Here is a 204,533-nt window from a genome sequence, read left to right on the forward strand (position 1 = left end):
ACAGCTCTGTGAATATACTGAAATCCACTTAATTGTACATTTTAAATGAGTAAACTTTACAGTATGTGAATTATGTCTCAATAAAGCTAGTTAAGAAATAACTGGGTGTCCTTGCGTCCTCCTGATTTAATCAAGTCGGTGAGCTTGTTGATTTAGCCTGTTAGGCCTTTGAGAACTTGACACAAAGGTTGTGTGCTATTTAATGTGATTCTGGAGAGCTCTGTGACTCCTTTCGAACCCTTCCAAAATTCAGTCGAGGTAGAGTTCCCGGGTTCAGCAATAAATACACAGGACACACACAATATTTGAGACATGCCTTTACTTAAAAAAAGTATTCATTTTTTTTAAATCTGAAAATGAAAACTAACTGGCAACTCCATACTGAGGAAGAGTAATAAGGAAAGTACCAATAGGCAAGTTGAGTCATCTCTGTCTGATCTCTATAACCCTTCAGAGACTCTGTAAAGAAGGTCACTTCTCCCAAGTAACAGCAGCTTACGCAGGCCACGAGGTTAGTAACGGGTCAGGCATGCTGGGGTTGTGGCCGTGGCTGTTGGGCCCAGCCAGGGGTGCACCCTTAACCCCTAAACTGCATAGCTGCCTGTCTTAAGAGTTGCCCAGCCACGTCCTCTCTGAGGATCAAGGGAGTGAAAGTCTGCTAGAGCAGGCTCTCTTCTTCCTCACCTAATACCCCGTTTGTTCAACACCTCTGAGAGTCCCCTTCCACCTCCTAGCCTCCGCATCCTGTGCCTGGCCTGCCCTCCATATGCCTCCTCAGGTACGCCCTCGCTGCTGCTAAGCCCTGTCTTTCAGGGTGGAACTGTTTTTCTCCTGGGTTCTCTGTCACTCTTCCCGCACCCCATCTGACAAAAGTGCACCCGGCCCTCTGTAAGGGTGCTTATCCACCCTGCCCTTCCACACATGGCCATGCTTGGCTGCATGTGAGCAGCTCACAGACGCAATTGCCAGCCACTCTGGAAGGACTAAGATCATTTGAACCATGCAGTGGGAATTAAAAAACTTGCAGGGGAAGTATGTAGACCAGCTTCAGGAGAGTGGTTTTCTCGAGGGAGGGAGGGAGGGAGGGGATTGGGATGGAGAGGGTCTTGGGTGGTTTGGCTGTGTATTTAACTCTTAAAGAGATGAAGCAAATATGTTAAATCTGGTGGTGGAATGCATGTTGTATTATTCTCTATTTCTGTGCATTTTTAAAAAATCCTCACCTGAGGATAAGTTTTCATTGATTTGAGAGAGAGAGAGAGAGAAAGGGGAGGGGAGAGAGAAGAAACAGCAATGTGAGAAACATGGATTGGTTGCTTCCCATACATGCCTGACTGGGGATCACACTGACAAACTAGGTATGTGCCCCAACCAAGATTCAAACTGCAACCTGGTGTACAGGACGATGCTCCAATCAACTGAGCAACCCAGCCAGGGCTGTATTTTTGTACGTTTGCAATATTACACAATTAAAATAGGAATTAAATTCTTAAAAACTATAAACACTTTAGAAAATAGAAATACTTTATTTAAAATTATTTTAATTTATAAAAATAAACCTTGCCCTGACTGGTGTGGTTCCACTGGTTGGAGTTGCCCTGTAAAGTCAAAGATCAACAGTTCAGTTCCTGGCTGGGGCATATGCCCAGCTGGGGTGTGTAGGAGAGGCAACCAATTGATGTTTCTCTCTCATATCAATGTTTCTCTCCCTCCCTCTCTTTCTCCTCCCCTTCCCCTCTCTCTAAAAATAAATAATGGCCCTGGCTGGTGTGGCTCATTAGACTGAGTGCCAACCTGCGCGGAAGGGGTTGTTGGTTTGATTGTCAGTCAGGACACATGCCTGGGTGCTGGGCCAGGTCCCCAGTGTGGGGCATGCGAGAGGCAACCACACATTGATGTTTCCCTCTCTTTCTCCCTCCCTTCCCCTCTAAAAATAAATAAAATAAAATATATAAAAAATAATCTTAATCATATCATAAAATAAGACTGTAAGTGGAAGAAAATCTTATGAAGAAGTTTTGTATAGTCATATGTTCAACTTTTGCAGAGAAGCACCCAGAATCAGTAACATTGGTGAGGAAGAACAAGGAGCATTAGCTTCTCTAAGTATAAATCCTCGAGAACTTTATAATCCAGGAAGGAGAAATTCACACATACAGAAGACTATGAACAATCACTAAACAAGGTACCTAATGAAAAATAATACAGATGAAGTTTAATATCTATATGCTAAGTTGTTCAGAGTGGGTAGGGAGAGCCAAGCATTAGACTGATTCCTAGAAAAAGGAAAGTGAACATAGTAAATGTATTTTCTCTCTCACTCAGGAGTGGGAGGAAGTTTAGAAGAAAAGTATGCTCTCCAGATCCTGGGCATATTGTATATCCATGGTTTTTATTCTCTTTTTCCCAGATCGCCTTCTCAATAGTAACTTCCAAGGCATGCAATTCCTTTTAAAAATGCGTATAATTTTCTCCTCCCCCCCAAACTTCTCTCCCAACATCACACATACTCTGAGACACCCCACAAAGAGGCACTGTTGGTCTATGAGGCATCAAGCCTCTGCTGCTGCTGTGGAGTTTCTTGTAGTGAATTTCTAAGCAGCATGGCACACACCCACGCCCACCAGGTCTGCATGCCTTCCACGCCCTCATCCCTCTCCTGTTCTCCTTACCACTAGGCTGAAAGAGCACAGGTGTCTAAACAGAGCCCAGATGATCATGTTACTCCCTGGGCCACATGGGTCTGCTTGGCACATGTCCCTTGGGGGACATCAGAGGAAAAGGAAGCTCATTAAAATACCTTATTAGGCTCCAACTGGTTTTCCATTAAATTTGACACATTAAAGAGTCTAAGAATTTAAAAATTATCTAACCCTTTCCAAACTTCCATTGGAAATGAAAATTGCTTAATTCAATTCTGGCATGAAGATTTTTGCTAGACCCATCTCCAATCTAGAAATAGAAATAATTAAAAACAACGCCTACCAAGAAAGAAACACCTTTACGAAATCTACCGTGGTAACTTCTGACCCACCATAACACACTGCATATGGGGAAGAAGGTATCCCGGAGTCACCCCAGAAGTGACCAGCTGTTACTTCTCTATCCCTGTTTGTCTTTTCAAAGAGTTGATCATCTGTGGCTGAATAATACAAATTTTAAAACAGCATGGTTGTGCAGTGAATTTGTGGATAGTTCAAATTTTGACAAAGACTGAGAAAGGAAAAGAGCAAAACTATTCAAAGAAAAAAACAAACCTCTGATTGAAGAGAGGTAGGGGGTGGCATGAGATTAAGTGAAGAGGGTAAGGGAACAAAAATTAACCTTCTTATAGAAACCGCAAACAAGAGGAACAGTACAATATTCTACATTCAGGAATGCCATGGCTACGTTGATATGTAAATCTGGCACTCAAACAACAGAGTATTATTGCTGCTGATATGGTAATCTTGAGAGGTACAGAGAAAAAGTGGGCGGGTCATGTGAAATTCGTGAAATACTTGAGGTGAGCTCACTGCTGAAGTATTAGTCACGTCTTGCTTCATGTGTGTTTTGTTCCCAATTTATTGTATAGATAAGTATTCCTCTGTACTTTTTGTTCCCAAAAGTTTATTTTCATGAGGCTGTAAAATATTTCATCTCAAAAGTTTGTTTCTGTTCTAAAAGGCATTTTGCAAAATGCCTCCCCTTCTTTGGCCTACTCTGACAAATATGCCTACATTTGCATACAGCACAGTACCTATTTACTCTCCATTGGCTAGAAAGTTCAGAGGCAAGGGCCTGAAGGAACATTTTCAGACTGAGCACATAACTCAACCTCCAGCTTGTCAGCAGGAGCAAAATAAATAAATAATTCCAAGAAGGATGGAAACAGTCTGTTGACAAGGAAAAAGAGACCCCATCAGCATAAAAATAAGGAATAGAAAATGAAGCTCAAGGAACCAAAACCTTCCAAGTTCGAACTTTGCCTTGCCTCTTCCCCTTCACCAATGTACTGAAACCTTCTCAGACTCAACAGCTTTTCCTAATATTATCTTAACTACCATTTCTACTTAAAATACTGCTGTTATTACTAAGCCGTGTGTGTGTGTGTGTGTGTGTGTGTGTATACCCCTCACCCTGTAGAAAAGAATAAGTGTGCCCTTATTTGAGGTAATAATAGGAAAATTATTTATTTGACCTGTAAGAAACTGCCTAAAATTGAACTATCCTTTGTAAGAGATGGCTTGCGGAGCACAGCTATTAGTCATTTACACTTTAGTGTAAATATGCTTTTTCCCCACCACTTACTTGCTACCTAAAGATTAGTTTAATACAGGGTTTAGGTGTAGAAGAGAGTTCTATAGTGTGGAAGGATTTGGGTGGATATGATTGCTGTGGTGGGACTTGATCATTTAAAGAGCAGCTAGTGGACACTGGATGCCTGTAGGGTTAGGATGAGGGAGCTAGGAGACAGATGAAGAACTAACAAGTGGCCAGGGACCTTCTTTCACAATCCTCCTGAGGGTTTACCCAACAGAAACACATTAGACAAGTACATCTTATTCTACTGACTCAGACCTGAAGAAGTTTAAACTTACTGATGCAGTGCCTTTGATTTCTATCCTGTAAACAAGCCTGTGTTGAATCTGCCCTCACTCTTTGTGATTCACATCATAGATTCACATCAAGATATTTCTCAGCCCTTTCCTATCCAAGATGAAATGTATTGTTTTAAAAAAAAAATCCCCCCGCCCCTGACCCCTGTGAAGTTCGAGTGGCCTTGGCTGAGCAGTTTCTGACACTGACAACTCTCTTTCCAGGGGCACTCACCAGAACTGCTTCAGTAACACCTCCCACTGTGTGCAAATGTGTGTGGAAGAATACTTCTGCTTGTTTGTGTTATAATTGGAGTAAAGTAATTATTCTGGCCCTGGCTGGTGTGGCTCAATTGGTTAGACTGTTGTCCCATAAACCAAAAGGCTGGGGTGTGTACAAGAGGCAACTAATTGATGTTTCTTTCCCTCTTTCTCTCCTCCCTTTCCTTCTCTCTAAAATCATTGAGCATGTCCTTGGGTGAGGATAAGATAAAATAAAATAAAATAAAATAGAATAAAATAAAATAAAATAAATAATTCTGTTGCCATTTCTGTTCTGGACTTGGTGCTGCCACACATTTTCTGGGAACTTCTACTAGAAATTATGGGGCATGTAACCACCATGACCTGCAGGAAACTGATATAGGCATACACATATTTTCCATGCAAATACTAACCAGTTTGTTCCTTTCATTTTTTTTTCTCTTTTAAGTTAGATCAGCCGCCTTGTTTCCCCGCAAAGATGGTATTATCAGAACTGAGAGTTGATAACAACTAACTCGTCTGTTACAATGATTATTGTATAATGATCATAAGAAAGTAAAAGTCTTTTAAGAGTTTGGTGCTACAGCCTCTCCTGACGCTCCCACTGCCCTCACAATGATGGGATTCAAAACACAAAAGCAGCAACACCCTGGCTTTTATCAGGAGTAAATATTGCCCATTGACTATTTTATAGATTAACTTTACATTTAAGCTCTGGCTTCTAGATATTTTTCTAAGGTAGAGTATTCAACAGAAAGTCATTTTATCTTAAGTAATGCTGCTTTGCTCAAATAAGCTTCCTGAGTTGTACCAGTGCCAGTTCAAGATGGCCTTGTGCTGGCTAATGCACCTGCAGGGAATTGTGCAAGGAATGCTGATCTCTTGCTGGAGTGTTTGGCACCTTGGTCATCAGCTTCGACTCTTACCTGCTCCTTTACATTTCACCCTTTCCCTTTTGTCATGTGATTCTTGTGTTGTGTTCTGCTTTTGTCGTTTTGTATTTCCAGACAGCAGGTCCTGGGAGGACGGGCTATTCTTTCCCTAATCCTGTAAGATTTTTCTCCAATTCGTTTTTTCATGGAAAGCTTCAGGCCTTCTGGTGAGTTTCGTTTAGACAGCCTCCTTTCTCACTCAGCATGGAACTTATCTGTTGATCTGCTCTGTTCTGGCTGCTGCAGTGGAGGCCCAAATACATGCTTACTCCCCTCCTGCCCAGTTAGAGCTTCCAGAAGAAAAGATCGTACCTCCTCTTCATGGCAGTCCCCATCCTCCTGACCTCTCCCTGTCCCCGCACATACCCACACACTGTAGGATACCTGAGCTAAGGAGTACCAGCTGCACTTGCCCAGTTTCCTGCCCTCCAGTTGTGTTTCCTCCCCACTTCCCACCCCTTATCTCACTAATGGTTCTCTTCTCTTGTTTCTACTTCTAAATCAATATCTACTTCACTCCTTGCTACTGATGCAGTGCCTGATAGCTCCCCAGAGAAGGGCTTGGGAAGAGCTATTTCTGCAATTTCTCCAGGTGCCAGCAGGCAGCTCAGACCTCAGCCAACCGAAGTGCTAAGGTGCCCAGCACAGCTGTTCTCTTGTTTCCACAGGTGCTATTGCTAAGTTTGGAGGGGAGAGTTTGTTGTGGGGAGGCTGGTGACGGGATCAGACCCCCTTCAGCATTCTTCAAGAGAGCTGTGTCCCCAGATTTCTCTCTTTAACGTTTCCAGCAAACAGGTGGTCACTCCCGTGGTAGTGAATTCCTGGATATTTTTACCCAACACCCCAGAAACAAAATGACAATGTTATTGGACACGTCATACAACCAGACATATGAGTAATGTCCTCATTAATCAATTTGCCAAAGAAAACAGGTTGCTATCTAAGCTTGTTTGGAGAGATGCTAACTATGTGAAGGAGGAAAAACTTAGCCATCTGCTTAAAAAAGGTACACTGTCAAGATTAATGTGATATATACTTGGTGACTTGGTGTGTTTTCAGGTTAACTTTTCCCTATGCAAGACCAAACCAACTGTCCAGTTGACACTCAAGTAATTGGTACAAGAAACTCACTGTAATGCCTGAGGTAGTGCCTGTTGTATGGGGACTGAGGTAGAGATAAGATAAATTCCAAGAAAGATGCCAGTTTTACCAGATTTGTCACTCTCTTAAGAAATGTCACACTATAAAGAAAATCTTCTGCTGTAGTATAATTGATTCATTTTTAAAAATCCTTCCATTCATTTAGGAGATGGATTGAGCGCTCCTTCTCACCAGGCATTGCGCTATATCCTAGGCACACAAAGATTAATGACACAAGGTCTCTGCCCTCAAGGAGCTTGCATTCTAATGGAGGATTCATTTGCAAACTTCTCTAAGTACTTGAATAAATGACCACAGGACAGTATATTAAGTGGGATAGTGGGTATCCATATCGATAAAAATACTGAAACGATCTAGGGGAAATCTTTCTTGAAGAGCTGATAAAGGATGAGTATGAGTTTTTCAAGCAGGCAAGGAAAAAAACATTTACAAAGGCATACCAACAGGAAATAACAATGAGGAACTGCAAATAATTTGGTTTGGGTGGAACGTAGGCACCGCAGGAGATGGGAAGAGCAGTGCCAAGAGCTAGAGCCAAAGAAGTTGACAGGAGACAGAAGATGAAGCACGTTGAATGTCAAGCTTAAGAGAGGGGATTTAAATTGAAGGTGGGTGGGAGCCACTGAGAGTTTAAGCAGGAGAATCACAATGAAACCTGGGGGGAGCTTGGCTCTTTCACATGCAATTGGCAGCTCCTCAATATCTTTTATTTTATAATATTACATTACATTATATTGTGTCATATTTACATGCTATATGATACTATGGTATATGGAATTAATATTATTGTAAAAGGGCCTGGCATATATTACATTCTGAAAATCCGATGAGTAAATGAAGGCTCTGACATAAGTCTCTCACCTTTTGTGAGACCGCCAGCAGATGGTGGTGGTAATGACAGGACCATAGGCCAAGCCTCATGGCTTTCTTCTTCTCTAGGCTCTTTCTGTCACTCCCTAGCAACTAATGACAAAGGAGCTGTTGGGATGTCTTCATAGGTGTGCATCTCAGCTATATGACAGCTCCATGACAATGTCCTATATATATTCCAGAAATTATCTTAACCCCTCCATCACCAAGAATTTTCATTTAATCTATTATAATATCTCTGGGAAAGGACATTAAGTTTTAAAATGGCAGTAAAACATGGAATTCACTCTAGAGAAGTCTTTTATTTTCACTTTTGCTGAACTATGTCTACTTGCAAGGTAAGCGACAACCTAGAATGAGTGATTACCTGTACTGGTTTTGATCCTTGGTTAGGAGTCCACGGATGTGGAGGGCCAACTATACGCAGTGTTCTATGTCATTTTACATAGAGGACTTAAGCATCCATGTATTTGGTATCCATGGCGGGGGGCAGGGGGTCCTGGAACCAATACCCTGCTCCCTGCTCCAGGCAGATACGGAGGGACAATTAAGTTTTGGGGGAGCCAAAATTTATACACATAATCTTGACTGTGCCCTAAACTCTTGCATTGCTCAAGGGTCAACTGTAATTCTATTTGTTACTCTTTTCTCTATGACTTCTGGATTTTATGACATACTTAGAAAAATCCTTCTCCATGACAAGATTATATAAAAATTCAATTTTTTTTTTTTTTTTAGTACTTGATGCTTTCAAAACCACTTATCCCAACACCATTTACTGAATAGGGAAGATATTAGAATATCTTCTGATTTGGAATGCTCCTTTCATCTAAACTTCTTTTGTTTATACTTGGGCCCATTTCTGTACTGTCTACCTTTCTGCATTCATCTGCCTATTTCAGCACTATACCTACTGTTTTAATTAGCATAGGTTTGGAATATATTTAAAAACATAATGGCTTTAGATTTTTATCATACCATGAAAATACTCCTAATGATATTACAACAATGGATATGTGTCATTATACCTTTGTTCAAACTCGTAAAATGTACATGATCAAGAGTGAACCCTAAGGTAAAGTACGAACATTGGATGATTATGATGTGTCAATGGAGGTTCATCCTTGGTAAAAAATGTACCATTTTGGGGACTGATGTTGATAATGGGGGAGGCTATTCATATGTGGGGAGCGGGAGTATATGGGAAATCTTTGTACCTCCCTATCAATTTATTGTAAATCTAAAACCACTAGAAAAAAATAAAGTCTTTAAAAAATAAAGTTTAAATTTAAAAAAATTTAATGGAACTAATTTTTATTCATCACGCTACTCTCATGTTTATATTTCCAGATGATCTATGTTCAAGTGTCAATAAAAATGTAGTTAATATGCTCTGTTGTATAGAGTGACAATGGCTAGCAAGATAACTCAATGATTCTTAATAGCCAGCATACTTTTTATTGTTTTCATTTCTAATATTGTGGTATAAACAACATTGATTCATATCTATTTTTCATATTAAACTTTTGGCTGAACACTGTCTGACAATGCCCCTGGGTTTATTCAGTCACCATAGTGAACCCTCTGAAATGTACAAAAATAAGCAGAGACTATTGAACACTGGAAACACCAGGCCTTTTGAGAAAGAACACTCACGTTCACCATGCTTCTCATCTCATAATGGCAATAAACGTAGGGACCCAGAATCAGAACACACTATCTTTTTCTCCACACCAGGTATCTCCCATCTATGTAGTTAGTTAGAGATGCAACTTTTCAGTCCTGGGGAAAGACGGGTTTACCAAAAAGTACTAAAAAAAAATTTTGGAATCTTAGTAACTGCAGTCACTGTGGCCAAATTCTAACCATTATGTGGTTTACTGTAGGCTGTGTCTTCCTTGTACCCATGGCTTCCCCTTCTTGAAGTTCAAAAGCATTCTGAAGGTCTCTTGAAACATCTGTGAGTCACAGGCAGGGGTTCAGAAGTGAAAAATTAGAAAGTTCAGAAATTACAGCCAGAGGGAAATAACCAATGGTTTTGTTGGTAAACTCTGTCCTTCCTCATCATCACTTCCACCACCATCTCACCACTGCCCAAATGCCCCCAAGATCTGAAGGTTCAAAACTAGACATCACCTTTCTAGGACCTGCTGAGGGAATTTCTCAGGCTCCCAACTTCTGACTCCATTCATCTTGAAGTTTCAGATGGGCACTATTTTTACTACCATCTGTAGCAAAGCTGGGGAAACAGGAACTGATAGACTCAAAATAGGAAGTGGCTTTGACTGGTGTATGTGACCCTGAGCACAGTCCAAGTCCAGTTGCCGTGTGAAGTCATGAGCTCTTTCTTTGAAGACTTTCTGCCTGGGTGCCTTAGATAGACTTCCTGAATTGGGCTAGAGGTTGGCTGAAATGATTTTTAAATTGAAGTGCGTATGAGTCATGGAAAGCTTCCCCAAAAAGGCAGCAGCCAAGCCGATCTAGAATGAGGGTCAAATATACAAAAGGGAGAGGAGAACAGAAAACAGCATTTCGAGTAGAGGGAAGAGTATAAACAAAGGCATGGAGAGGTGATACAGCATAGTAGGAGCTACCAATAATTCAGTGCTGTATTTCTGAAATATTAAAATGCCAGGTAAGTAGTAGGGAAAATGTTGGAGTAGTGAGTGGCTGGGTCTCTGAGAAGTCCAGATATACTAGGATGAAAAGCCTTGGTTTTATCTTACAAATGTTTGAAGGGTTTTTAAGCAGATGAATGACATATAGTCCCTGAAATAGCCTGGTGTATAAATATCATAATGATGACCTCACCAAAAAGAATATAAGGCAATTTTGAAATTAATCTAATTAATGAAAGCTGGTGAGATTCTTGTCATTTATACGCCAGAGGATAATCATACCTATTCTAAGATTGACAAAGAGAAGTCTCCACTTAGTTTCTTATACTGGGTTTGGGCATGGATTTATATATTTATTTATTTTTATTTTATTGAATTTATTGGGGTGACAGTTAATCAAATTATATAGGTTTCAGGTGTACACTTTCATAATACATCATCTGTATGTCGTATTGTGTGTTCACCACCCCAAGTGAAGTCTTCATCCATCACCATTTATCTTCTGTTTACCCTCTTCTACCTCCCCCACCCTCATTCCCCTCTAGTGATCACTATACTGTTGCCTGTGTCTATGAGTTTTTGTATTTTTTTCTTAATCCCTTCACCTTTTTCGCCTAGCGCCCCAGCCACCTCCCCTTTGACAGCCATCAGTCTGTTCTCTATATCTATGAGTCTGTTTGTATTTTCTATGTTAGTTTATTTTGTTCATTAGATACCACACATAAGTGAAATCATATGGTATTTGTCTTTCTCTGACTGGCTTATTTCACTTAGCATAGTACCCTCCAGGTTCATCTATCCTTTTGCAAAAGGTAAGATTTCCTTCTTCTTCCTCTTCCTCTCCTCCCCCCCTCCTCTTCCTCTTCCTTCTTCTTCTTCTTCTTAAACAATTGAGTAGTATTCCACTACGTAAATATACCACAGCTTTTTTATCCATGCACCTTTCTATGGGCACTTGGGCTGCTTCCAAATCTTGGCTATTATAAATAACACTGCAATGAACACAGAGGTGCAAATGGTCTTTTGAATTATTGTTTCGGGCTTCTTTGGTTATACTCATAGCTGGATTATTATATTGGAAAGATCATACTGGTAGTGTTGCAGGAAATTATTTTAAGGGTATTGAGACTGGAAGTAGGAAAATAAATTAAAGCATTATTGGAATTGTCTAGGTGAGCAAGATAGAGGCTTGAAATAGGGCAGTAAGTAGAGACATGTGTTGAAGACAAAAAAAATCAGCAGATTTGTTTGAAGAGATAGTGTGGCATAGTGTAGCAGCAATGCAAATGTACCCCTTAGAAAGGATCCAACTGACCGATAACCCTCACTTCTGTGCTCTGAAATCGGTCACTGCTTTTTGCTAAGGTCATGCTTCCCACAGGCTGTTTCATGAGTGAGTGTGGGAAGGCTACTAAGACAGGCCGATCCTGGAAAATGAGGAATCTGATGGGCAAATTTTGTTCTAAGATGTTTCATCAGCTTTGCTGAACTTTCTTAGAATTGCACTACAGTCTAAGATTCTTTCATTCAGATAACTTCCTCTCTCCTTCTTTCTCTCCCTCCCTCCCTTCCTGTCTTCCTTCCTTCTTTCCATGATTGCTTAGGGCCTGATGGCTCTCCCAGAGAACCTGGACTAAACCTGTGGCAGGTAAGCTTTTGAGCTTTGGAGTCACAATAACCTGGGTGTGAATCTAGCCTCACCATTCCTAGATTCATGAGTTCAAGTAAGTAATTTAATCTCCTAAAAGTGCCAGTCTTCTCATCTGTAAAAATCGCTATAATTCTTGTGAGGATTAAATTAGTCAAGCTTATAAAGTTCATAGCGCAATGTCTGGCACATAGAAAGTGCCTGATAAATCTTAGCCATTCTTATTATAAGATACAAGGAATTAAGGAGAGGAAGAAGTCAGGGGTAATGCCTGGGTTTATGGCTATTTACAACAGAGGAGTGGACAAAACTAAGTTCACAGTTGTTTGTTTGGAAAAAGATATGGAGGTTATGATTATACAATAGTTTTATTAACTCAAAAGGATGTCACAATGAAGCTGTAAAGCTACTTTTGCTCACCCCTGTATATAAAGTCATCACAAATATTACCCAAGTTGACTCTCTTTTTGCATATAACATACCCTTCTGGGCACAAAGGAGGTTAGGAAATTCTTCTTTTCTTTCCTTCCACTCCTAAATTTCTTGACTGCTCCAGTTCTTATGGCTAATGGTAGATAAACTATTTTTTAAATTTTAAGTAAAGGTTGCATACAATCATAAATTGGTTATATTAGTTTCTTGTACAATAGAATGATTCAGCATTTTAATACCTTACAATGTGATCACCCTGTTAATTCTAGAAATTCTAGAATCATCTATCACCCTGTAAACTTATCATGATATTATTGACTATATTCCCTTTCCCCTTTTCATCTACCTCCTCTACCCCCTCCCTCCTGGTAACCATCCCTTTGGTTATGTTTCTATAACTTTATTTTTTGTTTTGTTTTGTTAGATTCCACATGTAAATGAAACCACATGGTATTTGTCTTTCTCTGCCTGACTTATTTCACTTAGCATAATACCATCTAGATCCATCAATGTTGTTGCAAATAGCAAGATATCATTCTTAAAAAGAATAATGTCTTTCATTTGCATATACATCACATCTTCTTTATCCATTCATCAATTGATGGACACCTGGGTTGCTTCCATATCTTTGCTATTGTAAATAATGCTGCAATGACCATAGGAGTGCATAAATCTTTTCAAATTAGTGTTTTCACTTTCTTTGGATAAATACTTAAAGATTAACTATTAAATGCTACATCAAAATGGGCATAAAAAAGACTGCTTGGCTCTGGGGTTTAGAGGGTGGCCTTTCTTTCACTGCTTTACCCTAGACACATGAGTTCCCAGTAGGAGATGAGCCGTGAGAATATTTTGCCCCGGAAGGAGAAGTCCATTATAGAGTTCCTTCATGTAACAAGGGAGAAACATTATCCACCTTCCTTGAGGATCTGAAAAACTAGGTGGGGGAATTCCAAATGAAATGTTCTTAATAGAGTTTTATTTAGAAATATATAGCTGTTATATATGAGATAGCAAGCACACTGCAAAGTACATATTAGCAAATAATCTTCCTCTTTCCAAAATACACTAAAAAGCTTAACACAGATGGAGTTAAAATTAGTAAAATGGAATGGAAAGGGAAAATGTAAACTCCTAAACAAAATTTTAGAAAATGAATGGTTTAAACCTGGTATGGGGAAAGTCTAGCTGAGCAGTGGTTTATATGAAAAATACCATGGGTTTTAGGTTAACCGCCAACTCCATGGAGCCAACAGTATCATTTTGGCTTGTAAAGAAATGGGTGTAATCTTCGGCTGCATAGTGTTGTAGAAGTATAATATCCTAATAATGGGAAACTTCAGTTTCCTCATCTGCAAAATTAGGGGCTGGATTAGCTGATTTCTAAGTCCCATACAGCTCTACGATTTTCTAAGTGCATGACTCTATGACATTAAAGTTCTAAACCTAAATTGCTACATTTTCAGGAAATGACCATAGAAAAGATAAATAGGCTTGATGAAAACAGATAATCCATTTTAATCTGGCTGATTTATAGCTTGACTGATCTCAGTGCTCGGTGGCGGGGGCGGTGCGCGGGGAGATCTTTCTGTGGGCCAAAGTGACCCACAGATACCTCCCAAAACAAGTGTGGCAATGGGACAAACTTGCGTACATTTATTTTGTACCGTGTCAAGCTTTACACAAAACTATTTTTCTTGATGTGGCAAGCTTGAGCAACCAGTTTTTCCTGAAGTCTGCCTGCTACATATGTTTATGGTGAGCTGTGCTGTCATTCCTCTATCTTGCCGGAGCCTTGAAGGGCCCCTCCCAAGCCAAATAACTGCCTATTGACATTGGTAATCAAGGATTTCAGAGACAGAAATCAAGGTCAACATGGGGCAATGACAGAAAGGACGAGAGAGCCCTGATACACAGGGCCCCCGTACTAGGCTATGCTCTGTACGGGTCGAGGGAGGGCATGGATCCAAGTTTCAGCCACAGTGTAATAGGCACTCTGTGATGGTTTTGTGGGTAACCAGTGAGCTTCCTCCCTCCATCAGTGCTGCTACCATTCTCTCCTTGACCCCTAAGCTGGCATTTTCAGCATTTTAAACATCTTTTGAGAAAAAGGCATCAAAAGAGACCAATGATGGGGAAAGCAAAGCTTTAATAAAAATAGAATTCCAAATATTTCAACTGGAATCTCTTTGTCTGGCTAAAAGAGATTAAGAGAGTGGATCAGAAAGCCTGCATTTCCTTCTTGTTCCGCAATTAACCAGGTGTATGCCCTCAGGCCAGCCACTCAACGACCCTGGGCCCCATTTCTTCACTTGTAAAATGAGGAGGAACCCCCTCTAGCTACTTCCAAGAGTGGCAAAGTGCCTTTAATGCTGCCCTGGTTTATGGAGGACCCATGACCTAGGAACAGGTTATCTACTAAGCAGGAAAGAAACTGTGTATAGACTTGGAGGTGATCTCTGTGAAGCCAGTTAGAAGAAATACCTGGGTTCCTGCCCCAGGTAAGTCCCTCCCAGGTACTGACTGAGTTGCTCTGTGTCTCACTTTCTTAACTAGGTCAGGCAGAAGAGGTCACAGAGGGTGGGGCTATGACCAGTGGATACCATTCTCAATGTTCTGGAAAAAGAACAGAGGTAGCAAAAAGGCCAGAAGAGGAGTTTCCACTGCACATTAGCCTCAATTGACTATTCCATTCTCTTTCCAGATTGTAGCTTCAGCATCCCTGGCTTCTTAAATACTCATCGTCTCAGCAGCACAGCCACCAACTGGGACAAAGAAATCAAACAGGGTAAGTCCAGGAGATGCTAAATTAGATGTGCTTTTGGAGACTTTTGTGGGATCCATCTACCTCTGTGTTTGCAGGGGAGAGGTCTGACTTTATTTATTTATTCTTATTGTGGTATGGTATACATAACATGAATTGTACCACTATAACTATTTTTAAATATACAATTCAGTGGAGAAGCCTCTTTTGATTAAGTCTCTCCCTATGCTGATGTACTGATAGATTGTGTGCTCCCTGCTAACAAAGTTTTTGATTGCTCTGCAGCGTCAGACTGCAGGGTCCCATCAGTTAAGCTGGGCTTGGCTCCTGCAATAGGGGAATGCCCCGAAATATCAGAAACAGGGCAGGAAATTATCCAGTGGTCATTTCTCCTTGATACAGGGTGAGATTGTATTTGCTATGTCCCTTTAATTTTTATCTCTGCCTTGGCCCTAACCACTTGTCCAGACCTGTGGTTTGCCCTTGGGCCTGCTTTCTTTTATTATGCTGCACTTTTGTTCTCTGACTCCTGTCTTATTCTGACGATGAAAACCCTATTTTTCCTGGGATCAGACTTGTCTTCTCCCTCAGTGATTCTGCCTAGCTTGACTGTCAGATACGACTGACAGCTTCTGCTCTCTACCTGAGCTCCAATCCCACATCCCTGGCTGCATACTGGTCATTTCCTCCAGAATGTGCTGGTAATTGTTCTGCCAAGCATATTGTACCATGTACAAAAACAACCTTCATTTTTTGCTACAGGCCAACTGCTCTTATTACCTCTGAGTCCCTGTCAATAGTTCATTAAGTCATTTCCACAAGAGCCAAAGTCCTCTTTGATTTAATCTCCTTTCATTGCCTTCAGCCACTCAGTCCCTGAGAACAATCAGATTTTCTTTCAAACACTGACCGTTGTTTCCATCCTCCCCTCCCCGTCCACCCCATGCCCATTTCTAGGTCCTTGCCACTTCTAATATAGCCTCGTGCTGTGTCCACTCTTTCCCTAAGTGAAGTTTCTGTGCCAGGCTGATTCCAGACCTAGACCTATCTTCATTAATCAAGTCATGTCTGTTCAAAACTTTGAAGTTCTTCCCTATTCCTATCATGTAGGCTTCTTCCCCTTATCAGGCCGTTCAAGTTTCCCCTAATTTGATCCCATTATAGAAAATCCTTCTGCCAGGCAGCTGTATTGTAATGGAAAGTTTAATGGATTTGGGATTAGTGGACCTGCTTTCAGGTCCCAGCTTTGTATTCAGCAGAACCACCTTGGGCCAATGACTCTTGAAGTCTTGGCTCTCCATGTGCAAAATGGGGATAATATGTATATCATAGGGAATTTTACGAGGATTTAATGAAATAAATATGTGTGGAAACAGGTTAGCATTGTGCCCAGAACCCACATTTGCTCTGACTCCCTTCGTTCAAATCCAGGCTTTTCCACTCAGTGACTATGTGACCTGGAGCAAGTTCCTTAACCTCTTTGGGCTTCATGTTTTTCATCAGTAAAATAGAGATACAACAGTGCATACCTCCTAGGTCTATAGTGACAATCAAATGAGATAATATATGTAAAGTGCTTAATACAGGCCTGGAACATTGTAAGTTGTAATAGGTGTAAACTATTATTATTATGTGCAAGAGACCTGTTGCTTGACACCTAAACAGCACTTAATAAATGTTTGTTAAGTTTGTTGATGAATTCACCTTATCCATATGATCTCATTTCCCACTAATTCTTGCTATGCACATTCTTGTGCCACCCTTCCTACAGGCAGGTTGACCACCCTGACTTTCTATTAAAACATCTACTTTCCTTGCCTTTTGTCATGGTATTTCTCTTTTCTAGAATGTCATAATATCTCTTCCCTGCCTCTCCAAATTCTTCCCATTCTTTAAGGTCTATCCTAAACCCTGCCTCCATGAAACTTTCCCTCATACTTACTTTTTAAAATCTTCACCTGAGGATATCTTTATTGACTTTAGAGAGAGAGGAAGGGAGGGAAGGAGGGAGAGAGAGAGAAGGAGAGAGAGAAACATTGATGTGTGAGAGACAAAGATCGGTTCCCTCCCATACGTGCCCAGGCCTGGGGTGGGACCTGCAACCTAGGTATGTGCCCTGACCAGAGATGGAACCCGCAACCTTTTGGTGCATGGGGCGATGCTCCAACCCACTGAGCTAGAACAGCCAGGGCTCCCTCATTACTTCTGTGTTTACTGATTTCTCACTTTTCTGAACCAGTTACCTTTAGTTCTGAACCAGTTACCTTTGATTCAGCATCTTGTACACTCAGATACCGTTTCCTGTGTATTCACTTGTCTTCAACTAGTTTGAAAAATATTCCTCGGTCTAGCATTATTCCAGAATACACAGTACATACAATGAATGTTTAATCTACTAGACTATCTTATCAACGCAGACTATCTCTTGGGATCACATTCCCAGATTATATTTAGGGTGGAATTTGGAGAAAGGGAAACACACTGTGTTGTTTGAGGGTGAAGAAAGATCCAAAAGTCTGGAACAATTTTTCTGAACTAGAGTCTCTTATCAGTAGAGTGGCACCTGAAGGCGGGCAGATGAGAGAGGTGGGGGAGTAAGGAGTTACTGCTGCATGGGACAAGGTCCCATGGCCTCTGGGCCACAGTGTTGGAGAAATGCTTAAGGATGGGGTCTCCGCAGTTGGAGGGCTGGAGGCAGACCATAGCTGACACAGACAGAAAAGTGTCCCCATTCAAATCTGGTTCTTGCTGTGACAGGCTTTGCCTTTAACTAGTTTCTCAAGCTTCTTACACCATTACACAACATTTGCCCTATTGAGAAACTGGTTTTACATGAAACTTCCCATGGCTTGAAGCAAGTATCCATGACGGTGTTTGCATACCATTGGGGTTTTACCCCTCCCAAATGTGCCAATAAAGATGAAGTGGCATTGAGATGACGTGATATGAAGGACATCACCGCAGCCTCCAAAACTGAAAAGGTTGTAACTATATGAAAGTTCATACCAGGATTTCGCAATCACAGCAAAGGCCAAGAAAGACTAGTCCAGATGCAAGGTAAAGAACGTTGTCTTTGCCCCAGTTCTCATGAAGCCTTCTTTGAGTACTGCAGCCTACACTGAACTCCCTGCTTGGAGCTCCTGCGGTACACATTGTCTAGACTACTCAGTTCAGTCCTGCATTTCACGTGGTCTTCTAAAATTCTCCATGTGCTAGTTGCGCTCCCCCAGCTAGCTGTAACTTCCTGAGAATATGGACTATCTCTTCTACTCCTTTGCGGTCTCCTGTTAAACTGTATCTTCTCCATACAGTTTAACTCAGTGATGGGCACAATAAGATTCTCAACAATAAATGTTGATGATTTGTTTTTAGAAACAGGAATTCATAAAAGGAGGCTCCACAAAGGAGAAATAGAAGACCTGATTCTTTTTTAAAGCTGTGGACAATGAGAGCCCACCATCATTTATGGTACTACCAGCAGCACCAGCCCCCTTTCATCAGTCAAGGGAGTCAAGACGGTACAGGTGGGACGCAGGGTCCCAGTGGTTTCCCACTTAGGAGAGAGCGATGCTTGGACCCAGTGCCTGTGACCCCTTCCCGATTTCCCCTTCTCCCCCACCACGAGACATGCAGTGCAAGCTGTGAGGAGCAGCAGAGGTCCTGGGACTCAATACCTTTATGTTGTAGATGAGGAAACTTGAGGAAGGAGCAGCTGAGGGTGGTAGAGGGAGGATGTGTGGGCTTTGGAGTCAGGATTGGATTCTAATCCCAGTGGTGCCACTTTTTAGTTGTGTCATCTTGGGGAGTGTCTTCATATCTTAGAGCCTTAATTTCCTTGTCTTTAAAGTGGGGTAATGCCTACCAACTGGGGAGGTAGTGAGAATTAAGTGAGATAATGGTATGAAAATAGAGGATCTGGTAGTAAGAGATGCCCAATACTTCTTGAGCCTCCCTCCTGTCCTTCTCTTGAGTATGCTGCCCAAAGTTATAAAAAAAATTAAGTGCTAGCCTCTCTTGTTTTCCAAGCTAGATATCCTTTCAATCACATACTAAAGCTAGCCTTTCTACCTACTACAAAATTAGGATCAACCATTTGAAATTTTTTAAGTCAACGTCACTGGGGATTTGGGCAAATTTATTTGGAGCATATTTATATGCCTCAAGAAAAAGAAATTAAAAGACAAAATACTGAATTTCAGAGTGAAATTCAAAGGTATTGAGGTTTCCCCCATTTCCAACCACAGTATTTGAACTGCTGGTGATCCTAAAATAGTACTGATGGCCTTTTACCCCTTAAAAAAATCTTGTCTCTGATATATTTATAGGCTTTGCCTTTCAACCTGATATTTTTCACCTGTTTTTCTTAAGACATACTTTTCTGTCCATTAATCATCAATTGGAGCTAAACGCTGCTGTTGAGGTTCTGTTAAAGAAGAAATATGTATTGATAATGATCACTGCGGACTTGTGGAGTGATCTCGTGGAGAGTCTCAGAAATGAAATGGACATTCATATCATTTGTAAAAATTAATGCTTGATGATAAACCTTTCTTTCCTATACTGGAGAAGGTTTACTGGGATCATTATTTCTTTTTAAATTTTTAGCTAGTTAATATTCATTGTGTTTGGCTGCAAATATATTTTTGAGCATGGTGCAGAGCCAGGAATAGACCAGAAGATCAATCTCAGTATGAAATGCCTCTTAATTATGATTATTACAATTATCAAATTATGATTGACAGTTCAACATTTGGTGAAAAGGGTAGATCTTACAAGGAAGAAAAGCAAATCAGGAGCAAACCTCCCTGAAGTTTTCTTTGTGGATGGCATGGTAGGCAGAATAATGGTCCTTCAAAGACCTTGTCCTAATCCTCAGGACCTGTGACTACAAGGCTACATAGGAAGGAGGGATTAAAAGTGCAAAGGAAATTAAAGTTGCTAATTATCAGACTTTAACAAAAGGGGATTATTCTGGATTACGCTGGTGGGCTCAGTGTCATTTCAAGGGTCCTTTATAAGGGGCAGAGGAGAACCAGAGAGAGGGTTAATGATATGAGAAGAACTATACTCACTCTTGTTAACTTTGAAGATGAAAGAAGGGGCCATGAGCCAAGGACTGTGGCAGTCTCTGGAAGCTGGAACAGGCCAGAAAATAGATTTTCCCCCCTAGAGCATCTAGAGGTGAACACAGCCCTGCTGACACCTTGACTTTAGCCCAGCAATACCCATTTTAGATGTCTGAATTCCAGAACTATAAGATAATAAATTTGTGGCCCTGGGTGGGTAACTTAGTTGATTAGAGCTGATCAGAGCGTCCTGATACACCAAGGGTGTGGGTTTGATCCCTGGTCAGGGCACACACAAAAAAGATAATCTGTGTTGTTTTCAACCACTAATTTGTGGTAATTGATGTACAGCAGCAATGGAAATCTAATACAAAGGGTTTCTCCAAACAAAGGCTGACCATTTTGCTAAAGATGTTACCTGGCATTTTGCTGAAAGATGTTACCTGGCTGAAAGATGTTACCTGAAATTCTGTGGGATTTCACAAAATCATGGGCGATGTTTAAAGTTCCCAAAGGAACTGAGGCATAAGGAAAGGCTAAAGATCAATGTCAAGGGGACAGAGTGATCAGCAGTTAGTAGAAAGTGCTTCTCATGTTTAGTCCCATACAGGATGGAGAAGGAATATAAATACAATTCATGACTGCCAGGAGAGACAGGATTAGTAGCCATACTTGGTATTTGTATCACATCTTTTATTTCATAAAGGATTTCACTTAAATAGTCTCATTTAATTCTCCCATCAACACTATGAGGTGGCAATTTTTACTATACCATTTTGTAAACAAGAAAACTGAAGCTTAGAGAGTTAATTTTCCTAAAATCAGATAATAGTAAGAAGAGTTGGATTCAAACAGATCTGGTTCCAAAATCTAGGTGCTTCAGTGCCTTGATATCTGTCTTTTCTGGAGAGCCATTCAACCAGGAAGTCAATACATGTAGAGATTGCTCATTAGTTAGAGTAATTTCTATTAATAAATGGAGGTTGTGGGGAGAGGTGTATACTTTATGGTGGCTATCCACTCTCCATGTGTCTGCTTCTCATGAATATAGAGTCTTCCTAGAATGTACCTATCATCAAAAGCACCACTGGCTCAGTGGTGGCTTCTTGCTGAATCATTTTTAATTCACTATCTACCATAAAACTAAATTTGACATACTAGGTCTGTCTGAAAAAGTCCAGCCATTGTTAACATAATAAGAACGGTTTGCAGGCGGCAGACAGCAATGAGTGGGCATGTACTGTGTGGCCCTTGCATTCAAAGTGCCTGAGCGAGTAGAGCAAGGAATCTACATCAAAGTTTGTGTTAAGCTTGAGCATTCCTTCATGGAAACTACTCGGATGATTCAGAAGGCTTTTGGGATGATGCAATGAATGCAATACAAATAAAAGTGTGGCAGAAACACCTCAAAGATGGTTGAGAATCTGTTGAAAGTAATCCGCATCCGAAAGGCCTGCAGCAACCAGAACACCTGAGAATGTTGACTTTGTATGGGCTGCAATTGACAAAGATCAGCAACTGACAGTGTGAGAACTACAAGCTGATCCGGGGATTCCAAAAACCACTGTGTCTGAGATTTTGACAAAGGATCTTGGCGTGAAACGTGTCATGACAAAATTTGTTCTGTGACTTCTGCTACTGGAGCAGAAGAAACATTATGCTGCAGCTGCTAGTGACTTGATTCAAACCACTACCATTGAGCCAGGTTTCCTCAAGAAGGCCATGAGCAGATATGAATCAGGGGCCTGTGGCTATAATCTAGAAATGAAGGCCCAGTCGTCCCAATGGAAGTTGCCTGGTTCTCCACACCCAAAGAAAATGTGGCAAAGTTGCAGCAAGATCAAGACCATGTCATAATTGTGTTTTTTGATTGGAACAGTTTTGTCCATCATGATTATGACCCTCGGCCCAAACAATTAGTGAGAAAGAGTACTACCTTCTTCATCAGCTGAGAGGTGTTCAACATTCTTCATCGGTTAAGAGATGCAATATGACAAAAATAGCCACAGCTATGGGCAACTGGTGATCGGCAGCTTCATCACAATATCCCTGTTCATGCATCACGTCTCCTGCAGGGGTTTTTGGTGAAACATCAATTCACCTAGGTTACACAGCTCTCCTACAGCCCAGATTTGGCACCCTGGGACACTTTTGAAAGGGAAGAGATTTCAGACCATCGACGAGATTCAGGAAAATATGATGGTGCAGCTGATGGCAATTCCAACAAAGGATTTTATAGAGTATTTTGAACAGTGTAAGAAACACTGGGAGAACTGTGTGACGTCCCAAGGTGCCTACTTTGAATGGGACTGAGGTGTCATTGTCCTATGCACAATGTTTCTCATATCTTGTATCTTCTTCAATAAATGTTTATTTTTCATAGGACATGGCTTGGCTGGACACTTTCTGGACAGATCTTGTATAGCTAAAATATAGGTCAACCCTACCTCTCTCACTTCAATCAGACCTCTACCCTGTTTCCTATTTCTTTTAAAAACTTTGTTACTAATCAAGTCATCTAGACTCAACAGCTATAAAAACAATAACAGCTAACACTTACCGAGAATGCATTCCAGTTATTATGCTAAGCACTTAGACATCATGCATTTAATCCTCCCAACAACCCTATGAGGAAGGTACAATTATTAACCCTATCTTATAGATGAGGTAACTGAGGCTTATATAAGTGGCCGAAGGTGACACCTTAGCATCGTCTTTCATTACTCATCTTCTTCACCCTCCAAAGCTCATGAATCGCCAAGTCCTCCCAATCTCCCCTTTGTACATATTTGCTGCTTTCTTTCCATGTCCATTACCAGTGTACCAGTGCTGGCCCCCCTTTTAAAATCCTCACCCAAAGATATACTTATTGATTTTAGAGAGAGGAGAAGGAAGAAAGAGGGAGGAGGGAGAGAAACATTAATCAGTTTCCTGTTATATATGCCCCAACCGGGGATGGAACCCATACCTTAGGCCCATGCCCTAACTGGGAATCGAAACCACGACTTTTTGGTTTACAGGGTGATGCTCCAACCAGCTGAGCCAGAATAGCCAGGACTTGGCCCTTTTTGACTTATTCCTGAATTGTTGCCACAGCCCAACATGGTCTATCTTATTCCATAATCCCCTTTCTTGGATCTTTCTCATATGTGTGTGCTTTGGTCAGACTAAGCCACCTAAAATCCCACTTTTATCCCATCTATTTCTAAGTTCAAACCTTTGAACTAGAGGAGGGACACCCAAAAGTCCCCAGAAGTTAATCCTTGGACAGTGTGACAATAGTAATGTACTCTTTTGAAAAATTAAGTAATTTCATTATATTAAAATTGAAAGCAAAAATGTTATAACTATAGGTTGAAATTATAGGACAAGATACACAATAAAGATAAGCAAACATTGTACCATATATATGTATAGCTCAGACTTCATTTGTCCCAGCATTGGGGAGCTCTCACTGGTCATCTATCCATCGCAAATACGCAATTCTATTTTTTAGAGGCAATTTTTGTGTAAAAAATTTGATGTATATGTACTTAGTGTTTTCTATGTATTTGTAAACTTCATTATTAATATTAAAATAAATGTGCATAGCAAAAGAAAAATTGAAACACAATACCACTGACAGATGTAGCAATAAAAAAATTTTTACTTCTATCCCATGTGTAACCATTGATTAAGGTGATTTGTATTTTCTTCTTTACATTTTTCTGTAATTTAAGACTTTTAGCAATGCACATGTATTGCTTTATAACAGAAAATAAGGCCAATAAAGAATAATTTTTTAAAAACACCAAATTTCCCTTCATTCCCTGCTACTTGTAATATAAAAGCTAAATTCTTTGGCTGAGGCCCTATGTAATCTGGCCCCAAACTGCTTTCCAGGCTTATTATATACTATTCAATACAAATGTTCTGCTTCAGTTAAACTATTGTAAACACTCTTTCCCTGCTGTGTCTCTAACTGTGTGTTTTCTCTTCCTGGAATGAGCTTCCCCATTCTCTTTTAATATCCCAATTCAATCTATTGTTGAAGATCTAAGTCGGTTCTACATACAGCCTTCCTAAAAAAGGGAGGAATCAGTATGTAGCAAGTGTTTACAGCATGGGCTATGTACTATATTTGGTACTTTCGTTGTTATTCATATGAACCTTAAAACAGCTCTGGGCGGTTTGTATTAATTACTTTCATTTTACAAATGAGGAAACTAAGTGTCCCTCAGGTCACATAGCCAGGGCTGGAATATGTGGCTGGATAACTGTCCTGCCTCAGCTCAGTGAACTCTCATTCTTTCCAGTTTTTGCAGCACATATCTGAGTTAGCTGGACCAATAATCACAGAAGTGCATCCTAAGACTGCTTATAATGTTACTTTGAATGCCTTATATTTTGTATTTTTGTTTATCTTAACAAAACCTCCCATGGGAAAACTAGTATTTGAGTTCTAACTTGCTATTTCCTAGATATGTGTCTTTGGGCTAACTCTTTAACCGTTCTTAGCTTCAACTTCCTCCACTGTAAAGTAAGAACGATAATAATAATACCTAACTCTTAGGGTTGTCATGAGAGTTAAAAACTCAATATATACTTTGTTCAAAAGAGCTGATTGTTGTGTATTTGATTGAACATGGCAATATTAGTTTATTTTCAAATTCCATTTAATGTCTAGTGTCTTTATAGGAGTGGTTTAAGATATTCCTAACCCTCAGTGATCTAAAGAAGATCATGCCTTTATCTTCAATACATTAAAAAACTGATCTCACACAAAATTAAAAAATACTTTTATGTTAGTTGGTCAGAATAGCCTGACTTGCTATTTAATCAACATTGAACAAGAGGTTCAGTGACTTGTTAAAGACTGTTCTTAAAGGTAAATGTTTATTTACATTTATAAACATGAATGTTGTTATTGAATGTTGTCATTGTTAGTCCAGAAAGCCACTGCAAATTTTTAAAACTGAGCACATTGAGACCTACATTTACTTGGAAAATTAAAAAATTACTTAAAAATCTCCAATCTTCAAAAACAGATGTCTTTTTTTTTCATATTTTTTATATCAGAGAAAAAAAGAAATCACTGTGTTCATTCTAATTATTTTCCTTTAGGATCAGATGAAAAGAGGCAAAATTCACAAACATTTTTTAGCCTTTCATTCATTTTCAGCCTTTTGAAAGATGACTAAACAGCTGATATTAGAAATTATAATTCTTTTGTCCTTAGCATTTTCTTTCACGGTTATTAAAATACTTGTTAGAATAACCTGGACAAAAACCCCAAGTGTGTGTTCTACATAATATTGAAAGTAAAGTTTGGGCTGTAGATAGCAAAAGTCCATCTGCAACTTTACTGAGATTGAGATGGAGAAATTCTCATTTCTCTGGGTACTGCTCTAATACCTATTTGTTATCAATTGTTTGATTAAAACAAAACATTCTGGTTATCAGGGCATTAGGATCTTTGTAGGGTTTAAATGTTCCACATCTGTCTGTTGCTAGGTATTACCCTTTTATTCTCCTCTTAACAGTCAAACTTCTTGAAAGAGTAGTTTCTATTCTACTTTTTTTTTCTTTCTTTCTTCTTACTCCCTTTTCAACTCACCAAAATCCTGCAGAAGCAAGATTGTTTTCAGTTAAAGCATTCTCTCCACAGTCACTACTGCTAAATCAAATAAAGTCTTTTTAGACCTGTCTTGAGGGGCTTCTCTAAATATTAACTCACTGGAAATATACTCGTTCCTGCTAAAACTCTCTTTTCTTGGCTTTTGTAACAGCCATATCCACTGCTTTTCTAGTTTCTCTTTCTCAGCCTTCCTACAAGCTTCTTATGGATTGCCTCTTCCTGAAACATCAGTATTCCCTTGATTCCCAACATCTTTTTTCTCTTACTCTCCCTGCATGATCTCATCCACTGGCCACGACTGCATCTTAACATGGCAAATGGGTCCCAAATCTTTATCTCCTGACCGGACATGGCCTGTGAGCTTCAGACCCTTAGAAGCAACAGTCTATCCCTTTAGAGGTTCCATAGGCACCTTGAAGTCAACATGCTTAAAATTCAACTTTCCACCTTTCCAATTGCCCTAGTAAACAGCATTGTTATTTGCTGCTTACTATGCTCAAGCCAGAACCCAGGGGTCATCCCTTAATACTGCTTTCCCCCGTAACAGCTCAGATCTAAGTGGTCACCAGGATCCTTTTGATTCTAGTTTTTTTGACATCTCTTGAATCGGTCTTCTCTCCATTTATATTTAATTATCTAATTTGTAAAGTGTCTCTTATCTTGCTTTATGTCCTCCCCACCAAACCATTTTTTATGCAGCAAAATGCAGAGCTGAGTTATTCCTCCTGCTTAAAAGCCTCTCCTTGGCTCCATCATTGCTTACCTTGAGTAAAGCCTGACCCCTTTGGCATAGCTTACAAGGCCTCTGTGATCTTGATTCTGCTTAGGTGTGTAGTTCAGGCTATTCAGATCCCAACTCTTTCATTTACTGTGTGACCTTGAGGATGTTAACTGTAAAATGGGGGATCAAATGATGTAATTTTCAATAAATGTTAACTATTATTTTAAATTATGATTAATATCCTTATTTATATGTCTTTGGGAAATAGTACTGTTATTTCCTTAAGATAAACTCCCAAAGTGGAATTACTGGGTATACATTTTTGAAGACTTTTGAAAATGTATCACCAAATTGTCCTGCAGAAGAGTGATACCAACTTATATTCTCACCAGTGGCATAAAGAAGGCCTGATTCTTCACACTCTTGACCCAAATCCTGGGATTAACCATTTCAACAACCTTTGCCAAATTGATAAGTGAAAAATCACCTAGTGTTTATAACTAATTGTGTCTATTTACATATTTACCACAGAAAGATCAGATATACACTGAAAACAGAGGGTGTTATTGCTATTTACTCTTTTTTGGTTGAACGTCTTAATTTGACCTCAAGGTTTTTCATCTCTTTCCAAGCTGGGATTTTATGTCTTTGAACACCATTACCTCCCTCTTTCCTTCCATTTCCCTAGGAATAAGCATGTCTTCATTTGAATCGAATGAACTAAACATTTAATTCCTATTAGACTTTCAAGCAATATATTTGGATTGAATGAATTAAACCACTTAATTCCTATGAGATTTTAAGGACTATATTTGGTCCAGTTTCTTTGTAAACCTTTAGATGAGGAGCACAGATGAGAGTTGGGAGGTCTGTTACTAAACCCAGTTTAATCCCTAACTAGCTGTGTATTCTAGGGCAAGCCATTTAACCTTTCTGGACCTTCACTTTTTTACATGTAAAGTGAATGGGATGGTACCAGGTAATGTCTTAGGTATCTTCTAGTTCTTACATTACATAGGTTAAATTTTTCTTCCATCAAGTTCCTTTGGAGCCAAACTCTTGGAATATTCCTTCTTACTCTGCTGCAAATATGCACTGCTCTCCTGAAACACAGTGTCATCTCTTTGAGGCAGAATTTGCTTCTTTGCAGAACTATGATTCATTTGTATGGTGCCATGAGCCCTAGGACAATAGCAGCAACTACCATCCAAAAAGCGCAGCCAAGACTTAAATGTAAAGTAGGTCACACTTATTTTGTGTATAACAAAACCATTTGAAAATCTGTTGAAAGCTAGGGATCTACTCACAGAAAAACACACATAAGCATATATGCACAAACTTTTAGGGTGCCCCTAGACCCTCTGAAGCCTATTATGTATTACCTATGGATGCATGAATGCTAGGCTAAGAACACTTGATTTGGGGACATTAAAGGGAACCCTGGAGATAAACCATTTTATCAAAAATGCTTTCTTCCTATTGGAAAAGGGAGCTGCTAAAGTCAATAAGTATTTATAGAATATTATTAAAACTCTTTTTAAAACCAAAATAATTGTGCTTACATGCTTAAATCTTTTAGAATAGAATGCAAACTCCTTACCATGCATTACAAGTTTCTACGCTGTGGTTCCTGCCCACGCTCGTTTTACATTTTTGAGCTCCACTTTTTTTTGCCCTCTCCTTTGCCCTGGGAACACACCAGCTCTTTCCAAGTGACTATCTTTTTGCTGAAGAGTCTCTGAGTGACCTGTTTCCTCTGCCCGGTGACTTCCCTGGTTGTTCTCCTTCAGGCCTCAGTTCAAATGTCCCCTCCTCATGAATGTGTTTGCCTATCACCTTTGTATCTATCCTCAAATCATTTGCTAGACACATTACCCAGTTTTTCCCTTATGTAGCCAATCTTGTCACAGTCCTGGCCATAGTTTTTGTTTATTTGCTCATTGTCTTCTCTCCCCAACAGAATGTTATTTCCGTGAGAGAAGAGGCCTTGCCTCTCTTATTTATATCTGTATTCCCAGAGCCAGGCACGGTGCCTGCACGTACTGGCCATAGTCACTTGATTACCGACTGTTAAATGAATGATTAAATTTTAGCCAGGGATGGATTAAAACCTTAAGAAGGTCTAATCATGAAAGATTATGGTGCTCCTCCTCCATTTAATTCTAATAAGTATTTTGGTGCTCCTCCCCCATATTTAACTCTAACTAAAAACAATAAATTAACCATATACTTATGTGTACTGAAGTGAAAATAGCTTATTTGTAGATTAATGATCTCATTGAAGGCATTGGAGCCCCTGCTTTGCTGGATGAATTTTGTCTATCTTTGAAGAATCTAGCACTCACTTGTCCCTTGAAACATGCTGGAAGCAGATTTAGGTTAAGTAAGCTTGTCTACATCTAGAAAAAACCTTGTGGCAATTTTGATAGTAATTATGTTCATCTATAGATCAATTTGGGGAGAATTTACATTATTTACTATATTGCTTCTTCCAATTTATGAATATGGTAAGTTCCCTCAGTTATCTAGGTCTTCTTTAATTTCTTACATCAGCATTTTATAATTCTCAGAATATAGATTCCATACATGGCTTGTTAGATTTATACCTAAGTATTTCATATTCTTTGGAGCAATTGTAAACAGTATTGTGTTTTTGTTTGTTGTTAGCATATGTAGAAGATCTTTTAGTAGAACAAGGAGAAGTACTGTTTAGTGAATTAAACTTGTTCACTGTTAACTTGGGGACTAGTAATAATCTATTTATCCTAATCGTCAAGGACCTCCATAACGTGCTTCTAAATCTCTTAAATTTAACCCAATTCTTAATCTTTCCACACAAATCTCTACTACGGTTAGAAGGGTCTACTTGTCCCTCACCTGAATACACCTTATTCATTCTACCTTGTGTCTTTGCTCTGCCATTTCCCCTTCAGAATTGTCCTTCCACTGAGCCATTTCACCCCAAGTTAAATCTTAACTATACTTCAAGGATGAGGTCAAAGCGTTCTTCAGCAGATGCCTTCCCTGGCAAACCCTACATTGCTCCTGTTCTCAGTTGGATTCTTTTAACCAGTATTGTATGCCACTCGATCATTCATTTAGTTTTGAATTAGTTTTAATCTCTATCTTGTTTTCCTAATTGGGTGATATACTCCAGTAAGGCTCCCATCATGGCTATCATAGAACCACAACACTTGGAAGGCACTCCAATTTAATTGTTGTATAGATGTAGAAATTTCAAGATGTGTCAGAGTCAGGCTGCTGAAGGTGCAGCATGTACAGGGTATTCCATAAATTCTCACGGAGTCTTTCACCCAGGCAGATCCATGCTCTCCACCACTAGGACAAGCATTCTCTCTCTTTTCCTTCCTTCCCTCACATCCCAGGCTCTCCAACTAAGCATGGATGGAGATTTGAAATGCAGATCCTTTCCAATTATTCCTTCAAAACTTCTAAAAGCGGCGGTCTACGGTTAGATTTTAAGAGATTTTTCTAGAGCTCAGAATAAGCCCATGGAAGCTGCAGTAACATCTCCTGGCCACCAGAGGACAGGGAGCAGCAGGAGAGATTTCTTCCCCTTAGCAGGAGTTTTAGAGGTCAAAGGCAGAAGTAGAACGTGGGCTCTCCATCTACGGCTTCCAGGCTTTTTTACTGATGGGCTCCTTTTCCTCCTCTAGAAGATGGGCTGGAAGTTCCCAGGGGCTTACCCCAGTACTAACCTTGAATGATTATCAATCATAATGAATGCACTTTAGTTGCAAGATATACAGGCAGAAAAGTATGGATATGTTTTATCTTCTTTACCCACCCCAAACCTGCTTTTCAGTTCTTGAGCCAATTAAAATAATCCCTTAGGCAGGGTCCAAATGGACATTCCACACAAAGATGCCTTTTGGGACCAATGTCCCAAATGCAGTACATTGCAAATGGAATATTTTAGGAGCTAGATTATTCCTACACATAAATTCTGGCTCGAGCAGTCCATTCGCAGTGTGCTTTTCCGTCATTAATCACATCTTTGTTATGTGATATCCACGTGAGTACTTCGCAGTAGAAGCAGCTTCATGCTCAAATGCTCAAAGAACACTGGAATAAAGCTCCGATTGTCCTATTCAGTGATTCCAAGTCCTGGTTTGTCACCACCTCAGGTCTCTAGTTTTTCAGAGTGTGTAATGTGTCTCAAAACAAAGGTATTGTAATTAATCCAAATAAAAAAATGCACAAAGTGCACAGAGTTAAATCCCAGGGTCTGGCACCTCTCAAGAGACGGTGAACCCCTGGTCTGATTTAAAGATGATTCTGCACTGCCCGATATAGTAAACATTTTTAAAGAGAATTTTTGGCTACTCGTACTCATTAAATTTGTAAATATAAATAAGAAAATATAGGCCAAGTAAAATAATAAATGTTAGGAACATTTATGTGGAGGCTTTCAGCGACAAACATAATAGGTAGCTGAATGTCTGAAAACACCAGTGTGATTTTTCTTAAAGTACCTGCAACTTCTTTTTCTTAACAGACGGCATTGCCCTGCATTTTGGATTCGTCAGACTTTTTAAAAAAGTGACTGTAATTCTCTCAAATCATTGTTTGTGTTTCTTCAAGCTGGTGAGGCCGCTGGAAACAGCCCAAGGAGGAGGAAAAGGCTCTGGGTCTTGATGCAGGGGAAACCCTTCAATACCTGTTGGGGCGCAGCGCTGAAGGCGCGCGGCCGGGGCGAGGACCGGGCGGGGAGGGGTCGGGGGCCGGGAGCTTGGGGGCGGAAGGAGGAGGCCGCGCGGCCGCCTCCTCGGGCAGCCCCGGCTCCTCCCAGCGGCGCCAGCGAAACCTGCCTCGGAGTCGCCGAACTCGGGAACGGAACGTGACCCGACCCCTCCCCGCGTTGCCGGAACGGGGCGAGGAGCAGCGCTCCGGGCTCAGGCAGCCGCGGGATGGGCGGGAGGGCGCGCGGCCCCGCCCGGCGCCCACCGCCCTGCCCTCGCCTGTCTCCTCCTTTCCCCCGGGCTCCGCTGAGTTCATTCACTGGGATTGGTTTCAAGTGACGCCATCTCTTTATTTTTAAACCAATGACCTCATCCGCGCTTGAAGTTTCCTGACCAGCGACTCTTTCTCTTTTTCCCCCAACCCCCCACTCCACCCCCCCGCCTTTCCCCCTTTTTCTGTGTATCACTGTTTGGGGGGGCTTTAGTCAGTTTTTAAACGATTATTATCACCCTCCCTCCCCTTTTCACGTTCTCCACGCGGCCCCCCACCTTCACCTCCCCAACTTCTTCACCCCTTTCAACATTGTTTTTTCAAGGCTGACTGGGGGTGGGGGGAGTGAAGAAAATTTGCAAACGTCTCCTTTCTTCCTAAGCCTCCCTCCCCCGCCCACCCCTCAGAAGGAGAAGATAATATAGTGAAAAGAAGACGAGGAGAGCGCGACGGGACGGACGCGAGCGGGAGCGCAGCCGCCCTCCCGGCTCCGCAGCGGCGCCTCGAAAGTCCGGGAGGCGAGGGGGGACCGAGGGGTGACGCCGTGACAACCTTCGTTTCCCCCACAGGGAGTCGGGAGGTCGGCGGCCCCAAAAGTAAGTGGCCTCGGACCGGCCGCGCGGACTGTGCGGGCGGGAGGGTGCGGGGCTCGGGGCGCCCGACCGCGCCGGTAGCATGGACGCTCCGCGGCTCGCCCCTACTCCGGGTGCCGGGCGCCGCGCTCTTGCCCCGCCGGCTCTGCCTTCCTGGGCGTCCGGGCCACCTTTTCGGAAGGGAGGGTGGGGGCCACCGCGGCCCGTAGCCACACGAGCGTTTGAAGCGGGGGTGTAGGCCTGGCTGGGGGCCGGGCCGAGCGGTAAGGGGGCGGGCGGCTGGGCGCGGGGACTCGGTCCTTGCGGGCCAGGCGGCCGGGTCCCGCCGCAAGCAGCAGCCACCGCGGGTAGCCGCGGTGCTAGCGCGGGCGAAGCTGCTCAGTTCCAGGCGCGTCTGTTACACAACACGCCTGCCAAATGGGGCCCCGGCCTGACTGTTCCTATTATCCCAAATTCGCCTTTGGTGTAAGCAGCGAGGCCACCTAGGTGGTGACGGCGGTGCTTTTTTAAACCAAACTAACCTACCAACAATTCAGTTTTTCATACTTGGGGCCGGAGTCATGATGTTGGGGGACCGGTGCGCCATTGACTTCTTTATTCACACTAGTGATAAAACGTGAGAAATAATTTTTAAAAAGCCCGGGTAGACAACCGAGAATCTGTTTATCAAGTGTGATTTCATGTAATAAAACACCAGGAAGGAAAATATTTAGGCAAAACTGGGGTTTACTTCCTAAAACACACACATACATCGGTAATTACCTTGAGAAAATATAAGTGGATCTTAAAATGAATGGATACTGCAAAATTCTAAACAAGATTATTAAACGCTGGTTGCAAAGATCATAAAGTCCTGGGTGTCTCAAATTGTTCGGAGAAAGCACACCTCCAACCAGCCTGTGATGAGTAAAGTGGGGAGGAAAAACCTGTTGCATAATCTCATTTGCCGTGGGGTTTGCTGTGCCGTCCCCCTTGAACGAAGGGGAAGTGAGTTAAGATGCAGGGTTTTAAAAACTCTCAAGTTTTTATTTACCCAGTGCTCTGGCTGCCACTTCTGCTTTAAAAGACTGTAAGTAAACACTCTGCTCTTAAAAATGAACCAAACCTATCAAACCTGTTTAGAAAATGAACAGGTATATTTCTTTTCTTTCTTTGGAGTGAGTGAGTGAGTGAGTGTATATGTGTGTGTGTGAGAAATTTACCATCCACGGAAGACCTTATGACTACTATTTGGGGAACTTAAGACTGTCAGAAAAATGCCTCCTTATGCTACTCATTTAATGGGGCTGATTGAGAGTGCACATAGGTGACATCTGTTTCTTTAAAGGATTGTACTGTTTTGAACTTCATCAAGAATAGAGATTTTTAAAGGTAAATTTTTAAAAGAAAAGAATTCTTACCAGTTGAGTTACTTTTTAATTATTTACTTTTCCTTGAGAGTCATGTATATTGGTGGGCACACAGCTTAGGAGACCGTAATTAATTAATTGAGATTGGTGGAGTTCTCTGGTGAGGGCAGCAACCTGGAGAAGTAAATTGAAAAGCTAAGAACTCAAGGCTCTATGTAGGTATTTCAGTCAAAATGTGACTAGGCAACTGTGAAAAAAACTTTAAAAAAAAATAAAGTTGTGGAACTTACTGAGTTTTAGGGCTATGTGGAAGACTGCTGTTAAAAAAAATTGGAGGGGGTGGTTAATATTTAACATCTTAGGTAAAAATTTGGGCTACATTACACCAGCTCAAAAGTTGGTTTTTAGGTAAAATAATTAGTATTTAGAAGGTTCCACATGGAGGAAAAATTAAAAATGAGTTTATTTTCAGTTCTGCCAGTAGTGTGTGACAAGTGTATGAAAAAAGTTGTCACAAGTACTATAAACCTACATTCAGATGTAAGATAATTGAGGATCTGTAAAGTGAAAATAGTCGAGTAAAATTGAGGATTAGGGGTCTCGTTGGCCAAAAGCTTAAGGTCAGTAACTGAAAAGGGGGTAAAAGAGAAGATCCTGTTAACCTACTCCTTTTTCTTATACAATGAAAACTTCTTTGTGGAAGTGAAGCAGAGAGGAGGTCTGAGGTGGGTACAGAGTTCAGGCTGAGATCAGAAGGGCTGGGGTTGATGTGTGAGTTTGTTTTGACGATATTCTCTGTATATGTCTCTAATGGGAATTGAATTCCATAGAGCTTTTGGTTTGTGGGATTATGTACTGATGAAGCTGATTTATATAGCTGTCCAGTATTCATGTTTTTCAACCAACCATAATATCCTACTAAAAGTAATTTGCTGGAATTACCAGCATAATTTATCCTAGAAATCCAATTTTTCCTGGAATATCTTTTAAAAAAGTGGAGTTTTCTATCCTGTGTTATTTGGACTAAAGTTTTCCCTGGACGTTTAATGTATTTTTTAAATGCTTTGCATTCTCAAGAAAATAGTACTTTAAATTGAAGTAAATTAATATAGGAAAGCTGATTTGGATCAAAATCCCAAGAAAAGGGAGAAAATAAATCAGGAGAAACAGAAACCAGATTTTATGACAGATTGGGAAAAAACTAGTTAAAAGAGCTTCATAGAAAAAAAAAATCACAGTTGATGCTTGATGGGCTCTTTTAAAAAATTAACTACATCAAAATTTAAAACCAAAACAGATATCCACCATCAAAAAAGAAAATGTTACTAATGTGGGCTTAAGTAAAAACATAATTAAGAAATTAAGTCTTGTCCAAAGCCACATATGATATATTCCAAAGCCAGAAGTTATTTTCTTCTTGATTTTCTTGTGTTGTAGGTAATTTGATATTTTTGTACATTTCATTAGCCCAGATGATCAAGAGTTGGCCATATGAAGGGATGAGGTTCATAAAATGTTGCCAGATTTAAAGAAGCAGGTTCAGGCCTTATGAAGATGCCATTCTCATACATAGACTAAGAAAAGGAGTGTGAAATGTAATCAAATAAATGATTGAACAGGATGAAACAGGAGTGGCTCAAAAAGAAGTATATACGGCAGATTACCAAAGACAGATACAAAGGAATAATGAAAGCTTGCCAGGGGTATGGTCAATAAAGAAGGAAATGGGATACATCTTGGCATGAAAGGAAAAAGGCATAAAGGGGAAAAAATACCCTCCTACCCCTCAGCAATAAGAAGAGGGTAATGAAACTTCACCTCTTTCTTGATTGAGGTTAGATAGGTATCACCAAAAAGTCACAAGATTCTTTTATTACATAAAAATTTTAATTTGGGGGGAGGGAGGATGGATAAAGTAAATTATGAGCATAAGTTATAATTATATGAACGTGTAAAACTTGAAATTGCCAAACATTTAAAATAGAGGGGGACCCACAACAGTTTCAATTGAATAATTGGAAAGGAAGGGATAGGTTATAAAAAGTTGACACTATTAATTTATTCCTAAATTAACTACGGATATAAGTCAGTCAAGCAAAAACACTTATTATTGGTATACTATTTACTGTACTGAGGTGGATACCAAAAGTTGGGGACCTGGGTCCATGCCTTTAATAAGGACGGGATTATTAGTATTTTAAAGGAGGTATGTACTTATGCAAAGATAAAACAATGATCGGACAGCAGGGAAGTGCCAAATTCGTGGTACAAAGGAGAAGGAGATGGAAGGATTAGGTGAGGTAATCTTCATAGAGATAATGGAATTTGACCCTGGCTTTAAAGGCTCATCAACATGTGTATGGACGAAAGGAAGTAGGGAAGGTCAAAGAAGGAGGCCATTCATCCATCTCTTCATTCAGCAGATTTATTTGGATTCCGTATTATGTGCCAGACGCTGTTCTAGGAACTGGGCATAGAGTGGAAAATAACAAATTCTTTACCCTTACGGAACTTGCGTTCTAGTGGGAGAAGATTGAAAGACAATGATCAAGTAAACATTACTTGGAAAATGTGATGTCAAGTGGTGATGTTTTGTGAAGATAGTAATGAGCAGGGTCGGGAAATTATAGAAGGCCAGTTACAGTCCCAGTTATTCTGTGAATAACCTATTTTGCCTCTGATGTAATAATGTTAATAATATAACAATATTTATTTGCAGTCCAAACCAGTTTGAAAAGAAGTCTACACATTAACTTCATCTTTAAACAATTTTTAAAAAAGAAACCTACAAAATGTTTTTTAGATTGAAGCATATAAGCTTTGAGTTTTTTAACTCCTCATTAACAATTTATCTACTTTTTTCTTTTTGCTGCCATTTGCTAAACTTGTTTTTACAGTGAGGTTAATATCACTGTTTACAATTTACTTACAGTTGTGATGTATTGGGCTTTATACTTAGAGTCTCCATTAGGAACAATGTCACAATAGTGCTATAAAGTAAAGCTAAGGACAGTTTGTTTTGATGGTACCTTGTATGATTGCACGGGAAACAAAAGGTGTATAGGCAGTGTGTGTAAGCTATTTGGCTTTATTACCAGATGGGTAAAACACATTAAAAGGTCTCTGGGTCTTGTCCATATGGTATGGGAATAAAAAAAGTAAATTTGGAGTATGTTGTGTTCTGTGTGCTTAATTATGTCTCCTTAAAGATTTGTAGGGGAGTTAGTGGTCTCACTGGAAATACTGTCTTAAACTTGGGGTTTTTACTCTCTATAAATAGGACAAGCCTGGAGCAAAGTGCCAGTTCTGAAATGGGGAAGTCTGGATTCTTACTGCAGGTATCCGACGGCCCTGCTTTGTTGTTGAGATGATGTCCTTTTCAGTGTCTGCTAAAAATTTCTCGATGACTATTTCTTGTTTTTGGACACATTGATGAAGTACTTCTCAAGCATTCTTGGAGAAATATGGTCCCTCCCCTTCTCTACTCTTTCTGTGATTTTAAAGATAAAAAAAATTGTAGGTGAAATTGAGGTAAAGGATTTATATTAAGTGTGTGTATCTATAGAACCAAATCTTTGGACAATTTTTCTATACACACGTAACCAATTTTCATATACAGTGCTTTCTGATGCACTTGGGTAAGCATATGGAAAAGGAAGTTCTTAGAGGAGGTAGGGATACTTCAGCATTCTCTTGATTTTCTTCTAAACTAAATACTCCATTTAGAGAAGGATTATAGATAGGAATGCTGGGAGTCTATGGTGTACGTGATAAAAGCTAATGTGACATGTATGCTTCAAAAATATTAGGGAAGGACAGTAAAACTCAGATTTGTTTCAGTGTCTGAGAAGTGTTTCAGGGTGAGAAGTGGGGCAAACTGATTTTCAGAAAAAAGATGCACTATAAATTGTAATGGTATATGGCAAGGTAATTAATATTAAAAATCTTTATTATTCCCCTTGAAATTAATGGGGAAAGACCTATGTAGAGAAGTATATGCTACTTATTGTTTGCACTGTATAAATTAATAAGCCCAAACAGCTATTCTAGGATATTACCTGGTAGAGTTGGTTTTAGATGTATGTGTACCGAATAAATTGAATTAATTTTCACAACTGTTTCTTTTGATCGTGGCTCTATTACACGTCTAGCTTAAAGCCCTGATTTTTAAGGTTTGAGTTGCAATCTGAAGGGGGTTGGTTGCCTTCCAGCCTTGAGCATGTACCTGACTTGTTTGCACAGCATGCTCACTCTTAAACCTGGACCCTGACCTCCAGCTTGCCTGACCTTGTGACTGACCTGACCTCATTTTTTTTGAAATGTCAGGTGGTTGTTTCCTATCAGCTTCTCTTCCTGAGCAGCTGAGCTGTGTCCTCTTCTTGTTACTTCTCAGAATACTGAAGTGTCACAAGTCTGCCCTATTTTGTAGTGGGTTTCTTTTTTTGTTTGTTTGTTGTTTGGTTGGGGGAGGGGAAGAAGATAGTTCTTCACTTTGATTTGTAAACTGCTCATGGTTTTATTTCTTCTTCCTAGCTTATACTAAAAATCTTGTTTTCCTTGAAAATGAATTGGTAAGAATCATGCTTTGATGATAAAAACTAACAGACTTTTTTGGGGGAGACAATCAGGAAATTAGAACATGGAGTGTGTATTAGGTGGTATTTAAGAATTATAACCATAAAAGTTTTTTTCAATCTATATTAATGGAATTGTGTTAATGTTAAAAAAATCCTCATACGTTAAAGGTACACATAGAAGTATTTATAGGTAAAATGGAGGCATAGGTAGACACACTTAGCCTCCTTGTGCAACCATAGAAAAACTTACAACCAGATTTCAAATCTAATTACACCTGGAACCATCAGAAAATCAAGGTGTATGGAAGTCCAACAACCAAGGATTCAAAGAAGACATTCATCCAGAAGGGTAGGCGGGATGGAGCCGCCGAGCCAGGCAGAGAGGATGTGGTGTGGCGCAGGAAGGCAGCGGTGGTGGCGGGCTGGGCTGGAGGGATACCTTGGGAGTGAGTGATCCCAGCCTCAAGCCAGGCCGCACAGCCCGGGGTTCCAGTAATAGGCTCACATTACCTGGCTGGCCTGCAACCCAGGCATGTGCCCTGCCTGGGAATTGAACTGGCAACCCCACCAGTTCGCTGGCTGGCACTCAGTCCATTGAGGCACACCAGCTAGGGCAAAAACAGAATCTTAAAAGCAGTAAGGGAAAAGCAGAAAGTTAGCTCCAAAGGAGTTCCCATACGACTATCTGCTGATTTCTCAAAAGAAACCTTGCAGGCAAAAAGAGACCGGCAAAAAGCATTCCAAGTGATGAAAAGCAAGAACCTACCACCCAGATTACTCTGTCCAGCAAAACTATCATTTAGAATTGAAGAGGAGATAAGTGCTTCCGAGACAAGGGGAAACTAAAGGAGTTCACCACCACCAAGCCATTGTTACAGGAAATGTTAAAGGGACTTACTTGAGAAAAAGAATATAAAAACCATGAACATGAAAAAGGCAACAAATTCACAACTTTTAACAGCTGAATCTAAAACAAACTAAGTAAATGAGAACGGACAGAATCATAGATGGGGAGATCATTTGGAGGGTTATCAGCTGGGAGGGGGATGGGGAGAATGGGGGAATGGTGCAGGGATTAAGAAGCATATTTGGTAGGAACAAAATTGATAGGGGGAAGTTAATAATAGCATAGGAAATGGAGAAGCCAAAGAACTTACACTCATGACCCATGAACATGAACATGACAAGGGGGAAGGATTGCTGGAGGGAAGGAGGTTATCAGGCAGAGGGGGGCAAGGGGGGAAAAATTGGGACAACTGTAATATAATCAACAAAATATACTTAAAATCATGACTAATATTTATTTTAAAAACTACAGCATAAGCACAAAGAGTATTGGCAAATTTTTTATTATTGTTAAAGCTGGGTAATAGGTACATTGGTTTGTTACTATTTTCTGTACTTCATGTATATTTGGAAATAGTCATAATTAGTTACAGGAAATGTTAAAGGGACTTACTTGAGAAAAAGAATATAAAAACCATGAACATGAAAAAGGCAACAAATTCACAACTTTTAACAACTGAATCTAAAGCTAAGCAGATGAGAACAGGGACAGAATCATAGATGGGGAGATCGTTTGGAGGGTTATCAGCTGGGAGGGGGATATACTATACTATATCCCCATACACACACACACACACACACACACACACACACACACACTAGTATAGTATATATACTATTTACGCTGATACAGTTAAACTATGCATTACCAAATTATAACTGTAGGGGAAGAAATTTAATGCAGTAACTTTATGTGAATGGACATTTGAGCTAATTGGCTAATCAAAAATCTTCACTTTACATTTTTAATATTCTGCTTTTAGTAATAAATTTTTAAGAAGGGAGAATTTTGTAAAAATACAGTCATTAGAAATGTTTAAAACTCTCTGAGACCTTGTAGTAATATACCTGTAGTTTATAAGTTGCTTTTTCATGTTTTGTCTTCCATCCTCAGAACAAGACATGAGTTATCCATCTTACAGATGAGAAATCTAAGGCCTTGGAGAGACTAAGTGATTGATCCAAATCTCAGAGCCAGTAAGAAGCAGTGCTAGAGCAGAGCCAAGATCTTCTGATTCATTTTCAGGTGCCCATTCTCTTAAACATACATTTTTATAAGTGCTCTTTTTTAACCTACCGTTTTCAAAAATTTTGGTGCTTTAAAAATTATTGAGGACCCCAAAGATGTTTTGTTTATGTGGATTATGTCTACAATATAGAGCACGTTAGAAATTAAAACTGAGAAATGTTTGAAATGTTCATTTAAAAATCATAAATTCATTAAAGGTTAACTTAGGTAACATACTTTTATGAAAAATGTATTTCAAAACAAAAAAATACAGTGAGAAGTGTGATGTTTTATGTTTTGCCATTCTCTTTAATATATTGCTTAATAGAAGGTGGATTTTTCAGTACTGCTTTTATATTCAATTCTGTTGTTTGTGATATGTTTGTTTGAAATATATAAAGAAAACCCAGCTGTACACAGATACATAGCTGAAAAGGGTAGATGAAGTATTTCAATATCTTCTCATGTAATTTTGAGTATTTTCTGTTACATCAAAACTCAAAAAGTGGTAGATTCTAAAGGTTAGTTGCAGTGTCAACTCTGAAACCATATCAGTGAATATTTGTGCTCTTTCAGATTAAAAATCTATTGGTTCATCTTGCACTTTGAATGGACCTTTGTGTGTGTGATTTTATAACAGCATATACTGGTCATTTGAAAAAAAAAGGTTTACTGAGTTTGCAGATTTTTCACATGTTGATATCTTTGCTTATACAAATCACAAATTAATATGACCATTAATCTCATCAAAAAAGTCTTTAAGAATTGGAAAGCAGTCAAGATATTTGTTGAGTTCATTTTCCATAAATCTATTTTTTTCTCAAAAGTTCAAATTTTATCATTGGTAGCAAATATTGTTACTTTTTCTTTGAAGCATCAGGCTCACTTTATTCATTTTAGAGAAAATATTTGCCAAATGCCCGAGTATGAATAAACTATTAAGTTGTCTGTCAGTCATTCTCTTAAGCAAAAATGGTATATACTATGAAAGAAGTATGTAGTTTAGCTCACAGCTCAATTGCATATGTGTATTTCTTAAGCAGCTATTGCATTAGGTATGTAGCAGAAGGAATTTTTGTGTGTATTTCACATTTTATCACACAGAATGTTAAAAAGAACAAGTTCTCAAGAGTGAGATTTAATAAAATTAATAGCTTATTTTATCAAACATTGTTAAGTGAAACTGGCTTTTTAAAAATAATTGATAGACAGTGAAGAATATAATTATTACTGGTACAGTTTTGTTACCCTGCCTTGATTCATGCTAAAGAGCTAGCATTTTATATGTTGCTTTTGTATCACCAGAGCAGATACCAACATGATTGTTTCAGCATAAATCATGAGATTCAAAGTTATTTAATACTTTGAGTAATTCAGCAGTACTTGTGTTTGTTGCCAAGCTTTCACATAAAAGAAAACCTTTTTCGATGGTTAGTTGGTGTGGATACTGGGATAATAAAAACAAAACAGTAAGTCCATCCACATCCATGGATTTGTCCACTTACAAAGCGAAAGTTGTATCCTTGAGGCGAAATATTAACTTGTCGTTCATGTTAGCAGTAAAATATTTTATTTGATGAGATACTGCATCATTGGTAAGTGGCATTGCTTTGATTTGTCATACTGACTTTCCATCCAGCAGACATTCAGCAGTGTCAACCATACAAAGCTTTATTAGTTTCTCAGCCATTGTGTGCGCTGCTTCAACCAGTGCAGTCTGATCATTTACCCTGTGTGAAGTGTCTGCAGCGTCTTCAGTTCTGATTTGAAAATAGTCTTTTGCTTTTCAGGAGCTCATCATGTCAGTGTTTAAAACATTCAATTTCTTTATCTTTCAGTGAATTCATTTGATGATAAGGAGAATAAAGATTATAGCAGGTAGTGTCAAAGATTGCTATGCTAGGAAATAGAAGTAATGAGAACACACTGAGTTAATTTCTTTAAAACATGCATGTTTATACCTTAAATTTGCTACCTTAGAAAATTCTAAGAAACAGAAGAGTTTACAAGCATAAGTTTCATTAGCTGCGATCATCACTCACCATGTGTCGTCTGGGTTCACTGCTGTACACTCAGGGGATAATGAGAGCGAAAAAGGGAAATAACATCTTTGTTTTACTAAATATAATTTTGACACTGTGAATCTCCTGAAAGGGTCTCAGAGACCTCTGGATCGTACTTGGAAAATGATGATATAAACTAGTGCGGTATCCTAATACATTTTTAGAGTAGTCTCACATGGACATCTATATCAGTACAGTGTTGTTTCCATTTTAACTGAGTAATTTACAAGAAAGAGGGGAATATGCTAGTCTGTGGGCAGAGCCGTGTGACCCAGAGGCCACGCCAGTGGAAGGTCGTGTATTGTCAGTGAGTGGTGGGGTAAAGGGAAAACGGGAGGGGTGGCAAAAGCCCTTTACTACAACTTAAACAATGAGCTTTTGCTTTCCCTGTGTTTTTCTTTTTGAACTAAAAAAGCACTGAGCCCACATGTGTACAAAATACAGTGTTCATACTCATTTATGTCAAGATTACTCAACCATTTTTTCCTGGAAGGAAAATGGGAGAGATGCTACCATACTGGAGGGGAGAATGGATGCTCATGGCAGTTTGTTCCTTCCAGCTAAGGAGGCTGTTGATCTTTTTCTTTGTGGAAGCTGAAGGATGACAGGAGACACATGAGGTTGGAAAGAAGAAATTGAGAAACGGGGGGAAATGGAGTAGACGCTAATGATGAGGGGAACAGCTGTAGGCAGAGGGGCTGTGGACGGAGGGTGGAGGTAAGCACTGAGGGCAGAGAGGAAGCCTGGGGTGAACGGGGCTCTCCTGTGCACTGCGCAGGAAGAGCGGGGCCCAGGGAAGAACAGGGGTGGGTGAAGCAAGAGTCATTGAGATGAACATCGTTTGAAATATTTCCATCAAAATGTGGTTAAAAAAACTATTTAAGTAACAGCACTGGATAGTCTGACTTTTAACGTCTTAGCAATATTCAAATTCTGTTATTTTAACCAATGGGAAAAAACAACAATGCCATGAGTTTGTTGTAGTGCTGGTAAATCTCGAAGCTTTGGTTATAAGCATCAGTATTATGAAAATATCGACTGGGCCAGGATTGGGGCTATAAATTCAAGATGAAATTTTAACACTTTATTTTTTACTGACAGACAAAGGAGACAGAAGAGTTTAGTTAAAAAAGATGTATCATTCATCAGTTTGTTGTTTATGTGGTACTTAATTCCAAAAACGATTTGAGATGGCAGAAGCAATGATCAAAGTCAATAATCAAAAACAAACATGATCTAAATTATGTTTTTTCCCTAACAGTTTCTCTGCTGATGACATTTATGTTAATAAGGTCATCTAGTTGAGATACAAAACTGTAATCAAACTGGTCTCTGTCAACTATGCAGGAGAAATGTAATCCTGACATTTTTTAGTTGCATGTAATATAAAGAATGTATGTGTGTAATGGCAATGAGATTGGGCAGGAAAATCATAGCATGCCACAGGAAAAAAAATTTTTTTTAAATTCAGGACTGCTTTCAGCTGTAGTTCACAGAAAGCTACCAGCAGAGGCTTAAACTATGATGTACTTTTTTGTGCAGTTCAGAGAAGTTTAGAGGTAGGCGGTTTCATGGTTGGCCCAGCTGCTCAGCCATGTCCCCAGGTTTTCTCCCATCTTTGATTCTGCTTTCGAGTGTTCACTTCTGCCTCAGCTTTAGGTATCACATCCCTTTTTCAAGGCTAGAAGGAGGCAGGACACAGATCAAGCAATCCTTCCTCCTGTGCTTGCCTGACAGAGAACAAACTCTTTCTCAGGAGTGTCCATTCAGTTTTCTCTTCAGTATCATTTACCTGAACTGTTTCACAAGACACCCCCCCCCCCCCCCCCCACCCTCGACTCACAGTAGAGACTTGGGAAGTGAGTGTGTGGCTAAGTGGAACGGGGTTTCCATGGTTGGTGTCATGGGCATCATGTATCATTTCCTGGGCTTCCATTGCTTGTTGCCCAGGAAAAACTGGTATTCAGCTTGCAAGTTAAAGGGGAAGAAATGTCTATTGGGTAGCTGGTTGATTGTGTGTCTGTCACAGATACGCAAAAAAGGAAGCACAAAAGGTATTAAGTAATTTGTTAAAACATTTTTTTAGTCTGGAGACTGTTTTAAGTGTTCCCCACAAACAAGGCCACATCCATTTTCTTTCTTTTGGTGGGAGGTTATGCAGACTTATAACCCAATTAATTGTAGAGCTAATTTAGAGACAATAAGGTCTCAGTTTTCTCAACTCTGAAATAGGAATATTGTGTTACATAAAATCTCTGAGGTGACTTCCAGTTCTAAAACACTTTTTTTCCTTGTCTTTTGACCATTTTACATTTTACTAACTTTTTTAATTAAAAAAAGTATACAGGATTAGAGAGACGATATGAAAATGGTGTTTTTTAGTCATCTGTTTAAAAATTTTTAATTTTAATTTTATTTTTTATGTGCCCCAGGCATGAAACAGCTCTGGCCACCAACACAGGCATCAAGCGAGGGCGCACTAAGGACTTGTTTTTTGGCCATCGTGACAGCTTCAGTATCTTCAGTAAAGATCTTGATGGTATAGAACAGTGATTTTCAACTGGTGTGCTACAGGGATTTTCAAAACATTCAATACCTGACTATTTAGTCAGGGGCACTAACCTCTTTTCCCTTAAATTATCAAATAAGAAAATGACAGTGGCCAACATAACAATAGCTGTCCAATGTGAATGAATCAAAATTATGCCTATTTTTGGTCATATATTTTTTGCTGTAGAAGTTTAGTCATTAGTGTATGGGTGCCATGGGATGAAGAAGGTTGAAAATCGCTGGTATAGAAAGGTAAAGCTAGAAATAGATTTTGGCTCAGCTTTAGGTATCACATCCCTTTTTCAAGGCTAGAAGGAGGCAGGACACAGATCAAGCAATCCTTCCTCCTGTGCTTGCCTGACAGAGAACAAACTCTTTCTCAGGAGTGTCCATTCAGTTTTCTCACATTCTGCCCCAAATTTCCATTGAAAATGAAAACTAATTGCATTTTGTTTTAGTGGGGATCATATACATGTATGTATATATTTGCAAAACCCTTAGTATTATACAGTGTTCTGAGAAAATGTCCCCTGTCCCAACAGAGGAGGCATTTTAAGCACTATTGTTAAAAACTTGGCAGAACATCCCCTTTTGGCATTTGTTCTTATTTGTTAGTAGTGTTCACACTGCATATTTGCCTTAAATAAAATTAAAGGACAACTAAAGGAATATGATTCCCTTCATGCACTGTAGCAACTAAACTTTACTTGAATGAGGCAGAACCTTTGATGTTTCAAGTGCTTTAAAATGGGATTCTATTTGTGTTACAGAGACAGCAGTAATCTGGTTCCTCATGTAGAATTCTGTCAAGATTATGTGAATTCTGGTATACAGTGAATTGAAAGTCATATTTCCATTTTAACAAATTACAAAGCAATTACACTACTTATAAAAGAGGTTGTTAAAACATTAACCTAAAAGTGTTAACCTTCTTTTTAACAATAATCTTATAGAAGGATCCCACTGCATTTTATTTGTTTGTACTTTGTCAGTATTGGGAGATCCTGGAGATAAACATTATTAACTATGGCACTTAGGGGCCAAAAGTATGTGCAATTTGGGGTGTATTTTTAAGAACAAAATGCATGGATGTATATGTATTTAACAGTTGCTTTAAACAGCTTACAGGCAAGTGTCTAATTTTATTACCTAAGAATATCCAAGTATCAGTTAGAAACTTTCCTTCTACTGAAACCTTTTTAAGCATGTAACTAAAACATTTGTTTTCGTTTTTCATTATGTGAATGACTAAGAGCCTTGCTAATGTAAATATTCAGGAAGCTTCATTTTATAGCTTCTTGATTTTATAGCCAACAATAAAAATTATGTACAGCGGAAAACCCCATCTTTGCTTCTCTATAGTCCCAACTGAAAGACCCAGGTGGTTTTTTCTGGCCAGTGAATGACCTGTGATGCAGAATCTTACATGCTGCCAGTGGCTATCTCATTATAGAATATAATTAACATGATACTAGTTTAAAGAGATACAGTATTGGCGGCAGGGGGCGGGGAGGATGGAGGGGGATTTCCAAGTAGCAAGTGTTGGGCAGTATGGTATCCATTTGCTAGGAAAAAGTCATTTTATTTAAAAAGTATTGTGAAATCAGTAGAGACTTTTGTTAAAGAATGACCTTAATTCATTTCTTAAAATAAGCGCTTTGGTTACTGTGTCTAGTTTGTTTTTTTCTGGACCAAAGATTCATTCTTTTTGCCAGTGGTCATCAGCATGTCATTGGAATCAGCATGAACAAGTATTTACTGAGTGACTTCTAAGAGTGAGTATTAGAAGGGAGGCAAAGAGTAAAGCATGCCACCTTAGTCATCAAGGAGTTTATTGTTGCCAGCATCTCTTTATTGGCTTAAACAAGTTACCCTAACAGCCTCCTTATTCTTTACCCTCAGAGGTCTTAGACTGGGGGTCTAGCACACCGTTCTCTACTCTTGTAGGCTGAGAAAGTCACAGTTAGAAGCAGCAGTCAGTCCAACCAAAGTGCTCTCCTGGCCATTTCGCCTCTCTTCTGTGATTGCAGACTTGGGCCTTGCTTACTCCAAGAGCAGGCACTGTGCTAGCTGGCTGCTTCTGCAGGGCAGTTTGGGAGAAGGAAGACAGTGTCCTCAAGCAGCTCTTGGCTCCTTGTAGAGTATAAAAGGTTGAGAGGGACACAGCAAGAAAAAGTAATAGATCTATTGCCATTTTCTTTCCTTTTTAGTTTTTTTTTATTGTGGTAAAAACATTTTAATCATTTTGAAGTGTACAGTTTATTTAGTAGTATTAGCTATATTCACATTGTTGTGAAACAAATTTTTCGAACTTTTCATCAATAACAAATCCCCTTTTCTCTTTCCCCCCAACCCTGTTAACCACCATTCTACATTGTTTCTATGATTTTGACTGTTTTAGCTACCTTATGTAAGTGGAACTGCATTAAGTGTCGTTTTGTGATGTATTTTACTTAGTATAATATCCTCAAGGTTCATGCATGCTGTGTCATGTGACAGGAATTTTTAAGCAAGCTGCATAATGTATTATCATTGTATATATGATCACATTTTATTTATTGATCTGTCGATGGACATTTGAATTGCTTTTGGCTGTTGTGGATAATGCTGCTGTGGACTTGGATGTACATATATCTCTTGGATACCCTGCTTCCAGTTCTTTTGGGTATACACCCAGAAGTGGAATAACTGGATCATATGGTAAGGAACCGCCATACCATTTTGCATAGCAGTTGCACCATTTTATAATCCCAGCAAAAGAGCACAAAGGTTCTAATTTCTCCACATCATTGCCAACATTTGTTACTTTCTAGGTTGTATTTTGTTTGTTTGCTCCTAATAATAGCCATTCTAACAGGTATGCGGTGATACCCTGTTGTGGTTTTGATTTGCACTTCTCTGATGATTAGTGATTATGAACGTCTTTTTTTATACTTGGTTAGTAATTTGTGTATCATCTCTGGAGAAATGTCTATTTAAGCCCTTTTTCCATTTTTTAAAAATTGAATTTTTTTTTTTGTTGAGTTGTAAGATGCCATTTTCTTTTTAAAATATGAATGGCATCTTAGGACTTGTCGCAGATCAGGTGTGATAGAGTGCAGGGGTTAAAAGTGGAGTGAGTGGATATACAAACCGCAGAGGAGCCCCTCCCATCCCCACATTACCAGTGCAGCTTGCTTAGTTGAGAACTTTACTCCAAAGAGGATAAAACAACTATGGGACGTTTATGCAATGGAATACTACTCAGCAGTAAAAAAGAAGAAAATTTTGCTCTTTGTGACATCATGGATGAACCTGGAAAACATTATGCTAAGTGAAATAAGGCAGTAAGAGAAAAACAAGTACCATATGATTTCGCTCATATGTGGACTCTAATGAACAAACTGAACTGACAAGCAAAATAGAAACAGACTCAGATAGACAGCAGAGGACAGCTCTGGGTGGAGGGGTTCGGAGGTGGAGGGATCAAGTAAAAAGGAAAAGGGACTCGTGGGCACGGACAGCAGAGTGGTGACTGCTGGGGGCGGGGCATAAAGGAGATAAATGGCAGTGGGGGAAAAATAAAATAAAAATAAATTTAAAATTATTTTTTAAAAACAAAGAGGGTTTGAGGCCTCAGATTCATTCTCCTCTTCCTCCTTCTCCTCCTTGTCATTACCTATAAAACCAGGGTGGTGGACAAGATGGTAACCAAGGTACCTTCCAACTCAAAAATTCTGAGTTTTTAGAGTACTTTTACTAACCTCTAGCATCTAAAATTTCTTTGGAATTTTGGTGATACCTGTCCCCTAGACTGAGAAATCTTCGCATGGAGAATAAGAAGCACTCCACCAAAGCTCTTGGACCTTTGGTTTTCTAACTTTTTATCTTACTCATTTTTCTCTTGGTATCACTGCAAATCCTGAGCTGAAATGTTAATTCTTTAACTGCTGCTCTATACAGTCCTTCAGTGGGTATGTGATGGAGAGGTAGAGCTTGCACTTTGCCCTGTAGATATAACAGCAGTTGTTTTTTCGTAAACCTTACAGTCATGAGGAAATAGAAGCCAAAGTTCACTGGAGATTGTATTTGTTGTTTTAAATACATAGAGCAAACAGAAAAATCAGTTCAAATTCAGGGTATTTTTATTTCTGTAAAATCAGCTATATTTTTATATTAAATGTCAGCTTTAAAGAAACATCACCCTGAAACAAACTCATAGATACAGAGCACAGACTGATCATTGCCAGAAAGGAGAAGGATTGGTAAGGGGGAAAAGTACAAATAGGTAGTTACAAAATAGTCACGGGTAAATAAAGTGCAGCACAGGGCATATACTATAGTAAATAGTATTGTAACTGTGTATTGTGCCAGGTGGGTGCTGGAGTTACTAGGGGGACATCACTTCATAAATTATGTAAATGTCTAATCACTGTGCTGTATACCTGACACTACTATAAAATAATATTGAATGTCAACTGTAATTGACAAAAAAACCATTACCCAACTGATCTGTTCAATCCTTGTCCGTGACTTTCACAGTGATACCTGCTGCCACAATTAGAGGAAAGAAGTATAATTGTGGTGATTGAGATTGAAGGGCCCTGTGGGCTCTGCTATGATATGCTTAGTATTACTGTTAGGTTTCATGTATTGGATATTTTAATTTTTTTTGCATCTTACAGATATAATCTTGACAGGTAACCAATCTTTAGGGAGCTTAGTTACCTAGTTACATGGAGTCTAATGTTACGCCATATGGTGCTATGACTTAAAATGCTCTAATGCTAACAGTGCCCTATGAGGTAAAGGTAAACAAGCAAAATATGGTAAACCAAATAGGAATGGGTGAGGAATGTGCATGGTGACTCAGAAAATGAGTTATTGGTAGTTTTTGCAAGAGAACCCAATACATCTAGTCATGTATTGTCTTTGTGTTTGACTGTCTGTGGCATCTACATTGCTTTCTGGCCTACTGCCAAGTCTTGATGGACCATTACCAAATACTAGATACTTTTGCCAAAATACTAAATATAGTTGGGTGTGTGAACAGGGGAGATCACACAGAGGACTAAGGCAACTTTTAGAGAGCCATATTGGGCGAAGCCACCATAATGTTCAGGGCTACCCTACGTCACTCTTAACCTAGATTGTACAGTCAAGTCAAGGATTGAAATGTTTGGTAACATTATGACAGTTTCATTGTAAAAGATTATCTAGGCCCTGAGGGGATTTCTCATCACCATCCCTCTGATCATAGATTTGTAATTTAATTGTGAAAAAACACAACCACCAGAACATTGGTAGAATGAAAAGATAAAGCTAACGTGTGGTTGATAACTACAGGCCAGTATTCATTACTGTCATCGTTCTCAAAAGGGTGTTAAGATTCCTCTCCATGTGATAGCATTTCAGAAATATATAATACATAAAACAATCAGATATTTTCATTATTTATCCTTTTATTTATGTTGCATAGGAACTAGAACTTATTTCAACACTTTAATTTCATTTGTGGTTTCTAAAAGTATATAATGTTACTATTATAACATCAATCATTATTTGTAATAGAAGTTCGTTTTCCTTTTGGATGCTCCAAATTCCATATATTAAACTTTCTAGGACTGTGATTTGGTCACCAGTTCTCTGATCTGCTTTGTAATTGGTGGGGAAACATTTGTTAGGAACTGTGACTGAAGGGATCATAGAATTCTGGCTATACATGGTAGCTTTTAGAATATCATTAGACTTCATTTATTCATGTACCTTCTTAATTATTATTGGAGTAACTTAAGATTTGACCATAATTTGTATAATAATAAGTAAATAAGTTTTTCTAATTAAATAGGGCATATATGTATAAAAATACTTTGATAGTGTTCAAAAATCAATTAACATAATTCATTGTAAAAACAACTGTAAAAAAGTAGAAAAACCATATGGCTATCGCACTGAATTCAGACAAAACATTTCTTAAAATCTAATATCTATTTATGACAAATAACTCCTAACAAACAAAACTAGGGACTTCCCAAATATGATACCAAGATCTGGTGAGGATGCAGAGAAAATGAAACTTACACATGTTGCTGGTGGGAATGCACAATGGTACAACTACTTTGGAAAACTGTCTGGCAATCTCATAAATGTAAATGTGCACTTACCACATGACTCATCAGTCCAACTCCTCCTAGGTGTTTACTTAAGAATAGTGGAAACTTATGTTCACACAGAAACCTGTACTCAAATGCTTATGCAACTTTCTGTAAAGTCACCAAAAACTAGAAAACTCAAATGTCCCACAGTGGTGAATGAATAAACAAACTGTGGTACGTCTCCACAAACTGTTGGTGCATACAACAACACAGATGAGTCCTAAAACATTATCTTGGGTGAAGGAAGACACTCTCAAATGGTTGTGCACTGTGTGATTCAACTTAAGTCATATTCTAGAAAGGCAGAGTATAGGTATGGAGAAACAGGTCAGTGCTTGCCAGGGTTGGAGGGTAGGGAGAAGGTGTTGATACAAAGGAGTGGCATAGGGAATTTTTTGGCGTTATGGAGAACTTTACACCAAAAAGTATGTATTTGACTTTATATATTAATTAAAAGTAAGAATTTTTAAAAAGTAAATTTAGTAGTATTCCTAGATACCAGGTCAAAATGAAAAAACTGTATTTCTGTATAACAGTAATAACCAGAAAATAAAATTTTAAGATGATATAATAGCATCAAAAAAATGTCAGTACCTAAGACTAAATGTAATGAAAGATGTCCAAAACCATTACAGGAGCAGATTTGAAATTTATATGGAAATACAAATGGTTAGAATAATATTGAAGGAAAACAGAATTGCAGGATTTATACAATTGGATATGCAGTATAGAATAAACAGATCAATGGAATCACATGGAGACCAGAAACAGACCCCAAAATAAATAAATAAATAAATAAATAAATAAATAAAAGTGTATGTATTTGTGTATACATTTATACCCACACAATTTATGATTAAGATGGCATTATACAGCAATGGGGAAAGAAAAATCTTTTTTTTAATTTTGATTATTTTTTTTCCCCATTGCCTTGTAATCCCTTTATATTCCCTTCTCCCCAGCAATCACCACACTGTTGTTCCTAGGTCAATTGCCTATCCATATTTTTAAAAAACCTAATTTTGACTCTATCTCATATCATAGACAAAAAAAATTCCAGGGGAATTGTAGATTTAAATGTGGAAGGTTTAAAAAAGCTTCTAGAGGAGCTCAACACAGTCATCAAATAAAACCACAGTGAATTGCCACGACATGCGGACCAGAAGAGCTAGCATTTTAAAACAAATACAGTTAAAAAAAACTTGAAAATATCAAGTGTTAGCAAGGATGTAGAGCAACTAGAAGTCTAAACACTCATGGTGAAACTGTAAATTGATACTTTGGAAAGTTGGTAGTCCAGTATTATATTAAAGCTCTAATACTCATCATGCCTCTGACCCAGTAAATCTACCGCTCAGTGTATACCCAACAGAAATGTGTGCTTATATTCACCAAAAGACGTGTCTAAGAATGTTCACAGTACAATTCATAACAACTCCAAATAGGAAACAACCTAAAGGGTCCCTTAATAGAAGAATGGATAAATACATTGTCACATTTTCAATGAAATACTTTATAGCAGTAAACTGTTGCTGTTTACAACAACATGGGCTAAAATATTATGTTGAAGAAAAGAGTTCAGACACATAAGAGTTCAAAAACAGGCAAAATTAATGTATGAGAAGTCCTTTAGGGAGGGAGTTTAGCTGATGGGATGGTGTATGAGGCTGACTTCTGGAGTCTTTCTATTTCTTGATCAGAATGGTAGTTAGATGAATATGTTAAATTTGTAAAAATTCTTTGAGCTGTACGTTCATGCTGTGTATGCTTTTTGGTATATATTTTATAATTGAATTTTTAAAAGTTTGTTAAAAGAAGTATATAGAGTTAACCATAGGAGTGATTGGCATCCAAGATTGTTTTAATTTTTTTCATTAGAAAAGTTCATAGTATCAATGTTGTAAGAAAGAAAATTGATTGCATTTACAAATACAAATAACTAGCTCCATAAATAAATGTAGGGAACAGGCTTAAATTCTTTCCTAACTAAATCAAGACGTTCCTAGGCTTCTTGAGTTTTTTTATTGCTTTTGTTGCTAGGGATAAACCCATTCTTCCTGTATCCTGGTTTCATTTTGTTGGGTTTTTTTTTTTTTTTCTTCTTCACAAAAGAAGGTATTTTTGGAAACCATTCTGTATCAGTACATATAGACAGTTCTTTCCTTTTAGACAGTCATGTGGAATAATGCTACATTGATAATACATTTAGTCTATTTACCATTCATTGACATTGGGATTGTTTCTGTTTCTGACTTTTTACAATTAGAACATGTTTCTGTAAACTATATTTCACATATACTATACTTTGGCAAGTATTTATATAGGACAAATGATTGGAAGTAGAGGTTTTAGATTTTTAAACATTTTTTTGTTTAGAAATAATTTTAAAGTCACAGAAAAGATGAAATATTATTGTCTACTGTTAACTGTTTGCTACTTTTTCTTTATCTCTTGCTTTCTTTTTACATGATATATTTTTCCATTTGAGAGTAAGTGGCTCACATGAGGCCCTCATTCACCTAGCACTTCAGTGAGTTGGAGAAGAACAGGGACATTCTCCAACCCACAAGGGAGCTGTCATTGATTTTATACCTCTGTCCAGTCCACCACTTGTTCTCATCGTCCAGTTGATCCAACAAGATTGTTCATAGCATTTTCCCCCTCTAGTACAGGATCCAGTTTGAGGATCAGATACTGCATTTACTTGTCATGCATCTTTTCAGTTTTCTTTATATTGGTAGTTTCTTGGTTTTTCTTTGTATTTTTTTGAAAAACAACTTTATGGGATACAACTTAACATAAAATTTTGTGAATTGAGATAAAATTCACAACTATTTTAAAGTATACTAATCTGTGGTTTTTAGTATATCTGCAGAACTGTGCAATTATCACCACTGTCTAACTTTAGAACACGTTTATCATTTCCAAAGCTAACCCTGTATACGTCAGCAGTCACTCCCCAACAATCCTCCCTCTTCCCCACAGCTTCTGGCAACCACTAATCTACTTTCTGTCTGCATGGATTTGCCTATTCTGGCTATTTCATATATATGAATTTATATACTCTGTGGCCTTTTGTGTGTGGCTTCTTTTACTTAGCATAATGTTTTCAAAGTTTAGGGGTGTTGTAGTAGGTATCGGTATTCATTCCTTTTCATGGCTGAATATTTCATTTTATGGATATATACCACATTTTGCATATCCATTCATCAGTTGATAGCCTTTTAGGCCATTATAAATAATGCTGCTTACGAACATCCTTACTCATGTCTTTGTGTGTCCATGTTTTCAGTACTCTCATATCTAAAATCTGATCTCACTATGTTTCACTGTAGCACTCTGCAGAGCTCTCTTGGTCATTGGTTCCTCTAGGGTTTGCAGTGGATCATAAGTAGTCAGAGAAACAATTGTTAGATGTGGACCAGGCAGTTTCGTCACTCTGAAGTGGTCTGTAGACTAAAAAGCTTGAGGACCACGCATCTAGACAATTAACCTCTCTGTAAAATTATTATAGATTGTTCATCTCCTAAGAGTTCATTCCTTTTGTCTACCTTAACTGGGCCTTCCAATAAGGTGGACTAGTTTTACTAAGGGTTCCTCTCTTTATTTTTCCTGCTTAGCTTTGTGGGCGATGCTGTTGGGCAGAAATAATGTCAGTACCATCTTGTCAGATACTGTTTATGTTTGTATTTGTGTTGGGGGAGGGGACTGTATGTACCTGCCGGCTGAAGGAAGATGAACTGTCTTTCTCCTCCCTGCTTTCCCTCTGCTAAATCAGGGAGAATAATCAGCAACCTGCCTGCCTCCTGAAGATGAGTGTGTACTTTTTCCTGGCAGGAAGCAGCCAGCCGTCAGGGACCAGCCAAAAAAAGGTTGCCTTCAGAATCTGCAGAAGAGTTTGCTGGCTAGTGATGTCCTCTCTCCTTCCACACTTCTCTTGGCCTGAGGCTGTGAATACAAAGAGATTATGTAGCTGCACCCAAAGGAGTTAGGGTAGCAGGGCATTTTTGAGGACATAAATGTTAGTGAGATTTCTTACTTCTTTCTTTTTGACTTCTAGATATCACCACTAGAAATTCTTTCCCTTTCTCACTCTTGGATCACTCATATATTGAGCCTTGAAGATATCTATGTACAAATTTAATTTATGGTATTATCTTAAATTGTGTCCTCTAAAGGTGTCTGAGCAAAAAGGCTTGCACAACAAAATAGATGTTCAAAAACTGTCGTATATGCGCCACAAACTTGTGAATGCACCACAAGTAGACCCTCTTTTCCAAGGAGACTGCCAAATGAGCATTTTCTAGTTGTGTTTCTGTTGTATGTCAGTAAGGTATATTACTGAATGAAAACCCCTGACTCTGGTGAATGCCACCTTTTTTTAAAAAGTAATTGCAGGTACAACCTTGAGAAGAGTGAGGATGTCCTTTATTTAATGTAATATAGAATGTTTGGCTGGAAGCCCAAGTCTTGGTTTCCATCAGCAGCTTATTAAATGAAATTTTACAGGCCTGGATTAGAGGGAGGGATTACAGAAGCTTGTCTGCCCTTACTAATGGGAAATTCCTATGTAGAGATGTTTAACTTGCATTCATACACAGGTGAACACTGATCTCTGTCGTGTCACCTGCCAACCTTTAAAGGTCTTTTCTTAATACATCTACATCTTAAAAATAGTGGAGAAAGATTAGAAACTAGATTGCTTCAACCATAAACTCTTTTATGGAGCCAGAATGAGGTTCTGTGCCCCAGCACATCCTCGTGGTCTTTTGTTGTTTGTCATAAGCGAATTGTTGTGCTCCTTCATTTTTACTGGAACTAAAGAATCTGTGACATTGAGAATTTGATCTGTTACCTGACCATGACTTCCAGCAGAGCCCCAGACTTCCAGCAGATTTTATAAAACACACCTCAAAATATAGGTCAGGTGAATTACAGTATTGTGTGTGTCACCAAATTTCTCCTTTCCTTCTTCCTCTTAAACTTTGCTTTCCAAGTGGCCTGTGCTTTGTGACCCTTTTCCTTGGGAGGAGGTAGAGTGTCCATCTCTACCTGTTTGTGGGGGGGGGGGGCGGGGAAAGCTGGTGCCTGGGCTCCACTCCCCAGAGATTCTGATTTATTGGTCTGAGGTGCACCAGGGCAGCTCAGAGCTCCCCAGGTGATTTTAACGGGCAGTCAAGATTCAGAACTGCTGCATTAACCAGCATCTCCTCCATTAATCCTGGATCGAGTTACTTTCTTTTTAGCGAATGTTATAATTCACAAAGTACTATTCTTCTGCACACTATTCTCACAGCAAACAAACAAGCTTCTGCTTCCAGGGTTCCTTATTCTTCATGAGTGTTCTGTGGGGCCTTGTTGTCTCAGCGTTTTGTGCTCTGCTTCATACATGGCTATTTATCTGTTACTTCATGGCAGGCTGGCATTTTGGTGAGGCCACCTCTGTTCACAGCCACTCACATTGAATGCTTGAAAGGGTGTGTTCTTTCTCACTCTTTGAAATCTGTTGCTTTCTGTGCCTTTCATGAGCCTATTAAAATTTGCAGAACATTTGGTAAGCCCTATAGGGTTGTGGAAAGCACTTTTCTATAGAAGCTCTAGTTTCTGTTTTACCACTGACAAATTGTGTAACTTTGGGCAAATATAACATTTTGTAAAAGGGATATTATAAACCTACCAGAAGGCATGCATTAGAGTAAATGGAAGTCCTGCTTCAGCGATAAGATTTAAATTTTTCTCTGGCTGACTTCCCATTCCTCCCATAATTGGCAGTAACCATCGTTGTTAGTTTCAGTTCAAACACAGCTTATGCACCTTTATGTCCTCCATGTGAGGGAGACTGAAAAATCAGTAGGTCTAGAGGACTGGTCAGTTGTTAACATTGAGAAAAACAAATGTGTTTTCCAAACTTGCCTGATCCGAAGAACCTCCTGGGACATTTGTTAAAAATGCAGATTCACAATCTACACTCCAGACCCCAAGGCAGTCTCCAGGGGTGGGGCCTGGATGATCATTTTTATCATATATTTTTAAAAAATGTTTAAGTTAAATTAAAAATAGGGCTGCAGAAATTTTTTTTCAACAGAAGGCAGTTTTCACTGCATGTTATCCTGTGTCTGAAATGACCTAGGCTGAACGGAGTAAGTGCCTTATTGCCTAACTCCTTTGAGGCTTGTTACTCAAATGTCACTTCTTGATGGGATGTTCACTGGTTATCTTATTGGAAATTATTGAAAAATGCCCCTCCACTACATACATTTGTCTATTGCTGTGTTATCTGTATTTTTTTTACATGTTCCTTTCATAGAAAGTATTCAGAAATTACTGAAAATACTAAGCTATAAAATTGGGACATTAAATGCCATGTTAAATTCTAAGTGAAAAGAATAGGAAATAGAAAAAAATTACATTAAATTTGGACTGACATTGGTCGATTACATTATATAAGTTTCACTTCCATAAGATACCATCTGTATATTGCATTGTGTGCTCATCACTCAAAGTATAGTCTCCATTGGTCACCATATATTTGATCCCCTTACCTTCCTCATCTTCCCTCAACCCCCTTACACTGTGGTAGCCATAATACTGTTTTCTGCGTCTATGAGTTTCTTTGTTTTGTATGTTCATTTGTTGCTTTCTGCTATATATCCCTCATGTTTGTGAAATCATATGGTTCTTGTCCTTTTCTGTCTGACTGATTTCTCTTGGCATGATACTTTCAAGATTCATGAATGTTGTCACAAATGGCCTATTCATTCTTTCTCATGGCTGAGTAGTGTTCCATTTTATCACTTTATCAAGTTCCTAAGTGATTCTTGTGATTAGACAAAAATGAGAAGTTGCTCGTAGAAAATTGAATGTAGTAGGTTTTCAGTAAATGAACACATGAGTATTCCAGTGACCCATTTAACTTTCCTTCCTGGAGTTTTACAGATTAGCTAAGGTCTCAAAACCCCAGAATTCAGAAGAACTACTTGCAAGAGAAAAAAAAAAAACCCAACAAAACTGAACATTTACTTAGAGGGCCTTTTAGTGTCTGATGCCTAGTGGTGTGTGGAGCTTAATGTGTTGATAGCAGATGTTAGTAGGTTTTTTTAAACCTATTTGAGAATTTGTGCAGTGGGATAAAACAGTAGAGCTTTGTGAACATTATTCTTAGGGTCTGTGCCATGGACTACATTTTAGATGAGGTGGTGAAATTAGATATTTTGGTATTTAAGTCATTGAGTTTCTTAACGGACAATGCTGTGGCCTTGCTTTATATTGAATTTCCCTTGTGGCAAGCTTCTTATATTTGTAATGATTTTGCTTTGAATTTTAATTTAAAATATGTCATGTCTGATACTGAAGGTTACATTTGGAAAAGGAACATTGCCTTGTACTAAACCATATATGCTTGTATTGCTTTGTATGGGATGCATATATAATGCCTTGGAGCCTGGGTCATGGGGATATGTAATTATATTTTTTAAATCTCTTTAATTTTTTCACACTACTAAGTCACGGTTGGATAAATGCCGTGATTCTATATTAAAACTTATTTTGGTTAATGATCATATAAAATAATTTTTACTTAGGTCATGCAGAGAATAGGCCTCAGTATTGCAACTTCCAAATCTTTTATTTCTTCCTCTGAATGACATGAGCATGACTTCAGTTGTGACTGATTAAAAATATGTATATTTGTTTTCTGTTGCAAATGTTTTATGTATATAATGGAAAATTTGGAAATTACTGAAGAATATGAGAAAGTCACCCATAATGCCAACATTCACAGTCCATCTGTTTACATCATACTTTCTTTAATTTGGCCTTTCAGATGCCTAATTATTCTGGTTTTGTAAACAGTGACCTGACTAGTAAAATTTGAACCTGTACCTATTGCTCATTTTGCTTGGTACTGGTCCATTTGAAACAGGGACAGAATAGAGTACTGAGATATTTTCAGATGCTTTATGGTGGAATAATTTAATAATGTAGTTGAAATAGCCATTTTCACGGGCACGTTCAGTCAGGAAGTCAGTTATTTAGTAAGGGTATATTTTGTGCCAGGAACACTGCCTTGGATTTCGACCATCACCAGTCTCCTGGGTCTTTCCTTTCCTGTCTGATTTTGTAGTTGCCATTCTGGGCAGAGCCATCCATGGAATACTAAAACTGTATGGTTATAACTAGTCAGTCTCCTTACTTCCATTTTTTCCTCATTTCGGTCTGTAGAAAGTTACCAGAGCGAAGGTCTTGCGGTGCTTTTTCATGTTGTGTTCAGAAAGCTCACAGTGGCTCAGGCAGCTTCAGACTTTCAGGAAACCTCACTAGAGTATTCTGTTTCTCGCTGATATAATCTGTGCTCCAGCCAGGAAAAACTGCACAGCCATCCTTCTACCTTAGCTCATGCGTTTTCCTCATCTGGAATTTTGTTCCCTCCTCTCTGGCAGTTCATGCCTCTATTTTCCTTCATACTTTAGGACGCCTTCCTCTTTGAGTTGCTGTTCATCTGCTAGCCCATTATCTTTTTACATTTTTCCAAATGTCATTTTTCAGTTACTTAATATTAGGGATCTGCCACCTATTCTGTTTTTCCCCACAGGGCCCTGTATTGGTTTAGAAACCAATGCTAATTTAGCTTAAATCAGTACGGACATTGGTATTTTTTCAGGGTGAGAAACGTAGACTGATAGGAAGGCGTTCACTGCTGCGTGTGGCTTGCCTGGACCTGACCGACATCACACTGGAATTTATAGAGGCAGCGAAGTGTAATACCATCCAAAGTGACAGAATAACCTCTGAAAAAAGAAAAAAAACAAACCACCAAACAAATTAGAAACACCATTCTCACGAACTTTCATTGCAGAGCAAGTGTTTTGTGGGAAATCTCTCTCTTTTTTTTTTTTTTTTGGACTCAAGGTATTTATTTTATTCCGTGGGTTGTAAGCCATGACTATTTATTTTGCTATTCAAATTGTGTGGGAAGTCCTTTATAACAAACTTAGCCAGTAGAGTTACTAGGAGCTGAGATAAGGGACCTGTAATTATTTAGTGTTCCACTCTGCCTTTTCTTAATTCTCTTTGAAGATCCTCTGGATGGGATTTTGCTCAAAAGAGCAGAGAACTGATGACTCACCTGGGGTTGGGAGGGGCGGGGGGCGGGCGGGCTTGTAGAGCAGGGCGAGGAAGCTGCTGGCCCCGGCTCTAGGTGAAAGACAACTTTGTCCATACGTGCAGGGGTTACTTTCTGTTTTAAGAACCTGGGTAGTAGATTATAAAATAATTCAGATCTTGTTCATTTTCTTAGTATCTAGTGTGAAAACACTGAGAATTTGTGCCGTCCTCTGAGAGTTTAGATAAGGGGTTAACCCTTTAGCATCTAGATCATCAGGGCATCCGAAGGCTAGTGAACATGTAAGATACTGAATTCATCATCTCTTCTCAGTATAACAATGGATGAGATAGCAAACTGGAAAAATTTTACCTCTCTCCTCTAAAATAAAACTTTTATTTTACCCTAACAAGTAATCAGAAGATTTTAAAGGTTGATAAGACACCTGAATCCATGCACAGCTATCTTCAAAACTGTCTGGAGCAGTTAGGATTACTCCTTATAATATCAACACATCAAGGGCCTCAGCATCCCCCCCACCCACCTCAAAAAAACAAACAAAATGGATTAAGGGTGAGGGCTTAACCGTGGAAAGGAGGCTTTACTATAGTCATGAAGAGAGAAGTGAAGATGAATATGAAGAGGATGGGGGGAGAGAGGGAAACAGCAGTGCTTCTAAGAAAATATAAGGGCACAGAAACTGCGGTTAGATGGTGCGATGGAGCCAAATTAGAGGGAAAAGACAGGAGGTGAAAAGGCCAAAGTGGGAAAGTATCGCTTGAGGACAGGGAACATTCTGACTCCCTGTGAGGGGCTGCTCTGCAGACCTTGGTCTGTTCTCTGTCTTGTGTGCTGTGGTCCTTCTGCCTCGGTCCTGGCCCTGTCATCGACTTCGCCCTGTGGTGCAGCTTCCTGATTTCATTAACCACTCCCCCGCCCCTGGCAGGACCCCAGAAGGGGGACAGATGCAGCGACTTAAATTAGCACAGCCCAGGAGCCGAGAGTGAGCAGGGATGCTGCCGCCCCCTGGCCTCCCTCCCCTTTCTTCCTTACCTGGGAGCGGGACAAGCTCCCAAGAAGGCTCCTCAGAGCCAGTCGTGGAAACCCCCCCGCAAAAGAAATGACCTGGAACAGTTGCCATGTTGTTTGTGGAGCCACGGCCCAGGAGTCACCCATTTTAATTTGTGTGCTGTAGGATATGCACTCTACCTCCTTAGTGTGGCTGCTTAATAATTGAGTCAGCCCTGCTGCTCTGACCCTGTCAAGGCGCCCTTACTGAGTCAGACCTGGGGTGCACTGAGTATTACCATTTTCTCAGTGATGGAATCCTTAGATGGTAAGTGATTGCAGGATTCCTCCTGCAGGTGAGGAAAAAACAGGCTTAGGGATGTCAAGCGACTCTTGATAAGACATGTTAGCATCTTTGTAGGAGAGCTGGAATTAGGAAAAAGGTTTCCTGAGTCCTGGTCCAGTTTGTTTGTTTGTTTAAATTTTCAACAGTGCACCATTTAACTGCACTGTTTCTAAGTTCCTGGGATTAGTTTTGGTGTCAAAGGGCAAAGAAACTGAGCAGGCCCAGGATGCAGGTACAAAGAGAGAGAGAAAGAAGCTTGGGGTGGAGTTTTTGTGATTGTAGGGTTTTGTAGCTCCTGCTTTTACTGTTAGTGTAGCTGAGCAAGGGGCCTGCAGCTACCCTTGGGCCTGGCTGGTGTCCCATTTTTGAGGCCCCAGAGTTATTTTTAGCCTCAGGGCCTTGGAAGCAGGTGTGGTCCAGGCTTGAAGGCCACGCCTGGAATGTGTTCAAGTCTTGTTGTGCATGCCTGTTTGGGAGCTGAGAATAGTGACGAGGCCGCTCTATACAGCACTGTGTCAAAAGAATTTGTGCTTTTGCAGTGAGAGGAAGGAAAGTCATACCATGTTTCAGTTGCAGTGCTTTAAGCAGGTTTATTTTGGAAACTTTATCAAATGAAATACATTTGAAATTGTTAGGGAATGTATTAATTTTAAAAAGAAAACTAGCTATAAGTCCTTTGTATATAGAAGAAACCTTTTGTGTTGAGTCATACCCCAACTGACCTGTTTTAAAAGCCCAGGTATATAGTCGCAAGTGTGTGATTTAAAATTTAATTTTTCTTGTTTTTTTTTCCCTCCTCTCAAACATTATTATTGAAAGTAATTCTTTCATGTCCTTTTGTGAGCAGAAATTCAGCTTTTACTTTGAGGGTAAACACAAGTTTTCCTCTATTGTACTTGTTCCCTTTCTCACCTCGCTCAAACCCACGCGTTTGTACGCGGCGCTGGTATGGAGGAGTGCCGGCAGGACTGCCACAGATGCTAGTGCCTGGCTCCAGGTGTACACCATCCCTGTTTCTAATTTTTTTTCACTTTCCAAGATTGTGGGACAGAATATAATATTATCTTTAATTACCCAAGCAGAACTATTACATGCTTGTATGTATGTGGGTGTTTGAGGTCCTACTTTACCTACTGTTCTGTAACTGGATTTTATTCTCTTAATGTATCATGATTACCTTTCATTGTTAAAAATGATACTTTTGCACCATCCTTTAAAAATGGTCCATGATACTGTGTCGCAGGATTTTTCATAATTTATAACTTGGTTATCTAGTCCTCCTCTCTTGCCCATACAGGCCTTTTCCGATATTTTTCATGTGTGTTTTAACTGAAAGGTGGGACAGTTTCTTGTAAATTACTTTGAAAGTATTCTTGTAAGCCATTTTGACATTACCTTCAGGAGAATGTAGTTTGGCATTCTAGTTTTGCTTATTTTAGTATTAGGATTAGGAGGTTTAAAGTAGGAAAAATTCTGGAATATTACTGTAATAAACTTGGACTCAAGTGCAGGTGGTGGGAGGTTTGGTATTGACTTTTTATTGTTTTTCTTGCTTGTTCCTAGAGCGTTCTGATCATCTTTGGAAAAATTAAATTACAGCCCTTCTCCCATTAGACTGTTCTAAATTGTCCAGACGTTTACCTTGGTCATAATATCGGTAATAATTTAGCTCTTTGTCAGGAAGAGTACACTTTATCTTTCATGCAGTGGAATTTTGTTGTTTTGGGGGTAGGGTGGGCTAAATATTATAAACTCAACATTAGTGTTACCAGCCGCTTGAATACAGTAATCTACCCTAGCAAGCCTTTGTGGTATTTGATACACCTGTTGACAAGGAGAACTCCTCGAAAGCATTTTTCATTATTTTAATGGAATGATCCTTTAAACTAACTACTTCCTTGTAGTATAGATCTATTCAAGCATGTATCTTGTTTGACATGTCTTTGATATTTTACTATATTCTACGCTATAAAAACAAGATTCTCTTATTAGGTACAAAATATTTGTGGAGTTGGAAGAATTGTATTAACAATAATTTAATCTTCCTTATTACAGAATTTCTCTGGAAAATAATGCACTAATACAGAAATCACAGTTTCTCCCTTTGTAGTTTTATGGGAGAAATGGTACTAAACTTTCTTGTATGTATATTGTAAAAGTTTAAGTACCTGGAAATGCTTTATAGGTATAGCCATAGTTCTGAAGAAAAACTGAACACCTGCCACATCTTTTATTGGCATTTGCCCAATGCAGCATTACCTTGGCCAATGTACACATTGGCCTCAAGCCTTTGACATAGACAGAGAGCTGCAGTCTCCCAGGTACCCACGTAGCTCACTCTTTCACTTCCCTGATGACCTTGACTTAATCATTAGAGTAAGGCCTTCTCTGGCTACTCTGTTTAAAATTTTAACCACCTACCCCAGCTCTTCCTTCCCTGCTTTTTTTTTTCTCCATAGTGCTTACCATCAGTCATACAACATGTTTTGCTTTTGTTGCTGCTGTTTATTATGTGTCTCCTGTCTCTAAATTAAGAACTAGGAGGACAGGAATTTTTGCCCAGTTCCTTTTTTCGGCATTCCCCACTGCAGTGCCTGGCCCTTATTAGGTGCCCGGTAACTGTTTGTTGGCTGAAGTAGCTACAGTAGGCCTGGCAGATGCTGAAGAAAACCAGGATGCACAAAATAGGCCCCATCTGACCTCTGTTCAGTTTGTTCTGAATCTCTCCTCTTCAGCCTCTAGACCATCTTTATTATAAATACCCTTCTAAAACATTTTTTTCCTAAACTCTCAGATTAAACCAACCCCCGGTCACATTTCTCTTGCCCAGCAGCTCCATCCAGGACTTTCCATTCCCACTCCCTCAGGCCCCCCCTCATTTCCGGGTCCCTCTTCTAGAGGGGAGAGTCCCTGATTCTCAGGCAGGGTGCTTGGAGGAAGCATTAAATGGAGAGGGGTACGTAACGGAGGCTTGGGCGGCGAGGGCTGTGTCTAGGATAGATACATGGTTTGGTGGAAGGAAGAGGAGAGCTCAGGTGGCCCAGGGAAGGGGAAGCTGGTGCAGCAGGTGAGCATAAACAGGAGACAGTGCTGAGAAGGAAAGACGGAGGCTCCAGCTGAACCTGTCAGTGCCCTGAGTACAGTGCTCTCCCTTAGCAGGAACCCCCTGAAGACTTCTCCCAAATTTGGATTCTGTCTGGGGCTGGCCCAGCCCGGCCCGTGTCTGCAGCAAAGGCATAATACTTAGTCTTTGAAGGATGGCAGCTCTTCTGCCTTTATCTGTGGATCCTTGAGGTGTATGTGGACAACCTGAGCCTCTGATAGCAGTGGGCTCTTTCAATGTGCTGTCGAGTTAGTGAGAGGTGGCTGGATTTTACGGTGCTAACAAGCATTTCTATGCCTAGTGCTATCTAGACTGTGCTTCAAGCACCCTGTGCCATCATTGCCACCTCTTGTCAGAATGTGTCCTCTAATTTAGGCTAAGAAAATATAGTCAAGACATTAATAAGCAACTAAAAAACATACGAAGCTCATATAGCCTTCTTGTCTTTGGTATTTTGTTGTTGTGTTTGTGTTTTTGTTTTGGTATTGTTTTGTTTGGTATTGGTAATGTCTTGTTTTGTTTTTGGTACCAAATATCAGACATCAGAATTTCTGTCAGGTTAACCCATAGCATGTGAGGCAGAGTTGCATTAGTCACTGTAGAATGGAGATGGTCCATGGGCGAGGTGTTCTTGCTTGCTTCCAGGCATCAGAGCCTGTGTTTTTCCCCTGTGATTTGTTCAATTTTTCTGTTATTGAAAGTCTGTGCTTAAGGCTCTACTGAAAAGCTGTTTGGTGTATCTTGTTGCCTATTTCTTCAGGTTTATTGAAGAAAAAAAAATTTAAGACTAGCCTGTAGTTTAATAAAAGTAAACTTCTCACCTGATTATATCCTTTCCATAAATTCTCTGAGAATTTGAACTTGAGCTAAGCCCAACCAAATAGGGCTCAGTTGCTCTCCTCACTGAACGAGCCTTGTAAGCACCCCATAGACATGGGATCCTTTTCCTTCTGAGAATTTCTTTGTGAAAAGGAAGTGTTTAAAATTGAAATGTGCCTCTCTGAGGGGCAACCCCTGCCCTCTCGTGGAGCCCACTTTTCAGACCTGTGGGCGTGGTCATGAGCTTTGCTCCTGACCCTGCCTGCTGTAGGCCTCGATGTGGGCCTCGGGAGTGGCAGTGTGGGGGCCGCAGTGCCTGGCGCGGACAGAAAGTAACCTATGGGCAGAGGTGGGAACTATGTGAGAAAGGTTCTCTCGCTCGCTCTCTTTTTTTTTTAAAAATATACCTAGTGTCAGTATGCCTGACTTAGAAGCCAGGATTGTGCCTGGTAAATTGAAAAGACTAATGCTTTGTCTGAGAAGAGGAGTGAGATGCTTAATAGAATCATTTCAAAAGGATCTTAATCTTTTTAAAATTTCTGGTTGGGTGGGCACCAGCTTTAAAGGCTGCAAGTACTGAAGAACATAAAACATTTTTCCTCTTAGCTAATTAATGGCAAGTATTGCTTTTTATACAGTTGGACTTTATATCATTAATAAAACAGACTCCCCAAGTTTACTTTATCATTAAAATAGCCTTAACTTATGATTCTGACATAACTAATTCAGTAGTATACTTTATTTCATTGATACTATTATTATTATTATTATTATTTTTATTATCCTCACCCAAGGAACTGCTTACTGATTTTTAGAGAAGGGGCAAGGGAAAGAGAGAGAGAGAGGGATAGAAAAGAGACATCGATGTGAGAGAGAAACATTGATTGGTTACTTCTCGCACACACCCCATCCAGGGACCAAACCTGTAGCCCAGGCATGTGCCCTGGGAATTGAGTCTACAGCCTTTCAGTTTACAGGATGATGCTCCAACCAACTGAGCCACATCATCCAGGGTTTCATTGATATTCTTGCAAAGTTGGGTGCAGAGTGAATTTCAATAAATAAAACTCTACTGATTTCCATTATATAAGTCATAGATACGTTTCTATAGGAAATGGAATTTAAAACATGAAATAGTGACATAGAAAAACTTAAAAAATTGTATATTAAAAAGGGGAAGGTTGTTATACAACTCATGTTAATATTAAATGTAAAATATAAAACATAAATTGTTTGCTGAAATGCAGGCTGAAGCTAAATTGGCATTTCTTTAGGGGATTTGCCTGTTTTGTTCCCTGACTTGTGTAGTTGCTTTGTTATACTAAAATGCTGCCTCTGCCCATCTCTAAACCTTTATAAATGAAGTCTTTAAAAACCTTTATTTCTGGAAGTGGGATACTTTGCAAATATTTCTTTAGTGGACTTGGTTACTGGTGTTTAGGTTGGTAAATACTAGTTTGTTGACTTTTTAATTTTTATCTATACAATAAAAATTTTTTATATGTATAGAAAAGGATTATTTAGTGGTCTTCTGAAAGGAGATAACAGCAAAAGTGCCTCTCACATAATCGATTTGGGAAAAGTTGGACATTGGGCATAAAGGCATAAGAGGAGGGCCCTCAGGGGCCTCGGGACAAGGTAAAAAGGCGGAACTGGATCTTCATTTCCCCTCCACTCTTTTGCTTCAGTTACTTTTTCATATTAGGGTCACTTTGACCAGACCTTTGCTTGGTCAGGGAAAGGGTCTTTTTGTGTCTGGAACTACTCACTCCGTTTCTCTGGGTGGGACTGACCGTTTTCTGTCCAGTAAGACTGTGTGCCCTAGCCTGTCTTTGGTGTCGGTGATTTGGGCTTACGAGATTTGGTGACAGGGAAGCAAAGATGAGAACGTTCTAATTCAACTTTTGCATGTTTGCTGTCATCTCCCTCGCTTTGTCCGTTGATCTGCTAACCCAGATAACTGCTTTGTCCCATCCGGATTTTATCACTGTGGGGAGCCAATCAGACGCGGAGACTCGGTGCCATTGTTGGAGTCAGCTTGCTCTTGTTCTCAGATTTCCACTTTCTGTGCCACCCAGGCACCCTCATGGACAAGTCACGTCATTCTTTCTCAGTTCAGATTCATTATGGGACAGGTACTTAGGGAAAACAGGGTCACCCAGTAGTAGGAGCCCTGGTTCGGGAATCAAGACAATCTGAGTACAGGGCCTTGCTTTGCTGTGAACTGTGTCACTGAGCAGTCAGGACTTGATTCAGTGCTGTAGTTTTGGCAGGTGCCAAGCAAGGGTATTTATTAGTCGATGGGCCAGGACAAATCCTCTGCTCTAGTTTCTTCATCTGAAGGCAGAGATGACTTTTATACCTCATTGCCATTAAGCTATACTAAAAATACATACCTTAATATAATGAAGACAAGAAATGGACAGATAAGGAAGTCTCTGGAGCTGATTTGTAACAGGTCGGGGTGAGTGAGATGATTCCTCAGGTGCCTTCTCAGTCCGCGTGTCTGGCACTGTATAAAGGACACATCTTGGTTGAAGCTGGACTGCAGGAGGATGGAATGGCTTCTGTTTTTATCTGCTGAGTGGTGCCTTTCAGATTCCAGATGCAGGGCTGCTCTGTTCACCATTTTCCCTCTTTTCTCTGTATAATGTGTAGTTGCTTTTTCACTTGCTCACTTTAGAAAGCTTAGATAATTTTGTCATCAGGACAAACATTGTGAGGAGACAAGGCCAACATTATATCCACATTTTCCAGATGAGGAAACTGCGGTTCAGAGGGACTACATGATTTGTCCAGAGCTACATAACATATAAAAGGAAGGCCACTTCCCTCTCTGTCCTGCTACCTCTTCTCTGTGTTTCGGTTTCTAATTTGTAAGGCTAAACTTTGGAAACAGGGGCTCAGTGATGTTTGGGGGCTCTACAATTCTGATCTGAAATCACTTAATCAAATATTTACTCACTATCTTAAACTTCTTTGGAACAAGAAGGATTATACTTATTACAGTGTAAATTGAGTATCTTAGGTGCAAAACTTTGGAGGTGAGAAATGTAATACAAAACCTCTGCCATCAAGTACTTTATCTTCTAGAAGTTGAGTGCCCATGGACGTCTAGTTTTATGTAGCAGAGAATTTCACATAAGCAGAGGTGGACCAGGGGAGATAGGAATCTGAGAATATTGAAGGTCAGGGTGAAGTCCAAGCTTTGGGCACAAAACTCCAACTAGTATTAGGAAATGGTCAGCTGTAGGAGTTTGGAAAGAACAGGAAGCATTGGGTCTTAGTATGAAGGGCTCTCTGTGTAGGTTGCTGTCCTAGAGTCCTAGGTTAAGGTGTGAGATTATCTAAGGAGGGAGTCAGTGATTCTCTTCGGAGAGGGGTGAGTCTGTGAAGTCAGGGGGCGATCTGGGGGGACTGGCCAGGGTTATAGCTGAGACTGCCCTGGGTGGAGCCAGGTATATCACTGGCCCCCATCAATTAACTCAGCAGTTGATATGACAAGAATATCACCCATTTTCACTCCTATTCCTTAAGAGGCAGCTGAAATTTATAGAAGCTCCTATTTTTCTGCCTTTCCTCTCCTCCCTGAGGACACTTTAAAGGGATGTGTGCTATTTGTGCTGTGGGGTGTGTGCGTGTGTGTGCACACACACATACTGTTACAGTAATTCTCAGGCCATCAGAAAAGGGTTTCTTTTTTGTTGTTGTTCTGAAAATAGGGGATTGCTGCCCTGGTCCTAGGCTATTGTTCTTTGTGTTATTTTTAAGAAATAAGCAAAGAAAATGGAGGATAGCCATTTGGAATAATAATGCTTCAAGCAGCTTTATATAGCTCTTTTTAATTTCATGCTGTAACTCATTTAGTTCTGGGTCCAGGGTGATTATAATTCATGAATATGTCTTGTTTTGTCGTCTTTGTGTTTTTATATTTTGAGGCGAAACTGAATTATTATTAGTATGTTTTTCTGAAGCCATACCAAGTTGTCCTTTTTGTTTGTTTGTTCCAAAGAAACAGTGCATCAAGTATGGAATTAGATTAATGGAGTAAATATTATGAATCATACACTGTCTCTAATCCGACGCGCTTTCTTTTTTTGACCCCTTGTTTTGTTTTCTGTCTGTCTTTCTCTTCATGTAGGCTTTTCAGTCCAGTGTCAAGCTGTTGCAGCGAGGGAGCAAAGGTAAAGAATGATGTAATGCACTGGCTGCCCCAAAGCATCTTTTGTTGCGGGATGGTTATTGCAGTCATCTCTTTTATGAATCAACTGTGAGGGGCTGCTTTGTGGAAGGAGTCCTTTGCAAGAGCACATCAACTGGAAAGAGAAAGAGACATTCACTTGGAGGGCTCTTGCTGAAAATGGGTTTAACTCTCCTTTTGCCAGTCACCACCAGCCTGACCTCATACATTTCTAGTACAATGGAGTGGCTGAGCCTTTGAGCACACCACCATTACATCATCGTGGCAAATTAAAGAAGGAGGTGGGAAAAGAGGACTTATTGTTGTCATGGCCCATGAGATGATTGGGACTCAAATTGTTACTGAGAGGTTGGTGGCTCTGCTGGAAAGTGGAACGGAAAAAGTGCTGCTGATTGATAGCCGGCCATTTGTGGAATACAATACATCCCACATTTTGGAAGCCATTAATATCAACTGCTCCAAGCTTATGAAGCGAAGGTTGCAACAGGACAAAGTGTTAATTACAGAACTCATCCAGCATTCAGCAAAACATAAGGTAAATGCTTTCCATTTTTCCTGTTTACAATAAATGGATACACTGAAGGGGGAATAATTTTAAGTGAAGCCTCCTTTCTAAGGGGTGAAAATAATTTGAGGAAGTTTGGTTTTTAAACTTTGGTACCTTATACCTCAAAAGAATTTATTAACCATATTGTCACATTTAAGAATACATCTACACTATACAGAGAGGATAACTCACTTTGATTGGGTTAAGTGCTGTTTTTCTATTAATGGCTCGCTAAAATTGTTTTATTAATTTAAACACTAATACAAAGTTATAGTTAGTAATTACTTTATTTCATTGGTTATTATGTATTAATATATAATAGTGTATATGTATTGATAATATATTAATACATTATTTTGTATTATCTACAAATTAACTGAAAGGAGAACATTCTTTTCGATTGCCTTGGAACGACAGTAGAAATAATTATATTAGAATGTGCTTTCGATTTGTGGGAAGGTAAGGTAACATTGGTTAAGACTTTAGGATGTTATCTTCAAGGACTTATTTCTAGGATATACCAAAATGTCATCTTTGTGATAGGTAAGGCTATTACTTATTTTCTTCAGGAACAAAAATGAGTTTATGTTTTAATCTTATTAAACAACTGATTTCTTTATTGTTGTAGAGAAACCAGATTTTAAATGTTTATTTCAAGGATTGTTATGTTTCTTTTGCTTATTATTTTGTTTTTATGCTTTACCCTTTTATAATTTTAAGGATTTAAAACCAAGTAATTTTGAGCGCATCTACCCAGAAGTAGCTTCAAATTGCCTTTTAAAAGTTGATTTTTTTACAAGCATTTATATATATGCTAGGTTTATTCAGTAAGTTTATCTCATTTTAACTGAAAACAGGAAGTACTTATTTGCTTCAGCACCAGTAGTTTATGGGATTGTTTTTCTCAATTTTTTTCTTAGTAGCCTCACATTTGCATTTTAGGTCGACATTGATTGCAGTCAGAAGGTTGTAGTTTATGACCAAAGCTCCCAGGATGTTGCCTCCCTGTCTTCAGACTGTTTTCTCACTGTACTTCTGGGTAAACTGGAGAAGAGCTTCAGCTCCGTTCACCTGCTTGCAGGTAAGGCTGTGGTGGAAATTAAAGGACTTGGGCTCCCATTGAGCTCTATGAATAAGTAGTATTTCACAATGAGCTCCAAGTACAATAGATCATCATAACTTTGAGGTAATTGTGTTCAGTGATTTGTTTTTTTGACGTTAACTGTTCTGTTGAACTCGAATACTGTCATCCATACACAATGGCCAGTGAATTTTGACTTAGTTCTAATGCCTCTTCACTCGGTATTTATTAAGTAGAAGTGCCACACAGATAGATCTGTGTGCCTATACAGTTAGCTCAAAGCCAACTGCCTCTGCCCAGGGATTTTTCCATTCATCTGTGATCTAAGAACACCAGCTGCTCTACATCTCAGCTCCTGTTCTAGAATTAGTTGTTACTACCTGCCGGTGTCAAGCTCTTATTAAACATTTATAGTTAAAGCATACTCCAGTGATCAGATCATGCTGCTTAGATATTGTGAACAATGAGGAAGGGAGAGAGTATGTGTAGACTATTTCTTCTGGTAATTAAGGGGAATATTTTAAAACTTATTTACTTGTTTTTATAACTGAAAGGAAGTCTTTTGCAAATGCTAAGCAACCAGATGATTTTATAAAGTACATGGGAAGACTACATATTTCATATCTGCCCTAAAGGAAGGCTGTGTGGGAGTCCTGGCTCACTGAATTCCAAAGCAGAATGTTCACCCTTTGCTTCCCCTGTTTTGCAGACGCTACTGAAGCCCTTTGACTCACACTGGCTCGCAGAGCTGGGAATACGGTTTGACAATGCACAGTAACCTTAAACACAAAGCTGCTGTGTCTGGCAGATGCTCCCAGTGATAGATAGGCAAGAGTGCTTTTAAAAATGTGATCTAAGAAAAACAAAATATTGATAACTATCATTTTCACCTTTACTCTTGTGTTGCAAGGAGGGTGCAGAGAACTTGATGTTATTGGCAATTTGTTGTTAGATGTATGGACATTTCAGTTTTAAGAGAGTAAGATTAATCAGTTGTTGGTGTGTGAACACTGTTAAACTCTGTGCCGGATTAGATAAGATTTCCATGTCTCCAGTTCTTTCTCATCAGCCTTTGCTTCAGTTACCAAAGAACAAGGATAGTTTCTTGTCTCTTTCAGATCATCTATTGCCACACCTTTCGTTTATGCTGTGATTTTCTGCCTGATCTCTCTATTAGTATCCTTAAGTCAAGCCAGTTTTTCTTAGAATGTGGTTTTCAGACTTTTGTAACTGAGAATTATAGTATTAGGTTTTGGCTTTTGTTGAGAGGCACATACTTTTACTGGGAGTATTACTGTGTTAAGTATAACAACTGTTAGCCGAGTTCCACCAAACTAGGTTGGTGAATTTAGGAATTCATTTCATGTTTCTTATAGCCACTGTGAGGAACTTGGCCTTGGAGTCCTATTAATGGGACCAGAGTCTTTCCCCACAGACAGTAGACCAAGATGTGCTTCACAGCAAAGTGATCATCCCACCTTATGCCTTGCTCTCGTTTGAGACAATTTCCCTTACAGAGGGCTCGGACTTGACCCTTGCCAAGCGTACACTCCTGTGGAGGAAAGAGCTCATGTTGAATTTCTAGCTCAAGTGTTCCTAATTACTTATATACCCTTTTTCCCCTTTACCAAAGAGCATACCTTTGTTACCTGGGAAGGTTCTTACCCGACATGTGTAGCTTTGGGAGGGGCATTTATTGGACAAGGAAGAAAAAGCATTCATTCTGATCAGCAAGGCCAACCCTGGGGACTTACGGAGTAACACACTAAGCCAGAACTCCCCAGCGTGGCCGCTTCAGGCAGGAAATGTTTCCTTGGCCTAAAGACGAGCCCCTGAAGGCAGCACTGAGGGCCACAGTGGACGTACAGACAGCACTCTGTCATCGTCTGCATTCTAGAGTCCTGTATTTCTTTTAGCCTAGGAGATGGCTTCAGGGACTGGAACTGAAGTGCCTTGAGAGCTCCTGAGCGGCCAGATCCCTTACCATCCCTAAGAGGGCTCTGGGTGGTTAGAAGTCTCCCCAACCATCCGCGAGGGCCTGACCAACTGGAAGTCCCCTTGATGAATAAGTCTGTTCGATAGAGTAGACAGAAAGTGGGCTGAGTGGAAGAGAATGCTTGGAAAGGGACAGCCCTCAGCTCTTGGCTCCTGTTTTTTGCCAAGGTTCAGCTGGTCAGAGGAGGTTCCAGGGATATGGGAAAGAAGAACATACCCACACGTGTTTCTTAAATATTTAGCTTGGTGAAGGTTGGAGGAGTAATCGTAGAAAAGCACACTAGCTTCTCACAGGTGCTACAGGAAACTGAAAGGTCACTGGAGACGGTTTTCACCACAAAATACCCCTGTTGTTTTCAGCATTTAGAGATGCTTGTCAACCTCATTTGGATATGGTAATAGAAAGGCAAAGGTTTTTCGAAGTAATTTCTCCATCAGTTTAGAACTTTCAGCTCCCCTGAGATACTCAAGAAGAGAGCCTCAGATACGTCATTAGACGGGGAGGTGAAGGATTGAGGCCTGAAGTCCATTCACTTTCTCAGGGCTCCTGGCCCCGGGGAAAAGTGACTTTGGAGAAGGGGAACAGGAGCACCTCTCCGGAAATGATAGGAGAAGCATCATAATGAGCTCTTTCCTTCAAATACGGGGAGACCCAAAACCTAACTATAGGACTTAGTGACAATGGCACAAAAAAACGAAGGCTTACTGAGGAGTGGGGGGATTGGGTGAGGGGAAGTTGTGCTGGAATGCGGTGGGCTTCATTCGTTAGTATGGGCCAGATCCTGCTCTGGGGATGGGGGCGAGCCTTTGACAGCTGATTATTGGTGAGACCGGGTTCCCAAGCCTTCTAATCTTGAAACTTAGAACCTGATTCTGCAATGAACTCTCTGTATTGGCCACACATGTGACCCTTCTCAGCCAAGACCTTGATCCCTGGCTGAACACCTTTCCCTCTTTCTGAGCACAGTCAGTATTCTAAACACAATGATTAATGCGACTGTCATATGCTATCCTAAGTCTTTTCATTTTTAACTTAAAATCTTATTTAACGTTATATTGTCATTTATCTTTTTTATTTGCTAGCTTAACCTCCCACTGGATTCTCTATTTCAGTTGACAGTGTCTTGTTCATCTTTGTATTCCCCACATGGCCTAGCCCTTCTTAAGTTTTTAATAAATATTTGATATATAAATTAGCTTGCATGTAGATTTGTACCATTTATATTTCATATGATTTATTTTATTTGTTGAGAATATAAATGATTGTATTAAACAATAATGAAACTAATCTCAAAGTGGAACAAAACTTGAGATTGTTTTGAAATAAACAATTTCCAAAGTATATTTATTCAGGCAGAGCAAACGTATAACTTATGGGAAAAGTATCTAATATGAAAATATTTCCATCCGTAAATAGATTTAAAAATGATTTTAAGATTTAATAAAAATACTCCTGCAATTAAACTGTGCTAATTTCGGTGATCCTTAGATACTGAACTTTCATAAGAGGTAACAGCTCTAGAAACCTAGCTTCACTCACAGGAGGAGAATACGACAAGCTCTTGAATCCATTAAACTTAGAGAGCAGTCTAAGTAGTTTATATACCTATTAACATGTACGTTGATTATTCTGTTTAGCCATAAGTCTCCCAGTACTAAGCCAAACCAAACTGTAGCAGTTTTACCCATGAGGATTAAAGGGTTTATTTATCAGTATCACCCTCATCTTAGCAAAAAATAATGAATTCATATGTCTTTGGAAAGTTTTCCATTATTGATGGATAGGTCAAATGCAAAACCATTTTTCCATTAAAAAAATTCAAAGTCAGTTATTAAATAAGCCCCGTTAAAGACATATAACCTATTACAACTGTCTTTAGAAATAAGACTTGAGAATTTGAATCAGTAGAAGGACAGAATGGGTGTGACATAAACATTTGTCTTATAAAAAATGACTTTATAACTGAGGGCCCTATTGTGAGGGTCGTTTATTTAAGTTCAAAAAATTTTTTATTATTGATTTGAGGGGGAAAGAGAAACATCAACTTGTTCCACTTATTCATGCATCCAGTGGTTGCTTCTTGTCTGTGCTCTGACCAGGGATTGAAGCTGCAACTTTGGTGGATCAGAATGATGCTCACACCAACTGGCCTACCCAGCCAGGGCAGTAGCCTTTTTTTTTTAAAGAAGCTATTATTGTTAGAAAACAAAATAGTTGCTAGCATTGATGTACTGATACCTCTTTTGGTCCTGTTAACTTTCAGACAACTAATTCTCTAAAAAAATAATTTTGTCTCTTGGCCTTTACTTATTTATTATGTATCATTTATTGTACTTGCCTTTGTCTGTTATATTGCCAAGGGTGCCAGATTGAAAAGAAAAACAGGAAAAAAAAAAAACGATGACTGGATTTGCTAACAGAGAAAAGAGAATAAATGGGTTAATTTAATAAAAATAAAGATCAACCTACAGATGAAAAATTCTGTTCCATTATTTCTTTCTCTTTCCTTACTGTTGTAGCTCTGAGCAAAAGCAGAAGGGACCCACAACACTTTTTTTTTTTCTTTTTTTAATTCTACAGCACTCAATCCTTTTTTTTTTCTTTTAATTTAATCTTTGTTGTATTTTTTTCATTACCATTTAGTCCCCGTATAGCCACCTTCCCCCAAGCACTCACCACCCTGCTGTCCATGTCCAGGAGTCCTTTTTTCCTTTTTGCTCAATTCCTTCACTCCCTAACCTCCCCCTCCCCCCACTAGCTGTCATCTGCTCTCCATCTAGAGCACTCATTTCTATCCTGTGATGAGGCACAGGATAACCCTACAGCAAAAAACCATAAATGAATCACAGACTTCAGCCCTTTCATTTACAAATGAGGAAAATAACAGAGCCCTTGAGTGACCCTCCCAAGCCCTCACTGTTCTCACTGTGTGCCCAAGGCCCATATCCGCAGTAATTCCAGAGTCTTCTGGAACTTCATCAGGAGGCTGGACTAGGAGTCAAGGGTGCCCATTTCAGACCAGGCTTATCCTGAAAGGCTCTTTTCGTGGTGAGTCTCTCCCTGCCTCTGTGGATTTTGTCATATTCTTACTTCATGTTTTATGGAATGAGCAATGTATAAAAATATCCTGTATATTAAAAGTTTTAAAGCATTAAGTTATTTTGGCCAGAAGGAATCACCGAATAAAAGTCTGAGTACTCTGTTTAATGCTGAAGTATAGCTCTGAATAAGGATAGAAGATACCATGTGTTAAGTACTTACCATTAGGTGGAGTGTTAGATACAGTGTTAAGGGCTTTCATGAACATTTAGTCTCTGAACACAGCTATGGCCTTAGATTAATGTTTGCTGTGTTGAAAGGCCAAATACACATTTCTTTGTTTTGGATTAGATTTGCTAGGGTAGTTAGAGCTAGGAGTGAATAAAAATGTATTTGACTCTTTACGTATTTTCAATTGAAGGGAGATCTGAATTGAGTCAGTAGTTTTGTGTAATAAATATATAGCTTTCATTTAATGGAATCAGTTACCATTCTTCCTAATGGAAGTGTTGTAAAGCCAGATCTTCCTGGTTATAGATTTTCCTGTACATGCTATTGTTATCAGTTTTGTTATCTAGTGTGGCGTTTCTTCTGTCCCTTCATCTGCAGAAAGGAGCTCTTCAGTCATTTCATTTCAAATCCTCTTGGTAAAAGGGAGTGATATTAATGGATTTCAGTAAAAGTACTACAGTTACTCAGAAGTTGGCTGTTCTCGTGTTTAAAGAACCCCAGTGACTGAGACCCACTGAAAACAGACTAAAAACAGGTGCTGTTTTGCCCACGTGTTGCTGTGTATTCGCTGGCTCGGCTCCAAGCTCCCATTTGCGTGAGGTTATCCAAGTTGGATCATCTCTTCTCCAATTGCTACTTGCCAGTGTGTGTGGTAAGCCAGTTTATGTCATTTCCCAGCTACCAGTGGCTGACATAATGCCTGAGGCTGTGTCCTTTTAAAAAATGGACTGCAGACCAGACTAAAGATAGTTCCTCAGTTCCTCATCCTGATATTTTGCACAAGGCAAACAAAAACACCCTGGATTGCAGTGGTGACATCAGTCTTCCTTTGCCCCAGTCGTGTCATCTCTGTGCTCTGGAGAAACGCCAGGCCCAGACTTTTTCATTCAGCCAGTCTCTCAGTGTTTGATGGGCACTCTTGGGGCTGGGCTTGGGGCTGGGCTCTGGGGGGCGGGATACCAGAAAAGCAAAAGGCTTGCGGATGCAACAGAGAAGCATGTGATCCTGCGCTAATAAACTGCATGGTATAGCGATAAGGGATGCCTTGGTGTAGTCTGCAGAAGTTGGGGAAGATTCAGTTACGGCAATGAAATTTTAATCGAGCCCTGAAAGATGAGTGAGATTTGGGTGGGGCATTCTAACAGAGGGTAGGAGCATGATTAAAAATGTCAGGAATGAACGTGGATTTTATGGGGCGGTAAGAGACCAGAGGGGATTTTTTTGCGATGGGGAGAAATGGGAATTGAGAAGAAATGAAATCAAATTATGCAAGCCCTTCAAACCAGAAGGATGGCCTTGTACTGTGTTGTGGTGGGCACTGCGAGCCATTGGCGTTTTGACTCCAATGCCTGTCACCCCCTCAACCACCGTATCTTTCTTCTGACCTCTGCTCTTCTTCTGCTACCAGCTAAGCCAAGCTAACACCATCTCTCCCTCAGATTGCTCTAGAAGTTCTCTCGTATCCTCTGTCTTGCCACCTTTCAATCCACTACTCACACTGCAGCCAAAGTTATATTTTTATTTTATATCTTTAATGTAATCCTGATTATATCACTCTCCAATTTCATATGCGTCAGTGCTTTGAGGATAAATTCAATTCTTAACTGACTCGCAAGGCCCTGCAATGGCTTAACTTCATCCAGTACTGCTGTAGGCCCTCCGTTTGTTTTTGTTTGTTACTCCAGCTCCTTAGGCCTTCTCTCAGTGGCTCTAGGCCTGCAGCATCAGTTTCCTTGGGCTTCTGCCCCACTCACCCAGGTGTTGCCTGCTGGATTCATGGAGCATGTCAAGCCTTCCCTAGCTACCAGGCAGAGCTAGTTTCCATTATTGTGTACACTCCTTTCACTGCCTATTATAATTAGTTAATTATTCATCTAATTATTTGGCTAACGTGTATGCCACTAAAAGGCCAATTCCAGAGAGGGCCTCTGTCTTGGTTACCACTGTCCCCATCGCCTAGCACCGAGTCCAGCTCCCTGTAGGTGCTCAGTAAATGTCTCTTTGAACTTCTGTGTGAATCTCTGTGAACAGGTATCAGTCAGCTTCCTCACTGCTCTATGAAGTCATCGGGGAAGTATGCAGTTGGCCAAAGAGGATAGAGTGGAATACACAGAAGTGGTGTTAGGAGGGAGCCTGCTACAGGGTAGATTAGAAAGCTTTGAGCTTCACATAGAAAGGCCTGAGAAATGAGTTGTACGGTGATTCAGGGACAGTTCACAGTTAGGCAAATTTGATTCTTAAGAGTCATTCTCCAGAGACCAGACTCCCATTCCTTTTTCCTCTTGACTCATAGCATTATCTCCTGATTGATAACCTCATTTCATTGTGCCCTTTAATGATCACTGTCCACGAATCCAGCAGCCACTTCCTCCTCATTGGGGGTAATTGTAATTGGTCTCCTTAGATTCTTCAGGGATGTGCTTCTGATTCCCTGGGCCCTGGGGGTATTACTGGACTCTAGATTTAGGGGCATCAGAGGAAATTCCTCTCCCCCACCGCTCACGTAACAGTCTTCAGGTAAGGCAGCTGCACACTGAGAATGTGAGTAGAAAACTTTTTCTTGCCCTGTGCCGCCTCTCACGCTGAGAGTCTTCTAGGGCACTGTGGACTAGGAATAGGAAGCAGAATCTCGGCCCCCACCCATGCCAACATAGCTTTCGGCTGTGAATGGAATCAGGAAATCCGTTCAAACACCAAAAATATACAAGACTTATGTCCATCAACAGCTATTCATTGTAACAAGGAAGGATTCAATAAACACATGTTGAATTTTAATTATGTGCCAAGCACTGTGCTAAATGCTGAGGTGATTACAAACAAAGGAGTGTGAGGCGTAATTCTTATCCATAAGGAATTTACAATGTATTATAGCTGGAGAAATAAGAGGTCACAACACACACACACAAGGATAATTCACAGTCCCAGGTCAGTGGTAAATACTTATTGCCAGATGATTGCTATAAATTTTATAGAAGTTCTAAGTAGGCAAGCCGTATCTAGATGCACTGGTCAGGTAAGTTTTTTGGTTTTTGTTTATTTTTAAATGCAACAGAATAGAATTGATCAGAGAGCATCTCACATAGTAAGGGAAGATTGTATCATGAAACTTGTTTCAGTGGTGAGTGTATGTAGGTGTTCAGAAGGCTTGAACAAAAAGAATGTATTTTATTGGTCATAGTAAAAAAAATGGAATATAGTTCTGTAGAAGAGGTGTGGCTTGTGCTTGCTTATAGTTTGGAAAGAAATATAAAATGGAATGGCCAAAGAGGCAAGGGAAAATTAGGTTGGACCATAGATTGAGAATAGATTATGAAGGGTCTTAAATTAAATGTCTTAAGAATTTTGGGAGTAGAGAATACATCAAAACTTTATTTTAGGATTCGTAATCTGGTTGCAGAGTGGAAACAAGTTGGACCAAGAACAAGTGGCTCAGAGAGAGCCGTTACTGAATTTGTCTTAAGAATGAGGTGCAAAGATCGAGGGCTCTGATGGTGGCAGGAAAATGGAAAGGCGGGGACAGGCAGAAGTGACTGGGAGAGGGGGCTGACCTGAGCAGGGATGCAGAAGGAAAGAGTGGTACAGCTTTGGATTTGCTTTAAAGTGTCAGTTAAGTCTTTGGCGTGAAAGTGACCAATGGGGATTGAGAATGTTAGATTGCAGTTTGGGACTTGAGGCTCAAAAATACAAACTTGGAAATCCTTGATTTTCCAGGTGAAAACGAGCAAATGTGATCTCCTTCATAACCTCCTCCCTCCATGCTGAGGCCTTCTAATTCCTCCATCTCAGGAAGTCCCAGGATACTCTTTAACCTGGCTGTTGTCTTCATATGTTTAGAGACATGGGAAGACCAGTCAGTGCACCTGGCTCTCATGCTTGATGATTTTATTTGGCCAAGTGGTAGATTCTGGCCATATTTCTATCCCTTTTGATTGGTTATTTTGGTTGCATTTTACAGACCAACCTTTGTTTGAGGGCATTTTTTAAGAGTCCTGCCGGGCGGGGTGGGGGGGCGGTGGGTGGGTGGGGGTGTGTGTGTGTGTGTGTGTGTGTGTGTGTGTGTGTGTGTTTAAAGAGGAGGAGCTTCTGGGCATAGTTATGTATTGCCAGTTTGAAACACAAGTAAAATAGTAAAAATATCACTACGTTTTTTTCTGAGGACTCAGTAATTTACTAAGTTACACGGATTTTGCCAATTGTTCTAGATAATGTTATCTGGAGGAATAATAACATCTAGATATTACAAATCACAAGAAATTGTAAGTTGCATTATTTTAGTATTTAGTGATTGTTTTATCATAGTACTTTGAAAATTTTAATTCATTTGTGGTGTATGTGAAACTGTTAATTCAAAAATTAGATTAGATAGAATTTCTCATCCCCCAACTGTGCTAGATGATAAAGTTGTATAATGTAGAGTGAGTTTTTGGGGGGTGTTATTTAATGGGACATGATTTAGGAGTTACAGGCTACTTATTAGACTCGCTGGAGAGTCTACAGAAATGCTTTCTATTTACTTTCCTCTCAAGTGGATGGAGGACACGGAATAAGAGATTAAAAGTAATGCTCTGTATCATTTGGGGTTTTTCTCTAATTCAGTGTGGCTCAGTGGAGACTTGAGCAGACAGAACATAGATGGAGTGATCTAGTGTCATTGAGAAAAACCTGCCATGCTCTCTTCCCTGATAGGAGTGATCTGTCAAACCTGTGTGGCATGGCTTACCCAGACCAACCTGTAGGCATTGGAATAGTACAGTCATGTATTTTTGTTTGCTTTCTTTGGGGGTACAAAATTATGCTACCTTTATTTTTGTTTCCATTTTATTTAACCAGTTTTAACTCTCTATGTGTACAGTCTGCTGACCCTAGAAGAATTATAACCGTATTTTAGTCTGTTTGTAAGTAGCTAGAGAACAAAGTTGAATCAGTCACTTCAGACTAAAGCAGAAAATAATTACTCTTAATGACAATTAAAAAACTTTATTGTGAGATATACATTTCGACATTTTAGTTTTTAATATCTGGGTTGTCTTCTTTGTGCCGTAGTAGCAAAGCAGCAGATTTTTATTTTCAGCAAGGCAGGAACCGTGTATACTTTTCTCTACAGGTGCAGATTTACTCCCACTTAAATCCTACACATACATTCTAGAATGAATAAATGAATGGGTTGTATTTATGTCACAAAAAGGGAGTCTTTGTCTTATAAAAGGATTAAATGACATGAGAGCTATATTTAAAAACTATGAAACTATATAAATTATGTAAAATTATTTAATATACAGAAATTAAATTTTTATGTGACTTAAAATACTATTTCTGTGTAGAGCCATGGAATTCCCCCCCCCACCCCCCAGAATGGGAGGGAGTTGCCTGTCAGCCTTCCCGCTTTGGGCAGCTTTGCAGACCTATTTGAACATCTCAAATAATGGAATTAACATTTGTCTGTAGTTTAACTAAAAGGATAGGGGTCCATTTTTAGAACCTGAAACTTAAATTTTTAACATCACTAAGCTGTAGTAAAGTGTACTTTTGTTTATTATGTAAATATTCTTTCATTCCAAGAAGAAAAATTGTGATTTAAAACTAATTGCAAGGGTCAGAGGGAAAAGAGTGACTAATTAGAATTGTTTAGTATGATTGTGATATGTATTTTATCTTACTTGGCAGATTTTTTTCTCTTCGAAAAATTGAATGATGTTCACAATGGCTTTTACAGCAAATGGTGTCTATGATTGGGATGGTAAAGGAGGTGCACTTAAGGGAAGGAGTTTTTCTTGGCTGAGTCAGAGTAAAGTGGTATATAAATGATGAATGCCTTTAAGCTATATGAAATGTTTTCTTCTTCCAAAGTAATATATATGTTTTTATTTATAAACATGCATGCTACTGGTTGGGTTTGTGGAAGACTAACAAATAGAAATGGGGATTTTAACATTGCAGTTTGTCTGCCTGTCCATCCACATCTGTAGAGGCTGAATGTGTGTGCACATCTCTGCCTGCCAGGCTCCCATCCCCATTTCTGTATGGGCCACGGGTGTCTGCATATGAGCTTGCCTTCCTCTTATGAACAAACACCTCTAGCATAACGTGAAGGAGCAGCTATTGCCATTCCTAGATTCAAGCCTATCTCAGGGGAGCACGTATGGGTTCTACAACTTTCTATTTTCTACATTCCCAGATGATAAACAGTATAAAATCTAGGGATAGAAGAAACTTGGAAAAGTTGAATGGCAAATCAACTCCTTGAACAAATTTTTAAAAATATTTTTAAACTTTTTCAAGAAGCTTCTCAGTTTTTCGGTGCTGCTTTTCACAGTCAGCAAAGGAGGATAATGAACTGATGTGTCTTCTATAGTGTGATCTAATGTGGAGTATGTGGGACAGCCCAGAGCTGTGACAGAGATAGATTAGATGCCTCTTTATTTTGTGTCAGCCATTTGTAACAAAAAGTTTACATAAATGAACTGTGCTTTTCTTCCTATTAGATTTAGTTTGTGAGGAGAGGAACATTTTAGACATATTTCAAAGCTGAGTTGCTGATGAGGCCACAGTTAGTTTTTCAAGGGTTTGGGGAAATGGGGCAGTGTCTCATCTGTTGTTAATTAATGAAATGAAACTGGGGTCACTAGAGTACAACAATGAATGAAAGGTCAGTGAATGGAAAAAACTGTCAGTGAAAGAGGATGTCAGCAGAGTGGAACATTGTCATAGATAAAGATCAGGGAAAATGTGCCCTTTGGCTGAGGTAGTGGTTTTAAAAAAAAATCTTTTTTTATTGTTTTGAGAGAGAGAGAGGGAGACGTATATTTTGTTGTTCCACTTATTATTATGAATTATTATGCATTCATTGGTTGCTTCTTGTATTTACCCACAACCTTGGTGTATCCACATGCTTTAACCAGCTGAGCTACCTGGTAGGGCCCTGAGGTAATGTTTTCTCCAGGTGACTAGGAGCTATGGTTTGGGACATACCAAGCCAAACTGAACACCAAATGAATGCTCTGAGTTTAATGAAATCTGTAAAATATTTTAAGGCTGTTCTACTTTGTGCTGGAGGTTAGTTGAAAAGATTTGTGAAAAAAAGTTTTCTGTTTTATAATGTGTTTTACAATGTGTTATTGCTGTTCTGTTTGCCTTTTGGGTTTTGTTTTGGGGTTGAATATGGGTTTCTTTCATTATTTCTGTTCTGTCTTAGAATTTTCTAGAAGCCACACCCACTTTGGGGGTCCAGTGAAGTTAAAAGTGCCTTAGGATCATTGTACTAATTAATGATGGAGCTGACCTGGAACAGCCCAGGCAGGCTGACTCTCAGTTTATGATGGTTGCAGAATCGTATCCCCTCTGAAAGTTGTTCTGAGTGTGGCCGAAAGCCATCAAGACATGGCTTCAGCTTCACCACCATCTTGAACAAACAAGTGACTATGTTTCAACTCGTGCATGTGAAGTGCATTTAAAAAGACTCCTGCGTCTCTGGTCCTGTCAGACCTCCTTCCCCTTTTTTTCTCTATCATTGAAGCTTTTGAACCGTATGGCTTTGGGGAAGCAAGACTCTTCCATCATCTCGGGAGAGGCCCATGGCCACTTTTAGCCTGGTATGGAGACCTGGCAGGTCACCACCGCTGGTGAGGGGAGGACTCCGTGGGTATCAGCAAGGCTGTCCCACATCCTGGGGAGAGTTGATCTCATAGTATATGGAGAAGTGATATGACACAGCGATTGAGGGGACAGCCTCGAGCCAGACTGCTGGGGCTCATACTTGAGTCCTGCCAGTTAGCACCCTCTGTCTTTCTGAACCTCTGTTTTTTAAATCTGTAAAAAACAGGTAATAGTAAGAGCACCTACTTACCTCATAGGGTAGTTGTAAAGATTGAATAAATATTTGTAAAGTGCTTAGAGCGATGCTTGTCATGCAGTAAATGTCCGATAATTCTGAATACTTACATTATTTATAAGTATGATTACTTCTACATTTAAAGTGGAATTTAAGCAGTTTCCTTGGATGGTCTGGTTTCTCTTTTCTCTGCAAACCCTTACTGGAATATTACCGTGTTGGATGTAAGTGAGAGAGCATCCCATGAACTGTTTTAGAGCCAGAATAGAAAAGAAGATGTATGTAAACAGTTCTTCAGAGAAACAGCAGAACCACAGGAGTTAATAGAAGTTAAAACTTAAACTCATACAGTTAAATTATAATCAAAATAGTGCCTGTCAGTTATTGTGTTGGGTAAGTGTAAGCTAGGCAAAGAATGATGAGACGCTTTAACCTTTTTTACAAGAACTACTTTGGGAGGGAAAAACCTCATGATAAATTACTGTACTGTGCAATTAGAGAGGCTGAAAAGGAACAAAACAATAATAGAAACAAAATTATGAATCAGTGTTTGTGGAACAGTGATACTCACATACATATGCCAGTGTTGGCTGACCTCTTTTTTGAGAGAGTCTGCGGATTGTCCTTGCAGGTGTAGGAATGCCTTTTTTCAGTAGTTGCAATGGCCCTAGAATAGAGTTCCTATGTGTCAGTTCCATTAGCTTTTATACATTTTAGGAGGGGGGATGAGTAGGGGAATTCCATGATCAAATAAGTTTGGGAAACTATTCGAGTTCAATGAAATTAAACTAGTTTCTTTGGATACTTTTTGGAGCCTTTAATATGCTAATGTGTGCTATGACTCTCCTGGGGACATGTGATATGCCGTATTTCTCTTACTTTTTGGACCAGTATCTCGTCGGTCAACTTCCTGTAGGGCACCAGTGCTTTGGAGCACATTTGGGAAATGTAACCTTAGAAGGATTGCTTCCCCCCACCCCGCCCCCCGCCCCGCCACCGTCCCCTGCTCCAACTTTGTGTCTCTGGTGAATCCTAACACAGTGAAGTTAAAACAACTAGATGTAGATAAAGGTTGGAGGAAGGCTTCACGGATGGGGCTGAGCCCTACATGCATGATCACTGCACTGGAGTACTCATTACTGATACCTGTTAGAGTGCTTCCTGTGTGCCGAGCACAAAGTACTTAGATATATTAACTAATCTAATGCTTTCAACAGTTCTGTGAGGTTGGTACTACCATTACCCCTATTTGTAGATAAGGAGACTAATAACCAGAGGGTTTTAAGTACCTTGTGCAACTCAGACAACCAAAAGGTGGTGCAGCCAGGATGTGAACTCGGGTTCAAGAGCCTAGTGTTCTTATTTTCTCTGTTGCACAGTCATGGGGCTTGTGTTTGTGGTTTGTATGCTGTGGTCCATGCGTGGGTGGGATGGGGGTTGGTGTTCCTGGATGAGAGAAGAGCTTTAAAGTGTGAAGTAACAATGAGTTTTGTGTAGCTGGAGGTCCTGGTTGGAAATGGCTTCATGAAACTGTGTAGGTAGAGGTCCTGAGACCTCGTCCATCACACAGAGGAACTGGGGGTGTCTATGATGGAACCACCCACTCTTCCCATCAGGTTGCCTCAGCAGCCTTAGAGAGCAAACTGCTTACGTGTAAGCAGTGCAGGCACTTACTTAGGGGGAAGGCCAGCATTGCACACTTCTACATTTTGCAGGTGGCCTAGTTGTCACTGACTTCCTGCCATCCGAGCCGGCTGCACTGTGGAATCTGTGCCCAGCAGAGACTGTGACACAGGAGTCTAGCAGGTTATGCTTGAGTTGAACATAACACAGGAGATAATAAGGGATGGCACTCTCCACCTCTCCGGGCACGTCTGCAGTTTTGGAGGGCATGTTTTGTATCCTTTCTGAAAGTGGCCTAAACGCTAATAGAATGTAACTCAAGGAGATGGATTTATGGATCTCATAAATATTTAATGAGATTTTAAGGTCTTGTTTAAGGCTTGATTAAAGAGATAGTAGTGGGGCTGCCCTCCCTGTCTTCTAATAAGATTTAGCATGTTAGTTTTTTAATTAAATAGTATTAAAATATATAAGTATTTTCTATGATCCAAATGTCTTTGTTTCCTAAGTTTGATCGTAGTGAGTAGTGAAGATTTGGATAGCAAGAAATTTATCTGGCAATTTATCAGAATCTCTTTGCTTCCTAGGTTTGGATTTAGATAGCAAGGAATATTTAGATTGGACACCCAGTGAAGACCGTATATACATTCTCTTTTTTTTTTCCGTTCCCTAAGGAGGTGAGAATGCCTCCCATGGCTGGTAGAATTCCCTTCATTAAGAAGTGGCAAGATTGTGACTTAGTGAAGGTCATGGAGCAGTTCATTATAAGAACAGGACTAGGAAAAAAGAGAAATCATCTGAATGCAGGAATCTTGCCCAGAGCCCTTGTGTACCCTAAGCAGTTGGGGCCTGTCAGCACTTACAGTGCTCAGCGGAGTGAGCAGGAGACCCCAGGAATCAGTGGTAACTAGGGGAACCTTGACTAACTGCCCAGGGAATCCAGGACTTGGCATAGACAAGATCTGTAAGTAGAGCTGAGTATGTTTTTGATACCTTTACCATGTACAGTAGGAAGATTTAAACTTAATTCCAGAAAGAATTTTTAACTTGATCAGTTTTATTTTGAAGAAATGTTGCCTGATCCCACATCACATTTTTTATAGCCTCATTTTGTTTCTGTAATTGTCTTGCCTTGGTTACTTATCACCTACCTTAAATCCTCTTTACCTTCCACAAACAGCATTCGTGGGGGTGGGGGATGGGGAGTGGTGGGGCTGGGAGCAGGGGGCCCCTGCTGCAGGGCGTGTGGAAGTGCAGCGAGTAAGGAAGAGCGGAGTCCTGGCGGACCAGCCCCCTCCCGCCCTTCGTGTTGCTGCTGTGGCCCCACAAGCCAAGACTTGGCACTGGGCTGGGAGTCAGACCCAGCAGCCAGCAGTGCGGACAGGAAGAGGGGCGTTTCCACGGGCATCGACGGGATTTGATATTTCTTTTCTTTTTTTATTCTTTTCAAATTTACTTGTTTATAAATTGCATACATGTACTGCTCTACGTACATATTATGAAAATTATAAAACATAAGATTTGAAACCAGAGAGGGTAAGATAAAAATAAGTATGGTTTTCCTATTTTCTCCTCTCTATTTTATTTTAAATTATAGTTTACAGTCAGTATTATTTTGTATTAGTCTCCATTGCATGGCATTTGATTTTTCTTTTTATAAGTCATTTAAAAAAGTTTTTCAATTAAAGTTGATCTACAGCAATGTGTCCGTTTCAGGTGTACACCCCAGTGATTAGATATCGCATAACTTCCTAAGTGATAATCCCAGTAAATCTCACGCCCATCTGACACCATGCATAGTTGTTAGAATATTATTAACTGCATTACCTATGCTGTACTTTACATCCCCATGATGACTTTTCTTTTTAAACAATTTTATTTGTGTAGTTCACAGAGGCTAATTTTTACCTTTGTGCCTGGCATAACTTTATCCTGTTTATCCGTAGGTGGGTTTGCTGAGTTCTCCCGTTGTTTCCCTGGCCTCTGTGAAGGAAAATCCACCCTTGTTCCCACCTGCATTTCTCAGCCTTGCTTACCTGTTGCCAACATTGGGCCAACCCGAATTCTTCCCAACCTTTACCTTGGCTGCCAGCGTGATGTCCTCAACAAGGTGAGTGCTTTGAAAATGCCCTTCATTGCAGGGTTTATTGTTAGCAGCTGGAGAAATAACGACTGTCTATTCGCTGTCATTGCAAACACACCTGGCTCGCGAGAAGACAGTGTGCTGTTCTCAGGGAGACTCCCTGGCTAGCACTCACATCATCTTTTGGAGTGCGGTTTTGTTTGATTTTAACGATGGCTATAGGAAACCTAAACTGTTGTCATATTTGCTTGTTCCTCCTAGGTCCAAGAGACCTGGAATTGGACAGGATTTTTCAGATGTTTAGCCTTATTTTCTTCATGTATTCATTGTTCTATTTTAATAATTGGGCACACTTAGGAAGGCTAATCCATCCTAACTTCAAGTTTATAAATGAATTTGCATACTGCAGCACACTAGAAAGGGACTCGGGCTGGGCCTGGATTGAGGAAGGACTCCGCGACGACGATCGCTGGCTGGAAGGGAGGGCGGCAGTAAGCAGGCGGGGAGGGACGGGGTGAGAGTGTGCAGGGCGGGCCGCACTGTCTGCGGCTCCTTGGCAGGGCTTGATTGAGAAGGAAGAGGGAACAGCATGGATTCTTGCTGGAAAGGATGTGGGCTGTACTGAACAAGGTGTGCCCAACAGAGGAACCCTTGTTGTTGAGGCTGTTGTTGTGTATAATGGTACAAGCATAACAACAGTAGTAGAACTAAAATCTGTCCACTTCCACAGCTTCCATTCTCTTAACCAGTTGCTAGGAAACGGTGCTCTAAGTGCCTAAAAAAGTGTTTTTTCTCTAAAACCCCTAATTTACATCACTTTTGGTTGAAAAAACAGTCAAAGATATTAATTCACCTGTTGGTGACTTACAGGTACTGCTGTCCTAGGTGAAGGCAGCACCTTAACATTTTCTTCTTGAGGAACTAGAAGAATTGCACTGACTGTAAAAGAAGCATCCAGATCGGCTTGCTTTTGCAAGGGGAAAGCCAGGCTTTTCAGGAGGGAAAGAATACGCTTATCACTGGGGGGCAATGAGGCATTCGGTTATTTTTTTTTCTTTTTTGTTCTCAAAATTCCTACTTCTTTAAATAAAATTTTACCTCGGTGCTGTTGTTAATGTATCAGCCCCTCCCATGAGAGCTGCCTGTTGGAAATGTGATAGCTTAAGCTTGTACTGAGCCTTTCTGGTGAGGTCATAATGCCTTTGAGCATGTGATGATTATTAATTCTCTTTTAGAGATAAGCAAACAATGTCACAGAAAGCAAAATTAATTTCCTAAAGTCACATGCCTCCCTAGGGCAAAGCTAGAAATAACTTTATTTAATCCACAGATCGGAAAATACGCTAATATAAAATTCCTAGTTAGGGATCCTGTCCACAATTAAATAAAACTTAACTGGTCAGCCAGCATGCAAGTTCACAAATGATTGTGTTACAGATCATTTAGTTACTTTTAACATTACATTAAATGGTGCATTCATTTTGCTGCATACCTTTTCCGGTTTAACAAATGTGCTGGTTAACAACCATGTGAGCGCCCCAAGGTGAGAGCAGTTAAACCTGAGCCTGGAGTTGAAGGAGACATTTTACTAAAGTCCATACATACATAGATACTTTGAGAAGTGGTTGTAGGGGGAAGAATGAGTTTGTGGAAGTTCATGGGTAAAAGAGCTTGGGCAAGGAGTTGTTATGTTGTCAGAAAGCTTCTTTATTAAAACGTGTAGGCTAGGGAACCGTGAGAAATAAGAATGCACTGGTAGGCTGGACAGCTTTGAAAGTGGTGCATGGAAAATTTACATTTAACCTCCAGATTCATTGTTAAGTAGAGGCATAGTGATAAGGGGATTTCCGAGATTATTTATGCATCCTTCATTTGATAAATGAAGAAATCAATATTCCGAAATGTCAAATGAATTTCACAACAATGAGTTCTCGAACCAGATTTGCCTCTATTGCACAGGTAGTATAAACTGATCTGCCTACTCAGCTCTCTGATTTAAGCTCCCCAGGAAAATAGTATGCTTCTTGAAGTTCTTCAAAGATGAAGATTATATAATCTTTCCTAGTAGTACATTCCTTTGAAAATTTAGAAGCTAAAGTCTTTAAAAACGGCAGCTGCAAGACCACTGATTTTATTAGTCCTTTGAAAAAAATAAAGTGACACCAAAATACGTTAAAAGCATGTCAGAGAGATTTTCTGGGAGGATCGTAATATTTACCATTTAAAATGCTAGGCTCTTAATTATTGCACTTAACCCTCACGATAGCATTAAGAGTAGGTTGGCCTTGAATTGTTAAGTCACTTACCCAAGACTTTGGCTAGGAAGTCATCGGCATCCAAGCTGTTTGGTGGCAGAGATCAGACTCAAACCCAGGCTACTCTGGCTTTAACTCCTGTGTTTAGATGACACCAGAAGCACCCATCTTCTGGAAAGTGGAGCTTTCAAGACTAGGCGGTTGTAAAGGACTGACAAATCCTAACAGTCTCTTGAATCACAACTGAGATTTTCGTTCCTGCTCTTTCCATGTTTTATACCAGCACTGTGTCCCAAGAGAAATATAATGCAGGCCACATAGATGACTTCAAACTTCCCAGTAGCCTTATTAAACAAGTAAAAGGGAACAGGTGAAATTAATTTTAATAACATTTTATCTATCAGTGCATACTTAGAATATTATTTTAACATGTAATCAACAGAAGAGTTATTGAATTATTTTACTTTTTTTTGTACTGAGTCTTTGACATCTGGCATATATTTTATAGCTTCTGCACGTCTCAGTGTGGACCAGCCACATCTCAGGTGCTCAGTAGCCACGTGTGGCTTGTGGCAACCACCCTGGACAGTGCAGGTCACTACTCTCTGCGTGTATTAGTTTTTACTTAGGTTTCAGAGACATGGCTCTTGTGTAAAAGGCCATAAGAAGTCATTGGTAGCAAAAAGAATACTTTTATTTTCCTTTTCCCGCACAACTGTACTTTTGTTTCTCACAATCTGTTCTTTATCCTCTAGCCTTTGTACTAGAGTTGGAACAGGAACAGCTTATTATACTGAAAGTAGTTTGCTGATGCCCAGTTCACATCTGAACTGAGTGAGGCTTGAGCAAGAATCTCTAGTTACTATGTGAAAGACAAAAGTTCTTGATCGTTTTTCTCCCTTATCACTGAGAATTTCAAATAGGGACTTTTGTTTCACACTTAAATACACGAAATGTATGACGGAATTACCTACTACAAGTAGTTACTAAGCCAGAACTGGATGTGGTGAGCCACTCCAGCCTCTTCGCTAAAGTGTCCTGCGGCCCCCTCTCCCCCTTTGGAAGCAGTGTGCTGCCAGCGTTCTTTGCGCAGCTTCGGTTGTCTTTTACCATGCGGAGTGGGCTTTGCCTTGCTGCCTTACTGTTCTGCCTGCCACAAGGACTACTGCTACTTTCTCTGTTGTTTTCTTGTACAAGGTAGGCAATAGCCTAGACACAGTATACGCTGCTCTCAGGGTTTCCGAATGACCTAGGAAGACAAAGGTCATCAAAATTATCAGTAAAAATACAGCATTTATTCAGTGTCCACAATGTATACAACATCACCGGGAGTACAAGTTGGTTAGCCAAGATGTGTTCCTTTAAAAATAATTCACAAGGTGAGGTGATTGACGGTCTAACCCCCGACACCGAGGCAGCGTGGCATGATGACTGGGAGCCAGCGGTGGAGCGGGCAGCTTTGCCTCCCAGGTCTCCACCTTACCAGCCACATCACTTTAGCCAAGTTACTGAATCTTGGTTACTTCACCGGCAAGCTGTAATGATGCTTGCCTCTCAGTGTTCATGTGAGGTTCAAATGAAATGACATATGTGAAGCACTGGGCACAGTACCTGGTTTATAGGGATACTCATTAACTATCATCACAAGGTGGATTATACCCAATGCTAGGGGAAGTGGTGTGGACATACAGTGGGAGTGGTTGGTTGAGGAAGGCTAGGTGGAAGAAGTAGGAGTTAAGGTCAATTTTGAAGGCAAAAGGCGTGGCAAATGCAAAATCATTCATTGAATTGACTCCCAAAAGAAAAATTACAGTTCCATTATCTAGAGTGGCAATGTGCATGGTGATTTAATGGGATCTCTGTTGTCAGCCACGCTGAACGTGGGAAGCTTGGCCAAATAGGGCAGTTTTATTAGGGTTATATATTAATCTGTATTGTGTATATTACTCCACAGTCTACATCTACAGATCATAGAGTCCTTATTTAAAAATTAGTTCAACTAGCCCTGGCTGGTGTAGCTCAGTGGGTTGAGCGCCAGCCTGTGACCCAAAGGGTCAGCGGTTTGATCCCCAGTGAGGGCATGCGCCTGGGTTGCGGGCCAGGTCCCCGGCAGGGAGCACACGAAATGCAGCCACACGTTGATGTTTCTCTCCTTCTCTTTCTCCCTCTCTTCCCCTCTCTAAAAATAAAAATAAATAAAATATTTTTAAAAAATTAAATAAAAAATAAAAATTAGTTTAACTACAGGGAAAGTTTATGTCATGGTTTAAGAGAAAGGAAACTTACTGGGGGGAAAAATAGTGCATGAAAATCATAATAATACAGATTTATTTCTGACTCACAAATTTTATTTTTTAAAGTTTTCTTAGGTGTCTATTGGAACCAGAATCCATTTTTTAAAATTCTTAGGGTGTAATCTCTTCTACTTTACCACACGGACCCTTTTTTATACCAGTCTGCTACATTCAGTGTAATTTCCCTACTTGAGGCCAGTGAGGAGAAAAGACAGTTTGAATTAGTGAAAAGTATACATTATAGACTTTTGGGAGGCAGGAGGCAACAGCTTTACTGAATATAATTCATATACCACAGGGTTTATATGCTTTTTTATTGAGATGTAATAGACACATAACATTGTATAACCTCCTGTTTTACAGGTGAGGAAACTAAAGCTGAGGGAGGTTAGGTAATATTCAGTTGCGTATGTTTTACACAGTATACTGAAACAAAACTGAATGAATAACATAAATATCTTTATAATTTAGTAAGAAGTCATTGACATCCACCTATGAAGAAAAGCAACCATTATTTTATAGCATAGACCCATTCAGAATTGAAGTCCCGTCACAGTACCATCCTCAGAAACATTGATGGAGATGCCCTCTCAGCCACTTGTGCGCACATGAGAATAATCAGGAGATGGAGTGAGTGAATGGTTATGTGAAACCTAAGCAGGAACTGTAACTTCAGAGCCGCACGCCGCCTCTGCCCTGATGCCCTTGGCGGGTGAGCACCCGGCTCAGGGTGCGCGGAGCCCCTGGCTGCTGTCTACTGCCACTGCTGCCAGAGGCAGTTGTGTTTGTTCTTAAACCTGTTTAGGCCGGTGTACTTTTTTTACACTAATGTACATTAATTAAAATATTACCTACACCAATGAAGTATGAGCGAGGGAAGAGAATTGTTTTTCTGTGACTTAAGTGAAATGTTTTTGAAAGAGTCAGGAAAGACACATTGATTTACGATTTTTTCTAAGTAGGTGGGAGGAAGGCAACTGTAAAATACTTAGGGGACAGTAACGATCTAGAAAGATTCTGTTCTGATATTGTTTCACAAGTTCTTGCCCATTAAAGAAATGGAAACGTAAGTGGTAGATGCTTTTGGTTGTGATTTGTTTACAAACTCCAGTCAGCAAATCTATGACGAGAAAAGCCGTGCTCCCTTCCACATCAGAAGTTAGCAGATTTATGTACATTTTTGGTTTTGAGTTAAAATATTTCAAGTACATATATATCATTTTCTCCTCTAACTGACTCTTTCCACAGATGTAGTAACTACAAATCCAGATGAGAGGGTACTTATTTATGGTATTTAATTCAGTAGCCAAATTATATTTAAACTTTATATGGTGGCATTTTAGGATTTTTGTTTGCTTTTTTGTTTTAAAAATTGACTGTGTTTTATTTATTAAGTCCCATTTTATTACAAAAAGAATTTTCAGGTAACACTGGGATACATTGACTCAACAAATTTTCTAAAAGTAAAATTTTTATAAATCCAGTGAGTGATCCCATTTTTTTCTCATTTTGTTTCAATTATTTTATTATCATTCAATTTTGACACATTAATGTCCCCCCCCCCCCCCCCGTTTGCCATTTACCTAAAATAAAGATACTATTTAAGTGCATCTTTTCTGGTACATTGTTTTGTAAATGAAGAATACCTTTGAGGTATAAACAGCGTTATAAGCTTGGATTATTGATGTTTCTTAAATTAGGTGAGAACTGCCCCTTTTCCACGTTTCCTGTCTGTGGGGCCTCACAGGGCAGTTTGATGGTGGCAACGGTCGGTGTGAGGCCAGTGAATGTGCGGCTCGTCTCAGGGACCCTCCCCAGCCCACACGTGGCAGAAAGGCCTGCCCTGCGCTGCCTGCTGGCTGCAATGGAGGCACCACTGGTGGGGGCGTTGGGGGGAGCGTGACGCGGCTAAGACTCAGATAAGTGTCCTCAGATAGCTATCTGGTGTTGAGTCACTCCTGCCTGACCTACCGCTGTTCTTATATGGGAGATACGGTAGTAGGTGATCTCAACGTAGAAAAACAGATGTGACCTTTGCTACAAGTACAGAGTTTAAAAGCTGTAGTAGTAAACACCATTAAGATCTTCGCCCCCTGATTATTAACCTCACAGAAGCCTGCGAGACCATCAGAGGACTGGGGCCTGGGCACAGCGCAGGCCCGTCACTGGAAGAAGCTCCTCTAGTCCCAAAGGCTATTTCTTGACTTTGTCGTCTCACAATTGAGATGGGGTTGCATCTTACGTAAAATAAAGTCTATTTATTGTGCCAAATGTGGTAAATGAAGGGATTAAGGAATTGGCAACTTTCAGGAGGGTAAAAAAGGAAGAAAATTACTGTCGTTCAGGTCATTGGAAAAGATTTGTAGAGGAGGTGGCATTACAAGAAAAGGAAGAAGTGACCAGAGTTGCTTATGAGAGAATTATTTCAGGCTTAGAACACTTCCCTAGAGGCGGCAGTGGATGACTAAACGCAGCGGGTCGTAGAGACTTGCCTGGAAAATGGTAGACGGGGCGTAGCTGAAGAAACACGTATTGAATGAACTATGTATCTGGTGCTGAAGATAGAAAAACAAGCAAGAATCAGTCCAAGATCTCATACTTCACTACTTAATAGCGCAGACAAGAATTATCTGCTAATTATAACATAGTATGCTACATGCTTTGCTAATAGCGTGAACAGAGTACTTCGGAAGGACAGAGAATGCAGTGGTTTAAATTATGAGCAGTGGGAAAGAGTTCATAGCAAGGTTAATTTAAACAGAGTAGGAAGAGTGGGAGAGGAACAGGGCCTGCTCAGCGCGGGAGCAGCATGAACGACAGCACCGGAGGGCGGGTGTACGTGTGATGTTGGGGGATCTGGAGGTTGTGTGGGGCCTGGAATGGGCAGTGGGACACGATGAAATTAAAAGTGTGGATAGAGCACTTAGCCCTGTTAATTCTAAGAAAGATTACTCTAGTGTTTGTTTAGTTTATGGTTTGGAGAAGAAAACACTGCACACTTCAGGAGCTCCCTGGTGGCTTTTGTGTTACCATGATGAGGAGCTGACCACCGATCAGTAGTCCCCGAAAATAGAGGATAAACAGGAGAGCTAATACCAAAAGGATTCAGCACCCATTTGGATATGGGAGTTGTGAGAAAGAAGCAAATGAAATGGTCCTGGTTTCTAGGTCAGGTGTTTGGGGGGATGTTATTACCATAAACTAATCTTAGATTACAGGGAGGAAACAGGAATTTGGGGCAGAGAAGAGAGAAAAATAATGTATTGAGCTTCTCAACATGTTGAGTCTGAAGACCTTGAGGAACATTCAGCTAGAGATGTCCTGTAGGTAGTTAGAAATTGAAAATGGTGTATATATTTAAGACTCATCAGCATGTAAAGTTGATAATTAAACCTGTGTAAATTGATTCAGCCTTTAAAATGAATATTTAGAGTGAGAAGACTGCCTAGAACTTTTATCTTAGAGGACTGCCAGCATGTTCAGTTTGGGAAGAAAATGTTCTTGTGTGTGCCCATGTTCTGATGTCATAGTAAACTGTTGCGGTTTTATGATGTATTCTTTGTTCTACTTCTCTGGTAACAAAGTGATTGAGAGTTGGCTCTGTTAATGCTGTATGATCTTCAAGCACACTATTTTAAACAGATTTTTTCACACTTAAAAGAAAATTCTATTTTTAGATTAAGTCTGTAATGTCATTGTGCTAGATCTTTGGGTTTCACCCGTTGAATGAGCCCTGACCAGTTCTAGGAAACAAGTATTGAACAAACTCTGATTATTTCAAGGAAACTAGTAATTTTTCAGAATGAAAATAAGTAGTGTGCACAGAGTACTTCGAAAGGACAGAGAATGCAATGGTTAATTATGAGCAGTGGGAAAGAGTTCATAGCAAGGTTAATTTAAACAGTAGGAAGAGTGGGAGAGGAACAGGGCCTGCTCAGCGCGGGAGCAGCATGAACGACAGCACCGGAGGGCGGGTGTACGTGTGATGTCGGGGGATTTGGAGGTTGTGTGGGGCCTGGAATGGGCAGTGGGACACGATGAAATTAAAAGTGTGGATAGAGCACTTAGCCCTGTTAATTAGCCCTGTTCACCATGCTCGTATGCTGTTAGTCATTTTAATTGCCCTTTCGCTCCACAGGAGCTGATGCAACAGAATGGGATTGGTTACGTGTTAAACGCCAGCAATACCTGCCCAAAGCCTGACTTCATCCCTGAGTCTCACTTCCTGCGAGTGCCTGTGAATGATAGCTTCTGTGAGAAAATTTTGCCATGGTTGGACAGATCTGTAGATTTCATTGGTAAGTAGCTCGAGTAATATTAGAAGTCCTTTGGTATAGTGTACCCTTTCTTCCCATCCCCCCCTTTTTTTTCTTTAGAGAAAAGAAGCTTATTTCAGAGATTTCAAAAGTCTGAAACAACACATGATGCTGCTTTATCTCATTTAGTGGCCAAGGTGATGTGTGCGTGCCACACTCTCCCCAGGGAGTGGCCTTGTGACATTCTAGCTAACTGAACACTACCAAGGTTAAGCCTGATAGGATCTGTGTGATTGCGTGTCTGCAAGCGTTTGAAAATCAGACTTTTGGGGTTAAATTTGTTTCCCAGTTTTTCAAATCCTATAAAATACTTTGGAAACTTTGGTGGCTTTCCTTAAACTGTTTTCCTCTTGCTGCAGTGTTTTTCCCAGAGAAAAGTCAAATCCTGTGGAAACAAATCCCGTTATATTTAAAGTCTTCGTGTCACAAGATTTCTAAGCCTCAGTCCATATGCCAATAATTTCAAGTAGTGGTGGATCTAATAAAATTATCACACACACACACACACACATACTCTCTCTCTCTCTCTCTCTCTCTCTCTTTCTCTCTCTCGCTCATTTCTTTGGCGTTAGTTGTGACACAGTCTAGTTTGTACCACAATGTCACTCCTGGAGCCACTGCACCCCACAGCTCGACTCCCAGTTTCAGGTGGTGGTGTGCCGTTTCAGTGCTGCAGGGTCAGGTCTGCTGGTAGTTAAGCTGGTGATGTGTGTTTGCAACGTGGTCTTAGTGGAGAGCGGGGAGCAGAGGAGAAACACTGCCGGCTCTTGAGCGGCACGGCAGGGTTGGCTCATGGTGTTCCGCGTGAGTTTTTGTTTCCCTCACCCCTACCCCCCAAGGCTCATAAATTTGAGCACTTTAATTCATAATTAAAATACTCTGAATTGGTTAACTGTAATTTACCCCCAAAAAAGAACTAGTTCCTTTTAAAAAGTGAAATTATGTAAATTAAGCCTCTCACTATATATATATATATACTTTCATCTGCGAGGGAAATTTTTGAGATGTTTTTAGAACTTTGGGTAATTCTGAAACAGCTCTCTTTTTTTAAAGATTCTAAATTGCCAAGAGTTTTCATCTTTTTTAAAAAATGCTATGTATTGATTTTAGAGAGAAAGGAAGAGGGGGGCAGGGAGGGAGAGAAAGACAGAGAGAAACCTTGATGTGTTGCTCCACTTTCTTTGTGCATCATTGGCTGATCTTGTCTGTGCCCTGTTGGGACGATGCTCTACTCAGCTGAGCTCCCCGGCCAGGGCCAAAGAGTTTTCATCTTTAATTAGGATGGATCTGTGAAGCATCTTAAGATAAATAGCTTAGCTATTTCACATTAAAATAATCACAAACAAAACTCCTAAAATTAAAACCCCCATTGTACTTCTAGGAAACACTTAGCGTATAATTTAGTTTTTGCCTCTTTTAAAAGATAACAATTATGGTTAATGTGCTCATTGCCTATGGCATTGATCCCAGAGACATTGGCTCTAACCCCAGCTCAAAGTGCAATTTCAGAATCTATTTAAGAGAACCTGAGTTCATTAATTGTGACAGTGTCTAAGCTTTTGGAGCATTAATTGAAAAGAGAAGGTGAATAACTTTGTCCTCAACTTACGTTCTTCGTTCATGGGAGATACTGGTGTCATCCTGCCACGTTTAATTCATCCAAAAGGAACTTCACCATGTTCCAAGTCGGTTAAATACACACGCACACAAACACGTAATGTAATTTGTTTGTAGTACCTGAACATATTTTCACGTGCTTGACATTGTTTACTGGGGCCACCATCCTTACCCCGTCCAATGATTCAGGGCCAGTTCTCCAGCCCAGTTTGGGAAGCAGGCCCTTGTTCACTGTGGTTGCTAGTCTTCTGCAGGGCATTTTGAAGCCATGGTCAGTCATGGCAGAATATATCATTAGAAGATATGCCCCTGTACCAGGAGTTAATTACTGATAGACTTGTAGGTTTATTATTATTCACATTTCAGTAAGTTTCTGGGCTTCTTGGGAGGGCTCAGGTTTTCGTGGAGTTTGGCCTTTATTTTCAGTTAACGCAGGCAGCAGTGAGCACGGTTTGCCTGCCTGTGCTGCGGGGGACTTGCGGTGCCCCCGTCCCAGCCGGCTGCCCTGCTGCCTCGGGCTCCCTTCACATTCGGCTCCACCCCGCCTCACCGGCACCAGACTCCTGACTCTGCATGGAGGTAATTAAGAGCATATACCTTGGAGCCAAACTGTATTTCAGACCTGCCTTTCTTAAGTGATTTTGGGTGAGTCACTTTAAACTTCTCTGTTCCTCAGTTTCCTGAGGTGGAAACTGAAGATAACATATCTACCTCATAGGGATATTATGAGGATTAAAAGAGATAATGTATGTTAAGTATCTTGCAAAGTGCCTGGCTAATAAATAGTAGCTATTTTTAAAATTATTATGAATCCTTTTCTTTTTTCTTAGAGCTGTCCTCTGTAACCTCCATTACTCTACCTTCTTGTTAGCCTTTGAAACGTGTTGTCCTCACTGGTTCCCCCTTACCCTTTACACCTGTTATTTTCTCAGCCTTTGTTAACCTAGATTTCATCCCTGAATTGCCGTGGTTGTAACCTGCTTTTTCAAGATTACCAGTTTGCACCCTCAGTGCCATCTTGTTCCTCATTCAGGAAACTGCAGAGGCTCCTCAGTTGCCCAGGAGTCCTTGGCCTAAATACCCAGGCCCGCCAGCGCCTGCTCCCCACCTGTGAAACCTTCTCTCTGGTCACTTCCCGCACCGCTCATGAGCACCGACCATGGCAGACTGTTTTCGGAGCAGTTTGTCGCCATAGGGCTTTCTTATACACGTGTCCCTCCTCTCTGCCAGGTCTGTGTATATTATGTCCTCTGCTTTAGACTCCGTTTAGCACTCAACTTCTGCCAAGAAGTATGTTCTCATGAGCCCCACTCTGGTATAATCACTTTTTTAAAAATATATCATCAAAAGAGTTGTAATTGCAAAAACAGTGTAAGTGAAGTGCAAAAAAAATTATAAAACAAGAGCTAACGAAACCTGTAATCTCAACATCCTAACACATCTGTTATTAGGATTTATTTCCAACCTTTTTCAAAAACTTTTTTTTAAAATAAAGATTGCTTTTTATAAATGTGTGTTATTTACCATTAGCCAGTATTTATCATGTAACCAGTGTTAAGTCCTGTGGGAGGAATTTTAGAAACAAGACCCTTCTAGGTCCTTGTAATCTAGTTTTGAGATAATTATTTAAAATAATGAAAGGATATTGTCAATATTAAAACAAAAATTTAAACCCAGGCTACTTCCAATAGGAATTTATAGCAGCTCACAGTAAGAGATTGCGATCAAAAGATACACATATTCACAGGCATACATATTAGAATGGAATAAAAGGGCAGGAACCAAGTAATATGAGATACAATAAAATCTAAATTTTATTTAATTTACCATTACCTATTGAAAAGCTTAGCTTTGAGCTTCTTAGCAGCCAAGGCAAAGGGGAAATACTGAGAGTGGTGTAGACTAACCACTGTACAGCTAGAGAAGGAAGAGACCTGGGTAGGCCCAGGAAGGCGCGGGACTTCAGAACATGGGTTTGTGTAACATGTTGTATAGTGCTTGCTTCAGTGTTGCTCTGTATTTGTTTGTGTTACTGTGTTCGATGTTTCTATTTAAAGGGAAGCTGCTTGATTGTTCACATGCTATTGAAAAACCCTGTGGTGTTTTGTACATAATGAATAATTAGTCATATACAGTAGAAATTTGTAATATTTATAACAGGTGGTAAGATTGGAGTAGCTTCATATTATTTAGCTGCCAGAGATGGTTCCTCGGATATCTGTTAAGTACAAGAATTTTAATGTATGGTTTGGTAACCTTTTGGTCGTATCCACTGAAACAGGCATGAAAAGGGAAGAACTGAGCTCCAGGGCAGCAGCTCAGGGCGAGGGCACATGTAATCATTTGGAACTGAGGCCGTCATAGTACTGGTTGCAGTGTTAGTTGCCTCCGGGCCACAAGGAAGCGACTGAAGCAGCAGTGAGAGATGGCAGCACTGTTCGTTGAATTGCCTCAGTCCTTGGTTCTGACAGTGTCCACGAGTCGTTCATTCCATCGTGTTACTAGGTGTGGAGAGTACGTAATCGGACAGTAACTCCTGGATATCAAGGAAGGGATGACAGTTCTCTTGGTCCTGACTAAAGTGACTTACTAAACCTGCTTTATAGTATATTTTGGTTTTCTTCTTAAATTCAGCAAATAAAGTTAAGCCACTTTATGGCATACAGAGAAGTCTCCTAGCGAACAGTAGGCATACTGCGGATTCTGTGAGTCAGCATTTTAAAAGGAGCTTGACCTGGCATCTTTCTGTGTTGTGTCACGGTGCCATTGTGATTGAATCTGCCCACATCCCTGCTGTGTAAACGGTAATGTGTGTTACTAAAGTGAAAAATATTTTGGAAAATTTAGTATCTCTTAATACCAAATTATGTCGTACACCTTTGTCAATTATATATAAAAACTGCGAAAAATGTAATATCTCTTAACTAGAAAACAACTGAAATGACAGTCAACATGGGTAAACAAGATATTAACTAAATCTTAAGATTTTTGGATGTTATTTCCTTTATGTTTTTCTGTGTTTCTGAATTTTTCTACACTAAACAAGTAGAGTCATGTAATCATAATGTAGGATTTGTACACTGGGAAAGTTATTAAAATAAAAAATGCAAAAAATACATGACAAACAGCACTGAATGAGTCAGTCCACCTGAGTCAGGGGCAAATCACTTATTGACGTGGTTGGACCTTCATTGTCCTATCTGTAAATGGTGGGCAGATGACCTTCCCCTGCCTCCTTAAAAGACTGTCGAAACGGGATACCTATAAATGATGAGGTGTACTTGTAATAGTCAGACGAAAGACACTGACCCTTCTTGAATTTGACTCACAGAAAAAGCGAAAGCCTCCAACGGGTGCGTCCTGGTGCACTGCTTGGCGGGGATCTCTCGCTCTGCCACCATTGCCATCGCCTACATCATGAAGCGGATGGACATGTCCTTAGACGAAGCTTACAGGTGAGGGCAGGAGCATGTCCTGAGTGGCTGCCTCTTCACAGGCCCTGAAACGTGGCGGGATATGCGGCGGGGGAGGCGGGAGGGGGCGGGGGAGCAACAAAATTAAATAAAGCTGGTCACGATTATTCTGGTTACACTCTTTACAGGCAACTGGATTTTTAAATGGCCTTTTCGAAGGTTGGAGAAGAATGCACTTTTATAATTTAACATGAATTCTACTCTAACATGTCAGTTGCCTCCTTAGCTACTTTTTATATTTCAGGAACAACAAATCCAAACAGAGGGGTCCTCCCTCCGTCTGCGTTGGCCCTGTCGTCCTCCCTCCAGGCACTTCTCGCTGCGCTCCTCCCGTGCCACGCAGAAGCCGGGAGAAAAGGCACCTTATATCATGTCTTACTATGAGGACTCTATGTTTATACTTGTTATAGTTGAGTCAGTCAGTTCTGGCTTTGTTAATTTGCCTTAGGTTACTTGATTTCCAAGAAGTTTATTTTTTATTTTTCTCTTTCCTTATTCAAATATAATTTTCAATGTAGTTTCACTCCTGCATCTTCTGAGGAGTGTCCCTGACGGCCAGGGGCCACTAAGGACTTTATCTGCTATCTTTTAAGTGTATTTCCGCGGTGACATGTAACAGCTATTTATGACTTGTGTTGCTCCCTTGATGAATCTTCTTCAATGTGGCAGTGACAGACATGGAACTGAGACCTGGTTTTGAATCCCAGTGCCACCACTTAGTAGCTGTGTGATTTGGGGCAAGTTGCTTAAGGGTGTTAGGCACCTATATGATGGGGATAGTTATACCCACCCTACACGGAGTGGTTTTGAAGACTGAATGAGATAATACTCTTAACTTGATTTAAAGCATTAGCATAGTGCTGGGCACGCACACACAGAGACCACTGTAGCTGTCACACGGAGAACAAAGAGAAAGAACTTGGAAATGTGTGCTTTGATGCTCTGGCCATCTGATACCCTCTTTTTTGACCAAAAATTTAAAATGTGAACTCTCTTGAGGAAGTCACTTTGGGGACTTTGAGAAGGCATGATATTGGGGAATTGAAGATGAAAAGTAGCTGTTATACTGTACTTCTTTCTGATGGTAGCACCGGGGGTGGGGTAGGGGGGGAGCCTGGTGGTGAGGAGAGAGCCATCACAGCCATTACATTGGAAGCTTTGGGTCCTAGAAAATGAAACTAAAACTAGAGCTTTTGGGGACCTGGCACCCCCCCTTTCTAGCATGTTCCAGGGACATGTTATAAAGCTCCCCAATGCAGAGGCCCTTCTGTTCTCTACCTTGAAGTGCCTCCCTAATTAGAACAGTCATCTTTCAAAGGTATTTGGGAGGGCCTAATAATTCGCCGTCTCATTCGTTCACTTAATATTCTTAAGATAAAAGAGTAGTCATAAAATTCAAGGAGTTTTGTTTGTTTGTTCCTCTCTGCATAGATTTGTGAAAGAAAAAAGACCTACTATATCTCCAAACTTCAACTTTCTGGGCCAACTTCTGGACTATGAGAAGAAGATTAAGAACCAGACCGGAGCATCAGGGCCAAAGAGCAAACTCAAGCTGCTGCACCTGGAGAAGCCGCACGAACCTGTCCCTGCAGCCTCAGAGGGTGGACAGAGAAGTGAGATGTCCCTCGGTCCACCCTGTGCCAACTCTGCTACCTCAGAGGCAGCAGGGCAAAGGCCTGTGCATCCTGCCAGTGTGCCCAGCGTACAGCCATCACTGTTAGAGGACAGCCCGCTGGTACAGGCGCTCAACGGGCTCCACCTGTCCTCAGACAAGCTGGAAGATAGCAATAAGCTCAAGCGTTCCTTCTCTCTGGATATCAAATCAGTTTCATACTCGGCCAGCATGGCAGCATCCTTGCATGGTTTCTCCTCGTCAGAAGACACTCTGGACTACTACAAACCTTCCACGACCCTGGATGGGCCCACCAAGCTATGCCAGTTCTCCCCAGTTGAGGAGGTTTCGGAGCAGACTCCGGAAACCAGCCCAGATAAGGAGGAAGCCAGCATCCCTAAGAAGCCCCAGACTTCCAGGCCTCCAGACAGCCAGAACAAGCGATTACATTCAGTAAGAACCAGCAGTAGTGGTGCCACCCAAAGGTCCTTTTTGTCTCCTCTGCATCGAAGCGGGAGCGTGGAGGACAACTACCACACCAACTTCCTTTTTGGCCTTTCCACCAGCCAGCAACACCTTGCGAAGTCTGCCGCTGGACTGGGCCTCAAGGGCTGGCACTCAGATATCTTGGCTCCCCAGACCTCCACCCCTTCCTTGACCAACAGCTGGTATTTTGCCACGGAGTCCTCTCACTTCTACTCTGCCTCCGCCATCTACGGAGGCAATGCCAGTTACTCTGCCTACAGCTGCAGCCAGCTGCCCACGTGCAGTGACCAAGTCTATTCTGTGCGCAGGCGGCAGAAGCCGAGCGACAGAGCCGACTCCCGGCGGAGCTGGCATGAAGAGAGCCCCTTTGAAAAGCAGTTTAAACGCAGAAGCTGCCAGATGGAATTTGGCGAGGGCATCATGTCAGAGAACAGGTCGCGGGAAGAACTGGGGAAAGTGGGCAGCCAGTCTAGCTTCTCAGGCAGCATGGAAATCATTGAGGTCTCCTGAGAAGAAAGACACTTGGGACTCTATTGACAGTTTTTTGCTTGTTCACAAAAAAATATTCCCTGTAAATCTGAAATATATATATGTACATACATATATATTTTTGGGAAATGGAGCTATGGTGTAAAAGCAAAAGATGGATCAACACAATTGTTCTCAACATCTGCATTTGAGAGACCAGCTACTATTTCTCTCAACGCAAGTGGAAGGGCAGATGCTAGAGTTCCCGCAGACAGATAAAAGTTACATGCAGTGAATTGCACATCCTCTCGTTCTTACTAAGTCAAGTTTTATTTGGTGTTGGAGGACAAAATCCCCTCCTGTTTTCATGTCGTGCTACAGAAATCTCACGTACTAGCCTTTGTCCCGTCCTTCCATAGTGCACCTTAGCGCTGAGACTGAGCCAGCTTGTGGGTCGGGTGGGTAGGCCCTACTCGGGACAGAACCTAATGGTAAATCCACGAGAAACGATCACATCTAAAGCTGATTCACAAATCCAAGCTCATGGGACAGCTGAGTGAGTCGAGCGTCATTCTCCTGTTCAGACCATTAGGGGCCTTGCCAAGATCTACTTCAGAGCAAACCCAGTACCTCAGACAGAAAGTTGGGGCTTTCACCGCTGCCGTGTCTGGGAGCCCGTTTTCTCGGCATTGTGAATAGGTTGGTAGCTAGTCACACTTTTCAGACCCATTCAAACTGTCTATGCACAAATTTCCAGTTGGGCCCGGATGGGGGTATTTTCCTTCCTTCTCAGCTTTGTGAAGAAAAAGAAAGGAAACCATCTAGGATTCAATGTAACAGCCAGGAATCTGGCAGCTAGTGTTTTAAGCTAAGGTTGGGAGGCTAAACAAGTCTGCCTCCCTCTTCATAAATCAAAAGAATTCTTCAGAGTGGGATTGGTAATCCTTTAAATAAAGATTAACTTGGTTTAAAGCCAGATGTGAATTTATTCGGATTGTTAGCAGGGCAGCAGCACCTTCAGATTCTCAGAGTCGATGTTTCCTATCTGTTTCATGGCCCAGATACATTTTGTGAAAACAGTAAGGTAGACTTTTAAGGGAAGCTACCAAGAGGGAGAAGGATTAAAGAAGTTTGTAGAATTGCTGAGGAGAAGCAGGGAACTTATTTCTCAATGGTTATTTTCCCCTTAGCATGTGATGAGGGTGGTGTTTCTAGAATATCCTTAGACTTTGAGATTTGCTAATTGGGCTGAGAGAGGCTTTAGTGAGCAAGGAGTGTTCAGAATCAAACAGATCAGGAAGGTGAGGAGAATGTGGTTGAGACTCGTTTCGTTGGGAGCAGAGTGGAAAGCCACAGGCAAGCTGTTCTCAGAAAATACCCTCAGCATGTTTTTAGTAGAAGGGACATACCCAGCTGAGGTGGGACCAAGGCAGCCTCTCAGTCCTTGACCTACGATCACTATGGGGTCAATCCTGGCAGCTGGAAATAGGCAATTAGAACAAGTGATAGTACATACCTGCTTTTAAATTCCTGGCTTGGGTTTTGTCAACTACAGTGTGGTCCTGTTTTGAAGCCTTAATTCACGTCAGCAGCTTTTTTTTGGGGGGGGGGGGGTGTTACCATTGTTCTTTACTGTAAGTGTAGCTAGTTGCTGACTCATATCTCAGGTTTTTCTATGTTTGAGAAATGGACAGTCTTTTGACTAGGATGTAACTTAATGTTTCCTCTGATGACTGCTAAAGCCAGCATAAAATGACATGACTTGATTGGAACAACGTGACTGGTGATGCACAGATAATGTGCTATGTGATGGGGGTTTAAATTAAAGGCAGAAAGAGCGTAAACTGCACAGGGAGTGCATTGTTACCATGTTGAAAAAGTTCTGTTAAATCATCTGAGTTTTTCTTCATACTTTTACATTTTGGATGTAATCAGACCTTCTCAAGGTTTCACACAGTAACTTTAGATGTGTTCAGTATACACACACAAATGTGTAACAGCTCACTGCTTTCAGAGTCTGGTCACAACTGTTGAACATTTTTAAGAAATGAAAGCAATAGCTCCAATAGTAAGTGTTTCAGGAGGGTTGGGGGACTTGGTTCAGATGAGAGAGCTGGGCAGAAATTTGCCTTCCATCATTTGGAATTTCTCTTGACCATGGTCCCCTTCCTTCTTGTGACTGTGATGTATTCATACACTACAACCTGTAGTCCTTGATCGTTAACGTCAAATAATCAGTTCTTGGAATCAAGACTGCCATGCTGAAGGGCAGCCTGTGAGGCGCGTCCTGGAGCACGCGGGCGTCTGCAGGCGGCGGGGCGGCTGGCCCTCCTCAGCATGTGAGCCCAGGGGAAGCCGTGGGGTCTCCTGGGATGATACAGAGCGGTGATTTTAAAAGAGCAAAACTAGACTTCTGTGTGAGAAATGCTGGGAAATGGTTTAGGACATTTGTAAAGTTAGGTGGAGAGACTGTGTAAATGTTTAATATGAATATAGTGTTCTTTTGGAATAAGGCAAGCTGTTGAATGGTTAACTTGTGCATTTCTCATGTTGATGTGTCATGTGTGTTCATACGATGAAATAAAATCAAAACTGGTACCTGTTTATACTTAAATTGAGAAAGGACCTCTCTTTGCAGCTATAAACTTGGTGGGAAGAGCAATATCCAAGTTGTTAAAGGAGCAGTGGTGGAACCTATCCTGCTCTTCTGTCAAAGGGGATGTAGCTCCAAATAAAATGGTGAGGCTATCAGATACATTACGAGCTCCGTCATTCACAGTGAACACTGGGTCGTGAGCAGTTTCGTGCCCGCCTGCCTTCGTTCATGTTTGCTCCGAATGCACACTACAGTGTGGAAACCCGAGGCACTGGCTACGTATCTGCTGACTGATCGCATCCAGAACAGGCACAGGGCAGGAAGAAAGAAGATGGGGTATACGTGCGTGGTACACTGAATGAATATAAGTGGCGCTACACTTGTAGGAGAAACGGAGGAGGGATGGTTACTAAAGGCCTGTCTCCATTCTTGCCATGTCCATCTTCATGACCTCTCTGCTTCTAAGTGACACTGGGCATGATGACTCGAGAGGCCAGAAGCTTAGTCTCGCCGTTTGTTAGTAAGGAACCACGCACGCAATGAGGGACTAAACGTTTCCGTTCAGTGCAGGCTGATGGAGTGATTATGATAAAAATCACAGGTGACGTCATTGAAGTCAGTTGTGAAAGGTTTCTGGGTTAAAGATAGATTTAAGGAAATTTAAAAGAAGGATCGGACGGGGTGAGTGAGGACGAGGAAAGCTGCCTTGGTGAGGACCTCGCAGAAAAACGGAGGTGCCAAAAGAAAAGGGCCTGTGGAATAAATCTGCCTCAAGATGGAAGGTGGCAGGAGGGAACAGGTGCCTCGGGGAGAGGCTTGGATGAGGTGTAGATCATGGGAAGGCCTGAAAGTGACCCCCCGCCCCGCGCCCCCCCCCCTCCCCGCCAAGTCAGTCTGTTAAAAGGCAGACAGATTTGGAGGGTGAGTAGGCTAGTGTGAAGGGCTAGTGAGGGTCTGGCAACTAAAATGTAACCAGGGCTTAGACTAGGGAAATAAGATACAGATGTGAGGGGTAGGGTGTGCGTGGTGGGACTAGCTGACAAAACCTTTTTTACACTTAAAACCTTCACTGCCATTTTATTTTAAATGGTGGTGGTTTCGTAACAAGTAGGAATGTTTTAGGTCTAGTAAACAATTTTTCTAGGTGCTTTTCTCTGAATATTACTCTTCTACATCTATAAATGGAAGAGGGAAGTAAGTTATTTCTAATTCTGTGGGACCTATTCATCTTTGTACAGCATAATTATACTGGTTATATCTTGAAAGTGTTGCAAAATCAACTGGAAAATTACAGCACCTTCTTGGAAGACATTTACAAGTCATCGTATCGTTGCAGTTTATGTACATAGACATCGAGTTGCTTATGTACATAGACATCAAGTTGCGGCTGATGTAAAAAAGTGTCATTCCTTTGGTTCCAGAGTCAGCTTGGAATGGCCATCCCACAGGAAATGCAGAATGTAACCGTGTTACGAGGTTAGTGCAGCTATGGTCTGAATTAAAAGTACTTGGTTCACCAGAGCTCTCAAGCTAAATTGTGCCTCGCTATATAATAAAAGGTAGCAGTTATCAATGCCATCAGGCCTTACAGTGATACTGACGGTGCAGGACAAATTCCTCAGAGCAGTGGGTGCACGCACACACCTGCGCACCACATGAGACACAGGTTACACTAGGAGCCAATTAGATTGAGTTGCTGGACGCGTTTTGATTTTTTTCATCTGAAATGTGAGTAATTTATCTGGTTACACTTCCTTTTTGTAGCCATGACATTTGAATGCCTTCTATGTGTGCAAGAAGTAAAATGTTATTTGTTATAAATGAGTGAATAATAAAATCTCTGGGGCACTTTGTAGCTCCTAACAGAGAAATGAAAGTCAGGACGGGCGGGGGGGGGGGGGAAGCAAAATTCTCTCATGATTGAGAAAAATCTTACACCTAAAAAGCCCACAGGAAGAAAATTTTTTACTTCACTCTACAATCTTTAGTGTCAACATTTTAAGTAATTTCCTACTGCATACTGTATACCTGGGTTTAGCTGAGGTACAAAAACAAGTTGGGAAGAGAAAAATTTGAATCTAGAATTTAATACAGTGTTTGCTCACAATCCTCAATTTCTGAAGACTCCTGGTTTTGCTTTGGGTCTTGCTAGGGGGAATGCCAAAGCTCAATAAATTCTACAAATCAACACAATCAGTAGCACATGTCAGTCCCCCAGGGCTATTAGTTTATGTAACCTTGGAAACAGCATGGTTGTAATACCTATAATGTACCTTTTTCATACATTAGAGGGAAAAGCAAAGAAATAACTAGAGAGCTAAAAAGAAAAACTACCTCATTTCCTCAGTGCATGCCTCTATCTCAGGGTATGAAGTCCTCAAAATTCATTTCATCAAATACTCTGGCAGAGAATATAATTTACTAACAGAAAACTCTGAGGGGAAACAAAGATATAAAATCTATATTAAGGCACTCAAAGTCCACATTACCGTGTGTTCTTTAGCAATCATTTTTTGAAAATTTATATACACACAACACAAGGAGTGAAGGTCAGCTTCTACAGACCTACTTCAACAAGTCAAACAAGGAATCTGCATTATAGGGGCCTGTTCGATGGTATTCATAAATGCAGATGAGTAAACTGACAAGCAAAACAATTCGTAAAAGAGTCAGTAGAGCGGAAGCCTGCAAGCAACCAGATAGAACCAACATCCGTCTCACCAGAACCCACGCTGGCCTCTCCTCTAAGCCTTAGTTCCCTGCTGCAGACGACTTGCAGGAGAAGCTGGTCCGGCACTTGGAAGAGCAGCAGGCAGAGTTCCTGGGAGCTGGAGAAGCTGCGGGCCCAGCTGCTGCCCACAAGAGCCATGGAACGTGCATGATGTGTAACATGGCCTGACCGATGGCAACTCTCACTCAGCGAGTAAGCGTGGTCATTGCATTACTTCCACTGACAAATCTGCACATTTCCCTTGTGGCGAAGCCTCGCCAGGAATAAACAGGGACGGGAATTCTGGGAAACAGTGCAAGTCAGCCAAGTGGACATTGCAAAACCACCGCACACCATAAATATTTAATTAGAATTCTTTCAAAAAATATTGAATATACCTATTGTTCTCTGCTGCTTCCCAGTAATAAGTAGCCTACCTAGTTAGGACTCACATCTTTAAGTTAATGCCATGTTTTGTCTAATTCACTTCATTACGTAAATTGTTAACTACAGCGAGGGGAAGGGCAGCCCTGAGCTACTTCACAGCCCCGTAGGCAACCAGCCCTTCCTTCTTTGAAAGCTACAAGCATGTCCTCCGGTTCAGAGCTGGATCCTGTGTACTCCAGGAACTCAAACACAGACCATTGTGGTAATGGCTTTAAAATGCCACTTACTGTCCGGTCTATGTGAAGGGAATATGAGTGTTCTTTGGATGATTTTCACTTTTCTGCCAGTCTGAACATTTAAAAAATGAAGTTAAAAAAAATAATAGAGTAGGTGGGATCTGGAATAGGCATATTGGTAAAATGTATTACGAATTAAAATATTAAAACAATATAAAAGCAAAACAGATAGCATGAGACGGTATGCAAAGGAAGATCAATGGGTTAGAATACATCCAGAACTAGATCCTCAATTATGTGGAAACTGGAAACATGAAAGGAGGGGCACTGCACGTAGACGCGTTCCTCAATCCCTGCTGCTGTCTTCGCTACAGATCACATGACATTTCCCAGAATAACCTGAGCTATTGAATAGGTTTCTAAGTTACAAAACATCTTTCTTCATTTGAACTCTTAGTGAATTGCTCTAGAAATGGTTTAATCCTGACCATCAGAAGGCATTATAAAGGCAAACTTCCTTCAGCGGCGCGGCCCAGCAAAGGTTAAACATGTAGCTCCCCACTCCCAGCTCACTGTCTCCCGTCCTCCACGGCTCCTCCTCAGGCTGACGCCCCTGTCCCACCTTCCTCACGGGCAAAGAGCGGCACCCGTGCCCCGGAGGGCAGAAGTGGCAGTTGAGGGTTGCCCTCGGAAAAAGATAGATGGTACCTTGACCTCTTCCCTGGGCTCTGGTTTCCAACTTGTCTTTCCAGCTCAGAGGGAATGAACAATGTTGATATTTATTTTGTCCTTAGGAAATACTAGAAGCTGTTTTTTTCCCCCTATGTCTGAAATTTTTTAAATTTTTTCATTTAGTTGAAAATGTTCATGTTTCTTCTGTCATTTAGAACTATATTCTGAACTACATTCCATTCCGGACTACATTCCCATTCTGGACTATATCCTAATCCATTGAACTTTCTCTGCATACTGTTTTGTGCAGGTTGCTTCTGTTCTACACTTTATTTTGGGTTCTAAGAACCTTGCAAAATCGTAGCTGATTAAAACCCAAGATTTAAAAAATTTAAAAATCCAAGAAAAAGATAAAAGTTTACCTGAGATACGCTACGTTAAGTGAGACCACCTTTAATCTTATAAATATCCTGAAGGCAGTTTCTGACATCGAAGACACACCCCTGAGGTTTGGAGGAACAGGGAGCAGGGTGAGACCCGCAGGATACCCGGGCCCCAGGGCCTGCCCTTCACCCCCTGCTCTGTCTCGCCTTCCCTGCCTGGCGCTGTTCCTGCCTTCCACTTCTTCGCTTCTTCAGTCTTTTCTTCCATTAAAACATTTATGATGTGCAAAGTACTGCATGAAGTACTTTTGTGGTTACTCAAATTGCTTCATTTCCTCAACTCCCCGAGAATTTCAGCAGCGTTCTCAGTTTATTGTCTTCAGAGAAGCAGGGCAGGGACTCTGCAGCCACTTCTGCGTCCCCAGCCCATCAGAGGGGCTCCCTACATGCCTGCTGCCCGAGTGCTCACTGTCCCGTCAAGGCCTGGCCGCGCCCCATGTCTGCCAGGCCAGGAGAACAAATGGTGGCTAAACCCTTGTTGCAAAGATTGGAGTCCTGCCAGGGTTGATGTAATGAAAAGAAACCGACACTGTGCCTCACGGAAACTAGTTATCAGTGGGGAAGGTGAACTCACTGAGGGTGTACAAAGGGAGTCATCAGTGTGTGATGATGACACATGAGGGACACCACTACCTGACACACAACAAAAATACCAGTGTCTCACCAGGGCGGAACGAGGGTGCCCCAGATGACGGCCTGCCAGGGTGGAAACAGGGTAGCGACAGTAACAACTCACGGACCTGGGTTAAATTAGTACTTTATGTTTACGGCCCGTAACCGAGAGAGCCTCTGGAGTAAAAGTTCACGGAGGCATCGAGGACACAGAGCTTCCTAAAATATTTTCCCCCTTCACTCCATATTTTCACTCCACAAGCTCGACTAGATAACATACACTCTCAATTACAAAAACACTAAACAAAATAAAAATAATTCCCAATGCAGAGTTCTGTAAAGAATTCCGAATAAAACCGTTCCAACTTCAGGTAACACCAAGGGTTTGTTGGGTTCAGTTTGCAAAGGGAACTCCATCAAAGGGCGGGGGGCGGTGGGGCAACCAGGTTTTCGGGCCGGCGGGGCTGCTTCACCTCCCCTCAGCCAGCTTGGAGCCCCAGTCACATCATATGACTTCCGTTCCAAGTGTCCTCGGGGCATCAGTAGTGCCGGGCTCCGCTCCCACAGGACACCCGCCCGGCAGGAGGGGAGCAGCAGCTCTAGAGCCGGAGCTCCCGGTCCGGCTTCATGCTGAAGGGCTCCAGGCGCTCGGCCTCCGGCAGCATGCTGTTGAGCCTCTCCATCAGGGGCACGGTCTGGTCGATGCCCATCTGTATGCGGCGGAGGATGGCGGACATCTCGTTGACCTTCTGGATCTGCTCTGCGTATTTGGCATATCTTTTCTGGCGCTCTTGCATGAAGCTAAAGAGAGTTTCTACAGAAAGGTCTATCTGTAGAAAGAAAAGAAGTGAAAAGCATTAATCTAGATCAAACAAGTCCTCTCAAAAGCGTCAGGTGATCGGCACGCTCGGCACAAGGGACAGAGTCCCCCAGTGGGTGGCAGGAGGAAACTCACTAGCTTTAGGGGAAGCACGGGGCGGGGGGGCGGGGAGGGATTCAAAACCTTTCATGAAGAAAACCATCATCAACTACAGCCCCAGAAGCATTTTCAGAGGGAGATGAAGAGACGACTGTCGCCGGCCCTCTGTTCTGGGAAGTGAACCGCTTACACCTTGACCTCTATCTCGACCCCTCTACATGAAAGAATCCTGGGCCTGGGAATCAGACAGGCCTGGGTTTGAGTCTGGCTCTGCCACTTGGGTTGACAATAACTATGCTTTCTATCTCTGGGTCTCCATCTGCAAAAAAAAATAATAAATAAAAAAAAGGAACAAATTCCAGAGTGGCAGAGTGGCCGTGGGGGTGAAAGAACTAACACATGCAGCCACATCCGGCACAGCACTCGGCATGGCGCAGAGGTGCTTCGCAACGTGCTCTTCGTGCCTCCCTCTCTTCCCCGAACGGCCGCAGGTGGGCAAAGCTGCAGGAAGGCAGTGGCTCTCCCCGCCCCGACCACAATGCCGGCCGAGGCTCAAGCCCACACCCTGTGAGGCAAACTGTAAGAATCACTCGTGGACGCGCCCTCCCAGTTAAACAAACTTGAGGCTCTGGGCTCCCTTTCTGTGACCTTTCTTCCCTTGGCGAAGTCTTTGGAACATACCATCTGGATAAAACAGGGGGAGGGAACCTCGAGCGTGTTGGACGCCTGTACTGCTCCTCCGAGCAGACCCCACATCCACCCTCTCCCCTCTCTTTCCCCAATCAGTCAAGAAACAGGCAGACCCCAAGATTCACGTTGCCGTCCTGAGGTTCAAACGCCCCTTTTCTCATCTCTCCCAGAAGCGCGCCCCTTCCCAACCCAGAATCACGCGAAGGGCGGGCACGCAGTCCCCTTGCCACAGAGCCTCCGAAAACAGCGTGACCAAAACCAAAACAGAACTAACACGTAAGAGACCAAAGCTAACCCCAGAAAAAAGAACCCGTTCTGTTTTTACATTGTGTCTGTGTGGAGAGGGATGGCGACGAGGGAGGTGTTAGAACTTAGTGCTTGATTTTGGGGTTGGTTCTTCTCTTCCCTTCTTGTTTTGAAATGCCTAGGAGAGAAAAAGACAGCCAGTGGGAGTGGGGGCGGGGGGCGGGTAGGAAAAACCATCTGAATGGGAAACCCCAAATAACGTGGAAACAGTTTATCCCTCCAGAGGGTTTTCTGCCACCCTGTTCACTCACTCAGCACTTCGGAGGTGGCGAGCCAGGAAATCGGCCTGTCCCTAGCAGCCATCCGCCAGGCCTCTTTAGGGTGGAGGTTCAATCCAACACCTAGAAGCACTCCACCTTCTGAGAGTCGGTGGGAGACGTGGGAGCCAGTTGGAATCCTCCTAAAAACCAGCAGGGCTCATTGAACATCCTGCTTCAGAATCCAGAACCTTCTCTGGTTATCACATTTCACTTGGCAGGGCATTCTCCATCTCGCCAAACCCCAACTCAACCAGACTAGACATGCACTTGAGGAGTTTATCTGAAATGGCCTTCAAGGCTCTAATTTATCCCGTCTAAGGCCCTTGGCTAGTGACCCATTCCCCCTAATTTATACACAATCAGATGGCTTTTACAACCCTTTTAGCAAGGTATTTATCCAAATGGCATTTGCTTCCCTCCATCCAGCTGGGGCCCATGTTCGATGCAGCCAGAGCTTTGTTCAAAGCGACATCATGTTTCATGCTTATGTGAGAAAACATCATTCGAGCATGCTGTTCGTACATGCTTATAGTATGTCTTTCAAGAGCCAATTCCGTAATAGTCTACACAAAAAAATAAAACCACAGAGGAGAAAACTTAAGGGTTAAATGACCTCCAAGGTTTCAGAGTGACAGAAGCAAGACTAGAACCCAGATCTCCTCAGTCCAGCATCTTCCTTTTGCATGTACTTCCTAAGCAAGAGAGTGTACCATTAGTGATACATGAGATTTTAGTTGGTATGTGGCTTGGAATTAAAGAACATCAAAGTACATGATGGAAAAGTCATTAGCTTAAGCCTTTTCCCATTTGTTCTGAATGCTGCAAGAAAGTCTCAGTTTGGTGCAAGACTTTAATACCTGGAAAAGTATGTAATAAAACTGGTGATACCTATTTCTCATGTCCTTTGCTCTCTTGAGGAAAGGCTGTTCATGAATCCCTATCTTTATGCATGTCAATGAGACCCAGTTCAGGTTTATTCTAGCACATCTGATAGGACTTTAGGCAGTAAAGTCAGCATCTAATACAGTTCTGGATCTTACCATTTTGACAGTGTGGGACTTACCCTTATTCACCTTTCTTATTTCTATTTTTGGCACAAAGAGTCTAGAAGCATGAATACGCTATACATAGTCAACAGACTTTTATTGAGGACTACAGGGTCCACCATACAAAGCCTGAAAACCAAAACTATTCACACCCACACAGCCTACTGTGTGTATCAGTATGACTTTTCTGTTCCACTTTCTTTGTTAACATAATTTTACTATTCCAGAAAACTCAGGCCCAGAAAGAGAAATGTTGCAAATAACTTTGTTTCAGAAACTTCCAGAGACACCATTTAAATGTGGAAAAAAAAGGTGTAGATTTTCCAATACAGAGAATGACTATTTATTCTCCACAACTCTTGCCTCGAAACCCTTGCTTTGCTGCGACCACATGACTCAGTTCCAGTCAGTGGACTGTACAGCGTATGTAGACGTCTCCTGTGCAGACTGTTAGCTGGCACATGCTCCTTGTACTTCCTCCTCCTCGTCTTTGCCCCTTTCTTCTCTCTGCTGCTGCTGGAATGTGGGTGCAGTCCTCTTAGACCACAAGAATAACTAAGGTCACATCATTGGTTTGGCAGGCAGCACTCTAGAGAAGTCTGGGTCCATGAGGACTTTTGTGGCTGAGAGCAGTACCGGGCACGGGAGAGAAGAATGCATTTCCATTCTGAATAAGTCACTGTAATTTTGGGTCTCTGTAACACCAGCTGAATTTAATCTTTTGCTGATAGAAATGAATTCGATAAAGTCCGTGCCTTCAAGGAACCAAATATTTACTCTCAAACTCATACTTCTAACCTTGTCCTACAAATCCTATAGTTTTTCGTGTTAGTACTTCTCAAAGGACAGGTGAAAAAGGAGGTGAGATCATTTGTGGGTGTATCTGCGGGCTTTACTAATACATTAGATTTCTGCAGAATGTGCTCAAAGTTGTTTCAAATACCTTATATAAATGGGTAGAAGCAAGGCCTGCTTGAGTGTGGTTGGTAGGGTAATAATATGGGTATAATAATGTATAGTTTTAATTTGAACATTTCACCTAAAATGTTCTATGGTGTGCTTGAGTGTGATATTGTTATGTTACAGAATTACATGCTTATAATTTTTGTAATAAAAGTTTTTGTAATAAAAAAGGGGTGTTATTTGTGCTGGACCCTATCTGTTTAGAAAATCTTAAGGAATCTACCAAAAACTAATAAAACTAACACAGGAATTTTGCAAGGCTGCAAGATACATGGTCAATATGCAAAAATCAATTGTATTTTTGCATTCTTGCAATGAACAACTAAACAATGGAATAAAAAATACTATTTAGAGTGCATCAGCAACATGAAATAGGGAAAAATTCAACACACTATGTACAAAATCTGTATACTAATATTACAAAACCCTGCTGTGAAAAATTAAAGGAGATCTCAAACAATGGAGAAATATACTGTGTTCACAAATTGGATGATTCAATACCATTAAGATGTCAATTCTTGCCAAATTGATTTATTGATTCATTTGCATTCTGAATCAAAGTTCTAGAGGGCATTTTTTGTAGGGATTTGATAAGCTCATTCTAAGCATATAGACTGGTCAAAAGAATTTTGAAAAAGAACAGAGTTTGTAGATTTATAGTACTTGATTTCAAGACTCACTATAAAGCTATAATAATCAGAATAGAGGCAGAGAGACAAACATGTATCAATAGATCATTGAAACTGAACAGTATAGAAATAGATTTAAACATATTTAGTTTATTTTTTTTAAAACAAAGGTTCTAAGGCAATTCAATGGAGAAAAGGATGTTTTTCAACTATTATTGCTAGAATAAACACATATCTATACAGAACAAAAATAAACCTGGACCCCCTACACCTTATTCCATAAACAAAAATTAACATGAAGTGGATCACAGACCTACACATGAAGCTAAGACTTCTAGAAGAAAACACTGTGGAAAAACCTTTGCTACCTTGGGGTGGGCAAGGATTTCTTAAGACAGGTTTAAAAAGCACTAATGATAAAAGAAAAAAAATCTTTAAGTCGATCTTCATCAAAGCTTGGAACTTCTCTTTGAAAGACACCATTAAGAAAATGATAGGACAAGCCACAGACTGAGAAAATATTCATTTTACACACACGCGCGTGCGCGCACACACATATACATATTCATACATATATCTGATAATAGCCATATCCAGAATATATAAGGAACTCCTCTGACTCTATATTAATAAAAAATCCAAATTTGGGATCCTTTCAGAAGAACCGCCCTGGTACTTCGGTCATTAAAACATTAATTGAATATCTAAGGGGAAAAAAATCAGCTTTTAAGATCTTTTAAGAAGGAGGATTAAGATCCTTTCTAGGAAGGTGAGCCTCCAACTGATCGGTCGAACATCAAACACGTTTATTAAAAAGAAAAGTAGGGGGAGGGGCCGGCGAAGAGCCACTGGGAATGAGCAAGGAGCATGGGGTGGGGCCTGCAGGAGACCCCTGGGAAGTGGGGGCTGGTCCTCCTGTGACTAAGGACCCAAGGAGGCATGAGGCTGAAGATTGTATCCAAGGGCACTGGTCAGTGAATTGGACTACAAGTCAGGAAAAAAGGGGGTAGCTGGATGTTAACCAGACAGTTGTCTGAATAGAAAGCCCTTGTTGAAGGCCTGCCAGACTGTGGAAGGAAAACATAATCCTGGTCAGCTCTCACACCACTTTCAGGGTTATAGAGGCTTCCAGTTCACAGCCAGTCTCATCCTGAATCCAGTCCTCTGTCCCTGGACACTCACTGCTGTTGGATGAGGAGCAGCCACCCATGACCCCCAAGACACCCATGCCCACGCAGGGGCGGCATGCCTACCCTCAGGAGGGGCCTGTTTGGGGGAAGCGCCGATCCTGGCGGAGCTGGAGGGGCAGAACAGGACTCCGTTTCAAACTCACTGGCTTACACACTCAATAGTTCAGCCCTGGTTGGGTGATTCAGTTGACTGGAGTTTCATCCCAGCAAAAGGCGGTGGGTTTGACCCCTGGTCAGGGCACATACCTAGACTGTTGGTTCGATCCCCAGTCAGAGTGCGTATGGAAGGCAATCAATCAATATTTCTCTCTCATATCAATGTTTCTGTTTCTCTTGCCTCTCTCCCCGCCCCCTTCCTATCTCTCTAAAATCAATAAAACCATATCCTTGGGTGAGGATTTAAAAAATATATTCAATAATTCACATTCCAAGGTTTAGCCGGAGCTCTCACCTCAGGTGTAAAATGACCATCCAGGCCCTTCAAATATTTAGACATTTGAAGGCATTGCTGAGCTCAAGTGGAGTGACTCAGAGTCACATTGAAAGGAATGGGCTTCTCTCAAAAGAGGAAATGGCCTCTACAGAAGCAACAAAATAAGAATCAATGTGAGGCTGAGTAACCATTCTAGCTCTATGACCAAGTGCTGCATACATAGTTCGCAGTGAAGACAGTAGTGTCAGACAGAGCTGGGGCAAAATCTTGGTTCTAAGCATGATTGATTTCCTGTGACCTTGAACGAGTTACTTAACCTCTTTGAGTCTCAGCTTCTTCACCCTTAAATCGGGGCTACTATTAGTGCCTACCTCATGGGTTGATGTGAGGAGTAATGAGATAACACGTACAAAACACCTAGAAGAGCCCCTGGTAAAACAGAGCTCCATAAATTATAAAATTAAACCGAACCAACTATGTCTAGAAACCTCTTCTCCATGAAGAACGGAAAAGCAAGGTAAGAAACTTAATAAATAAGGGCAGGAAAAAAGGGGTGGCATTTTGAGGCATCCAAAGAGACACCGTCTATCTCTGTTGTGGCGGCAGGGGAGCTCACTGCTATGACTCATTTCTATTACGTTGACTGTCTTCGCGGCTTTCACAATCACTCAGGTGGCAATTTACCATTATGTGTTTTTTGCTGATGTGGTGTGTTTCTGTTCTAAATTTCTGCTACTGAAAATCTTACAACAGAGTCACATTACTCATCTCAAAGTTTCCCGACAGAAACATTTCCTACTATGTAATAACTGAAGTCATTATTAGCTTACAAGTCCTTCCATGTGTTTTTGGTCTATAGGTTCAGCCATGAAAATGAGTAACTATTACCACTGTTTGGTGCTACACAACATGGTAAAGTAAAAATATAAGTATGCTTATATGTACACTTTTTTCAAAAAATATTTTGAAAGCAGGCAGAAGAGTTTTAATATAAGTGTCTTCTCCAACAAGAGTATAAAACTTAAAGTTTTTTGTTAAATAAAATTTCCTGATAAAATAAGTTTTAATGCTGGTTAGGGACAGGTTGGTCATCCTCTGGAAGATGTCTAAATGCTTGATGTGATTTCCTTTTCAAAGGGAAGGTAATCTTTTCTAAGTAGTGATACATATTATAAGGGCCTGCTGTTTTAGGTTAGAAAAGATGCATGATACAACATAAGAGCCTCATATAGACACTGTACATCTTCTAAATTCTAAAACCTTAAGCAAAGATATGTACAAGATGGCCAAAAACAAGTTTAACAAATTTTTCATGGGTCAAAAGAAAAATGAGCAGGTAAATTGTGTTCCACAGTTGACAAAATTCAACTCTATATGATTGATAGCCTGTTGCTTTTCCTGCCTATCCCTAAGTTACTTTGGTTTACAAGAACTGTTAAAAACAAAGAAGACTGCTTGTAGGGGCATCCAACCCGCAGCCCATGGGCCGCATGCAGCCCAGGATGGCTGAGAACGCGGCCCAACGCTAAGTCGTAAATTTGCTTAAAACATTATGAGATTGTTTTTGTGATTACACGTTGCAATGTATTTAATGTGTATGTAAGGTGCCCAAGACAACCCTTCTTCCAGCGCGGTGCAGAGACGCCAAAGGTTGGACACCCCTGGTTAAGGACATAATGGAGGCTCCATTTAAAAAGTCACCCGCCTTTCCATCCTTTAAAAATAATTTTCAGCTTTTAATGTGATGTCTGTCAGTTAACTTAAGCCTCAAGGTCAGTTTTTATTTGGTCTCTAGAGCTAGTTCACTTTCTCTGCACTCATCCTACACGTAAAATCCTGTTTCCCAACGAGGTCAATTTAGGAATGTGAAGATGGGGGGAGCGTGGCGGGCCCCGGCCAGCTAACCAAGGGACGTCTGACCTGCTTCTCTCGTTCCCAATGCAGCCCCAGCCTTGCTCCCACCTCGCATGGACACCCTCTGTGCTCCGAAAGTCAATGACTTCAGAGTGATACGCAATTCTGCTCTTTCATTTTAAGTTTTTCCAGCTAGAAGGGCTAACAGAAAAAAAAAAATCACAATTCATCCTGTTTTATAGCTATCCAAATAATGAATTCTGTGGTCAGTTACAATCTGTAGGGACTTGGCCAGGCCTCAAATGTCTGTTTGAAGATGGGCATCTTACTGATTTTTGGCCATGTTGGCTCACCCCTACCCTAAATCCTTGACATGGCTAATAATTCATTACCATAAAAAGAGAAGGCTTGAATTTAAATCCTACCAGTTGTATGACAAATCACAAACCAAGCCTCACCTTCTACTTTTTTAAAGCGGTAATAATACATGTCACCCTATTTCACAGTAGTGTCATGAAGATTATAAATGAGAGGATGTATACAAGAGTGATCTAAAAATAGAGCTATAAAAATGAAAGTTTATATTATTATAACAAATTCCCCTCAATGGTCAAATATGCTTAGAGATTTGTTTTTCATAATGCTAAAATAAAACTAAGAAGTTCTTAGACTATATGACCCCAATTCAAAGGAAAATGTTTCAATGTTTTACATAAAGCTTTACTTTTCACACGTTCTGAATCTCAGAACTACCAATTCTCCTGGTTAGAGAGCAGTTAGCGTAAGTATATTTATTAGTACTGTCTAAAGGGCAAAATCTGGTGCTGGAAATATAGCTCACTTCTCCAAAGAAGATCTACAGATAGCCAATAAGTAGATGAAAAGATGTTCAACATAATTAGCTGTTAGGGAAAGGAAAATCTAAACCACAGTGAAATGATCCTTCACACTCACCAGGACGGCCAAAATAAAAAGACAGACAATAACAAGCGTTAACGAGGATGTGGAGAAGTTAGAACCCTCATGCACTTCTAATGGAAACGTAAAATTGTGCAGTGCTTTGGAAAACAGTTTGGCAGTTTCTCCAGAAGCTAAACATAAGAGTTTCCGTATGACCCAGCAATTTCACTCTTAAGTAAATACCCGAGAACTGAAACATACATCCACCCAAAAACTTGTACAGAAATGTCCATGGCAACATTATTCATAATTGTCCCAAAGTGGAAACAACCCAAATAGCCATCAACTAAAGAATGCATAAACAAAATGCGGCATATTCACACAATGGAGTATTAGTCAACCGTAAAAAGGAATGCAATTCTGACATAAGCTACAGCATGGATGAGACCTGATAATATCACGCTAAGTGAAAGAAGCCAGATACACAAGGCCACATGTGAGTCCATTTATATGAAATGACCAGAATAGACAATCCAGAGACAAAGAAAGTAGATTAGTGCTTACCAGGGGGTAGAAGAACTGGAGATGGGGAGAGACTGCTAATTGATACAGGGTTTCTTTCTGGGGTGCTGAAAATATTCTGGAACCCAACAGAGGTGTTGGTTGCACAACTGTGTGATTCTACTAAGAACCATTTAACTGTACATGATAAAAGGGTAAGAGGTACCTCAAAATAGAGTTCTTAGCAATCTCCTGGAACTTCCTTTGCTTGTTCTTAAACTGACTCCATAATGGCTGAGTTTTTAATCTCACTTCTGATTGGAGGCACGTTCTTCTTAAGACGTTTCTTCTACTCTAAGAATCTGGTGCGTGGGCTCAGCTGCTCTAGTTTTCATACATCAGCTACTTCCTGATTTTGTCTTTGACTCCTATTACTAGCTGCTTCTACTTCAGAGATGGAATGCCTCTTGCCACTGATCATAAATTTGGCACATTCTAGCCCACCTCCATCCCTTCACTTGACCTTTCTCGGGGAATCAGACCGATTATGAGAGGTAGGGTATGCTGGGCTGCAACGCAAACTTTTCCAGATCAACTACATGTGTTCTGGCTTTCTGACCCTCCTCCAGATCACCATTTCTACAGAGGATTTGGGAAAGAGTAAACACTTGCCATTTATCCTCATATCTCACTTTTGATCTATAAATCAGACAAGAAGGGAAACAACTCTTCTCTGGCAAATCTCAGTCCACATGGTCTCAATAACAAAAAATCCACGGTAGTGGGACTATGTCTTTTACTAACCTCTGTATATCATATTAGGTTGACTGGTTAGGTAGAACGCAGTATATAGTATTTAATAATTCCCTAGTTCTTTTAATTAATGTAATAAAATAATATATAGCAGTTACAACTACTATTAATTAGCTATTAAGTGTCAGGCATTATACTATGTACTATACTATGTCTACTCCTCAAAACAGTCCTATAGGGAAAATGTCATTTGCCTAGTAGAGATGTGGAACTGGGGATTCGCAGATCACCAAATGTGCCCAGGGTCACACAGCTAATGCTGGCAGTGAAACCAGAATTTAAACCCAGGTTTTTTCACCTAATCTTTGCCCATCTTTTATATAGAGCTCATTAATTCAAATGCCAATTTGGTTCACTTAAATACAGACCATGTTGAACAATGTGTTCACTATATTTTCAAACGTACTGAACAGATGAATTTAAATGGCAATTTTTACAGTTTTTAAGTGCCATGAAAGAATACTTTTGTTTGTAGTTTAACCATTAATTTTTCTTTAATAACAAAAATAACAAATTACCAGACATAGCATGTACATTTATGAAAACAAAAACCGAGAAAAGACCAAAGGGTTCACAGCTGACTCGTGCTAACGTTCAGGACCCCTGACCCCACCAAGGGCGCGTGGGGCACCGGAGCTGAGAGCGAGGGTCCTAGGAGAACGGTCGGCCCCGCCGCCCTCACTTCCCCGGACTGCCCCAGAGTGGCTAGGGCCCCCCACGCCGCCCCGGCCGGGGCGGCCACCGCCAGGGCTGGGCTCCACCTCTCCTGAGTCCAAGGGCCACCACGCGACGTGACTGTCAATTCTCCCAGGCAATTAAGTCAGCCTGTGACATTCCTTTTTCCATAGCTAGTTCTACCGCGTCAGATGAGTTCTGGGAGTGAAAACTGTGGCCTAACACAAAGGTAGTGTAACAAGGTTACACTATTTCTGGCCATAAGGAAAATCAAGTGACAAGGTCAAAACAAACACACATCTCCATGCCCATTAGGAACAGAACCTGCTTAGGTGGACCTAGCTCTGCAACGAGGAGGTATCAGTCAAACTGTGCGCAGTTTCTGCTTCCTTCTGGAATTACATAAGCCTTCTCCAGCTCCTTAGCAAGTCTGCCATTTCCTGTTGCTCAACTGTTGAACAATGGGCAGACTGTCGCCGGTGTTTTCATTAATTGCACCACAGGCTGAATGGCATGGATTACCACACAGTGGACATTTGGAAGTGACCCTGTTTCCTTTGTTCAAACAATGTATCTGAATGTCTCGGTAAAGGAACAGATTTTATTTGGGTCTTCAAGAGAATTAAGAGATATCAGGACCTCAGGAATTTAAATTGCATCACTTTGTTCCAATTATTATTTTATGACTTGCCTGGCTCCCCCTTATGCCTTCTTATCCTCGGCAGTTATGTCTAGGTGGGAAGGTGGGGAAGAAATCTCAAAACCTCTAAGCAGTTTCCAAAGCTAAATATGTCTTTGTCAGGCGGATTACCCTCTTCCTCCCTGCCCCCCAGAATAGAGCTAGAGAGTGACGCTGAAAGGCAGCAAATCAGGAAAAGAAAAAGAAGATCAGGGTAAACATAAGAGCGTTCCCTGGACTCTGTGAAGACATGATTAGTTCGCAGCACACTGACACCTTAAAAGATCTTTCGCCTCCTTGGGAAGTCCCTGACCACTTTCTCTCTAATTAAAGGCCTCCTCTCTCTGCATTCCTTCCGAGTGGTGCCAGGGAGGCATGAAGCCTCTTGCACAAGTGCACTCTAGCTTCCCTGACTGTGACTCTCTAAGTCCACCTTCACTACTACCATAGTCCTCAGGGACCCTGGTAGAAGGGCCCTTTCACCAAAAACGTGATGGATGGGACATGTAGAAAAGTTAGCCTCAAAAGAGGTGGAGCTGGCATTTGAAGATGTAAATGTGCGATCATCAGGGTTATTTTTGAAATTTTTTTATTTATTGACCTGCGAGAGAGAGAGTAAAGGGGGGAGAGAGAGAGAGAGAGAGAGAGAGAGAGAGAGAGAGAGAGATGGAAACACCAATTGGTTGCTACATTTAGTTATCCATTCATTGATTGTTTCTTGTATGTGTCCTGACTGGGGATTGGTCTCACAACCTTGGCGTATTGGGACAACACGAACCAACTGAGCCACCTGGATAGGGCTTCAGGGTTATTTAGGGATCACTTTTGAAATATAAAAACACACTGTTCAACTAAGAAGGAAATATTATAAAGGGATATCGGGTTAGGGAAAGTTAGCATTAGGTACAAACACAGAGAGAAGCTGGGAAGTAAAAATTCTTGCATTAAGAAGTGAAGAGAATAAAAAAAAAGCATTTAGAGTCTCAAAGCTGGGTTTTAGATCGGGGTCTGAGTCCCAGCTCCAGTATTTAACAACTGTGTCACCTTGAATGGTTTACCTTTCAGGCCTCTGAACCTATAAAAAATGGCAGCCGTATTTTTATTATCACTACTGCTTCCTTCAGAGAGGAACTGTAGACGCCATGTTGGTAGACGGCGTAGGTGGATGATGAAGAAAACCTGAGGGCCGCATGACTAACCCGGACTCCCTTTCACAATGTCCAGAATGAAACGAAAATAAAAGTAAGTTTGTATGACCTAAGGGACGTATTCGATATTTTAAAACCTGAGCTTAGGCCCTGGCTGGTGTGGCTCTGTGGACTGAGTGCCAGCCTGAGAACCAAAGGGTCATGGGTTCGATTTCTGGTTTAGGGCACATGCCTGGGTTGCGGGCCAGGTCCCAAGTGGGGGGGCGCGTGAGAGGCAACCACACGTTGATGTTTCTCTCCCTCTCTTTCTCCCTTCCCCTCTCAAAAAAACAAAAAACAAAAAAACAAACAAAGAAAAAACAACCCACTGATCTTAGGTGACTAAACAATATAAAATTGAATTAATCATGTGCTCTAAAATTTCCTTATTTGGGCACCCAAACCATCCATGAACACAACCCCTTCTTTGATTCAGAGCGGGGAGAACAGGCCTTCTGGGTGGTGTGGAGGTAAATATTTTACTGCTGAAATCCTCTAACTCAGCAGTGCCCAACCTTCCTGGCACCAGGGACTGGTTTCGTAGAAGACAATTTTTCCACCAACTGGGGTGGGGGTGGGGGAAGACAGAAGGCAGAGCTCGGGCGGTAATGCGACAGCGCCCACGGGTGTGGAGGCTGGAGGCTGGGAACTCCTGCTTTAACCTAAACCTAAAACACAGACAGAATACCCCCGACTGTCAGGAGGAGATGCTGATGATGCTGATGATGATACTGAGACAATCTGGGTATACGTCAGTTGACCCCAGAGTCTGGGCTCCTGCACACTACGCTGGATGACCTCTCCTGACATGCGGGAGCTCACAGGCTCACATCATCAGCCTCGCAGACAGCTGAGGTGATGGCTCTTCTTTGCTACCCATATTCATCCAGCAAACACTTCTGAGCACCAGGGAAGAAATGAGACCAAGGGGAACCAGGAATGTGTTAGGTACTCGCTGCTGGCACGTACTGATGGGAGTACAGGATTCATCAGGCAGCGACGGGGACCAGATTCCTGCAGGAGGGAGCAGAGCAGAAGGCATGGAGCCGGAGTGGAGACCAGGCAGCTGTCTGAGTTTAGTGGACTTTGGAGACAATAGCGATGATTATTACAAGGTGGAAAGGCAAGTGAGTGACTGGTTAGAGTCTCTGGTCTCAGCAAGGGTGAATGAAAGAGAGAGCGCTGAGCTACCTGAGGACAAAGGAAGAAATCATCACTGAATCTACGCTGTAATTGTGCCACGAATATTCTACAGATTAACATCACCTCCTCCTGGGTCTTGCTACATTTGAAATAAATGACTTTTACTCCCTAAAATAACCTCATGGCCTACAGAGGGCTTGCACAGTCACACCCCATTTGCTCTGAGCACACGTTGGCTGCCACCTTAACTTTCTGCACAATTTCTAGTAATGGTTTGGTATAACCTTAGACAGGTGATCAGTTCTCTACTCATGTGTAGAATGAGAACTGAAGAGTACACCTGAAGTCTTATAATATTAAAGTACAGCCTGTCAATATGGGCAGAAAAAAGTTAACTGCTGCCTCAAGCTTTAGGGACACATCTTGGAACCTGAAAGAATTAGAGTGGTGGTTTGTTTTTGTTTTTTTTGAAGAGTATCAATCCGAAAGTGTCCTCCCAACTAACAACAGAGATAGCAAATAAGTCTCCAGTCCAAAATATCCAGGTAAGTATCACAACGACTAGATTGTTAATAATGTGTAGACTCTTGGGTACTATGATTTTCATTGGTCCAAAAATTGGAGAAATTCTAGTTATAGACAGAGTTTTGAGCAAGAGTCTCTGGGCTTGCTCTTTACTGATTCTAGTTAGGAGGTCTTTGCATTCAAAGTTCCTTTCTAGTAAAGCCTTCCTGGCCCACCCTACCTAAGCCTTCCACCCTAGTGACATTTCAAATCCCCTTTCTTGCTTTATATTTTTATTCTCAGCACTTATATTACCTGCTCTATGTTTTGCTTCTTTGCCTTGTTTGTCACCTGTTTCGCCAGTGAAATGGAAGGGCTGTGAGGGAAGGGTTCCGTTTTGGCCAGTGACCCACCCTCAGCACCTAGAACAGAGCGCGGCACATGGCTGGGCGGGTTCATAAATGAGACAGGCGCACGCACACAAAGTTCCAAAGGCCGATTCTGACCTCAGTGAGTCAAAAGTTACAATGCTGTGTCCTGGTTTTGTCACTTAATGTTAAAAGCTTAAGGGTTTTCTTAATATCACTTGGTTTTCATGATTGAGAAAATTTAAAACAAGTGAAATTTACCATGGAACCTTGCACCAGCTAGTCTTAATCTAAGTTGGGCAATACATGCATTTTAGGAATGTAAGTTCAAGGGCAGCACAGATGCTCAATATGTAGCTCCAATTTCACTATGACCCTAGGCACACATGTAGATGACATTTCTCAGCCTTCTTTGTAATTAGCCAAGTGACTGAGCTCTAGCCCAAGAGATGTACAATACTTACAGGTTTGGCTCCTAAGAACCTCGATCTGTGCTATTTCATTCTCTTTCTCCTTCCGACAACGGACGCCATCGGCAGCGTGGTCCTTGGGTATGCCCGAACCTCAGGCAGGAGCAGCCCGGACCCCTGCACTTAAGGGAGGAAAGTAACCTACCAACCAGAAACATCTACCCTGACCATGAGCAAGAAATCAACTTCTGTTGTGTTTGAGCCATTATACATCTCTGAGTACTGACAGAAGCAGTCTAGCCCATCCCACCTGATACAACTCTCATAATCTTTATTTTCTCTAACAGAATTGGAAAGCCTATATTGAAATAATGGAAGAATATATTAAATTGTTATTTAACAAACATTTAATAAATGTTACTGTGTGCCAGGCATTGTCCTCATGATTGCAGCAATGCTCAGATTTGTTAAAACCCTTGTTTGTCTTCACTCAAAGAGATACAGGACAGGGACTATCTTTTCCCAGTCCTGCTCCTGGTTCTATAACCCGCGCACTCCTACAACGGCTTACCAGCTGGCGTACGGATGCCCTGCGCTCTTACACTGCCCACTGTGGCAGACTGGAAATGAGCTGTGGAACGGCGCGGAGCAGAGGCTCTGGCCCCCAGCACGTGCGGCCAGCACTAGGAAGGCTGGCAGTGCCCGCTGTCTAGGGGCATGTCTGGGGCCGACAAACCTGAGGGGCGGGGGGATGAGGCTGCTGTTCACACATGCTCATGGGACAGTATACAGAATCTCAATGGAGTTAAATCTCGGAGCAGTCAAATGACTGGGCTTTGCTCTTGCCTCGCCAAAAAACACAGCCCACATTTCCAAAAGGCAAGTAATAAACTTGATTGGGCCCTCTTCCAGGATTTCTGCCATCTGGCAGGGCAGCGCTGGTGTAAAGGAAGCGTGGGGCCAGGCCGAAGGAAGCAGTGCATGACAGTCCTTACGGCCAGACAAACCAGAATGAGCCCAATCCCCCATCTCTATTTCCTGCCACCCAAGGGACCAGTTGTATTTCTTACCAAAAAGAAAGGTTGCCCAAAGGACAAGAAGGGGGGGGGCATTATAATTATATTGTAAACTCTCAACCTGAAATTTACACCAGAGTTACTTGTAAGAGAGGAAGGAACACAAAACTTTTTTACTTCAGTACAAAGAAGCCCAGCATCTCAAGGTTCTTGTGAAAATTTGTAGTTCAAAAAACAACACTCCCACTCCATTTTATAATCTGAGGTCAAGCAAGCAGCAACCAATGCCGGGATATGTCTCAAAGCAGCAACAGGAATCTAATGACGTTACCATTTAAAGGAGAGTCACAGTTCAAGGCAGTAGGCCAAGGGGAATAACCTCACCTGACCAAGGGTTCACAAGAACCAGGCTTTGAACGGAAGGAGATCAGAATGAATGCTAATGGCAGTTCAGACACTGGTTCTCTGTGCAGCACTATGAGCAGTGGATTTAACCTTGACCAATCCCTCCCCCAGGCTCATGGGAGGGAACACGGCACAGGAAGTCAAGGTCAAATACCTGGAAAATGGCTCCAGCTAGGTCTTAAATATTACAGTACTTTCAACAGAGAGAATTCCTACCTAGCTCTGCGTGCAGATCCCAGAATGGTAGCTTACACCTTCAAACACCAGTTAAATCCCTACTGCATGAAAGGGAATAACTAAAAGTGAAATGAAAGATTCCAAAGAAGTAGACATAAGTAGTATGGTAAAGCAGGAAAGAGAACTGGAATCGGGAAGACTCATCTAGTATCTTAATTATTAACTAAGAGAAAAAACTGTGGTTGGGCAAGTTCCAAATAAACTTCAAACACCGTGGTCTCTTTGTTTGTTTAATGAAAGAACTAAATTAGAGAAACTTCACAGTCTCTTTATACTCCTATGTAATCATATTGCTTTCTATGGATTGCAACTCTTTTTCACCTATTCATCTGAACTTTCCCTTCAATGCTTCACATTAGTTTATGCTAAAATAGTCTGCTTATGCCCCAGCGGGGGGCTCAGTTGGCTGGAGCATCCTCCTGTACAACAAGAAGGTTGTGAATTCGATTCCCGGCCAGGGTACATGCCCAGGTTGCAGGTTCAATTCCTGGTCAGAGCACATACAGGAGGCAACCAATCAATCTTTCCCTTTCATATCAATCCCCCCCCCCCCATCAATGAACACATCCTTGGGTGAGGAATATAAATATATATTAATATATAAGTATATAATATATATATTAGCCTGCTTATCAGTGTACCTAAGAATGAAAAACACTGAGACTCCCGGAATCATATCCTGAATTTAGTTTCAAGGCCTTTAAGCAAGCACGTAAGAACTGTAACAAAATAAAACTAGTGGCTTTATCTTAGTTAAGAGGTATTCCCATTTATTTACACATTGATAGCAACTAGAGGGAGGCAGAAATGTGATCTAGGTGAGTGTCAAGAATTGCTCCAAATGTCTCAACTCTGTCATACCGGGGCTGCGTATTTGCCACCAGCCTCCTTTCCTCCACCTTCCTTGCCTCTGGGGAAAAGCACCCACATTACGAAGACGCTTCTTTACCTTTCATTTAACCCAAATTTCAATGACAGGTATAACCTAAAACTGAAAGTGTCTGCCTGTCAACTTGAAACCTTAAGTAGAAATGATGAGATACAAAAAATTCCCAAAATGACAGGTGATATATCTATAGCCTAAAAACTGAGAACTGATGGTTCATTGTCATCCCGTCTCACATTTCCCATGAACCTTACTGAGGTGGATACTATTCTCATCCCCATTTAACAGAAGAGGTAACTGAAACTTAGAAGACCTAAGGTCACACGGTTAGTTAGAGGCGAGGCCAGGACTTGAACCCAGGCAAAGAGGCTTTGCAGTTTGCCTCAGGACCACTATGCTCCATCACCCACGAATACAAGGCAGAGGTTTTCTCGCTCAGCTGAGCCCTCGGTGCCTCCCAGTGCTCACAACTGTACCTCTCCCCAGTGGTCACTCTCAACAAATGACCTCCCCTCTTCTTCACAGAGAACACACAGGCTTCTCAGGTATGACGACCTGCGCCAGGTAGCCTCTTTTTATAAACTTACCCATATCCTTCCTTTTCTCTCAAAATAAATAGCCCCGCAGCTCTAAATCCGATCCTTTCTTATCCCCTCAGGAAGCTTGTTCTATGAATCCCCTCTCTATCTTTCATCTTTTCTCTCTCTTCCCCCTTAATCTGTAAACATGTTCAAGTATCCCACCTACAAAAAATAAAAACAAACCCTCCTTTTATCTTTGCCCACATTTAATTCCATAACTTCAGCCACTCTTTCACTCTGTGACCCTAGACAAATGACTTTCTCTAACAGACTTTGATTTCTGTGTCTAAATGCAGAACATTGGACCACAGGGTCCCCAAGTCTCCCTGCCTCCAACAGTCTATGATTCTCAATGCAGAGAAGATTGCTTTGACTAAGTTTAGTTTCTTTACTGTCCCCTGAAGCCCCAAAGCTAATTTTCTTCTAGGACTGCCAAGCTGTTCCCCCAGCCAGCAGTACTCTCCTCTTACCCTCCATTCATTTCCCAAATCTTGGTTTTCCTTTAAGACCTAGTTTAACCCTCACCTGCTCCAGGAAAGCCTGATCTTTAACTCTTAGAGAACTTCAATTATAAACCATAATTGAGCACTTTCCATCAATAGTGCCTCATCTTTCATATTACTGTTCTGTGTTGCTTTGTTCCCTCACCTAGACAGCTTGCAGCAAGCAGGGACTTAGTCACCTTTCTCTGTGGCCCTACAGGTCCTCACACTCAGTGGGTCTACAACAGGTGCTCAGCGGTGCGGCTGGCCGACTGAGGGGTCATGACCCCATAGCCATTAAGGAAGCCAGTGGCCAGTGCATATTACAGGACTCCCCGATTGTGAAGGAAGACCACCTCTAACTTCTCCTTTTGTCTCATACACACATTTTTAAAACATAAACTTGTCATTCAAGAGCAGCATCCAAATTTAGCAACAGGAAAGCTCAGCCAACTCCTTGATTTTTCTTTTATTTGACTCAGACACGGTTACAGTCGTGTTTCCCTTTGACCCAAACTTAAGTGATCACAAGCACCGTAACTTTATAGGCCTCTGGGTGAGTCAGGTTCTGCACTTCCACTAATGCATATTCGCCATGGTTATTAAGTTCCCTTACTTTTCAATACATATAGCATTATGTTACTTCCTCACTCTGGCAACCAAATTTCCAGGAAACATCTGGAATAATATTAGAGAGTTGGTGTTTGATTAGAACTACATCCTCAGCTTTATTCATTTGGAAATGACTAATTTCAACCCTTGGGTTTGAATTGAGTACAGATGGATGTGTGCTTCGGGAGTTCGCTAGCACTTTCCAACAGAGACAGTAAGTCGCCAGTGAAAACCCTGAAAGAGCGCTCCCCTCCTCCGCTCCGGGAGAACTATGGGGGTACTTACTGCTCAGCGCTGTGAGTGCTGACAGGTCAGGGTCTTCCAACAGTCCTGGGTGAACTACTGACCACTCAAGGTGAATCCCGAAGTTCCTCAAACAGGATTTTTAACTCAGCTTAATTGTTTTAAATGCTCTGGAACACTGGTTCTCAACGTTGATTACAGATTCTAGAGCACTTTCAAGAATACCAGTGCTCAACTTCCCCCCTTCTCCACCCCCCACCATTTGAAGATTTCAATCTAACTGGTTTAGAGTGACACCCATACATTAGTATTCTCTTAAATGCAGATCAGCTGTACTGAATGAATTAAGATATTACTGTTAAATATTTTAGCTATGATAACAGCATTATGGCTTTATTTTTGACAAGTTTTTATGTTTTATTATTTTTTAAATTTTTTTATTGTTGTTCGAGTACAGTTGTCTCCCTTTTCCCATCCCCACTTCCCCCGCCCCACCCACCCCCACCTCCCACCCTCAATCCTTCCCCACTTTGGCTTTGTCCATGGGTCCTTTATACATGTTCCTTGACCTTCCCCTCCTTTCCCTCCTTATCCCCCCCCCCCCCCCCCCCCCCGGCCCGGTTACTGTCAGTTTGTTCCTTATTTCCATGTCTCTGGTTATATTTTGCTTGCTTGTTTGTTTTGTTGATTAGGTTCTACTTACAGGTGAGGTCATATGGCATTTGCCTTTCACCACCTGGCTTATTTCACTTAGCAAAATGCTCTCCAGTTCCATCCATGCTGTTGTGAAGGGGAGGGGCTCTTTCTTTCTGCTGTGTAGTGTTCCACTGTGGAAATGTACCACAGCTTTTTGATCTTCATTCATCTACTGATGGGCACTTAGGTTGCTTTCAGCACTTGGCTATTGTAAATTGTGCTGCTATGAATATCGGGGTGCATGGGTTCTTTTGAATTGGTTTCAGGATTCTTAGGGTATAATCCCAGCAGTGGAACTGCCGGATCAAAAGGCAGTTCCATTTTTAGTTTTCTGAGGAAATTCCATACTGTTTTCCACATGGAGAACCCTAGTACATTGCAGTATGGAGAATACTGCACCAGCCTGCATTCTCACCAACAACGTACTAGGGTTCCCTTGAAAAGGAGTTCTTCATTGGTTGAAAAACCGGTGAAATTCAAAAAAGGTCTTCATTTAGTTAACAGTATTGTACCAGTGTAAATTTCCTGGTTTTGATTATTGTCCATATGGTTCTGTAAGATGCTCACTTTAGAGGAAGCTATGTGAGGGGTATACAAGAACTCTCTGAATTATTTATGTGATTTTTCTCTAAGTCTAACATTGAATAAGATTAAAAAAAATTTTTTTAAAGAGTCCTTTACTTTCAAAATACATACTTAAATATTTATGAATGAAATTGTAGGCTTGCTTGAGATTTACTGCAAAACAGACCAGTTGAGGAGGTGACAGGGATAAGTGGGGGTATGGATGAAACAGGAGCGCTGGCGTGCTGACGCCCGTAGTCGGTGGACACTGAGTACGTGACGGTTCACCGTATTTGTCTCCTTCAGCACATGTGTAAAATTTTCCATCCTATATACCGGAGGGAAAAAATTCCCAGGTGATTATGACACATATTCAGGGCCAAGAAACACTGCTCTGAGTCTTGAAAATGTATAAGGAGAAGCTCTGTCTTGTACTACCAGCTAAAATACTCTATCCAGCTCTTTTAAAATGAGCTAGTCAATCTTTCTGTACTCCACTTTCCTAAACTACAAAATAAGAGATGTGGATTAGAGGACCTTTCAAAAAGAAGACAAGAAGCATTAAAAAGTTGATTTTTTCCAAAATTGTCTCTCTAAAAGTTAATGTCATGGCTAATTTTTAGCACAATAGTCAAAAATGGTAAAGACTTTCTTATGTCTACAAGGGCATTTTCCAAAGAAGTGTCTTAAAATATGCTGTATCTGTAAGATGTTAATAGATGTTACCGAATATAAGAGTTCTGAGATCGAAAAGTTGGAAAACTACTGATTTTCCTTACTGTAAGATTCCTAAGAACTTTTTTAAAAATAAGATAATATGCATTGTGACTTTCCAAGGTGGTGATGGATTATGCAAAAAGTTAGATCCTCCTTACATGGGCTAGTTTTTATAGAACTTATATTGGAAAATATTACTGTAGATCAGTGGTTTCCAAATCCCAGGTAATGGAGAATGGCATAAGAATCATTTGGTTAACTTACTAAAATAATGATTCACAAAACACAGCCTAGACTAGCTCTGGGACAGGAGAACTCAGTATTAAAACAAACAAAAATCCAAGTGATTCTAATGCATAATCATGTTTGGGACTTGAAGCTATGTAGATCACAATGGAGTAAAATAGTTCAGACCATTTGAAAGGCCACAGCAATGCCAAACAATATGAAAGGTCACATTTAACAGTCTTCTAAATAAAACACTTTCTAGAGAGAAGATAGGCATACATGCATACTCCATTTTATGAAAGGTATGTGCTAATACGCTGGAGGTGGTGACAAATTCAAATCTATCAATATACTGATGACTACTTTGTAGTTTCAAGGATGTACTATGTCCATTTCTAATAAATGATGAATTCGCAGTGATTCTCAATCTTGTTCTTGTGTGTTGCCTCATGTCCACATTCTTCCCTGGCCTGAGTCAATGACCAGAACGATTTTGTTAAACAGCTCCAGCAGGTGCCGTTCTCATGAGTGGTTTCTCCAAGACAGAGCTCCTGACCCTTTCCTTATATGACACTACTTCAAGACGGCAGGAATATAAATCCCTTCTTGAGCAAAAACTTTAAAAAACGTATTTACTTATAACTTGGTGCTCCTAGAACTATGCCATGCAGTGGCCCAGGCAATGAAATAGTCCAGCTTAAAGTACCTACTTACTGTTATTAATAATTACTCAACATCCTACCATATTCTTTAGTTTGCTAAGTACTTTCGCATAAATTATCTTGTTTTTTTCCTTACAAGACCTTGTGGGCCAAATAGGGGCAATTGTTTCCATCCAGCCAGTAAGAATCACTGAGCTTTCACATGCTAACACAGTGATAAAATACAATGATACCCTATTTGAAAATAAAAGATAAAGGATATATAGAAACCAGCTAAAGCCGTTTTGAAGATAAACTATTTAGGGCAAATTAGTATGGCAGGATGTTACACATACTAATAAGAGCTAACACTTACTTGAAATAAGTCAGTCAGAGAAAGACAAATACCATATAATTTCACTTATCTGTGGAATCTAAAGAACAAAATAAATGAACAAACAAAACAGAAACAGGTTCACAGATACAGGGAATGGAGTGATGGATGCCAGAGGGGAGGGGAGGGGAGGGGAGTTGGAGGACCAGGTGAAAAGGATAAAGGGATTAAAAAGTACAGATTGGTATTGGTAAAGTACAGCACAGGGAATACAGTCAATAATACTGTACTGACTACGGATGGTGCCAGGTGGGCGCGGGAATATCAGGGGGCACTCTATATAAAGTGCATTATTGGCTAACCACTACGCTGTACACCGAAAACTGACTCAATATAATGAATGTAAACTGTTACTGAAAAGTAAAATTCAAACTTTAAAAAAAAGAGCTAACACTTAGCTGAGCAACTTAATCTTCACTCAACCTTTGGGGTAGGTAACTACCACTTAGCCCCATTTTTCAGGTAAGAAAACTGAGATCAAGAAAAGTTGAGTAACTTGCCCAAACAGTAAGTGGTGAAGCAGGATTCAAACTCCAGATTTGGTTAACTCCATGGACCACTCTTTCATCATCATATTTTACTATTAGGAAAGAAACCCCCAAAGCAATGAAACTAAATGTCAAAACTTAGGTAGAAAATGACTCCTTCCCGTAAAGCTCTACTGCCCAGTACAAAAGCAACTCAGGAGTCTCAGGGAATCACAAAAATAGGTCAGCAATGTTATCTTCCCACCCTGCTTACCTCTTTGATTCGTTTAACCAAAGCATTCTGATCAAACGCTACGGCCTCTGCACACTGATGGAGGTGATCTTGATATCGGAGGCAGAGCTGCAACACCTGCTGAGAATCCAGTTTCTCCAATTTGGTATTTGTTGGGGAAGTCTGGCCACTCAACAGCCCTTCAAAGCAGAAAGGAAGAATGAAATCAAATGAAATGGAAATTACTGTTAATACACTTAGAATAAAGTAGGTTAATAATAAGTTTACTAAAGACTAGGTAAGAGACCTAAATTTAATCTTGCATCTTTTGTTACACGCTAATGACAGTCATAGCAGCTATCATTTATGGCGCATCTATTATGTACCAAGCACTGACAAAGTGCTTCCTGTGCATTATTATATACTTATAATCACCATAGGCAGTATGGCATTATTAGCCCCAATTTACAGATGAGGAGTTCAAGACACAGAGAGATTAAGGAACTTCCCTAAAGTCACACAGCCAGTAAGTGGTTTCTCCAAGATAGAGCTCCTGACCTTACGACACTATTTCAAAGTATCAGGAATATAAATCCCTTCTTGACTGAAAACTTTAGAATATGTATTTACTTAATTCCTTTGAAGAATGAGAATGGTTGAGAAATTGAGAAAAAGAAATAAAATGTATAAAGAAATTGCTAGGAGGAGATGCAAAAATAAAAATTTTTTTTTAAGTGAATAGAATGTCAGCTGACATACCATAAACCTCATTCTTCACATTTTATTTCAACAAAAGTTTAGTCATATAAGTATTAAATTACTGCACATTTGCATAGGACATTATATTTTCAAAGCCTTCCATACAGAATTATCTTACTTTTCTTTAAGGTATATAGAACAGGATAATTATTAGCGTTTACAAAAGAAGAAGTCGATTAGGGTGGCTAAATGACCTCCCCATGGTCACACAGCCAAGTTCTGACGAAGCCCACCGACTTTTGGCCAAGTCCATTCTGCTAAGCCAAAGTTTCACACACTTTTTAGTGTTACAACCCTTTACCCTCTCAAAAATTACTGAAGACCTCAAAGAGCTTTGATTTAGGTAGTTTATATCAATATGCACATATTAAAAATTAAACTGAATAATAGTATTTTAAAATTATTTTTATGTTTGTTTATTCTGGATATATGCTTATGATTCCTGTAACTTAAATTAGTTGTACTCTGTTATTTTCTGTGTAGTTCATGGTGTAATTCTCTTTTTGCAAATTAAACTGAGTAAAAAGAATTAAACTGAGAAAATTCTTAAATATTGACTAAATCTTTTAAAAATGACAATAATCCCAATAAATATTAACAAATAACATATTTTAAAGAAAATAATTATATCCTCCCAGACAAAAAAGTGAAAAGAGTGGTACTTGTTTACATTTTTCTAAGTCTTTTTCATGTTTGGTTTAATAGAAAACAGCTGGAGTCTCATAGCCACTTCTGCATTTAATATGTTGTTTTTTCACATCATGTAACCTCTGGAAAACTCTATTGTACACTTGTAAGAGAATGAGCATAATTAACAAATGCCTCGGTATTACTGTGAAAATGACTTTGACCTGCGAGAATCCCTGGCAGGCTCCCGGGACCTCAGGGATCCCCCCCACCACATTCTGAGAAGTACTATGCTAGACCACGCTCTACCTCATAGCAGAGTCAGTGATAAAGCACAAGGCATGCCAAAATGAACATGACAATGGGGCCATGCTGGGCATGCTTAGGGGGCACCTACCCACACCAAAAGTCATCTTGGGATCCCTTCCCCATTCCTGCCCCGAGCCACTGATGTCACTGGTTCAGAGGTACTGGGGCCCAAGCCAGTGCTCTTTGGCCCCCAGACAGGCTGTAAAATGCGCTATCCAGCAGGCCGTCCCGAGAATCCTTGGAGTGTCAGTCAGTCACTGCTCTCAGATCTTCATCTGCCTGACGCAGCAGAAGGCAGGGCTGACCCTGAGCCCTGCCTTGCTCCCTAACATTCCACTGCTGATCCCAACACAGAGAGCCCAGTTGCCCCAGGGGATCTGCCTCTACACAGCCCCTCTTGGTAAGGCAGGATTTTGCAGGAATGGGAATTCATTTTTGAATTGAAATTTTTTATTGAGATCCTGTGTACAGGATCTTGTGTATCTCTTTACCCAGTTTCCCCCAGAGGTAACGTCTTACAAAACTGCAATACAATATCACAACCAGAATACTGACATCAATACAATCCACTGATCTTATTCAGATGTCCCCATTTTACTGTACTTACACTCATTTTTGTGCGTGCACACATGTGCACCAATGTATTAATTCTATTAAGTTTTTTCACATGTGCAGGCTCACGTGTCCATCACCGCACTCAGATCCTGAGCCATTCCATCACACAAGAATTTCCGGTGTCGCTTCTTGAAACCACATCCACCTCTCTCTCATCCTTACTAGGGGAGCATCCTTAATCCCTAGCACACACTAATCTGTTCACCATTTCTAAAACTTTGTCATTTGAAAAATGTTTTATAAACGGACTACTACAAAACCCTTACTCTTCCTCTTAAAAAAAAAATGGGGAGGGTGGATTTCAAGAAAGCTGCCAAGTCTATAAGGCACACTAAGGTGTTCAAGTGAAGTTGCCCAGACAACTTCAAAGTAAAAATAAATGACACTTTAAATCACCCTTACAAATCACAATTGTGCCCTTTAAATCATCTGAAAACAAAGCTCAGCTTTATGGATCTATTGTCAGAATGTGCTTCTTCGACTCACAGAAATCTGAAAATCTGCCACAAATCCTGCTCTAGATCACAGAAGGAACAACACAGAGAAAAAATGATGGGCCACTTTTTCCGCTCTTGAAGTTACAAAGTTGTAGCAACTGAGGCAAATTCTAGAAGCAATGAATACAAAGTACTCCCATCTCTCTCAAGTGTCAAGAACCCATCTCCCTCATTTTGATGAATGAACCACCCCTATCTCTTCTGATAAGAGGAGGGAAGAGAACAGAATGCTGGATTAATTGAGAGATGGTACATTTTGTCACTTTTCGGAGACCACTAACCACCAGACTTCAGAATTGTTTGTATTCTGAATGCACATTAAGGATTTTTACAAATCCTCTGCTCTCTCAAGCCCCAGCCACCACTTCCTGTGCCTTGCCGCCAGCCAGCTTCACTCATCCGCATTACCTGCCTGACCTCGGAGGGCCTCCAGCTTCACCCCTCTGTTTTAGTTCTTACCTAGGTTATCTAATAATAACCTAAACCCTTGAGTAATAGAGAATTAACCATATAGCACCTTGAAATCATTTTTGTATAGTTTCATAAATGTTCTTTATAACTCAAATTTTATCTTTTTTTCTTATTACTGTATAAATTTTCAAACACATATAAAAGTAGGAAAAATATATATACCTAAATATTCACTATCTAGATTCAATAAATAAGACTTCATCATATCTACTCCATCTTTCTCTCAATTTTTTTATATTTTTTCTTTTCCTGAGCCCATTAAATATTATAGATATCACAACACGTGCCTCCTAATACACTATTCTTCCACATATTTACGGTCAGTCTTTCATGGTAAATAAAAGTGTCTAAATTATGTCTTCCTTACTGTGCTAAGAAACAGAGCCATTACCCTCAGTTTTCTAATAATTCTTCTTTAGCTTGATACAGTGACAAACACAAAATAGATGTTTACTGAGTTAAAGACCTGATCGAATAGATTCCATATATTAAGAGTTAGGTTTGCAAATGATAAAAACTGGAGACATTCCCTATGACCCTATTGAAACCACTTTGTTTATATGGGAATGGAGAGAAGGCTCCAGGGAAGGGGTCAGGACCAGGACTGAGTATCACGCAGATCAAGCAAACTGCCATCTGTACCTACCTCTCTGTGTAAAGTGTTGAGTGGAAAAATAATCAGGGTTAGAAATTTGGAAAATATTTTGCTGAGCAATCTTTTTCTTTCTGAAATGCCAGACAGCAGAAAATGTTTTTCTGAAATATAGTAAAGAGCCATATGGGTATTAACCTGGGTTATTACCAAGCGGACTTCCTTGACTTTTAGAGGCTTAGTCACTTACAGGACTAGAAATGAATAGTATGAGCAGTGGGGCTTATATTTGAGAAACAGTATATAACAAGCCCCATTTCCTGCCACAGAATCTAGAAAGCAGAAGCTATGGAACTTCGCAAAAGTTACTGTAAAGGTACAATTGAGCAACAACAGATTATGAGAAAAGAAATTCCCCCTAAAACTAATGAGGGTTATTTGACTCAATTGGTCATGGTATATTTCAAAGACCAAAAAAAAAAAGAGAAGCAGCAGCAGCAGCACAGAAGCCATGTGTATTCTTTACTTAAATAAACTCTAGTTCTCACAGGCACTCCCCTCCCTTTATCTTAAAGAAAGGGAAAAGTCAAAAAGTCTGCCCAACTTGAACAGGCCCTTATGATGTATGTTAGTGCTCAGTTCCTTTGGGGCATTTAGAAAAAGGGTACTGTCCACGACTGGTTCCCTTAGAATCTTTTATGTCCATTCAACCACGTCAGAGGAGCACCAGTCTCGCCCAGGAGAAGGAGTCACTCAGAATGGCTATCATCATTTTGGTTCAACCAAGTGGCAGAACAAACTCCAAGTAGAGACAAGTCCAATACAACACGCCAACACACCAAAACGTTCAGTGTGGATAAAAATAATGCTCTTAAGATCTCTCTCCTAACTGTTTCCAAAAACCACCAGAAGGCCAAAAATAAGCTGTCTCACTGAGGTGGTGCTGTAGACTGAATGTTTGTGTTCCCCTCCGAATTGATATGTTGAAACCTAATCCCCAATGGCATGGTTTAAAGTTGGGGCTTTTGGAAGTGATTAGATTATGAGGGTGGAGCCCTCATGAATGCAATTAGTACTATTATAGAAGAGACCCCAGAGCACTGCTCACCCCTCCTAGCATGTGTGAACACAGCAAAGGGAGACTGTCGATGAATCAGGAAGCAAGCCCTCACCAAACACTGGATTAGCCACCACCTTGATCTTGAACTTACCAGCCTCCAGGACCATAAGAAACACACATCCTATTGTTTACAAGGCACCCAGTCTTTGGTTATTTTGTTTTAGCAACTTGAACAGACTAAGACAAAGAGAATGGGAAAAGCTGAATTCAGTCCCATTATTTCTTCCTGGGTGAATTTGGACAGTGACAACTCATGCTTCATGAAGTGGAAGATAATACTATGAAGACGTCAATGCTACCCAAAGTGATCTACAGATTCACTGTAACCCCTGTCAAAATTCTAATGACATTTTTACAGAAATAGAAAAACTCATTCTAAAATTCATATGAAATCTCAAAGGACTCCAAATAACCAAGGCAATCTTTAAAAAGAACAAAGCTCGAAGACACACACTTACCTGACTTTGAAATTTACTACAAAGCTACAGTAACAAAGTGTGGTACTGGCATAAAGAAAGATATATAGATATCAATGAAATAAAATAGAGAGCCCAGAAACAAATCCTTGCATATGTGATTAAATTCTTTCCTACAAGGGACCATTTAATGCCAGAAAGGACAGTTTTTTCTACAAATGGTGCTAAGAAAACTGGATATCCACATGCAAAAGAATGAAGTTGAACTCAGATCTAACACAACCTACAAAAATTAACTCAAAATGGACCAAAGATCTAAAACTATAAATCTCTTAGAAGAAAACATTGGGTAAGAGTTTCATAACATTGGTTTTGGCAATGATTTCTTAGCTATGACACCAAAGATACCAGCAACAAAAGGAAAAAACAGGCAAATTAGACTTCATGAAAATTTAAAAATTGTGCATCAAAAGACACTATCAACAGAGTAAAAAAGGCAACCCACATGATAGCAGAAAATATTTGAGAATCATGTATCTGATAAGGGATTAATATTCAGAATAATATATAGAGAACTCCTAAAATGCAATGAAAAAAAAAACCCTGATTCAAAAGTGATCAAAAGACTTGAATGGACAGTTCTCCAAAGATAAAAAATGGCCAATAAACACATGAAAAAGATGCTCAATACCACTAATTATAAGGGAGGTGCAAATCAAAAAGTGCTGGTGAGCATATGAAGATAAGGGAACTGCAGTGCACTGTTGGTGGGAATGCAGACTGGTGAAGCCGCTGTGGAAAACAGTATGGAATTTCCGCAAAAAATTAAAAATGGAACTGCCTTTTGACCCAGGGATTCCACTGCTGGGCACATAGCCTAAGAATCCCAAAACAACAATTCAAAAGAACTTACGCTCCCCTATGTTCATAAAAGCACTATATATAATAGCCAAGTGTTGGAAACAGCCTAAGTGCCCATTGTAGACAAATGGATTAGAAAACTGTGGTACATTTATACAATGGAATACTATGCAGCAGAAAGAAAGAAAAAGGAATTCCTACCTTTTGCGACAGCATGGATATAACTTGAGACTATTATGCTAAGTAAATAAGTCAGTTGCTGAAAGACAAATACTATATGACCTCACTTACAAGAGGAATCTACTGAACAAAATAAACTAACAAGCAAAACAGAACCAGAGACACGGAAACATGGAACAGACTGACAGCTGCCAGAGGAAAAGGGGTGGAATGGTGGAAAGAAGGGGAAGGGATTAGTCAAAGAACATGTATGAATGATGCATGTACATGGACGACAGTGTGGGGACTGACTGTGGGGGTGGGGGGCAAAGAGGGAAAAATTGGGACAACTGTAATAGCACTAGCGACTTGGAAGCTAGTGTTCACCAAACCCAGGTGTTCTCCACTTGCTAAAACTTCAACGCCCCAAAACTTTCCAGACAAAGGAAGGAGGTTGTTGGGAGCACCAAAGGATCCTTCCCTTTTAAAAGAGTTTGCTTTAAGGAAGTGAAAGCATTCTTTCAAAAACTGGCATTTAACACATGATCCCACTTACAGTAGTTTGAAGTACAGAAATACAGACTTTGCAAGGCACACCAAGACTGACTATAAAAGAGGGGAGGGTATCATTATAGAGTCAACAGTAATCACATTGGGGAGCTGATTTTTTTTTTTTTTAAGTTTTCAGAAAGATGAATCACAGAATTGCTTTAATTGAAAACAAATGAAGTACTAAGAAAAAGATGTAACAAAAAAGAAATCTGAAATATTAATGCCAGGACTTTCTTGCTCAAAGGGACTGCCCTTCTTATAGGTGCTCACTCCTAGCTTCCCTGAAGGACTACATACCCTACACTCCAATGGATAATGGAAAACACAGGATTGTTAACACTGGAAAAAAAATTCTTGATCAGATGGAAGCTCTCACTTATTAGTAGCTTAAAAGGCTGAGGCAATACTCTTAATTTATAACAGCTAATTTCTAAGAACAAGATTAATTTTAGGGAAAAAAGCCTTGATTTTTCCACACATGTCTACTAATAAGGAAAACAATATCAGTTTCTACTCAAATTATATATAATAAACAGGAAATAGAAAATGTTCCTTCTACACAGGGAGAGTTAAGACCCCAAAAGCTGGCAATATGTTATTTACAATCGCCAAAATATGGAAGCAACCTGAGTGTCCATCACTAGAAGAGTGGATAAAACAACTATGGGACATTTACACAATAGAATTCTACTCGGCCATAAAAAAGAAGGAAATTTTACCCTTTGTAACAGCATGGATGGACCTGGAGAACATTATGCAAAGTGAAATAAGCCAGTCAGAGAAAGACAAGTACCATATGATTTCACTCATCTGTGGAATCTAATGAACAAACTAACAAGCAAAACAGAGACAGACTCCTAGATGGAGAACAGATGACAGCTAGTGGAGGCAGGGGGTGGAGGGATTGAGCAAAAAGGAAAAGGACTCATGGACATGAACAACAGTGTAGGGATTGCTGGGGGCGGGGAGGGGATATAAGGGGACTAAATGGTAATGGAAAAAATATAATAAAGATTATATATTTTTTAAAAAGCTGGCGATAAAGCCAAGTGTCATATATTAAAGCCTATTTGCCTATTATACTGAGAAGATGAAGAACCAAGAGCCTCTTTCTCCCTACCTGCCCCGTGTACAAGCCATGACAGAAGTTCCAATCTATACATCCAACCCAGACCCTAAACAGGGAGCAATGTTGCAAAATAGGGACCTTCCACAATGTACATTCTCTGGTGACAGCCTTTCCAGAAAAACAATGTTTCTGAGGAGCAAGAGAAGCAGAACCAGTTGCAAAGTCCAGTCGCCACTGCCAGCTAGCATTGTTTGGGGCGTGAGGCATGTCAAGTGCTTGGTGGTGGCAGCAGCAGCGACCTCATTGTGTCAGTTCTGTGGCATGACTCTGGCCATTATGTTTGGGTAGGTAGCCCAACACCTGATTCTCGAGCTCTTGTGGAGATTCTGTAACCTGTCTACAATCCTTTCAATGACACTGAACCTCAATTTCTCTACCAGTAAAAGAGGGATAATACTATATACCTTGAAGGTAGCTAAGTGAATTAAATGAAACAATATACAGGTGGGGCAAAAGTAGGTTTACAGTTTTGAGTACGTGAAACATTCATTCTTGCATTATTTATTATATTATCTGCCATGCAAACTGTAAAACTACTTTTGCCCCATCCTGTATGTTAAAGCCCTTTGTAAAACAATAAGCTACATATTATAATTTACTAAAATTTAACTATTGTCAGTAACTATATAAAGCATTTTACATTTCATGAGTAAGAAAAGCAATAGCTAGCATTAATAATGGTGCTCTCTTAGCCAAGCACTGTGCTAGGCGTATTAAATATTTTATCTTATGTGTCAGAATGGTCTTCAGAGGCATTTTATTATCCCCTATACTTAGTAAGCAAAGTACTATGGTAGTAATAATACTTATGACAACAAATCACAGTGAGGGAAATTAATGCTGGAATTCACAGAAAGAAAAAATACAAAATACTATAAATTAATGATTTTTGGTGACAGAAATATTAGTGTAATTAATAACTTAAGGGAGACAATACAGTACCAAAACATGAGAGCTCTGGAGTTGCCAATTCTTGAAATTATAGTGTATATAATTTGACAACTTACTTGAGGAGTTAATTTAAAATACCACTTTACTCTTAATTTATGCCCAAGATAGTGTTGCTTATTTGAGATTTGGTCCAGAATCTAAATGTTTTCATTTATAACTAAATCCTATTCTTTAGGGGCTATATCTCTGAGAACACCTGGTTAAAAGTTCATTTTTGGGATTTACCATAGTATTGTTTTTGTGTATTATTTTTGACTTTCTTGTTCTCTCCCCAGCTACTTGATAAGGTCCCTAAGGGAAAAAATCATGTGTTTTTATCTCTGAAAGACCCAAGCCACAAAAGTGCCTTATAAACATATACAAAGTAGTTCTACATAGATGCTTGCTATTTCATTTACAGAGGAGTGCTTGTATTTGAATGAGTTCTACACACAATTGGTGCCCCCTTGGGCTTTGGCTAAAGATCCTTAAGTTCTGAAGGCTCGAGTGCCCAGCTACTCCATTCCATTTCCTCCAAGCAAAGTTCTGATTTAAATTTATTTCTCACCAGAGCAAGAGACACACATTCTCTTCATATCTCTCCAAAGAAATGAACTCATTCCCGCCTCTAAAGTAAACTTACGTCACCCACATATGAAGATATGGGCTCTTCTTGTGCAAGTAGTGAATGAGACCTTGTCTATAAATCACTTGACTGCACTCTTTTGAAAATTCAGCAAAGGCAGTTATGTGAAACTACAAGATAAAAGTGATACCAAAGGTCAACAAAACCAAGGATTAAACTTTGCTCCTTTCCCCCCAGTAACTACATAAAAATACATACGCCATATATCCCATCATCACTCGGTCAAAATTTGATTGATCTAGAGTAATTAAATCATATATTCAGCAATTCCACTCCTCGGTTCCTTGACCCTTGGTCTCAAGTTCATTGAGATAATGTATCAGAATCTCAATGTGACCATAAACACAAAGATTCCTATCGCGGGGCTAACAGAACTGGTTTCCACATTCCAAGTCCATCAAGCATGTGCGTCACTGCCTTTGTTGTAGAAGATAACCAACTTATAAAAATTCAAACTTTTCCCACTATCCCTAAAGCACACAGCTGTGAAAACATCCTCCTTTATGAAACACATCAGTTGATAATATTCAGAGAAAAATTAGGTAGTTATTTGTTACTCTTTCCTCATTCTGTGCTTTAGTTTCCCCAGAAATAGGAAGGAGCACCATAGGGACCTTGGGAGGGATGGGCCATCACAGGAAGGAAATCCCTGGTGTTCCAACCAAGGGAGAGGAGCTGGGGTTTAAGGGAAGCAAGCAATAGCAATATACTTCCAATACGACACACACACACACTTCCAATGTGATACACTAACCAAGTAGCCCAGTGATTTTCAACTGTTATGCCACAAGAATTTTTAAAACATACAATACCTATTTTGTTGGGGACACTGACTTCTTTTCCCTTATGTTGTCAAATAAACAAATGACAACAGCCAACACAACAATACCTGTCTGTTGTGAATGCCCTGTCTTGAACCACAAATATAAAGGTTATATAATAGAGTTGCATCTTATTTTTCACATCGCATAATAAGGTTGCATCTGATTGGTTAATTCTTGGTACCAGAAATCCCTATATACAAGTACAGGCACCTGATTTTTTTAAAAGTCACTTAGGCCTTGGCTGGTGTGGCTCAGTGAACTGCACGCAGGCCTGCGATCCAAAAGGTTGCCAGTTCAATTCCCAGTCAGGGCACATGCCTGGGTTGTGGGCCAGATCCCCAGTTGGGGGCATGTGAGAGACAACTGATACTTTTTTCCCTTTCTCCTTCCCTTCCCCTCTCTCTAAAAATAAATAAATAAAATCTTTTTTAAAAAGTCACTTTGGAGCAAAAAGGGTAGGTAATAACTATTACTACTTTTTGTAAATCAATCAAAATTATACCTAATTTTTGCCAAATCTCCAAAAAATATATAATTTTTGGTGTGCCACAGAATTTTAGTGGTTAATGTGTGTCATGAGATGAAAAAGGCTGAAAATTGCTGGTGTAATCAAAAGACATGAACATCTTTAGGACAGAAATAAATTTGATTTTATGATACTAATGTAAGTAAGTTATGGAGACAGACCCGCAAACTGGTTAAATATACAGACTTTAGAATTAGACCTGGTTTAAATGCTGGCTCTTTAAATCTCTCTGAAGGTCAGCATCTTCATTTGCCAAATGAAGAAAAAAAAAATGCCTACCCTGAGAGGTTGTACAAGGATTAATGGAGATAACATAACATCTTTGTGCAAAAAAGGAGGAGGAGGAGAAATAGAAAAGAAAAAGACAGGAAGAAAGAAGCATAAAGGTGGCTGTTATTGTGTTATTAGTGGAAAAGGGGGATTGTGGAATTGTGTATATACCAAAACCACCACTTACATGCAACTTCTAAATAAAATAAAATAGTATTTAAAAGCACTCTGGAACTTCCCTGTCCACCAAGTATAAAAATGTGGAAAGTTTTTTTATCTGACCCATGTTTACATATATAATGTTCACTATAAAGACAAGATAAAGCTAAATTATATCTTGGAAGGAAACAAAAACTAAAAGGAGGTAAAACATATGTTTGTTTTCATGTTAATTATAGTTGGAACTAGTAGATAATTATATAAGGTGAAATATTTTCAGAATTATTTTTAGGGACACTTTCATTAAAAAAACAAATTAAACAAGAAGACTCACAGACATGGACAACAGTACAGTGATTGCTGGGGGGAGGGGCTATAAGAAGACTAAATGGTAATGGAAAAAATACAATAAAGATTAAATTTAAAAAAGAACAGTAAGCGAAAGTTATAGGAAAATCAAACTAATCAAACTAATCAACTAATCAAAGCTGCCCAGTAAGGGAGCAGATCGCCCAGTGCGACAGCGAGCTGACTGGGATTACTCGGCGAGTCAAGGCTCGAGGTCCACCTACTTCACTGACAGAGTCTACAAAATACACTCAATTCAGGGACTCTGCAAGAAGTACGTGGTATGATAAAACTTTAGAAGCCCCTTCCAACTTTAAGTTTCTATACTTTTTAAACAGTACAATGCACAACCAACTCTCTGGCATCAATGTTAGGGTAGAGTTCACCTCTAATTGCCCCTACTCTTAAAGGAAGGTCCTCCAAATTCAGTTGAGACAGGTTTGTCAATTCAAAAATTGAGAAGCTGAGTTAATAGATCTCATGACCCTCAAAACCATTATTATTTTCCTCTCTCCTGACTGCTTTTTTCCCTTCCTGGATGCCTTTTTTATAATCTATTCAATCGAATTCCATAAACATTTACTGACCTCTTCTAGAAATCTATCCAAAAGAAACAAACTGAAACTCAAAAGAAGGTTTACATACCAAGATTGTTTATTCCAGCTTTATTTTAATATCAGGAATGTCCTCCAAAGGGAGAATAATTATATAACTGTATAACTACAATACGTTTATACAAAGAAATGTTATACAGCTATTAAAAATGGTGTTTTCAAACAATATGCAATGATACAGGAAATGTCACAATATAATTTTAAGAGAAATGTGATATAACAGTCAAATTCAGCATGATTCTATATCCAAAGTACACGAATTTCATACATGTGCTTAACTTAGAAGTAAATACACAGCAAAATGTTAACAACAATGGCTACGTCTAGGTGGTGGGATTTTAACATTCTTTTTTAAAACCCTGCTTTCCCAATTATCTAAAATAATCATATATAGTCACTCTGTTTCATTAAAAAAACATTATTTTTAAAAAATAAATATGAGCAAAAAAAATGCTATGCTATAGATCTCTTGGATTTGTAACTCTAAGTGAAAACAATTCCTTTAAAAGGAGGAAGCTTGGTATAAAATATATATGTTTGCATCTGACCCTATGTTTGAGATAGTTGCTAAGCACAATGCTGTCTTTAAATTAATCAGTAAACCAGGAACAGCTGGGAAAATACCTAGTTTTATTGAGGATGCAGGACAACAGGAACTCTCATACACAGCTAGTAAGGATATAAATCAGTATGACCACTTTGAAGAGTAATTTGACTGTTATCTAGTAAACTGAAAATACATGTGCCTTATCAGACAGCAACTTATTAATTACATGCCCTAGAGAAAAATCTCATACACGTGCACAGGAAGACATGTATAAGGATGCCCACTGAAAATGGTTTAATAGTGAAACATTTGAAACAACTTTTACAATATTAACTGTAAGATATTGATTCAATGGAATACTATACAACAGTGAAAAATGAGGCATACATAGATATGGATAAATTTCAAAAATATAAGCCAAAAAATAAAGTTACAAAAACATATGAAAGATGGATACAGTAGAATGAAATTTATAGAAAATCAAACACATAAAAGAATATTAGGCATTGTTTAGAGATATAAAAATATTTAGTAAAAAGTAGAGCTATGAAAAATATTCATGGCCACGATACACCCCAGTCAGATCAATGATTCCCTGCAGACAGGGAGGGAGAAGAAGTCTCAGGGAAAGTTACAAAAGGGTGGCAGGGGGCTTTAAGTGTATTTGAAATGTTTTCCTTCTGGAGTCAAAAAAAAAAAAAAAAAAAAAGGCCTGAGGCAAATATGGCAAAATACTGAAATCTGACAAAACTGGTAAATGAAGATTCAGGTGTTTGTAATTTCTGCAAGATGCTCAGATATTCCAAATGAGAAAAGAAATTTTAGGGGGCAGGTGGCAGCTAGCAATCTCTGTGGAGGGCAAGGTTCTATCCACAGCAGTAATTCTTAAATTCTTTTGAGTCTGAGACCCCTTTGCAAACCTGGTGGAAGCCACGGTTTCGCTTTCCACAGGATTTATTATACCACCACCCCTCTGCCCTCAGACACCTTGAGACATTCAGGAAAACTTAAACTCTCTCTTTGCTATGCAGTTGACCAAGGTAATTTCTACTGATGCTAAGATTTAGCAGAACTAGCCCATTAGGGAGGGAGCAATGCCCTGGCTGCTCCGAATGATGGCCTGTGACAAAAACGAGGCTTCCACCGAAGAAAGACTGCCAGAGGGTTTGACAGCTAGTGAGAAGGCGGAAATAAAACCCAGTGATACACATGCAACTGAATGTCTTCAGAACTAATTAAGAAGGTTTAGGAAACACTAAATGTTCTTATACTTAATTAATTAAGCCTTGGCACAAAACCAAAGTGTAAGTTAAGCTGTGACTGATAATGAAGATGAGATAAATTTCTGTTCCTATTTCTTAAAACTTTTCTCTATTTGCATATCTTATTTAATAACACTGAATTTGGCTAATTTTTATGCTAATATTTGGCTTATGTCATGCTTAGTTTTTCCAATAAAGCACTGTATTATTTTCAGAAACTCCAGATGAACAGAAAAATACGACACTTTCAGTCAGTGACTCAGTTAACAAAATCTAAGGAAAATGGCTGTTGAGACCAAGAAGCCACAATGAAGGCCACAGCTGACACTGTGGCCAAGTAGCTAGAAGGACAAGAGTCTTTTGATGGTGCGGCTTAAAAATAAAAACTACAAAAGGACAGTAAATACTATAATTCAACATTCTATGTGAAGGTCTTTAACTGATTTAGTTATCTCAGACAAGTTTTTCCCCTGGAAGTTCTAGATCTGTGAAACACCACATTGTCCCAGAAATAGTAACACTGTAGGCTTAACAATGCCATGTAAAACCTCCAATTGGTTATCGCCTTTCATTCATTACCTCCACGCCTGCCATCTTCACATATCAATCCAAATCTTTTCTTCACACACGCCTCTACCCCCACACCCCTCTGCCGTTATCCCCCTACCCTATCCCCTGCCCCGCCTCTCCTCCTGGGGGCTATCCTTGCTGCCTCTCAGAGAACGAGGACCCACCCCCAGAACGGGGATCTGGGAGAACACTAACGGGCTAGTCAGGAAGCCATTTCCACCTCGCCCTTTTCGTTCCTGGCAGGGTCCTTCCCTGTCATCCAGCTTTCCAAACTGCTTTTCCCAATAGTGGGTTGTTGCTGTTGTTGCTGTTTTTAATGAAATCTCTTCTGAATGAAAGCTATAAATGCACAATTTCCTAAGGCTTCCCAAGACCTTATGCAAAACAAACAGTAGAGAAAACTGTGCTGCTTAATAATGCTGAAAGCACATATTGGTTTTAGGTCTGCCCCCTTTTGGGGGGGGGGTGATATTTGGAAGAATGAGGCCTCTCTGGCTGTCAGAAACTGGGGGCACGAGTGGCGTTTAGTGGAAAGGGGTGCGAATGGCCCTCCAGCACACAGGGCAGTCCCACGCAATGAAAACTGGGTTACCCCCCAACCACGCCTACACTTCGGTGAGGGAACACTGGACCACAGACGTTCGCTGGGCCAGGTAACTCCAGCTGATTTCAAGACCTCAATGGCCAATGTCGACATTTCCTGGCTTTTAGGAATAGGTAAAGTCAGCCATCAGGTTGCCCAAATTCCCAATGCTGCACAGAATTCTTGGGGGCAGGGGGTACAGGGGGTGCACACATCCCAGTCTGCACACATCACCTTCTGGAGTTTGGAAATCTGAAATTAAAATGACTATGATTTGAGTTTGGTGGCCCTACGTTTTAGAGACTTCACTCATACTTGATACAGCACTCGACTGAGCCAAACCAGCTACAGGGGCCATTCTTCCCTGAAAATGTGTCAAGGCGGTTACATAACCCTCCACAGGGATCAGCGCACAGGGCTGGGGAGGGAGTGTGGGAGAGGCCCAGTAAACATCTCTCCCCTTCATCACTTTATGTTCCAACTCAGATTCCTCCTGACAAAACAAACATGGCTTTTATATCATAGTAATTCTTTTGTAGCAAGCAACTCATTCTCACATTCCTTCTCCTGCTTATTTTTCCCCATAATTCTTTATCCTTTGCCCGCAATTCCTCCTCCCCGCCATGTTGTACTATTTGCACGGAAAAAAAAATTGAGTTGCTTCTTGCCAAGTGTGACATCAACTCATTCTTATTTAGTGATGTCCAGCAAGAACTTGCTCTCCTAAAACGTTTGCTAGTTTTGAAGCAACAAGATTACAAACTGCATTTTGTTTTCCCTGTCTCTTGCTTTTGATGGATTAATGTATCTTCTGAAACAAATGATGTAACACCTCATTGCTATGACACAAAGGCACTACCCATGTATGTATAAAAGATCTTTTCAAACAGCTTCAGGAAAACAAAGTATTGCCTCTGTTACTAAAAGGAAAAAGATAACATGATGAGCTAACTTGATAACTGAAGCTTCCTGAAAAAGAAACCTCTCTGTAACAAGAGAGACCTATCAATATTAAAGAAAATGTAAGCCCGAAATTCTATTCTAGTTGAAGAATTTCTGTTACCTAGGGAGAAAAAAAGAAGAAATATGAGTGAGCTTTAAAATAGTAATACAGACATATTATACTACTTCATACTTAACATCTCTTTGGCAAAGTGCTACTTTATGAATAATTTTGGAAAGCCAACAATTTTATTCTACACATAAAATAAGCTAAAATTCAAAATTATTTTCAGTTAGCTTATTGGAAAAATTGGTGCTAGTGTTTTTAACATGTGTCCAACTATGATGAAACTACTGAACTATGTCAGGTACTAATCCTTCCTCCTGAAATCTTCTGTAAAACCCTTTCCATTCCATTACTGTTAATTAAAAGGCACAATTGGAAACAATATTATTCCCTAGTTCTCCTTCTTTCAGGGGATAGTACCAACAAACCACACTTAATTATCAGTTTGCATTAGTTACAACAAGAACAACAAAAAATATTATTGCGAAGCTATAAAATGAATATAGTGTAAAAAAAAGGATGGTAAAGAAAAACATAAAATGTTGCATCTAATGACTTTTAAATTTATTTTATTTAATATTTAAATAGCTAGTGATTACTATGATTTTTTTAATCAAACAGTGTAAAAATTCACTGAAAAACTTGTTATCCATGTTCTAGATCCTATCCCATTGCCAGGGCTAACAACTTTTATTTGTTGGGTATCTTTTCAGAAATGTTTTAAATATTCAATTAAGACAAATACATATTCTGATTTTTATCTCTTTGTTATCTAAAGATAACCTACTGTTTTTTAAACTTAATATACTTTAGAAAATTCTCCATATCGGTACACTTCCTCTCATTTTTTTATATCTGCATAGTAGTATCCAATTGCCTGGCTGTATCTCTGTTAAAAAAAAAATTGAGTTGTTTCCAACCTTTTATTTATCCAAACATTGTTGCAACAAATAAATCGGTGTATATAAATATATATACATGGGTGGGCAAAAAGTAGGTTTACGGTTGTAATACAAATAATACAATAATTAAGAAATAATAATACAAGAACAAACTGTATTTATTCTTCACATATTCACAACTCTAAACCTACTTTTGCCCACCCCTGTGTATAGAACGCACTAGTCAGTGCCAGCTGTGGGTCAGTCCTGGGCATAAGTGCCAGTTCTGTCACATTCCGGTGTTTGCTGACCAGGATGGCACTGAGGAACCTAATCCACATAGGAAATGTTACATTTTCCAACATCTTACTGGTTCATTTTCTGTAATGTCAAGGCACTTTGCGGTTGCCAGTGCCACTCTAGAAGAAGCAGTTCAGATACAAAGTACCTAGACATGCTTTCAGAGGTGTCACTCATGGCCCTGAAGACTTTAGGGAGACAGCTCGTTCTGTTTGGGGGCTTCCACGGTCCTCAGAGATGTAAGGCTTAAAAACTAGGAGAAGCAAAAGAAAATAATATACCTTCCAGGGAACTGCAACTATTGAACAAAGGCAAGTGCAACAAGTCTATAGAAAAAAGTAAGAAAATCATAGGGGTTTGTGTGTGTGTGTGTGTGTGAGAGAGAGAGAGAGAGAGAGAGAGAGAGAGAGAGAAAGAAAGTCAGCCTGAAAGACAAAAGAAAAGGTCTAGAAAGTTGTAATTAGAGAAAATTGCTCAGGTGACTTCATCCCACCCACATGCTTTTGATTTGCCAAAAGTATGATGAGCGCTTTTTAAGTTAGTGTTCCGGAAAGGCTGCAGCTGTTCAGCACAGATTTTACATGCTCAGTTAAGAACATTATTTTATCAACATAAAGGTTAATGGCTTCTAAATGAGGGTAGCAATTTCCAACATGAGTACCGTAAATTCATACTAGCATTCGCTCTGTTTAAAGATACAGACCCAGAAGGATGAATTGGTCCTTGGCATGAACAGTGAAATAATAATACAAAGATTCATAATTCCCTTCCACTCCCACCCAAGATTTTTAGCTTGCCCTTTATAAAACATTACATCTGTGTTTAAGCACATCGTCACGAAGGTATTTGCCATGACTGTAATACTGCATTCAATGGGCCCAACCACAAATCAAGTCAGGAAGACAGCAAACTTTGCAAGACACCTGCCCCTCCTATTCCTTACGCTCCCCACCGCTCCCCATCCCTGCACACCCACCTGCTTGCCCTCTGTGACCAGGGGGACACTGCAATGATGCTAGGCCAGGGCAGGTTCAGCGCGCAGCACCGAAATGACTCCTACCGGCCGTGGGTCAGCAGGGCCATTTTACAAAATTAATCTCCCCTTTCCAATTCTGCTATTATTCTGCTCCCCAGGCAAGAAATCCTATAGCTGTTTCCATTTCCTTTATTTCCCACACCCAATCTGTGACGTTCTGTCAGCTCTTCCTTGAAAGTGTCCCTCAGATTTGCCCTTCCTTCCCCCATCCTCACCTCAGCCCACATTTTCATCGGCTCATCACTAGAAAACTACGACGGTCTCCTAATTGGTGTGCCCATTGCAGGCTACTGTCCTACCAACCATCCAAAAGCCACAGCTCTCACTGTGTCAACACTTTGGTCCCTGTTGCAACAAACATAAAACTGTAATTGCTTCTTACACCAGCACCTCCAAACTCCTTTCTCTGGCTTCCAAGCGCACCCAGGATCTGGCCACAGTTTAGCTTTCTTACCTTACTCATTACTGCTCCCCAAGAGGCGCCTTTCTCTTTGGCCAAGCGGGTATCTCACTGTGCCCACCCCACTTCCCCAACAGCAGCTGCTCAGGCCCACTCCGCTCATACTGTCCTTACCCTCCACCCCTCCCGACCCAGGCCACCGTATCCCACCAAAATCTTGCTTGTTCTTCTGGGCTTTGCACAATTACTATTCCTCTACATAGTTGTTCTCTAGGACTATGGTCCACCTCTTCCAGTGTGATAAAAAGAACTGGGTCTTTGGAATTTGACAGACCTGAGTTTAAATCTCTGTGGGAGGCGAACAAGTTGTCTAATGTCCCTCACTCTCATAGCTCAGCATTCTTACTTACATAGGGAGAATGACCTTAAAGCCTTCTTCGTACGATTATTTTGAAGATTTAAGAAGATTCTGCAGGGAGAGCAACTAGTATAGCACTTGGTATATGATAAACAGGCATTCAACAAATGGTTAAGTATTATAACATCATATAGTATTACATGAGCACTATGCTTCTAAAATCCTAGGCTTTAAATACATCATGATGATGTGGTTTGTTTTTTTTTTTCTACTAGGTTTTAAAACTCAAGGGCAAAAACAGTGTCCCATCTAGTTGCATCTCACTTATTTAATAATTCCAACTCACCGGACAGCCAAGAAACAGGGATAAACAAATAAAATGGCCTACAGGCCACCCAAATAGTTTATTATAAACTCTGTGCATTAATACCAATGTCGTTTAGTAACAGAAAGCTCTTCAGACTTTCCCTAAAGGCCTATTGATTTTTATTTTGGTTTCCAAGCCTACAGTAACAAATTACAAGGTGACTGTAACTTGCTATCAGCAAGGAAGACAACAAAATAACTATAAAAAGTAGACACCCACAGCTATCTGTACAAAATTGCAAATGAAATCAAGCCTAGCAACCAAAACTTTTTGCTGATTGGAGTGTTACCAAGTATAGTTTCAGAGATAAAGTATCTCATAGCCCTAATGTTACATAATATGGAGAGAAACAGGCAAGTTGCAATGATGGTGGCCTAAATCCATTGACCATAATTGTTAAAGTTAGAAGGAATTTCTTTACAATTACAGCAATTATATGTTGAGTCCCCAATATGTACCAAATATATACTGCATATAAGTCATGCTGCTCACATATTAATCCTCTCATTAACTCCCTGAGGTAGGTGTTAGTACCCTTATTTCACAGATGAGGAAAATGGGGCTCAGAATGTTTAAGCAACTAGCCCAAGGTTGTATGGCCAATATATGACATTTTCCATCCCTGAACTAATTCCAAAGTTTGTGCTCCCCCCACCCCCTACACTGTCCCTCCACATGTTTATGAATTCCAAGAATTGATTCTAAGCATGGGAGAGGATCCTTCCCATTCTGCTAAAACATATATAGTAATGGAGAGTTCATTACTTTGCAAGATAGCACAGCGGTTATGAGTATAGGTTTTTGAGGCCAGTCAGATCTAGGTTAAGAACAGCTGTTGAGCCCTGGCTGGTATGGCTCAGTGAATTGAGTGCGGGCCTGTGAACTGAGGTCACTTGTTCAATTCCTGTTAGGGCACATGCCTGGGCCAAATGGGGGCATGTGGGAGGCAAAAGACTGATGTTTCTCTCCCTTTCTTTTTCCTTCCCTTTCTGTCTCTCCAAAAATGAATAAGTAAAATCTTTTAAAGGAAAACAGCTGTTTAGTTACTTTCTAGCTGCACAACACTGAATGAATTAATTTCTCTGAACAACAGTTTTCTTCTCTACATAATGGGACTAAAAAGTACCCATGTGACAAGGCTGCTGTGAGGATCAAATGTGAGGTGCTGCATGAAAAGCTCACTGCCTGACAAACTGTAATTGTTCAATAAATATTACCATTAAAATGATTATTATAGAAAGTTCTTTCTATCAATGTAAACTCAACCTCCCAGTAACTTCTCCCCATTGGCCTCAGTTCTGGTCACTAGGACTTTACCAAAGTAGATCTAACCCTATGTCTATTCAGCAGCCATTTATTATAATATTAAAACACAGATGTGTTCCACTAAGTCTTATCTTCTGCAACCTCAAAACTCTTATCTGACCCAAGACTTTTTTACATGAGAAGGTTACCAGACAATGACCTTCTGGTCAAGCAATTCAGCATATATCCTAGTTTATAAATATCTTCTTAAGCATGACACCCAGAACACTCAGGTAGAGAGTGACCAGTGCCAAGTATGGTGCCTGAGACTCCTGCTCTTCCACTCTCTGATCTTGAGAGCAAGAAACGCCCCCAATGAATTGCAATTTTCTCATATCCTGTCCTTACGCAACTGATTATTTTAATCTAAATGTAGAATTTGACATTTATTGTTTTTAAATGTCAATGCAGTCTCAGCCCATTTCAAATCTACTGAGACCATTTTGGACACTGGAGTTGTCATCCATCATGTTAGAATTCCTTCTAATATTTCATCAGCTGCAAAATGATTAATATGCCTCTACCTCCCTTATTTAAGGTCAATCAACAAATCTTTAATGAGTATCAAGTATGTCCAGGGTCCTTTGGTAGGAGCTAAGTCAACTGACATAAGATAGCGGTCTAGGCCAGAACCCTGTAGCATCTTACTTGTGATCTTGGGAGCTTACCTTGAAAATTTTTAATTTGTAAAAGACAGGCTGATGGAGACACAAGACAGTCTCTGAATATGTTAAAAGGAACAAGCTCTGTAGCGACAAAGAGTTGGAGCCAATGGATGGAATGTTACAGGGATGCACACTTTGGAATCATCTCCCCTCTTTCAGCTGGCCCCCTGTCCCTCTGTCGCTCCCCTTTTCAATGGGGATACTTTTTTCCTTGTCTAAGCTTCTGGACCTCTTCCGTTCTCCACAATTCATTAAAGATGGTGGTTCAGTAACTTCATCAACAAGTTCTTCCAGTTCCCTGGACTGGAGGTCTGAGGAGTGAGTGGAGGGAAAGAGGCGGGATGAGGAGACAAGCAGCAGAAAACAATGTATTTTGATCAGCTAATTGCACTTACAATATATTCTATCTAGGATTTTAACTACTCCTTTGTTCCATAATTAACAGTTAATCATCCTTCCTTTTAACAGAAAATATGGAGGCAAAACAAATGTCCAATATTCCTGCTCTGCCATACATTAGCCTGACCTCAGCTGGCACAAGAGGCTGACGACATCTACTTATTGCTACCTTTGCCCTGAACGTAACTTTTTATATTTCTAGGTATTCTTTATGCCTTTTAACTCAAAAGCCTCTTTACTCTAGCTTTTATATATCCTGACCCTATTCAAGTCTATATACTCTTTTTATACCTTTCTACCTTTTATACATGTGTTTCTCTCTACTTTTAGGACACAACCTTTAAAAATTAGAGCATTTGGAATGTTCTCTGCCCAGCCACAGTGATCACTTCAAATATATTACCTTTTTTTTCTCACCATAATGATTGTGTAAAGGTGTACCATATCAACTTAGAGAAAGTAAAAAAGCTAATGAACGAGATGGCTTGGGGCAAACTTACATTCTACTGGGTGAACTACCAAAAAGTAAGCTCTATGAGAGCAAAGATTTAATATTTTGCTAGAGGCTCACCTACTAGAACAGTGCCTAGAGCTCAGAGTAGCCACTCATATATTTGTTAAACAAATGAACAATCAAAATCTTAAAGGATGGCCCTGGCCAATGTGGCCCAGTTGGGTGGAATATCCTCCTGTAAATCGAAAGGTTGCAGGTTCGATTCCTGGCCAGGGCACGTACAACAGGCAACCCATCAATGTTTCTCTCTCGCATCGATGTTTCTCTCTCTCCCTTCTCCTCTCTCTAAAATCAATAAACATGTCCTGGGTTGAGGATTAAAAAAAGAAAAATCTTAAAGGATGGCAAGACTTTACCAGGCTGCAGCAGAGAAGACAGCTCTAAGATAGAAGAGCAGAAGCAAAGGCACAGGGGTGGTAAAGCAAGGGAAGCAGTCCAGTTTGGCCTGGAGTTCAAGACACATGCAGGCGGAGGGAGATGATGATCCAAATACTCCCTGAGACCTTCATGGCACGCGGAAGAGCCCAGATCAGAATGTGCCAGGCAGCAGGGAGCAACCAAACTTTCTGAGCAGGAAACACGTAACTTGAGCTAGCCTTAAGAAAGATTCTAGCAGAAGTCTGTACAAAATGAATTAGAATTATCACTGTTCCTTAAAAGTGTATTTATTTGTATGGGCCAAGAGCAGAAAAACTCTGGCTAGGGATAGCTAATACCTTTCTACATACTTTTTATTTGAACCCAGAGCATTTGCCTCAGCAACCTGTGCCCTGTCCCCATGATGGAAAGAGTAAGAGTCCATGCGTATTACCAAAGCAAAAGCAGGGAAAGAACAAAGCCAAAATAAAGAGGCCCCAGAACTGCAGCTTCTTGCCAGAATTTATGCAAGCCGGGGGAGGACTGGCTTCAACTTGCTAAAAGAATGGCTTAGTTGTCTAATCAAAAGGAGTTAAGCTCATATCTGGGAACATTTTTTTTCATTTCCATTGAGCACTTTTAACGTGTGGGGCTGCATTGATATTGTTTCAATCTTTTTTAGTGTAGTAGCAGGAAATGGAAAGAACAGCAGAAAGATAAAGCCCATCTGGCCACAGCGTTAATGTCAGCTTTCCTTTGGTCCTTGGACCAGACTTCCAAACGACTTACCTTTTCTCATATATGCCCCTTATGAGTCTGGTTTCCTTTCCATAATAATTCATGCCTTGTCCTATTTTCCTTATTGCATTGCTATGGAACATTCCCTGATACAGTGTTTTTAATAATATGCTTATCTACTACTGCTCAATGACCACATCCAAAGAAAACAGTGAATGTTATGATGAAATTTACTTCTTTATTTACAGATATATTTCTTCTGCTTTTGTATATGAACTGCCCTTGACCAGCAGTTCCTCTTTGTTGATTTCATGTAGTCTAAATTAGCAGCAGCCGTGACATTGCCACTCTATTTAGGTTTGGAGCACGTCTTAAAATAGAATTTTTACTCTCCGTTCAATGGTGTGATTTTTATCTCTCTGGTCACAGCCTCCATATGTCTGGGAAGTGTGGTCCACAATGTGGTTTCAATCTCAGAAAAAAACACCTCAACATTTTAAATACGTATGGTAGGTATGATAAATATACATAGTGGTAATACATAGGACACCATAATAGACACTGCATTAATATTATATATAAAATAAAACATGGTGCTAATAAAAACACACAAAAAGGAGTCTCAATAAGTTTCACAATATTGAACACTACCTCTCACTAATTACATGTAAGATGGCAATCTCCTTATCCCCAAAAATACTAAATAGGAATTAGAAATTGAACAATATTCCTGACACATAGCAAGAGTTCTCAATCAGTTAACTGTGATCTGGGAAGAGCTCTCCTCTGGCTCTCTGCCCCGGGTTTGTGCTGTTGAATACTTTGTGGTGGCCTCACTAGAGGTCACTGACAGCGTGTTAACCATGGGGGCTCACAAAAAAACTCAACAAGCTAAAAACACGGGCCACATCTGACGCTGAATTACAGGTGATTGTAAAGGCTTGCACCAAAGGTCCAAAAACTACCTGGAGAAATAGAGAATGAAGGAGGTATGGCTTAACAGCAGCACACATGAGAAAGACTTTAGCATTTTCGATGATTCAGTTTTGGCGGCCACAATTGCACGTGGCTGCCAAAAAAGCTACTCCAAACTTGGGCTGTTTTAAAAGAAATACAGCACACAGAGCAAAGCAGAAGATCCCATTCATACCTGCAGTACTTGGCTCTGTGCTAGGCATCATGATCTCAAAGAGCCGAAACAGAGTATGTATCAGATCAGAAGGCTGAGTGACACAAAATCATGTTATACAAGGGACTGAAACTATTAGCTTAGAGAGGAGGCAGCTCTACAGTTTTTAATGAGCACAAATTACTTTTATGATCAGAATAAAAGACATTTCCATTTTGGAGAAAAGAAAACATTTAAATAATGCCCAGCGCTGAAGAGGATATTATGAATCTGTTATGTTCAGAAACTGCTGGTTTTGCTATAAATTGGTTTATTAAATCTTTTGGAAAACAATCCTGCCATGTATTGTTAAAGCCACAAAACTTGTTACAGTCATTTTATAGACAAACTGGTAGATTCATAAGATGGAATACTGATTGGCAATAAAAAAAGAACACACTCCTAATATAAGCACATGAGTGGATCTCAAACACATTATTTTAAGTGAAAGAAGCCAGACTCAAAAGGTTACATTACCATATGATTCCATTTAAATGACATTCTAAAAAAGGCAATACTATAGGGACAGAAAGCAGAGAGATGGTAGTCAGAGGCTGAGGTGAGGAGTGAAACTGACTATAGAAGGGCATTAGAAGAGTTTTTGAAAATGACGGATCTATTTCATATCTTGATTGTTAGGATGGTTAAGCAACTGTACAGATACATCAACAGTCACAGAACTGTATGTCAAAAAGGGTAAGTTTTACTTTATTGAAATTACATGTTAATTTTTAAAAAAGAATGAGAAAGGAGAAAAAAAAATCTTTAAGACACCCTGAGAAAAGAGATACATTACATAGAGAGCAAGAAAGATAAGAACTTTCTTTTAAAAATTATGGAGAAATACTTTTCTAGAACAATGAAAACTGAAAGAATTCATTACCAACAGATCTATACTACAAGAAACATCAAAGAAGTTCTTCAGGCAAAAGGAATATGACATCATATAGAAACTTGGATTTATATAAAAAATGAAGATCCCTAGAAATAGCTGAAATGAAGGTTAATATGAAATACCTGTTTTCTATTTTAATAGCTCTAAAAAATTGATTGTCTAAAGCAGGGGTCAACAAAGTATGGCTCAAGGGTCAAATTTTACCCATTTCCTGTTTTTGTAAGTAAAGTTATATTGAAACACAGTAACACCCATTCTTTTCTGTATTGTCTATGACTGCTTTCACGCTACAACGACAAAATTGAGTAGTTGAGACAAAGACCAGATGGCCTATGATGCCTAAAATACTTACTATCAGGCCTTTTCAGAAAAAAGTTTGCCACCCCTGATCTACAGCAAAAATAGCAATGTATTGTGGGTTTACAGTGTATGTAAAAGAAAAATGTATAACAACAATAGCACAAAATATGATGAGGAAATTGGAGTATAAAAACCTTCCTGTGATAAAAATCCTACACTAATATGTGAAATGGTGATTAATCAAAGACATGTACTATAAACCCTAGGGCAACAACATAAAAAATACTTTATGACTTAAATACTAAGGCAATAGTGGAGATAAAAATGAGATCATAAAAGGAATTAGTGTAACGTAAACAACAAAAAACAGGAAAAAAGGAATAAAGAATACGTGGAACATATAGAAGACAGCAAGTTTGAGGAGTTTAATCCAACCACACTGAAATTTCATTAAAATAAGATGGCTAAAGATAGTGTTTAAAAGACAGAGAATTCAACATGAATAAAAAAAGCAAGACTCAACTACAGGATAATGCAAAGGTAGGTTTACAGTTGTTCATATGGAAAACAATACAACAATTAATAAACAACAATACAAGAATGAACTCTGTGTTTCATGTACTCACAACTGTAAATCTACTTTTGCACCACCCTGTATATGCTGGCTACAAGTAACTCACTTTAAATATAAACACATGGCTAGATTAAAAGCAAATGGATGGGACAGGTAGGACATCTTGCTATAGCCAAGTGAGGCAATAAACAAACCCTCTCTGCAAAAAGCAACTATGAAACTGGAGAAAATTCATAAAAGCAACACATCTGAGGCTTGAGAAACCAACCTTCTCTTGAAGGCATACAATATTCTGAGAAGCATTTATGCCTAAAAACACATGACGCTGAATTAGAACGGTAGGAACCTGTGGCATTCTGACCTGGGACTTCTGCTATCCCTCCTGCCTCAACTGAAGCAAATTTTGTGTCAGAATGGGGGCAGGTTATGAGAATAAGCTTTTTTTGCTGCAGTAGGAAGAGGCTCACTTAACTTGGAGCAGGGCATAACACCCATGCTCAGACGTGGTGTCAGGGGAACTGACTGCCTCAGAAACGGGCAAGTCAGAAGGGCCAAATGTTCTACTGGCACAAGGCTGTGGTCATGGTTGGGGCAAGTTTATTCCTGGCTGAGGCTGCCTACTTTTACAGCAAAACCTGAGAGGATCCAACCAGTCACATCTCCTGGCTCACACTGAGACTGTGTGTTTGCCAAGAGAAGAGGTGAAAGGGCCCGGACGAGTGTAAAAGACGAGAGAGACTTGAAAACACCCTAAACTTTGAGTGTGCTACTTACCCACACACAGATCCATTGGCAGATGACAAAAACCTTACTATATCAAGGTGGCTCAGTATAACCTCTTTTCAATCACTGGCTGACTAGTAAGTCAGGTAGATATAGGGGCAATCCCTGGGAAAGAAGTCTGAAAATAAAAACCAGTTTAGAAAATGAGCAGAGACATTGATGGCTACAAATCACAGCAAAGAGAGATTCCACAGGTTTAATAAGCATATCACCAAACAAGGAAACAATGAACAAATAAAATAGTTAACAACAGGATACATTAATTAAATTGTGGTGATTGTTTCACAATGCATATTTATATCAAATCATCTAATTATATAATTTAAATATATACCATTTTTAATTGTCAAATATTCCTCATTAAAGAGAATAAAATAACAAAAATCTTTGGGAGATCAGAATCCATAGCTCCTATATTATCGAAAATGCCCAGTTCTCAACAAAAAATTAAGAGACATACAAACATAGTATAATTCATACTCAAGGAAAAAAGCAGCCAATAGAAACTCTCTAAGTATCCCAGCTGAATACAGCAGACAAAAATTTCAAACCACTCATTACATATAAATGCAGAGAACTAAAGAAAGTCATAATAAAAGAAATAAAAAACAAAAGTATGGCAACAGGAATGCACAAATAGAGATTTTCCATGGCAAGAGAGAAATCCTGGGGCTGAAAAATACAATAACTGCAATAAAAAATTCACCAGAGTGATTCAACAGCAATTGTCTTTTTAAAACTTTTTTTTTAAACCTACTTTAGTTTTGAGGTGGCAGAAGATTCAGTGAACATGAAAACACAAATTATCCACACTTAATAACAGAGAAAGACTGAAGAAAAATAAACAGAGCTTCAGAGATATATGCAACATTAAGCACACCAACACATGCGCAACGGAAATCCCAGAAGGAAAGAAGGGGGAAGCTTACCAACTTTGATGAAAAATATTAATCAACACATTCAAGAAACTCTAGAGACTCCAAGTAGAGCAAGTACAAAGAGATCAACACCTACATATATAACACACTCTGTAAGCCATAGTCAAAGACAAAAATCTTGAAAACAGCAAGAGAAAAGTGACTTATTTGAAACAATGGAGGCTAGAATAGAGTTGAATGACATACAGAAAGTTACGGGAAGGATAACTATTGTCAACCAAGAATTCCATATCCAGCAAATTTATCCTTCAAAAATGAAAATAAAAAGACATTTCCAGGTACACAAAAACAGCAAATTTATTGATAGTAGACCATTTATTGATAGATTAGTATTACAAGAAATACTAAAGTCTCTTTAGATTAAAAGAAAGTGACACCAGCTGGTGATTCAAAGCTACAAGAAGCAATAAGAAATACCAGAAATAGTAAATATTTGAGTTTATATAAAATATTAAATGTGTTTTTAATCATTTTTTCTCTTAGTATACTTGAAAGCTGTAAACATTTCTAAAGCAATAACTATGACACTGTATTTTTGGGCTTATCACATATAAATATATTTTTAATATGGAGACATACTTTAGAGTCGGTGACACAAATGGGTTTAAAGTAAGAGAACAAGTGTATCTATATAGGTATATATACATGACACAGAGAATTATTAGAGAGCAGCTATATTAGTATCAGATAAAAAAGACTAAGGCAAAAAGCATTTTTATTAGCAACAGAGCACTTCATAATGATAAAAAGTGACTACATTAGGAAGATACAATAATTATATATGTATACGTACCTAACACTTAAAGCTCAAAACAAATGAAGGAAAAACTCACAGAATTGAAAGGAGCAAGAGACAATTCAACAATAACATGTGAATAATTATTCACCTCACTCTCAATAATTGATAAAACTAAACATAAAATCAGTAAGGATATAGAAAGTGTTTTGAACTGAATGAAAATGAAAACACATATCAAAATTTAAGAGACGCAGCTAAAGCAGTGCTTAGAGGAAATTTTACAACTTTTACATGCCTATTTCAGGAAAAAAAGAAAGCTGTCTAATCAATAAACTAAACTTATACCTCAAGAAACTAGAGAGAGAAATACAAATTAAACCCAAACCACATAGAAGAAAGGAAAATAATAAAAACTGAGCAGAAAGCAATGAAATAGAAAACAGAAAAACAACAGAGAAAACCAATGATATCCAGAGTTGGTTTACTGAACGGATCAACAAAACTGACAAATCAGTAGCCAGACTGACCAAGAAAAAAATGAGAAAAGATTCAAATGATCAAAATCAGGAAAAGAAGAGAGACATCATTATTGGCATGACAGAAATTTAGAGGATTAAAATAAAATATTATGAAAAATTTTATGCCAACAAATTAGATCAACAAATTCCTAGAAAGACAAAAATTACCAGACTGACTCAAGAAGAAATAGAAAATTTGAATAGACTTATACCAAGTACAAATTTCAGACCCAGTGGCTTCACTGTGAATTATATCAAAAATTGAAAGAAGGAATAAATACCAATTCTTCATAAACTCCTTCACAAAACAGAGGAGGAAATATCTCTGAATATATATCATGAACCCAGGATTACCCTTAAACCAAAGGCATCACAAGAAAAACAAAACCAAATCTACGAACTACTCCCTTTTTTACCATAGGTCAAAATGGTCTGACCGTCCAAATACGTTCATCCTTTTATTCTAAACATTTACAATATAGGGGTATACATACATTTTAAAGTGTGTTTTATGGAGAATTAAAAAAAAAATTTCCAAGGTTAAAAGTATACATAAAATTCATGCACGGATTTTGAACTGAATTATACCTCTACAAACACAAGATGTCCCTCTACTATTATTTGGGCCCGCAGGTAATCTACAGAAAGATGATGGAATATATACGGAAAGCCCAAGTTCAGAGTTCTGTAAAAAGCACTTTTTAAAAAATTGAAATGCATGGTATGAATTGATAGTAAAGCCCGGGGAAGCCGCATTAGATTACTGTGTACATCCTGAAAATGGGGGTGGGAAGTATTAAATAACTTTGCAGAGCAAATGTTTAAGTGGCCTAAAAAGCCAAGACACTGGAGACCTTTATCTCTTAGCAACAATGTGGATAGAAGCCTTAAAAAGGACTCCAGGGACCTCAGAAGTTGTACTTCTCTGTCTTCAAGGGAATTTACTCTTGCCCTAAGCTATCTTAGTAAATGTCTATCCTAAAAATCCTACAAGGTATGAAATTCTAAAGCCTTTCTTATGGCATCTGACCTCTCAGAAAAATTAGTCCAAAAATGGAACTGCAATCTTTTCCTTTTTTATGTATTATATTCCCTTCCCCTAATATTAATATAGTATATACAATTATCAAAACCAGTAAGTTAACATTAAGACAGTATAGTCAACTAAACTACATACCTTATTCAAATTGCCATTTTACCACTAATACCCTTTTCCATGCTAAGATCGGATTCAGGACCCCACACTGCATGTCTCCTTTGCTTCAATCTAATGGCAGCTCTTCAGTCATTCTCGTCTTTCATGACTTCGACCTTATGAGGAATAGTGGTCAGTTATTTTATAGAATGTCCCTAATATTTTTTTGCTTTAATAATAGCATTATCAACAAGAATCATTTATTAAGGGTTTACTAAGTTCCAAGCACCATGCTAAATAGAAGTGTTTTTAATAGACTTTGGAGCAGAAGCATTTTAAAATCAAAGAGTAATCATCTTTAATTCACCCTTCCTCAAGTGCTAGTGTTTTGTAAACTACAAAGCATTACCAAACATATTATTATTATTCATCCACCCCAATATTCTTTAATGTCTCCTCCCCTCTAAAAAAACATTAAGTCCAAGTATAAACCTTAACTTCAGGGCTCTTGTCCTTATCTTTCTGAATATTTACTGATCATAATTTCCTACTCTTGAACCTTGGCTCCTTACTTTCTTCACTTGTACTTGACCTCCCTTTTCACCTTTAAATACCCCTTCTTGAGGACGCCTCTGATTCCTGACTCTAGCTCCAAACAACTACTGATTCTCTGAAATACCACAGAATTTAAAGACTGCAGTACTCACTTGGTACATAGATACGACCCTGAGCTGTGGATATACACTTTCTGTAGATTTCTTGTCTCCCAAATGAGACTATCACAGCCTATCCTTTTTCCCCTAATGACATCTGGTATTCTAACCTAATGCTTAATAGCTTATTGAATACCTACCAAGTGTCAAACTTCATGCTAGCCTCTGATACTTAGAGATGATTATGATACAGTCTCAACTGTTGAGAAACTTTTGGTGGAATTTTTTTTTTGAGTATAGTGACAGCCTGGAAATAGTTTTCTCTTCAAAATATTAAGGTCACTGAAAGTTTCCTGTGGCAGTGAAGTTTTCCTCTTTCTGTCCTGATAAACACTAAAATAACTAATTATAGATTACTAATGTGTCACAGAACATGTCTATTTTCCCACCAACTTGTGCTTGAAGCTGTGACCTGATTTTATGAAAAATCCAGATGCTACAGAGTCAGCTTTAATTAGCCCAAGGCCTTTGCAAATATTGCCACAGGCTGTAGTAGTTGCAACCATTTTACTAATTGTTTTTGTCTAGTGACATCTAGTGGCAAGAGTGTTAAAAAACAGCGCTGCTATAAAACTACAGTAAAGGGAGGCCATCTTATTAAAAAAGGAAAAATATGAATGAATTATTATATTTATTAACATTAAAGAATGTTTCAATGTCTCTTTGGCCTATATTACTGTTAACTCCTCTCAGTGTGATTTATCATTTGTTTCCTTATCTTGTAGCTGGTATATATTAATCTTGATATAACATAAGATTTACTGAAATAAAAGATAAGCTAATATTTTACTATATTTTATGTTTTAACTACATTTTTTATATTTTACCTATATTTAACTATATTTTAATATTTTAACTATAAGGGAAAAAAAGCCCTCAATTAAAAGACCGAATGAAGAACACAGCAATCCCCAATTGTGATATGCCTGCTCCGACACTCTTGCAGTTCAAAACTGCGCTGTTGTTCAAATGTATTTGCTTACTGACACTTTCATATGTTGATAAACTTGTTCAGAAACTTTTGTTAATGATTTTAATCAGCTCAATAAGGAAAGTAATTACCTATTCAAACTCATTCTTTACAATTTCACTTTGCATTTCATTGGATTTCTGTGAAACTGAATTTTGAGAGAAAAAAAATATTTAAACATTAATTATGAAAATCTGTTTAAAAGATTCTCCCTCAAATAATGAATTGTCAATGAGTCCAAAATTTAATGTGTAGTCATTCAGTGTGAATCAATTCTAATAATGGAGTTCATTCAAAAATAGTAAAAACCTAGTAACATACTGAAAATACTCTTTTAATAATTAGATTTAAAAATATCTATGTCATTTAGTTAAATGATCTAACAGCTCTGTGATCTCAAGTAGGAGCCTCAAGTTCCAGCTCAATTTTCTTGAATGTGAGCCACAGACCTGTCCCCGAGTCATCCCGAGGGCTGGGTTCACATGCGGGTGCCTTCCACCTCAACCTACTGCATCAGGTTCTCTCTCTGAGTTTCGGGCTCTATAGTCAGCATTTTTAAAAGGTTTCTCCAGGTAGTTTCTTAGGCATAATAAAGTTTTGAAAGTAATTACTATCGAGACTATGAATATAGATTCTTCTACGTTGTTCTGGTTCTTTCTAGTCAATCTTTTCTGCCTCTCTTCAAATAAGTTTTTCCATTCTTTAAGTTCTCCAAAGGGTTATACTTTTATAGCAGTTATCATGTTGAATCACAATTTGCCTTTTAACAAAAACATAGTTTCCCTCACTGGACTGTGAGATCCTCATGAGAAGGAAAAATGGTTTTTGTTTTTGTATCTGTAAGCCTAACAATATCTGATGGCAGGCATTCAGTGAATATGGTAAAATGAATACATGAAACATCATGGTTATAAAAAGAGCATATGACTTTCACTTGTGCCCAATTCCAAATACTACACAATTAGCATCAACTTAATCTGTCCAATAGCCAGTTAAAATTTGGGGGTAGAGGGATGGAATTCTTTTTTTTTTAATTCTAGGAATACCTTTAAAACTCATCTTTCCTAAACATTTCAGTCTCAAATGCCAGTGTGTTTAAAAATAGAAGAATTTTTATATGCGGCTTTTGGAAAAGCAGAAAACAGCCTTAGAATACTTCTAGGCTATTATTTAGTGGAAAGTACTGACAAACCAGAACCATAAAAGGCAATATATACATCTATCTTTATTGTCTTATTATATTCCAAGAGTAATTGGCTAGCTCAGGCAGGAAATGACACTGCTTAGAAAGATGTATCCTTGCCCTGATTGGGTGGCTCAGTTGGTTAGAGCATTGTCCCAATTCACCAAGGTTGTGGGTTCAGTCTCCAGTCAGGGCACATACAGGAAGCAACCAACGAGTGCATGAATAGGTGCAACAACAAATTTATGTCTCTCTCTCTCTCCCCCCGCTCCCTTGCTCCCTTCCCTCCTCTCTAAAATCAATTTTTAAAATTTTTTTAAAAAAGAAAAATATATCCTTGAGTACTAGCCAAAGTAAACCATGTATGTTTTGTTTAGTCGTAATGTAACACAAACTAAGAGTTTAAAGAAACAAAAAAGAATGAGTAATCAGTATATAGACTACATGACAATTAATTATTCCAGTAAATTAATGTTTAATATGGCTTGAAATTACAATCAGAGTTTACCTGATACTTACTGGTACCTGGACTAAGAAAAGAAAATCAAAGCAGTATATCCCAGGTATAATTTTGGTCAAGAATTCTCTTAGCATCTTTTAATTATATCTTTTTATTTATGTGGAAGACTTTAAACCATGATCACCCTCCCTGACCCTTCTCTAGGTGACTACCTCCTATTCATCCCTCTGAGCTCAGCTCAAATGCTGTTTCTGCTGTGAAACCTGCCCCAAATTTCCAGGTCAAATTAATGATTCTCTCTCCCATGCATGCGCAGCCTTTTGGGCACATGGCCAGTATTATGCAGACTATCTTATTATGAGCTATTAACCTATCTGAATCACTCACAAAACCAAAGCTACAACTGTATCTTATATTCTTGGTATCTCCATTGCCTGGAACACTACCAGGCTCTTGGCAGGTTTTTACCAACATACCACAGAAATGAATGATCAATTCAATAATCAAAGGTTGTTGGCATGAGGCTCTCATATAAAAAGGAAAAAGTGGTAATAAACAAAAAACATGGGTTAAAAAGCATTTTTTTAGAGGATTTCTGCTTCTGTTCATGAAAGATTAACTGCTATAATGCCTTCTGGTCATCAAGAACTAGAAAACCGGACAAAATATACAAAACACTCTTTTCATATATTGTGTAATGGGCAATGTGGGACTTTGATCCCTGAAAGAAGGAAAATAAGTGAGCCCCACCGTCTCCCCAGACCAGGGAGGGATGCCCATAAAGAGCCCAGTGGCCTTGGTTTGAAGGCTTGAGAAGAGTAGAGTTTGGAGAGACTAAGGTGTCTAGGATTTAACAACTGGAGATGGGAGAGGGAACTCCTGCACAGGACACCCTCAGAGCGCTGGCTATACACTGAGCTGCACATTTAGGGACTGAGATTCCACAAGGCTGGAGAAAGAACTACAGGAAAGCAGCAGGCCAAACACTTTCTGAAATTCATATACAGCTAAGAGCAACGCATGTTCTCACCAGCTAATGTGGAGAGACCTCAAAACACACGGGGCAACAGTAGAGCATGCAGAAGGGTATTGCCTTAGCAGTGAGGTTTAGTTAAACTAGACTAAAGGCTGCCTGGATGAGCCCTAATGAAGCTTAAAAGCAAGCCTAGAAAGGGCCAAACTGGTTACAAGTAATGACCTTATACCAGAAAAAAGTCTAATATTCTTTAAAGGAATAAACAAAATCCAGCACCCAAAAACATAAAATATACCATATTTGGCATATAATACAAAATTTTCAGCCCTGCCTGGTTGGTTAAGTTGGCTGGAGCATTGTCCTATACACCAAAAGGTTGCAGGTTGGATCTCCAGCCAGGGCACATACCTAGGCTGCAGGTTTGGGAGGCAACTGATTGTTGTTTCTCCTTCACACTGATGTCTCTCTCTCTCTCTCTACCCTCCCTCCCCCCACGTCTCTCTCTCTCTCTCTCTCTGCCCTCTCACCCATGTCTCTCTCTCTCTGTCTCTCTCTCTCTGTCTCTCTCTCCACCCTCTTCCTCTCTCTCTCAAATCAATAAACATATCCTTGAGTGAGGATTAAAAAAAAACAAAACCGGGCATGCAAAGAAGCAGGAAAATATGAGTTGTTACAAGGAGGAAGTTCATTCAGAAAAAACAGATCCAGAAATGATGGACTAGCACATAAGAAAGTTAAAAGCTATTATAAATATACTCTCTATGTTCCAAAAGCAGAGGAAAACATATGAATGATAAGCAGAGAAATGAAAAACTTTTTTAAAGGGAGGAGGGTAGGGACATTTAAGCTGAAAAAATTCTATTATCTGAAATTAAGAATACAATGGATGGGATTAAGAACAGTATAGATATGACAGAAACAAAGAGCACTGTACCTGGAAACAGGTGTGAAAATTATCCAAAGGAAGGACAGAACAAAAGGTGTTTTTTTTGTTTTGTTTTGTTTTTAATTGAAAGGTGAGTCACCTGTGAGAAAATATCAAGTGGTCTAACACAGAAATTGAAGTCCCACAAAAAGGGGGAGGTAAGGGCAGAAAAATATTAGAAAAAATAATGGCCAAACTATTGGGTAAAAAACTATAAACCTATAAATCAAAGAACATATGGAGCACTTAGTGGGAATTCATCACTCTCAATATATATAGGTAAATGTAGAAATAAATAGAGGTACAAATGTGTGTGTGTGTATGTGTATGTGCAAGGAGAGGGCCTCGGGGTGCTTTTACTCCCCCTGTCTACTGAACAAACTGGGTTCCTGGGGAAATGCCTGGTTCTAGGGCCGGGGCCAGGAAAGAACAAGGGAAGTATGGAATGTTATTAACATATTGTGCCAGAAAATAAAAACATGTTCAAAGAATAATGAGAATATGTCAAAAGAACATAGGAAGCTAGACTGATGGTCCTTTGATTAGCTAAATTTAGAACATTTTGAGACTAAAACTAAATAATGACTGTAACAGATTATCACTCATTGAATAAAATAGGAATTCACTGTTCCACATTGGCTGAAATAAATAAGTAAATGAGGAGCAGACAAGGTCCTCCTTACAGTAAAATCAAATTTAAAAGGAATGATAAAGTTAGAAAATCACTATTTGGCAACCATCACTGTATAATTAATTCAAGCAAAAAACACCAACAGATATTATAACCAATGGAAAAAAGTGTGTTCAAAATGAGATTTCACAGAGACTCACAGTATCTCCTCAAATGCCTGGTAATTACATTTAAAAAAAAACCTTTATCATGAAAATGGGCAAAAACTGACATTTTCAGATAAATAAAAACAAAAAGATTTTGTTTCCAGCTGACCTGCACATGCAAGAAATGCTATAACAAGTTCTTCAGATTAAAAATAAATGATATCAAATGAAAATCTGAACCTATAGAAAGGGATTAAGAATTCCAGAAATGGTAAATGTAACATTCAATATGCAGTTTTCTCTCCTCAATTTCTTTAAAAGATTTATGATTGTTTAAAACAGTTATATTTATAGCATGGGATTTCTAACATATGGAGATGCATTATCGATGACAACTACAGCACAAAGAGGTAGGGGTGAATGGAACCATACTATTGAAAGGCTCTTACATTTTATGTGAAGCGGTACAATATTAATTCTATCTGAACTATTATATGTTAAGGACATACTATTCTAATTCCTAGAGCAACCACTTAAAAAATAATGCAAAGGTGTACAACAAAGAAACCTAATAGAGTTAAAACAAAATACTAAAAAATATTCAATTTATCAAAAAAAGTCAGGAAAGAAGTATAAGAGAAACCAAAAGCAGGCAGTACAGATAGAAAATGAAGAGCAAAGCAGTAGCCCTATATCCAATGATACCAATTTATACCCCAATTAAAAGGCAGACTGTCAGTGAAGTTACAAAAGCAAAACTCAATTATACACTGTCTACAGGAGATATATTTTAAATATAAAGATACAAAAAAGGTTAAAAATAGATAAAAGAGTAGAAAAAGGTAGACTATGCAACAGTTAAGTGTTAGAAAGCCAGAGTGGCTATATCAATATAAGACAAAATAGACTTCAAGACAGGGGTAATACCACAGATAGAAGGAATTTCATAATGATAAAAGGGTCAACATAATAATCATTAACGGGTATGTGCCCAATTACAAACTTCCAAAACACAGACAGAATAACAGGAATAGACAAATTCACAATCATAGCTAAAATGTTAACACCTCTTTCCATAAGTGATAAAATTAAAAATATAGAAGACTTAATACTATCAACCACACCTTGACCCAAAACACATTCTTTTCAAGTGTAGCTGAATGTGTCATATTCCCCTAATAAAATTCAGGTTCTCTACAGGTTTGTTAAATAAATAAATACATGCAAAGGTGGACGATAGGGCATGCTGAATTGAAAGGAACACTTGGCTGTATTGGCTAGTTCATAGCTGAATACATGGACAAGAAGTTGAAGCTGATGCTATAGACTTAATCCATCTAGGCCAGCAATTTTCAACTCTTTTTCATCTCATGGCACATATAAACTAATTACTATAATTCTGCAGCATACCCCAAAATATATTTTTTCCCATCTGACAAAAAAAATAGGTATAATTTTGAATCATTCACACTGGACAGCTATTGTGTTGGCTGTTACCATTTTTTAACAATCTAAGGGAAAAGAGCTCAGTACCCCGATTAAAGTCAGGTATTGCATGTTTTAAAAATTCTTATGGCACCCCAGTGTGCTGCGACACGCTGGTTGAAAATCACTGATCTACAGGTCTATATTTCAAAATGCTTAAAGTTCACTAAGCTAGATGCCAGAGACAAGGAATGTACAGAGGCAAAGCCCCAGCAAAGGAAGAAAAAAGTTAAATAAAGAAGAGTTAAGTTTCAGAGAAAGGCATAGACACCTTCTCTGAGGTTTGACACAAAGAAACAAATATGGATACAGGCACAAAGATTTACTGGAGTGAGGAAAAGGGTGAGGCTGCTCCTGCAAAATGGCTTCACCTCCTCAAGCGATTTAAAGAACCATTCGCTTGGGGCTTCCGACTCTTCTGAGCAAGGCTCACCCTGCTGGTAAGCACCCTTGTTTAACAAGTTGACTGAAGAGCTATTACACATACAAATCGTTCTACAAAGTAATCAGGAATAAGTTATCAACTTTTCAAATATGGTGTTTGGGGGAAAATATACTCTTAGGATCAACCTGGGCTTAGAGCCACCTTCAGAAAAGACTGTGCTCTGATTAAGATCCATTCTCTCGTCCCCTCCTTTGACACCCCATTTTCCAATGCAGAGATAAGGTCTGACAGCTGAAAAAGACAGGTGTCTGATAAATGCAAAGGCTTTCTACCTTCATATTATTTGTCTGGCTAATAGATAAGTGGGTGAGAAAGATGTGAAGAAACTACTCATTGGAAATCTAGCTTCCTCATGTTCTCCTTATCACCCGTTTCCATCAAGTTATTCTAACCTAGCGTCAACCTCAAACACTAATTCTCAATGTTCCATGTGATTTCGGAACATTCACAAACTGCTATTCGTGAGAATTCACTTCACCAAGAAAGCCCCTAGCTCTTTTTAATTGTCAAAATCTCCTTCATACATACTACATTCTTCAAAACCAAAGACAAAACTCCTAGCAAAGCTATTTAGTATCATGGAAGCAACTGCTGTATTATGTTTGACCTTCCCTGTTCAAGGACAGCCTCTTCTTTAGGCAGCAAGACAATCTTATGTTGCATCCAGGGTCAACAACAAAATATGATAGGTCAGTTGCAAAGAATGTCATACGTGCACCTGTGCATGCATGTGTATATGCATGCATATATTCATCACCAGGAGTAAATGGAAAAATTATTTTTGTAAAATATATATATAAAAAACATCAAAATTGCATTTAGCTTGTGAATATTTCATTTCTATAGAACAACATAAAATAATGGGATTTATTAAAAAATGAGTGGTTAAGTTTTAAGTAAGAGATCTATAGAGCTTGTTTAATCCCTGGGAATCTAATTTGCATCAAATCTAGATTTTCACTTTGTGTTCTATCATGATCATTTACTGCTACTTTCTATTTTTTTAATTTTAATCTTCTACTAAATGCTTTACATTTTAAAATAAACTAGGAATTCAGGCTCTGCTATTAAAAACAGAAATTATTTTGACTTAAAAAAAAAAGGAACAGATATTTGGCATTAGTATGGAGCATAACTTATACTCTGATATATTTATCCAAAAGGGTTAAGACCAAGTAAGGAATCTGCTTGCTTATTAAAAATGCAAACATTACCTCAGTCGTACAAATGGCCCCAAACTTGCCTGCCCACGGCCTCTGCAGATCACCCACCAGCATTAGCATTACATCATATGACATTATAGAACAATAGTGAACTCTGTGTAATACTTGAATATATTGTTTTGGAAGAATAAACTGTCATTAACTTGAATAAAAGCTTTCTGAAATCAAACCTGGGGGGTAGAGCCCTTACTGTGTGGCCCTTTTACTACTTAAAGAAATAGCCTTATCCTGAAAGCAGTAGAGAGGGAAAAAAGAGATTAGCGCATAAAGGCAACAGTGATGAGTGGCCCCAGCAGGCAGCCAGCAGGGCTTTAAATTACCAGGCAACGCGGGAGGCGCAGCCCCCCATCACTCTGTTTCCTATTACAGCCGAGCGACTAGAACAATGGACTTTGCTAGAGTTGGAAACTGAGTCTTATTCTATGTACAAAATTGTTAAACACTTGATGTCCTGGTGCTGTCAGAAGATGGGCTATCACTTACAGCCATGCGATTTTTAGGCACTGAAGTTAGGCTCTGAGCACCAATGTTTTAATCTCTAAAATGGAAAGAATAATAGCTATTGTGCAGAGTTAAGGGGGGGAGGGAATTAGCTACTATGATTATCATAATTATACTTATTATTTCCGCCCAATTGTCCCCTTTGCTTATCTTTTCTAATCACTGTCCAATATGCTTCTACTTCACAAGTGAAACACGAGCATCAATTTAAACACTCACTTGTTTCTGTTTTGTTTGTTTCCTGCAGTCTGGCTTGTCACATGTTGCTGTTTCTACTTTCACGCCACTCTCATGAAGTGATTTCTCTATCTTTCCAAATCCTAGATCACCTTTAACTGCAACCTGCTACTCACCCACTTTCCTCTCTCCTGTACCTATTCTCAATTATCTCCGCCACCAACATTCAAAGAGGTGAAAAAGCAAAACCAGAGCAACACAGCTAGTTGGTAGCCAAGTATCAATTAAAACCTAGGTTTCAATGCAGCCAAGTCCAGCTGCACTGCATTAATTATTCACTTTCAGGGTTCCCAGTGATCATTTTAAATGTGAGGTTATCTTCCCTTAACACCAAGTCTTTTCCTAGAATGTTTCCCTACTGGTCAATTTATTATTATAAAATACAAATTATTTCAATTGCTTAAAAAGGAAACATAATCTCAGAAAATTATTAAATATATCTCAGTGTTCTGGGGGAATTTGGGTTTTTTTTTTTTATTCATTTGTTTTTAGTATTTCCCTAAAGCGGGTACAAAAAGTGGTCACATAAGGCTTTACCAAGTATAGATGACTTTGCAAGGAGAAAAGATGCAGCTAACAGGAAACAGAGCCAGGAAAATTCTGTGAGCAGTACTGCATTCGATTCCAGAAGGGATGGAGTAAAGAATACCAGCATCCACCTCTCAGTTCCTAAAGATAAAGGCTGTATCTTTTAATATTATTGTACAAGGATATGTGAAGATAGAAATTTCATTAACGTTGGCTTCTTTGGAGAATCACATCATTCCTCAAAATCATGAAAACTAATAAGAAGATGAGTAACAGGATGTAGTGTGTTGTTTTCTGTAAGAGCCAGAAGGGTTTACCAAAGTCTATCTCTAAGGACTGTGGGGAACAGACTGAAAGCTTATACTGCCTCATCTGTAAAGCAAATGAAGTGCTAGGAAGAATAGCTTGATATATGGATCATCTATAAAGCAGCATTTGTTTTTTAAGTATAGAGTGGAATAGTGTAACTCTACAGAATTTGACATCAGTGATGAAGGTTCAAGCTCAACCTCTCTATCGGCCAGCTATCCATCTGACCTAGCACAAATCATGCAAACATATTTAATGACATAAGAATTAAAGAAATGATATGTGTATGGCAGGGCCTTTAAAATAGATATATAAATGTACGATGACTTACATTACTGTACGTTGTACTAGGTTAATAAACCAGGACATTATGTTCATTTATGCATCTTAATCTTTTGGGGGAGAAGACAGGAGGAGAGATCCTTATAGTAGAAGCCCCATTCCATTAGTAGAAAATCATCACCACTACTTAATGGAGACATGAAAATAATAAAATTAATATACTTACTAATACAAATAAAAATATAATTATTAAATGAATAACATTCATATTGAGGTAACTACCTCAATATACAGTAATCAGGAGGGCTGATGGCTTGTATACACTCTCTCCCCTCAATATACACATTCTCTTCTCATACAATACGGCTGCCAGAATTATATAATTAAAAGTTTATCAGTGGTCATGGAGATTTCCTCTATGGATCTGAACTAGTCAACCTATAGTCCAGACCGCAGGTAGAATAAATATCTTTTCGTGGAAATATAACAGGTGAGGGCCAACTCCAACATCATTCATTCATTCATTTATTCAGATCCTCCTTTATACCAAACTCTAGTCCAAGTACTGAGGATTCAACACTTGGACCCAATGCTGTCATGGAGCACACATTCTATTGTAGCCGAAAAAGAGAGACAGTAACCAAATAAACTATGCGGTAGGTCAACGATGATTAAGTGCAACAAAGAAAAACAGGCAGGGAAAAGGCCTACAATTCTAAACAGGGCAATCATGGAAGGCTTCATAGAGAAGATACCATTTAAGCAAAGGCCTAAAATGAGATGCATGAGGCACAAAGCTATCTGGGGAGGGCAGTGGGGCTATGCAAGCCTTTCCAGCAAGTCCAGGTAAGTCAAAATGAAAGGTCTTACCTTTCAAAAGTGGTTGGAAGGTTGGAATCTCTTGCAATTTGATGACATCAGGATCATTGCTGACATTCCGTGAGGCCTGGGAGCCCTGAGCTACAACCACAATATCATCCATCTTGGCTCTATGCTTAGCTGGAGAAGGAGTCACTGAAAATAAAGTTATTTTATTTAGCCACCTGTCTCACCAAAGCTGTTTTACTGTAGTCATTAAAATGAATATTGTTATTGAAAAAAAAATGCTAACTGGATTTATCCTGCAATGGAGACTTGGGTAAGGGAAATGAATCAGGAAGGACCTCTATTAAAAAACTGAAACATTACAGGAATATATATATATATATATATATATAATTGTTTTTGCAATTTAAAATATTTTATTATTCAGCACACAAAAGAGTAGGGAGATTGTGTTTTTAACTTTTAATTCTTTGACCTTCTTTATGTCTGTCCATATTTTACCGATGAGGAAATAAGGGCACAAATCTTGGCTGTGACTTGCCCAAAGTCAACAGTAGTAGAAACAGGTTAGGGAAGGAACTGGAAGTCAATAGGTTGTTATACATGACCCATCCCTGTGACACAGCAGTTGCAAAGTTGTCTAGCCACCCATCACAACAAACCAAGTATGTTTAACAGGTCCTACTCATGAAAGAAAAAAAAAAAAATCCTGATACTCAACCCTAGATAATGGGTGTATTCCTGAGGCACCATCCCCCTCACCCTTAAAGTTAAGAGGTATTAGCCCAGAGGGTAAAAAATAATAAGTAGGTCCCTTCTAGGCTGAGTTCAGAAGGCAAAATTCAGAAACTTGGAGGATTGCTAGAGAGGCAGGTCAATTTCAGGTGTCTTTGGAAAATGTAACCTACTTGGGAGGAAGTGATTCAAACTATCAAGGACTTCTTAGCCCAAGACATCCTCCTCTCCCCAAATATATTCCTAGTTGGGGCCGGAATAAACCTATCAAGTATTTTACACTCTACAAGGTAGTATTTGCAAGCTCATCATAGATTCTCAAAGGTTGATCCGGGGATGCCACGGAACTGCCCCGCCGCCTAGAGGCTAGAGTCTCCTATGGCATGGCATTCACTCTTCCAGAATCTCTGCTACTTAACAATGCTCTTTAAGAAATGTCTATTAGCACTTTACTTAACACACCCAAGGGTTAAAAGGTTGTACACCTGTCACACATCCCTTCTGGAAAGGAACATCTAAGACCCATTTTTAAGAAGGTACCTGTTCTTAGAGGTCCTGTCTACGTTCCATCTACTTTGAGAACCAAGTCTCACTTTGTCAGTCTGAGTATCAAAGCCAATAATCAATCAGGTCATCTTTTAAACAGGTTGTGGCTGGGAGAAACAGCTGTTTTGAAAATAAATAATGGGTATGGGCGTCTAAGCGGGCTTGGCTTGCAGTCACAGACACGTCCGTCAGGGGATTCAAGGCTAGGACTTTTTTTTTTTTTTTTTTAAAGAAAAAAAGCACGGTGCACGCTTTCTGTGTGTTCCCGTCCGCGCGTCCCAGACCCGCTAGGCTGGGAGGCTGCACGCTCTGCAAGCCGACATGGCTGGCTGGAGAAGGGTGGAAGTTAGGGCACCGACCTGAGGAGTTCAGATCGTTGGGTCGGCTCTCGGCCTCGGAGCTCTGCTCACTGCCCATTGTGCCGGCAGCGTTGGCAGCGGAAGAACGGTGGGACTGGCGGTCACCGTTCCGGCGACGGGGCGACAGGGCAGGGACAGGGACCGGTACGGGAATGCTACAACGAGTCTGGATGCCGCAGCAGGGCCGCCGTGTGCGGAGGGTGAGCTCAGCCCTCGTAAGGGCGCTGGCGATGGGAAATAGCCCCTATTTGGGGAACGAACGCGCAAGGCGGAAAGGCCCGGCTGCACGCTGCTCGCCCGCCTTCCTTAAGGGAATCCCAAGGAGAGTGAAGCTGAGAACGCCAGGCTTCAGCCACGCCATCCACCGGCTGCAGTGCAGCTATCACTCACTCGCTCTAGCGCCGCCGGCTGGCTTCTTCCGGGACGCGGATTGGCTGCGCCGGCTGCGCGCGGCCGTCAGTTCCGGGTTAGAGGGCCGCCGCCCCTGGTCCCAGCTGGGGCGGGGAGACTAGCGCAGGAAACTAGGGCGACGCCCACTTAAAGGGCCCGACTGCTGGCAAACCAGACACGCCCCAAAGGGTAAGCTCTTTCCTTTGTACTGATGCGTCACCTTTAAGCATCATCCACACTTTGGGCACTGTACCCCTATCGTTAGAACCTGACAAAATAGATGGTTTGTTAAACTTTGTTTTACAGATAAAGAGAGGTGTTAGGTATAGTTAGGAGCCACATACGCAATTATCTGGATGCAAGTCTCCTGTTTCAGGTCCGAAAGCTGGGAGTGTGGCAGTGGACAATCAGGCAAAAAAAAAAAAACAACACAACAAAAACCCCTAAATGGCGACAGAAGGAGCTGGAAATGAGATAAAAAAAAAATGGTGTGTGTGCATCTTCATAAGAAAGTGGATGCCACTACAGTCACTCTCTGGGGGCCTTGACAACTATTAGGAAACTGCCATTCTGAAAAAAGCGAATGCAAGAAAAGAATACAGGTAATGCAAAACAGAAACTGCCAGTTTCAGCAGGTCAAGGACCTAGCCCTAGCAACGCAATGCCATTAAGTTGCTGGGAGCTCTGAGATTCTCAGAACTTTGTGACTCATTTTATATTGTTTGCTTCAAGAAATTTCAAGCAAATGCCCTGAGACTTTATATACATAAATATAATCTCAGGAGGAGTGCCAAATTCACTAAATGCTTGAGTCCCTTCTATTCTATATCACAGACACTTCCTCTATTTTATCTTATTTAATTTTCACAACAGCTGAAACCCGTAACAGGTAACTTCCTCATAGTCACCAGGCAGAATTAGTGTTCAGTAATGTCTGATTTCAAACCGCAGGCTCTTTCCTACTCAGCATTACTACACTGGAAAAAAAAAAAAGCAAAAATGAATGCAAGTTCACTATTCTGTGAGATTATGAAGACAGAACTAAAAACTACCTGAGAGATTAGAGTAAGCTCCTAGGAGGCAGTGTTTGGCTAGTCTTGAGGTTTACACAAACCACCAGCCTGATGGGACTGGGAAGGGCCCACTGAGCAGTGTGGTCATGTTCCCCTGGAGAGCCCTTCTCTTCCCTCCCATGTCTGCCCTCATTTGGGGTGGGTAAGAGGGGAGACAGAAGGGGGAAGCATAACTCATATTCTGGCTCATATTACTCCACATCGAAGCATATTTATCCTGTGTTCCATACCCTACTCCATGCTGATGAGGTGACATTTTTCGTGCTTCTCTTTATATGAATACTTCATACTAAAAGGGATTTTATATTCTGTCCATCAACTGACAAATGTATAAATATATCATCCCATTCTCTATTGATATGCAAGTTCTCTGGCTGAGACAAAACTGATAGGTAGCCTTATGAAAGTTCCTTTGTATGAGAAAAATGATTTTTCTAGCTCCTTTTAAAATTCTCCCTTTGTCTTTGATTTTAGACAGTTTTATTGTAATTTGTCTTGCTGAAGAATGTTTTGCTTTGAAATTTTGAGGTGATCTATTAGCTTTATAAACTTGGATATACAAATCTTTCCCCAGAACTTTGGGAAATCCTCAGCTACTATTTCTTTACTTGAGATTTTTACTTCATCTCCCTCTCTTTTCCTTCTGGGACTCCAATGGTGCATACATTGTTTCTCATCACGGTGTCCCATATATCCCAAAGGCTTTTTTTATTCCTTCCCATTCTTTTTTCTCTTGTTCCTCTGATTGGGTAATTTCAATTGATCTGTCTTCTAGCTCACTGATTTTTTTTCTGCTCAGTCAAGTCTGCTGCTGAAGCCCTCTGTTGAATTCTTCAGTTCAGTCAATGTATTCTGCTTCAAAACTTACTTTTGACTTTTTTATTCTTTGTATTTCTTTGTTGAACTTCTCATCGTATTCTTGTATTGGTTTACTGATACTGTTAAATTATTTATCTGTGTTTGTTACCAGTGGACAAGTCTGTACCTTTTGCCCACCCCTTCTCAACAAGCCAAACTGAGGCGCCTGATGTTAGGCAGACTGTGACAAGCTGCAGGAAGTAGGGAGTGTCCCTCTGTGGGTGGGGCAAGGAACCTGGAGGCTCAGCTGATCATAGCACCTTAGCGGTGCAATGCCCAGCCTTGAGGCAGCGAGGACCCGTGAGTGGCAGGATTCCACCTCCTCGAGTGGACGCTGTGATTGGGTCTGGCCACAGCAGAGCATTCGCTTGGAGTTAGTGGAGCTTCCTGGACGAGGCCAGGAGGGCAAAGAAACCAAGCAGCCTTGGGATGCAGCAAAGTAAGGGAGTCTCTGCCCACAGGCTGGATGGAGGCCTGTTCTTTAGGGGGACGTTCCTTATTTTTTTAAGATTTTGTTTATTTATTTTTATAGAGAGGGGAAGGGAATGAGAAAGAGTGGGAGAGAAACATCAATGTGTGATAGTAATGTTAATCAGTTGCCTCTCGCATGTGCCCCGCAACTGGGGACCTGGCCCACGACCCAGGTGTGTGCCCTGACTGGGAATTGAACTGGCAGCCCTTCACTTTGCAGGAGGATGCTCAACCAATGGAGCCATCCCAGTCAGGGCATGGGGAGGATCTTACACAGAGTGTGCTGAAAGCTGGAAACGTGAATGGGCAGAGCCCAAGTGCACACAGAAAGCTGGAAAGATGAATGGATAGGGCCTCTAGTGGGCCAAAAGCTAGAAAGATAATAGGATAAGGGGGAAAGCCCTTGCCCTCACCCTTCTGGTACCAGAGTGGTGGTGGGACCAGGGGAAGGCAGACACATGGCTATGGAAGTCAGAATGGTGGCAGGAGGAGGTTCTGGACCCAAGAGCCATGTCAATCTAGCCCGAGGAACAAAGGGATTGGTTGGCAGGTGGACCCACCAAAAGCTTTTGAATGTTTAGGTAGTTGATTGATCTTTCTGAGAAAACACCTGGCCCAGCCCACACCCAAAATGGATATAGCCCCAGGGGAACAAAGAAACACTCTCTCTCTCTCTCTCTCTCTCTCTCTCTCTCTCTTGCTCATTGCTCTCTGCTTGGGATCACCTCTGATCTTGCTCATCTCTTACTGCTTGAGATCTGCTCTCTCTTGCTCATCCCTCTCTTAGCAGTCACATGGCCATGGCCTCCAGGAGGGAGTCTCAGTCTCTCTCTCTCTCTCTCTCTCTCTCTCTCTCTCTCTCTCTCTCTCTCTCTCCTCTCCCCGCCCCACCTCCTGGTTAAGCATTTGCTGGTATGTTTAGATGCTCTCCATTTGGGAACACGTGACCTTGTGGCCCTAGCAGCTGCACTGCCACTGGCTGCACCAGCTCCACACACAGCCTCTAGGACGGAGCCTGAAGCTGGACAGCAGCTGGGAACAAGCTAAGCTGCCTGGATGATCGCTTGGTAGCTGCTTCGGGCCTCATAAGATGGCACTTTAAAATGGAGCAGTAACTCGGGGCACTGTCTTTTGTTCTGGTCTTGTGGAGGATGGCTGGGTTTTGTCTGGGTTTTGCAGAGGAGATGAGCTTTGAGATGTGGAGTCCCCCATTCTCCAAGATGGTGCAGTATCTGAATAAACCCCTTTCCTTTTGTTTCAGCACCCATCTCACGAGTTTGGCTTTTGTGGTGACAGGCATCTAAACCCCATTTTTCTTTGTTTAGTAATATATGCTCTTGTAGCTCTCTGAGCATCTATGGAGTATTTATTTTGAATTCTTTGTCAGGCAATTCCTAGATCTCCATTTCTGTGGCACCAGTTACTGGAAGTTTACTGTATTCCATTAGTGGAAACATATTTCCCTGATTCTTTGTGATCCCTGTAGCCTTGTGTAGGCATCTGCACGTTGGAAGAGGCAGTCATCTCCTCCAGACTCTATGGACTGACTTTGGTAAAGGAAAATTTTCACCTGCAGGTGGAGACACACTGGAGCATGGAGCATGCTGTGTCCCCAGTGGTACAGGGCACCAAGTGCAGGGACATGCGGTGGCACAGGGCCCAGGGAGCATGGTATCTTTTTGGCTTAGGCCTCAGGAGTCCACAGAATCAACAACTCTGGCCTTGGCAAGCACTGCAGGGTATTTTCAGTGGCTGGAAACTCTGTTGGAGTCTTACGTGGCCCCATCCGGTTTCAGTGGCCAGGGACCAGAGCAGACAGCAGTGGGTGGCCTAAGCCAGTGGTATTCTTACACTAGGTTGCAGAGGGCCAGCAGTAGGTTCTTCTGTAGAGGGAGGGGCAGGCTGCAGACACACAGTAGTGGAAGGGGCCAGGGAATGCATCAAGGTCTCCTGCCAACTACATGCTCACTGGCAGTTGCAGGATCTCTAGTTGTTGATGTACACTACCATGGCTGCTGGATCTTGCCAAGGGCAAAGTGGAGACCAGGGACAGGGGTCTCTCTAGAGGTATGCAGGTGCACAGTTGGAGGGGCTAGCAGCAGGTGAGTGCAGTGGTGGTACAGGCCAGCGATAGAGGACAAAGCCAGATCCAAGCCCCCAAGCAGCCGTGTGTATGTGTGGTGGGATGGGGTGGGGGGAGTAGCTATTGGTATGCTCTCTTGTGGCTGCACAATCCCCCCAGGTGTACACACTACAGTGGAGGTTGCCGATGGGCATCAGTCCTGTGGTATGCAAGTGTACTGCTTGAGGGGCTAGCCTCAAGTGGGTACACAGCAATGGAGGTCAACTGCAGGGGTCTAGGCTGGCATCTTGCACTCGTGCAGCAGCAGAAGCCTGCGCTGGTTGCCACTGTGGCTCTGGGTGTTAGAGCAGGGAAGGAAGCAGGCATCAGTCAGCAGCAAATAGAAATACCTGCAGAGTGAAAGCTGTGGAACATGCAGGACATTTATGGCACCTGTGCTAGCCATTGCTTTCTTCAGTGGTGCAAGTTGCTGGGTTTGCCTGCAGAGCAGGTCACCAGGCACCTCAATCATTCCTGCTATGTGGCTGCTATTTTAGCCCTTGATTGTCTTCTTTATTCCTAGCCATGTCTATATGTTTCATCTTTGCCAGTCTGAGTGAGGTGCCCCAAAAGGCTGGGGCCTCACCCAGCTCTTCCCGTCTCAGCGAGGGGAACTCTCTCTAGCTGGGAAGTTCTCTTTTGGCATTAAGCAGTGCTGGCTTGGGGAGTGGGATGATACAGACGAAATGAAGCTGTCTTCCTTCTCTTCTTGTGCTATTATTTTCAGGATTTTTTGTTCTGCTGTGTTGCTTAAGTTTCTTAAGTGCACTCCAGAGCTCTCCCAGAACTGTTTATGTTCATGAATAGCTTTCTAATTGTTGATCTTTGTGGGGGGACAGAGGCTCAGGACCCCTATGCCACCATTGGGCGTTTAGTTTTTGATAAATGGAGAAATAAAATGTGTTATATCCATATAAGAAAGTATTATTTGCCCCCCTCCAAAAGAAATGAAGTGCAAATACATGCTACAACAGTGGTAAACCTTGAAAACATGCAATGTGAAAAAAAGCCCATCACAAATGAGTGCATCTTGTAGATTGCATTTATATGAAATATCCAGAAGAGGCACTATAGAGACAGAAATAGATTAGCAGTTACCCAAGGCTGAAAAGGAAGAGAGTGGAGGAGAAATGGGGAGTCATTATTAATGAGTGTACTTGCTCACACAGTTAATAAGTCATGAAACTAGGAATCAAGTGTTTTTTTAAATTTTATTTATTTTTTAGAGAGAGGGTAAGGGAGAGAGAAAGTGAGGGAGAGAAACATCTACAAATGAGAGAAGCATCGATCTGTTGCATCTTGCAAGTGCCCGACCTGGCCCGCAATCCAGGTATGTGCCCTGACCGGGAATCAAACTGGTGCCCTTTTGGTTCATAGGCTGGCGCTCAACCTACTGCGTTGACTCCAGCCAGGGCAGTGGTCAAGTGTTTTAACACTCATAATGCCTCTAATCCACTCCTGACTAAGCTCCTCCTTTCATGTCTTTATATTGCCTGGCAGTCCATCCATCCAGTCCCCGAGGCAGAACCTCTCAACTTACCCTAACCTGCCCATCAACCAGTCACAAGCCTAGAGCCACTCAGCGCAATTTCCCCTCCATCTCTGGGCCCTGTTTAGGGTCTCCTCATTTCTTCCATTTCTTAGAAAACAGAAGGACTCTGGTCTCACCTCCTTCAATCCATCCTACATGGGGCTGGCAGAGAGAATTTTCTAGAATATTGAGTCTCTGGATCTGTCATTGCCCTACTGAAAACCTCCAGTAATTCACCATGGCTTCAGGATAAAATTTAAAAGTTAGCATATGAGAACCTTCATGCTCTGGCCCCAGCCTCTTTACTCCTCTCTGCACACAGGTAGCCTTTATGCCGGTCAGAACGAAATTCCCTGAATCTTGAATAGTCGTGCTATTTTGTCTGTCTATCTATATTCAGCCTTCACCTCTCCATCTAGCTAACTGAATTTCATCCTTCAAGAGTCAACCTGTTGAAAATGAATACCCACACTACACCTGCACTAGGTGTTTATAGCAGCTTTATTCGTAATTGCCAAAACTTGGAAGGAAACAAAATGTCCTTCAGTATAGGTGGACGGATAAACAACAATGGACTATCATCCAGTGATAAAAAGAAATGAGCTATCAAACCATGAAAAGACATGGAGGAAACTTCACTGCGTATTTATTAAGTGAAAGAAGCCAATGTGAAAAGGCTAAATACTGATCCAACCATATGACATTTTGGAAAAGGCAAAACCATGGAGACAATAAAATGATCAGTGATTGCCAGGGTTTGGGGAAAGGTGGGAGGGATAAACAGACTGAAACAAAAGATTTTTAGAGCAGTGAAAATACTGTGTGTTACTGTGATGGTGGATACCTGTCATTACACATTTGTCCAAACTTGTGGAATGTACAACACCTAATGAGCAGAAGATAAAATATGGACTTTAAACATGTACAACTGTAACAGATTTACCTCTCTGGTGGGGGGTGTTGATCATGGGGAAGGCTATGTATGTGCGGGTGCAGAGGGTATATGGGAAACCTCTGTACTTTCTCTACAATTTCCTTGTGAACCTAAAACTGCTCTAAAAATACTGTCTTTTAAAAAAATGGTTGAACTTATGCACCTCATCCCAGAAGTCTACACTAGATGCCACTCTTCTGACCTTCCTTAATTAACATCTTCTATCATGACATTTATTCTTTATGTAGTCATTGAGTTATGTTCATCTCCCCCATTGCTCTATAAGCATCTTGAAGGTAGAGTCTGCGTCTTCTTGGTCTTTAATTTCCCCTGAAAGTATTTAATACATGTTTTCTGGATAAAACACTTATAAAAAAATATGCCTCCACAGAAATGGGACAGTCTTAGGAGGAGAGATTCGGTAATCTCTTAAGGCAACGAGGAGACAATGAATATAATTTCTAATTCCAACACCTAGTTCATGTTAATAGAAAAGTCCTTTAATCATTGTTTCCATCATTAATCATTATTTCAATTATGTTCACTGTCATAACTGAATAAATGATATCACTTCAATGATAAGAGTTTCATTGTATCAAAACACTGAGTCTTAAGTTTCTAAGTGAGGGAAGGGTCACTTAGTGCTTAGCACGGATACTCCTTATAGGGATATTCGATGACTGTGACCTCTCTGTACCTTGGACCCTCAAGTATATCTGCAGAGATAAAATGATAAAATGTACTATGTACATCAGTCTCTTGGTGCATCAGGAAAGTCACTCCAGTGGAAAATCACTCTGGAATTTCCTTGTCTTTGATAACTGTTTAAAACAAAGTTTTTGCAGTAGTGTTGTAATTCAAGAGTAGGTCATCCTCTGCATACAGGTAGTAAGAGTTTGCTTCACACAATGGGCTGTTATTCATGGGCAGTCTGTCAACATATGCTTCCTGTAACTATTGGTTAAAACTAGGAAATAGCTGTAGCCTTTATCAGGGCTGGAATGATAACCTACAATTGCAAAGTGCTTTAGGTTTGAAAGCTCTTTCACACCTACCAAAGTGGAGATTTGTCAAAGGTAAAACCTCTTGGCAAGTTAAGCATCAGTGGTTTAATAATGTTGCATTTGTTTGCATATACATAGGGGTGGGAGTGGAGGGAGCATTGATTAAAAACACTTCCTAGTAATTCTTTTCCATTCATTCAGTCAACAAATACACTAGTTAAATATTTACTGAGTACCTCAAGTACCAGTCACTATGCTAAATGTTAGGGATACAATTTTAATAACTATAACAGACACCATTGTTTTTAAAATCATTATACTTGTAGACAATGAATTCTGCAGTCCCAAATGCCTTCCGTGAGGCTTGACTTGCACATAATATTTAACGCAAGAATTGCCAACTCTTAGGATAAGTTAAATAGGAAAAAAAAAATGCAAAAGTTGAACTCTTATCAGGAGAAGGATATTTAATTTTATCATTTACCATAATGGGAATCTTGAATCTTTATATCAAACCCTTTTCCTTTGGAAAAAGAAATGCCAGCTCTAATTGAGGACCCTCCAATGCCTCCAGTTACTGAAAAACGTTCTCCTTACTATGTCCCAGGTAGAATGCACTGTAAACTCTTGCACGTGGAGAAACTGCGCTCAGCGATTGCCTCTGGGCATGGGAACTAGACTTGGACACACCCGGGTGAGAACCAGACTTTTCATTGCATATACATTTTGGTAGTTTGACTTTCCTCCGGTCTACGTGTGCGTTGTCTGGCCCTGGGAAGCGAGACTGCGCAGCTGCAGACCCTCAGGCACCCAAGAGGGTCGCGCCCGCGCCCACGCCCCGCGCCCTTGGCCTCAAGTAGGCGCGTGGGTAAGTGCGGCGAGGGCTCTTTCCCTGGTTCAGCGCGGCCACCGGGAGCAGGAGCCACCGCTGGGAGAGGGACGCGTCTCCTGCTTGCGCCCAGACGACTGCACTCGCAGTTGCTTGGAAGCAGCTCCGGGTTGCAGGGCAGGAATGTGCCCTTCCCCCCTGCAAACTTTCGGCTGCAGCAACGGAAGCAGGAACTTGCGAACCACAAGCCAGCTGGCCAGGAGGGAGCTGCGGAGCATCCCCTGCCATTCTCACCGAGAGCCTCGCGCGGAGTCACCGCTGCTGCCCCGCGAGCGCGTAGGGGCCGTCCTTGCACGGGTTGGACCTCAGGGGCTCCGGGGTCCCCGCGGCGCCAGGTAAAGGCGTCCCGGCCCTCCCCTCTCGACCCACCCCAGGTAGCGTCGCCACCCCTCCTTGCCTGGGGCGAGGCTCCGCCACCCGTCCTGGAGCGAGCGAAGGCTGGGGCGAAGGAGGGCTGAACCGGGGCTTTGGCGCGGAGGTGTCCCGGAGGGGCTTTCCAGGCAGGCCAGAGGCACCTGTCATAAATGGAACTGGCTCCGCGTCGTCATTGGGACGGGCAGAAGGACAGTTTAGTGAGCGACATATATTTCCTCAAAGGAAGGGAAATTTCTCCTTTTTTTTCTTTTATGATTTGGGTCCTGTATTCATGTTCGAACCTACTAATTGTCTAATACTCTGCTGGGTGTGCCTTGATAGATTAGATTATGCTGCGAGTAAAGTGATTTCCAATATTCGGCGTACACGTATGTTCGACTATAGTAAACAGGCATTATACTTCAGGCGCTTCCTCTCCCTCCCACCTGTGTCCTTTTCCCTCCATCTTTCAGCAAGATTCATCTTGACTTTAGACCTTCAAGGCCTAAATAATAATGACTTAGAAGATTAATTTACCTAATAATCGTTGAGTATTTTTAATGAGAAAGAGATGTTTTATACGGGGAACACAGCACCTGCCCCCTCCTTGCGGCACAGTTCAGGTTTCCTTGCAAAAGCTGCAGGAGAGATTTTGTCAGAATCCATTCAAAGTAAAGGACTGGCCTGGGTTTCCTCTTTTGTTCCTGTTTCGTTTTCTTTAGGACTAGAAAAAAGACTTGCAAAGTGTGGCAGCATAAAAAGTTAACTTCTGCCAGGATTCTTAACCTGGGGAGACCATGGATAGTTTTCAGAAAGGCTGTGTATGTCGGTGGAAAAATTTATTATTTTATTAATCTCTAACTGAACTGTAGCATTTCCTTTAAGAGGCATGTAGGCAAAGGACATCATCATATGTTAGAGGTAGCTCTTTTGCCACGAGTAGAAATTACATTTTTATATCAAATTACTAAAGTGCACATATCTCAAAATATCACTTACATTCAGCACTATTTTGAAATCATGGCAGTTACTGAACATACCACCACTTGTTATTTAATAGATTAAGAAGAGCATATAATACACAGCTGTTTTTATTTTAACTAAAAATGGGGATAATAAGATCTGTCTCATTAAGATTCTTGTAAGGATTAAATGACATGTAAAGTGCTTAGTATAGAGACTGGCATGTGAGAAATATAAATGTTGTTTATTATCTTATTGTTTCAAAAGTTGGACATAACTGTTAGCAAGGTAGCTATTAGATTTGTGTTCTATTACCATATACAGGTTTGTCTGGTTTCTTGGTTTTTAAACTATTTTATTGTTTTTACTTACTAAAGTATCTGTTTATTTTAGAGTTCACTCTTTGTGTTGTACAGTTTTATGGTTTTGACAAATATAAATACACATCATTACAGTATAATATAGAATAATTTCACTGCCCTAAAGATCTCCTGTGCTCCAGTGGTTTTTTTTTTATTTTCAATGTAGTTTTGCTTTTTCCACAATGTAATATAGTTGGAATTATACCTATTCAGATGGACTTCCACTCTGCAATAGGCAATTAAGGTTTTTGTATGTCTTTTTGTGGCTTGATAGTTTATTTCTTTTTATTGCTGAATACTATTCCTTTGTATGGATATACCACTGTTCGTTTAACCATTCATCGATTGAAAACTGGATTGCTTCCAGTTTTGGGCAATTATCAATAAAGTTACTATAAATATTTGCATGCAGATTTTTGGTTTTTACCCATTTTTAATTGGGTTGTTTGTTTTCTTACTGCTAAGTTTTAAGAGTTTTTTTGTATATTTTTGGCTACCAGTTCCTTATCAGAAATGTGTCTTGCAAATATTTTATCCCTGTCTGTGGCTTGTCTTTTTGTTCTGTTAACAGTGTTTTGCACGAAGAAGTTTTTAGTTTTAATGAAATCCAACTTACCAATTTTTTCTTTCATGCATTGCACTTTTAGGGTTGTGTATAAAAAGTCGTTGCCTATTCTAAGTTCACAAAGACATTTTCCTATGTCATAATCTAGGAGTTTGATAGTTTTGCATTTTTCCATTTAGATTTATGATCTATTTTGAGTTAATTTCTTTGAAGGGTGAATTATTATTATTATTATTATTTTTTGCATGTAGATGTCTAGTTATTCCAGCACCACTTTTGAGAACACTATCCTTTCTTCATTGTCAAAGATCAGTTGACTGTATTTGTGTGGGTCTATTCCTGGGCTCTCTCTTCTGTTCCATTGGTCTATTTGTTTATTCTTTTACCAGTACCATGCTGTCTTGATTATTGAAGTTGGGTGGTGTCAGTTCTCCAACTTGATTCTTCAGTATTGTCTTGGCTCTCCTGGGCCTTTTCACATTCCATGTAAACAGCAGAATCAGTTTGTTGAGACCTACAAAACAACTTGCTGGAATTTTGGTTGGGATTGTGTTAAATCCATAGATCAAGTAGGGAAGAACTGACATGTTAACAATATTGATGAACATGGAATATCTCTCCAATTATTTAGATTATCTTTGATTTCTTTCATCAGTGTTTTGTAGGCTTATTTAACAAACTACTTGGATAATTATATTTCAATATAACTGGCTCCTTTGTAATCCTCTATATTTCATTTTATGCATTTTAAAACATGTCTCTCAGAAGAGATCCTAAACCTTACCAGGCTACCAAAGGGTTCATTAACCTCCACTCCCAGGCCCTCCCACAAAAAAAAAAAAAAACCAACCCAAAAGATACCCAACTAAAGAAGCAGTAATTCTTCTCTAGGCTGTCATTCAGTGAATAATTTGCATTCTGGAGATGTGGGATGAGTGGTGAGGATAGTTTATGGTGTTGCATTGCCAGGTTAACATTTATTTATATTATTCCTAAAAGAACCAGCTTACCGGTGGAGTTGGCATTAAACCTAGTGTGATTTTGTGTTTTTGGAATGTCAAAAAGAACACCTGCCCCTAAACTTTCCTTCAGCTGAGCCATAATATTCTCCTGCTGACTAGCTAATTCCTAGAATTAGATTGTTATGGTTACTTGCCTCTGGTTTGATACTTAAAGAGAAGCAACAAGAAAAGCAGCCTTATTTCCCTCATCTATAAAAGGAGGAAAATAACAACTTTTTTGCAGGGCTGGTATTAGTATCAAATAGAACAATATATGTCAAGTTCTTGGAGCATTGTCTGCCACCCAGTAACTGATTTAAAACTCTAATTGTTACTACCGAGAAAGGAAATATGCCCAAACCTATTATCACTGTTTCACCAGGGACTAGAGGTTTTGTGTCCTCTACCCTTCTGGTTAGGAGAGGCAAGAAGAGGAAGGATTCTAGAACTCAGAGGCAGGCCTACGGTTTATACCCCTTTCTTCACAGACACTTGTCCGCTTTTAAGCAGTGATAGGATAGCATACATGTTTATTTGTTCTTTGCCAAGTTTTTAACAAAAGCTTGTCTCAAATCTATTAAAAGGGAAATGAATACAAGTGCTGGTTTATTTCTGCCCTGTAAATTGTGAGTCACTTACACTGACTTAAGTGAACGGAAGTGTATTTTTGCTAGATTTGCTAAAGGAAACAAAACTCATTGATGACTTTTTTTTGCTCTAGACCATCATCTCTGCAATCTTCTTGAAGCAAACTAAGACCAGAGGGAAGTTTATCCTTGACCTTTGAAGACTAAAACTATACTGAAATTTAAAATGTTGTTTGGAGAAGAACGGAGCTTGGTCTACACTTTTGCACTTGTTTGTTTCCTGGCAGTGAGGCCGTCCACCAGTCATAATTGTCCTACCCAGAGTCTGGAAGATGTCGTCATTGACATCCAGTCATCTCTCACCAGGGGGATCAGAGGCAATGAGCCCATCCATACATTAACTCAAGAAGACTGCATTAATTCCTGCTGTTCAACAAAAAACATATCAGGTAAGCAATGGTCCCTTGACGGCCCTTTATTCCATGTGTCTTGTGATGTAGTAGCAGGTTGACGTGGCTGAATGGTTTATACTAGTGATTCTCAATGGGATAGAAAGGTGGGTGACAAAATCACCCAGGGAATGTCACAAATGTGCCCTCCCCTCCCCTAAGCTGGTCAAAGTTACCGCGAAGTGTGTGTGTACATCACTCAGGTGTGTGGATATAAAAACTGAGAACCCTCGGTGTTAGGTTCTAGCAGGCATCTAGGATATCAAGACAAAAATGGTATTTAAATGCTTAGCTGACATTGTGGTGGAGTATTGCAATACGATGTGATATTACAAAGAACATTTAAACAGAGAAAGGGAGTCAAGACAAATCCCTAATTCATCCCTTAGGGAAATCAGCATTTAATTTTTAAGTGGAAACGCGAAATCGCCATTTTGTCTCCCTTCCCTGGATCTAGAGGCATAAGGTGAGTCAGGAAGCCACCGGCCACTAATTGAAGCTTCTAGGACTCTCAGGGGCATGGGAAGTCATTTAGTCTGACCCATTCATAAGACACTGAAGGCAACTAAGGCCACAGGTTTAAACCATGCCTTTACAGATTTCAGGCTCCATACTTACTGAAAAAAGAAGTATGTATCGAAGTGAAACAGTAGTTGTTTTTCAGTTGTTTATGAACCTGCCTCAATTCCCTAAATGGAAAAAAAAAAAACCACCCTAAATTTATTGAGCACTAATGCATTGCTAGAGTTAAAACAATAAGACGGATAAGGCCTTGCCCTCAGAGCCTAGAAGAGCTAGTGAATGCTGGACTAGTGGTTCTTACTTAACTTACTAGCCAACAAAATCATGTTTTCTCTTAGATCTTTGCTTCCTTTTTTTTCCCCCCCTATAATCGTTGTGGATAGGAAGGAAGGAAGGGAGGGAGGGAGGGGAATTTGGTCTTTGTCCCTGGTTCCTGACACAGAGCTCCAAAAAACCTTGGTATTCCCTGTGCATAGGAACTCTTTTGTTGTTCATAATGAGCCCATTTTAACCATTTTTGAGTTAATGCTCATGGCAGGACTCTTGGTTGGACCACAGGTAGCTTCAGGTAGCTGGACACCTAAAAGACCAAGCCTTGATTAGAAGCTTGGAGTTTTCAGCCCCACCCCACCCCCCACCTCTGAATAGAGGAGAGGGGCTGGAGATTGAGTTCTGCCCCCAGTGGCCAGTGATTTGATCAATTATGTCTATGTTGAAACCTCCATAAAAAACAAACCAAACTGTAAACAATGAGTTCTGGAAGTTTCCAAGTTGATGAACACACCCATGTTCCAGGAAGGTGGCACACCCCCACTCCGCAGGGACAGAGGCTCCTGTGCTCAGGACCCCTCCCACACCTCACCCTGTACCTCTGCATCTGGCTATTCATCTGTATCCCTTATAATAAATTGTAATAGTAAGTATAGCATTTTCCCAAGTTCTACGAGTACTTCTAGCAATTATTGATCCTGGCTTTGGGGTTATGGGAACCTGGATTTGTAGCCAAGTTGGCAGAAGTGTGAATAACCCGGGGACCTAATAATTGTGACTAGCATCAACATGAGGGCGACCTTAAAGGGCTAAAAACCCCTTAATCCTGTGGACTCTGACCATCAGAATTGAATTGACTTGTAGAACATTCAGCTAGTGTTGAAAAATCAGAGAACTGGAGAATGGGTGTGGAAAAGACACCATGCATTTGCTGTCAGGAGAGAATAACCCTTCTATGGTCATCTCAAATTGAGCAGTGAGCTTTTAGATGGTCTTTTTTACAAATTATTTATGGAATTACAGAGGTTTTATTTAAATGTCTAGTTTTGGCCCTGACTGATGTGGCTCAGTTGGTTGGGCATCGTCCTGCAAACTTAAAGGTCACTGGTTCTGTGCCTGATCGGAGCACATGCCTAGGTTGTGTGTTCAGTCCCTGGTTGGGGCAAATCCCAAAGGCAAACCAATTGATGTTTCTCACTTACTTCCCCTCTCTCTAAATAAAAATAAATATCAAGTTTTGCTTTAAATGTTATATCACCATTTATGTGAAATAGAAACTTCCCTTGCAAACAGGACTGCATGCTCTGTGGGTACTTCCCGACAGCATAGGAGACCACGCATTTCTCTTCAGTTTCTTGGGCACTTAGTAAGAAACGAGGGCTTGCTGCTTATTCTGCCAGCAAAACTACTGTTACTGCTTTATTGTGAGCAGAGTGAGTGGTGGGCCTCAGATAATGGATCTCACACTTTTTCTGCATTTACTGAGCAAAAGTTTTTAAATGTTTAAGGCTCAAAAAGAAAGTTTGATAATTTAATTTGCTTATAACCATGGACTCCAGAAAAATACTGATTAAGTACAGAGGACACAAAACTTGGCATACACCTTGGGGATCTTACGGACCACCCCCTTTACCTAAGTGCCCCTTCCAAAATGGTATTGCAGACTTAGCACAGTCCTGAGAAAGGGAAGGCTAAACTAGGGCCTTCTTGCTGCCTCAATGACAGAGTGATGACATGATAAACCCCCCACAGAAACGGAGTCCTATCAAGGTTGATCCCTAACCATCGCCTGATTTGAAGAAGCAGTGGTAACGGTTGGCAGCCCACGTGGGTTTTACCCCGTTATTGAGATATGTTTGGCACATAACAGTGGGTGGTGAAGATTTGATACATGTATAAATAAATTGCAAAATGATCACCACAATAAAGTTACTTAACACTTAGTTATCGTGTGTGTGTGTGTGTGTGTGTGGTGAAAAAGAATAGGTAGGTTTTAAAAAAAATAAGTTTATTGGGATAATATTGGTTAATAACATTATATAAATTTCAGGTGTACAACGCTACAACATGGCATCTGTATACCCTATTGTGTGCTCACTACCTGAGGTCTAATATCCTTCCATCACCATATATTTGATTCCCTTTACCCTCTTTGTCCTTCCCATCACTGTTCCCCTCTGGTAACCACCATTCTGTTCTCTGTATCTACAAATTTGTTCTGGGGGCGGGGGGTGGTGGTTTGTTGCTTTTTTAATATCTCACATGAGTGATATCTGGTTTTTGTCCTTTTCCATCTGACATTTCATTTAGCATAATGCTCTCAAGATCCATGTTGTCAAGAACATGCATTTACTAATTAGCCAATATGCCTCTTAAACTTCAACTTGGCCCAGGGTATACTGACCTCTCAAGAGTTCACAGGCCCAGATGTGAGACTGCACCAGAATGAGGTCAACTCTAGGTCATGACAATGAGAATAATTTCTATTGGACATAAGAGAAAGAGAAGCTAGAAGTGAAAGTTAAGAGTGAAAAATGAGGGAGGAAGGAAAACAGAAAAGCAAAAATAATAAGGAAGAGAAGAAATATTAAGAAAGAACCAAAAGAAGAATGGCACTGATACAAGTAAAAAATAGACTTCGCATCTCATGCACTACTTGGATTCTTTCGGGAAGGAGGCATGTTATGTAGGATGCTGAATTTACAGACTCCACCTAAGAAAGCCAGGCTCAGGGCTTCAGAGGTGTGTGAGATGCCTTCAGGACACCAGGGGTATATGAAGTCAGTAGGGTTCGATCCATTTCTTAAGGCCCAACTCAACTGTGAGTTGTGCAAAGATTGCAAAGTCATTATATTTTGGTGGATATTTTAGCTAACAGAAAGCTTATTTCTAAAGATTTACATGGACTATTAAAAATTGATTTTGCCAAAATTACCTTAACTGAGGTTTTTAAACCCAATGTCCTTAAACGTCACTTCAAGTGACTATGCTAAGGAAAAGGAAATGATTCAGTGGTCAGCAAGCAAGGGAACAAAAGTGTTTGTGTTGGACACCAGAATAAATGAAGTTCTTCCGGCGGGCCGTACTCCTTCGAAAATCCTGTTTCAAAATAATAATGCTATGAAACCTTTCATTGCAGGGGACAAGGAGTGTAACTTGATGATCTTCGACACTCGAAAAACAACCAGACAACCCAACTGCTACCTGTTTTTCTGTCCCAGTGAGGAAGCCTGTCCACTGAAACCAGCAAAGGGACTTAAGAGTTACAGGATAATTAGAGGTAATGAGAACATTGTTCTTTTCCTTTTGTGATTAGAATTGTTTAAGATTATGGTTCATGGGAAAGATTTTCCACAGAAGAGTCTAAGTAAAACTGCCAAAAGAGGTCACACCTGTAGAAGCACACCAGAAAAATCTCATGATTTAAAGTTCAACTTCTAAGTCAAACAGCTTCTTTCCAGTGAAAGACCTCTGAACCATAGTTTTTGTTTTTACCTCCATAAGATAAAAGGTGCACAGACTTTTCATGAAAACATTTTGAAATGCCTCTTTAGAACATTGTCAGCAGCCCTGGAATAGGGGTATAGGTCTCCTTTTTGGAAAGGATTAAGACCTATGCAAATATACAAAATTCTAGTATGTTTATCATTAGGTTAGAATTATTTTATAATCACATTATCTGAAATCAAACTCAGTGGATTTTTTTGCATAGCCCCAGAAGGAAGTTCATTAAAAAATACTAATTGAGCATCTATCATGTGCCAAATTCTGTGCAATGCATTGGGAATACAGTTTCTATGCACATGAAACATACATATTTGTTCAGAATACAGAAAATTAAGATAATTATTTGGATATGTCTTAGGGAGAAGTTGACTTGTTAATTTTTCAGGATGAGATGCTTTCAGTGTCAAATTGTCCTTGAAAGTTTTGGTCATTCTGCCCTTGATTATTAATATTATTTTCTTTATTCAATAAACAGCAAGTATTATTTAGTATCTCCCACATGCCAAGCACTTTTTATGCCCTAGGCATATAAGGATACAGCCCTAAACATAAAACTACAAGGCTGTCACTTCTGAAACTTACGTTTTAGGAGAGACAGAGACAATAAATAAATAATCAAGAAAAATTTATTACAAGTGCTATGCAGATGATTGAACTAAGAAAATGTAATAGATAATCCCCGAGTGGACCTGCTGGGTTAGGTGATGAGAGGAAGCATCTGCAAAGTAACCCCTAAACTGAGAACTAAACAGCAAAGGCCCAGATGTGAGGTCATGGGAAGCCCTTCTAGGCAGAGGAAGTAGCCTGTTTGAATACCCCAGCTGGCTGACTCATAGTGAACCAAGTACATAAAGAGTGGTATGCTAAAAATAAGACAGGTAGAGAGATCACAAAAAGCTTTGTAAGCCAGCATAGGGCAGGACATTTTCATTTTAAGTGTGTCGTGGGAAGCTGTTGGAAGTTTTTAAGCAGGCATGGAACATGGTACTTTAAAGGTGATTTCTCAAAGCTCACTGTGACTGCTGTATTGGGAATGGACAATGACCCAGCAGCAAGAGGGGAAGTGGGGGGACAGGCTAGGAAGTGGGGGTGAGATCCATGTGAAAGGCCGTGGCACAGTGGACCAGGGAGGCGGGGAGGAGGAGAGAAGCAAACGCAGGGGCTGTTTCCGAGGTAGCGCTCACAGGATTGCTGCTCGCGTGGGCGTGGGGACGAGGAAAAGAGAAGCACTGGAGCCAAGTCCTCGTTTTCTGTCTTGAGTGTCCAGATGGTGGTGGCACCATCTACTGAGCTGTGGAAGATTGGAGGAGAAGTAGCCTTAGGGTGGGGAGGGCAAGTGCAGGCAAGGGCACCTGCTCAGGGCACCGGGGCACCGACTCTGCTTTGTCCCTCGGGGGCGGGGGCGGGGCGGGGGGGCGGTGCTGTGTCCGGCTTTTGTTCCGGGACCAGGAACACTGGATGTACCCAACAATCCCTTAAAAAGATGACTTGCAAATTCTTCCTAAAGAGTGATGTGAACCCAACTCTGAAGAGGCTGGCACATAATAAACAAAGTTTTGCTTTGGCAAGGCTGAAAAACAGTCCCGAGATGGATGATGGTGACGGTTGCCCAGTGCGGTGTGTGCTCAGGGCCATTGAGCCATGTACTTAAAAAGGGTTAAAGTGGTAGATGATATGTATATTTTCCCACAATTCTTAAAAATAATAATTTTTTAAAAGACTATGACAGAACAGATGAGGCTTCTCAAAGCACCCAAGACCTTACCTGGCATGGACAGTATCTTCTCCTCGTCCTCCTTCCCGCCTTTTGGGGCCTCCGTGGCCAGGGTGGCTGCCCCTGGTCTGTGTGACTCCTTCATGTCTCCTGCCTGTATGCAGAGAGTTCTGGCTAAAAACACAGGGCACCTGCAGTGTGGTGTGGATATGGCTTCTTGCCATTCCCCCTTGATCACCTGGAACATTGCAGAGCCTGTCAGATGCCCAGAGAGGGTGTCCAGCAGGCACTGGATTTGCCAGTCTGAGTCTTCAAAGAGGTCAGGGCTCAAGACTTGGATTGGAGTGTTCGCTCTTCTCCTTCAGGAGCTCCCATCACGTGGAAGTGGGACCATCACCTTCCCCCTCTATTATGCCTTCATACCGCCTCTTCTCCATCCTGTCCTGTCTTCTTTCAGTGTGTGTTCCCTGTGTCTATCACCTGCTTCACCATTCAGGCAGAATATTTTAGTCCTGGCCAATGTGGCTCATTTGGTTGGTGCATTGTCCTGTGGACTGAAGGGTCACGGGTTTAATTCCCAATCAGGGCACATACCTAGGGTGTGGGTTTGGTTCCCGGCCGGGGTGCGTGCGAGAGGCAACCGATCGGTGTTTCCCTCTCCCTCCCAGTCCCTTCCCCTCTCTCAGAGGTCAATGGGCATGTTTTGAGGTGAGGATTTTTTTTTTTAAAAGCAGAATATTTTAAAAATATAGATAATTTTAATCGAGTAATTCTAATTCCATAAAATCTACACTAAATAAACAATACCAAAACATGAAAAAACTTGGTGTGAAGCTTTTTATTATATAATTAGTCTAAAAAAAAAAGAACTCTAAGCAGTATAAATGTCCAACTGCCAGAGCATGGTTGGGTGTAAAATGTGATGGATCCACTTGAGAGAATATGATGCAGACACTAAAAAATAAGTTGCAGGTGTAGAAATAAGCAAATTCCCATAAATATCTGGTAATAAACATTCAGTTGTTTTTCAGTTACATGAAAAAAATGTTTTAATTTAAAGGTATGCAGACATGTGAATAGTGGCTGGGACATGATAATAGAAATTATAGTAGAGTTTGTCTTAATTTTCGTAATACTTTTGTAATGTTGTTGCTTTTATAATGCATGTATAAAAGAGGGAGTATGCGGTAAAGATTCTCTCGCGTGGAAATGAGAGAAAAGGGGACTTGGCGCGTGCGTAGCCCTTTAAGAGTTAGTGTAAAGGTAATGAAATAGAATTAGAATCAAACAGTTCCTCTGGTAGCCACCAGGGGGTATCATCAGCCCAGAGCAGGTTGATGAATAACTACGTGCAAAGTGGCCCCAACTCTGGACATAGCTGAGCAGCGTACTGGTTTTATCTACAGTTTGCTTACAAGTTGTGTGTGTAATTCTATTTATGAATCTACCCATGTTGGTGGGTTGAGATTACCCATAAAACTAAATTATCTGCCTCCTGTTTGGAGTGAAATTTAATACCTGTTTGGTGATGTATTTCACGATGAACTCTCTTTCGTTGACTTAATATATACAGACTGAAAGATTTAAAGATGGCAGTATATTCTATTCATTCTATAAAACCATTTAGCTTGGCATCATTTAATTTTTTTTTCAGTTTGTGGGATATCATTTCTAACAAGGACTAGAATAAGGGAACTCCGATGTAGAATAAATTGGGAGTCTATTTCCTCGACTGGTTTTCAAGTAAGAGTCAGTCCCTAAGTTTTTTACTTAGTTTTTTACTTAGTAAAGTCACTTAAAAATGAAACTCAAAAGAGGGGTTGAGGGCCCGGGGCTGTTTCCCAGCACCCCCTATGGCTCATGTCCCCTGTGACAAAAAGCACCACACCCCAAAGACAAGCTTCGGAGGGTGAGGTCAGCGGAGCAGGCCTGCCGGTGCGTGGTTCTAGGATCGCTGTCAACAGAGGAATCTTATCAGGTATGGGACTAGCCCTTTCTTTGCTTTATTTATGAGCTTGCATTCTTGAGAAAGAAACATCCGTTTTGCTCATCCTTGTCAATGGCCTCATTTAAAGTTCTGAGTTCACACGTATCACAGGACATGTACTTGAGCCTTTTTTTAACTTTAAAATGAAATATGTTGAGTCCTGCTCTTTTTTAAAATATCTGATCCTACCTAAAAATAGAGATGCCGTGGATCTCATGGTGATGCCGTGTCTGTGATATGATATCACCTGCAGCAGAAACTCTTTTCTTCAGCATTGTTGGAGGGAAGAAGAATTCCAGGAATCTAAATCCTAGTTTAGAGTAAAGTACTATATCTTTGAGCACAAACCTTTTTGGTCAAGGGCCAAATAATAAGTATCTTATGCTTTTCAAGCCAGTATTTTAGGTTTTGTGGGTGAGATGCCATCTGTCATACTGAATCACCTCTGTCCTTGTATTATGAAAGCAGTGATAGTCAGTATGTAAACAAACAAGAATAGTTTGTTTACACATTCTCGTTTGTGTGCCAATTAAACTTTATGGACACAGAAATTTGAATTTCATGGCATTTTCATGTGTCACAAAATGTTATCCTTTTTTATTTTATATATATTTTTAATTTTTATTTATTGCCCCATCCTCTTCCACGCATTCCTCTCTTCCTCTGTCCCATCACTGTAGAAGAAAGCCACAACATCTGGTGACTGGTTTAGTGACACTGTCATCGGGTCTGATTTAACAATTCATATCTTTACATTTTGCACAAATTTCTATGGAATGTCAAGTATCAACAGTGTGAGGACTTACTGAACAAGTGGATACATTTGTCTTTTTTAACTCACCTTATAAATTTGTCTCCCTTTCATTGTCTCTACATTTTCAGATTTTCCGTCATTGGGCAAAGCTGATTTCCCAGCAGTGACTCCCATACCCCCTCGTCTGACAGGCTATTCAAAGCCCACTGGTATCTTGTGGAGAGATACATTTTCTCAGAAGTTTGGAGCTTCAGATCACTTGGAGAAACTATTCAAGACTGATCCAATGAGCACACGGTTCCCTGTTTCTAAAGAAAAAAGCCATTCTCAGAGTTCACAGTTTTCTTCAGAACAAAAACTAGCTCATCTTCTGCCTGAAAATATGACAACGTTCCCCACTACAGTGGCTGTTGCTTCCCTACGTACCCTCCCTGCCACTACAGAGCCCTCATTTCTCTTCCCCACCAATGCTCCAGCGACACTGTCTGTGACCTCTCAACCACAGGTGGCCACCACGGCTCCACCTGCAGTGACTGTCACTTCTCAGCCTCCCACAGTCAGTTCTACAGTTTTGACACATGCTCTGGTTACGTCCCAAGCTAATATGACTACAACAGCAGTTCCAACTACCATCTATCAGGTACCTACAGACTTGAAAGGCCTACCAGAAACGGTGCCCTTTACAGAGATGGCCAATGTAACTTTGACGGCAGAGGTGGCCCATAACCCTGCTACAGGTCTTTTGCCAAATGTGGATTCTTCTACAAAGAAAACCGCTTCCCAGGAGAATGGGAAGACCCTTGCAGGCAGCTCCTCCCAGCACAGTTTTCCAGGAAGCCAACACAGCCTTCCATTTGAAAAGTGGCTCCTCATTGGGACCCTGCTCTTTGGTGTTCTGTTCCTCATGATAGGCCTTGTCCTCTTGGGTAGAATGTTCTTGGAATCCCTCCGCAGGAAACGTTACTCGAGACTCGATTATTTGATCAATGGGATTTATGTTGACATGTAAGGACAAAACTAGGTATCTCTTAATTCATGTCGTTCCTAGTAGTCCAAGCATACTGAGTTTCTGCTAACTTGCTGATCTTAGGATTTTGGAAGCATTTAAGACAGGCAAATACCCCCTCCCACTTTGTTTTTGCTTTTTTGTTTTTTGAAGGGGGAAAGAAAATAAATCAGGTAATTTTTGTGTTCTATCTCTAAAATATCAGCTGAAAGCAAACTCTACCTAAAATAATACAATTGTCATATCAACTTGAAAAATGACTTTTTTTTTGCAAAAAAAAAAAAGGACTTTTAGGCTCCACTTTGTTAATATTTCTAGTTCCAGATAAAGCCAACTATTTATGATATTAATTCTAATGGATTTACTTTCCTTTATATATATATTCCAATAAAATTTATTCCAGATGTATTTCCTTCCAATTAAATATTTGAATAAATCTTTTGTTACTCAGTAATGTTCTTGTAAGTCATATGCCCAGCTGGATATCGTTCCATTTATTCCCACCGGCAAAATGATTAAATGATGAAAATATGTGTTCTAAGTTAAAATGACAACCCTACTCCCCATTTTACCATCAATGAGCAAAGAATTTCCTTTGGGAGAATTCTAGCAGAATATTAGCTTATGTGGAGACAGTGCTAAGTCATTTCTGATAAATGGCCAAATTTATTGGGTTGGCCAAAAATTTCGTTTAGTATTTTTCCATACAATGGCTCTAGTAGTGCTTAATTGTCTTTAATTTCATTCAAAACAATTTTGTTTGATTTTATTGTGACTACTGTCATATCAGTGTGCACTTAAAAAAATCAGAATTGGTGAATTTTTGTGCAGCCATTTTAATACTGACGATGGAAGAAAATGCTCAACATTTTCAGTGGATTGTGCTTTATTGTTTCAAGAAAGGTAAAAATGCAACTGAAATGCATAAAAAAGATTTGT

General features: G+C 40.3%; 3 protein-coding genes across 6 annotated transcripts; 2 read left to right on the plus strand and 1 right to left on the minus strand.

The window, feature by feature from the left end:
• The first annotated feature begins 31,683 nt into the window (after nt 1-31,683).
• DUSP16 (dual specificity phosphatase 16) lies at nt 31,684-104,673 on the plus strand. Its single transcript, XM_054591415.1, has 9 exons — nt 31,684-32,240; nt 36,867-36,924; nt 40,124-40,255; nt 69,502-70,096; nt 71,051-71,189; nt 87,853-88,016; nt 96,677-96,836; nt 101,803-101,926; nt 103,376-104,673. The coding sequence occupies exons 4-9, from the start codon at nt 69,869-69,871 to the stop codon at nt 104,550-104,552; spliced, it is 1,992 nt and encodes a 663-aa protein (XP_054447390.1). The 5' UTR covers nt 31,684-32,240; nt 36,867-36,924; nt 40,124-40,255; nt 69,502-69,868; the 3' UTR covers nt 104,553-104,673.
• Nucleotides 104,674-109,700: 5,027 nt separating this feature from the next.
• BORCS5 (BLOC-1 related complex subunit 5) lies at nt 109,701-180,707 on the minus strand. 2 transcript variants are annotated; one of them, XM_054591418.1, is made up of 4 exons: nt 180,672-180,707; nt 178,687-178,830; nt 136,080-136,237; nt 109,701-112,996 (listed from the first exon to the last, which is right to left on the minus strand). In XM_054591418.1, coding segments are annotated over exons 1-4 (534 nt in total). In that variant the 5' UTR covers nt 180,673-180,707; the 3' UTR covers nt 109,701-112,765. The 2 variants fall into 2 exon arrangements, with proteins under 2 accessions (XP_054447393.1, XP_054447392.1); XM_054591417.1 differs by having other exon boundaries at nt 180,282-180,672.
• Nucleotides 180,708-189,713: 9,006 nt separating this feature from the next.
• MANSC1 (MANSC domain containing 1) lies at nt 189,714-203,825 on the plus strand. Of its 3 annotated transcripts, none has more exons than XM_054590924.1 (4): nt 189,714-189,927; nt 193,520-193,834; nt 197,766-197,906; nt 202,717-203,825. In XM_054590924.1, the coding sequence occupies exons 2-4, from the start codon at nt 193,612-193,614 to the stop codon at nt 203,595-203,597; spliced, it is 1,245 nt and encodes a 414-aa protein (XP_054446899.1). In that variant the 5' UTR covers nt 189,714-189,927; nt 193,520-193,611; the 3' UTR covers nt 203,598-203,825. The 3 variants fall into 3 exon arrangements, with proteins under 3 accessions (XP_054446899.1, XP_054446900.1, XP_054446901.1); XM_054590925.1 differs by having other exon boundaries at nt 189,714-189,888; XM_054590926.1 differs by lacking the exon at nt 189,714-189,927 and adding an exon at nt 190,068-190,125.
• Nucleotides 203,826-204,533: the final 708 nt, after the last annotated feature.

This window comes from Pteronotus mesoamericanus, unplaced genomic scaffold (genome assembly GCF_021234165.1).
Source record: "Pteronotus mesoamericanus isolate MK-2021 breed Mesoamerican mustached bat unplaced genomic scaffold, CSHL_Meso_final scaffold_21, whole genome shotgun sequence".
NCBI lineage: Eukaryota > Metazoa > Chordata > Mammalia > Chiroptera > Mormoopidae > Pteronotus > Pteronotus mesoamericanus.

Coding starts and splice junctions, on each gene's coding strand:
- MANSC1 (XM_054590924.1), top strand. CDS start 193,612: ATGTTGTTTGGAGAAGAACGGAGCTTGGTCTACACTTTTGCACTTGTT. Junction 193,835..197,765: donor TTCAACAAAAAACATATCAG/GTAAGCAATGGT, acceptor CTTTCATTGCAG/GGGACAAGGAGTGTAACTTG. Junction 197,907..202,716: donor GAGTTACAGGATAATTAGAG/GTAATGAGAACA, acceptor CTACATTTTCAG/ATTTTCCGTCATTGGGCAAA.
- BORCS5 (XM_054591417.1), bottom strand. CDS start 180,339: ATGGGCAGTGAGCAGAGCTCCGAGGCCGAGAGCCGACCCAACGATCTG. Junction 178,831..180,281: donor CAACGATCTGAACTCCTCAG/GTCGGTGCCCTA, acceptor CTTTATTTTCAG/TGACTCCTTCTCCAGCTAAG. Junction 112,997..136,079: donor TGGTTAAACGAATCAAAGAG/GTAAGCAGGGTG, acceptor TTCTTTCTACAG/ATAGACCTTTCTGTAGAAAC.
- DUSP16 (XM_054591415.1), top strand. CDS start 69,869: ATGGCCCATGAGATGATTGGGACTCAAATTGTTACTGAGAGGTTGGTG. Junction 71,190..87,852: donor CTCCGTTCACCTGCTTGCAG/GTAAGGCTGTGG, acceptor GTTTATCCGTAG/GTGGGTTTGCTGAGTTCTCC. Junction 101,927..103,375: donor TCCTTAGACGAAGCTTACAG/GTGAGGGCAGGA, acceptor CTCTCTGCATAG/ATTTGTGAAAGAAAAAAGAC.